Source organism: Globicephala melas, chromosome 15, assembly GCF_963455315.2.
Source record: "Globicephala melas chromosome 15, mGloMel1.2, whole genome shotgun sequence".
Classification (NCBI taxonomy): Eukaryota; Metazoa; Chordata; class Mammalia; order Artiodactyla; family Delphinidae; genus Globicephala; species Globicephala melas.
Window position 1 is genome coordinate 82713081 of NC_083328.1, and position 288358 is coordinate 83001438.

The following is a 288358-nucleotide window of genomic DNA, read 5'->3' on the forward strand; positions in this document are numbered from 1 at the left end:
GCCCAGAGATAAACCCACGCACATATGGTCCCCTTATTTTTGATAAAGGAGGCAAGAATATACAATAGAGAAAAGAGAGCCTCTTCAATAAGTGGTGTTGCGAAAACTGGACAGCTACATGTAAAAGAATGAAATAAGAACACTCCCTAACACCATACACAAAAATAAACTCAAAATGGATTAAACATCTAAATGTAAGGCCAGACACTATAAAACTCTTCGAGGAAAACATAGGCAGAACACTCTGTGACATAAATCACAGCAAGATTCTTTTTGACCCACCTCCTAGAGAAATGGAAATAAAAACACAAATAAACAAATGGGACCTAATGAAACTTCAAAGCTTTTGCACAGCAAAGGAAACCATAAACAAGATGAAAAGACAACCCTCAGAATGGGAGAAAATATTTGCAAATGAAGCAACTGACAAAGGACTAATCTCCAAAATTTACAAGCAGCTCATGCAGCTCAGTATCAAAAAAACAAACAACCCAATCCAAAAATGGGCAGAAGACCTAAATCGACATTTCTCCAAAGAAGATATACAGACTGCCAACAAACACATGAAAGAATGCTCAACATCATTAATCATTAGAGAAATGCAAATCAAAACTACAATGAGGTATCATCTCACACCAGTCAGAATGGCCATCATCAAAAAATCTAGAAACAATAAATGCTGGAGAGGGTGTGGAGAAAAGGGAACCCTCTTGCACTGTTGGTGGGAATGTAAATTGATACAGCCACTGTGGAGAACAGTATGGAGGTTCCTTAAAAAACTACAAATAGAACTACCGTACGACCCAGCAATCTCACTACTGGGCATATACCCTGAGAAAACCATAATTCAAAAAAGTCATGTACCAAAATGTTCATTGCAGCTCTATTTACAATAGCCAGGACATGGAAGCAACCTAAGTGTCCATCGACAGATGAATGGATAAAGAAGATGTGGCACATATATACAATGGAATATTACTCAGCCATAAAAAGAAATGAAACTGAGTTATTTGTAGTGAGGTGGATAGACCTAGAGACTGTCATACAGAGTGAAGTAAGTCAGAAAGAGAGAAACAAATACCGTATGCTAACAGATATATACGGAATCTAAAAAAAAAAAAAAAAAAAAAAAGGTTCTGAAGAACCTAGGAGCAAGACAGGAATAAAGATACAGACATAGAGAATGGACCTGAGGACACAGGAGGGGGAAGGGTAAGCTGGGACGAAGTAAGAGAGTGGCATGGACATATATACACTACCAAATGTAAAATAGATAGCTAGTGGGAAGCAGCCGCATGGCACAGGGAGATCAGCTCGGTGCTTTGTGCCCACCTAGAGGGGTAGGATAGGGAGGGTGGGAGATGCAAGAGGGAGGAGATATGGGGATATATGTATATGTATAGTTGATTCACTTCGTTATAAAGCAGAAACTAACACACCATTGTAAAGCAATTATACTCCAATAAAAATGTTAAAAAAAATCGCGTTGTGTCTCATGAGAAAAAAGAACACTTTTATCACAACTTATGGTGAAAGTAAAGGATGCCAGTGGGAAGAACTACTCCTATTTTTACCACTACAATGTAACTATTTGGACAAATATGAGAGGTGATCAAAGGGTGGCTGCTGGGTTTTGAGAGGCAAAGTAGGGTGGTGGTCTAGAGCGCAGGCTTGGAATCAGGAAGACCTGACCTCAGATCCGGACCCCATCATGACCACGCAGTGGAGCTTTGAGCAGGTCACATTACCTTTCTGAGCCTCAAGCCCAGCGAATGTAAAATGGAGAATGATAGTACTATACCCCTCATAGGTATATTGTATTTTCTGTCTAGATTAAATGAAACATCCCACATATAGCCTTTATCACATAGTGAGTGCTGGGCCAATTTACATATTATCATCATCTTTTTTTTTTCCTATTTTTAAAATGTTTTATCACAAAATTAGGAGGCCCCAGATGAAGAAGGAAGCTCTTTTAAGCAGGGGAAGGGCAGGCATACCTGTGATGCAATTAGGGTCAACACCTCACTACCCTCAGCTGACCGAAAGAGTTCAGGTAAGGCAGCAATAGGAGATCAGCGTTCCCCGAAGAGGATTTAGTCCTCCTGATCTTGCTTTGGAAGTAGACACGGCATCAACACCTCCTTTATTCTGCAGGAACACGTCTAAATAAAGATTGACCTTGCTCTGCAATATCTTGGCTTTCAAAAGTGCCTGGTCACCTCCAGTCCTCCAACCCCCTTCTTTTGCTGACCAGTGAGAGCCAAAATCCTGAGTTAATGAGGGCAGGCATCTGTCCCCAGACCAGCTTCCAGGCCAAGCCACACTCATTCAGACCCTCCACGGACCCACAACCGTGACCTAAGAGCAGCCTGGGAGCTCTGGCTCAGGAACATGTAACTTTCCAAGAAAGAAGTTGGTTCCTGCCAAGAAAGGACATCAAGCCATCCCCTCAGCTGACCTCCATGAGTGCTGGCACGAAGGAGCAGTCATCAGGAGAGGCTGGCCCAAGCCAGAGGTGTTTCCACTGGTTCATGTAATCCTGCAAAATGCCTCTGGGGGTTTAAGCTGGGCCTTTGGAGTTTTCAAAGTCCATGACATCAAAAGGCTACTGCAAGCAGAGCGCTGTCCTAGGCCCAGCGTAGAGACAGCAAAGCAACTACAGTGGATACATTCACATAGAGAAGTGGTCCTGTTGGCTGAATCCCCAAAATCCAGCCACCCCTGAATGATTAGTCCAAGCCAGCCTTGCCACCGAACGGCTGACCACAGATGTGGGACACATCCTGACAGCAGGGGAGTCTGGGAAATATCCCTCGGAAAAGGCTCCCCTGGGACGGAGGCTGCCGTCTTTCTCCTCACCTGAGGCTAATGCTAACGACTGCGGAGGCCACAGCAAAGCCAAAGCCCTGGCGTCCTGAGTCCCAAGTCCACCTACCTCTGGACTTCCCGTTGGGAAGAAAATTAATTCCCTCATGTCTTAGCCAGTGTATAAGCCCCGCTTTTCTGTCACTTAGAGTCAGAGACGAGCAACATTCACTGAGGTCTACTCCCAGAATGAGGGGTCAGGGAGAGGACCAAATAGGGCTCCCTGGCCTCTGACGTGTGAGGGATTCGGACAGCATACGGGCAATTACAGTAGAGCCGCAGTGCTGGGGAGAGCCACGTGCTTTCAGGGCTCAAAGAGGGGCAGCGACCTTGGTTTTGGGGAGGTCAGAGAAGGTTTCCTGGAGGAGGGGGTGGCTCAGCTGAACTCTGTGGAGAGATAGCTAAGTCCCTAACCAATGGCCCTGATCCCCGAGCTTGGGGGGATGGTGTCCGTCCCAACGGCAGGTTCTTCCCTGAACCTTGGACTGTGACCTTATTTGGAAACAGGGTCGTTAGCAGATGTGATGAGTTAAGATGGGGTCATACCGGAGTAGGGTAGCCTGAAATCCAATGTGACTGGTGTCCTTGTAAGAAGAAGAGAGAGACACAGAGGGAAGAGACCACGTGACAAAGGAGCAGAGATTGGAGTGATGCAGCCACAAGACAAGGAACACCAGGGGTCGCCGGCAACCTCCAGAAGGTGGGAGAGAAACATGGAACAGAGGGGACACGGCCCTGCCAACACCTTGATTCTGGACTTCTGGCCTCCAGAACCACGAGAAAATAAATACGTGTTAAACCACCCAGTTTGTGGCGTTTGTTATGGCGGCCCTAGCAAACTAATACACCTGGGGATCCCTGCGTGTGTGTCCCTAAGTCACTTGCCCAGTGCCCTCTTCAAATCTCAATGGGAGGCAACAGCTATTGTTAAGGATGTTGATGTTGTGGATGACAAAGAAGAGCTTCAAAATTGGGCTATATTGTCCCAACTCAGGGCACCTATCTAGGTTTCTCAACTTGGCCACATCCCTGTTACTCTGACGATATTTCTGATTCATTAGATTAGGCTTCTCCCACTCTCTACCGCGCGTGTGTACACACACAGACTCGTGTGCGCATGTACACACAATTTCGCTTCTAATACCCTGAGCAACAGTTTCCAGCTATTTGCCAGACCATTCCTGAGCTAACGAAACCCTAGGAAAGGCCAAGAAGCCCACGGAGAGATGAAAAGCAATGATTTCTTAACCAATTGGCTTAAACAAACACACTGCAAGCCCATCCTGAAAATGTCTGGAAGGTCTGAACTATGTGAGTTGATCCTGAGAAAAGACTAGTCTCTGGGTCTAGAAATTGATACCACGAAGCCTGGGGCTTGGGGTTGAGGTCCCGGCAGGGCGCTCTGGCAGCTTGCGTATCTCCGTTCCTCCAAACGCCCTGTCCTCATGGCATTCTTGTGCTGAGCCCCAAGGGGTAACTTTGACTTTGCAGAGTTCTTCTTGGTGGTGCTCTGGCCACAGTGGGTCTAACAAATTCAGTCTGGTGCTTTGAAGGAGCTCTGTTTCCTGGGTTCACTCTCACTTTCTACCTTCTCAGGTTCCTGGATTGGCCCAAGAGGTTACTAAGATAGCTGTTCCTAGGTGCAAAGGAGGCCCCAAGGACAGGAAGGAATGCTGAATCCCAGCCCTGGGTGGGGATCGGGTGAGTAGGTAGGTGGACAGATGTCTTCAATACCTGTGGGCAGGTTTTGTCCAAGGACCACAATCCCACCCCTGAAAGTTTGGGTGGACCCGTGTGTGTTACCTTGAAGACCTAGGGATTTCTTGTAACTATGGAAACATAAATCTAGGCATTAAGAAGCCAGGGGGAAAAAAATGCTAGCGTTGCCTTGACAACAGATAAAAGCCCAAGTCTTTGTTGTTAGGAGTAGGGATAATGCACCTTCAATCTTTTAAGTTCATTTCCTTGTGGGAAAACGCTTAAGTGGGCTTGAGTACCTTCCCGAAGCAGCTGGTACTTGAAAGCCTTGATTGGGGAGGGGGTGGCTTTCTGAGGCTGACTCTCCCGCGGGACGGGCTGTCCTAATCTGCCTTCCGATGGCTGAGATGTTCCCGAGAGTCTGTACAAAGGGCTAGTGTCCTCGTGCCCGCAAGGAGGCCCTCGTTTCTTCACTCCATGGGTCATTAAAGTGGGTGACCTCTGCTCACGTACTCTTTTCTGTTTCCAATCTGACTCGGAGTGTTGTGGCTTCTTGCAGGGAGCTGAGATCTTGTTATTGGGACAGATACTCAAACACCCTTTCCTCCCTCCCCAAATCCCACCCCTCAGCGTTTGTAAGAACAGGTACAAAATGTCGAGACGGATTACCTCTGGTTCTGCCACCCAGCAAAGATCACCCCTGAGCCTGCAGATAAGTGCCCAGAAATAGTCATAGCTCTGGGCCACATGGGGCTTTAATTACCATGTGTCACCAAGAGATTCTTTTTCTTCCTTAATATCCTCAGAGGATATTGGACCTCGATGTGGTGTGAAACTCTGAGTTGATGCCCAGATGAAATCTGCATGAAGAGAGTCCTCAAGCCAACTTCAGGGGACCAGCGAGAGGCTTTCTGTTCTAACTGGAAGAACAATGACGTTGCATCTTCTTCTTTTTTTTTTTTAAATAAATTTATTTATTTATTTTTGGCTGTGTTGGGTCTTCGTTCTGTGTGAGGGCTTTCTCTAGTTGCGGCGAGCGGGGGCCACTCCTCATCGCGGTGGGCGGGCCTCTCACTGTCGCGGCCTCTCTTGTTGCGGGGCACAGGCTCCAGACGCGCAGGCTCAGTAGTTGTGGCTCACGGGCCTAGTTGCTCCACGGCATGTGGGATCTTCCCAGACCAGGGCTCGAACCCGTGTCCCCTGCATCGGCAGGCGGATTCTCAACCACTGCACCGCCAGGGAAGCCTACGTTGCATCTTCTTGATGCTAAGTGCCAGTTCTCTGCGTGGGGCAAGACAGCAAAGGTACCTGAAAGGAAAATTGGAGGAAAGCCTTTCTGAAAGCCATCATATTGACATGTGCGGGAGTTTGGACCCCTGTTCCATGTAAAGAACATTGAGTAAAAGGAGTAAGAAACCCACACCAACATATTTATGACAAGGCTGTTGAGAAGGACAGGTGGAGAGGGTCTCCATCCTGCCCTAATCCCAGCCTTGTCTCCAAAAGGGATGCCTTTCAACAATTATTTTAATGTAATGTGTTGATATATCGAGAGTAATATGTGGAGAAATACAGAGAAGGTGACCAAGGGCAGAACTTTTTTATATGTCAAGTGTTTGTTTTTTTAGCTCAAGCCAATCCCGGGAATTCCTTTCCATAATCTGAGAAGCTGGCTGCCCACTCTGGTACTTGCGGGAAACTCAACATGGAGAATTGTGGATTATACAGATTTACCAATTCAAGGACTACTTGTTACAATACTAAAGGAGTCTTTTTAAGGAGATTTCGTTATTCAGCAGCTATTGCCAACCTGCTCTGTGCTGGGGATGTGGCCAGGGCCAAAGCAGGAACATAGAGGTACACATCTCAACTGTGCTGCAATTTAATGCACAAATGTGGAGATTTCACATACGTATTATAAAATGTGAGTATACCTGTGTCACAAAACAAACAGAAAAACAAAAACACACAAAGCCCATGGAGATGAAAAGATTTAAACTGGGCTAAAAGCAATTATTTACCGAAATCTCCAATACCATATTCCCTGACCCACGAGGCGACCAGCCTCATACTTTTTCTTCATCAGTCCAATTTCCTCATATTAAATTTCGACAGAAATGAAGCATTGTCATTGAAAAGCAGCACATTTGTAAATGAGAAAATGATCTGAAAGCATTAAAAAGTCAGGAGATAAATCAATTTTGACATATTGCTTTTTTGTTGACTTTGTAGCCGTTGAACTTGCGTCTGAGCTGAAGTATATTTCATAAAAAGCTTCTTTATTAATAAAGATTAGACTCGGATCTCTCTTATTACGTCTCTGGTAAGAGGCGAAGCTGTGCAGGGGTTCTTTTGGGTGATAATTTCCAGCCACTGTTTTCCACCCTAAGTGAGATAATGTAAATTAATCGTCACTGTCCCAGGGATGGATTTTGCAAGTGCCCTTAAAAAAGAAAAATAAAGAGGAAGTGTCCAGAAAGTCCCATCCATCATCTCTTGTCTTCAACTCTTTCCTTTCACAGACTGTCATGACTTCACACTGTGATATTCTTTCTGGCTTCCATTTAAAACAACCACCTTTGAAAAAAAGTAGGTTTTCAACCTGGGGGTAAGGGAATTCATTACGTGGTGACATGGTGCTCCTGACATTTCCAAGAGTGGGAGGAAAGCGGGAATTTTTTTTGTTTGTTTGCGGTTCGCGGGCCTCTCACTGGTGTGGCCTCTCCCGTTGCGGAGCACAGGCTCCGGACGCGCAGGCTCAGCGGCCATGGCTCACGGGCCCAGTCGCTCCGCGGCATGTGGGATCTTCCCGGACCGGAGCACGAACCCGTGTCCCCTGCATCGGCAGGCGGACTCTCAACCACTGCACCACCAGGGAAGCCCGGAAAGCGGGAATTTTAAAGTGGATGAATCACCGGGTTGTAAGATCAGGAGAACAGCTGGAGAGGGGACCTCACCGCGGAGGGCACGGCTCATCCCGAAAAGCGACACTAGTCAACCTGCTTTTTGAAGGCCAAATGGTGGAGGATAACTTATTTCATTGATGCACAAAGAACAAACAGGGAGTGGGAGATGGGTGACAGGGCATAGGCAGGAGAGGCGGCAGATCCAGAAAGCAGGTTAACCCTCTCCTCGCCACTGATGGGGATGTGGGGAAGGGAGCTTTTGGGCTCTGGCTCAGCCCTTGACGGCTCTCCCCTGCCAGAACCCCGGGCAGATAGGAGTGTTTTCACATTCCCAGTGGAGAAATACCACGTTGCCCAAGGAGTTCTGATGCATGTAAAATTTCTTTTGACAATCTTTTGTTCATTAGCTCCTTTCCTAAGCGTCCACTGGGCCCCAGGCATCATTGTGGACGTTGGCGTTTCTGGGGTGGGACAAAGACGAATCAACCAGAACTTAGGAGGAACTTGTTTCCGGTCAGAGGGACAGACAGATATGTGGCTGCAGATGTCACCTGTAACCCTAACGTGGCCATACCTGAATCCACCTGCTTGAGCCTGACCTCACTCCCCGACTGGATTAATTCCTTTTAGAAATAAGCCAGTCTGGGTTGGGCTTCTGTCACTTAGCACCCAAAGGATCTTGAGGAGCAAGAAGCTAACGTTTGTGAAGTGGAGGTGGCTCCGGGCATACCGTGAGCACTCGTTAGAGGGTGATCTTCGCCACCTTTTCTGGGCAGCTGGTCAACCCCGAGCGTGCCGTGACCCTCCATTGTCGACCATTCTGCAGCACAGCATCCTTCATCAGCCTCAGGAGAGAGACAGCTGCTCCTGCTTTCCTTGTCTAGGATTAGGCCAGCTGAGATTTCTAGAGTTAGTTTGTTTATTTTTTGCAGTACATGGGCCTCTCACTGTTGTGGCCTCTCCCGTTGCAGAGCATAGGCTCCGGACGCGCAGGCTCAGCGGCCACGGCTCACGTGCCCAGCCGCTCCGCGGCATGTGGGATCTTCCCGGACCGGGGCACGAACCCGTGTCCCCTGCATCGGCAGGCGGACTCTCAACCACTGTGCCACCAGGGAAGCCCTCTAGAGTTAGTGTTTAAGAATAGTTTTGATAAGAGTTCTGAAACCCGCTCCACGATCACAGGTGGAGGAGATTTCACCTGATAAGAATTCACTCCATTTCTCCTGCTGAAGAGCTGACTGCTGACCCGGTGTGGATTCCTGCTTCTTGGCTGGCGATGGTTGGGTGAGATCTGCCATAGTCACCTGCTGACTTTGGCTGCACAGCATTCACGTCCCTTTTTCTGGTGACAGCATCTCTCTTTTCTGCTGGGGACCTACTGTGTTCTCAGCCCATGTGGATCAAGTGGGCTGATCCACTTGCACAGAGGGAGGCAGTGCTACAGCTAGGATTGGAATGGTCATGAGAGTGAGGGAATCCAGAGCTCATTCTAGAGGGAGTCAGGGAGATTTGAGAATTCCAAGGGTTCTATTCCTTCTGTGCTAAGACTGCTTCTTGGCTATTGAAACTTGGGTTGCATGTAAGTGATGGCTGAATCTTTCTACAAGAAATGTGGAGAGATGTGGTAGATTGTTTGCAAAGATGGCCACATTTCTCCACCCCTCCCCTGGTCATTCATTTCCTCTCTCTCTCTCTCTCTCTCTATCTCACTGTCTCGACCCAGAAGCCTGCTTCCCCCATGTGAAAAACCCTGGGCTTCTGAAGGATGGGAGACCCTGAAGAAGACAGCCTGATTGTCCTAGATGAGGCCATCCTGTTCCATTCTATGGCCAGATGACTCCCAAATATGTGAGAGAGTTCGGTCAACATGAGCGGGGTTGTGTCCCCATCTGCAACTCATGACAGATGCATAAGTGGGCCTGGCTGAGACCAGAAGAACCACCCAGGTGACTTTCAGAGCAATCATAAATGTGCGGTGTTTTAAGCCACCAAGTTTTGGGGTTATTTGTTACGCAGCAAAAGCTGACTGTTACAGATGTTATCAGTTAGGCTTGTGACGTACTACATTGGTTGCTGTGCTTAAAAAGTTGTCTAAACGTAATTTATCTCCACAAGCCCCACGAAGCTTTGGGAGGTCACTGACTTTGAAAACCCAAGGTATTCCTGTTGCTATGGATACCCCCATTGAGACAGGAGAGTGTAAAGAGGGAAACCTAGGGTTGCCTTGACAACAGGTTTGAATATCTGAGTCTGGGAAGGCACGAGACTATCAAAAATAGGAAGAATCAGGAGGAGGGGGAGAAATTCAACTGAAAATGCTCCCCCCACAACAATTTGCCTCCATGGGGGTCTCAGGCCATTAGAAGCAAGCATTACCTGAATTGGGGGCTAAAAAGGGAGCAATATGAAACGTCTCTTTCCACGGCCCATGCCCACAGTAGGGGGAAGTCGCAGAGCCAGGGAGCAGTGTGAAGAACAGACGCCAAGTGCTGCCTTGAAGAGTTTGCAATTTGCTCTCAACCAAGTTTCATTCCAAGAATGAGAGCTTGACCAGGCTGGGATGGGGTTTGGAGCGTCTGGTTCCTTCCTCCTTCTCTCCTGCAGAGAGGGAAACCGAGGCTCTGGGCCTCGGTTTCCCTCTCTGCAGGAGAGAAGGATGGGCTGCTCGAGGTCCCCGTGACATGACATTAGGATTTTGCTCTAGTGGAGTGGCTGAGTGCTCCGACCTTGGAGTCAGCCAGCCCCGGGTACATGTCCTGGTGCTATTTACTCGCCGTGTGATGTTATATCAGCCCGCTGACCTCTTAGAGTCATTCTGTGAGATGGGAACCGTAATAACATCAACTTCAAAAGTGGTGAGAACTCCGGGAGCTACTGCATGAAAAGCACTTAGCCCAGCAAGTGCTTACTATTATTTTTACTGTCAAGTCACTCTGTCTCTCCTTTTCAGAGTCATCGAAGTCATATTGGGGGGGCCCAGTGAGATCCAGAATCTTCTCAGGGAGGCTTGGTGGTGCCTTTTAAGATGCTCACTGTCATTTTCTGTATCATACAGTCGGAGGTCCAAGCTTATCATTTCCAAAGCAGCCGTCTTTCATTTCCTCTCGTGGCAGCCTAGCCAGGCAGGCAGGCAGGGTCACATAGCTTCATTTTTTCACTTGGTCAAGGAGGAAATTGCCCAAAGTCCCCAAGAAGTTTCTGTCTGCTCCCTAGACGGCATCTCCTCCCCGACACCCCTACCCTGAGGCGGCTGCCCCTGCAGCACGGTGCAGCCACACAGATGGCCCAGATGTGGGGTTTAACACAGAGCGAGAGGAAGGAAGTTTGGGGCATCTGTTTATGAGAGAAAGTCGCCAGCCGTGCGTGGGAATCTTATGCATAGCAAAAGATTGTTGGGCAAATACCACTTGCATATTCAGAGGTGAATTTCAGACCTGAACATCCTGTCCCACCTAAACAACACAAGCTAAGAACTTTTGTGCGGGGGGAAGGGTCTCTGTGCACGGCCTGGTGTGATGATTGTGAGGAGGGGTCCACAGTGGTCCAAGGCGATCGGCATAGCCCAGAGGCGAGCTAAGCCGGCATTATCTGGGGAAGGATGGTTTTGTAGAGCAAATCAGTAGCCCCTGTGTTTGACCAGCTCCGGCAAGGAGGAAGCAGGATAAAAGGCGGCGGACTTCAATGACAGGGTCCACACAGCGGAGGGGAGTGGGCTACCCATTCGTTCCTAGGCGGGCAGTGGTGTCTTCCCTCAGTTGCCAGTATCAGCAAGCAGCAGAGGGGTCTCATTTTCCCATGAGTGTCTCTGATCTGGGCCTCTGCTTTACAGAGCACCTCTGGTTTCTGACCAAGCTTCTTGTTCACAGAACAGAAACCAGGTTAAAAAACTGCAAAGCATCTTTGAAGTGGAGGCCAGTTGAAAGGATAGTGAAGTTTTGACTTCTCACTAGCTTGGCCAGGGCACACAAGAGCAGGCGATGCAGACCTCCCTACTGCCAGCGCCGCTGTCCATGCCCCCTGAAGGTCCGTGGTGTTGGTTCAGGTGTGGGGAGTGAGGAGGGGGGAGGGCGTGGGATGCCAAATAATCCGTGTTGGTGGCAGCGTCAGGTGATCAGCCAACAGCTCAGGAAAAATAAACTTTCTTCCATGGCTGCTTTCGTTTCATGAAGTTCCGAGGGGGAGGCAGACACAAGGCTGTCCGTGTGTGTCCTATAATGTTAGCCCCCAGGGTCACAGCTTAGGCCCCGATGGCAAAGAAAAACAGTCGCTGTGTTGCTGGCCTCGTCTGGCCTCGTGTTAGGATGGACGGGCTGGAAGCACAGCTGGGTACAGATCCTGGTCTTGGATAAGATTGTCGCCTTTTTTGTCCCTTGGCAACATCCCCCAGTGCCACGCAGGGTTTGTTTTTGTGTTCCCGACTCGCCATCTGTCTCAGGATTAGCAATCCAAGTTCTGTGATCGTCCGGCCTCCACTGTCATGATTAGTGGTTGGTCGGGCTCTAATTGACTCTAAACCCTCGGCCGGGGAGCACAGATATATCTAAGCGAGCACAGCCATGCTGTCAGAGACCTCCTTGCGCACAGCGTGTCCGGGAGTGTCTCCTTTCTTCACCGGGCTCCCCGTCCGGGCAGGGAGGACGTAACACAAGGCGGCGCTGAACTTAGGGTCACAAGACAGGGCTCCGGTGAGGCCATCTCCCTCCTATCCTCAGCTTCCCCGATGGGAGGGGTGGCCCCTCTCCGAGGTCCAGCCTGGGACGTAGCAGCTGTTACGTAGCAGGCACCGCCGGCCAGCACGCCTCATCCTTGCTGGCGGAACCTCTGTTTGGTGTGGGCGCCTACCCTCCTCCAAGTCGGGAATGTATTCAGGGCTGTCAACCTCATCCCCACTCAGGGGTTAAATTCTGATCAGAGCCACTCGGCTTCGACAAGCCCATTGCTCTGACCAGCGCTAGCTTTGGAGGGACCAAGGGTCTCAGGACTGGCCAATGGGGCACTAAAGACACCTGTCTGGGGCCTCTGGAAAAGAGGCTCAAGGCTCGTGTCTTTGGCGGGACGCTGTCGGGGCTGGCTGTGACGCCTGGGGTGGCACTGGCCGTCTTGTGACAGTGACAGCCCAGAGACAAAGCTCGCACTCCAGGGATGCAAGACCAGAGAGAGAGAAAGGAAGGACTCAGGTCCTCGATAGGACCCCTGAATTTGTCACCCCTGGCCCTGCCCTGCTATGGGAACTCTTGTAAAGTGAGATAAAAGAAAGTCCTTATCATTTCAGCTCTTTTGAAGCGCTGCTGTCACTCCAGATCAGTGCATCCTCAATGGCCTGTTCCTCCAAGAGTGGTCCAGACCAGTGGCACTGGTGGCATCTCAACTCTGCCCCATGCCTGCGGCCCTAGACTTGGCCCTAGAATTCACAGGTGGTTCACGCACACCCAAGCTCGAGGAGCCCTGCCTCAATGGCTGTATTTTTCCCACAAGCCCTACTGAGGAGGACGTTGGTTTTGACAGTGATGGGCTCAGTTTCCCCCCAAGACAGAGCAATAGGTGTTGGGTCTACAGGTTCTGACACGCCCATCTCAGGTATACCAAGGAGTTGTGGAAAAGCTCTGGGAGATGGGGGACCTCGGTCGGCGTTTCACAGGAAGATATGACAGAGTTGTTTGTGAGTTTCTGCTTTCCTCGACTCTTTTCCATCGACTTGCATTCGGGTACAGGATTGATTTTAATCTAAAGCCGTGAGGGCAGTAACATCTCATTCATTCAGGCCTCACCAATTTGGAAGTGATCCTTTCAACTGAGGCCAGGCTGGCTGGAGTGAGCGCAAGACTGAGAGCAAATTGTTGTTCGGACTTTGGCTCTCTAAGTGGAGGCAATGAGATGCTTCCAGTTATAAATGAACCTCGGTGTGTTCAAGTTCAGTAGGAACCATACTTGAAAATCAATCTATCAATAAATATTTATTGAGTGTCCCTTAGGGACGCGTCCCTCGATGGCAGAATACATCTGGTGAGAAATTACTTTTAATCATTACCCACGCTGGAAAGTAACGGATTTCCTTAGGAAACGCAATTTCTTCAACAGTCTGTGTTCCTGTCAAAGGCCAACTTCTCCATGTGTGTGTATCCGCCTTGCTTCTCTCTCTCCCGAGACATCAATCCCCCCCCTCCCAAGATATTTATCACTTGATGTTTTTCTGTCATCTTAAAAAAAGGGCTAATCTCCATCCATATTCTCTACCACCATCACCCTTTTTCTCTGCTCCCCTTTACCTGAAATTTCTTCAAAGAGTCGACTGTTGCCCCAGTTTCTACCTGTCCCCCATTTTCCTTCAAATCCACTGAAATTCACACCCCATAGATGAGGCTCTTTTCATGCTCCCTGGAGCCCTGGGGTTGCAAATTCCACTGTCCGAACTTCACAGCATTTGACATAGTTTGTCACCCTCTTTTTCTGGAAGCATTTTCTTTGTCCTCTCTTTCCTGATTTTCCACCAACCTCATTGGTGCCTCCGTATTGGTCTTTTTTTTTTTTTTAATTGGGGTATAGTTGGTTTACAATGTTGTGTTACTTTGTGCCGTACAGCACAGTAAATCAGTTATACGTATACGTATATCCACTATTTTTAGATTCTTTTCCCATACAGGCCATTACAGAGTACTGAGTAGAGTTCCCTGTGCTATACGGTAGGTCCTTACTAGTTATCTATTTTATATCATATTGGTCTTCTTTGCTGGATTCTTGCCTTCTGTGTCTCTAAATGTTGGCGTGCCTTGGGACTGGTCCCCTGATGCTTCCTAGATGGGGTATTGAGATCGAGGCTTCACGTGACCACCATTCGCCAGTGGGTTCCGAGTTTACTGTTATGCTTGGCTCCCTGCCCATGGCTACTAACCCAAGTGGCCCCTTTCACTGCCCAGCCCCCCCAACTTGTTGATTCCTCACCTGAGGATGCTGTTCTCCAGATGGACTCAATTTCAGTTACTCTCAGAGTAAATTTCAACTCCTTTCTTCCTGTTGCTCGGGGCAAAACTCTTGGAGTGATCCATGACCCCTTTCTTTATCTCGCCCCCCACATCTAATCCATCAGCCCATCCCTTGACTCTACAGCTTGAAGTATAGTTGGAATTTCACCACCTCCATTGCTACCTCGAGGTCCAATTCGCCATCCCATCTCCCCGGGCGAGGACCCTCCATATCTCACTGCCCTCGAGGTCTTACTGAGCAGCCCACAACGATCCTGCTAAAACTCAAGTCAGATCATGCCCTTCTCTGGCCAAGTCTTCCTATGGCTTTCCTCTTCCTCAGAGTAAAATCCCAGCTTCTTCTAATGGCCTCGAGGCCCTCTGTTTTCCTGTCCCTGAGAGCAGAGGCTTCTTGCTCTGCCTGGGTATCCCCAGTTGAGACAGTTGATGCTCCCTTTCCTCCTTTTCTAGAACTTGCTTTGCTCAAACACGTGCCTGGCTCACTCCTTCTCTTGTTCAGCCTGTACTCAAATGTCTCCTATGTAATTTTTCCTCTGGGCAGTTTCGTATCATGACCTGTGACATCTCGTGTGTTTAGCACCTGTCACCCCTCTGGAATGGAAGCCTAGGCTGTTTTGGCCACTGCTGCATCCCTGAATGCTCAGTGTGTATGCGTCAAACGAGTAAGTCAGGCTCTCAGTTGAACTTTTCTGAATTTGGACTGATCTTCTGGCCAACACAAAGGAAGAGGGCTTTGGGGAGGACACAGGGTGGAAAAGACCAGAAACCCTTCCTGGTGAGCTCACCGTGTGGTGAGACGAGGCTGGCAGACATTATTCATGGTATCCAGCAGTGCACCAAGCTAGCTGCTGGGCACGCAGTGTGAACTGGCCAGACGTGGCTCCTGCTGGCCTAGGGGGGGCTCTGCCTCACCTGGTGTGGAGGGTTTATGATTCTGTGTGTGTGTGTGTAGTTCTATACAATTTTATTACATGTGGATTCTTGTGACCCCCAACACTCTCAAGATACAGACCTGTCCAGCTCTCTGGGCTGCCCCTTCATGGTCTCACCCCACTCCCCACCCCTAAGACCTGGCAACCACTGATCTCTTCTCCATCTCTGTCACTTTCTCATTTTGAGAACGTTATATAAACCTAAGCATGCGTTATGCTCGACTGGCTTTGTCACTCAGTGGAATGCCCTTGAGATTCATCCAAATCCTTGGGTGTATCAATCACTCGTTCCTTTTTTATTGGTGCCTTCCATGGCATCTGCCTTAGTCAGCTTGGACCACTGCAACAAATGACTGTAAACTGGATGGCTTAAACAAACGTTCATTTCTCACAACTCTAAATGCTGGGAAGTCCAAGATCAAGGTGTCAGTAGCTCTGGTGTCTGGTAAGGCCCCGCTTCCTGACTTGTAGGCAGTGGAGAGCAGAGAGGGAAGCAAGCTCTCTGGTGTCTTTTCTTAAAAGGGCACGAATCCCATTCATGGGTGCTCCTCCTTCATGACCTCGTCTAACCTGAATTATCTCCCAAAGACCCCACCTTCTGATACCATCACACTGGCAGGTAGGGTTACATCATACACCACAAACATTCATTCCCTAAGAATATGTATGTACCACAGTTTAACCATTCATCTGTCCAAGGACATTTATACTATTTATACTATTAACTAGACTAGGCCTTTGCAGATTTTGAGACTCTGGATGTATATTGAAGGTAGAGCCAATGGCACTTGGGTTGGGCGTGGGTTAGAGAGAAAAAGGAAACCTAACCCATAGCCTCAGTTTCCTCATTTGTCAAGGGGGGTGGTAGAGACTTGGGAGAGGGAGTGTGAGCTGGGACGGGCTTGGCATCTGGTGAGAACTGACGAGCATTTGCTGTTATTCAAATGCTGGGGAGGGGTTTCTCTGCGGTGGGTTTGTGAGGACTGTGAATCAGGGCTGGCCTGGAAGCACATTCCTGGGGTCCATGTCACTCTCCTCCCCTCCCGGTAATTTTCCAGCAGGATGTGAACCAGTGTAGCCGTTGGGAGATGTGTGGGGCTTTGAAGTGTGAAAGGCCCCCTCAGGTTCCAGGGGTCCTGGCCCCAGGGCTCTGAGCAGGTAGTCACCTGACATGCCTCCTTCCACCCCACACATCGCGGTGCGGGGCGAGCGGCTGGAAAGACGTCTGGGGCCTTTGGCTTCTCCCCCTCTAATGAATAAGATGGGCTCTACGACTGTGCCCTGTGGTTGTTGACGGGCTCAGCCCCTCTGAATGTATAAGAGCACTTTTGAAACGCAAGGTGTTCTCTCTCCCAGAACTTGACGTATAACCTCGGAAGCCGCCGCGGAACATCATTAACCCAAATACGAGCCCCAGAAATGGTAAAATGCCCCCAGTTCACTATGGGTGGGGAAACACCTGTGATCTGGGGGTTCAGAGGTACTATCAGTGGTCCTTAGACGAAAGGTCTGGAAGTTCAGGGGTGCTTTCCAAGGCGTCTGCTTTTGGGACTTGGGACCCAGCATTTGGGTGGAGCCCCTGCCTCTGCACTTTCCTGCCCTGTGACTTCGGCTGTCACTCAGGTGCAGTTCCCTCATCTGAAAGGAGGGTACTGGTCCCATCCCAGGTTGCTGGGAGGCCCAGGTGAGCTGAGTGTGAACGTGTGTGGCACATAGTAGGTTCTCAGCCGCCGTTTGGAAAGCTCGCGGGAGGGCAAGCAGGGATGCGGCAATGCTGCACTCCCAGCTGACCTGCCAGCATCTGCGGCCTCCCCATAGCCCAGCGCAGCTCCCTGGTGGCTGATGCCCAGTCCCCAGGTACTTAAGGTCGCCTCCAGCCAGAGTCTCGACTTCCTTGGGGGGCAGGAACACACGCCTAATAACGATGGTGGTTCACACTTACTGTCTGCTCCGGCTCTGAGGTCCAGGCGCTGCTCCGACAGCGCTCGGCCCTCTTGTGCATCCGCTCCCAGGATCTCGCTCTTCTGGACTGAAGAGGCGACGGAGTTCCTTGCTCACTGTCGCTCAGCCGGTCAGTTTGGCTCCAGAAGCCTTGGTCTCGTTGAACTTCTTGCCGCCTGCTCTGTCCTCATCCCAACTCATGCTCCCAGGGGTGACCCTCGTCCCCTCGTCCTCCACTTCCCAGACCCGTGCAGGTGTCGGGGTCCTCATGGACCCCTGGGGGAGAGCAGGGGGCCTGCTTCCTGGCACACATGGCAACCTGGCAGTGTGTGTGTCTGTGTGTGGGGGTGGGGACAGGCTCAGGGGCTCGGGGGCAGCAGCAGGTTTGAGGCAGCAGGTGCAGGCATGGGCACGGGTGGCCTTGCAGGGTCCTGGCTCTGCAGGGTGCAGGGTCAATTTACCTTCCACTCAGGCAAGGCCAGGTCCTGATTCTTTGGGCCTTATTGAATTTGCTCTCTTCTTCAAATAGAACCCGTTTTAATTGACTTTTTCTGATTATAAAAACTATACACGCTCCTTGTAAAGAATGCAAACCACACTGGGAAGCATAAAGATGAACATTGAAGTCTCTCCAGTTCTTCCCACGGAGCGGGTAACACTGCGGCCACGTCCTCTGCAGCGTCTGATGGCACGTGGCTCACGCATACCCCATCGCAGGAGCAATTTCACATAAATGAGATCATCATCGTGCCCTGCTCTGTGACTTGCTATTTTTCCACTCGGTACTATAATAGAGACTTCTTTCTCAGCCAGAAACTGTAGAGTGATGCCAGGATTGTACACGACCGAATTGCATTTCATCGTGTGAGTGTCCCGTGGTGGAGCTCGCTGAGCCTCTTTTGTTGGGGCTTTAACGTTAAAAAAAACTTCTATTGGCGTATAGTTCATTTACAATGTTGTGTTAGTTTCAGGTGTACGGAAAGGTGATTCAGTTTTATATATACATATATTCATTCGTTTTTAGAGTCTTTTCCCATATAGGTGATTACGGAATATTGAGTAGAGTGCCCTGTGCTATACAGTAGGTCCTTGTTGGTTATCTATTTTATATATAGTGGTGTGTGTATGTCAGTCCCAAGCCCCTAATTTATCCCACCTCCCACCCCACGTTTCCCCTTTGGTAACCATAAGTTTGTTTTCGAAATCTGTGAGTCTGTTTCTGTTTTGTAAATAAGTTCATTTATACCATTAAAAAAATTAGATTTCACATATTAGTGATATCATACGGTATTTGTCTTTCTCTGTCTGACTTCCTTTACTTAGCATGATGACCTCTAGGTCTATCCACGTTGCCGCAAATGACATTGGGGTGTTAACTTTTGGGGGGAGGGGGCCTTTTCTGGCTTCAACAAACCACCTGGTACAAACACATCGTGAATTTGTCTGATTACGTTGCTGGGAAAAAATTCCGAGATGATTAATCGCCGTGCCAACAGTGCCAAGTTGGACTCCAAAAAGTAGACCATTTTCCACGCCTGTCAACAGGGCAGGAGAAGGCCTCTCTCCCCCCACGCTCTGCACCCCAAGTGTTGGCAATATTTTCCCTTGTTGCAATCTCACGTTCACATGCTTTTTTCTTGATGATCCCAGAGGTGAAGCATCTTTTCATGTGCTTCTTAGGCATTTGTGTGCCTTCTAGAAACACCTTTGCCCATTCTGGGCTCTTTGTTCTTTTTTTATAAACCACTGGATGGCTGCTAAACTGGTGAATTGACCTAAATCCTCTGCAAACCTCAACTCTATCTCCAGCAGGCTTTGACTGGAGGGAGGTGAGCCAGTTAAGGGTGACAGCCGCACGGGCCCTGCTGAGCCAGGCGAGACCCCGTGGGCTGAGGTTCTGCTCTGCTGAGGGCCTCAGGACCTGACAGTGGCCCCTTATACTGCCGACCACAGCTGGAAGCTTCTCAACTGATCTGTTAGGGCCTATTCGGCCTCTGGTCCCGCGTGACTTCCGTGGGGTCGCCTCGGGCTGTTGCTCTTCTTGTTTTTCCAGTAGGAAAACACACCTCGCCCGTCAAGCTCTCCTCCAAAGTCAATGTTCGAGGTGATTTAAAGCCATGCAGGCCAGCGCAGGTCCGCATCAGGCACCTCCATGCGGAACCAGACAGGCTGGCCCATGGGCGGGCCGGGTGGCCCCATGTGCAGCTTGGTTTGACAGTTGCCAAGTACGAAGAGGGAACCCAAACCACCAACGTAGTCATGAATGCAGGGCTCGTGCACGGCAGGCGGGAGATCACGGCTGGCTGAGCGAGCAAGAAGTAAGTGTGGGTCAGAGTCCAGGGCAGGGAGGGGACCCGTGAGGTCATCTCTGCTCTTTGGTCTTTCGTTCTAAAGCTTGGAAAATGGGGCTCAGAGAGGGAGGCAAATTGGTGGCACAGGTTAGCCTTGGATGGGGACTTCGTGCCTTCTCCTCCTCTTTCTCCTTTAGGCCCTGCTCAGCATCCGTTCTGCTGGTTCTCAGCATCCAGAGATTAGCGTGCCATTGCCTTGAAGTTTGGGTCACTGACGGTCAGCAGAGAAGACCAGCATCTTGATATGGGGACAAGGCAAAGCCCAGACCCTCTTTCTTGCTGCCCAGTGGACAACTTGGGCATGACCTCCTTGCCAGCTTCCCAGTGACATAGGGGCCACCCCAGATGCCTGTTACATGCAAAGTGATGCTCAGAATCTTACTGAACAGTGGACAGAGGGTAGTGGCAGCAGCAGGCAACAGAGCCGCCCCCCGGCCCCCCTGCAGCCCCCTACGCAGGCCCTGAAGTGGCAGGACCCAGGGCTGAAGGCCTCCCTCTCTCCACATGCTCTGATTTACTCCTTTGATTTCCTGGTTTAGTTTGATCACTTACAGCAGTCTGATTTCCTTGATGCTTGTCCTGACCTCCTTGCAGGGACCCGTGCCCGTCTTCCTCACCCAGCACCAAGGACAGTGCCCGGCATCTAGAAGGAGCCCAGCGATTGCTGAAAACATGGACGAACTCTACTGGGATTTTGGTCTGCTTTTCTCTCTTTTGGCCTTTAAACAGATGGAAATCATAGCTTTTCTGCTCCAGCAGCTTGCTCTTGGAAGCGGAGCAGCGTGACCCTGGGCTTCCCTGCAATCTGGGAAGGATGAACAAAACCCATCAGTTCCACCGTGGGCCGTGGTCATGTGGTCATCATTGTCTCAACCCAAGACCCACTTGGCTCACTGCGGACTCACCGTGGGACTCCAGGGCTCCCGGCCTCTCTTTGCTCATCTGTACGATGGGGGTGGGATGGGAGCATCTGCATTCCCTCCTCTCAGAGCTTGAAGCCACACGGCCTGGGGTGGCATCTCAGCTTTGCCTCTTATGAGCTGTAAAACCTTGGGAAAATCATTTAATGTCTTTGTGCCTCAGTTTCCTCTTTTGCAAATGGCACTAAAATAGTTCCTGCCCCTTTGAAAAGGTACATGCACCCCAGTGTTCATAGCAGCACTATTTACAATAGCCAAGATATGGAAGCAACCTAAGTGTCCATCAACAGATGAATGGGTAAAAAAGATGTGGTACATATATACAAAGGAGTATTACTCAGCCATAAAAAGGAATGAAATGTTGCCATGTTGACGTTTGATTGCATAACCAGGGGTCGGGAATCTTGTGGAGGATATCTCTTTTGAATTCTGCCTTCCACAACCATCCAGAAAGTAAGTGGTGGGGCAGGATTCAAGCTCTGGTCTGTGAACCTGGAACCCATGCTGCCTTCTGCCACGCAGCTTGTCCCTGCCCTCTTGAGTTCACGCTGAGCCTATAACTATCCTTTGCGGTAGATACTGTGGCTCCCTCTGGGTGTAGGTCCCCAAACTCCCCCCTTTTCTGGGCTTCCATCCTAATAGGCGTTTGGCTCATTCTAGGATGAAATGTTGGAATTTGGCCACACGCTTTTCTTCCCCAGCAGACTCCACACTCCCAGAGGGCAACATGGCACAACCTGTAGGTTGTCCTATATCACGTTTCCTTTGTTTCTCATGGTAACTGATTCCCCAGTTTTTACCAGAATACCTGGTCATCCAGAATAAAGATAAAACATTCATGTTCTCTTGCAGCTATATATGGCCCTGTGGCTAAATTCTGGTCAAAGAGCTGTGAAGGGCATGAGTTATATGCTATTCAAGTCAAGCCCTTACAGGGAAGGAGTGTGTCTGCCTCCCATCCCTTTGTCCACCCAGAAAGGAGGTGGTGCACCATCTTGGGTCGCGTGGACAGGGTGAATGTGAGGGAAGCAGACCAACACGTTAGAAGCAGCCTGGCTCTTTGCCTCTGGATCTGCCATCCGTCTCTGCACTGCGTGTGTCAGGACTGTTATATAGCAGAAAAATAAACATTCATGTTGCTTAGGCCACTATTATTTTGGGTCTCTATTACAAAAGTGAAAACTTTTATCCCAAGACCGCCATATCCAGATTGTTGACATGTCATATATTTTAAGATGCCTTTGAGATGCTCTCAATAAACACTTTTTGGGGAGTGAATCAATGAAGCACAGTTGTCAAGATACAAGCATCTCGCATCTCCACGACATTTTTCTATTATGTGCGATAAATCCCTCTTCGTTTCTGTCCACTGCTGAAGTTGGGATGAAGAAGTGAGAGGGCAGAGATGTTACTTGACGTCTCTGGGTCCCAAGAGATGGTCAACCCCAAACTTGGCCTTTTCAGGTTCTCTTGGTGGCTCAAACTTTATGGGGATATCAAAGCTGGGGTACTAATGTGCTCTCCATCCACTGGAAGTTTCCGGTAGCTCCCTAGCAGTTAAGCGGATGCAGGGCAGGGATCCCTGTGTTGAGAGGAGGTTGTGAAGGAAAGAGCCCAACCGCAGTTTTCAATCTTTGGTTTTTGGCAGCATCACTAACATGGCCCCATCCTGTGAGAATCTCCAGGTGGGGGAGCAGTGCCAAAGGAGCAGTTACAGAAGCCCAGTGCTGGGTGGAGGACCGGACCGTGCCCACAGGTTCCCTTGGCCACAGCTGAGTTATCCTCTGACCCTGCATGGAGCCCCAAGCCTTTGGTTTTAGTGCCTGCCTCATCTCTGCACCCTTCTACCTCCAAGAGCCAGGCCCCTCCCTCCCGGGCCTCCCCAAAGGATGTCACTAACACACACTGGGCTTCACCCATTGGTCACCTGCTTTCAGAAATGCATTATGTTCAAATTCCCAAGCACCAGGTGTCAAGTGTGTTATCAGTTACTCAATGGACTTAATTGTAGGATTAATGCTGAGACGCGGTAAAGTATTTAAGGACACATTACGTGTATTATTTTACAACTGTGATTAACACCGATTTTGGAGCATTTTGGAAGACTAATTAAATGATTGAAAACCACATTCTGGCATTGCAACAAAAGCATTTGTGGAAATTAGGTGTAATTCAACCACCTCATTATACAATTAGTTGCTTAATTCTGTCTACAGGCATTTGAGGTCATAGTTAGGACGAAATGGTGGTTTCTAGGGCATGGCTGGGCTCTAGAACAGGTCTCTCCGCTTTTTTTTTTTTTTTTTTTTTTTTGCGGTACGCGGGCCTCTCACTGCTGTGGCCCCTCCTGTTGCGGAGCACAGGCTCCGGACGCGCAGGCTCAGCGGCCATGGCTCACGGGCCCACCCGCTCCGCGGCATGTGGGATCTTCCCGGACCGGGGCACGAACCCACGTCCCCTGCATCGGCAGGTGGACTCTTAACCACTGCGCCACCAGGGAAGCCCTCTCTCCGCTTTTTAGGGTGCTGTCTTCCGGCCCCTGTTGCCCCCTTCCATACTTCTCCAGTCTCACTGGCTTTCTCCCTGTCTCCCAGTCACCATGCTTCTCTGCACCCTACTGCATTTGTGCTTGCTCTTCTGCCCTGCCTGTGTGGTCACCGTTACTGCCGTTCATCACGTCTTTCTGGTTCTTCTTAGAAGCACATGGTAGATTGTGCTCCTCTCCCCACCCCCTGGAAGTTAGGCAGCCCTAGTAACTTGCTTTCACAACGTGGGCAGAGAAACATGTGTCGTTTCTGGGCAGAAGCTTGCAGAACCTGCACAGAATTTACCCCTTTCCTTTCCCTTTGCCATGGCAACTGGAGATTTTCCAGACAGCACTTTCTCCATCAACCTTAGGTCTTGAAGTGAGAAAGATATATTGCAGCCTACCTGCTTATGGACACCAAGTATAAATTAGAAACAAATCTTTATTATTATTTTTTTACATCACTGAGACTTGGAGGTTGTATTTTTTTTTTTAACATCTTTATTGGAGTGTAATTGCTTTCCATTGTTGTGTTAGTTTCTGCTGTATAACAAAGTGAATCAGCTATACGTATACATATATCCCCATATCCCCTTCCTCTTGCGTCTCCCTCCCACCCTCCCTATCCCACCCCTCTAGGTGGTCACAAAGCCCTGAGCTGATCTCCCTGTGCTATGCGGCTGCTTCCCACCAGCTATCTACTTTACATTTGGTAGTGTAGATATGTCCGTGCCGCTCTTTTTCTGAGCATAATCGAACTTCTCCTGCAGATACAGTGGGGGAGCTTTCCCCTGACTTTCCTTTGGCCGATGGCTTCTTATTTTTCAGACTCTTCTCAAATATCCTGTTCTCAGAATGGCTTGCTTTGTCCATCTCCTCCCAGACAATCCTGGTCATATGTCTCTGCTTGATTTTCTTCATAACATGTATGGCCACCTGACATTATTTTATTTGTCCACTTATTGCATTCCATTATTTGGAAGACGGACATTTTTTCACGTTTGTACTGCTGAAATCACGATGTAGCTTACAGTCCATGGTGTGTTACGAAGGCCGTGATATAGTTCAATTGCCCGTGTGTGTGTGTGAACATCAAAATGACCAGCATCCAGGGCTTCCCTGGTGGCGCAGTGGTTGAGAGTCCGCCTGCCGATGCAGGGGACACGGGTTCGTGCCCCGGTCCGGGAAGATCCCACATGCCGCGGAGCGGCTGGGCCCGTGAGCCATGGCCGCTGAGCCTGCGCGTCCGGAGCCTGTGCTCCGCAGCGGGAGAGGCCACAACAGTGAGAGGCCCGCGTACCGCAAAAACAAACAAACAAAAAAGACCAGCCCCCAAATCTGAAGTTCCCTTCTGCAGTGAACACATGTAACTAACATGCAACTGACCAAGGACAGCATGCTGGAAGGAGATCTTGTATTGTATAGGAAGCTTCCTTTAACCTCTATGCATGTCATGGTTATAGGGATGGAGGAATGGAGGACTTGAGCAAATCATACATGTTTAGCAACATTGCTGAAATGGGAGCCAAAGCAGAAAAACCGTATAGAATTCTAAAGTCCGCTTCAGAGTCCGGCACTCACGACTTTTCATCCTTTTATGGATTCTTTAAAGAAATGCCACATCATCAGTGCTATAGATGAACGCACAGAGTATGAGTGTGGAAAAAAACCCAGTCATTGATGAGTCTGAGCTGAAAAGTGATTCAGAAGATTTGGACTCGGTATAAAGAAGTTTGAGGAATAACAACCAATTTATTCCACTTGTATTGTAATTTTTATGTATGCACAATAGTAATATGTGATTAAAATCTGTCTAATTAAGTATCAAAGAATTCTTTCAACAAGTAAAATTAAAAAGTCTAAGTGATAGGAAAGCAGTGTGTCATGGTTTAATTGGCAGTGTATTTTTCTTTCATAGCAGAACAAAAAATAATGGTGCCTCTTGCAATTGTGCGTCCTAAAGTTGATGAAATGTGGTATTTCTGTGAGGCTGCTCTTATCCCAAAGACATCTTCTGTATCATTCAATTCAGTTTCAACTGAGTTTAAGCAAGGTCTCTGGCCATTTAGAAAGTTGGCTCATTTGGACTTCGAGGCACTGTGATTTAAAATGTGACCACCTCTGAACTGGAGAAGGGCTAGAGTTTTGCTTCTGTTGTCCACTGGGTGTCTAAGGCTTGGATGCCTACGGGTTCTGCCCCTGGGTAGGACTAGGACCCTCGGGACCAGAGGAACATCCATCCCTAGACCTTGGGCATGTCTTGTGCCACCATCACCATTTTTCTACTGAATTCATGAATCACCTGTACTGTTATTTAATTCAAAATTTTCTCTTTGGAAAACTTTTTTCAATAATTATAGACTCATAAATGGTAGAGAGAGGTCCTTCACCCTGTGTCATTGGTAACATCTTAATAACTATGGTAAATATCAGAAGTGGGAAACTGACATGGGTACAATACAATTAATTATGCTGCAGACCTTACTCAGATTTCTCCAGTGTTTGCATGCACTCATTTGTGTGTGTGTGTGTGTGTGTGTGTGTGTGTGTACAGGTCTATGCAATTTTATCACGTGTGGACACTATTAAGATACAGAACTGTCAGTCACCATGAAAGAGCCCCCTGGGTGGCCCCTTTGTGGTCTCGCTGCACTCTCCATCCTTAAGCCCTGGCAACCCCTAATCTGTTCTCCCATCTCTATAATTTTGTCATTTAAAATTGAACCATACGGGATGTACAATTGTTTATTTTTTCCATTCTCAGCAAAATGCCCTTGACATTCATCCAAGTTGTTGAGTGTATTAAGTCTTTTTTTTTTTATTGCTTAATTGTATCCCATGGTGCAGATACACAGCAGTTTATATAAGCACTTACCTGTTGAAGGACATTTGGGCCGTTTCCAGTTATTGGCTATTACAAATAAAGCACCTATAAACATACATGTACAGGTTTGTATGCGAAGATAAACTTTCACTTCTCTGGGAGAAATGCCCCGAAGGGCATTGCTGAACTGCCTAATAAGTGCGTGTTTAATTCCATAAGAAACTGCGAAGCCACTTTTCAGAGTGACTGTCCCGTTTTTCACTCATATCAGCCACCGGTGGGTGATCTAGTTTATCCACATCTGGGCCAGGATTGATATTGTTGTTATTTTTTATCTTAGCCATTCTGACAGGTGTGCGGTGATATCTCACCGTGGTTTTAGTTCTCATCCCCCGGTGGCTGATCCGTTGAGCATCTTCTCATGTGCTTCCTGGTCGTCTGGTTATCCACTTGGTGGAGCGTCTCTTCATGTCTGCTGCTCATTTTCTAATTGGATTATTATTATTTTTTCACTGTTGAGTTCTGAGAATTCTTTATATATTCCGAATGCTAAACTGTGTACGGCCCCGGGCGTCCCCGGGAGTCCCGACCAGCAGGACAAATCCTTGTGAGTCTGAGGAGGAACCTGTGGGGGTTGAAAAAAGGGGGAAGGGCAGGAGACGCGAAAGAATGGAGGCAAGACAGAATCCTGATCAAGCCTCAAACTTTTATTGCTGCGGTAGCTGTATTTATACACTGCAGAGAAAGGGGGGCGGGACTCAGAATGAGGGAAGTACTTGGCTAATCATCATTGGTGCTGCGTGCGCGGGCTTTCATTTTAGGCGCGAACTTCTATCTCATAAATCAGGAAGAGAAGCAGGGTGTCGGCCATCTTCTAATGGCGAAAACTTCTTGGCTCCCAACACTAAACCTCATACTTTATACGAAAAGTAACTGAAAATGGATTGAATAGTTAAATGTAAGATGTAAAACTTTTAGAAGAAAACATGACAGAAAAGCTTTGGGACCTAAAGTTAAGGTTAGTCTTTTGCCAGATACGTGGTTTGCAAATATTTTCTTTCCGTTTTTAAAAAATAAAGACTTCATTTGGTGGGGGTGGGCAGTGTTAGGTTCCTGTCAAAAGTGTGCAGAAGGTCCAGGAGAGCTCCCATATGCCCCCTGTCCCCATAGATGCACAGGCTCCCCTGCCATCAACATCCCCCATCAGATGCTACATTTGTTACAGCTGATGAACCTACGCCGATGCATCATTATAACTCAAAGACTCCAATTTTCATCAGTGTTCATTCTTGGTACTGTACCTTCTATGTATTTGGAAAAATGTATAAAGACGTGTATCCATTATTATAATATCATACACGCCCTAAAAACCCTCTGTGTTCTGCCTATTCATCCCTCCCTCTTCCCCTCTAACTCTTTGCAACCACTAATCTTTTTTTTTTTTACTGTCTCTATAGTTTTCCTTTTTCCAGAATGTCACCTAGGTTTTCTCCTATGTTATCTTCTAAGAGTTTTATAACTTCGTATTTTTCACTTAGGTCTGTGATCCATTTTGAGTTAATTTTTGTGAAGAGTCTAAGGTTTGTGTCTAGATTCATTTTTTCGGCATGTGGATGTCCAGTTGTTCCAGTACCAGCTGTTCAGTAAAGCTTGTTTTTCATCCTCTTAACAGCATTTTTTTTTTTTTTTTTTTTGTGGTACGCGGGCCTCTCACTGCTGTGGCCTCTCCTGTTGCGGAGCACAGGCTCCGGACGCGCAGGCTCAGCGGCCATGGCTCACGGGCCCAGCCTCTCCACAACATGTGGGATCTTCCCGGACCGGGGCATGAACCCATGTCCCCAGCATCGGCAGGCGGACTCTCAACCACTGCACCACCAGAGAAGCCCTTAACAGCATCTTTTGCAGAGGAAAAGATTTAATTTTAATAAAGTCTAATTTCACTGGCTTTTTTCTCTTGTGGATCGTAATTTTGGTGTCATGTCTAAGAACTCTTTGCCTTAACTTTAGGTCCCAAAGCTTTTCTGTCATGTTTTCTTCTAAAAGTTTTACAGTTTTACATCTTACATTTAACTATTCAATCCATTTTCAGTTACTTTTTGTATAAAGTATGAGGTTTAGCATAGATTTTGCTTTTTTTTTCTTTTTCTTTTTTTTGCCTGAGACATCCAAATGCTCCAACATCATTTGTTGGAAAGACTATCCTTCCTCCATTAAATTGCTTTTGCGTCTTTGTCAACATCAGTCAAGCATATATGTGTGGCTCTGTTTCTGGTCCTTTATTCAGTTTTATTGATCTATGTGTTTATCTCCATCAGTACCACACTCTCTTGATAACCGTAGCTATCGAGTAAGTCTTAAAATTAGATAATGTGATTCCTCCAAATTTATTCTTTTTCAAATCGTTTTGGCTCTTCTAGTTTGTTTGGATTTCCATATAAGTCTTAGAATAAAATTATTATTTTATTTAAATTGGCTATTAAAATGTATTTAAAAGGGATACACATGAGTTGGATCTGTTGGCTAGAGCTGTGCTAAGTTGCATTTAAATAAAAATATAACTACTACAATTACAAAAAATCATCTGTAGACCGTGTGAAACGATCTCATGAACCGTCAGAGTGGCCTGGACCCTTATATCCTGGCACCTGTGTATTGGGAAAGGGGCTCTCCCGGGAATGCTGGCAGCGCTTCTTGGGGAAATACACATGACCTTGCCTCCTCATCTGGGGCTGGCTCAGTGGTGGCCTGACTTCACAGGAGTCGTCCATGGGATGGCTCTAAGCTTACAAATTGACCCAGAGGGCAAGCTCTGCGCAACTGCAAGGCCCTATATGGACCAAGTGAACCAATTCGATCCTCGCTTGGCACATCTGAGTGTCAGACGAAGAGTCAGGGGTTGGCACTGGGAATGGGGTGGAGCAGACACACGAGGGAGCGAAGCGCTCAGAAAGCAGCAGCCACTCACCTGAAGGGTAGCTGATTCCCTGAGGTGGGACACACCTGAGCGGGGAGCCCTGAACCTCCTCTGGCCTGGCCTCGCCAGGAAGGTAGGGGAGCTAGACCACCAGGCACACGAGCGCTGTCCTAGGTCCTGAACAGCCTCTTCCCTCCGAGAGACCTCAAGACCGTGCTGGGACGGTTGGGGTCCTCTTCACATTTGAGGCAGTGCTTCCAAAGTTTGGGGTTCACAGCAATTGTGGGGTCAGGTGGCACAGAATCTGGTGTTGAATAATGATGCATAGAGGAAGGGAAATCTGCTCCCTTTCCAACCATCTCAGCCTGGATAAGTAGGTCCCTAACGCAGCTCCTTTTAACAAAGAGAGCTGGCCTGGGCTTTAGGGCTTTCACGGAGCCATACTCTCCAGCCAGAGTTTCATAACATTGTTCTCTTTTCACTGTGGGTTTTTTTTTTTAATTTAAGTATAGCTGATTTACAATGTTAATTACTGCTGTACAACAAAGTGATTCAGGTATACATGTGTGTGTGTATGTATATATATATTCTTTCAAAATATATATTCTTTTCCATTATGGTTTATCATAGGATATTGAATACAGTTCTCTGTGCTGTACAGTAGGACCTTGTTGTTTATCCTTCATTGTGGTTTTTGATAGTTATTTGCTCACATTTTTTCCCTCTCTTCCAATAGTGCCGAGAATAAGTAGAGGTTCAAATTCTCATCAAATGAATGATTGAATGAATTGGATTTTTTCATGATTCTTTGACTTTTTTGGGTCTTTTTTACCTCAACTGACTATGCACCCCATGAAAGCAGAGACCATGCTTCTTCATTTTCCTTCACCGTTTTGCTCCTAGGGCCAAACAAAGTGCTGGCACAGGGAAGTTCTCAGGTACATGGCTGTTGCCTGTCCTGGTTAGTGAATGGGTCTGTGGATGGGGAAGGCACAGGGGCATCTGGACTCTCAGGCTGGCCTTACTCTGTCTTGGCCCCTGGACGAAGATGATGTAATTGGCGAGTGTGGGTCCTGTGTGGTGTCCATGTCAGAAACTTGGCTGGTTGTTTTTTCTTCGAAAGTCTCTTTGCGAGGGCGCTGGTGTTGACCCAGACTCTGCCCCCCTGCCCTGCCTGCCCCCCATCCTCCCTTCCTTTTCTCTTGGGCCTGGCCTGACCCTCATTCCATCCACGGCAGGCCTGGCCCTACCTGCCTCTCCCAGGCCCCCACACACCTGTACTTCTCCATCATCCAGGAGAATCTGTTTCCAGGGCCCAGACTCTGAGTCCTGTCCTGGGAGTCCTACCGGCATTGGGGTGCAGAGTGAGACATGGCCAGCTTTCCTTCCTCAAGGCTGGTCAGTCTGCTGGAACATGCATCTGAACTTGAATTTCACTTTTCCTTTTTGTTGGTCTCCAATAATTTGCTGTGTGCTGGGGATCGAATTGCAAGCCTGGCCCAAGATTTCTTTAAAAAAAAAAAAAACCCCAGCCAGGCCAGATGCATTAGTGTTGCCAGCACGACCATTACCCTCCTTCAGAGAAAGGGCAACAAATAATTTCAGCTTTGTTTAAGCCTCTTTAATGGATTCTGTAAAATGCTCTAATTACCAAAGATTATCCCTCGAAGTGCTTGCAAGCTTTTTAAAGCTTTTCTACGCCCATTTCACTTTGTTCACACAGAGTTCAAGTTCTCTGATATACTTAAGCGAGAGGAGGCATTTCTTTTCTTCCCCTTTCTTATTTATTTATTTTTCAAATCATGTAATTTGGAGTGTTTATAAGGCAGGCGGGCTTTCTCTCCTCTTCGTCTGAAACAGAGAGCTCTTACACCACTTTCCATCTGTTTCCATCTTACCACCCAATCAGAGAAGAAATGCCATGTAAATGATAAGGACGTCTCTTTCTTACCAAATATAACATAACTACCTCCTGGTTTATTCAGAATCCTCACGTGTATTGTCTCATTTGAGCCCCATTCAGGGGGCTGGAGGACTCACCCAGACTGGGTCCTCCACACCTGCTGGGCTGCTGACATTTGGACTAGATCGTTCTCTGTCGTGGGCTCACCCTATCCATCATTGCAGGCTGTTTAACAGCATCGCTGGACTCTACCCACTGGATGCCAGTCGTACTGTCTACAAAAATGTCCCCAGATATTCCCAAATGTCCCTGGGGGGCAAGATCACCCTTGGTCAAAAGAACAGTTTTCAGATGAGGAGGCCAAGGCTTGCCCAAGGTCCCCATCGACAGTGAGCCGTAGAGCTGGAGTCTGTTGGCACTGATGAGCCACGGTACCCCCAATCCAGCAGAGTGCACCATATTTTCCTCCCCTACCCCCTGTTCAATTCCCCTGCCTGTCCTCCTGTCATAGCCCTTTTTGACAATGTCTCTATTCACAAATTTCTCTCCTAGAGTTTATGTGCCCCACGCTTCTACTCTTCCGCCTCCTAAGTCTCATGCTTCCGGGATCAGACATGTCATCTGATCTTTATAGCGCCCAGCAGAGGTCTGTGAGCAGGGCACCAGAAAACTCCTCCAGACTCTGCCCCTGTGGGGATCCAGCGCAGGCTGCCCCTCATCCCTGGGCTGCAGAAGTGAGGAGGGGACCCACTGGGATGGGAGAGAAGATGCCCCGACAGCCCTGCACAACCCTGAAAAATTGCTTCCCTCAGGTTCCTCGTCCAGCCAGAATGACAGTCTCTTGTTCATTGGTAACCATCCAGGGCACTCATGTTAATAACAAGCTGAGAGAAACCTGAGATGGTGACCTCTGACATACCTGGTTCCCAGGATCTCTCCTCGTTTGCCCTCTCTTGCTCTCTGGCTGAAAGAGTTGATTTGGGTCAGGCCACCACTGGGGGTGGGGGGCAGAGGGAGGCGGATATGAATGTGTGTGTGTGTGTGTGTGTGTGTGTGTGTGTGTGTGTTGTCATTGGTGGTGGTGGTGTTTGGGGAGAGGGGACTCGTCTAAGGTTTCCACGTTTTGGAAATGTTGGATTAAACAAAGGCAAATAGGATCCTTTATTGCAGGACTTCTCAGAGCCTTTACCTTTGAACATGCTCTGTGACTATCTCAGAGCAACAGGATGCAACAGTTCTCGAAGTAATTTGGCCACAGGACAATTTTTTTCTCTTTTATGGAGTATCTCATGCCACCATTCACAGAGTATTCATTGGGAAAAGTCTCACCAGATATGAAAGTGCACCTCATTCCCCTTTGCTGGCCAGTTCTAAGGTAGCTTTGAAACTAGGAGGGCTAAAGGTGGCCAGATAAGGACACCCAAATCCTCCTTGGGTGTGATGGGTCTCAGTGGCTGAATCTGGGCAAGACCCTGGAGAAGAGAAAATCCTTCTTAAATGTCTGGGCATGCCCAGCACGCTGGGGGTTGGTCTCGACGACCTGACGTACCTGTCCATGCTGGCGGCCCTAGGGGTGGACGGTGCGCCGGGAAGAGATGGGACCGGGAGGGCCTGCAGAGAGAGACGCCCACCTTCGCCCACCTCCTCCAAAACCCGAGAAGGGAGGTGCAAGGGAGAGAGCGCAGAAAGAGAAAGGAAAGCAGAAGTTTCCATTCGTACCGGATGGTTTTGTTTTTTTATCTGTTTGCAAATGTTCAGTGTGATGGTTTGAAACCCAGCCGTGTAGCTGCCGTCGCCCACACACAGAGCTGCAGTGGCGCTGAGCATCGGCTGGCAAGCTGCATCCCCAGCATCGGCCATTAAACCCGAGCCCACACCAGGGCAGACTGCAGCCCTACCCCCCTGGGGCCCCCTGCCACCCCCATCGCCCCTGCACCCCGACACGCAGCACCCTCCACACACACAATTAACAAAAACTTCCAGCATTCCGTTTCCTCTAGAGAAGGCATAAAGAGAAGCAGAGATGGGACGCACAGGGAGAATACTCCTGCCTCATCGGAGCCACCGGTTTTCAGGAGAGCGCGGCAGCCTCCACCTGCCTGTGGACTGACCACTTCAAGGTGAGAGAGGTCTTTGTGATTTCTTTATGCACCTGGAGGTCTGGGAGGCAAGGCCAGATGAAGGGATCTTAATCATTGAGCCTTGTCTGCTGCCTCCTGAGTGATTCTCTCAGGCAAGCATGATGGACGCTTCCTTCCAAACACACGCAGTTTGCTCTGACACAAGCCCCCCACTCAGGTCCCCGTGAGACCTTTGGAACGAGGGGGCTTCTCAGGACCCCCCTTCACCTCTCAGCACAGCCTCCTGAGCCTGAGATGTGGACTAAGGTCTGACCCTGCCTTTGGCCTGACCTGTTGATTTCCAACTGAGGCTACTGACCTTCTTCCCTCGAGTGAGCACTGACCCCAAAGTGGGTCCTCTGGGACCCTATGGAATGGTTCTCCAACCAAGGGGCTTTGGGAAACCTGTTTCCCCAGTGGCCCCAAGCCCGGTAATCAGAGGCAATCAGACCCAGCTGTCCAGCTAATCTGCATGAAATAGGCTTCCTTCCCAGCAGAAATCAACAAAGTTTAAAATAGAACGGACTGTAATCGGAAACGAAGCTATAGAGTTCTGTGTGTGAGGCAACAGGCAGGAACATCCACATGGAAAATATTCAGGATAAATTACATCGCTCACCACCATGTGGGCCAGGAAAAGAAACGATTTCCCTGTTTATTATGCGCGTTTGTGGGTCGGAGGGGAGCCGAGCGGGGACACCTCCTCCGGAAGGTTTAAGCCTCTCTCGACCAGAAGGAGAGAAATGAAAAAAGAACGACAAAGATGGAGGGAAGGGAAAAAGGCCATAATGTACCTTATTGGAGAAGAGAAGCAGATAAAAGAGCTCCGAGTTCTGTGCAGTCAGGGGATGAATCAGTTGGCATAGGTCTATTTTTAGTCTCCAAGATCTGCTGTTACATTTTGCCTCACATTAATTAATGTCATAGGCGTGTTTCATCCACAGGTTCCGAAGGTCCTCAGTATGTCATTCAAACCGGGAGGTGTCGACCCTCATGTATGGGTGCTCTCGGGCCTTGGGGTCTGGTCTCCAGCACAAACATGAGTCCAGAATGTTCCGGTCTCTGACCTTGCCCTCTCCGGGTGTATCCGTTAATCTCCTGGCTCCAGCCCGTGGATGTCTGGCCACTGGCCAAGGCAGAATTGCAATTGTTAGGCTTTGTTTTTCAAAAAGGAAAGGCTGTATGAAGCTGAAATTGGGGGGAAAAAAGATGTGGGATCATGGCTTGGAATAAAAAAATGGCTTTGGGGGCAAATCTACCACCACAAAGAAGGACGGGGCTCTCGAATCTCCAAACTGGGCTGATGATGACGAAGTATCTTTCATAAACGGGGAGTATCTCCCGAAGTAGTTAAGACGAAGTGCCACATTTTAGTAGGAGCTCATTATGGAGCTGGGGTTGATCACAGGTTGACTGAAATTGTGTGTGAGGCTAATTACCCTGAAAACGCCTATGCATGTTTCAGAGCCCAGGCTGTAAATCCAAGAGCGGTTTAAATGCACGAGTTGTCACGAGCAGGGTGTCTCACTCTCCGAGGTGATAACAGGATAACAGCGGCTTGAACAAGAGGCGAGAAGGAGAAGCAGAGGGCCGCGTGGTAGTCAGACTGTTGAGACAACCGTCTTTGTACGTTTGCAACAATTATTAGGTCAATAAGAAAGTGAGAATACATCCCGGCCCCTACTTAGAGGAGACATCCCTTCTGCTCTCTTAAATTAGTTACAATATTCCCTCACGGTCCTACAGTCAGACTCAGTTGTTGACAACGACGTGCTCAGAGCCGTGTGTTGAGACCTATGTATGGTCCTCATGTAGTTCATGGGTTGTTCACGGTTGGTCCATCCAAGACAGGGACACGGACAACCCACTGAGGGGGCAGAGAGAGTCCCCAGGGCATGTGGCTGGCGTCTCCGTTGAGTGGAGAGATACAAAGTGTGTAGATGATCTCCGGTGGCCATTGGGAAAGTCCGTTTTCAGGTCGGCAAGAAGGATTACCATCACCGAATTTGGGAAGTTCTTAAGAAGGAAGGTCAGGACCACCGAGAGGGTGTGAGTAAGCAGGACACTGACCTTGGGGGTTTTGTCCAGAGACTGGGTTCTATCTTTCTATCCAGGCAGACGACTCAGGGATCCTGAACCCACCCATCTGAGCTGCGTGTGTCTGGGTGAGCACACCAAGCTCCCTGAACACGGACCCATCACATCCTCTACCGGGACCTCCTTAGCATCCACGGTGGGATTTTTTCTGGGCTGGGAACACCTGTATTCAGCGGGCAGCGGCCGTTGGGCGGGCAGCCAGTGGCTGGGTAATGGGAATTCCATTGGTCATGGGAATCTCTGGGATCTTCCAGGTCAGCCACGTCTGTGGCCACAAATGTACAAGACGGGTGCCCATCTGGGCGCGTTAGACAAGGCAGGTGACCTTCAGGCTCTTGCCGTCTGTTTGAGACCTGACCAGATGATGTCATTAGAAAATCAAGTGAAAGCTTCCCCCGGAGCTGAGAGCCTGGAGTCCTTTTGCTGCTTTGTAACTTCTTTATGCACAGGGAGGTCTGATCTATGAGACCAGTTGAAGAGATCTCAGCCTCATAATTATGATCAGAGAAGGTCTGACTGTTTCTGCCCAGTGCTGTGCTCGGGAGGGAGGGCTTTGCCTGCATCTCTCTTTTTTTAAAAAAATAATTAATTAATTAATTCTTTGTGGTACGCGGGCCTCTCCCTGCTGCGGCCTCTCCCATTGCGGAGCACAGGCTCTGGACGCGCAGGCTCAGCGGCCATGGCTCACGGGCCCAGCCGCTCCGCGGCATGTGGGATCCTCCCGGACCGGGGCACGAACCCGTGTCCCCTGCATCGGCAGGCGGACTCTCAACCACTGCGCCACCAGGGAAGCCCCTTCCTGCATCTCTTTATCTAATCCTTACAACGCCCAGCGAGGCTGCCGTTGTCCCTATCACCTCCTGATGGAGGACCCAGAGTCCTACATATGTTATTTTTTGCATTTATTTTCAAAACACAAACATTTGGCATTGCCCTCCATAGCAGATCCATTGATCTTACTATAAAATAACCCTTCCCTCTAAAAGAACCCTTGAAGGAGAATTCTATGCTCACTCCCTCCTGGGTGAGGCACGTGTTTACTTGTAGTGTCTACAGGGGTGGTCCCCGACCCGTTCCGGAAGTACAGGGACCCCAGTGGAAGAGCCTGAGCTCAGCCCATTGGAGGGATAGACTGCAGGGTCCTGAGCTGGCGGCCTCCCTGCTGGTTTCGTGCCCATTTGCTGGTGACTCTGAGTGAAAAGTAGAGGCCCCTGAGCTCCGTTCCTTCCCCCTGGACCCCACAGTGGAGGTCAGCAATTAGGCAAGTGATCACCTCTGGTTCTGGGACGGGCCCAGTTGTCTACAGTGCGATGGGGAAGCTGGACAAAAGTCCGGGGCGGAGGCGCTTATCCCACATGGGCTGAGGGCCTTCCAGGGCCCCTCCCTCCCAAGCAGCCCTGCCCACAGGGCCTCCCTGCCGACCCTCTTCCTCTGTGACCGCCGAGGGCCTCACATCCTGGGGAGATTCCTAGAAACGGGGTCTGTTGATGCAAACACACATGCCCCTCGCCACAGGAAACTGTGGCCTCACATCCACAGTGATAACCACGGAGGTCCTCGCAGAAACCAACGAGGAACAGGTTTTCGATGTGTAACTAAATTAGGAAACACGTGTTCTCTTTCCCCTTGTCGCTCCCCTTGGCAATTCTCAGTTTACCTCCCGTGGAACCTCGGCCCTCCTTCTTATCCTACATGGGGAAGCTGGACATTTAGGAAATAAAGCCTGGGCTTAGCTAAAAGCTGGGAGAAAACAGGATATTAGTGATAATAGAAGCCAGTGGGCCTGGGGTCCCAGGTGGGGCTGTCAGATAAAATACAGGACACCCAGCTGAGTTTGGATTTCAGGGACAGTGGATGCTCGTAGTATAAGGATTGCACAGGACATACTTTTACTAGCGTATTATTCATTGTTTCTTCGAGACTCAAAGTTAACTAGGCATCCTGCCTTTTTTTTGAAGTATAGTTCAAAAAACTGAAAAATTTTCAATTGACGTATAGTTGATTTACAATATCATGTTGGTTTCAGGTGTACAGCACAGCTATGCAGATATATATATATATATATTCTTTTTCAAGGCATCCTGCATTTTTATATATTTTCTATAAATATAGTATCTGTAACACAGGGGACCCCCTCGTGACACTCAGAAACTTGATCTGGGAAGAGTTGGGGTGAGTTCTCCATCAGACTTTCTTCCCGGGCTCTGATGAGGATAAAACAGCCTGTGCCCTTGGGTCCAGGCACGTACCAACATCTCATGTGCGGGAAAGTCTCCTTGGTTCTGCCCAGGGGGAGGTGTGATGAAATTCGTTGTCCAGGGGAGAAGTCGAGGCCCAGGGATGCTAGTGTGACTTGCCAGGCGCTCAGACTCAGCTCGCGGCCTGTCTCACTGCCTAGTCCTTTCTGGCAGTGGGTGGGTAAGTGGCATGAATGCCGAGGAAAACCAGGCTTCAGAGGAGCCGTAACAGCAGGTTAGCTTGGAAGCGCTCTGTGCAAAGATGCGAACGGCAGTGTCAACACATGCAGATTATATGCAAATACACTGGGCCCGCCTGGCAGTGTGTACTTGGGTGGGAGGCCAGGAGCACAGCCCCCCGCCGTCCTGGGTTTCTGGTTGGGGCAGGTGTACCGGGCTAAGCGCTGCTGGGACCCCGTGAGGTCTACGTTCACGGGGCACACAGGTGTGTGTGACTTGCCACCTTGATCTGTGCACGCCCAGCGAGACACACGGCTCCTGTCTCCCGGGATACCCTTTCCCGGGGCTCCTCCAGGCTCCCTCTGGAAAGGAAGAGGCAGCCTCTCTTTCTGGGATCCTCCCACCAAGATGCCCAGCACTGGACACTGCTGATGAGAGAGTAATCACAGCAGTAACGCTACCGTGAACACAGACTGGGGTTGGAGGTCCACCCCTCTGTGGGGAGCACCTTGGACTTAATTCTCCCAAGTGCCTGGTGTTATTATTGTCCCTGCCGGTCAGAGGAACACACAGAAGCTTTGAGGTAAAGTAACTTGCCCACAACTAGTGAGAATGGAGCCCGGGTACAACCCCAGGTGCCCTTAAAGCCCTCACTCTGAGATCTGGCTGAGGGGATCCCTGCCAGGGGAGAATTAAAGGAGAGGGTTGAAACCTGGCTCCTGGGCACGGACTTCTTGGAGAGGGTGCATTCTTTTCGAAAGGTCTTTATGGAGATTTGCAACAGTTTTAACTGAGATGCTTTGGGATTTGTGCTTTTAGGGTGAACAGGGTTGGCCTCAAATGTTGGTGCCAACCGAACCCCATGTGTTGGGAGATGCTCCCCAAGAGAGGAGCTTAGCCCAGGGAACCATGACGGGGAGGGGCTGCCCCAGCCCCTCTCTCTTGTCTGCTGAAGAGAGCAGCTCGGCTTAACGGCTAAGCATGGTGGCTCGGGCATCCTCTCAGGCTTCCTGGAGGACTTGAGAGCTGAGTTTGCTGCAAGGCCATGAGGTACAGAGGAAAGGAAGGAACACCTCAGGCCTGGGCGTAGCTCCTGCGGGGCCCCTACAGGGCAGGAGTGTAGGAGCTGAGGGGCCAGGGTGGGCTGGGCTGCAAAACAACAAGAAATGGGGTTTGGGAAGGGGCCACAGAGTGGGACAGAGGCCAGCGCCCTCTAGACCACGCAGGCAGCGGAGATCACTTCATGGCGTTGACACTAGAGCGGGTGTGCGTGGATGGAATATTCTGTGTTTGAAAACCAGCCCTCCGGTCACGGAGAGGAGCGTGGGGTTTGTGAGGGGCCTGGAGGTGAAGGGAGGTCACTGGATTTGAGCCGTTGGTGGGCGGACAGTTCAATCCAGATCCCGCTTGGCTGTCCCCACCATCCCCAGCCCAGCAAGCTGAGCAGCTCCTGCGGACCCTGTTCCTGAGTTTGTCCCTGATTGGCTCCCCGCCCCACGCCCCTCCTCCAGAGAACACGTGCACTGGCTCCAAGCCCACACTGTCCGAGTGCTTCCCCTCAGGCCCACACAGTGCACAACGGGACCCCACGAGAACAGGAAGGAGTCAACACGACGTTAAGCATGCCTGAGCCTCACTGCCTGACTTTTGAGAAGGTCAGGGCCTGATTTCGGTTTGGGCCCCCCCTCCCTGGGCCGGGTGCATCTTCATGGCTGGGCTTCCCACGAAGCAGGAGGCTTGGCAGGAGGAACGGGTGGCTTCCCCGAGAGATCTCGCTCCGAGGCCACTAGGCGAAGTGCTTCATAGTGCGGGACGCTGCCCGGGGAAGCCTGGGGCTCCCGGCTGCCGAGACCTGACTGGGAGGCTGGACAAACATGTTTGACCAGCCGCACCCGGCGCACCAGAGGAAGGGCAAGTCAGAGGTCGGGCATCCCTGCCATACTGAACTCTGGAGAGACAAGGCGTGGTAGGAAGTCGCTTTGGCCGGCCCAGCCTCAGAGAGGGAATTATTGCTGAGCTGCTTCGTGCTGGAGGGAACCCTTTCAACCTTGCGTTCCCAGCACAGCTGAGAAGATTTGTCTCACGGTTGCTTGCCAAGTACCTACCTGGAGCTGGGCTAAGAAAGTTCAAATTTGTCTACATCTTCAAGGAGTGCATCGAGGGACAGAAGCTGATGACGAGGACGAATGTGCGAACTGCCGTGGGACCCTGAGAGTGGAGAAGTCCCCCCAGATGCCTGGTCAAGTCGGGTCACGCCTCATAGAGGATGCAATACTTAGAGAGGTTGGATCATTTTTTCCCACTTCGGGGATAGGAAACATGCACCCAGTCACACACATGGGTCAATCCCGCAGAACAAGTATATAACTCTTTTGGAACAGGGACCCATGTGGCCCAGTCTCAGAGCGACTTTATGAGCACCAGATTCAGTGCAGTAAACAGCGAGTGATTTATTTGATAAGCGAACAGCAAGGTTCTTTGCTTGGATTTCTTCAGCACTGGGGAGGGGATTCATGATTCACAGCAAAACGTGTAACGTTTCTTCTTTCTTTTTCCATCCACATTCCCCTGTCCGATGTCGCTCTTCTCCAAACTCTGTGAAAAGTTCCTTCCTCTGTCCTGACCCCATTTCTCTCAATTGCTTTCCCGATCTCTGCGCCATGTCTTAGGCTGCTTAGAATAAAATTTCTCCTGTGGCCTCAAACGCTCTACATCACTTGTTCTCTGCATGAACTCTGGCCTCATCTCCTAGCGGTTTGCTATTGTTCTCCTTGCTGTTGTTCTGCACACCCATTAGCCTTCTGCTGCTTTTTTTTTCTTTTTTGCGGTACGCTGGCCTCTCACTGTTGTGGCCCCTCCCGCCGCGGAGCGCAGGCTCCGGATGCGCAGGCTCAGCGGCCATGGCTCATGGGCCCAGCCGCTCTGCGGCATGTGGGATTCTCGCGGACTGGGGCACGAACCTGCGTCCCCTGCATCGGCAAGCGGACTCTCAACCACTGCGCCACCAGGGAAGCCCATTCTGCTGCTTTTAACTTGCCAAGTGAGTTCTCACTCCTGGGCCTTTTCACGTCACTCTCCCTCTATCTGGAACGGCTTGTTCTTAGATTTCCCCACGGCTGAATCTTCCTTGTATTTCAAGTCTCCTCATCATGGGTAACACCACTCCGTCTTTCTTCGTCACACTTATCTCTGTCTGAAACGACCTCACTCATTTATGCGCATTCTTACTCGTGATTATCTTTTGCTCCAAAATGTCAGCCCCACGAGGGCAAGGACCTTATCTGTCTTATTCTTCCCCGATCCTTTGACCTAGAACAGAAGTTGGAACCTGATTGGTATTCAAGAAATATTTGGTAAACGTGTGGGTAACTGTTGAATGCAATTTCCCTGACACCTAGGAGGGGGTCTGTTTTCTTCTTCATTGCTTTTTTGATTGGTATCTGCCTGTTTGGTTTTGGTCCTTATTTTCTCCTCAATCATCTTGATCATGTATCACAGAAAAGATAAAGAACAGTCTAGAGGAGACAAAACCTTCTCAGGCGGTGAGAAGTGAAGGGACAGACTGGACAAATCACAGCTTCTCACGGATAGGAAAACAGACTGGGCTGGACGCACGCAGGCATCAAGGTTTTTGTCTGCACGCACCTGCACAGATGCCCACATCTGCATGTATGTGCATTTAACACCGTGACAAACACAGTGGCAACCAGAGATCGGTGTTGTGGGTAATGGCATGGGCTCTGGTGAGAGGTGGGTTCTGGTCCCACCTCTGTGATGTTTAAAACGAGGGCGTTTTAAGGTCAGGGGCTGAATGGCTTTAGGTCAGGGGCTGAATCTCACTGGGAATGATTTCTTGGAGGTCCAGGTAAAGAGGCATCTGCTGCCCAGCTCTGGGGTGAAGAGTGCTGTGACAAAGTAGCCATGGGTGTCAGAAGGGGAGAAGACAGGTGCATCTGAACTTGACATTCCTGGGCTAGATGATCCATGACGGACCTCTAGCTCTAAATCCCATCTCATCCCTTTGGGAATGGGAAGAGATGGGTTGGAAGCCTTAATTAAAGGGGCAAATTTTCCTACATTAGGAAACTTCATCTTTAGCATCTGTCTTCAAGAGATGTGCTGGAAAACCTCTCTGGGAGGGTATGAAGCGATGGTGACCCTAGAGAATGTATGGATGAAGTATGTGCTTCCCTGGTGCTCCACCAATGACCCTGAAGTCCCTAGCACTAAAAATAAGTCCTGCAGGGAGCTGGGGATGGTGGTCCCTGTGCTGCAGGGAGAGACGTATTGAGGTCAGGCTAGCTCTTCGCTCCGGGCGCTGGTGGGATTCTGAACTCTGGCTTTGGAGGGAAACTGGATGGCTTATCATTTGAGCTCTGCTTCCTTCCAAAAAGGATTTGGGGGAACTTACACTAAGGATGCACCCAGAGGATGGGACAGTGAGAAGGAAAGCCAGAACCTGAGATCAGGGGCCACCCAGAGGAAAAGAGAACCAGATCTCTGGGGTCTCCCAGGCCACAACTTGGGGTCGAGGAGCAGTCATCATTTGGTTTCACGAGGAGAAAAGGATTCTTGGTTTGGAGAAGCAGCTGGCAGAGGCTAATATACAAATCCATGTTTTAATCTGTTTATTGAAATGTTTAAACATATTGCTTTTGTAAATACATCCAAAAGACCCTGATTGACCAGTCTCCCAAGGGGTGGGGTGGAGTGGGGTCTCAGCCCCGCCATTTCGTTCCTCATCTGGACCAGTGAACCCTTCCCCTTAAAAAAAAAACAAGAAAACAAACTCCTTACATAAGAAACTTTTGAGAGTGGGTGGAAGGAGGAACCAATTTTTCTTGCTATAGCTGAAACGTTAAGGCTTTTTCTTTGTAGTCTAAAAAATTAATCTACAGAAACAGTGGGTGATGCCAACACAAATCACTGCAGGTGCTGAAATGATTTCATTTTTACACTCGATGATTAAAATCGGATAAGGCAAGCGCTCAAGAGGTACATCACGTCTTCCTAAAAGGGGTACAACTTGTAGGGAAACAAAAGGGCCCACCTTCCCCTGGCTCTTCGTCTGTCACTCAGTCACTTTCATTCTCCGTGGCCCTGCGAGAGCACAGTCAGGGCGATGGTCTGGGGAAATGAACTGTGCAGGCAATTACGGCGGGAGAACATAGGAACATCGCGTGTGATGGGCCCTGGGAGGCTTTGAACCTTTCCCCGGATGCAGCACAGTCACAGCCCGGTGCGAGCCCGGAGCCAGCTTGATGGAACCATCTCCATCAGCCAGATGGGAGCTGTTCCGGAAAGGGTGGGGGGTGGCATTTATCCCAATAGCCTTCGCTGCCCGGGGAGAGGGGATGAGGACAGTTTTGGGGAAACTGTCTTGAGAGTCAGAAGGACATCATCTTGGCAAACTTCTGCGCACTGTCCACTGAGCCACAGGTCATGGCAAGGGGCAACTTTGTGCTTCCTCACTCAGCCCTCTCCAGAGCGGGTTTGGACCCGAGACACCAACCCAAACCCAGCCCATCCCTTTTGTCAGAAGAGTCTGAAGGGCTGGCACGCAGTCTCACCCGACATTTCCCAAGATGGTATGCAGACCCTGGGGGGTACTGTTTTTAAAAAAAAAATTTTTAACTTATGTAACTTTAGGTGGGACCATTAAAAATTTTTTTAAATAAACTTTTTACCTTGGTATCATTTTCGGTTTACAGGAAAGTTGCAAAATTAGCACAGGGAGTTCTCATGTCCCTTTGCCGCCGTTGCGAGCATCTTACGTACACACGGGGCGTGTGTCATGATGGAGAAGGTTGACGTTGTTGAGTGACTGTAACTGAATTCCAGACGTTATTTGGATTTTCAGTCTTTCCCCGAATGCTGGGCTTCTGTTCTAGGAGCAAAGTGAGGGTCAAGGGACATCTTATTTATTTATTTATTTATTATTATTAATTTTTTTTGCGGTACGCGGGCCTCTCACTGTTGTGGCGTCTCCCGTTGCGGAGCACAGGCTCCGGACGCGCAGGCTCAGCGGCCATGGCTCACGGGCCCAGCCGCTCCACGGCATGTGGGATCTTCCCGGACCGGGGCACGAACCCGTGTCCCCTGCATCGGCAGGCGGACTCTCAACCACTGCGCCACCAGGGAAGCCCAAGGGGTATCTTCTGATATATCTTTTAAAAAAGTGACTACCCAGGTAGTTATTTTAATGGATATTACAAAAGTATACCATGACCACATCAACTATGATTACAGCTTGCAACCAATTAGATGAGGAAAAGCAGGTCGATCTGAAGAAATATACATATAAATGAAGATGGTGTGCAGCCTGGGGATGCGGCTTCAGGCACGTGGTGGTCCAGCTCCCTCTCTTCACCGCTCTGCTGAAAGGGGGGGCATCGTGCAAGGTCCCCCAGAAAACCGGTGGCAGAGTTCCGGCAGGAGGACTGGCCCAGCGGGAGACTCCCATCCCGGCACCCCTTCCACAATCCGACGGTGTCTCCCTCTCAACTGGAGGAAAGCAGGAGGTGGAGGTGAGGGACACTCTCTGTGGGAATAAAGTTTCCATTTCAATTATTCAGCTGAACCTTGACCCTTCATTATCATGGATGATCAAAACCCCGCTGGATACGTCATGTTTTAAGTAAAAACATGGTTAAGTGGCCCTGAGGATGTGCAGGCAGGTAATTGCATGGGCCACTCGTGTGATTACACTTGGGGGTGGGGGGCACTTTTCTATCTGCACAGAAATGAGAACAACAGCTGTAGGGATATCGTCACACGTCCATGGAGCGCTCCTTTCTACGGGGACTCTACAGGTCAACCTCGTTTCTCATTACACCTGGATTGTGATTACAAACCTCTTTTGACAATGAGGGCGTTAAGGGGAACTGAACCCAAAGAGGGAAGGGGCTTAAATGAAAATCCGAGTGCGTGTTCCCGAGAGCAGGCCGAGTCCCCCTGCCTCGCCCCGTGAAGCCCACCGTGACACACTTCACATTTCATGAGCTTGGAGCCTCTGCGGTTCTCCAAGCCGGGCAGGTCCCACCTGCCTGGTAGGTCGTCTAAGTCCCTCAGTGCAAGCTCTGGGTTTGGCTCAAGGCCAGAGAAATTTGATCGGGCTTGTCACTCAGCAGATATTGACCTTGGGCTGACATTGTGCAGGGTGGCAGAGGACACAGAGGAACGCCCAATCAATCACTTAAGACCCATGGGACCGGTAACCCGAGAAGGACAAGATGTGCTGTGAGGGTCCGTCTCGGGAGAGTCCAGAGGACAAGGGTGATTGTTCTGATCGGTCTTTCGTGCTCTCCGTTCTTCACAAATTGTCCCACTGGATGTATAAGAGTTGAAACAAACAAACAACAAACAAACAAACACATCTGTTCATTTCCATTCATTTAACACAGCTTTGGGGATCCTGATGCTGTTCTAGGCCCCGTTCAAGGCTTTGCAGAGGCCCTCGGAGGTCAGGGAGAGAAGGGCAGGCAGCAGGATGTGGGGAGAGAGCCTGCACCTGGGGACCAGCCCGGAGAGACTCGCCTTGTAGGAACTTCTGATATGACTCACCCGAGGCCCCGAGAAGCACTTCTTAGTGCCCTGCTTGCTGGCGAGGCTGAGCCGGGTCGCCGGGCCCCAGATTTCCTGCACAGACTCATCCTTCTGCCGAGTCCTGGGTGAGGCAGGTGGCTGCTCTCCGAGTTACAAGAAGGGGGCCAGGGGCAGCCGCCCCACCCCCATGGCTTTCTGCCACGTGACTGCATATCTGGGGACTGGGGAAGGTTCTGGGGGCTGAACCCCAAAGGCAGGGGGTCATTCTGCTCCCCCTGGTCCCAGCTTCTGGACAGGAATGTGTGTCGAGGAATGCAAGGGCCATGCAGCGTCGCCCCTCGTGTGCACTATTCTTCCCACCTGGTCTCCCTCAGACCCTCAGGGAGGGTCTGTCCTCCCTGTCCTGGTTTTGCTGCCTTTTCCTTTAGCTGCACCTAAGGGCCTTGCTTTAAAGAACAGTCATCACAGACTGCTAATTTTGCCAAATGAGCCTTGCCCTTAACAAGAGAGTGAAATACCTTTTTTGTTTGTTTCCTTGGGGGGAAAACGGCCCAGGAAGGCAAGTGCACAATCATTTGGAAATGACTTTTTTCTGTCTTTGTTGACTCTTGTCACATGCTTAGTGGCCTGGTTACCTGCTGCCCACTCTGGAGACTTGATTTATGTGACAGTGCTTAGAAAAATCGGAAGGGGGGGTGGTTATTTATTATCTTGAGATATAATTCACATACCATAAAGTTTTCCTGCTAAAGTCTATGAGTTAGTGAGTTTTAGTGTATTCACAAAGTTGTGCACTCATCACTACGATCCAATTCCAGAACATTCCACCACCCTCCAAATAACCTCTGCACCGATTAGCAGTCACTCCCCTCCCTACCCCCAGCCCTAGGGAACTACAAATCTACCGTCTGTCTCTACAGATTTGCCTGTTCTGAACATTTCACATACATGGAATCAGACAATATGTGGTCTTTGGTGTCTGTCTGGCTTCTGTCACTCAGCACAGCAGTTCTGGGGTCCATCCACATCTTAGCAGGTGTCAGAACTTCATTCTCTTTTTATTGCCTGATGATATCCATGGCATAAATATGTCACATTTTGTTATATAATCATCCATTGATATATTTATTTTCAATTAACTCCAAAGGATTTATTTATTTATTTATTTATGGCTGCGTTGGGTCTTCATTGCAGCACACGGGCTTTCTGTAGTTGCGGCGAAGGGGGGGGCTACTCTTTGTTGTGGTGCGCAGGCTTCTCACTGCGGTGGCTTCTCTTGCTGCGGAGCACAGGCTCTAGGCGCACGGTCTTCAGTAGTTGTGGCACCTGGGCTCAGTAGTTGTGGCTCACAGGCTCTAGAGCACAGGCTCAGTAGTTGTGGCACATGGGCTTAGTTGCTCCGCTGCATGTGGAATCTTCCCGGACCAGGGCTCGAACTCGTGTGCCCTGCATTGGCAGGCGGATTCTTAACCACTGCGCCACCAGGGAAGCCCCTTTTCTTTTTAAAGTAGCTTTTGTACAGGAAAACTTTCTCATTAATTTATCTTAACGAAGTGCTTTCACACTGTAACTTGAGAGCAAAAAAGGCAAATCAAAGTCCTTTTCAGATATAGAGACAGATTCATTCCTGAGGGCTTCCTTGGTTAAGCCTGGGGAAACGTCTGTCCAGGTCCCGGAGAGAGGTGACCGGCCCAGCTCAGCCCTTTCTGCATTCCTTTCCATAGTTCTCTGCTTCTGGGAGTTTTACCCTACTCCAGCGGAAGGCCCAGCTCTTCAGCACGAGCGTTTGGCCTTTAGTTGGTACCATTTCCTATTTCCGGTCTCCTCCTCTTCACCCCCTGGCCCGCGGCTGCCCTGCGGCCCTCTGTCTCCCTTTCAGGGACTGCCGAGCACTCACACGCGTTTGACCTCGGTGCAATTCCAAGCCTCCCCAGCCTGCCTCTTGTTGGTGCTTCTGCCCAGCAAATTCTTACGCATCCTGCAACCGCCAGCCCACCTATTACCTCCAGGAAGTCTCCCCAGACCCTCCTCCCCCGGACTCCCATGATGCTTTGTTTATATGTTACGGCCGGGCGTGGTTCTATGATAGTTAGCGATGGGGGAGGTGTAGGTAAATAAATTGGAACGGATGCTGGTGTCGGTGCTGGGTTCTGGGGGGTGTCGGAGGGTCCCTGGGGAGGGGAAGGGACATGGGAGGTGTGGTCATGCGACCCTGTTGAGGCGTTGCCTCTGGCTCTGTGTCTGTCTCTTTCCCATTCTTACCTGCACGCAACCTGTGTGTGACCTCTTGCACGCCTGGTGGCTCAGAGAGCCAGGGTGGTGCCTGAGCATTGATGCGGGGTGTGTGGGGGGTGGAAGTCATGTGAATCCGCATGATTTTGTTCTTCCAAAGACCAGCTCGCTCAGCCAGATGAGATTCCGATTCCTCCCCAAACCCAATCTAGCTCAACAGGAGGCTTAGATACATGACCAGCTGGATGTTATTGATGGCAAAGCGGGGTAAGGAAGCACTCCTCTCCCCAGTGAAAATAAATGGCATATTTTAAAGCAACAGGAAACTGGCCTAAACAAGTTAACGCACCACCAGTCTACACGGCCAGTTTTGCATCTGGTCTGCCCTGCGTCACCCCCAAACGTATTTCTTTTCATTCTCTCATATTCTGGCTTAGAGATTCCTTTTTTTTTTTTTTTTTTGACAATACCAATAGCTGCAATATTTTATTTTATTTTATTTTATTTATTTTTAAGAGCTCAGATTATCTTTTTTATTGAGATGTAATTCACATATAACATTATATTATTTTTATAAAGATTCAATATTTGTATACATTGCCGCATGTATAATGATCTCCACAATAAGTAGCCGTAATATTTTAAAATTGAAGTATAGTTGATTTACAATGTTGCATTAGTTTCAGGTATATAGCTAAGTGATTCAGTTTTTTATATTTATGTTTGTATATATGTATTCTTTTTCAAATTCTTTTCCGTTATAGGTTATTACTAGATATTGAATATAGTTCTCTGTGCTATGCAGTAGGTCCTTGTCATTTGTTTTATATACAGTGGTGTATATCTGTTAATCCCAAACTCCTAATTTATCCCTCCTTACCCTTTCTCCTTTGGTAACCATAAGTTTGTTTTCTATGTGGCTTAGAGATTCAGTTTGCCTCTCAACCTCCACCATTGAGAATAATTATTTTTATTTATGTATTGAATTCTGATATATTGTATTTTTACATGTTTATGGATTGTACTTGCTGTACTTTTTCACGTTCCATCACTCCTGTGTTTGCTCCTTCCAAAGTCAGAGAGAGCAGGGCAGGAACTAGGGTGGGGAGACAGAGGACTTACCGTGGATGCAAACTGAGTCATCAAGACAATATTTTCGTGCAATATCTTGAAAATAAAAATTAATGCAAACTATTCCATATTGAACAAAATATTGACATTTTAAATAAAGTCGGCATCACAGAGATCCTTGTGAGGCTTCTCACCATCATCACCTGCAGTGGAAATGCTCAATCTGGGCCCTCGGGAACCTCCAGCGTTAATACGTGGAGAGGCTCTGCTGATGCTTATTCCAACCGCATCTCCAGGAAAATGACCAAACTGGCTCTAATTCTTACCAGCCTCCACAGAATAACCATATCTCTGATGCACTGGGTGCCACACCTTCATTTCCCAGCAGCAGGCTCGGTGGCCGGGTTGCTAGATCAATAGTCACAATTACTAAAGGCCTCAGCTGAGCTCTATTTTCTTCCCCGTCTCTGCGGCTCTCTCTTCCTGTTTTCTAAGCGTTGCTACTGTGACATTAAGTGATGTATAGAAAAGAATTGACTTCCTGTTTCTGAGCCAGCCCAAGTTTCGTCTCTGCTTGCATCTCCTCCAGGTGGTTCAAAATGGTGCTTTTCTCAGTTAAACCCGACGTTGACTCAAAGGCCAAGCCATGGGAGGCCATCCTCTTTTATTTTATTTTCTAAGATGCAGGGAGGATGCCTCTGTCCTCTGAGATGCTGCCTGCAGAGTAGCGACCGGAGAGGATGCCTGAGACGGCCGTCTCAGCAAAGAGAGTGGGAGGAGGGCTGGGCCAGTGCCTCTCTGCTCTGGGGCGCCTGCCCACTTGTCTTTTCTGGGGCTATGGATGTCTCCCCAGTTTCAGGCCAGGTCATTCGTGTTTGAATCGGAGCACCACTAGCTGCAAGTACATCTCTCTTCATCAAGGTATGTAACATACTCCACAAGATAAGTCTGTAGAAGATCCTAGTTAAAAAAAACAACTCTTTTTTACGTTGTGCTCTTAATGATATATTTACCTTCAAGCGCGCAGTTAAAAAGAAAATGCTACGCAAAACTGGGCCTGACCCAGTTCAGTAATTGTCTTGTGTGCCTGTCACAACTGTTATTTTTGTCGGAATATTTACTGCAAATCATAACGGCTGTCAGAAACTGAGTCCACAATCCGTGTTCTACTGAACACAGAACAACCTACAAGGAAATTCGTTGCTTTATAAGCAGTTCTTTTTTTTTTCAATGATGGACCTAATTAAACTGAAGGTGTGAATTGGTTAGAAACATCAGTTCTATTAGCCCAAGGGTTAGAAAAATAAAACATACAGTATAATCTAAATATCAAGGTATTTGATAGCGACACTATTTTTAGCATTTCTACTGTTCAACCACCCAAGGGTAGCATTTTTCAACGAGATTTACAAGGGGCCCTGGACCCTGGCCCACGCATTTATGCATATATTTGGCTTCCCTTCATCCAGAATAGCTAAGAGCTGGAGGGTCTGTCAGATAAGCCTGGAGCCCATATTCTGAGAGGTGGCTGGCTCCTCTGTTCCCGTAGCAAATCTTTCTGTGAGAATGAAAGCAGAGATGTTATCTGCCCGAATGCAAGGGGAGACAGGATGCAACTTAGAAAACCGATAACATCAGCTGACTGGGAAAAGCAGAATAAACGTCAGGGTCGGTTTAAAATAATGTGCTTGTTAACTACCCTAATTCTATTGCCCCAGCTAAGGGCAAGCTTTTAGGATCACAAGACTGATATCCATCAGAGCAAGTGTTTAGCTTCTGCAGAAGGCTTGGGGGCTGTGGGAAGATTTTGAGAAGCCAGGAGATGAAGGGTTGCTTCCTCAGTTTTACTTTGACCAGGAAGTCGGGGGAGGGGAACCTCCCAAAACCTAAATAATCACTGCCTATTTGCTGAGAGGAAATGAGGCCACCAGGAGGGGCAAACGGGTATCAGCCAGAGGCCTTTCTCGTGGTAGAAACCACAAGCATGTATGCAGAGAACCAAGACAGTGGAAGGAGGTGGGGAGGTCTGTGTGTGATTAAGGGGGAAAATCCCAACGTGGAATGCCTACCACCCATACATTCACTGGTTGTCTAGTCCTTTGAACAAGTGGACATGAGCCCCACCCTTTAAAGAAGGAAAACATGGCTTGAAAGTCACGGTGACTTATTCAAAGTCATAGAGTTTGGGAATTCCCTGGTGCACCAGTGGTTAGGACACGGGGCTTTCACTGCTGTGGGCCGGGGTTCAGTCCCTGGTTGGGGAACCAAGATCCTGCAAGCCACGCAGCGTGGCCAAAAAAAAAAAAAAGATGTTTTACATTACTTTAAAAAATAATTTACGAAGTCATAGAGTTTGAAAGGAGCAGAGCACAGGTTCAAAGACAGGTCTCATCTCCGAGGTCTGGGTATTCAATCCTGGGTGTGGCTCGGCAGGGATGGTTGAATGGTCGATGTTGTGAATGGTTGCGTTCAGGAATCTCTGTAGAGTCCGCTGGGGGCATCCGTAGGCAACCTTCTCCCTGCTTTGACTTGCAACCAAGTGAGAGGTCTTTGAGGGTCTTCACTGCTATCGTTGTATTTTCATGACGATTATTTGCATTCATACAATGGCGGAGCCTCTCCATATATGGCGGTGATGTCAAATGTCCTCTGACATAAGGGTACCTGAGGGCAAGTGAGTGGACCCAAAGGAAACAAAGCCAAGGAAAATGATGTGTGTTGAGTCAGTGTTTCTCCAAGGGCAGCCCAGGCCTAGGGACGTGGTTTTAGGTCAACTCTAGATGCTGCAGTAAATAACAGGGACTCACACGCTGTGAAGGTTGTTTCCTGTTTCAGTGCCCTCTCTTTTTATTTATTTATTTACTATTTATTAGGCTTTTTTGTTTTGAGATAATTGTAGATTCACATGCAGTTGTAAGAAATAATCCAGAGAGAGCCCATGTACCTTTCACCCAGTCCCCCCGCCATGGTAACATCTTGCAAATCACAACCTGCATATCGATACAGTCGAGATACAAACTATTTCCATCACCACAGGGATCTCTCATGGCCACACCCACTTCCCTCCTGCTCTCTTCCTCTCAACCCCTGGTAACCTTTCATCTGTTCTCCAGTTCCATAATTTGTCATTTCAAGAATGTTATATAAATGAAAAAATAGAACTACCCTATGACCCAGCCATTCTACCCCTGGGTATATATTTGAAAGAAACAAAACCACTAATTCTAAAAGATCCACACATCCCAGTGTTCATAGCAGCGTTATTTACAATTGCCAAGACATGGAAGCAACCTAAATGTCCATCAATGGACATTGGATGAACGGATAAAGAAGATGTGGTGCATATATATACAATGGAATATTACTCAGCCATAAAGTAATGAAATTTTGCCATTAGCAGCAACATGGATGGGCTTGGAGGGCATTATGCTGAGTGAAATGTCAGACAGAGAAAGACAGAGTGTATGATATCATGTATATGTGGAATCTAAAAAATACAACAAACTAGTGAATAAAACAAAAAAGAAGCAGACTCACAGATACAGGGAACAAACTAGTGGTTACCAGTGCGGAGAGGGAAGGGGGAGGGGCAATAGAGGGGGAGGGGATTAAGAGGTACAAACGATTGGGTATAAAATAAGCTACAAGGATATATTGTACAACACGGGAATATAACCAATATTTTATAATAACTAAATGAAGTATAACCTTCAAAAATTGTGAATCACTGTATTGTACACCTGTAATTTATATATAAGATTATACATCAGCTACATGTCAATAAAAAAATGGAAAAAGTAAAATAAAATATAGAAAAAAAGAAGAATGTTATATAAATGAAATTACAGTGTGTGGCCTTTGGGTCTGGATTTTTTCATGCAGCATATAATTCTCTGCAGATTCATCAAAATTGTTCACTCCTTTGGATTGCTGAGTATATTCTATAATATAGATGTTCCACAGCTGGTTTAACTATTTATCTGTTGAAGGACATCAGGGCTGATTCCAATTTTCAGCTATTACACATAAAGCTACCATGAACATTTGTGTACAGGCTCCTGTGTGAACTTAAGTTTTCATTTCTCTGGAATAAAAGGCCAGGAGTGTAATTCCTGGGTTGAATTGTAGTGGCATGATTTTTTTTTTTTTTTAAAGAAACTGCCTAACTTTTTTCCAGAATGGCCTTTCCACTTCATATCCACACCAGCTAATCCTCTCATATTTCCACATCCTCGCCTGCTCTTGGTGTCATCACTGGTTTTCATTTCCGCCATTCTGATGGGTGTGCAGTGACAGCTCGCTGTGGCTTTCATTTGCATTTCTCTGATGGTTAATGGTGCTGAACGCCTTTTCATGTTCTTGTTTCCATCTGTATATCTTTGGCGATGTGTCTCTTCATGTTTTTGCTCATTTTCTGATTGGATTGTTGTTGAATTTTTTAATTTTAATTTTTATTTTATATTGGAGTATAGTTTGAATTTTTTTTAATGTTAAGTTTTCATACTCTAGATCCGAGTCTCTGGTCAGATATATGCTTTACGAATATTTTCTCCTGGTCTGTAGCAGGTGTTTTCATCCTCTTCAAAGCAGGGGCTCTTGTAGAGCAAATATTTTTAATTTTGATGGGGTCCAGTTTATAAATTTTTCTTCCTGTGGGACATGCTTTTGGCATCAAGTCTGAGAACTCTTTCCTATGCCCTGGATTCTGAAGATTTTCTCCTATTTTTTTTTTTTTTTCTAGAGCTTTACAGTTTTACAGTTTCCATTTAAGCTTGTTTCCCATTTAGAGTTAATGTTTGCGTAAGTAAGGTGTGAGGTTTAGTTGAGGTTATTCTTTCTGTCTATGTATGTCAATTACTCCAGCACCATTTGTTGAAAAGGTTACCCTCCCTCCACCAGATTGCTTTCGAACCTTTGTTAAAAATCTGTTGAGCCTATTTGTGTGAGTCTTTTTCTGTTTTTTAAAACAGTTCTGTTCAATTGATCTATGTGTCTGTTCCTCTGCTGATATGACACTGTCTTCATTACTGTAGCTCTGTAATAAGTTTTCAAATTTATTGAAAATTTAGACTGATGCCTCCCATTTTATTATGCTTTTTCAAAACTGATTTATTCTAGTTCCTTTTCCTTTCTCTATAAATTTTCGAATAATCTTGTCCATGCCCACCAAAAAAATCTTACTGGGATTTTGATAGGAATTGAATTAAACCTGTAGATCAATTTGGGGAGAACTGACATCTTTACTATGTTCAGTCTTCCAATCCATGAACATAATCTACCTCTTATTTATTTAGATTTTCTTTGAGTTTTTCATCAGTGTTTTGTAAATAGGTCCTGGGTATGTTTTGTTAGTTTTACATTTAAGTATTTCAATTTCTTGAGTGATTACAAATGGTATTGCATTTAAAATTTGGGTTTCCAACTGTTCATTGCTAGTATATATAAGTAGGATTGATTTTTGTATCTCAAGACTTTGCTGAACTTGCCTATTAGTTCTAGAAAAAATTCTTTTTTCCTTGGGATTTTCTACGTAGACAATCATGTCATCTGCAATTAGGGACAGGTTTTATTTCCTCCTCTCTTGTCTGTATGTCCTTTATTGCCTTTCTTGCTTTGTCGCACTGGCTGGAATTTGCATATCTATGTTATGTGAAAGGGCTGGGTTGCATCTCTGTCTCATTCCTGATCTTTGGGAGGAAGTATTCAGTTTTCTGCCATAAAGGGTAACGTTTTTAGATGCACTTCATCAAGTCGAGAAGCTTTCCCTCTATTTCTATTTTCTTTTCCTTTTTTAAAAAAAATTAATTTATTATTTATTAATTTTATTTATTTATTTTGGCTGTGTTGGGTCTCAGTTGTGGCATGTGGGATCTTTCGTTGTGGTGCATGGGCTTCTCTCTAGTTGTGGCATGTGGGTTTTCTCTCTCTAGTTGTGGCACACGGGCTATAGAGCACGTGGGCTCTGTGGTTTGCGGCACGTGGGCTCTCTAGTTGAGGCGCATGAGCTCAGTAGTTGTGACCTGGGTTTAGTTTCCCCGCGGCATGTGGGATCTTACTTCCCTGACCAGGGATTGAACCCGTGTCCCCTGCATTGTAAGGCAGATTCTTTACCACTGGACCACCAGGCAAGTCCCTATTCCTATTTTCTGAGAGATTTTATCATGAATGGGTGTTGACTTGCATCAAGAGCTTTTTCTCCAGCAATTGATAAATTATGTGATTTTTTTTCTTTGCCCTGTAAACATGGTGGATTACACTGTTGCGGCCCTGGGGCCCTGGGTCATGATGTGTAATTCTTTCTATATTGTAGAATCTATTTGCTGACATTTTGTGAAGGATTTTGCATCTATATCCATGAAGAGATAGTGCTCTGTAGTTTTTTTGTTTGTTTTTTGGACTGTCTTTGTCTGGTTTTGGTGTTACGGTAATACCTAGTTTCATGAAATTAATGGGGAAATGCTCTCTCCTCTTCTGTTTCCTGGAAGAAGTTTTGTAGAACTGTTGTTAATTTTTCTTTAAACTCTAGGCAGAATTCTTCGGGTCCATTAGGACCTGAAGACTGCTTTTGGGGGAGTTTTAAAGTTACAAATTTTGTCTGCTTAATAGTTACATTGCTATTCAAATGATCTGTTTCGTATCTGGTGAATTTTGCTAATTTGTACTTTTTGAGAAGTTGGTCCATTTTATTTAAGTTATTGAATGTATATGGATAGAGTTATTCATGGTATCCCTGTGCTGTCCTTTTGATACTTACAGAGTCGGTCATGATATTCTGTTTCATTCCTGGTGTTGGTAATTTGTGTCTTCTCTCCTTTTTCCTTTCTAAATCTTGGAAGAGATTCTAAAGATCAGTTTTATTTATTTATTTATTAACATCTTTATGGGAGTATAATTCCTTTGCAATGGTGTGCTAGCTTGTGCTTTACAACAAAATGAATCAGTTATATATATATACATATGTTCCCATATCTCTTCCCTCTCGCGTCTCCCTCCCTCCCACCCTCCCTATCCCACCCCTCCAGGCGGTCACAAAGCACCGAGCTGATCTCCCTGTGCTATGCAGCTGCTTCCCACTAGCTATCTACCTTATGTTTGGTAGTGTATATATGTCCATGCCTCTCTCTCACTTTGTCACAGCTTACCCTTCCCCCTCCCCATATCCTCAAGTCCATTCTCTACTAGGTCTGTGTCTTTATTCCTGTTTTACCCCTAGGTTCTTCATGACATTTTTTTTTCTTAAATTCCATATATATGTGTTAGCATATGGTATTTGTCTCTTTCTTTCAGACTTACCTCACTCTGTATGACAGACTCTAGGTCTATCCACCTCATTACAAACAGCTCAATTTCGTTTCTTTTTATGGCTGAGTAATATTCCATTGTATATATGTGCCACATCGTCTTTATCCATTCATCCGATGATGGACACTTAGGTTGTTTCCATCTCCGGGCTATTGTAAATAGAGCTGCAATGAACATTTTGGTACCTGACTCTTTTTGAATTATGGTTTTCTCAGGGTATATGCCCAGTAGTGGGATTGCTGGGTCATATGGTAGTTCTATTTGTAGTTTTTTAAGGAACCTCCATACTGTTCTCCACAGTGGCTGTATCAATTTACATTCCCACCAACAGTGCAAGAGGGTTCCCTTTTCTCCACACCCTCTCCAGCATTTATTGTTTCTAGATTTTTTGATGATGGCCATTCTGACTGGTGTGAGATGATATCTCATTATAGTTTTGATTTGCATTTCTCTAATGATTAGTGATGTTGAGCATTCTTTCATGTGTTTGTTGGCAGTCTGTATATCTTCTTTGGAGAAATGTCTATTTAGGTCTTCTGCCCATTTTTGGATTGGGTTGTTTTTTTGTTATTGAGCTGCATGAGCTGCTTATAAATTTTGGAGATTAATCCTTTGTCAGTTGCTTCATTTGCAAATATTTTCTCCCATTCTGAGGGTTGTCTTTTCATCTTGTTTATGGTTTCCTTTGCTGTGCAAAAGCTTTGAAGTTTCATTAGGTCTCATTTGTTTATTTTTGTTTTTATTTCCATTTCTCTAGGAGGTGGGTCAAAAACGATCTTCCTGTGATTTATGTCATAGAGTGTCCTGCCTATGTTTTCCTCTAAGAGTTTGATAGTTTCTGGCCTTACATTTAGGTCTTTAATCCATTTTGAGCTTATTTTTGTGTATGGTGTTAGGGAGTGATCTAATCTCATACTTTTACATGTACCTGTCCAGTTTTCCCAGCACCACTTATTGAAGAGGCTGTCCTTTTTCCACTATACATTCCTGCCTCCTTTATCAAAGACAAGGTGACCATATGTGCGTGGGTTTATCTCTGGGCTTTCTATCCTGTTCCATTGATCTATCTTTCTGTTTTTGTGCCAGTACCATACTGTCTTGATTACTGTAGCTTTGTAGTATAGTCTGAAGTCAGGGAGCCTGATTCCTCCAGCTCTGTTTTTCATTCTCAAGATTGCTTTGGCTATTTGGGGTCTTTTGTGTTTCCATACAAATTGTGAAATTTTTTGTTCTAGTTCTGTGAAAAATGCCAGTGGTAGTTTGATAGGGATTGATTGAATCTGTAGATTGCTTTGGGTAGTAGAGTCATTTCCACAATGTTGATTCTTCCAATCCAAGAACATGGTATATCTCTCCATCTATTTGTATCATCTTTAATTTCTTTCATCAGTGTCTTATAACTTTCTGCATACAGGTCTTTTGTCTCCTTAGGTAGGTTTATTCCTAGATATTTTATCCTTTTTGTTGCAATGCTAAATGGGAGTGTTTTCTTGATTTCACTTTCAGATTTTTCATCATTAGTGTATAGGAATGCCAGAGATTTCTGTGCATTAATATTGTATCCTGCTACTTTACCAAATTCATTGATTAGCTCTAGTAGTTTTCTGGTAGCATCTTTAGGATTCTCTATGTATAGTATCATGTTGTCTGCAAACAGTGACAGCTTTACTTCTTCTTTTCCGACTTGGATTCCTTTTATTGCCTTTTCTTCTCTGATTGCTGTGGCTAAAACTTCCAAAACTCTGTTGAATAAGAGTGGTGAGAGTGGGCAACCTTATCTTGTTCCTGACCTTAGTGGAAATGGTTTCAGTTTTTCACCATTGAGGACAATGTTGGCTGTGGGTCTGTCATATATGGTCTTTATTATGTTGAGGAAAGTTCCCCCTATGCCTACTTTCTGCAGGGTTTTTATCATAAATGGGTGTTGAATTTTGTCAAAAGCTTTCTCTGCATCTATTGAGATGATCATATGGTTTTTCTCCTTCAATTTGTTAATATGGTGTATCACATTGATTGATTTGCGTATATTGAAGAATCCTTGCATTCCTGGAATAAACCCCACTTGATCATGGTGTATGATCCGTTTAATGTGCTGTTGGATTCTGTTTGCTAGTATTTTGTTGAAGATTTTTGCATCTATGTTCATCAGTGATATTGGCCTGTAGTTTTCTTTCTTTGTGACATCCTTGTCTGGTTATGGTATCAGGGCGATGGTGGCCTCGTAGAATGAGTTTGGGAGTGTTCCTCCCTCTGCTATATTTTGGAAGAGTTTGAGGAGGATGGGTGTTAGCTCTTCTCTAAATGTTTGATAGAATTCGCCTGTGAAGCCATCTGGCCCTGGGCTTTTGTTAGTTGGAAGATTTTTAATCACAGTTTCAATTTCAGTGCTTGTGATTGGTCTGTTCATATTTTCTATTTCTTCCTGATTCAGTCTTGGCAGGTTGTGCCTTTCTAAGAATTTGTCCATTTCTTCTAGGTTGTCCATTTTATTGGCATAGAGTTGCTTGTAGTAATCTCTCATGATCTTTTGTATTTCTGCAGTGTCAGTTGTTACTTCTCCTTTTTCATTTCTAATTCTATTGACTTGAGTCTTCTCCCGTTTTTTCCTGGTGAGTCTGGCTAATGGTTTATCAATTTTGTTTATCTTCTCAAAGAACCAGCTTTTAGTTTTATTGATCTTTGCTATCGTTTCCTTCATTTCTTTTTCATTTATTTCTGATCTGATCTTTATGATTTCTTTCCTTCTGCTAACTTTGGGGTTTTTTTGTTCTTCTTTCTCTAATTGCTTTAGGTGCAAGGTTAGGTTGTTTATTCGAGATGTTTCCTGTTCTTACCTGTTTCTTAAGGTAGGATTGTATTGCTATAAACTTCCCTCTTAGAACTGCTTTTGCTGCATCCCATAGATTTTGGGTCGTTGTGTCTCCATTGTCATTTGTTTCTAGGTATTTTTAAATTTCCTCTTTGATTTCTTCAGTGATCACTTCATTATTAAGTAGTGTATTGTTTAGCCTCCATGTGTTTGTATTTTTTTACAGATCTTTTCCTGTAATTGATATCTAGACTCATAGCATTGTGGTCGGAAAAGATACTTGATACAATTTCAATTTTCTTAAATTTACCAAGGCTTGATTTGTGACCCAGGATATGATGTATCCTGGAGAATGTTCCATGAGCACTAGAGAAAAATGTGTATTCTGTTGTTTTTGGATGGAATGTCCTATAAATATCAATTAAGTCCATCTTGTTTAATGTATCATTTAAAGCTTGTGTTTCCTTATTTATTTTCATTTTGGATGATCTGTCCATTGGTGAAAGTGGGGTGTTAAAGTCCCCTACTATGAATGTGTTACTGTGGATTTCCCCTTTTATGGCTGTTAGTATTTGCCTTATGTATTGAGGTGCTCCTATGTTGGGTGCATAAATATTTTTTTTTTTTTTTTTAAATTCTTTTCTTTTTAAAAACCCCACATTTGTTTATTTATTTATTTTTTTGGCTGTCTTGGGTCTTCGTTTCTGTGCAAGGGCTTTCTCTAGTTGTGGCAAGTGGGGGCCACTCTTCATCGCAGTGCGCAGACCTCTCACTATTGCGGCCTCTCTTGTTGCAGAGCACAGGCTCCAGGCGCGCAGGCTCAGTAGTTGTGGCTCACGGGCCTAGTTGCTCCGCGGCATGTGGGATCTTCCCAGACCAGGGCTTGAACCTGTGTCTCCTGCATTAGCAAGCAGATTCTCAACCACTGCGCCACCAGGGAAGCCCGGTGCATAAATATTTACAATTGTTATATCTTCTTTGTGGATCGATCCCTTGATCGTTATGTAGTGTCCTTCTTTATCTCTTCTAATAGTCTTTATTTTAAAGTCTATTTTGTCTGATATGAGAATTGCTACTCCAGCTTTCTTTTGGTTTCCATTTGCATGAAATATCTTTTTCCATCCCCTTACTTTCATGTATGTGTCTCTAGGTCTGAAGTGGGTCTCTTGTAGACAGCAAATATATGGGTCTTGTTTTTGTATCCGTTCAGCCAATCTGTGTCTTTTGGTGGGAGCATTTAGTCCATTTACATTTAAGGTAATTATTGATATGTATGTTCCTATTCCCATTTTCTTAATTGTTTTGGGTCTTTTGTAGGTCTTTTCCTTCTCTTGTGTTTCTTGCCTAGAGAAGTTCCTTTAGCAGTTGTTGTAGAGCTGGTTTTGTGGTGCTGAACTCTCTCAGCTTTTGCTTGTCTGTAACGGCTTTAATTTCTCCATCAAATCTGAATGAGATCCTTGCTGGGTACAGTAATCTTGGTTGCAGGTTTTTCTCCTTCATCACTTTAAATATGTCCTGCCAGTCCCTTCTGGCTTGCAGAGTATCTGCTGAAAGATCAGCTGTTAACCTTATGGGGATTCCCTTGGGTGTTATTTGTTGTTTTTCCCTTGCTGCTTTTATATGTTCTCTTTGTATTTAATTTTTGACAGTTTGATTAATATGTGTCTTGGCGTGTTTCTCCTTGGATTTATCCTGTATGGGACTCTCTGTGCTTCCTGGACTTGATTAACTATTTCCTTTCCCATATTAGGGAAGTTTTCAACTATAATCTCTTCAAATATGTTCTCAGTCCCTTTCTTTTTCTCTTCTTCTTCTGGAACCCCTATAATTCAAATGTTGGTGCGTTTAATGTTGTCCCAGAGGTCTCTGAGACTGTCCTCAGTTCTTTTCATTCTTTTCTCTTTATTCTGCTCTGCAGTAGTTATTTCCACTCTTTTATCTTCCAGGTCACTTATCCGTTCTTCTGCCTCAGTTATTCTGCTATTGATTCCATCTAGAGTATTTTTCATTTCATTTATTGTGTTGTTCATTGTTGTTTGTTTCATCTTTAGTTCTTCTAAGTCCTTGTTAAATGTTTCTTGCATTTTGTCTATTCTATTTCCAAGATTTTGGATCATCTTTACTATCATTATTCTGAATTCTTTTTCAGGTAGACTGCCTATTTCCTCTTCATTTGTTAGGTCTGGTGGGTTTTTATCTTGCTCCTTCATCTGCTGTGTGTTTTTCTGTCTTCTCATTTTGCTTATCTTACTGTGTTTGGGGTCTCCATTTTGCAGGCTGCACGTTCATAGTTCCTGTTGTTTTTGGTGTCTGTCCCCAGTGGCTAAGGTTTGTTCAGTGGGTTGTGTAGGCTTCCTGGTGGGGGGGACAAGTGCCTGTGTTCTGGTGGATGAGGCTGGATCTTGTCTTTCTGGTGGGCAGGTCCACGTCTGGTGGTGTGTTTTGGGGTGTCTGTGGACTTATTATGATTTGGGGCAGCCTCTCTGCTAATGGTTGGGGTTGTGTTCCTGTCTTACTAGTTGTTTGCCATAGGATGTCCAGCACTGTAGCTTGCTGGTCGTTGAGTGAAGCTGGGTGCTGGTGTTGAGATGGAGATCTCTGGGAGATTTTCGCCGTTTGATATTATGTGGAGCTGGGAGGTCTCTTGTTGACCAGTGTCCTGAAGTTGGTTCTCCCACCTCAGAGGCACAGCACTGACTCCTGGCTGCAGCACCAAGAGCCTTTCATCCACACGGCTCAGAAGAAAAGGGAGAAAAAGTAGAAAGAAAGAATTATTAGAAGTAGAAAGAAAGGAAGGAGGGAAGGAGGGAGGGAGGGAGGAAGGAGGGAAGGAAGGAAAAGAAGAAAGATAAAGTAAAATAAAATAAAGTAAGATAAAATACAATAAAGTTATTAAAATAAAAAAATAATTATTAAGAGAGAGAGAAAAAAAAAGGATGGATAGAACCCTGGGACAAATGGTGGAAGCAGAGCTATACAGACAAAATCTCACACAGAAGCATACACATACACACTTTCAAAAAGATGAAAAGGGGAAAAAAATCATAAATCTTGCTCCAAAGTCCACCTCCTCAATTTGGAATGATCCGTTGTCTATTCATGTATTTCACAGCTGCAGGTACATCAAGTTGATTGTGGAGCTTTAATCCGCTGCTTCTGAGGCTGCTGGGAGAGATTTCCCTTTCTCTTCTTTGTTCGCACAGCTCCCGGGGCTCAGCTTTGGATTTGGCCCCGCCTCTGCGTGTAGGTCGCTGGAGGGCGTCTGTTCTTCGCTGAGACAGGACGGGGTTAAAGGAGCCGCTGATTCGGGGGCTCTGGCTCACTCAGGCCGGGGGAGGGAGGGGCACGGAGGCGGGGCGGGCACGGAGGCGGGGCGGGCCTGCGGCGGCAGAGGCCGGCGTGACGTTGCACCAGCGTGAGGCGCCGGTCGGCGTGACGTTGCGCCAGCCTGAGGCGTGGCGTGCGTTCTTCCGGGGAAGTTGTCCCTGGATCCTGGGACCCTGGCGGTGGCGGGCTGCACAGGCTCCCCGGAAGGGGGCGTGGACAGTGACCTGTGCTCGCACACAGGCTTCTTGGTGGCGGCAGCAGCAGCCTTAGCGTCTCCCGCCCGTCTCTGGGGTCTGTGCTGTTAGCCGCGGCTCGCGCCCGTCTCTGGAGCTCCTTTAAGCGGCGCTCTTACTGCCCTCTCCTCGCGCACCAGGAAACAAAGAGGGAAGAAAAAGTCTCTTGCCTCTTCGGCAGCTCCAGACTTTTCCCCGGACTCCCTCCCGGCCAGCCGTGGCGCACTAACCCCTGCAGGCTGTGTTCACGCCGCCAACCCCCGTCCTCTGCCTGCGCTCCGACCGAAGCCCGAGCCTCAGCTCCCAGCCCCGGCCGCCCCGGCGGGGGAGCAGACAAGCCTCTCGGGCTGGTGAGTGCCGGTCGGCACCGATCCTCTGTGCGGGAATCTCCCCGCTTTTCCCTCCGCACCCCTGTTGCTGTGCTCCTCCGTGGCCCCGAAGCTTCCCCCTCCGCCACCCGCAGTCTCCGCCCGAGAAGGGGCTTCCTAGTGTGTGGAAACCGTTCCTCCTTCACAGCTCCCTCCCACTGGTGCAGGTCCCGTCCCTATCCTTTTGTCTCTGTTTATTCTTTTCTCTTTTTCCCTACCAGGTACGTGGAGGGTTTCTTGCCTTTTGGGAGGTCTGAGGTCTTCTGCCAGCATTCAGTAGGTGTTCTGTAGGAGTTGTTCCACGTGTAGATGTATTTGTGGTGTATCTGTGGGGAGGAGGGTGATCTCCGCGTCTTACTCTTCCGCCATCTTCCCGGAAGTCTCTTTATTTATTTATTTAAAAAAATTTATTTTATTGAAGTATACTTGATTTACAATGTTTTGTTAATTTCTGCTGTACAGAAGTGATTCAGTTATACATATATATATTCTTTTTCATATTCTTTTCCATTATGTTTTATTATAGGTTACTGAATATAGTTCCCTGTGCTATGCACTAGGACCTTGTTTGTCCATTTTCCATATAATAGGTTGCATAAAGATCAATTTTGTTGGTATTATTAAAGAACACTCTTTTTTCTTTCACTGACTATTATTTTTCTGTTCCAATTTAATTGATTTCTTTTCTTTATTATTTCCTTCCTTCTGCTTACTTTGGGTATACTATGCTTTTTTTTTAACTAGGTTATGGAGGTAGGAGCTTGGATTATTGATTTGAGACGGTCTTTTCTAGAACAAGCATTTCATGCTATAAATTCCCTCTCAGCAGAGCCTTAGCTGCGTCCCACAGAGTCTGAGATGTTCCAGTATCATTTTCATTCATTCTCTGTATTTTTGGGCTCCTTGACACTTCTTCTTTGACCTGTGGGTTATTTAGTAGTTTGTGCTTCAGTTTCCAAGTGTTTGAAGATTTTTCTGTTATTGATTTCCAGTTTGATTCTGTTATGGTCAGAGAACGCTCTCTGTATGATTTCAATTCTTTACCTTTGCTGAGGTTTGTTTTATGAGATATGAGCTATGTTGGTGTAGCGATCTGGGTCCAGTCAGGAATCGGAAGCTATGTAGTAGGTTCAACAAGAGAAATTTAAAATAACTATTAACTCTAAAGAGTGACTGTAGAACATGAGAGAACCCTCCATGGTATTCTAGGATTAAGAGGAAGGGCAGACTTGGAAGACAGTCAGACCTGATTGGAGAAGCTGGGATTTGGCCGCCAGATAGCAGAAGAGTTGGCTGGTTTAGTCAGACTGGAGGTTGCTGGGCAAACAACAGGGAATGTTCTGGAGTGCCTGGAGGTCAGAAGGCGTGTCATTGACCACAGGAGACATGTGTGTGCATTGGGACTCTGGACAGAAGTGGGGACAAAGGCCTTTGGAACACATGGGCCGCATGTCTGGGTTGTGGAGTGACCCTCTGTGGACACGTGACCAATGGTGGGCTGTGTGCCGGCTGCACGGGGCTGCAGAAGGAGCTTCACAGCCATGTGGACCCTCTGGGCCACAGACAGGCTCCGTGAAGTCTAGGTAAGACCTTTGGTTTCTGTGTGTGGGTTGGGGGGAGGCAGACAGGGCAGCGCCAGGCTGAGGCCGCCAGGTTGCACAGGGAGTATGTTGGGGCCGTTGGTAGGGGTAGGACTGGTGTATACATCCTCACACCCATCCCACTGACCATCTCCCTGGCTTCTGCTGGGAATTGCAGGAAGCCTCTCCCTCCCAGTGTCCTTCCCACATCCTCTATGGGGAGAACTGAGCATTGTGCCCACTCTGAAGGGGAAAAGCCCAACTGAATTGCATTGTTCATTATACAGCGTATGTTGAAGGTGCATTTGGAGCCGAGAGGCAATAAACTAAGAACTGACACAGTCTATCTCTCTGGCTGCTCAGCTTCTCCATGTAGCCTTTTATACACATTGGAACTTCCTGAAAACAACAAAACAACTGTGTGTTTGCACCCAGCCAGATACATCTCTCCTTACGAATGAAGACGTTCTCTCTTCTTCACCATGAGAAGCCTCAGTCATTGGATCCACCATGGGCTCTATTAATGGTCCCTCACATCTAGTCTATGACTCACTGACTCTTCTGTTCTCTCAAGACTAAGGTGTAAAATTAACCCCCAATAACTCATGTAGAAGTTTAAACATACGAAGAAGGAGAGGGAAGTAGAGAATAACTGGTACGTGTCAATAACTCATTCCTGGAACGTGCGTAGCATCGCACACGAAGCCCTCCCAGCCTTGTGCCTCTGGAAGTGGACACAGATTCTAGTTCATGTCTATGACTGTCTCCTTCCCTGGCCCTTAGGGCAGAACCTCAGCTGCTCTGGGTTCTTCACCTCTTGGAGTATCTAGTAATCCCTGGAAGTTTTGAGTATTTACTTTTTTCCCCAGATCACAGTCACATAGGTCCCTTTGGGGAGGGCTGTAGGAAGATTGACAGTGTGTCTTTGTGGCAATAGTACAGGGACCTTTATCAAGGGGATCTGGGCTTCCCTTCAGTCAGGGGCCTCTGGGTCTATGAACTGATTTAGGTCTGAAAACTGGAGGAAGGGCTATGATTTTTTTTTGGCGACTCAGGTTGGTTTGCTAGTGGCCACGTAGAGTTTCTTGTTATGTCGAGCGAGCCATGTCCTAGTGGGGTGACCTCTTATTTTACCCCTAGGGACACCATGGTCAATTAGCTACTGCTAAAGATCTCTGTGACCCAAAGAATTCTGACCCCTGGCACCTTCCTATTGCCCTGTGCTCGACGTGCCCACTTTCCCTTTGACAATTAAGTGTTGCCTCTTGGCCTCTGCTCTCCCAGGATTCCCACAGAAATCAGGGAGCCCATCTCAAGGCTGGCAGCCCTTAGTCATACTTGGCCTGAAAAAAGAGCAACCACAGAGGTTTTCAGGGATGCGGGTGTCCCTCACTAAAGTATTTCTCAATGCCCTAGGGAGGAGAGGGCCTTCTGGGTCTTCTTGAGAATTGTAGTTGGGGAGTTGGTGGGTGGGTCTGAATGTTACACGTGGTACATCCAGGCCAGCCTTCCTAGTTATCTGAGCCTTTGAATTCTCACCTCCACATCAGGCCAGAGAACCGCTGGCATGTTAACCTCATTAAATCTAGGTCACTATGGGGTCCAGGTTTCAGTTAATCAACCAAGTAAGCTGTGAAAACCACATCCCGTTGCTCAACTAATACATTGAATTGAGACTGTCTAATAAGCACCCCTATCAATAACTGTGGCCCGATGGCTGGTGTTCTTTTCTGCCCTTTCAGGTATAACGCCCTTAGAAGCCATTCCCGCACATGCATTCCCTGGTGATATATCTTATTGAGGACCTACGGCTCTTTTGGTGTATAAGCTATTCCCTCTTGAGTCAGAGCCTGTACCTGTCCTCTGCATCAGGCTGACACTTGGCTCTAGTTACGGGTCTAACGGCAAAAGTGGGGGGCTTGTGGTGGATTCTGAGAAGAGGGAGCATCCCCTTTCAAAGCATCTACCCCAAGTGAGGGTATCACGGGGTTTTTGAGCTGAGGAAGACTGGTCTTCCTGAAGCCTGCAGGAAAAGCCACTGCTGAGCCCCTGCTGGTCAGAGAAGCTCAGAATGACCTGGAGGTCAACGCTGTCGGTTTCTCCAGATCCGATAAGTGTCCTTATTCCAAGTTTCAGGATCTCATTCTTAGACGATTAATGCCCTCATTTTCACCTGAGAAACTTGGTGAGACCATGAATTCAACCCATTTAAATGCAGCGACTTGCACCATTAAATTTTGTGTTTGATTTTCAGCCGTGTCAGCCCTGTGGCTATAAGAAATAAGAAATCCTTTCAGGGCTGTCCTGGAAGCTGTCTGATTCTCAGATCATGACTTGAGGTGGGAGTTAATGGACCTGGGTTTGTCATTTTCTCTCTAAGTGCTCAAGGGCCCTCAAAAAAAATTCATCTCACACCACATCCCTGATTGTCATTATTACTGCCATGCAGCTTGTGTTCCCAAGGCACGCACTCCCATCGGCACTTTATCGCAATAAACCACGGGTGATGGCTTGATTAATTGCAATGCCACTACACGTCATGGGTGGCCAGCATCCCATTTCTCATTGGCAAGGATCTCAGCATCACACTCAAGTCCGAGGGTATGGCTGAATCAGTCCCCAGATCCCACATTCACCGATCTATCTCTTGGGACCCCTCCCATTACTAATTCTGTAGTATTTGTATCTAATCAGGAGATAGAAATCACATAGTCGGTTACACTGGGAAAGTTTAGGGTAAGACTGATTAACCGTGATAAAAGAGTAACTATAAGACAAGAACATTCTGTATGGTCCCTAGGATTGAGAGAGACGGCCCAAGAAAGGCAAACTCAGAAGGGGTTCAGACTTCATTGGAGAAGCTGTGGTTTAGTCACCGAATAGCAGAGAGGGTGGCTGGGTTAGCCAGACTGGAGCTGGTCTGGAATCGCTGGGCACACAATGGGCAGCCCTCTGGAGTGGGGGTAGGAGGCAGGCAATGGACAGCAGGGGACGTGGGCATGCATTGGGAGTCCGGATGCCAGTGGGGACGGAAGCCTTCCAAGCTCATGGGCTGCGTGGAGGGAGGTTGGGCTTGCAGAGGGAGCGACCAGTCCATGTGGGCCCCCAGCCACAGACAGGATGTGCCTTGGCTGCGCAGGGCCCTAGTTTCACTGTCAAGGAAGCTGCAGCTACATCCTCTCCAACCCGAGGCTCTACGGCTGCAGAGAGATCGCATCCGTGGCCTGTGGTGGGCAGGCTCTGTTAGATATCCTCGTATTAATTATGTGGTTGTTTTATGTTTTACATTATAGATTCATAACTCATCCTAGTCTATGGGCGTCACTGCTTTACCACCAGCTGAAGTGAAATGTAAAAACTACCTCTCTTACCTTCTCCCACTTAAAACTGTCTTAAATATTTCTCTAAACACATTAGACAGTGTTTTTGTTTGAACCATCAAACATCATTTAGAAAATTCAAAAGGAAATATTGTATTTACCTATATTTTTACTCTTTCCATCATTCTTTTTCCTTCTTGAGGTTCCAAGTGTCCTTCTGTTATTATTTTTTACAACAGTGGATTACACCATTAATTTATGATGACTTCTTATTTTATTTTTTATTTAAAAAAAATTTTGGGCTGCACCTCGTGGCTTGTGGGATCTTAGTTCCCCGACCAGGGATTGAACCTGCATCCTCGGCAGTGAAAGTGTAGAATCCTAACCATTGGACAGCCAGGGAGATTCCCCCTTCTTTTATTATTTCCTTTCTATGTAGAGAACTTCCTTTAGCCATTCCTGCTGGTGACAAATTTTATTGTTTTGTTTTTTTTTTTAATTTGAGAATGCCTTGATTTCCTCTTCATTCAAGAAGAATCTTTTTGTTGGATATAGAATTTGCAGTTGACAGGTTTTTTCTTTAAGCCCTTGAAAAATGTTGTGCTACTTCTTTCTGGTCCCAAGTTTTGGATGGGAAACCTGCTGGCATTAGGATTTGTTTTTCCTATAGGAAGGGTGTCTTTTCTCTTTCACTGCTTTGAAGAATTTTTTCTTTGTCTTAAGAGTTCAGAAGTTTGACTATGATGTGTTTTGGTGAGGATTTCTTTGGGTTTATCCTATTTGGGGTTCACTACTGTACTGATTCCATGGGTTTATGTCTTTTGCCAAATTTTTCAGCCATGTTTTGTTGAGTATTGTTTTATCGCAGTCCTTTTTCTCCTCTCCTTCCAGGACCCAGATGATGTGAATGTTATACCTTTTGTTAATCTCACAGGTCCCTGAGGCTCTGCTCATCTTTTTTCAGCCTATTTTCTCTCTGTTGTTCACACTGGGAAATTTCTATTGTTCTGTTTTCAAGTTCATGGGTTCTTTTTCCTGTCCCTTCCATCCTGCTGTTGAGTGCATCCACTGAGTTTTTAGAATTTTGGTTGTAGTGTTTTCATTTCTAAAATTTCCATTTGGTTCTTTTACTTTTGATTTCTTCGCTGAGACTATTTTTATTTGTTTCAAGCATATTTGTAAGTATTCATGGAGACAATTTTATGACGGCTGCTCTAAAATCTTGGTCAGATGATCCCAACACCTCTTGCATCTTGGTGTTGGTATCTATGAATTATCTTTTTTCATTCAGTTTGACATCTTCCTGGTGTGAGAAGTGAGTTGTTTGTTCTTCTTTTTTTTTTTTGGCCGTGCTGCAAGATCTTAGTTCCCCGACCAGGGATTGAACCCACGCCCCCTGCAGTGGAAGCTCGGAGTCTTAACCACTGGACCGCCAGGGAAGTCCCAAGTGAGGTTTTTTGTTTTTTTTTTTTTTGCGGTATGCGGGCCTCTCACTGTTGTGGCCTCTCCCGTTGCGGAGCACAGGCTCCGGACGCGCAGGCTCAGCGGCCATGGCTCACGGGCCCAGCCGCTCCACGGCATGTGGGATCTTCCGGGACCGGGGCACGAACCCGTGTCCCCTGCATTGGCAGGCGGACCCCCAACCACTGCGCCACCAGGGAAGCCCCCCAAGTGAGTTTTGATTGAAACTTGAACACTTTGGTTACTATGTTATGAGAGTCTGGATGGATTAAACCTTCTGTTTGTGTTGGCTTCCTTTGACGCTGCTCAGCAGGGGAATAGGGTGGATGGAAGTCCAGGTTGCCCACTCAGCCATCACTGGTGTCTCCGGGGGAAATAGGAGGCCTGGTTTTTGCTCCCCACGTGGCTTACACTGACCCCGTGGACAGGAGTGGCCTCACTGCTGCTGAGGGGCGGTGAACATGCTGGCGCTCCCCGCAGCCTCATCAGACACCACCCAGCACGGAGGGAAGTGAATAAATAAACTGCGGCGCGCGCGCACACACACACACACACACACACACACACACACACACACACACTCGGGAATACTACTCAGCAACCAAAGGAATGAACTACTGAAGCAGGCAACAAATTGATTACCCCCTCCCCACCCCCATGTCTTCAAGATGGCATCTGGCGGTCCACTGGGTCCTCTCGGGGGCTCTCGTTACAGAGCTATTCCTCCTTCTGGGTGTCCCTTCCCAGCACTCTGCGAGCTCCAAGCCAGACCCCACAGGCCACTGGAGGACCTGTCGGGGTTCAGGACAGCTCAGCCCAAGGGGGTCTCTCTGTGCAGGACCTGGCCTTGCTCCAGCCATCTCCTTACAGCGCTTCAAGGTGGATGTGGGGGACAGTCTTGGTGTTGCCCTGACTTACACCTTCTCCTTTCTCGGTTGAAACCTGACCTTCCTGTTTGCCTTCCTCCTCTGGCGGGTCCCCTCATCATCATCTCTCAAGACTATGAAAATAGCAGCATTTTCTTTCATTTCCTCTATTAGTGTCGTGTGGATGCTGTAACAAAGTCCCACAAACTGGGAGGCTAAAACAACAGAAATGGACTCCCTCACATTTTTGGAGGCTCTGAGTCCCAAATCACAGTGTAGGCAGAGCTATGCTCCTCTGAAGGCTCCAGGGAAGGATGCTTCCTGCATTCTCCAGCTTCTGTGGCTCCAGGTGTTCCTTGGCTTGTGGCCGCATCCCTCCAATCTCAGCCTCCGTGGTCACATGGGTCTTTGCATGGCCGTCTCTCTTGTACGTCTGTGTCCTCTCTCTTCTTATAAGGACATTGGTCATTGGATTTAAAACCCACCCTAAATCTGGTATGATCTCTTCTTGAGATCCTTAATTTAATGACCTCTGCAAAGACCCTAACTGCAAATAAGGTCACATTCACAGGGAGTAGGGATTAGGACATAGACCTATGCTTTTGGGGGACACGATTCAACCCACTACACTTCCCTTACATCACAGCCTCCTTCCACCTCTGAGCAGCTACTCCTGTAGCTCTGCTGTGGCCCTGTTACGAGGGGGCATCTACTCTGTTGTGCAGGAGAAGTCCCGACACACGTCTTGCCTTGGAGCCTGAAGCCTTAAGCAAAGAGAGAAGGCGATTTTGAGAAACGTTTCACTCTCAACAATAATATCTGCTCTCAAGATTTCGGTCTGCCCGGAAGTCCTACTTTGCATGCTGGCAGCTGAATCTTCCCTTGTTCTTTGTGTCTCTCTTCCTTCTTTAGGAAGGGCTATACCTCCCCGACCACTTGACCCTGAGCATCTCTCTCCAGCTCTCAGCACCTGCTTCCCCTCGTTGGAACAGTAACAGCGCCTATGTGAAGGGATCGCTGTGTGGGTTAGATGACTTGTGTATGTTGAGCCTTCGGCACGGTGACCCATGGCACGTGGTAGGCATTATGTGCGGCTCGGCCATGTCTGCTCTGAACCTGTAAAAATTCTCGGTTTCTCTTTGGGCAGATAATTGCCTCGGGCTGACCAAGGTGAAACTGATTAACTTAGAAAAGGAAAAAAGGGAAGCGTATGAACACTTTTCAGGTGCTGTGACAAGTGCTTGTAGATGGTGTCCGTTTAATCCTCCTTGATCCCACCCCTCACCCCCACTTTACAAATGAGAATCTGAAGTTAAAAGAACTTGCAGAAGCCACACGGGGGTAAGTGGTCAAACTAGAAGGGGAACCTGGAGTGGGTTTCCGTCTTCAACCGAGGCGTCCCCAGCCCCAGGGACAGCGGACCAGAGGCAGAGCCCCCCCTGCCTCCCATCTGCCAAAGCTGCCCTGACTTCAGCCTCTTCCCTCCAAACATCCGAAACCTATCGACCATCTACAGGGAAATCCCGTAATTTGTGTATGAAAGTTAGGCCATTGCCCGGGATGCTCTTCTGCATTCACTCGCACAAGCCTTCTGCACCGCGTGTTTTTGTTTGTAAACTCTGGCCTGTTCCCTTATCTCACTTGGTTCAAGCAAATCAAGCGGAATGAATTTGGGTGAAGTAGTGGTGGGGACCAATGTGTGTTTGGGCCTGTCAGGTCCTGGGGCTGCTTTCAGGGAGGTGATGCCCCGAACTAGGTAGTCCCCCTCTCAGGGACCCTTCCAGACCCTTGAGAATCCGACAGAAGTCAGAGATGCTCTCGCTTTCCGGGAAAATTCACCCATGCACGTAATTTAAGTTGTAATTTCACTCTGCAGCCTGGCAGGCCTGATGCACATGCGAGTGGGATGCACAAGTGGGGCGAGTTTAATGGGGGGGCGTGAGGGCTGGCGGGGGGGAGGGGGGCGGTGTTACCCCAGGGACCGGGGATGGTGGGAACCATAACTGGGACCGGGGCATGTCGCCTGGCAAAAATGTGGCCTTGAGTAGAGGGACAGAGCAGCCTTGGAACCAGCCCTGGCCTGACTCTTCCCTCCTCACTCTGACCTGTGGGTGTAGACACCACAGGACAGGAGGCTACACCCTGGGGACACAGGGCAGAGGGAGGAAGATGGGGTCTGTCTGGAGGGTCTAGCCTGAAGGTATCTCAGGTCAAGATCTTCAATTAGAGGCATGTTTCCCCAAAGTATGGGACCACACCGCTCAGCTGTGCTAGTTTGTATGACAGATACACAGCTTAAAAGATTAATCATTATACATTTATTTTCATCATTCTTAGAAAAAATTGGAATCTCCCTTTTTTTTGGTAATGACACAGCCCGCCTCCCGTTTCCCCTCCAGTTAATACAAGTATTTATTTGTTGGTTTTTTTTTAACTGAAAGGCAACACATGGCTTTTGGTATATACTTTGCACTTCTTGGCCAGTGAGAGTAAACGTCTTTTCACATATGTCTTTTTTTAAAAAAAAAGTTAATTGTTTTGATTTTTTTTAATTTTAAAGATTAACAGACAATTTTTAGAGTGGTTTAGGTTTATAGAGAACTGAGGGGAGAGTACAGAGAGTTCCCATATACCACTTACCTACGCCCCTCATACAGTCTCCTCTGTTATTAATATCTTACATTTAGTGTGGTACTTTTTTTTAAATTGAAGTATAATTGTTTTACAATATTGTGTGAGTTTTAGGTGTACAGCAAAGTGATTCATAGATATACACATATATTATTTTCCATTACAGGTTATTACAAGATATTGAAAACATTTCCCTGTGCTCTACAGTAGGTCCTTGTTGATTATCTATTTTGTATATAGTACTTTGTATCTGTTAATCCTAAACTCCTAATTTATCCCTCCCCCACCTCCTTTCCCCTTTGGTAACCATAAGTTTGTTTTCTGTGTCTGTGAGTCTTTTTGTTTTGTATATAGATTCATGTGTATTCTTTTTTAGATTCCACATATAGGTGATATCATATGGTATTTGTCTCTCTCTTTCTGACTTACTTCACTTAATATGATAATCTTTAGGTCCATCCATGTGGCTGCAAATGGCATTATTTCGTTCCTTTTTTATGGCTAAGCAATATTCCATTGTATATATGTGCCACATCTTCCTCATCCATTCATCCGTTGGTGGACACTTAGGTTGCTTCCATGTCTTGGCTATTGTAAATAATGCTGCTATGAACATTGGGGTGCATGTATCTTTTCGAATTAGAGCTTTTGTCTTTCCTGGATATATGCCTAGGAATGGGATTGCTGGATCACATGGTAACTGTGTTTTTAGTTTTTTAAGGAACCTCCACACTGTTTTCCATAGTGGTTGCGCCAATTTACATTCCTACCAACAGTGTAGGAGGGTTCCCTTTTCTTAGTGTGGTACTTTTGTTATAATTGATGAGCCCTGGAAACTTCTGATCTTACTGTTTCCATAGTTTTGGCTTTTCCAGAATGTTATATAGTTGGAATCATACAGTATGCAGTCTTTTCAGATTGGCTTCTTTCACTTAATAATATGCATTTAAGTGTCTTCCATGTTTTTTCATGACTTGATAGCCCAAGTCTTTTAAGTCATTAAAATTAAACTTTAATTAAACTCATTTCTTTTTAATGCTGAATAGTATTCCACTGTCTGGATGCACCATGTTTTTTTTAAATTTTTTATAAATTTATTTATTCATTTATTTATTTTTGGCTGCTTTGGGTCTTTGTTGCTGAGCGCAGGCTTTCTCTAGTTGCGGCGAGCAGGGGCTACTCTTCGTTGTGGTGCACAGGCTCAGTAGTTGTGGCACACGGGCTCAGTAGTTGTGGTTCGCAGGCTCAGTAGTTGTGGCACATGAGCTTAGTTGCTCCGCGGCATGTAGGATCTTCCCAGACCACGGCTAGAACCTGTGTTCCCTGCACTGGCAGATGGATTCCCTACCGCTGCGCCACCAGGGAAGTTCACCATGGTTTATTTATTCACCCATCTACTGAAGGACATCTTGGCTGCTTCTAAGTTTTAACAATTATGAATAAAGCCGATATAAACAGGTTTGCAGGCTTTTGTATGAAAATAAGTTTTTGGATAATTGGGTAATGATATAGCCCCCCCTTTTTTAATTTTTAAAAATTGTAAAATGTGCATAACATAAAATTGATCATTTCAACCTTTTTTTTTTTTTTTTTTTGCGGTACGCGGGCCTCTCACTATTGTGGCCTCTCCCGTGGCGGAGCACAGGCTCCGGACGCGCAGGCTCAGTGGCCACGGCTCACGGGTCCAGCCACAACGCGGCATGTGGGGTCTTCCCAGACCGGGGCACGAACCCGCGTCCCTTGCATCGGCAGGCGGACTCTCAACCACTGCGCCACCAGGGAAGCCCCATTTCAACCCTTTTTAAGTGCAGTTCAGTGGCGCTAAGTACATTCACATCCTTATGCACATAGTTCCCTTTTAACGTAATGCTAGGCCAGGTACCCAGGGGTGGGGAGGAAGCAAGTGACCCCACACACGGCACGGCGGCTGACAGGTGTGCAGGACAGACTGAAGTTTGGGAAACTTGCAACTAGAACAACAGTCTCAGCAACCACGTTCTTTCTGGAAAGTTCGATCTGCTGAATACATTTAATCCATTCTCCATAGTCTTCTCTCTCAGGGCCCAAAACATGAGTTTTTAAAATTTATTTGTGGCATTCCCATGTTCTCTTTTTGCCCAGGCCCCCTCGTGGGTTGCTTTGAAGAAAGGGGGCTTTGGAAATAGTCACTTTCCCTCCCCATGGGGTGGCACACTCTCTCAGAAGAACATAGTTTTGGGGGGGGTGTCGGGGAGTGGGGAGCCCACGCGTGGCAGAGGGAGGAAGTGAGGCGTCCGACGGGCTATCTGCAGGGTGGACCCTCGGGATGGCGACCGCGCGCGGGGACAGCGCTTGGCAGTGGGTCTCGCCGAGCAGGTGGTCCTCCCAGAGGCTTCCCTGGTGCGCCCGCCCTCACTTTCCCCCCTGCTCGATGGGGATGAGACAACTTGCCACCTCCCTGGTTCAGAGTGAGAATCATCAGTGGCAGCCCTTTGAGGTTTTCCCAGGAAAAGTGCCGTATCCCCCAGGAAGGTGCTGGTGGGCTTGCAGCCTCCCAGTCAGCGATCAGCTGCTGCTAAAAGGCATCGATTTTGCTGTGATCACGGAACAGGCTGCAGAGAGAGCAAAATAATCATCGTGGCAGGTGTGTCAGAAATGTAACGCTCTTTTTCTGGAATTTCTATTTTGAAGCCCCCGCTCCTCCCACCCCGAGGCAGTCAGTTCTGGGCTTCTTTTCTCTCTCCCCTGAGGATGGGCTTATTTCGGGGTACAGGTGGTGCTCAGCCCCCAGTTCCCCAAGCTCCACGCTGAGTCACCCCTCCTGCAGCATTACCCTTGGTGTGACCCATTTTCTCAGTCACGCTCAGCCCCCTCTTGGGTGCTCTGGGATTCATCCTGAGCTGCACCGGCTCTGGGCACAGAACCCTGGGGGCTTCCTCCCTCCCTCCCGCCTGGACTCGGGCTTAGGGATGTTGCTATTCTGTCCGGGGGGCGGGGTCTCTCCCGAGTGCCCCGAGGAATGGGGGTCCCAGGTCTTCTCTCTACCCAAGTCCCCTCTGAAGCCAAAGCTGGAGGGTCTCGTCGCCCCCCTCCGACTTTCTTCCCTCCCACCTCCTCCCAACCCGAGGATGGGGAAAACTGGCTGGTCTTCCTCAGATTCCCCTTAGGGTTTAGGCTTTGGAATTCACAAGTCTTTACTCAGTTTCTGCCACAGCAAGTTCAGTGGAGGCCCCGCCCATCAATCCCCCTCTGCATTTTACCATTTTGGAACAAGCTGCAGGCAGCATTGCTGGGCATGAGAATTTCTGGGGCCACAGAGCCCACTGGGTGTGTCCCTTTGACCAGCTGGACATGCCAGCACACCATTGCTCCCTCAGTCCCCTGTGGGGTAACGTGTTCTATGTGATCTCTTGGTCCCCAGACGAGTTTGGTAAGCTCCAGCTGCCATCGGTGGGGACTGGCTTGATGACACACTCTTTAAAGCGTCCTTCACCCCAGCTTTCCCGCTCCCCTGCTAGCATTGCCTGAGATCACCTCCCAACTAGAATCCTTATAATGACCTTCTTTCTTGGGAATTGCACCTGCGAACGGCATCCTTTCCTGGAGGCACTGAAGGGAGCCAGCTGCATTGACTGATGGGGAAAAGACAAGGGGTAGGAGGGAAGGTGGGGTGGGGAGGATTCGCTAGTTAATAGTTCAAAATATTATGGCGTATCACTGGAAACTCAACTGAGCCAAGCACTTCCTCCGTGCCTGACGCCACCCTCGGTGTTTTCTCACACGTTATTTCATCTGATCCTTCCAGGAGCTGTGCCCAAGTGACCTGGGAGCTGGGTCTCGGGGGTGTCCACCAGCAAGCCTGGTGAGCAGGGACAGGAAGGCGGGTCTGATGGTTCCCCTGGGAAGCATCTCGAACTTTCTCAGCTTGAGGGAAGCCTTGTCTTCCATTCACATCAGTGCTTAGGAATTCTAATAGCTCCTACCCATCTCTAGGGATTTCTGTCTTTCAATCTTTCCTTAAAAAATTATAAGGTCTCAAATCTGTGAGATCTCCAATGTAGACAGGTTTATGAGGAATAGAGAATGGGAATGATGGTCTTGGGATAAAAAAGAAAAAAAGGACTGACTGTAGCATTTGCCAATTTCTGTGGTGTAAATAGTCCCACCACGGCCAATCGCAAGCTATGAACGTGACGTTACTGGACCTAAAATTGGCAGGAGGTGGAGATGTGGAGTGCCACCCTGTTACATAGTATTTCCACCATCCCGACGCAATCCATGTGAGTAACGTCCAGAGCATTAGATCATGCTAAGATGTAATAAAATAATTAGTAAGTGATGAGCTTGGTGAGTTCCTTTTCTACTACTGACATAAAATTCACATAACATGAAAGTCACCGTTTTAACTATTTTCAAGCGTACAATTCTGTGGCATTCAGTACATTACAATGTTGTGCAACTACTGCCTGCATGTGGTTCCAGAACACTTTCATCACTTCCTTTCATAAAGGAAGCTCTGTTCCCAGTTAGGCACGCACGCCTCCCTCTCCCTCTCCACCCCTGGCAACCACTGTCATCTGTTTTCTGTGTGTATGAATTTTCGTCTTCTGGGTTTTTCATGTAAAAGGAATCATACAGTGTGGCCTTTTGAGACTGGCTTCTTTCACTCAGCATCATGTTTCCAGGGCTCGTCCATGATGTAGCCTGTATAAATACGTCATTCCTTTTTATGGCTAAATGACATCTCATTGTACAGATAGACTGCAATTTGTTTATCCATTCATCAGTTGATGGACATCTGGGTTGTTTCCACCTTTTGGCTCTGTTGCATTGTGCAGTTATCAACATTTATGTACACGTTTTTATTTGAATACCTATTTTCAATTCTTTTGGGTGTATACATAGATGCAGAATTTCTGGGTCATGTGGTAGTTCTGGGTTTAACTTTTTCAGGAACAGCCAAACTGTTTTCCACAGTGGCTGCATCATTTTACATTCTCACTAGCAGTGGTTAAGTGTTCAAATTTCTCCATATCCTTACCAACATTGGTTATTTTCAGTTTATTATTAATATGCTAGTTGATGTGAAGTCATACTGTGGTTTTGATTTACATTTTCTAATGACTAATAATACTGAACATCTTTACATGTGTTTTTGGCCTTTGTGTATCTGCCTTGGAGAAATGTCTATTCAAGTCCTTTGCTCATTTTTAAATTGAGTTGCTTGTCTATTTGTTATTGAGTTAGAAGCGTTCTTTATATATTCTGGATTTATCATGTATACAATTTGCAAATATTTTCTCCCATTTTGTGAGTTGTCTTTTCACTTTCTTGATAGTGTCCTTTGATGCACAAAAGTTATTTTTTATTTTGAAGAAGTCCAATTTATCTTTTTCTTTTAATTGATTTTGCTTTTGGTGTCATATCTAAGAATCCAATGTCAAATCCAAGGTCATGATTTACCCCGATGTTTTCTTCTAAGAGTTTTGTAGTTTTAGCTCTTACATTTAGGTTTTTGATCAATTTTGAGTCAATTTTTGTATGTGGTGTGAGGTAGGGATTCAACTTCATTCTTTTGCGTGTGAATATTCAGTTGTAGTAACTTTGTTTTTAATATAATTTATCGAATTGTAAGTCTATATAATTTAACTTTTAATTATGGCCACATTTAACAACTAGCTTGCAAAATTTCTGAAAAGTTAACAATCAGCACTTGTGAGCCAGTGTGAGCTGGTATGAGCTGCCATGACTTCTACCTTTCCCTGATTGAACAGTCTTGCTGCTAAGGCTGGAATTTGGATTTGTTTTTCTTGAGGAGCTAAGCTGGGGATTGGTTGAAGTGCAACTCAACCAGTGGAGCTCCTGGGAGATGGGCACCTGAGGGTGTAGGGTCTGGAGGCCCCCCAGTTCTGTAGCCATGGGCCTGTTTACATTTTCTCGTTGCATCTGGCTTTCCCTCCCACAGTTGGAAGAGCGTGGCTGGGTCTCTCTTGCTCCCTCGCCTAGCATTTGCCCAGCGGTTACCCCTGGCTGAGAGGGAACCAGCTGTGTCTCTGTTGGGTTTGGAGGGACTTTGGAAGCCCCACCTTTGAGCAGAGACCCAAGCCTGATCTTGAAGCTAAAGAAGTGCTTTTTTCCTGCTGGGGTGGCCAGATAAAATACAGGATGCTCAGTTACATTTTTTAAATTTTATTTATTTATTTATTTTTGGCTGCATCGGGTCTTCGTTGCTGCACGTGGGCTTTCTCTAGTTGCGGCAACTGGGGGCTACACTTCATTGCTTTGCGTGGGTTTCTCATTGCAGCAGCTTCTCTTGTTGCAGAGCACAGGCTCTAGATGCACGGGCCTCAGTAGTTGTAGCATGCGGGCTCAGTAGTTGTGGCTCGTGGGCTATAGAGCACAGACTCAGTAGTTGTGGCTCATGGGCTCTAGAGCACAGGCTCAGTAGTTGTGGTGCACGGGCTTAGTTGCTCTGTGCATATGGGATCTTCCTGGGCCAGGGATTGAACCTGTGTCCCCTGCATTGGCAGGCAGATTCGCAACCACTGTGCCACCAGGGAAGTCCCCTCAGTTACATTTTGATTCCAGGTAAATAATGCATAATTTTCTAGTGTAAGCAAGACCCATACAAGAATTGGGACATACATATACTAAAGAAGTATACAGGGCTTCCCTGGTGGCGCAGTGGTTGAGAGTCTGCCTGCTGATGCAGGGGACACGGGTTCGTGCCCCGGTCCGGGAGGATCCCACATGCCGCGGAGCAGCTGGGCCCGTGAGCCATGGCCGCTGAGCCTGCGCGTCCGGAGCCTGTGCTCCGCAACGGGAGAGGCCACAACAGTGAGAGGCCCGTGTATCGCTAAAAAAAAAAAAAAAGTATGCATTGTTTATCTGAAATTCAAATTTATCTAGGAATCTTGTGTTTTCATTTGCTCAATCTAGTAAGTGTCCCCTCAGGTCAGTTTTCTTCCTTATTGTCCTAATCCAGTAGCGGAGACTCAGAACTCCAGAGTGGGAAGGGCCCTAGGGAGGTGCCCATTTTACAGACCTGGAAACTGAGTCCCATCTGAGGAAAGGGACTTGCCCCAGCTCATGGGATCACTGTGGACTTTGAGGACCTTGCTGAGCTACACGATTTTTCTTTTTCATGAAGTCAGCACATTTTCTGAGTGTCTCCTCTGCACAGGGCACTGTGCTGGGTGTTGGGAGACAATGGTGACAAGCCTGCCATGTACCCGTGTGCAGGGGAAGAATCAAGAATTCCCTTTGAGAAGCAGCCACATAGCACAGGGAGATCAGCTCGGTGCTTTGTGACCACTTAGAGGGGTGGGATAGGGAGGGTGGGAGGGAGGGAGATGCAAGAGGGAAGAGATATGGGAACATATGTATATGTATAACTGATTCACTTTGTTATAGAGCAGAAACTAACACACCATTGTAAAGCAATTATACTACAATAAAGATGTTAAAAAAAAAGATAACTCCCCCCTCCAAAAAAGGATTCCCTTTGAAATATTACTCAGCCATAAAAAGGAACGAAACTGAGTTATTTGTAGTGAGGTGGATGGACCTAGAGTCTGTCATGCAGAGTGAAGTAAGTCAGAAAGAAAAACAAATACTGTATGCTAACACATATATATGGAATCTAAAAAAAAAACGGTACTGATGAACTTAGTGGCAGGGCAGGAATAAAGACGCAGATGTAGAGAACGGACTTGAGGACACGGTTGGAGGGGGAAGGGGAAGCTGGGAAGAAGTGAGAGAGTGGCACTGACATATATACACTACCAAATGTAAAATGGATGGCTAGTGGGAAGCTGCTGCATAGCGCAGGGAGATCAGCTCAGTGTTTTGTGATGACCTAGAGGGGTGGGATAGGGAGGGTGGGAGGGAGGCTCAAGAGGGAGGGGATATGATGACATATGTAAACATAGAGCTGATTCACTTTGTTGTACAGCAAACATTGTAAAGCAATTATACTCCCATAAAGATGTAAAAAAAAAAAAAAGAGAGAGAATTCCCTTTGGGCATATTAAATGAGATAGGATGGAGACAGACCCAGGTCTGAACCTGCTTTGCCACATGTTAGCTGCATGACGAGTCACTTCCACTCTCTGAGCCTCAGTTTCCCCTTTTCTTATATGGGGATAGGGGTATTTTTCTTGGGGGATTGTTGTGGCTTCAGTGGAGGTGACGAAATGCCTGATGGGGGGTAGGGAAGAGTTTACTGTATGATGAGAGAAGAGAGTTACCCATAGTAAAGCTCGGTTGTTGCTCACAGGTTGCCCGGCATCCTGGGCCACCCAGACGATGTGGGATGGAGGTGCCGGAAGTCACCTGCCCTGCCTTGCCTGCCAGGGACCAGCCAGCTCCTGCTTCTGGCCCCCCAGGGGCCCCAGGTGGGCAGGCCTCGCCTCACCTGACCCTGGGCCCCATCATCCTGCCCCCAGAGCAGGGCCTGGCCCCCACCCTGTTCCTGAAGGCCTTGCCCATCCCACTGTACCACACAGTGCCTCCAGGGGGCCTCCAGCCACGTGCCCCCCTCGTGTCAGGCAGCGTGGACGGGGGCTGCGTGCCCTTCATTCTCAGCCCCCTGCTGCAGCCTGAAGGGCCCGGTCCCACCCAGGTGGGGAAGCCAGCGGCCCCAGCGCTCACCGTGAACTTCGTGGGTGCTCTGCCCATCCTGTCACCGGGCCTGGGGCCCATGCTGGGCAGCCCCTGCAAGGTGCGCAACGCCGGCAAGTACCTGTGCCCGCACTGTGGCCGGGACTGCCTGAAGCCCAGCGTTTTGGAGAAGCACATCCGCTCCCACACGGGTGAGAGGCCCTTCCCGTGCGCCACCTGCGGCATCGCCTTTAAGACCCAGAGCAACTTGTACAAGCACAGACGGACCCAGACACACCTCAACAACTCCAGGCTGTCCTTGGAGTCGGACGGCGGGGGAGGCAGCCTCCCGGAGGAGGGGGACAAGGCCGGAGTGCCTTCCGGGACCCACGGGGCACGATCAGAGAGACCCCTTTCTCCGGGTGCCCAGTCTGCTGGGCACTGCCTGCTGCCCAGGGCGCATCTGTCCCCGGTTGCCAAGAGCCTGGACCTGAAGATGGACACTGTTGCCTGTCCAGGGTCCACGTTCGATGTCAGGGAGGCCCCTGGAGACTCTGCCCCCGGGCTCCCACTGGCCAACTCGCAGCCGAGGAGGAAGCTGCCGGAGCAGCGGTCCCCGACGGCCAGCAGGCCGGGCTCCGTGCTGCAGCAGCAGCAGGTGGAGAAGCCCGGGGATGCCAAGCCCTCGGAGGGTCGGCTGCGGAAGTGCGAGAGCACCGACTCGGGCTACCTGTCCCGCTCGGACAGCGCAGAGCAGCCACCGGCCGCCGGCAGCCCCCTGCACAGCCTGTCGGAGCACAGCGCCGAGTCCGAGGGCGAGGGAGGCCCGGGGCTCGGGCGCGCGGAGCGGGCGGCCGGCCTGGAGCTGGAAAAGAGGCGGCTGGAGGAGCGCATCGCCAGGCTCATCTCTCACAACCAGGCCGTGGTGGACGACCCCCAGCTGGCCCACGTGCGGCCCCGCAAGACGGTCCTGTCCAAGCAGGGCAGCATCGACCTGCCCATGCCCTACACCTACAAGGACTCCTTCCACTTCGACCTGCGGCCACCGGAGCCCAGGAGGACGCCTGCCGCCCTCCGCGCCGCGCGCTCCACCTGCGCGCCCCCAGACAGGGCGCGGCCCCTCTTCTTCCACTCGGTCCCCACGCAGCTCTCCACCGGCACCGAATGTGTGCCTGTCACCAGGAGCAACTCGCTGCCCTTCGTCGAGGGCACGGGGACGTGGCCGGAGCTGCCGGACCCCCGGGACGCCTGGTCCCGGAGGCAGAAGCCTCTGAGCCCCAGGCCTGCCCCCGCCCGATTGGCCGATGTCCCTGGCAGTCACCCCCGGGCCCTGGTCAGACAGGCTGCGGTGGAGGACCTGCAGTGTCCCCCGACGGGAGACGCCTCGGCCCCGGCGGAGGACCCGGATGGAAAGAGACCGGCTGCGGGGGAGGGACAGGCCGGCCAGGGCCAGGCGGCTGGTAAGCAACGCGGCCAGAGGAGGCTGAAGATGTTCTCCCAGGAGAAGTGGCAGGTGTACGGGAAGGACACGTTCAAGAGCATCTACCAGAAAACGAAAGCTGGCCACCACGGAGGCAAGAAGGCTAGGGAGGTCACAGCGGGCGGCGGGGTCGAGCTGGAGTGTCTTCTCCAGCAGGATGCAGGGGGTGGCGGGCGTGCAGCCCCCTCCCAGGATGGGAGGAGGCCCCTGGGCCCCGAGGACACTGCCGTGGAGGCCAGGCCAGCGCCTTGCGCAAGCCCACCGGCCTGTGAGGGCCTCTTGGTGACTGAGCCCCCCAAGCAGAGGGAGACAGTGGCCAGAGCCGGAGGCAGGGACCAGCCCCGTGTGAACAGGGCTGCCTCACGCCCTGCCCTCAGCTGCAGAGGACCCCTCTGCTTGGGCAGCAAGAGCCCTCTGCTTCCCCCAAACGGGAGGCTGGAGTTGGGGTGTCAGCCGCTCCCAGCACCCAGTCCTCCCAAAGGAGGTGACTTAGAGGCTCCCAGGCGGGGTCTGCCGGACCCCAAGCTGGAAGGTGGCACCCGGGGTGGCGGAGGGGACGCCAAGGAGACCTGTCAGCAGGCCCACGTGGTCCCGAGCCGGCCGGGTGGGAGCTCCGGGGAACCCCAGCCCACAGAGGTCAAGCTCCCCTCGGAGAGGAAGAAGCTGAAGGTGGAGGCGCTAAGCTGCCAGGAGCCCCCGGGAGCAGGAGGAGAGACCCCGGGGGGCCCCATGCACGCTGCCTCCCCGCCCCCTCAGAACCAGGACAGTGACCCCGGGGAAAAGCCAGGGGGGCTGCCTGGAGGCGGCGACTGCACAGCGAGGGGCAGGGCTGGGACCCTGAGGTGGGCAGGGCCTCGGGACACAGAGCCTCGGCTGCGTGCTACAGCTGCAGCCCCCGGGTGTCCCTCCCAGCTGGCCTTGCAGCCTCGGGCCCCCGGCGTCCTCGCTGCCCCAGTGGACATGGCCTTCCCCCCACAGTACCTCCTCAGGTTACCCCAGGGAGAGACCCGTCGCCCGTCGCCCATCCCCCAGAAGCCGGACCAAGGCCGGGGCCTTCTCTGCAGGAGAGGGGGACCTGAGGAACGGGCATCCTTTATGGAGTCAGGGCTGGAGGCCCCCCTGCTTCCCAGCCCAACCTCAGGCCAGGCCCCTGGTGGAGCAGACAGCTTCGGGGAGGACCCCAGCTGGTCCACGCCGTGTGACAGGAGAAAGGGGGTGCAGGGAGAGGAGAAAGGAGGCTTGGACACTGGCACCCCAGCAGCTGGGGTCCCCAGGGGGGCAGTCTCCTTCCCGTCCACGCCAACGTGTGACTCTTGGAGGAGTGGGACCCATGACACCCAACAAGCCTGCAGCAGCAGCACTTGGGCGCGAGCCAGGCCCTCTGGGGGCGTCCTCCATCCCTGGGAATCCACTGGGGAGCTGGGGGGGCCTCTCGAGAGTGCCCCGTGGGGCCCTTCTTCAGGGCCACTAGCGGGGCTCAGTGCCGGTTGCTCCCGCCAGCCCGGCCCCTCCCTCTCGGCCCTCCCACCCCCGGGCTGGCCTGAGTTGGCCTCGTGTGCGCCCGCGGAGACCCCCGGGAGCTGCAGGGCCCAGGGGCCTTTCCCCTCGCTGAGGGCTGAGCCCCGGCTCACATGGTGTTGCCTGAGCCGCAGCCTCCCTCTGCCGCTGGAGCAGAAGGAAAAGGACACTTCCGTGCACCTGGCGCTGCATTTCCCTGCTGGCAGTCTCCCGGGTGAGGGTCCTGACGCCCAGCCAGCGAGCAAAGCAGTGTCTGGAAGATGGAGCAGGATAAGCCCTGGAGGAGGAGGGCAGACGCAGACACTGAAGGTAACACCCAGCTTTGTCCCAGGGCCCTGGGGGCTGAGGGAGGATGCTTGGCAGGCAGGACTTACAGCGATGGAGAGAAAGTATGAAGCCATCCTGTGTAGCATCTGCTGTCCATTATAACATCTTCTCAGCCTGCTCCCAAGGGAGAGAAAAAAGGCGCAACAAGTAAAATAAAACGAAAGAACATCATGAGAAAAGGTTTCAAAGGACAGAATGACTGTACCCAAGACTCCGGGTGAGATTTTTCATAACTAGACATAAACCTTAATGCTGAGTTTCCTGGTAGCAGAGGCAAACAGTAAAAATGAAACGCTGGTCAGGAGAGCTTATAAATCAGAAACCGTTTTTGAGAGATAGACTCCAAACAAAAACTCTTAAAAGGAGATAGTTATCATACCAGGGACTCCAGAGAAAATAGCTGCTGTGGTCAGATTTAACTTACCCCTGAGTTTCCTGGAAGCAGTGGCAAAAGGGGAAAGGAGCTGGGTGCTCTAGAGAGTTCTCACTGGTCATTAAATTTATAGTCCCATCTTTTTTTTGTGGGGGGGGGGAGGGCCGTGCCTCGCGGCATATGGGATCTTATTTCCTGACCAGGACTCAAACCTGCACCCCCTGCATTGGAAGCGCAGAGTCTTAACCGCTGGACCGCCAGGGAAGTCCCTGTAGTCCCATCTTGAGAGCGACTCCATGCATCTGGATTGTATAATTGAGGGTGTTGTCCTGCTCTGGGATGTCCTGGGCCAGGGTGACTGGAGAGGATCCTGCAGCCTCAGTTTTAACTTAATCATGTGGAACAACAGGGTCTGTGTCCCAGAGCTTGAAGGCTGTTCTCATGGTAACACTGCCTTTATCCCGAGAGTGGGGGGTTAAGAAAGAGTGTGCTGGGCCTGAGAGAGGGTGAATCCAAGGCCCAGCTTAGCCTCCTTCCTCCACAAGGCCATCAGGTACTGGGTGTGGGCATTCCTGGAGGAGGGAAAGGAGCCGGCCACGGTGTTCCCTAGACCTCCAGTTATCACCAAAGGTCTGGGCTTTTTCTTCTGTGGATCCAGCCCAGGCAGGATTCCAGAAGGTTCCGCCCAGCAATGCTCAGACCATTTGGCAATGCAGCATTTCGATGCCCGATTTCCCCAGACAGGCATCCTGTCTGCAGAGAGAGAACCCTTCTGTGTTGTTCCCACCGTGAGGGCTGTGAGCAATATGACGCCTGCGTGCCTGGTATTTTCAGCTCTCCGACCCAACAGCCCCAGGGATGCCATCCCAGGAGTGGATGTCTGAGCCGGAACGGAAGAAAGGATGGCCTCGTAGGAGGGCAAAGATGCCTCGTGGGAGCAGCCAGCAGAAACAGCTGAGGAGCCGCTCCAAAAGGTAGGGTGTGTGGCCACCTCTGTCATTTCCCCGTGTGCCCACAGTGTCAGGAGCTGCGAACTGCGATTTCAATAAACCCCCGAGGAAAACTTCACAAGGGATTCAAAAGGCATCTCTGCGTTCCGGGGAGAGAGAGACAGAGTCCTGTATAGGAACTGGGGTCTGGAGTTTCGTGGTTAAAGGACTCAGTGTGTTTCCCCATCAGCCTACAGGCTATGTGTTTTTCAGTGGTGCCTTTTTTAAGGCCAGGCGTCCAGCAAATATTCGAAATAACTGAGTTGAAAACACATCCATCCAGTTTAAGTCCTGAAGAGAGAGCATGTTAATTATTTACAGCTTTTATTGCTTTTTTAATTATGCAAGTGATGCATGTCCTTTGCAGAAAAATTAGAAAATACAGATGAGTGAGGAGACGACAATAAAACATCCTAGTGATCTCACCACTCGGAGACAATCACGTTTAGGTGTATGCCCTTCGAGACTTTTCTCCGTGATCTGTGCACGTACATAATCTCCTGACTGCAAATGCAGGCTGGGGGGCAGATGGATTTTAAAACCCCTCTTTCATCGCGTCATTCTGATCGTCTCGCTCCTTTGCTCAAAACCCCTCAGGTTGCCCACTGCGTACCCTCCTCCCTCCAACACCCCGCCCCCCCCCCCCGCCCCGCAAAGCTTTTAGGTCCCATTTTCCCATGGTCGCCCCCCTCCCTCTCAGTGTGATGTCATATGGTCCCAGCCCTCGCCTATTCTCTATTTGACACTCCGAACCCATATCCCCAAGGCTCTCCTGCACCCGCCATCTCCCGTTCCTAGAATGCCTGGCCTTCTCCTATTGTCAGTGTTTGGTCCAGACATAGGTATTTGTCGAGAGGCCACACGAATTCCTAATGCTTGCCTACAGCTGCTCAGGCTCTCACTGGCCAGAGATGACATACCCTCTTCTGAGGCCCCTGCACCCGCTTTCACTTGTCTGCCAGGACCATGTTTCCAGGGCTGGCATCGCTGAGGGCTTGCTGTGTGCCAGGCACAGCATTTTTCTCTCGAGGAAACTGAGACACACAGAGAAGTCAGGCAACTTCCCCAAGGACCCGGATCTGAACCAGCAAACCTTACTCCAGAGCCCAAGTGCTAAACAGCAGCTTGCCCCAATGCTCCCAGCCCGTAGTGGACGTGAGAGTCACCTAGGGTTTTCTGGAGGTTTCCTGTGATGCTGGGTCAAATTCAGTGGGTCTGGGACGGGGCCTGAGATTCTGTATCTCTAACATGCTTCCCAGTGACGCTGAGGATGCTGGTCCAGTGAGCTAGCTTGGAGAGCAATGCTTTACATCACCCAGACCACATCCCGGGAGCTCAGGGATACTGGCACGTGGCTTTGCTCCCACAAAGCACTAAACTACATCTGAGTGACAGCTGGCAAGCCTGAAGTCTCCAGGCCTCAGTCAGAGTCCCGGGAGATGTGGGGAGGGGGACAGAGGTGGGGTGCCTCATCTACAGTTCCCAACACTGGAACTTGACTGTTTCAACAGACATTCGTTGTGCACCTGCTAGGTGCCAGGTGTCTACATGTGGAGGCCGTTGGGGAAACATTCCCAAATAAGGCTGATGGTCCCAGGCTGGTCCTCCGAGAGGCCTGGAGATGTCTCTCCAGGATGCCTTGCAAACCCATCAGCAGCCCCGGGGCCAAACAGCCCACGTAGGAATCTTATTTGGCCGCAACATTGTTGAAAGTTTTGATGCTTAGTATCCAAATAATAAATATCAGGAGATTTCACATATAAACCTGGATTTTGGCTTCTCTTAAAATATCTGAAGCTCTGAAGACATTGGGCCTGCCTTCTTGCAGGGCAGTGGCTGGCTGGGGCTTAGCAGCAGCTATGCCTGTGGACGGTGCCTGTGCTCTGCAGCCTGCCTCAGTCCCCACTTGTCCCTAGTGTCCTTTTTTCCCTTTTTTTTTTTTTTTTAGTTTTTTTTAAAAAATGGAAGTGTAGTTGATTAACAATATTGTGTTAGTTTCAGGTGTACAATACAGAGATTCATTATACACACACACATTCTTTTTCAGACTCTTTTCCCTTATAGGTTATTACAAAATATTGAGTATGGTTCCCTGTGCTCTACAGTAGGTCCTTGTTTATCTATTTTATATATGGTAGTTTGTATCTATTAATCCCAAACTCCTAATTTATCCCTCCTCCCACCACCCCCCTTTCCCCTTTGGTAACCATACGTTTGTTTTCTATGTGTGTGAGTCTGTTTCTGAGATAAGTTCATTTGTGTCATATTTTAGTTTCCACCTATAAGTGCTATCATATGGTATTTGTCTTTCTCTGTCTGACTTACTTCACTTAGCATGATAATCTCTAGGTCCATCCAGGTTGCTGCAAATGGCATTATTTCATTCTTTTTTATGGCTGAGTAGTATTCCGTTGTATTTATGTACCAAAACTTCATCCATTCATCTGTTGATGGACGTTTAGGTTGTTTCCGTGTTTTGGCTATTGTGAATAGTGCTGCTGTGAACAAAGGGGTGCGTGTATCTTTTCGAATTACGGTTTTGTCTGGACATATGCCCAGGAATGGGATTGCTGGGTCATATGGCAACTCTATTTTTATTTTTTGGGGAAGACTCCGTACTGTTTTCCGTAGTGGCTGCACCCGTGTATATTCCCATCAACAGTGTAGGAGGGTTCCCTTTTCTCCACACCCTCTCCCGCATTTATTATTTGTAGATTTTTTTTTTTTGATGATGGCTATTCTGACCGGTATGAGGTGATACCTCACTGCAGCTTTGATTTGCATTTCTCTAATAATTAGCGATGTTGAGCATTGTTTCATGTGCCTTTTGGCCACCTGTACGTCTTCTTTGGAGAAGTGTCTATTTAGATCTTCTGCCCATTTTTTTGATTGGGTTGTTTGCTTTTTTGGTGTTGAGCTGTAGGAGCTGTTTGTATGTTTTGGAGATTAATCTCTTGTTGGCTGCATCATTTGCAAATATTTTCTCACCGCCTGTAGGTTGTTCCCTAGTGTCTTACGTTTAGTCATGTAGTCTGCCTGGCCCTCATAGGCATGCGTGTTTGCAAATCTTCATCTTAACATCCGGTTTTGTGGGAGCCAAAACTCTGCCTCCCAGTCAGTGAGCTTCTCAGCAAGAGGCTGCAGGTGAAAAAGTGAGGGGGCAGAGGGACCCCAGCGTGCAAACAGGAGAGGTCAGAACCCAGGCTCGACAGCTCTGTCCTGGAGCCTCCAACTGGGTGCACTGGGGATGACGCTCTTGAAGTTTTTACATTCACCAAACTTTGACTGGTCGACCGTGATTCCTTCATCATTCGTGCCTTTATTGGCTCATGATCGTCCTTTGAGTCATTCTAACCTCAGGACCTTTGCACTTGCTGATCTATTTACCTCCACCTGCACACACCACCTCTGGCTCCTCATGGGGCTGGCTCCCCCTCATCTCAGCAAAGACGCTGGTATTGTGGCGGAGACTCACCTGACCCCTGTACCTCAGTGGTTCCCCCCTTTTTTTCTCCATCCCATCGTCTTGTTTTATTTCCTTCATAGGTTGTTGGTAGAATTCATTTTCTTGAGGCATGGAATTGATGGCAGCTTGCTTCTTAAAAGCCAACAGTGGAGGGCTTCCCTGGTGGCGCAGTGGTTGAGAGTCCGCCTGCCGATGCAGGGGACGCGGGTTCGTGACCCGGTCTGGGAAGATCCCACATGCCGCGGAGCGGCAGGGCCCGTGAGCCATGGCCGCTGAGCCTGTGTGTCCGGAGCCTGTGCTCCGCAACGGGAGAGGTCACAACAGTGAGAAGCCCGCGTACCGCAAAAAAAAAAAAAAAAATATATATATATATATATATACACACACATATATATCACTGTTAAGAGAAAAGATATATATCTCACACTGAATTTATCATCCTTCAGTTTGATTTTTAAACTCCATATTGTGTTTTTGAAGATCTCACCATGTTTGGTACATACAGATAAAATTCATTCATCTTAATTGCTGTAGAGTATTCTATCCCATGGAAATAACACACTGTATTTTCCATTCCCCTATTTGTGGACATTTAAATCATTTCCAGTTTTTTGTGTGTGTGCTAACTTTGCAATGAACATGCTTATACGTGCCTCCTTAGACACAATGTGAGAAGTTTTCTAAGAAACATACCTAAAATGGAATTACTGGGTTATAAGATAATCACATTTTCAACTTTGCAAGTTATTACCAAATCACTCTCTGCAGTGCTTGTGTCACTGTAGGTTTCCTCCAGCTAACAGTGAGAGTTTGCCCTGCTCCCATATTCTTACTAATGTTTGTTAGGAGCAGATTTTTAATGTTTTGCCCACCCAGAATTTGTAGGATTGTGTATATATCCTAGATTTGCCTATATTCTTTGCCTGTTATATATATTGCAGATATTTTTCCAGGTCTATTATCTGACTTTTTAAGCCCATTCATTTATATTTACCCACATAATTGCAAACATCTTGCCTCTTCATTCCTTTTGGCATGTCAGATCTTCCTTCTGGGATTGTTTTCTTCTGTCTGAAGTATATTCTTTGGAATTTCCTTTAGAGAAGAAAAACCTCAGTTTTTATTAGCCTGAAAGTGCATTTATCTCACCCTTGTTGTTGAAAACTATTTTTTCTGGGTACACGGTCTCAGGTTGACAGTTATTTCCTCTCAGTCCATCAAAGCTGTTGTTGCATCGTCACTTGGCTTCTGTTTTGTGGTGAGAAGTCAGCTATGAGTCTACTCATCTGTCTTTTGAAGGTCTCTTATCTCTGGCTACTTTCAAGATCTTCTTCTTTGGTGTTCCATACTTTTACTTTGATGTATCCAGGTACACGTCACTTTAATTTATTCCATTAGGAATCCACTGGGCTTCTATAATTTCTGGATTGATGTCTACCAGGAAAATTCTCAGCCATTGTTCCTTAGATGTTGCCTCCATCCCAGTCTCCCTCTTCTTTGGAACATTGAAATAATGCATCTTAGATCTGTCTTTCATGTCTCTTAACCTCTGTTTTCAACAACTTTGTCTCTCCCTGCTATAACCTAGATACTTTGTTCGGATGTTATCTTTAAAATGTTACTAATTTTCTTAATCCACCGTGTGTTTTTTTCAAAGCTCTATTGACATATATTGAATTTTAATATGCATATTGAAAGTGTGCAATATAATAAGTTTTGACATGTTCCCACCGGTGAAACCAACAACACTATCAAGATAGCAAACGTATCCGCAATGCCCACAGTTTCCATGTACCTCCTTGTAATTCTTTCCTCCTGCCCCCACCCCCCCCCCACAGGTAACCACCGATGTGCTTTATGTCGCTATAGAGTATTTCACTTTTTCTAGAATTTTATAAAAATGGAAGCAGACAATATATACCTTCCCCCCCTTTTTTTTCGGCTGGGCATTTTCTTCACTCCATATGATTAGTCTGAGGCTCGTCCATGTTGTGTGTATCAGTCGTTTGTTCCTTTTCATTCCTGAGTAGTGAGCCATTGGGTGGATACGGCACAATTTGTTTATACAACCACTTGTTGGTAGACATTTGGCTTGTTTCAGTTTTGAGCTGTTACAAATAAAAAGTACTATAAATATTCATATACAAGTCTTTGTATGGGAATAAGCTTTAAATTCTCTTGAGTAAATACCGAAGAGTGGAACGTCGGGATCTTATATGGTAGAGGCATAATTTTTTAAGATGCTGCCAAGCTGTTTTCCAAAGCGGTTGTATCATTTTACATTTCCACGAGCAGTGTGTGACAGCTTCTGCTTCTCCACCTCCTTACCAGCACTTAGTATGGCCATCCTTTTTCATTTTTGTCATTCTAATAGATGTCTGATGGTATTGTATTAGTTTGAATTTACATTTCCCTAATGATGATATTGACTATCTTTTCATGTGCTTATTTGTCATTTATGTATCTTTTTTGGTGGAATATCTGTTTGCATCTTTTCCCACTAAAAATGGGTTGTTAGTTTTCTTCTTATTGAATTTTGAGAGTTATTTATATATTCTGGCTATAAGTCCTTTTTCCAATATGCAAGTGGTAACTATTTCCTTCCAGTCTGTGCCTTGTTTTTTGTTGTTTTTAATTCTCTTAACAGTGTCTTTTAAAGGGCAGATATTTTAAATTTTGATGAATTCCAATTATCATTCTTTCTTTGGATTGTGCTTTTGATGTCATAACTAAAAAATCTTGGCCTAAATCATAGCCACAGAGATTTTTCTCTTAAGTTTTCTTCTGTAGCTTTATTGTTGTAGGTTTAATATTCAGACCTAGGATCAAATTTTTGTATATGGTGTGATGTATAAATCAAAGTTCTCAGTTTTGCAGGTGGATACCTAATTGTTCCAGCATGATTTGTTCATCTGTTTGTCTATTTTGATGCATATGCCATGTTGTTTTGATGACACTGCCTGACTTGAAGGGTTACTCTAAAACTTAAATATTCAAGGCAGTGTGGTATTCACATCAAAATCGACAAATAGATCAATGAAACAGAATAAAGAATACAGAAATAGACCACACATACATGGTCAATTGATTTTTGACTAAGGTTCAAAGGAAGTTCAATGGCAAAAGTATAGTCTTTTCAACAAATTTTGCTGGACCTGGAAAGTTTCCCCACCAGGAAGCCAAGGCAATCATGAGGCTCACCTCATCTGTTCCTCTTCTCTCAGGGACCACTGCCTTCATTGCTTGGTGTCTAATGTCCTGAGAATCATTGTTTTAGACATTTGTCCATTTTTTTTTTTGGGAGGGCACATCTAGTCACTGCTGTACCATCTTGGTCAGAAGAATTCCCTGGACTAAGGCAATGGCCTCTTAATTGGTCCCCTGCTTTTACATGTCTGTCGAGTTTTAAATTTAATTCCTGACAATATTATATTTATTTTTTTTAAGTTCCATTTGATTATTTTTCAGATCTGCCTGGTCATTTTTATAGTCTCTTGCTCTTTACTCTTCTTTTTTTAAATGGAGGTATGATTGACAAACATAAAATCTGTGTATATTTAATATATATGTCTTGACCAGTTGGAAGGTACATGTACACCCACGAAGCCATCACCACATTCAGTGGCCTACACTTTCCTAAACTTATCCATCATCTCTAGAAGTTTCTTCCCTTCCTCTTTTTTGTTTTTTGATAAGAATATTTGACATAAAATTTAAATTTTATGTAAATTTTAAATGAAAAAAATTTTAAGTATATAATACAGTATCGTTAACGATACAGTTTAAGTATTAGATATACAGATATCGTTTAAGTATATAGATAGTATACAGATATCGTTTAAGTATATAATACAGTATCGTTAACAGTATCATTTTAAGTATATAATACAGTATCGTTAACTGTATCGTTAACGATAGTTATCGTTTACGTATTAGATATACAGATATCGTTTAAGTATATAATACAGTATCGTTAACGGTATCGTTTTAAGTATATAATACAGTATCGTTAACTATATGCACTGTGGTGTGCAGTAGATATCTAGTATTTATTCATTTTGTGGAAGCGAAACTTTGTACCCTTAGATCAACACCTTCTTGATCCTCCCTCCCTCCATCCCTGGTAACCACTATTCTGTTCTCTGTTTTGATGACATTGACTACGTTAGGTTCCTGATTTAAGTGGGATCATGTAGTATTTGTTCTGTATCTGGCTTATTTCATTTAGCATAATATTTTCCAGTTCATCCCTGTTGTAGTAAATGGCAATATTTCTCTCCTTTTTAAGACCAGTAATATCCCATTTTATGTATACACCACATTTTCTTTATCTAGTCATCGATGGATGTTTGGGTTGTTTCCATGTCTTGGCTATTGTAAATAATGCTGCAGTGAACATAGGTGTGCAGTTATCTCTTCAAGATCCTGATTTCAATTTGTTTGGGTATTTACCCAGAAGTGGGATTGCTGGGTCATAGAGGACTTCTATTTTTAAGGTTTTGAGGCACTTTCATACTGCTTTCCATAATGGCTGCATAAATTTACATTCCTACCAACAATGTACAAGGGTCCCCTATTCTCCACATCCTCACCGACACTTACCTTTTGCCTCTTTGATGAAAGCCATTTTAAGAGGTGTGAGGTGATATCTCACTGTAGGTTTGATTTGTATTTCCCTGATGTTGAGCACCTTTTCATATACCTGTTGGCCATTCGTATGTCTTCTTTTGAGAAATATCTATTCATGTCCTTTGCCCATTTAATAATTGAGTTCTTGGGTTTTTTTTCCTATTCGTTTTGCTATTCAGTTGTGTGAGTTCCTTATGTATTTTGGATATTGGTTCCCTGTCAGATATATGGTTTGCAAATATTTTCTACCATTCCCTAGGTTACCATTTCATTCTGTTGATTGTTTCCTTTGCTGTGCAAAGGCTTTTTGGTTTGATGTTGTCCCACATGTTTATTGTTGCTTTTGTGGCCTGTGCTTTTGGCATCATATCCAAGAAATCATTACCAAGGCCAGTACAAGCAGATTTTCTCTATGTTTCCTTCTAAGAGTTTTAGTTTCAGGTCTTATGTTTAGGTCTTTAATGCATTTGGAGTTGATTTTTTGTGTATGGTGTAAGACAAGGGTCTAATTTCACTGTTTTGCATGTGGATATCCAGTTTTCCCAACACCATTTATTGAAGAGACTATCTTTTCCCCATTGTATATTCTTGTCCTCTTCCTCCCACCCCCATTGAAAATCAGTTTACAGTAAATGTGGGGGTTTATTTCTGGTCTCTTTATTCTGTTCCATTTGTTAATACATCTGTTTTTATGCCAGTACCATACTGTTTCTATTACTGTAGCTTTGTGGTATGTTTTAAAAACCCAGGAAGTGTGATGCCTCCTGCTTTGTCCTTCTTGCTCAAGATTGCTTCAGTTATTTGGAGTCTCTTGTGGTTCCATATGTATTTTAGGATTGTGTTTTCTATTTATGTAAACTGTACTCTTATTTTCAACCTTTTAAAAAGACACACTAAATATTTTGCATCTGATAATGCCAACACAGGAAGTCTTGGCATGTCTGACTCTGTTTTATATATGAGCTCTCACTTATGGTATCTTGTTTCCTTGTTTGTTTTTGGATATTTGATGGTGAGCTGAGACTTTTGCAACTTTGTGGTGGGTTTCTCCAGTAATGATTTGTTTTGCTTCTGCTAGGTGCCTGGGGGCACACAATGAGCACTACTTTAAATAAGGTTCTTGGTGGTAGGTTTCTCCATGTCACAGGGTAGTGTGAATTCAGATGGCAAACCCATGAGAAGACTGTCTTATTGTTATGAAATTAACAGGAGAGACTTTTGCCCCCTCCACTCAGTGATAAGATAGGAATTAAAAAATATATATATTCTCTGGGCAGGTGGTGGGGGTAGGATGTATTATCCCTAATTAACCCACATATTGAGGGTATAGCCTCTGAGGTCTCAGTTTTCTGCAGGAGTAGAGGTTGGATCTTCCACCTGACTCACAGGGTAGATTCTGGGTTTGAATCATGCATGCTGAACCCCACCAGACAATGGAAATGGAAGAGCAGGATCGTGGAAACAAAAGGGCAAGCTCACCTGGTTTGGCAAATGCCCTCAAAATGAAATCACTCTCACTTTTTTCCACTTGGTTTTTAACTTCTAAATATATCTTACCTTTTAATCAGAACACCAATGCGTTTAAATATAAATTGTAAACATTTTTATATTTAACCTACATTTTTCGTTGGTTTCAGCATAAGGGTAAATATGGGGGTAGTCAACCAAAGTAACCAGTTCACTGTACTGTTAGAAATGGGCTTCTTATTGTCTAACCTTGCTTATGCTTCTTTGCTCATCAAGAAATTGCATATTTTGATGTAGTCAGATGGAGTTACCTTTTCCTTTACGATTATTATTTTTTGTTCTTGTCCAAGAAATTTTTCCTTGTCTCAAGCCCCCAATGTCACAAATACAAAAAGATAGTCCCTTATGTTCTTTCTCTCTATATATTAATGCAAAGAAGGATTTATTTTTATTTTTGTTTATATAGAAAACAGTGGACCTTGGGTCAAGGTTGGCTCTTGGCTTGTTTCTGTATGCCCTGTGTACGTCCTGTATACCTGTATGTGAGGTAGGCATGATTTTTACATTTTAAAAAGAATGTGTATATGTATACTGGATTGGCCAAAAAGTTCATTCAGGTTCGTCTGTAAGATGGTACCAAAAACCCGAACGAACTTTATGGCCACCCCAATACATACATACATACACACACACACACACACACACACACACGTGTATATATATGTATATGAAAAATGTGTGGCAGAGATTGTATGTGGCTTGTAGAGTCTAAAATATTTATTACCTGGACCTTTATATAAAAAGCTTATAGACCCCTGGCCCAATCCCCTTTTTTCACTTATTTGCTGTATTTTAACTTCCCGTTCGTACCTGAAGTTTATTTCAGGGCCCTCCCTTGTGTATCATTCGACTCTTTGTTGCCAGCTCCAAACACCACACTGTAATGAAAATGGGTGTTGTCATTAATGAAAGCACATGAGTTAAAGGAGAGGGATTAGAAAAGACAGGGTCCATTTTCAGAGTGGAAATGGGAAAATGTAGAAAATTCATACTTGGACACCTAATTGCCCTGACATTAACTAGAGGCATAGAGATTCAGAGCATTCATTAACAATGTCTCGGCCGTGCCCAGAGCAGGCCCTGGACCATGGAATTGAATTTTACTGATTAATTTGTAACTGTGTACAGTGCTGTACAAAGCATGAAACACTCAGAGACTTGTTCTACGGAGCTCCTGACAACGAACAAGGAATTATGAAGCCCCAGGTGAATCGGGATGAGTGGAGAGGAGGTTGGAGGTTATATGGGTGAAGGGTGCTTTGTAAACCCTAAAATGTAGCTTCGTCACAGAAGGGGAGAGCACAGGAGAACGCACAGAGGATGGAAACCTCTTGATTGATGGTGTTTTTCCTTATAAAGCAGATGTTTATAGTCTGAGCCTGTGTCTGCTCACTTTTTACTCATTCAGTGAGGTAACTCTGAGGTGAGATGGAGACGCAGACCTAGGGACGAGGTGGCCGCCACTCCTCATGGCTGAGACCCTCTGTGACGTGCTCCACGGCACCAGAGCTTTGACCCCAGTCTCAAGTCCGGTTTGGTGGGATGCTGAGGGTCTGCTATACCTCCACTCCACTTCTCTTTGCTTTGTTACTCCCCGTGGGATCAAGAGAGGAAAGTGAGGAGGATAATATGACACACCACATACTCCTTCCCCAGGATGAGCGTGTGTCAGGCAGGCCACGCAAACCTGCAAGTCTGCCTCCTTGGATGTACCTTCCAAGACCTGGCTGATAAAAGGGACAGTGGGCATGGGGGTCAGGGCGGGATTGGAGTAGGCAGGGTGGTCAGTGGCTGTCAACCGGCATCAAGATACATGACAGACCTCACCCTGCCTCCTTTTGTGAGCTTCCCACTGGACTCCAGGCAAAGCTGGTGTCCCCTGTGCTCTTGACCTTGGTCCACCAGTCATCAGTGCCCCGGCTGGAGCTAACCTGGGGTAAGAAAGCTTTCTTCTGATTGGTCTTCCATGAGGTCTATAAACAAAGATATTGTGCTGTTCTTACGTAAGTGCTGATAATGTCGGCTCTTACAGGAAGATCTACAGAGAGAGAGACCAAGAGAGCAGAGGGTGTGTCAAGCATGAGTTGGATTTAAAGTCTGGCCCTTAAATAGCAGCTTATTAAAACAAAATGTAAAGCACTGTACAAGACAGCTAAAAGCAGAGAATTAGACATGAATACAAAAATCTAGACTGATCTTCAAAACATAGCCTTGAGTAAAAATAAAGTGAGAATAAGAATGGCTCTGTGGCACAATGTCACGCACAAAAGCGACACTACATATTCATAAGCATACATGCATATTTAAGGAGGTTTGGCAAACATGCCCGAGTGCTTCTGGGGGAAATAGGCGGATGGGAGTGAGAAGAAGAGAAGCAGGGGCGACACTCTAACCTTGCATCTGAGGTTGGGCTGCCTAGAAGCAGAGCCTGAGACGGGGATTCTTGTACAAGAGATTTACGCAGGGAGGACTCTCAGGAGGCGTGTAAGGGATGACGGAAGCAGACAAGGGCGACGGAAGAACTCAGCAAAGATGCGGGCTTGGGTGTCCAGTCGCGCCTGATCCCACAGGGAGCTCTGGAGTGTGAAGTGCATCCCAGAGATGGTCCCGCTCAGAGGCAAAGGGACTGGGCTCTCACACCCTGTGACAGTCAGTCAATGGCTAAGGGCCCTTCGTGGGGGCTGTGCACACTCCCCCAGGCCTTCCAGGCAAGCTGGCTCCCACTGGCCTAGGGCAGCCCTCTTGAGAAGGTGGTAAGTGTGCGTCCCAGCAGCCGGCCCCAGACGAGCAGCCCGGTGAAGGCGGTGGAGACAGGCACTAATGGCATCTGCTGAACCGCGAGGGGCCTTGCAGGACGGGTGATGGCGAGCTTGCATGACCTGCCCCACCGTGGCTGTCCGTTCCCAGAGTGATGCTGCTCTAGGAGGGGCTGCACGCAGAATGTTCTGGAGAACACAGGAGGGAAAAAAGGAGACCCTGCCCATGACTAAACAAAAATTGCTTTGAAGACAATGCCAAGATCCACTTGGGCTCCCCCCAAGGCCGAAAGGGTCCAAATTCTGTCTTAATGAGATCTGAATCCAGAGGCTGGAGCGCTCTCAGCAGTCTCCTCGTTGTTTTCATTGAGCGCAGTTCCTCGCTTTTGTCCGTTTTCCAAAAGCAAACCTCCCTGCAGTTCAAACTGTGCCATTCTTAACACCTGCCAGCTTGTAGGCAGTCACCCACTGACTGGGGGCAAAGGTGACCCACGGCACACAGGGGAAGAATGCTCCCACACCTCCCACCTTCCTTCCTGCCTTTGTCTCTGTACTTGGAAATCACTCTCCCCCGGCCCAGCAGGAGCCCTGACTGGTTCAGGGATTTGTGATTAGCAGAACGGCAGCCCTGTTGCTCTCCACCTGGGCTCAGATAGTCTTTCAGGAACCTGGGGTCTTGACAAGCAGGGATGAGTTGCTTCAAAGAACCAGGAAGGCACCCCTGGGGAGTGACAGCTCCTGCCCAGGGCCCAGGAGGCCATAGTGCCTGTAAGTGGAGCCTCTCCCACACATGAAAAAGATGAAGAAAAAGTCGCTTTTTCTTTGTTGCTGCTATGAAAATGAGCGCCCAAGAGGATACGGAATTCTGCAGATCTTACTTAAATTAAATTCTGCAAGCAGCCCTGATTATTAGGGGACGGCGGCTGGATGTTGGCGGCAGCTCAGACAAATGAGAAAGAAAAATGGCCAAGCAGGTTACCTCACCTTCCTCCCCAGCCTGGTGGCTCTAAAGAGCATCATCGAGGGAACAGAATTCTTGTAAACTGAGGCTTGCAAAGGGAAGGGAGTCCCTGTGGCTCAACCAGGCAGCTAGAAGCGGTGCAAAGATCTTTCCAAAGAGCTGAGCACTGATAATGGTCAAAATGGTTCAGGGACTCCAGTGAAGAGTTTAGCTCCCACCTGGCTCCAGGGCTTCGAGTCTTAGGGCATATTGCAGGCGTTCTGCCTCTCAGTTCTTTCAGCTGCCAAGTGGGGCGCTAGACCAGCTTGCTGGTCTGCTTTTGGCTGCACGTTCTTATTGGTAAAAAATTTTTAGCCTGCACCCTAAGAAATGCACAACTGTTCATTTACCAGTTATCCATCTGTTCTACTCCCCTAATGTATTATGTACATTATAAAGGGCCTGCAACAATAGATATAAGAAAGTCTAGATAAAAATAACTGTAGATAGAAGCTCAGTATTTTTTTTTAAATTTATTTGATTGAAGTATAGTTGATTTACAGTGTTGTGTTAATTTCTGCTGTACAGCAAAGTGATTCAGTTATACGTACATATATATATATATATATATATATATATATACACATTCTTTTCCATTATGGTTTATCCCAGGATATTGAATATAGTTCCCTGTGCTATACAGTAGGACCTTGCTATTTATCCATTCTATATATAATAGTTTGCATATGCTAATCCCAAACTCCCGATCCATTTCTCTCCGCTCCCCCCACTTGGCAACCACACATCTGTTCTCTATGTATGTGAGCCCGTTTCTGTGTTGTAGTTAAGTTCATTTGTGTCATATTTTAGATTCCACATGTAAGTGGTATCGTACGGTATTTGTCTTCTCTTTCTGACTTACTTCATTTAGTATGATAATGTCTAGGTCTCATGTTGCTGCAAATGACATTATTTCATTATTTTCTTATGGCTGAGTAGTATTCCGTTGTATATATATACCACATCTTCTTTATCCATTCATCTGTCAATGGACATTTAGGTTGTTTCCATGTCTTGGCTATTGTGAATAATGCTGCTATGAACATAGGAGTGCTTGTATCTTTTTGAATTATAGTTTTGTCTGGATATATCCCCAGGAGTGGGATAGCTGGATCATATGACAACTCTATGCTTAGTTTTTAGAAGAACCTCCATACTGTTTTCCACAGTGGCTGTACCAATATACATTTCCATCAACAGTGTAGGAGGGTTCCCATTTCTCCACGCCCTCTCCAGCATTTGTTATTTGTAGAATTTTTAATGATGGCATTCTGATGGTGTGAGGTGCTACCTCATTGTAGTTTGTTTGTTTGTTTTTTATTTAAACTAACATAGCATTGTAAAGCAATTAAACTCCAATAAAGATGTTAAAAAAAAAAAACCCAAACATTAACCATAAAATAAGCACCAGTTGGTTTTGAATAGCTGTATAGGCCTGCCCAGAGGTAGAGGGCAATGTTGATAGTTTCCTTAAAGATTATTTTTATTTTTATTTTTTAGGATTAGTTAGAAGCCTCTGGCTTGTCATGTCGCTTTGATAGATACCAGATTTTGCACAAATTAAGAAACCCTAAATGCATGTCTTACATGTTTTGTTGTAAGTGATATGTAGGATGTTTGTCATTTAAATAGCAGTTTAGAGTTATGATTACAATAATTCCTACCATAAGGAATAACTGTCTAAGCAGCTCCCATAGACCATAGACACCATGTCACATATTCGGGTCTTTCTACCTTTGTCTTCCTCCCTCCCTCTGTCCTTTCTTTTGGGGTTATTAAAAACAAACACACAAAAGACATTCATTAAGGGTCCTGAGCTGGGTGCTCAGTATTTAGACTTAACCTCAGTCATTTTAGACGAGACTTCCCAGTTGTGGAGCTCACTTTCACATGTGTTCCTTGCTGGCCATTTCCAGCAGCAAGACGGGAGGCCTCAGGAAGCCATCCTGTGATTAAGAAGCCTTGGCTCAGTTGTGACTTCTGGTTACAATCACAAGCCCTCTGCATTTCTGGAAGTGGCTCTGATGGGCAGGGGTTGCTGGAAGGTCTCTCTCTAAGCCTTTCTGGGGGATCATCAATGGATCCACTAGGAATAAACACTTCATCATTGGTGGTAAGACTTCAGGTGATCAGAAAATGGTCAGATTCTGTTACAGGAGATTTCCTTTTATGATATATGGGAACAATATCATAAAATTGTATCACAAAATTGAATTGGTAATCTCAACATTCTGGTGGAACCCTGGTCTTCAACAGATTCTTCACTTGTCTTTAAATCAACTCTACAATACCAGCTTTTATCTAGTATTTTCATGGGTAGCCAAGCTTGACTTTGAATATATTTACTGGTCTTTTGGTTTTTACGTGTATCTTTACTATTTCCTTATTAGAAGGGAATACTTTATTTTTGTTTCTTTTTTTTTAAGGTTTAATTTTATTAGGAAGATTAAAGATTTTGTATCTTAGAAAGCAGTATCAAAACCATTTATTATCTGAAGTGAAATATGAATGATTAACTTCTTTCATAAAATCAATAAAATGGAATCGACTGAAAAAATCAATGTACTTTGTAAATATGTCTTTTAAAGTATTTTTTTTTAACATCTTTATTGGAGTATAATTGCTTTACAATGGTATGTTAGTTTCTGCTTTACAACAAAATGAATCAGTTATATATATACATATGTTCCCATATCTCTTCCCTCTCGCGTCTCCCTCCCTCCCACCCTCCCTATCCCACCCCTCCAGGCGGTCACAAAGCACCGAGCTGATCTCCCTGTGCTATGCAGCTGCTTCCCACTAGCTATCTACCTTACGTTTGGTAGTGTATATATGTCCATGCCTCTCTCTCGCTTTGTCACACCTTCCCCTTCCCCCTCTCCATATCCTCAAGTCCATTCTCTAGTAGGTCTGTGTCTTTATTCCTGTTTTACCCCTAGGTTCTTCATGACATTTTTTTTCTTAAATTCCATATATATGTGTTAGCATACGGTATTTGTCTCTCTCTTTCTGACTTACTTCACTCTGTATGACAGACTCTAGGTCTATCCACCTCAATACAAATAGCTCAATTTCGTTTCTTTTTATGGCTGAGTAATATTCCATTGTATATATGTGCCACATCTTCTTTATACATTCATCCGATCATGGACACTTAGGTTGTTTCCATGTCCGGGCTATTGTAAATAGAGCTGCAATGAACATTTTGGTACATGACTCTTTTTGAATTATGGTTTTCTCAGGATATATGCCCAGTAGTGGGATTGCTGGGTCACATGGTAGTTCTATTTGTAGTTTTTTAAGGAACCTCCATACTGTTCTCCACAGTGGCTGTATCAATTTACATTCCCACCAACAGTGCAAGAGGGTTCCCTTTTCTCCACACCCTCTCCAGCATTTATTGTTTCTAGATTTTTTGATGATGGCCATTCTGACTGGTGTGAGATGATATCTCATTGTAGTTTTGATTTGCATTTCTCTAATGATTAGTGATGTTGAGCATTCTTTCATGTGTTTGTTGGCAGTCTGTATATCTTCTTTAGAGAAATGTCGATTTAGGTCTTCTGCCCATTTTTGGATTGGGTTGTTTGTTTTTTTGTTATTGAGCTGCATGAGCTGCTTATAAATTTTGGAGATTAATCCTTTGTCAGTTGCTTCATTTGCAAATATTTTCTCCCATTCTGAGGGTTGTCTTTTGGTCTTGTTTATGGTTTCCTTTGCTGTGCAAAAGCTTTGAAGTTTCATTAGGTCCCATTTGTTTATTTTTGTTTTTATTTCCATTTCTCTAGGAGGTGGGTCAAAAAGGATCTTGTGCTTTATGTCATAGAGTGTCCTGCCTATGTTTTCCTCTAAGAGTTTGACAGTTTCTGGCCTTACACTTAGGTCTTTAATCCATTTGGAGCTTATTTTTGTGTATGGTGCTAGGGAGTGATCTAATCTCATACTTTTACATGTACCTGTCCAGTTTTCCCAGCACCACTTATTGAAGAGGCTGTCCTTTCTCCACTGTACATTCCTGCCTCCTTTATCAAAGACAAGGTGACCATATGTGCGTGGGTTTATCTCTGGGCTTTCTATCCTGTTCCATTGATCTATCTTTCTGTTTTTGTGCCAGTACCATACTGTCTTGATTACTGTAGCTTTGTAGTATAGTCTGAAGTCAGGGAGCCTGATTCTTCCAGCTCTGTTTTTCATTCTCAAGATTGCTTTGGCTATTTGGGGTCTTTTGTGTTTCCATACAAATTGTGAATTTTTTTGTTCTAGTTCTGTGAAAAATGCCAGTGGTAGTTTGATAGGGATTGCGTTGAATCTGTAGATTGCTTTGGGTAGTAGAGTCATTTCCACAGTGTTGATTCTTCCAATCTAAGAACATGGTATATCTCTCCATCTATCTGTATCATCTTTAATTTCTTTCATCAGTGTCTTATAACTTTCTGCATACAGGTCTTTTGTCTCCTTAGGTAGGTTTATTCCTAGATATTTTATCCTTTTTGTTGCAATGCTAAATGGGAGTGTTTTCTTGATTTCACTTTCATATTTTTCATCATTAGTGTATAGGAATGCCAGAGATTTCTGTGCATTAATTTTGTATCCTGCTACTTTACCAAATTCATTGATTAGCTCTAGTAGTTTTCTGGTAGCATCTTTAGGATTCTTTTTGTATAGTATCATGTCATCTGCAAACAGTGACAGCTTTACTTCTTTTCTGACGTGGATTCCTTTTATTGCCTTTTCTTCTCTGATTGCTGTGGCTAAAACTTCCAAAACTATGTTGAATAAGAGTGGTGAGAGTGGGCAACCTTGTCTTGTTCCTGATCTTAGTGGAAATGCTTTCAGTTTTTCACCATTGAGGATGATGCTGGCTGTGGGTCTGTCATATATGGCCTTTATTATGTTGAGGAAAGTTCCCCCTATGCCTACTTTCTGCAGGGTTTTTATCATAAATGGATGTTGAATTTTGTCGAAAGCTTTCTCCGCATCTATTGAGATGATCATATGGTTTTTCTCCTTCAATTTGTTAATATGGTGTATCACGTTGATTAATTTGCGTATATTGAAGAATCCTTGCATTCCTGGAATAAACCCCACTTGATCATGGTGTATGATCCTTTTAATGTGCTGTTGGATTTTGTTTGCTAGTATTTTGTTCAGGATTCTTACATCTATGTTCATCAGTGATATTGGCCTGTAGTTTTCTTTCTTTGTGACATCCTTGTCTGGTTTTGGTATCACGGTGATGGCGGCCTTGTAGAATGAGTTTGGGAGTGTTCCTCCCTCTGCTATATTGGAAGAGTTTGAGAAGGATAGGTGTTATCTCTTCTCTAAATGTTTGATAGAATTCGCCTGTGGTCCTGGGCTTTTGTTTGTTGGAAGATTTTTAATCGCAGTTTCAATTTCAGTGCTTGTGATTGGTCTGTTCATATTTTCTATTTCTTCCTGATTCAGTCTTGGCAGGTTGTGCCTTTCTAAGAATTTGTCCATTTCTTCCAGGTTGTCCATTTTATTGGCATAGAGTTGCCTGTAGTAATCTCTCATGATCTTTTGTGTTTCTGCAGTGTCAGTTGTTACTTCTCCTTTTTCATTTCTAATTCTATTGACTTGAGTCTTCTCCCTTTTTTTCTTGATGAGTCTGGCTAATGGTTTATCAATTTTGTTTATCTTCTCAAAGAACCAGCTTTTAGTTTTATTGATCTTTGCTATCGTTTCCTTCATTTCTTTTTCTTTATTTCTGATCTGATCTTTATGATTTCTTTCCTTCTGCTAACTTTGGGGTTTTTTCGTTCTTCTTTCTCTAATTGCTTTAGGTGCAAGGTTAGGTTGTTTATTCGTGATGTTTCCTGTTCTTACCTGTTTCTTAAGGTAGGATTGTATTGCTATAAACTTCCCTCTTAGAACTGCTTTTGCTGCATCCCATAGATTTTGGGTCGTTGTGTCTCCATTGTCATTTGTTTCTAGGTATTTTTTAATTTCCTCTTTGATTTCTTCAGTGATCACTTCGTTATTAAGTAGTGTATTGTTTAGCCTCCATGTGTTTGTATTTTTTACAGATCTTTTCCGGTAATTGATATCTAGTCTCATAGTGTTGTGGTTGGAAAAGATACTTGATACAATTTCAATTTTCTTAAATTTACCAAGGCTTAATTTGTGACCCAGGATATGATGTATCCTGGAGAATGTTCCATGAGCACTAGAGAAAAACGTGTATTCTGTTGTTTTTGGATGGAATGTCCTGTAAATATCAATTAAGTCCATCTTGTTTAATGTATCATTTAAAGCTTGTGTTTCCTTATTTATTTTCATTTTGGATGATCTGTCCATTGGTCAAAGTGGGGTGTTAAAGTCCCCTACTACGAATGTGTTACTGTGGATTTCCCCTTTTATGGCTGTTAGTATTTGCCTTATGTATTGAGGTGCTCCTATGTTGGGTGCATAAATATTTACAATTGTTATATCTTCTTCGTGGATTGATCCCTTGATCATTATGTAGTGTCCTTCTTTGTCTCTTCTAATAGTCTTTATTTTAAAGTCTATTTTGTCTGATATGAGAATTGCTACTCCAGCTTTGTTTTGGTTTCTATTTGCATGAAATATCTTTTTCCATCTCCTTACTTTCAGTCTGTATGTGTCTCTAGGTCTGAAGTGGGTCTCTTGTAGACAGCAAATATATGGGTCTTGTTTCTGTATCCATTCAGCCAATCTGTGTCTTTTGGTGGGAGCATTTAGTCCATTTACATTTAAGGTAATTATCGATATGTATGTTCCTATTCCCATTTTCTTAATTGTTGTGGGTTCATTATTTGTAATTGTTGTAGGTCTTTTCCTTCTCTTGTGTTTCTTGCCTAGACAAGTTCCTTTAGCAGTTGTTGTAGAGCTGGTTTTGTGGTGCTGAACTCTCTCAGCTTTTGCTTGTCTGTAACGGCTTTAATTTCTCCATCAAATCTGAATGAGATCCTTGCTGGGTACAGTAATCTTGGTTGCAGGTTTTTCTCCTTCATCACTTTTAATATGTCCTGCCAGTCCCTTCTGGCTTGCAGAGTTTCTGCTGAAAGATCAGCTGTTTACCTTATGGGGATTCCCTTATGTGTTATTTGTTGTTTTTCCCTTGCTGCTTTTAATATGTTCTCTTTGTATTTAATTTTTGACAGTTTGATTAATATGTGTCTTGGCGTGTTTCTCCTTGAATTTATCCTGTATGGGACTCTCTGTGCTTCCTGGACTTGATTAACTATTTCCTTTCCCATATTAGGGAAGTTTTCAACTATAATCTCTTCAAATATGTTCTCAGTCCCTTTCTTTTTCTCTTCTTCTTCTGGAACCCCTATAATTCAAATGTTGGTGTGTTTAATGTTGTCCCAGAGGTCTCTGAGACTGTCCTCAGTTCTTTTCATTCTTTTTTCTTTATTCTGCTCTGCAGTAGTTATTTCCACTCTTTTATCTTCCAGGTCACTTATCCGTTCTTCTGCCTCAGTTATTCTGCTATTGATTCCATCTAGAGTATTTTTCATTTCATTTATTGTGTTGTTCATTGTTGTTTGTTTCATCTTTAGTTCTTCTAAGTCCTTGTTAAATGTTTCTTGCATTTTGTCTATTCTATTTCCAAGATTTTGGATCATCTTTACTATCATTATTCTGAATTCTTTTTCAGGTAGCCTGCCTATTTCCTCTTCATTTGTTAGGTCTGGTGGGTTTTTATCTTGCTCCTTCTTCTGCTGTGTGTTTTTCTGTCTTCTCATTTTGCTTATCTTACTGTGTTTGGGGTCTCCTTTTTGCAGGCTGCAGGTTCGTAGTTCCCGTTGTTTTTGGTGTCTGTCCCCAGTGGCTAAAGTTGGTTCAGTGGGTTGTGTAGGCTTCCTGGTGGAGGAGACTAGTGCCTGTGCTCTGGTGGATGAGGCTGGATCTTGTCTTTCTGGTGGGCAGGTCCACGTCTGGTGGTGTGTTTTGGGGTGTCTGTGGACTTATTATGATTTGGGGCAGCCTCTCTGCTAATGGGTGGGGTTGTGTTCCTGTCTTGCTAGTTGTTTGGCATAGGATGTCCAGCACTGTAGCTTGCTGGTCGTTGAGTGAAGCTCGGTGCTGGTGTTGAGATGGAGATCTCTGGGAGATTTTCACCATTTGATATGTGGAGCTGGGAGGTCTCTTGTGGAACAGTGTCCTGAAGTTGGCTCTCTCACCTCAGAGGCACAGCACTGACTCCTGGCTGCAGCACCAAGAGCCTTTCATCCACACGGCTCAGAAGAAAAGGGAAAAAAAGTAGAAAGAAAGAATTATTAGAAGTAGAAAGAAAGAAAGGAAGGAGGGAAGGAAGGAAGGAAAAAGAGAAAGAAAGAAGATAAAGTAAAATAAAATAAGATAAAATATAATAAAGTTATTAAAATAAAAAATAATTATTAAGAGAAAAAAAAAACGGACGAATAGAACCATAGGACAAATGGTGGAAGCAAAGCTATACAGACAAAATCTCACACAGAAGCATACACATACACACTCACAAAAAGAGGAAAAGGGGAAAAAATCATAAATCTTGCTCCAAAGTCCACCTCCTTAATTTGGGATGATCCGTTGTCGATTCAGGTGTTCCACAGATGCAGGTACTTCAAGTTGATTGTGGAGCTTTAATCCGCTGCTCCTGAGGCTGCTGGGAGGGATTTCCCTTTCTCTTCTTTGTTCTCACAGCTCCCGGGGCTCAGCTTTGGATTGGGCCCCGCCTGTGCGTGTAGGTTGCTGGAGGGCGTCTGTTCTTCGCTCAGACAGGACGAGGTTAAAGGAGCCGCTGATTCGGGGGCTCTGGCTCACTCAGGCCGGGGGGGGGGGGGAGGGAGGGGCACGGAGGCGGGGCGGCGCCGGCGTGACGTTGCACCAGCCTGAGGGGGCGCCGTGCGTAGCTGGGGAAGTTGTCCCTGGATCCTGGGACCGTGGCGGTGGAGGGCTGCACAGGCTCCCCGGAAGGGGGCGTGGACAGTGACCTGTGCTCGCACACAGGCTTCTTGGTGGCGGCAGCAGCAGCCTTAGCGTCTCCTGCCCGTCTCTGGGGTCCGCGCTTTTAGCCGCGGCTCGCGCCCGTCTCTGGAGCTCCTTTAAGCGGCGCTCTTAATCCCCGCTCCTCGCGCACCAGGAAACAAAGAGGGAAGAAAAAGTCTCTTGCCTCTTCGGCAGCTCCAGACTTTTTTTCGGACTCCCTCCCGGCCAGCCGCGGCGCACTAACCCCCTGCAGGCTGTGTTCACGCCGCCAACCCCAGTCTTCTCCCTGTGCTCCGACCGAAGCCCGAGCCTCAGCTCCCAGCCCCGGCCGCCCCGGCGCGGGAGCAGACAAGCCTCTCGTCCTGGTGAGTGCCGGTCGGCACCGATCCTCTGTGCGGGAATCTCCCTGCTTTTCCCTCCGCACCCCTGTGGCTGTGCTCTCCTCCGCGGCGCCGAAGCTTTCCCCTCTGTTTATTCTTTTCTCTTTTTCCCTATCCAAGTACGTGGGGGGTTTCTTGCCTTTTGGGAGGTCTGAGGTCTTCTGCCAGCGTTCAGTAGGTGTTCTGTAGGAGTTGTTCCACGTGTAGATGTATTTCTGGTGTATCTGTGGGGAGAAAGGTGATCCCCGCGTTTTACCCTTCCGCCATCCTCCCGGAAGTCTCACATTGTAGTTTTGATTAGCATTTCTCTAATAGTGATGCTGAGAAGCTCACTATTTTCTTTCTCTACCCTTGTCGTGCCCTCACCCCTGGGATGTGAAGGCTCTGTTTTAGAGATTATTATTTTTTTTTGAATGTTTATTTCACCTTTTATTTATTTAACATCTTTATTGGAGTATAATTGCTTTACGATGGTGTGTTAGTTTCTGCTGTACAACAAAGTGAATCAGCTGTACGTATACATATGTCCCCATCTCCCCTCCCTCTTGCGTCTCCCTCCGTCCCACCCTCCCTATCCCACCCCTGTAGGTGGTCACAAGCCCGGAGCTGGTCTCCCTGTGCTATGCGGCTGCTTCCCACTAGCTTTCTATTTTACATAGACCAGATGATCTGGAAGAGCTTCTCTAGGGGTAGCATGTGTGATGCCCGTTTTTTCAGAGGAGATGCTTTGGGCCTGACCTGTCCAATAACGGTAGGCATTAGCCATCAGTGGCTCTTTAAACTCATTAAAATGAAATTGAATGTAAAGCTCAGTTCCTCGGACACATGAACTACATTTCACTCACTCTAGAGCTGCCTGTGGTTAGTGGCCACCGTATTGGTCCATGCAGGTTATAGAAGACGCCCATCACTGTGGAAAGTTCTACTGGACAGCCTGTTAACTAGTAAGTAGTCAAGACCATATAATTCAGTATTTAATTACAGCAACTGACCTTTATTAAGTGCTTGTTGTGTGCTAAGTGGTGTGGGAAGCATTTTCTAGGCACTATCTCATTTCATCCCTACAATGGCCGCCTGAGTTGCGTCCTGTTTTCATCCCCACGTCCTGGCGGGAGAATGAGGATTGGAGGGAAAAGGGGTTCCTGACAGCTGATGAGCTGCCTGGACCTCACGTCCCTGTGTTCTCCCAGGCTTCCCACACGGACCTGGATTTTATCCTCTGGGCATATCCTGTCTTGGATTTTTGTGCCTGTGAGCTTCCGGACACCCTCTCAAGGCTGATCACTGCACATGTGCTTCTCGTCCCCCAGGTACAAAGGGAATTTCTTGCAAAGTCGTTTCCAGCTGAGAGCCAGCAGACTGAGGAAGCCACACTGGGTGCTGAGAAAAGACGGCCGTTCACCCCCATCCGAGGGGCCGGCCCCACGCAGGACCTGCGGGCAGGCTTCTTCCGAAACGGCAGGTAAGGCTCTCCTTGGAGGTGCATCCAAACCGGGCACCAGGCTGCTGGGCTATGAAATGAGCAGAGCAGCCATCCTTGCTGTCCGGAGCCTGAAGTCCAGCAGGAAGCTGGATGCGTGGGGGGTGATGTGGGACAGTCGAGACCCTAAGCTAGGGGAGAGGGTCCTGGGGGAGGATATGGAGAATCCAGTACTGAGAAGACAACAAACGTCCTCAAGTACTGGCCACGGATGCTCAGCCCTGTCCAAGTACAGATTCCCTCCAGGACCTGGAAAACCTGAATTGGAACTCTGGGTGCCTCTACTTTTCCCCATCATTAAAGAGGAAGTTCACTGGGTTCTTTCCACAGGGCCATTGTGAGGCTAAAATGGGTCAGTGGATGGGCTTTTGAATGAATGTGAGATAGAAGAATAGGGAGGAGTTACGATGTGAGAGCTGCAGGGAACATGCTTCCACGGGAGGTGGTAAGCGGGGCCCTCTCCATCATTCTCGGAAACAAACAAAGGATGAACTAATGGAGGCTGCTTCCTGGAAAAGGGCTATTTTAAGGTGCAGTCACTGGGCAACGAGGGCAAATCGCGTAACTTCTCTGGCCCACAATTTCCCTCCCTTCCTCCCATCTGCCTGGCAGTCATGAGCCCAGCCTTAGCCTTGCTGGCAGTGTGTTGACTGGGGAAGATGGAGACCATATTTGAGAAGGTGGCTGGTCCCATCTGGCCAGTGGTGACTGAATTACCACCCTTTTGTGGCTGATTGCTGTTTGTTTGGCTCAAGGGCTGACCCTGGGCTCTGCCTGCTGGCTGCGGTTTTGGTCCCTGGAGACAGTTGGCTGGGGCCCCTCCCCCTCCCCCTCTGTGTGGCTCCAGTGCCCCCTGCGGGCAGATGGTGCTTCCATGCTGCCCCTCGACCCCCCACCTCCAACCCCGACGCCCTCTCTGGTAGGCAGGCAAGGACGAGGATTAGTCTTTTTCTCAGTGAGAGTTTAAATCAAGGTAGGTATTTGCTCAACTGGTTGGCCAGTTGTGGAAGGCAAAAGCATGGTCTTTTTATGGAACGTCAAGGGTTAAGACCTCATGGGGGGAGGCTGAGTGGGTGTAGACAAAAGTGCAATCAGGGCACCCGGCTTTGCCCTTCCTTCATTTTCTGTGGCTCAATCACCTTGAACTCCACTGCTTTCCTCCTGGTCAGATAGATACAGCCAATGGAACTGCCCATTGGGGTGTTCACGGGCGATACCACCTCCACAGCAGAACCCACCAGAACTCTGTCACTTGTCCCTAATGGCAGTGCTTTCCCACCAGCTCTCTTCCCAGCACCATAAATAGAGCTGAATCAAGCTGCTCCTGGAAACTCCCATCAGCTTCCATGTTTCCATTGCTAAGCTCCGTGCTAGAAACTGAAGGGAAAAGACGACAGTCCCTGCTCCGGATAAATGTGGTTCAGGGTGAAGACAGACAGACAGGCTTCCTGTCCATCCTTTGCTCAAATCACATGGGGAATGACACTGGCGGGTCAGTGAGCTCCCTCCTGGGAATCTTATGTCTGTGCAGCGAGGCCGTTGATGGAGGTCTTGCCCACCCAATGGCTCAGTGTGAGGATAGAGCGAGCTCGTGTGTGGCAGGGAATTTGCAGACCCCAAGGCAGGTGATAAATGTTGATTGTAATTATCTCCTGAGCATAATAAGCATATGTGCATTAAGACCTGGCGTGTGCTGAGTGCCAAGTGAGTGTGGAGCGCATGGTAACCAGTGTGCCTCTTGTTTAGCAGAGGACAAAGTCAGAGTTGGAGGAAGAGCCCAAAGGGGGAGTTTTCTCGGGAGAGAGACGGCTTCTTCTGGAAATTCAGGTGTAGGGAGAATAGAACAGAGGCTTTCTGGACTGGGGAAGAAAATTGCCTATGGCAGCCAAAGAAATTGCCACAAACTTGGTCCAAGGTGTATTCTCTCCCAGTTCTGGAGGCCAGGAGTCTCGCTGTCTCTCCGAAGCCTCCAGGGGAGGATCCTTCCCTGCCTCTCAGCTTCTGGGGACTCCAGGCGTCCTTGGCTTGTGGCCGCATCCCTCCAATCTCTGTCTTCATCTTCACAGGGCTTCTCCCCTGTGTTCCTGTGGGTCAAATCTCCCTCTGTGTTTCTCTTATAAGGACACTTGCCGTTGAATTTAGGGCTCGCCCTAAATCCAGGATGATCTTATTTTGAGATTCTTCATTTCATGTGCAAATACCTTTTTCCAAGTAAGGTCACAGTCACAGGTTCTGTGGCTTAGGACTTGGAGGGGGAGGCATGATTCAACCACTAACCACTTCAACAACTTTCCCCCTATCTGGGAACCGACAGAAGGGACCTTAAAATGTGTTTCTAAGTGAAAAAGGCAGCAGCACCCATGAACACTCCTGCCAACAGTTTTGGCAGGAAAGTTCTATTATAAGCTTAAATCAGTATGTATTCATTAAAACGGGATCACCCAGCCCACCACCCAGCAGGATGTGTTCACACTTGTGGGGAGTCTTGTCCAAGTGGCTACAGGCAGCTCCGATCGTGAGACAGGTGTGTTGGGTAAGGGGCCCTATTCGCTTCTCTTTGGGAAGAAGGCCTGTGGCCGGCTGGATAGGGGGTGGGCAGGGCCTCTGAGTGTGGCTGTGTGGATGGTGCCCATAGGGGCTGAAATCCAGCCACCACTGGTTGGTGCAGCCTTTTGCTCTGACTGTGGGGCTGTCCACCCAAAGCAAGGAGCTCCTTCCTCCTTCTCCCAAGGGGGTGGGGGACACCTTTCCACACATCCTCCAGTGGAAGTTGTTGCCTCTTCCTAATTTACATGTGTACGCCGTGTGCTCATGGTACCCCTGGGGACCCCAGTGCCAGCAGAGAGACCAGCTGGAAAGCCTCTGATCTTTCATGGTCCTCTCCACACCGTCTTTCCTTTACAAGCTTCTCTTGGCCTCGGGGAATGGCCTTGCTCCCTCCACGTTGGGAGAATCCCACTTCTGTGCACTTCTGATCTCAACATCGGCCTTTCCTACCAGAATCCTAAGAGCAAACTGTGGGCTCCAGTGAATGGGGGATAAAACCAGCCCCAAACAGAAAAAAAAGCAGAAGCGAAATCTAAATATGGAGCTAAGATTGAGAGGCCAAATGTAATGCGAATCCCCCTGGGAACCGAGTGCCCCTCCCTCCATGTAGGTAATAATGGTGCAGCGGCAGCCCAGGGTGGTGACAAATGTCTGCACTTTCATGTTTGTTATTGGAACAGCCAGTTGAGTCAGAGGTCTGGGTCACTGGTGCCCATTTTCAAAGGGCTCCCTCCTGCCACAATGTCCACTCAGGACAGATGTGAGCCTGTGGGGTGTGGTCTAAGCATTGGCCCGGGGAATATTAATCACCCCGCCACCCCCATTCCTTATTGAAGTGTCAGAGAGGGAACAGGGATGGCAGGTTGGGTAAACCAGCAAGCCCGGAGTGGACGGGCTGTTATGGACACCACTGGGTTGGGGGCAGGTGGTAGAGTGCCTTAAAATAAATACCACCTGGAAATCAAAGGAGCTTGGGAAGTTTATTTACACCATCTCCCAAAGCCAGTGTTTCACAGCAGAGTGACAGGCACTCAGAGTGTTGGGTGTTTGAAGACAGAGTGCTGTAACTTCAAAGGAACCTAAAGATGGCCCTTGGTCGCCCACCATTTACAAACAAATTTCTTGTGTCCTTTGACCTGGCAGGTCCTGGTTGGAGAGATCAGAGCTGGCTGCTCAGTGAGGGAGCTGACCTCACGGTGTGTGTGTGTGTGTGTGTGTGTGTGTGTGTGTGTGTGTGTGTGTGTGTGTGTGTGTGTGTGTGTGTGTGTGTGTGTGTGTGTGTGTGTGTGTGTGTGTGTGTGTGTGTGTGTGTGTGTGCACGTGCGTGCACGTGAGTATACTTGTGAATGCATGCAAACGTGTATATTTTTGTGGGGGGAGGACCTGGTTTCCACAGCAGGACAATGATAGGGTGATCTGTTTTGGGTGACCTGAGGGGTTGTAACTTGGGGGAACTTGATGAAACCCAACAAAGAAATCGAGAATAACCTTTGCAGGGGAATTTCCCAATTCGAAGGTAGGGAAAACCTTTGGTCCTGATCCTTGAAGGCCAATTAGAATCAGCAAAACATTTTCAAATAAGTAGACAGGAATACTTGTGTCCAGGGGCCGAAATAAGATATTGTAACAGATTCTTTCTCCTCTTTATTTTTGGAGAAACTTCCTGTCAATAGTTTACGAAGATGAGAGAGAGGATGCTTTTGAACAGTATCTTTTTAAAGGTTGCTTAATTTCCCTCTCCTTTCAACTCTTCCAATAGCTTGGTACTAATCATTCGAATTAACAGATGGCTTGGTCGTGAAGTCATCTGCACACAGAAGGCCAGAGGAGTCATCAAGGATGGAGACCTAATTTATAAGATTTTATGGCGATTGGGATCTTTGAGACTCTCCTTAGAACTGAACGTTTTCATTTTTTTATTTTTATTCTTTTGACTTTCCAATACCACTGAATTTAATTTTTTTCTTTTTTAAAATTTTTATTTTATATTGGACTATAGCTGATTTACAATGTTGTGTTAGTATCAGGTGTACAGCAGAGTGATTCAGTTTTACATATATATATATCTATTCTTTTTCAAATTCTTTTCCCATTTAGGTTATTACAGAATATTGAGCAGAGTTCCCTGTGCTATACAGTAGGTCCCTGTTGGTTACCTGTTTTAAATATAGTAGTGTGTTTATGTCAATCTCAAACTCCCAATTTATCCCTCCCCCCCCACCTTTCCCATTTGGTAACCATAAGTTTGTTTTCTGTGTCTGTGAGTCTGTTTCTGTTTTGTAAATAAGTTCATTGTATTTTTTTAGCTTCTGCATATAAGTGATATCATATAATACTTGCCTTTCTTTGTCTGACCTACTTCACTTAGTATGATAATCTCCAGGTCCATCCATGTTGCTGCAAATGGCATTATTTTATTCTTCTGTTTGTTTGTTATCAATGTCACATGCCTTTTATTTATTTTATTTTTAACTTTTTTTATTGAAGTATAATTGAATTACAATGTTGTGTTAATTACTGCTGTACAGCAAAGTGACTCAGTTATACATATATATATTCTTTATATATATACATATATATATTCTTTTTCATATTCTTTTCCATTATGGTTTATCCCAGGATATTGAATATAGTTCCCTGTGCTATACAGTAGGACCTTGTTGTTTATCCATCCTATATATAATAGTTTGTGTCTGCTAATCCCAAACTCTTAATCCATCCCTCCTCCACCCACTCTCCCCCTTGGCACCCACAAGTCTGTTCTCTATGTCTGTGAGTCTGTTTCTGTTTCGTGGATAAGTTCATTTGTGTCATACTTTATATTCCACATATAAGTGATATCATATGGTATTTGTCTTTCTCTTTTTGACTTACTTCACTTAGTATGGTAATGTCTAGGTCTCATGTTGCTGCAAATGACATTATTTCATTATTTTTTTATGGCTGAGTAAAAAAATAGTATTCCATTGTATATATACACCACATCTTCTTTATCCATCCATCTGTCAATGGACATTTAGGTTGCTTCCACATTTAGGTTGCTTCCATGTCTTGCCTATTGTAAATAGTGCAGTGATGAACACTGGGGTGTATGTATCCTTTCGAACCATGGTTTTCTCCGGATGTATGCCCAGGAGTGAGATTGCAGGATCAAATGGTAGCTCTATTTTTAGCTTTTTAAGGAACCTCCATACTGTTCTCTGTAGTGGCTGCACCAGTTTACATTCCCACCAGCAGTGTAGGAGGGTTCCCTTTTCTCCACACCCTTTCCAGCATTTATTAATTGTAGACTTTTTGCTGATGGCCATTCTGACTGGTGTGAGGTGATATCTCATTGTAGTTTTGATCTGTGTCTCTCTAATGATTAGTGATGTTGAGTGAACTTTTTTAAAACCTAAATTCAGTGGTCCATCCCGTCCAAGTTCCCAGCAAAGGTGTGGAGGGAGCTGGAAGTTTCTTTGGAGACATCAAGTATCGTTGACTTACCAGACGCCCCAGGGTGAATGTGACTGAGAACTGCAGGGTTGTTCCTATTTCAAAGAAAGTCCTTCCTCACCCAGGGTCGCTTCCAGATCAGGGCTGAGGTGTGGAGTTAGGTGGATCTAATCTCAGACACTTGAGCTGCTTCACTGAAGGGACTGGTAAAAAATGGTTCTTAGATATCAAGTGGTTGAGTATCCCCAGGAGAGCAAGCCTCCCCTTGAGGACAGTCCTCGTAATCCAGACGTTCTTCACGGGATTCACCTCCCAGTCGGAGGTCGGCTGGGGAGGCAGTGACTGTCACAGAATGAGAACAGTCCCTACTAAACTGACTGCTGATACATTTAGACCCCTTTCAAACACTTCTCTTTGTCTCTCTCCATCTCTCCTTACCATTACTTTCCATCCCTGCCCTTCAGATTGACTTTCACAATGTCATGTAAACCGATTGCCAAGTGAAACCGCAAATCATGCTCAAGACATCGAATTTAATGAGATTGATGGGAGTGACCATTGGGTTGATTCATTCCCATTGGCAGAATCAGGTAACGAATAAGAGAAAACTGGTGAGGCTCATTCCAGAGAGTGACGGGAACATCAAAGGCTTAAGAGAAGCCCTTAGAAAAATTGAGGAAAGTCTAGAATATTTTTGGGATGGGAAAAAGTGTCTCTCGATAATCTTGCTCTGAAAGGAAATGTGAAAGTGAAGAACAGCCCATTGTTCTACCCTATAGTTTGGTGGAAAGATGTACTCTGCCCCCATCAACGTTCGATTAACCTTTGTTGATGTTAACAATTAGCTCATAGCTTGTCATTATAACCCACAAACTGGAAGTTTGTTTTACTTTCATTTTTGTAGGTTCATCTGCTTATTTTCACAACATTAGATTTCATGGTTTTTCAAGAGAAATTCTCCAAGTCCTTAATTTTCCACTGTTTACTGTGAAATTTTGGTCCCCATTGTGAATGAATTCATTTTTCATGGTCTTTCATCCGTGGCGATGATCTCAGCTAATAAGGACCCTGTTTGCCCGGCTGATAAGTCATCTTCTCCTTTGCACAAGGTGCCTAGCAGATCCGTAGTGTTTGTTGAGTGACCAGCTGAGCTGAACAGCAGAAGCGAGTCTCCTTATTTTAAGCTTCCTTTAAGCTCACCTTCAGTTGAAAGGACATTCAAAACCAGCCCCCAAATCTTTAAGAATGAAGGAAGGGACATGCAATCTGGAGGTTTCGTTCCTGATGGTGTTTTGGGGATGTGTCAGCAATGGAAGAATCCAGTGGGTATCGATTTTGGATGGCGGTGGGCTAAGCAGCATAAAAGCAAACTTCATCGTTCTTTTCCTCATAAAAGAAACTTCCTTATCTAAAAATAGTTCCAGCTCCCCCTGCCCCCTTGCTAGATTCAAATTTGTGGAATCACCATCTTCACCCATAAGGACCATCTAACGCCACCTCCACTTTACAGGTGAGAGCTCTGGCGAGACAAAGATGGGGGCTTTGAGCCGGCAAGTGTTCACTCTGATGTCTTTTAACCTGGGGTCCTCTCTTACACCACAGTGGGACCAAATCTTGAGTGGGGGATGTGTTTCCAAAGCCAGCAGTAGTCAAAATTATCTTTGAAAATTCTACAAATCCATCATAAGAGTATGAACGGTGTCTACAACTCTGAGCAGAAATTCTCAGGCATAACATGTTTGAGGACCATTGAGGGAAAGGAAGGAAAGAAAACAGGCAGTCCGTCCATCCGGGCTGCTTTGACAACAAACAGCAATTTCTGGTGAGGAATTCTCAAAGGTCCCCACTTGGCCGCGTGGTGTATGCGATGTTGGTTTCAGCATGAAGTGTCTGAAACTGTGATGGCGTCTTACTGGACTGGCTTGTTGCCGGGGGATTAACTGGGATGTTGGATCTGTGTAGGAGGTAGTGAGTTTCAGAAGTCAAGGTTTAAGTTAAATGTGTGATGGGACCCTGCTGGGGCGGTCTCTCATCTTACCTGAGCACCTGGCTTCCTGGTGCCAGTTTAAGAATTGGGGGGCCGTTCTCCACTTGGCAATTACGCCCGTGTAATTAACGGTCAGAGAAAGACCATCTTTTGTAGCTTAAGGGGAAGTTCACCACTAAGCTTGTTATGAAAACGATCTCTCCGCTGTTTACTCACCAAGTTAGGGTCTTAGGGACTCAGGAGGGCAGCTTTGCAAGTGCGTGCTGTGCGCGCGCGTGTGCATTTGTGTTCTCGCGTTTGAGTGTTATTTTTCCATTAGGAAAAGCAATTGAAAAACCCACACGTCCATACAAAGTGGGTGACACCACCTGAGCAAAAGCCACTACTGATCCTCTTTTGTTGTGGTTATACAATTCCTGATGCATCTCTCCTGATGAGGTCACCGCTCTGAAATGAATACTTTTCTTTCCAGAACGTGGGGCACGGTGGGGATGAGTGCGTCATTCAGCTGTTTGCATTTCGAGTGGGACATTCTAGTCTCTGGGAGCTTAAAACCCATCAGCAGGCACAGCCCTATTACCCTTTTCCTAATATCACAGTTATTGACCCTGGGCTGCAAGAGAAGAATCTCATAATTAGGTTTGCCCTGCTTCTGTGTTTCTGTGCACACTTCTTTCTCTCTAGCCGATGACATATCAACTTTTATTTATTTTATTATTGAAATCCTTTGTGTTAAAAGGACCTGCTCCATTAACTGAGACCTGTTCTATTGCCTCCAATGCTGGGATACATTAAAACATTCCGTGGTATAAAGAGCACTCTTAAATATTTCCTTAGAAACGCATTTTGTGGAACTGAATGGAGAACACTGATGTGGTCGAGGTTAATTATTCGGGCTTTTGCCGGGCACATGGGAAGCCGTGCTGCTTCTGCCGGTACACGGACTAAAATTGGAACACTGAAGAGGAGCCCAGCGTGGCCCTGTGCCCGGATGACACATCTGAAGTCATATTGATTGAGGGAGATGTTTTATTGAACGATACGAACTCCACCGAGTTTCTGGGTTTCCAATTTCCTGCAGCTGGCGTGGCTTCTGGCAGTAAACACTGTGTGATTCGGGGCTACATTTAAAAGTGAGATTTTAGAAAAAATCTCCCAATAACTAAACTCAGAGGGCGCTTTCATTTTAGGAGCTGCACCCACATCTAATCCCCCCAACAGACTTGTGATGAGTGACTCATTCTCATTTTGCAGAGGGAGAAACTGAGACTCAGAGAGGCATCCAGTGACTTGCCCAGGGCCACCCAGATGATGAATCTGGGGGTCCATGGTGTTTCCTACAGTCAGAAATGTCACATCTGCATGTCACCTGTGCAATTAGTTGCTTATGTGATCCATTTAAGCTCACTGACAAAAACCATAAATACATTTATTAAAAAAAAAAAAACTGTTTATTGACACCAAAAATGGAAAGCCAATATCACATGCCATTAAGAGAACGTTACAGAAAGAAAATGCTATGAACAATATTTTCTTGGTAAATAAATTCTAGCTAGACTGTTGTGGGCAGAAGACCAAGAGCGCTAGGTACACTCCCTTTGCTTAAAAAGAGATTTGGAAGCGTTAGGGAGGTGTTAGAGATATATTAGCATGCAGCTGAGACGTTCTTCTTTCCCTAATCAGAGGGTGTAGGGAGAATAGCTTTCTCACTGGGTGATTCCATTTTATTTAACACTAAGCTTGTGACTCACCGCCCACTGGGGGTCTGAGCCCCTCCCTGGGACTTTCTTGTGCTGTCATATCCGCTTTTCTCTGTCAGTAAGATCCCCCCGGCTTCTACGGTCTTATCTGGGATTTCCTCAACTCTTGTAAGGCCTTTACCTGTATCAACTTAAACTCTACATTCAACAGAGTTGGCTGTAGAGGCCATGGACCAACATTCTGCAAAGACCCTGCTTGCAGACTGAACCTCTTCTGCCTCATGGGGGTAGGAGCTTGGGGGTGTCAGAGGTCTCCTAGGCAGGTTCAAACTCTGCATTTGTAAGACTCTGAGATGGGGCTTCCCTGGTGGCGCAGTAGTTGAGAGTCCACCTGCCGATGCAGGGGACAGGGGTTTGTGCCCCGGTCCGGGAAGATCCCACATGCCGCAGAGCGGCTGGGCCCCGTGAGTCATGGCCGCTGAGCCTGCGCGTCCGGAGCCTGTGCTCCACAACGGGAGAGGCCACAACAGTGAGAGGCCCGCATACCGCAAAAAAAAAAAAAAAAAGAGTCTGAGATGCTGACCCAGAGGCTTCCGTGGCTGAAGGAGGGATGGTGGGAAATGCCCAGGATGCAGAGAGAGGAGGCGGGAGGGACCAGGCACATCTGAGACCTTGGTGTGGGCTCATCCTTCTCCTGAGGAGAGTGGGGAGCCATTGGTGGATGTGGGTGCAGGAGAGGAGGGCAGAGGGAAGACCAACGTAGGTGCAGGGGGGAGAGAGGCTCGGGGTAGGTAGAGTGGATACCTAGGAGACTGATGAGAAAGTTCCTGAAACAGGTTGGGCAGGTTTGCATTGAAAAAGAACTTGGAAAAAAGGGATGCTCCACCTAGAGGAATAGAAACGTTAACTATTAGTTTTTAGTTATGCGTCTAATCACGAACCATGCTTCTTTTAACACCTTAAAATATGGTAATAAGGCTCATGTTCACTTTGACCACCACCCCCATTCCCAACGGCCCTCTCAGATAAAACTACAGTTTGGAATTAGGAGGGCATCTGCCAGATCGTTATTTCTGTGCACGTGTGCGCGTGTGTGTGTATGTCTGTGTTTAACGTGAGTGGTACCACACTGCCCATCTCATCGTGCAACTTGCTTTTGGTTAACTCAACAGCATTTTGTGGTCTTCCCACACCGCTAGTACATACAGACCTATCTCAACAGTGTAGGTAGGGACAGAGTCTCTCGGCGTGGGGCTACTGTAATTTTAGGTAGTCATTCTCCCAATAATGGACAGTTTATCATTGCCAGTGCTTCACTATGGCATCGTGCTCTTTGGACCCACTGTCCATGACTCCCTGACCCAAGCAGGGGCTTCTCTAGGGAAGACCCAAGAGGAAGAATCACTGGGTCTTTCTTATGTTGCACATTTAAAAAAATGTTATGTTATATTGGAGTATAGTTGATTTACAGTGTTGTGTTAGTTTCTGGTGTACAGCAAAGTGATTCAGTTATACGTGTACATACATCTATTCTTTTTCAGATTCTTTTCCCATATAGATTATTACAGAGTATCGAGTAGAGTTCCCTGTGCTATACAGTAGGTCCTTGTTGATGGATCTAGTTTATATATGGTAGTGGGTATATGTTAATCCCAAACTCCTGATTTATCCCTCTGGTAACCATAAGTTTGTTTTCTATGTCTGTGAGTCTGTTTCTGTTTTGTAAATAAGTTCATCTGTATCATTTTTTTTTAGATTCCACATATAAATGATGTCATATGATATTTGTCTTTATCTTACTTCACTTAATATGGTAATCTCTAGGTCCATCCATGTTGCTGCCAATGGCATTATTTCATTCTTTTTTAGGGCTGAGTGATATCCCATTGTATATGTACACCCCATCTTCTTTATCCATTCATCTGTCAGTGGACATTCAGGTTGCTTCCATGTCTTGGCTATCGTAAATAATGCTGCAGTGAACGTTGGGGTGCATGTATCTCTTCAAATTAGAGTTTTCTCCAGATATGTGCCCAGGAGTGGGATTGCAGGATCATATGGTAGCTCTCTATTTTTAGTTTTATGAGGAACCTACGTAGTGTTTTCCATAGTGACTACACCAATTTACGTTCCCACCAGCAGTGCAGGAGGGCTCCCTTTTCTCCACGCCCTCTCCAGCTCTTATTATTTGTAGACTTTCTGATGATGGCCATTCTGACCGGTGTGAGGTGATACCACATTGTAGTTTTGTTACATCGCACATTTTTATTAGATATTTCCAAGTTGCTTTCTGTTTCACATTCCCATAAATAGCATGTAGTTCTTTCATGGATCTTACCAAACTTAAAAAAAATCTGCAAGATGGGTAAAAGATGCTATCTCGAATGCCCATGGCCAGGAGGGCCTTTCCACCCGTGCCTTGCATCCCACTGGGGGTTCCATTCCCCAGACAGACCATGAGGAAGCCTGGCATTAATTATCCAGTGGAAAAAAACATGGAGGGCTGAGGAGACTGTTTTGCTTTTAAATCACAGAGAAGTGAGTTTCTCTTGACCAAACTTTAAGTCCACTGGGTACGATCTGATGTTCTCTCCAAATATTAATAGATTTGTTCCTCGGCCGAGGCACGAAGTCTTAGTCTGCTCCGAGAGAGGTCCGTCACTGCAGAGGACACAAGGCCACACAGGACTTCCTCTGTGCCGAGCCAATTCATTAGACCCGGTGAGCAATTTGCAGCAGAGATTAATTGATTTGCAGGCTGCCCAGCACTGAGTGTTACTCAGCTACCTCCCAGAAAGCTCAGGCCGCCCGGCAGCTCGACAGAGCAAACAATAATATGCGAGACTTTAGTCAAAGGCCGAGCGTTGTCTTCATTCCTCATTATAAACAGAAGCCAGAGTGATGAAGTTCTCAGCCCCTTCTGGTTTAGTGTGGGATTTGGGGCCATACTCCAGGCTCCCGGAATAAAATGAGAAGCCTCGTGGAGCCGCAGCTGCCCATATGATAGCAATGTTCTCTTCGCAAGCTGTGATTATCCCCAGACAGACACCTTGCTTATCTTGCTCTGAAAAGTTGCTCTACCAGAGGTGGAAATTTCAACTCCGCCTGCCTGTATCAGAAAGGACTCTTTGGGGTGTCGGGAAAAGAGACTCAATGTAAATTGACCTAGACAGAAACATTCATCATCTCATGGAACAGAGAAGGGGGCTTCAGGCATGGCTGGATCCAGAGGTACCAGCGATGTCACTCGGACTCAGTTTCTCTCCATCTCTTGGCTGCTCTTCTGGGTCAGCATCACCGGCTCCTCTAGTACCTGCCCTGCCAAACATGCTTGACTCCTTTCCGTAACCCAAGTCCCCAGACTGAAGCCAGGTGGCCTGGTTGGGGGTAGGCGTCTCTCCTGAACCAGTCACTGGGGATTTGAGCGGCCCCTGTCCTTGTATGGAGGGACGGGTTGGGGCCCACCTCCGCTACAGCCTTTAAGAGTAGAGGAGAGACAGTTTCCCAAAAGAGTCGGGGCCCAGATGTCCAAACCGCCTCTTACTCATGGTTTAATGAAATTCAGCATCTGTGTATGAGCAGTCATGCCCCCTGAGAGGGGGAGAAGCACAAGATGCCATGAGTCCTCTCCTCAAGGAGCTTGGGGACCAGTTGGTGGACCGAGACACCTTTGTGAGATAGATGAGAGTTCCTGTGCAATTATCGGGGCCCGCTCTGTGCCAGGCAGTGTGTGGGAGCAGAACGAGAGGCAGACAAGAACACAACACGGCCCTGTCCTTAGGGAGAGCCCAGTCTGGCAGAGGGAGCCGGCACAGACTGGTAAACAAGTCATTACACATGCAATGCGGTAAGCTGGCTGATATGATTAAGCTTCCAAATGAGCGATCCTGACAAGACCGGCTGGAGCGTGGAAGGGAGAGTGGGCTAGCATAAACAGGAACAAAACAGGAGGGGGCCGTGCTTCCGACGCCCATCCCAAGGCCCCCGCATCGGGGCACCCGCTGCAGGAGGAGCGCGGCCCCCTACGGAGACCCGCAGCCTGTCACTCTTCATCATTCCTCTTCTCCTCCTTGGATAATAAGGGGTTTTTGCCATCCACACTAAACTGCCGGAAATGGAGGTGCACAGCACTTAACTACTATTTACTTATTTACCTAAAACGCTAAGTGTTTCCCTCGGCAATCGCTAACAGATTCCTAAAGAAACGGGGCGACGCGATCTGAATTCTGATTTCTGCGCCAACAGAAGGTGGGAGGGCCAAAGTGGCCAGTGCACTCATGGCCGGTTCCACTGGGGAGGTGGGAGGCCAGGGCCGTTGAGTCACATACCTTCAATCCCAAACCTGAAGTGGAGACAGCTCTGCTTTGGAAGGACTCTCTGGAAACTGTCCTCACCTTTGAGTTGGGAGAGCCCCTTCTCAGCAGAACCCACAAAAGGAGTCTTGTTCTAGAATTTTCTATGTCGAAGGCTGGTAGACAAATGGAATCAGAGGGAGGTGATGCTTTCAACAGACCTACAGATGGGGGACAAAATCATGAAGGGTTCCGGGCTCACCTTGTTGGCTCTTTCACCTCCACTTGCGAGCTGGTCTTTAGGAGGGGCAAGGCTGCTTTGGTTTTGGAGACAGGTGGCCTTTAGGGTTAATTCTAACTAAGAGATTAGTGGCAAGGGGAGGCAGAATGGTGTCACCAATAGGGAGCCTAGAGGGGAAATACTGTTATATAGACCAACTACATGGAGTCATAATGAGAAGGTCGTTCTCAATTCCCTGTTAAGCCTCTTGCTTACATCACAAAGGAAGTCTTGTTTTGATGCTAATATGTCTTTAACACCTGCCTAACTAAAAGTCTTTACTAATCTCCCTTTGAACAGACAAAGGTTGGGTTTCAACCTCTAGCTAGAATTTGAGAACACAGTTCTGTTTTTATTGTTTGTATTTTGACAGGGACCTTCTCAGGCCAGATACTTCATCTCACCCAGCTTCCTCCTACACTAGGCCTTGAAAAGCCAAATACTTCTTCCCCTCTCCCTCTCTCACAGCCTCCCTTAGGTCAAGAGTAGTGCAGGGGAAGAAACTTTGTTTCTGGAGTCAGAAGAATTCATTTGAGTCCTGACTTCTCCTCTTACCACTTCCTTGGCCAAGGTCATCCCTTCTCTTTCCCTCAGATCCTCATCTGTAAAATGGGGCCATTTCTGAGTCCGCAGGTGTCAGAGACATTCACCTATGCTGACTCACTAACCTAGCCCTTGAAAAGCCTATGAGGGGCAGTCTAGAAATATCCCACTCATCTCTCCAGAGGACTGTTGAGACACTCAAGCTACACGAGATGGTGAGTTGGAAAGATGCTGTGTCACCTATGAAGGACTTTGTAGGTGTGCTGGTTATCCTGGCTGACAGTGGGGGGCCATGGGCTATGTTTCCACCCAGGTCTGGGAGAGAGACCTGCAAGTCAGAGCGATGAACCAAGGAACAGTGCATGTCAGCTAGGGGGCTGCGCGGTATTGAGCCGATTCTTGGGGGCACATGAATTTATGCACTTGGATACAGATGGTGCTCTCCCTGCCGGGGTGAGACTGGCCCCAGAGGTAGAGGAGGCGAAGGGATTTGAATAATCCTCTGCTCCTGCCCCATCCCATCTCACACCTCCCTAGCAACGATGAGCTCTTCTTAGGGACGCTGTCTTCCTCTAAATAAATGCATTCACGGCGGCCTTCACCCCACCGTTGGATGCTGGCAGGGAGCAGTGGGGAATCTGGTCCAACAAGGATTGCTTCCTGCTTGAGCATTTGGAGTTTCCTCCAAATGTTTTTCTTCATCCACTTTTCAGTGTGGCCCCATGGGGTCAGGAGGGGGATGTCGTGGCCATTCTCCATCCTAATTAGAAGTCTTGCCCAAGTTCAGACATGAAGGAAAAGAATGGAAGTTCCATTCCAAGGTTTTTCCTTTGCTAAAACTCTTTAAATTTTGGCTTGTTTACTTCTCTGACTTCCAGAGACACGAAAAAGTAATTTTCGTGCCCCCCTCCACACAGACATTAGTGATCATTTTCAGTCATTTTCAGCTCTCCCTTTTTGCCACGAGGCACCTGGCATTCCGGGAATGGACCAAAGCCATTTTTCTAAGTACTCGCGTTTGAAATTATTAAGTGTTCATTAAGCACCCCCGGGTGCAAAGCACTCCCGGAGATGTTTGTTTCTCAATTTTCTATAATTTCCTGATTTTTTCCCCTTCGCTAAAGGCAGATTGAAAAATGAACTCAGTGCATTTGAGTCTCTGAATCATAGTTAATGTGCAACGCCCCCTCCCTTAACCACGCTGTTTCTCTTCTGCCCCCTCTTGTCTCTTTTCTTATCAATCCGATAAAGTTCTAATTCTTTTTAACCCCTACTCAGGGGCTGGAACTTTTTGTTTGTTCCTGACTACCTGCCAGGAAGAAATGAGTGCAAAAGCCGTGACCAGCACTCGCCCGGGACTGCGGGTGGGAGCTGAGCGATGGAAAAATCGAGAAGGCGGCAAAGGCAGCCTTTGATGGGCAGCGGGGCCGCGGGCAGCTCTGCGGCATCGGAGCCGGTGCAGGATGAGCTCGGGCTCAGCTCCCGGGGGGCCCTGCCCCCCACTGATTGGCATCAAGGACCCTCGAGAACCCCAATCTCTGAGTGGACCCTTCTGGAAAAACACAGAAGCCCGAAGACCCCCTCCTGTGCGCCCTCACACCCCGTGATGCTGAGTCTTGCATGAGCAGAGAGAAAGGCTGTTTTTCTCTTTCTCTCTCTTTTTTTTTTTTTTGACAACAACCTCACATAACCTCAAAAGTTGCCCATGAATTTACCAAAACTTTTTTAATGAAACTATTCTAACCTCTGGTGGGGGTTAAAAAAGAAGCCCTGGGAATTTATTACCCAGAAAAAAAAAAAAAAAAAAAGGCAGCACGACTTTTTATTTGATGGGAAATCGTCTTCCAAGCTTCAAGGGCGCCCCCTAGCGCCAGCCTGCGAGGAGCAGGCAGCGCGGCTCCCTCTCGCCCGCGAGCCCGGCTGAAACCCCAGCTCTGGGGTCCCTCTCTGGTGGGGCGGGGGGGGCGAGCCCTGATCTCGCCCAGTTGTGCGTCCGGCCTGGACCGGACCTCGATTCAAGCGCGGGGGAAGCTGTGCTGTCGGGGAGACCTACTCTGAATACCAGGCGACCCCTTGGCACGAATTTATTTTCTGTTGTTTGGAATTCAGGTGACTACAGCCCTAGGATGGGAGAGGACAGTTTTGATCCAAGAGCCCAAGTGCTGTTTGAAAGAGGTTGGACCCCCGCTGAAGAAGTGACTCTTGCCACTGTCTCAGCACACAGGCGACCCTGGCTTTTTTTCGGTCGTTTCATTGCTCTCATGTAAATGCCACCCAGATGTGCAAGAATAAAAACCGGTCCTAAGAGAAGGGGCAGAAGCCCTAGCCGAGAAAGGAGGGAGGGAGAGAGGAAGAAAAGAGAAGGGTGATAAGATGGGGGTGAAATAAAGGACTCAACGGGGCGGGAGGGCGGGCTGCCGGACCTTTTCAGGGCTCCCTGTTCCAAGGTATGTGATCCAGGATCCAGGATTCTGCTGCAAACGCAGGCGCCCGGCTCTTTGCACACCGAACAGGACTTTTTGATCTTTCCGTACCAAGTATGTGAGATATTTCTATCCTCCCCAACTTGCAAACACCGGTTCTCCTTCATAACTGGCCATGTTTTTAAGACGCACACGTTAAAAGTATTAAAAAGCAAATATTCTGAACTAGGGATGCGGGAGAGGAGAGCGCGTGCGGTAGCCTGCTTAGCGGGGGCACCAGTGGGGCAGCATCAAGAGGGCGGGCTCGGAGAGCAGCTGCGGTCCTGCGTCCTCCCGAGGCGCCTCAGCTGCCCGACACCTCAGTTTCCCCATCTGTGCCGTGGAGACGGTAAATAACAGTATCCCTTTTGTTGGGCTGTTGACATATCACTTATGTCTATCATTTAAAATAGGGCTTAGCATCATACTTTACGGTGAGCATGCCAGCTCCTGTTCATTAATCTATCTCTAGAGAGGAGCCAGAGACCCAGACTTTTCCATTAAGTTCAATCTCCCAATTTGTACTTGATGGGAATGAATTCACATTAAAAAACAAACACATACATACACAGTGGTCTGAGCCCCAGTAGAGTCAGGTACTTTGAGACTTTTACTTGGCAGGCTGCCGGGAGGCATGGGAGGGGAGGGAGGATAGAGGAGGGGGCTGGCTGCCACCCCTCCCTGTCACCTACTACCCGCACATCCGGGACACTTGAGCCAAATGCTGAAGCCAGTGGCGTCACAGTTCTTTCGGGGTGAATGGATTTTGGGGAAATGACCCCTTTTCCTCTCCCCCCACCCCTCCCCCCGAGAACGTGGGAGGGGACCCACTTTGAGTCCATGCCCACCAGGAAGCCATGATGGAAATGTGTTGGCATGTGGGCAGCCATGGAGGAGTGGGGAGGGGGGACTTCCCCTCCTTGTCCCTGGAGACCCCGCTTGCCCCTCCTGGCAACTGTGTGCTTTTCACCAGCCCCGGTGCCTTTCAACCTTGGTGTTTCAAGGCACATCTTGGCTTCTGTCTTCGGTTTGGTCTCTGCCAGGCTGGCTTCTCATAAGTTCCTGCACCAGGAGAGGAGAGCATGGGGGGGGCTCGCCTCTGCTTAGTCCCCTCCTGGGTTTCCTGTGTCCCCTCCTGATTGGCACGTCCTTCTGCCCTGATGCCTGAGCACGTGCCTCATTGCCCATCTACTCTTACTGCTTTGATCTCTCCGGCTGCTCTTTGCACATGGCCCAGCCCTGGGCGAGGTGCTTCCTTCACTCGGCTCTCCATGCACTCACAGGCCACTTACTGAACATCTGTTGTGCTGTGACATTGTTCCTTGAAGGGCACATCAAGCCCATTTCACTGAGCTCCCATTGTCTCCAAAAATGTTGAGAGTTTAAAGCTTCTCCAAGTGTCACAGAGAAAACAACAACAGAAATTACATGGCACAGTGATTCCAAAAAGCATTAGAGAGAACCGAGAGCCAGAGGCACGAATTCCCATCTATCTTGGTTCAGATGGAGTAAACAGAATATGTTATTGATTTTTAAAACCACACATTAGTGTTTCAAAAGAAATTGGTTTTGTATGTTTTAGTATGAAAGCAATTATTTTCCTTTTAAAACTGCTTCCTGGGTCTGTACGGGTTTTTTTTGGTTTCGTTTTTTTTTCTTCTTTCCCTTTTCGTTCTGCAGAGCAAAATACTGCATGTTGCTAAGTGGAGGGGGAAAGGCTCTTCATTTTTCACTTGTTAATCTCTATCTGCTTTATCTTTTAAATTCTATGTTCTATTGTGTTCAATTCCAATGAATTTGGATTAATTTAAGTAACATTTCATTATAGATTCAATGCATACATATTGTTTTTTAAATTAAGAAATGGGGGACATTTTTAGTGACTTTTAAGGCATGCTGCATCAAAGCTGAGAAAATCCACTTAGCCTGGTTTAGTCTGGAAGTTTCCTTGAAGAGGAAGAGGTGCTTTTTGGTTGTGTTTGCTTTTGTTTACCTTCCCCCATCTCTCCTTGGATTATCTGCAGCTCGTTTAGTAAGACCTGCGTTGGTTCTGACAGCTTGAAGCTTTCAGTGCTTCTGAGGACAGAGGACGTATTTCTTTGCTTCCAGTTTTGCCACTCAATAAATTTGAGGAGTCACGATGCCGTCATCTGTGTAGTTAGATAAGGGAGAAGATGATTTCTCTATTATTTTGCTTAGAAGAATGGGAAACTAGATTAATCACTGTCCTTTGGAAGGGACTCTCAATAGAAGAGACTGGCTCCTTTCACTGGGCTCATGGTGTGTGCCCACACTGGATGGTTTTCCAGGGGTTGGGAGCAGACAATCAGGGCGCAAATTTTAAGTCTGTCACTAGGTGACGTTAGGTAAATCCTTAATCCCACGTTCAACGTGGTTAGGAAGGGGCTGGGGATCCTGGGTGTCCCTGGCACACACCCACCTCCTTCTCTGGGACAGAAGGAAAGTAAGCAATGTCTGTAAGAGTCAGGAGAACAGTTTGTCATGGGTTCTAATTCTTGGCAGCATGGGACCGAAATCCAACTCAGAAAGATTTAAGCACACGATTCCTCATGAAACAAAAAGCCCAGGGACTCAAACAGTATCACCAGACTTAGGGTTAGAGGTTTATCCCTCTTCCTGAGTTGGCCTTCTTCTGGGTTGCTTTCATTCCCAGGCACGTGGTGGTCCCCAGAGGCCCCAGCGTACATCCTACCCACTTAGCAATTGCGATAGGGAGTGTTCTAATTGAAGTCCAGCATTGACTCTGACTTAGTGAGGTTTGGGTCGCGTGCCTAGCCCTGAACCTTCTGTTTGTCCAGATGAGTGGAATATGCCCACTCCTGGAGATGGGAGGGGGTGGTGATTGATTATAAACCAGCCAACTCATATTGAGACGAGATGTTCCCGGAAGGTGGGGGAAAGGCTGCTGAAATCAGAGAACAACCCACTCTTGCATCCTAGGTAGACGAGAACAAAGAGTGGGGCAGTTGCGCTCGGCGTGCTGTGGGCTACAAGGTGACAGTTGTAGTCAGTACCACTGGTGCCCTGCCCAGATCCCTTTTCAAGCCAGGCGCCCACCCACCTCCATGTCCTGGCTGCTGTCCTCTCTTATCTGTACCCTTCTCCAAAGGATTGGCCCTTGGCTGATGGGAATTACTTTGCCCCCAACGTAGACACAGACCCTGGGGTTGGTCCACAGCCCCTGACTGATTGATGGAGGGATAGGACCACTCAGCCCTTTGGCCTCCGGGTGGGATGAGTTTTGTGATACAATTCACACTCCAGACCTCCCTGTGGGCATCTCCGGAAATCCTTGTTATCTGACTTCGTCTGGCTTCTCTCACTCATCTCAAGTTTCTCTCAGGGGGGCCCTCTCAAAAAGTCAGTTGCACGAGAGCCCCAGATACCCGTTATTTGTGAATCGAGAATCACAGCTATTCACCGCTTACTCGCCGGTATAAGGCTGTCCCCTATTTTCTCAACACAAAGATCTGAAGGAGTTTCTGGACCAACCTGAAATACAACATCAAGACAGAGATGAAGCAGGCAAACTTCTGCTTACAGTAGTTAACGTATTCAGCTGGTTGCACGTGGCCCTTTAAATCACACATTACATAAAATACCGGTGGAGCGACATTGTGTTTTCTACTCACCTTTCAAGAAGCCATTCTAGCTGCACTTGTAGCATGCATCTTTGAGGTGGCTTTTGTCATCGCTAGAGCCCCTGGTTTGAGGCACCTAATAGAGATTTCCGAGCGCAGCATCTTCACTTTGGTCCCAGCTCTTTGAGATTTAGAACTTTTAGAATCAGAGTGCAATGCCATCCTAGAAATTTATCCCCGGCCATGAGCACCCATTTACATAGTATTAGGTCGGCCGCTTTCATTTCTCAGGTAGGTACCTGTTCCCAATTTTCACCAAATAAACACATCCTGTTTCTCTTTTTAAAGCAGCCTACAAGGGACTTGTTTACGATAACACCCAAAGCTTATAACTGTGTCCCAAGCACCCAGGAAAAGTGACTAAATGTATATTCAGGGTCCCCCCTCCCATCACTTTTTGAAACCAGTTTTTCCAGCTGGTATCTATGTAGGACCCAAACCAGCACTGACTGGCATTGTTTCAGGCTAATGTGTCTTCCTAGATAGTATTTTGTCATTTACAATGAAGTCACGGAGAGAGCTCCCTGGAAAATGGGAGACTTTTTAGGGATTTGATTAATAAAGCAACTCATTCTTTTCTGAGGGATAAATTGGGGGGGGGAACCTCTCTTACACTTGGGCATATCATATCCTCTGAGTGATCATCAAAGGAACCGAAATGGGACCAGCTGGTCTTGCTTGACTCAGATGTGACATCTTGAAAGCAAAGTGAAATTTGGGAGGACATGGAGAAGGGATGTTTTCTTTGCTGTCTTAGTACAAACAGAGGTAGAAAAAGACCTAATATCTAAATGATGATCCAATCATATGGGGATATTTGGGAGTAGCTCTGTTTCCCCATATGCATTATTTTATTGTTCTGTTTTCTGCTTTAGAATTATGCATTTATTTTTTTAATTTAAATTGTATCTTATATTATAGTTGATTTACAATGTCGTGTTAGTTTCAGGTGTACAGCTAAGTGATTCAGTTATACGCATACATATATCCATTCTTTTTTGGATTCTCTTCCATATAAGTTATTACAGATTACTGAGTAGAGTTCCCCATGCTCTACAGTAGGTCCTTGTTGGTTACCTAGTTTACGTACAGTACTGTGTGTATGTTAATCCCAAACTCCTGACTTAGCCCCCGCACACCCAACGTTTCCCCTTTGGTAAGTTTGTTTTTGAAGCCCATGAATTATTTTAAAACGTCATTCATTTCAAATTCCTTTATTATAAACATCTTTATTCTCAAACTTCAGTTCTGTTCATTGCTCAGCCATATTATAATTTGTTTGCAATGTCTTATATTATCTAATAAGATTCACAAGAGGAATAATCTTAGCAAATATCAACGGGGTGGACACCATGGGCGAGTCACTCTTCTGAGCTCTTTTATCATCCCCTGTGAACTTCTTGATGGAAATACAAGTGCTAAAATTATACTCTTTCGTGTCTTTTTTTTTTTTTTTTTTTTTTGGCCGTGCTGTGCGGCATGCAGGATCTTAGTTCCCTGGCCAGGGATCAAACCCGTGCCCCCCGCCCTGCAGTGGAAGCATGGAGTCTTAACCACTGGACCGTCAGGGAATTCCCCTATACTCATTTTAAAGCCAGGAAATGAGGAGGTTACACGAGAAGCAAGCACTGAAAATCTAGGCAATCTGCCTCCAGACCCAGGTTATGAAATGCTGTGCTTCTCATTCCAAATCTCACTAATTATCAGTGGAAGCCCCAAATGAAGTACATTTACGTCTATGGTTTATAAACAACTATTCTGAAAGAATTTTAATCATCCCAAAATATACATATTAGTCATGATAAATATATACATATATCTTGTATCAAAGGTAATGATACATATATTTACTGTATAGCAGTAGCTAACTTATGTCAAACATAGGTTGACCTGTGATATAAGTTAGCTACTGCCATGTAACAAAACACCCCCAAGCTCAATGGTTCATGAATCTTTATTCTTGCCCGTGAGTCTTTGGGTTAGCAGGGCATTCAGGTTTGGCAGTCTTGCTGGGTTTGGTCACGCATCTGTGGAGTCAGTGGGGAAACGGCTGAGACTGGCTGGTCTAGGATGGTCTTCCACTCACATCCTGGACGTTGGTTGACTGTCAGCAGGGAGAGTGGGGTTGCATGAAGCATATGTCTTCCAGCCTCCCAGGGTTTCAGAGAGAGGGCAGATTCTCACAGACCTCTTGAGACCTAGGTATGGAATTGGCATGACGTTACCCTGATGCATTCTACTGGCCAAGGAGAGTCACAGACCAGCCCAGATTCAAGGCGGCAGGGGGGTGGGGGGGAATTGACTCCACCTCCTGATGGGGGACTTTAAAAATCACATTGCAAAGGGTGTGGATACAGGGAGTGGTGAAGAATGGAAGCTGTTTTTGTTTGTTTTTTTGTTCTTGTAATCAGTCAACTCTGCTTTCTATTTAGTGCATGTGGCTGCAATTTAGAACACATTTACCAGCCCTTAAAAAAAGGTGGTTCATCTTTTCACATAATGGGTAGGCTAGGGATACGTGCTCTGGGCTAGTGCAGCTGGGCAGGGAGCCCAGCAGTGAAGGGTCCCTCCACTTTTCTGCCCTGCGCTCCCCACCCTATGCCTTTATCCTGTGCACAGGATCATCATCGCAGCCCCTCCAGGCGTCATGATTGCATTTCAGGCAGGGAAAAGGCCTAAGATCCGAAGGGGTGTGCCTTTAAAAAGCTGTCTGGAGTTGCCATGTCATCCTGAAATCCCACTCCTGGGCATATATCCCAAGAAAACTCTAGTTTGAAAAGATACCTGCACCTCAGTGTTCATAGCAGCACTATTTACAATAGCCGAGACACAGAAGCAACCTAAGTGTCCATCAGCAGATGAATGGATAGAGAAGATGTGGTACATGTATACAATGGAATATTACTCAGCCATAAAACAGAACAAAAATAGTGCCATTTGCAGCGACATGGATGGACCTAAAGATTATCATATTAAGTGAAGTAAGTCAGACTGAGAAAGACAAATATCATATGATATCACTTATATGTGGACTCTAAAAAAACGATACAAATGAACTTATTTAAAAAACAGAAACAGATTCACAGACAGAAAATAAACTAACGGTTACCAAAGGGGATTGTGGGGGGTGGGTGGGGGGGAGAGATTAATCAGGAGGTTAGGATTAACAGATACACACTACTATATATAGAACAGATAAACAACAAGGACCTACTGTATAGCACAGGGAAGTACACTCAATATCTTGTAATAACCTATAACAGAAAAGAAACTGAAAAAGAATATACATACATATAACTGAAAAAAAAAGATTGCTAAATACCATCTGTATCTACTACATGATAGTATGATATAATTTAATTCCTCCAAAGGCAGGTAAATATAGAAGGAACAACTTAAGGGTGAAGAATATGCAAAAAAAACCAATAATAAAGCTGTCTGGAGGGTTTCCAACAATCCCTACTTACATCTCATTGTCTAGCACTGGGTCACAAGCCCACGCCTGGCTGTAGGGAGTCTGGGAAAGAGTGTTCTAGAGGAGCACTAAACATCTTTGGGGTTCTATTGATGAGAAAGAAGGGGAGAGTCATAGGGGGTAGGTGACTCCCAGTGTCAGCCTCAGCAAGTGATACTAGCGTTTCCATCTGAAGCAGTCTCAGAAAGTTTACTTAAAAAATAATCTTGTTGAGCAACTAAGCCTGTGTGCCACAACTACTGAGCCTGTGCTCTAGAGCCCGTGAGCCACAACTACCGAGCCTATGCACCACAACTACTGAAGCCCGCACACCTAGAGCCCGTGCTCCACAACAAGAGAAGCCACTGCAATGAGAAGTCTGCACACTGCAATGAAGAGTAGCCCCCGCTCACCGCAAACTAGAGAAAGCCCGCACGCAGCAAGGAAGGCCCAATGCAGCTAATAATTAATTAATGAATTAATTTTAAAAAGTAATCTTATTTAAGTGAAAAAAGGGAGTTAAACATTTTTATGTAATTAATAGTCTCTCTCTGTAAAAGGCCAGATAGTAAATTTTTTACTTTGCCAACCATACAGTCTCTATTGCGAAGACTCAACTCTGACGTTGTAGGGAGAAAACGACCACTGACAATATGTAAATGAATGGGCATGGCTGTGTTCCAATAAAACTTTATTTATAAAAATAGGTGGAGGGCCAGGTTTGGTCTTCAGGCTGTAGTTTGCTGATCCCTGGTCCAGATAATTTGTAGATATGACAAAATGGTGAAGGCTTCAGCAGATAAGCCAAATTCATCAAGGTTGTATGGGGATAAGCAAAGTTTAGGTAATAGTCTAAAGTTTATTAGACTCTTACTGTAAAATATTTCTCATCACTGTGGTATTTAGTATGATAAAGCTTTGGCTTCTCTAGTGAAGAATGAAAATAACAGTGAATTTTAAAAGATACTTGTAAAATTTTATTTCTCTCACAAGTAACAATTGGGTGTAAGCAGAACGATCTAGGATGGTGGTTCGATGGTGTGGTAGGAACCCAGTTTCCTCCTGTCTTGTTGCTCTGTTCTCTTCACCATAGCTTTCCTGCTTTGTGGTCTAGGATGGCTGCTTCAGCTCTTGCCATCACATCTGCACTCCATCTAATAGGAGAAAAGAGGAATGAGAGGGGACCAGCCCTCCCTTTAAGGGCATGCCTTGGAAACTGTGTATATCACATGCTCTCACATCTCGTTGGCCAAAACCTAGTTACCTGGTCATACTTGGCTGCAAGAAAAACTGGGAAATGTAGTTTTTAGCAGAGTGGCAACACACCCCATCCAGAAAGTGGGTTCTCATTACTAAGAAAAAGGATTAGAGAATAGGGAGGCAACTCCCGTGCTCTGCCACTAGGGCTAGAGATATAGACGGGGTGAAAGTCCAAACTTTAAATTCAGTTAATATTCATGCCACTAATGCCATTTTCCAGGTACTATGTACATGCTAAAATTTCCCCTCTGTGCCTTGATCATGAGTCTCTCTGGGCAGTAGTAACATCTTATTCCTTTCCCTACTCCCCATCACAAGTTAAAGAAAAGATAGAACTTTGAAATTCTAGTTAGAGAAAAACATGTTTCTGTTTGTTTATCTGCAGAAAGCAAGTGATACCACTTCAAGAATCTTGTTACTAAACACCCTTGTTCACGTCGGCAAGCTCGGGGATGCGCGTTTCTTCCTTAAGTCCTTTCACGTGCTTCTGCTTTTAACCCCTTTGGCATGCTCCCCCCACCCCCAACTGTCAAACAAGGAACCAGGTAGCCTCCTTTGTCCCCACCATTCCAGGTCCTGCACCTGATGGTGGCTGGTTTCATCTTGTCACTTCCGTGCAGTCGTTGCTGCTTTTCCTCCATTGCCCACTGAAGGAATCTCAAATTATATGGTGAGCTATGGTAATAACAGTAGTAAAAACACCTTGCTAGTATCTACACAGAACAAGGTGTGAGACTGTCATAGCTGCTTGAGGGTGTCCCATTTTTCGTACATATGCCACTGTTTCTTCCCAGTACCCCCGACTGATCAGCTGGGGAGAACTCGTGGTTATACCTGTATATCCCCTAAAAGAAAATTAATTTCAGTGGAACGAAGAGGATGGAAGCTGTATGGGGCCCGGAAACGTGAGCTGGCGTGTAAATTTTGAGGCTCTGCTTCCCTTCTTGGGGAAAACAGGGCTGCAACCTGTGGTCACCTTTAATCTTCTTCTTCAGATTCCCTTCAGACATAGAGCCTGTTACGTTCAAAATTCAAACTGAGCCTTTGAAGAGAACTACCGCTTTAAAGAAAAAAAAAATCCTTGATGAATGCAAACTGACATTAAATGGAGTTTAAAAAAATGATCAGGGTTTTAAAATATGATTATAATCAGTGGGAATAGTGGAGCAGAGTCAAATCATTATTGATTTCACTCGTGGGGGTGGGAAGGAAGAACTGCCGTGAATTCATCAGAAAAGGAGCTTTTCTGTAAAGCCTGACCAACTGGGAATGCTCCCTGGGGCCCACCTCTGCCCTGGGGCCCCTACCCGAGTTGCTGAGATGCTGGACACTTATTAACCCTTGCCGAACTTCCCCTGGAGCTTGTGCACCTACCATCACATCAAAGGGGGAAAAAATCTCTGTTCAGGGGTCATATTTGCCATTTGAGAAATCAAGGGGAAAAGCAGCATCTGGCCCAAATTTTGGAGTCAGACCGATTTAGTTTCACTCCCTAAGCTCATTTCACAGGTGTTTATCGAGCACCTAATATGTGCTGTTCACTCATAGACCTTTAGGTGCTGGAAGAACGGGGACCATAAAGACAGGCCGTGAACCCTCACTCATGGGGCTGACGTTCCAGGTGGAAGGAGACGGGCCACAAACCACAAATTAATGACTTAAGACAACACCGAGCGGTGATGATACAGGCCATGCTAGCAGGAATAAGAGCCCCGCCGTTATCCCAGGAGCATTTATCCCAGGTCCTGAGAGTGGTGCTTGTGGTATGAACCCATATAACTCCTTCAAGCGCCCTGGCAGGAAGTGCTAGTTTCCTCCCATTACACAGATGAGGAGGCACAGAGGGGAGTGATCTGTGCATGGAGGTGAGCATTTCTTTACAACTCCTGGCCGGCTCAGTAACCATCCCCCCACCCCCGCCCCGAAATGACTGGCTTTGTGCCTCACAAGGCCGCCGTTTTGGCCAATGGTCTCCCCCCAACATCTGCCTTTGAGCCCCTCTGGGCGCGGTGGGGGGAAAACTTGCATAGCAGGGGCACAGGTGGCCTGACCAGAATCAAGGGAAACTCAGCTGCGTCTGTTTCCACCCTAGACCGTAGGGCGGCCGAAACACAGAGCTCCAAAACAAACGAACAGGAGACCCCAGTCTCATCAGGAAACAGCCAAGAGCTTAAACTCTACCAAAGCCAAGGGCTTCGAAATGATAACTTCAGAGGAAGAAGAGTACCCATGCCTCCTCCCCATGCAGAGTTCCTCTAAACACGGGGGCCGTGGTCAGATGAAAGTTTTATTTATCAGACCTAAAGCGCACCTCTGCTTTATCCCAAACACACGGCAGGAACTGGGGAGAGACCTTGAAGGACTCTTTCAAGGCCTTTCTCTAATTTTCCTGAGGATCAAAGCCGACAACTGCCTTCACCATGTGCCCAGCGTTGATGAGTTAATCCGTGTGTGTGTGTGTGTGTGTGTGTGTGTTAATGCGTGTGTCCGTGTCTGTGTCCGACAATCTGCGACCTCTCCCCATCCTCTGAAAAAGAATAAAAGAGAAAACAACCCAGATGGGCTTCTCATTCTCACCGCTTTCCCTCCCTCTGGCCGCAAGCAGCTTTGCCACCATAGGCTTTGGGTTCCTCCCCGAGAAGAAAGGTCAGCCAGCGGTCTGGGGGTCTCGGGGTCCTTTGGGGAGTAACAGAGCACAGAGGTGTGCCCCTCACCTTCAGACACAGCCTCACCTCTCTCCACATAAGAGCTCCATTCTTCAGCTCGTTCTGTCCTTGAAGAACTGTTCTGTTGGTTCTTGTCATGGTTGATGTTAAGACTGGTTTCATCAGAAGAAATAAACACCTTCGAACGGAAATCCTGGTGTGCCTGTGACCCGTGCAGGACACAGGGCCAAACTCAGAAGGCCCCAAGCTTGGTCTGCTGGGATGACTTGCAATTCTTTCTTTCCTTCCAGTTGTGTTGAGATACAACTGACATACAGCACTGTATCAGTTTAAGATATACAGCATCATGATTTGACCTACATACCTCATGAAATGATTATCATGATAAGTTTAGCGAACATCCACCCTCTCATACAGATACAAAATTTAAGAAATTAAAAAAATTTTTTCTCCTTGTGATGGGAGGTCTTAGGATTCACTCTCTTAACAGCTTCCACGTATCACGTAGAGCAGTGCCCGTAATATTTATCCTCTTGTACGTTACATCCCTGGCACCCCTTTACCTTATAACTGGAAGCCTGTACCTTTGACCACCTTCGTCCAATTCCCCCGCCCCCGCCCCCACCTCTGGTAACTGCAAATCTGACCTCTTTTCCTATGAGTTTATTTTTGAAGTATAATTGACCTACAACACTATGTTAGTTCCTGTTATACAACACAGCGATCCGATATTTCTGTACATTTCAGAATGTTCTCCATGACGTCTAGTTACCATCTGTCACCATATGAAGGTATCACACGATTTTTGACTGTATTCTCTACACTGTACATCTCATACAGTGACTCGTTTATTTTGTAGCTGGAAATTTGAACCTCTCAATCTCCCTCACCGATTTCTTCCTCTCCTCACCCCTATCTGTTCTCTGTACCTATGACTCTGTTTGGTTATGTTTGTTTTGGTTTCTAGATTCCACATATAAGTAAATCATACAGTATTTGTCTTTATCTGTCTCACTTATTTCACTAAGCACGACACCCTCTAGGTCCATCCATATTGTTGCAGATGGCAAGACTTGATTCTTTTTTATGGCTGAGTAATATTCCATTGCATGTATATGCCACATCTTTATCCTTTTGTCTATTGATGGCCCCTTATCCATTCACCTATTGATGCTTCCATATCTTGGTTATTGTATGAGTCGAAATTCTTAATCATTTTGAATAAAGACCCCACATTTTCACGTTCACTCGGCCCTGCAAATTCGGTAGTTTGTCCTGACAGCCCAATACCCTGGGTAGTGTCAGAGAAAGTGGTTTGAAATGGGAGAACTGGAAAAAATATATATATACCCATCAGTGAAGGAAAAATGCTCTCATGATACATCTCGGAAGAAGAGCTGCATCGTGTGCCCGAGATCTAAAGAGTAAGGGAGAAAGTGTGCACTTCCAGGAGGTTTTTAGGTGCCTCATGTCTCTGACAGCGTCTCCAACTTTTCTTGTTTTTGATGCCCTTGACGGTTGGGAGGAGTCCCGCTCAGTTGTTGTGGAGAATGTCCCTCCACTGGGGTTTGTCTAGTGGTTTTCTCGAGGTTAGACTAGGGGGATGGGTCTGAGGAGCAAGACCCCAGAGGCGCAGTGCCCTTCTCATAACATCCTATCAAGGCTAAACCATCAACATGGCTTATCATTGCCGCTGTCGACCTTGATCACCTGGCTGAGGTCTCTCAGGTTCTCCATTGTCAAGTGATCCCACACCGCCGCCCACCATTAGACATTTTACCCACAGGAACTCTGCTTCTCTCCACCGGCAGTGTCCAGGACTGCCTCTGCGTCCCTGTTCTACCACTGGCTTCCTTCGGTTGCAAACTCTGCCCTGAAGTCTCTCCTCACTCGCCCAATCTCATCTCCTGTGATGCAGGAGGTAATTATTATTTCTAGAACAAAGAACCCAGAGCCGCTACTGGTGATCAAGTTCACCGTCGTCTCTACCCGAACCAAAACATTATTGGAAAAGTAAATTCCTTTTATTTTCCTTGAAAATATTTGATAGGCAGTGCATGAGAATTCTCGCTGAGAAAATAGACCCAGAACCTGTCATCAGAGGAGAGATATTACCTATATAAAAAAAAAGAAAGAACCACCGGGTACATTTCCACACTGAAACCTATTTCAAATTTTATTATTTACCCTGTACTCTTTCATCGATTCCCATCTCCTCTCCTTGAATTTATGAGCAGGTGGGCGTAGCCTCCTTCCCCTCGGAGGACCTTCGTGATAATGGAGCATGCATCCGATTCTCTGCCAGCGAGGGCAAGGTAGCAGGGGAGGGCGATTTCAGTGGGGAAAATGTGGATCGCCTTGAGTCCTCATCTACGGGGGAGAAATGTTTCTGAGCTAAACAGACTAGGAATTTTTTAAAAAATAGACTTTTCGAAGGCTGATTTTGCATAGTGAGGTTAAAAATGTCTTGAACTGACAGGAAGTATGTGGGATTCCGATTTTTCACAGCCTGACCGTCCATCAGTCCTTTCCCTTCTGTCTATGTGTTGTGGCCTCCTGGGTCTGTCTGAAGTCGTTTTAAATTCATTCCTCCATCTGGGCCTGTCTGAGAGCCCTCCAAACTCCAGGTACTGTCGTGACGTGCCTGGACCTTTTCTGCTTCCATCGGACACAAAAGGAAGTGTGTGTGTGTGCCGTGCTGGCCGACTGGCCGCTTGGACCAGACCTGCCATTCGTCCATTTGTTTTCTTCTCTCCCCTCTGCCAGGTGAAGAGGCGGAGAGGAACACACAGTGTCTTCCTGGGTGGCTTGGTTTGTCCCTTCAGGGAACCCTGTCTTGTGGGCTGAGGCCTCTCCTTCGGATGGGTACCATTTTCTTACGAGCCATTTGCCCTCAGGTGAATGGCAAAGTCAACCCTTGCCCTTCTGTGAAGTACACACCATTGACAAGTTTCACTATAAAAGCCAAAGTCTGCACTCTTTTCGCCTCCTAGCTTAAATGGGGAAGCAAAGGGGTTTTATTCTTTTTCTCTCCCCTGGCCCCACTTAAACATTCTAGTGGGAGGGGACTTCCCTGGCGGTCCAGTAGTTAGGACTCCGTGTTTCCACTGCAGGGGGCCCGGGTTTGATCCCTGGTCGGGGAAATAAGATCCCACAAGCCGTGCGGTGCAATCCCAAACCAAACCAAAACAAAACAGAAACAACTGTAGCAGTAGAAGTTAGGAGCCTAACGAAACTCTCATCTGGAAAATGTGTCCAGACCTGCAGTTACTGGAATGCGGCCGTTGGGCTCCGACCTCCAGAAAGCATTTCCACGTGGCGCCTGTGTTGAACGTGATCATCTCCACCGTGCCATTTCTGCCGCCCCGTCCTTCCCCTCTTGTGTTTATTAGAGACTCGCCTGGCTTTCTCACCCAGAAAAACCCTTTGTAACAGTGAGCTCTCCTTGGTGGCCTCTCCTGGTGGGGCTGGGTTAGGGGACGATCATAGATAGCCTGGGGTCCTTGGATCCATGGGGATGGGAGAAACAGCTCTGAGGTTGTAGAGACTGGTAATTTCTGAAGGTTGTTGCTTTGTGGTGGTGTTAAACATTTCTTAACCATAGTAGAAGGGCCACAGAATGCTGCTCCTCTCTTTGTCTTTTGCTGGTGGGCTTGTCTTTTGTCTTTTGCTGGTGGGCTCGTCTCCGCAGGGTTTTTGGAACCCTCATAAGTCATTTCGTCACCAAGGGCTGTTGGGACCAAGTCCCCACTCAAAACCTTTGCGAGGCGCCTCCTCACAGAGGCGGCTTTATTGATAATAATGGCTCGTCCTGAGTCAATCTGTCCCTGGGTTGACGGCGGCGTGCAATGCCTGGAGCCTGCGGGGAGGCGGTGGCTGCCCGGGCAGTTGCTTCTGAGCCCAGCCAGCTCCCCTTCCCCACACCTCACGCCGGGGGCCAGAGTCAGCAGGTGCAAATGCAGGCACCCAGTTAAAGCCGAATCTCACGCGAACAGTAAATACGTACATGTATATACACACGTGCATATATGTGTATATAACATATACGTGTTAGCACAGTATGCCCCCAAACATAGCAATAAGACACGTTATGCTAAAAACGATTCATTGTTGACCTGACATTCAGATTTAACTGGGCACCCACGTTTCATCCGGCCGCCTTTCCCTAAGGCCCTCAGACCCCCCTTTCCAGCCCAGCCCATCCCGGGGGGACCCCATGTGCTTGAAAATGGACCTGAATGTCCTTTCATGTCTGATTTCACGTCTGCATTTTCCGGTCAGCCTGGGGGTGCTCTGTCATCTCTTCCCCGTCTGCGTGGCGTGGGGCTCTTCCTGCAGCTGGGTTGACTCCTGGGCTGTCAGTTGTTCCAGCTCTTAATCGTTTGCCTCTTAAGAGGGGTGGGAGGCTGGTCCGGTCACCTGGGCACCCGGACCCCCCAGTTTCGCCTGTAATCAGCCTATTTTGATCTCTCTCTCTCTCCCCCCACTTCCCTTTGTGTCTCCCTCTGCCCGTCTTTGCTTTCTGGGTTGCTTCCCTTGGATAAGGCATTTCCTTCTGTGACCTGAGGCCACTCAGCCAGACACCCAGACCCCAAGCTAGGTCGGTGAGGGAGGCGCGCATCCTCCAAGTCCTGTCACTCCACGAGTGATGAAAGGTCACCTTCACTTTCTTTCTTTGCCAAGCCAAACCCTGGAAAGAAAGGGGTTAATTTTCTCTTCTCTTTGAAATATGTGCGGGAGACAGCATCAAAGCTGCCCCATTCTGGCTCAGAACACACACTCAGAAGCTGTAATCAGGGGTGACCTTCTAGGCAGGGTGCATTTCTACACTGAAACCTATTTTAGATTTTATCATCTTCCTCTTGCTATTTCATCTCCTCTTGCCCTCCCCCCTCGTATTTATTAGAGGCTCGGTAGGGATTTCTTTCCCTGAGAGAACTTTTATAATAATGAAGTGTGCTTGGCAGACGCTCACGGTGAACATACAGGATTGGAGGGTATTCTACAAGGGAAATGGGCAGGCTTGTTTTCCTCTGTCCGAGAGAAATATTTGAGATAAGATAGACTCATTATTTCTCAAGATGGAAGTGCTGAAGCTTGCTTTTGCATAGAGAAGTTGAAAACCCCTTGAAGGGGCAGAAAGCTGCCGTGAGCATCCTTATGACTTCCCTCCCTGGCAGGCTGCTGTCATCCTGTCTCTCTGGGTGCCAGCATCCTCTGGGGTTCAGGCCCATTTCCCATCTTTCTGATGCTCTCCCCACAGTGACTTTTCTTCTTTTTACATTTTCATGAGAGGTCTGACTGAGAAAGCTTACCAGAACCCCCTCTTCGGTGCTTCTAGCCCTCATTCTTTGATAGATGTTATACTATTGTCTCATTATTTTTCTCTCAGCTTTCACAGGAACAGTGTAAACTACTTTATTTCAAAACCATTATGTTAGTTTACTCCATGATAATTTAAGCCGTGTATTCTTTTCCTGATTTGAATTTAGTAATAACATATTTTAAGACAGAAGTCAAGAAGATTTCCTGAATAAATTTTCCATGACAACTGCTGACGTTTCCGGGTTTTTGGTTTTTTTTCCCCTTCTTTAACGTCCTTTTATTGGACCTTAGTTTTACATACGTAATTGAGTCATCCTTTCTTTCTCCAGGCGTTTTAAACAGACCCTGGGACTTCTATGAGGAGAAAATTTTGGAGTGGGTGGGGGGGTCGTCTTATCAAACCAGCTGTCTTTGATTCAAGAAAATAACCAGGGGCCAGCTTTGTGGTCAGGTGCAGTGGTGACCCCAGCCCGACCCTGCTCGGGACCACCCCCAGCGAGGATTCCAGAAACTGCTTGAAGGCAGGAGTTTGTAAGACTGTCTTCTCTCCCTGGAGCAAGATTTGCATATTTTATTTTTTTTAATTTTTTTCTTTTTTAAAGTATTTATTTATTTTTGGCTGCGTCGGGTCTTAATTGTGGCAGGCAGGTCTCTCCAGTTGTGGCATGCGGGCTCAGTAGCCCCCGCGCGGCATGTGGGATCTTAGTTCCCAGACCAGGGATTGAACCAGCGTCCCTTGCATTGGAAGGCAGATTCTTAACCACTGGACCACCAGGGAAGTCCCAAAATTTGCATATTTTAAATTCTGTTGTTCCCACAACCTCCTTCGCCTCTGTATATCATTTATGCAGAATTGTATATCTACCTCAAGTCTCATCTTCCACTCCATTCCCTACTCCTTCCCCAGGTGGAATTTTCTGGATGTGTGACATTATTTATACTCTTTCCCAGACAAGGGTTAAGGGGCATCTCCCACTTTCTGTAGGATCTGGGTCTTCCTTCCTAAAGTGGTTTTGACTTGCAAAACAGACTCCCTTTATGGGTGATGGAGTAGAAATCTTCAAGGAAAGACGTAAAGATTTCTTAAATGCCTCAAAGCGTTGACTTTCTCAACGGTCCTAATATGTCAGTCGCTGTTCTTAAAAAAAAAAAAAATCTAGAAATCAAATTTCTTAATGAGTTTGGTAGGGTTAACATTTATTTCTGGGGCGGTATTCTTTCTTCTTTAGCCTCTCTTTTTCCTTAATGTTGCGCTGGGAGTCCTGCCTGTATTTCCAGGAAAGCCTTTGGTTGTGTAACTGAGCTTTTATATTTCCAGTGTGTTTTAAGCAGACTGATTAAATGTAGGGGGAGATAAAGGGTGTGACCCTGAGTCTAGGAGAGTTTCTGAAGTTAAAAAAAAAAAAAAAGTCCTGAATTCAAGTTTCCCATCATAAAAGGTAGAATTTCTAAAGCTGGTGGGAGGACAAAAGAGTGACTTCATAGGATTCTGAAAGACTTGGGTCTATCTCTTCCTGCTGTTACTCTTTTCCCCTTTGTTACGTGCACTTCCGAGTCAAGCCTCTTCATCTCAGGGCAGAGTCAACCCTTGGTATTTTATTTCCTGCTTCGGCTGAAAGAACTCATGACTGTCCCCCTTTATTTTCTGCCAGCATCCGTAGAAACCACATAGAGGCTTTTGCTCAAAACACACTCCTTGAGTCGCATTGCTACGGAATTGCAGTCGCAGGAGTACTCTTTCTTTTGAGCTGGAAATCTTGAGAAGAGCTGAGGGCGAGTTGAAAGTCCTTCAGTTATGGGCAGAGTCCACCCAGTAGAGTTTCTTTCATTATTAAGAAAAACCCCACTTAGAAAATCAGGCTGAAAGGATACATTCTTGAGTAAATTTTGGTCTGAAAAGTTTTCAAAGAGTCTTTTGAGCTGCCTTTATTCTCTTCCCTTTCTCTCAGTCCCCTTTGCTCCTCAACAGTATTTAAGAAATGCTGTCGAATTCTGTGCGCGCACAGGATTTCACATTATTGAAATATTTTATTTACCCTGACTCCTTCGCTAATGTTGTTTAGGAGAAATATCTCAGCGGGAGAAAGTTTTCAGCTTTCCAAACACTTGCCTTTCCTCAGAAAAGGTAGAACTAGAGTGGCAGGTGCTCTGAAGAAAGAAAAGAAATGCCCAAGTACCATGTGAGAGGCGTACCTAAACATGTTACAAAACCAGAAAAGTGTTCTCTCATCCTGTGTCCTGGTTTTCTTGTCTAATTAAGCTTTACTGCAGTTTAGGGTTGAGGGAAGAGCTAGATTCTCCTCGAACATTTATCTTTTCACAGAGACTGAACTTAGAATGTTTGCTTTCCTAAGGTGAGTGGGTAACCAAAATGGAGGAGGCCAATGCCAATATTTTCTTTCTCGTCTTTGTTTCTAGTTGGAAATTGGTCCATTTTCCCCCCTTATCAGGATTAGTGAAGGAGAAGAGGGAAGCTTTTTCTTCCCAGCTATTACCATTGAAATGGATCAGTTGTTTCTTTTTAAGGATGCAAATCTTGAGGACAAATGAGCTCTCAAATATCTCAATCGTATTTCGAGAAATGGACCATCTTTACAGACTCCTTTAGTAATGAGAAGCATTGAAAACCATGATTCAAAGGGTAGATACTCTTGATTTCGATCTGGGCCTTATAGATCCCCAATGGTGTTTTCAGTAATTGTATGTTTTCCCTTTCACCTCATCCCCAGAGTGGCTCTCTAAATTTTAGGTACATGCTTATGGTCTGGGAACAAACTTTTAACTTCAGGATTGATTTTAAACATGGCTTTCCACTCAACATCTTTCAGGGAAAAAAAAAAAAATTCTCTGAGAGGGAAATCTTAAACTGATTGCCTTTCATCAAAGAAGAGAATAAGCACCACTGAGAGTAGTTTCTGAAATAAAACATATGATTGCTTAGAAAACTGCATTAGGAGAAAGAAATCCTCTGGCATGTAGTGAGATTTCGATAAATGTGTTTTTCTGTCCCTCTGGTGGGTCCTTCAACTATGTTCTCTCTGAAGAACCCAGTTGGGGTTTCATACTATTCCTCTCCAGAAAGTGGGCATAGAGGGAACCCACCTCAACAAAGTAAAGGTCACACATGACAAACCCACAGCTAACATCATACTCAATGGCGAAAAGCTGAAAGCATTTCCTCTAAGATCAGGAACAAGACGAGGATGTCCACTCTCGCCACTTTTATTCAACATAGTTTTGGAAGTCCTAGCCACGGCAATCAGAGGTGAAAAAAATAAAAGGAATCCAAATTGGAAAAGAAGTAAAACTATCACTGTTTGCAGATGACATGATACTATACATAGAGAATCCTGAAAATGCCACCAGAAAACTACTAGAGCTAATCAGTGGATTCGGTAAAGTTGCAGGATACAAAAGAAATTCACAGAAACCTGCTGCATTTCTAGACGCTAACAACAGAAGATCAGAAAGGTAACAATCCCATTTACCATCTCATCAGAAAGAATACAATACCTAGGAATAAACCTACCTAAGGAAGCAAAAAGACCTGTACTCCGAACACTATAAGACACTGAAGAAAGAAATTGAAGACAACACAAACAGATGGAAAGATACACCGTGTTCTTGGATCGGAAGAAGCAATATTGTTAAAATGACTGTACTACCCAAGGCAACCTGCAGATCAGTCCAATCCTTGGATGGTTTTTTGAGGTGACATTTTCATGATTCCTCAGGCTGGTCATTTCCTCTCAAGCCAGATTAGGTGTCCTTGTGGTATGACTCATAACCCATCTCCTTTGTGGCATTTACCACAATACAAATCCTTATATAATTATGTCCTAATTTTCTTCTCTTCACCTACGTGTGTACTACCTCAGCGAGGCAGAATTGAGCTTCTTAAATCATTAACAGTAACCCCATATTTAATTCCAGGTGAAGGAGCCTCTTCTGTGCTTTCTCCTGGCCTCATTTACTTTCTTTCTCACCGGAATCTCTTCTTTTGAATTTTCTGTCCGTACCTAAGCTTTTAAGGGACTGAAACATTTTAACTGGATTTTTTTTTCGTTAACATAGTTTAGGAAAAATTCCTCTGAGGCAGACGTTATCAAAGCAGCTGTCTTTCATTGAAAAAATAGAAAGGTAAAGAGAACTTCTCTGACAGGTACTTCCTGAGATAAAAGGTTTACCTAATCCTGTTGAAAAGGTAGAATAGTTCAATATTATGGGAGGATGGTGATGCAATTCTCTGAAATTAAGTAGCTGTGAATTGTTGGGGTTTTTTTTCACCCTTTCAACTTTTGTTAGTTGAGTGAACTGGCAGAGGTGGGCCTGGGGAGGTTTACTTCATGTCACTTGTGCCCTGCTGTCTTTGTCACACATCGCCTCCAGACGTTTTCCTGAGAGAAACAAAATGGCAGCCTGAACTCCAGGGTTCCGTCACCCACCAGTTCCCTCTCCGCCTCTGACTAGAGCTAATGGCTCCGTACCATTATTTTTCCTGTCAGATTTAATGGGGAGATATTCTTTTCCTAAAGCCATTAGTTAAGTAATATTGCTTACAGAATTGCTGAAACAGGGGTAACACCTCCTTCTCAGGGTGTAAATCTTAAGAAATGATGAGGCGCTTGCCTAAACACATCAATTATATTCCAAAGCCTGAACTTTTTTTCTGCTACAATTTTCATTTAGAGTCAAGAAAGTTTGAAAGTAATGATCCCTTAAAGTAGGTTCTCTTGATTCAATTTTGGCACTAAATAATTCAAATAATATTAGCTGGGTTTTTCTTTTTGCTTCCTTTCTTTTCTTTGTTCGTCATTTCGTTTTCTCTCTTCCCCACAATTTGTCCTCTCTTTATTTGAAGGCTTTCTCTTATTGTCTGAGGATGATTCAAGTTTCAACTTATTGAAAGATTTTAAGCATACTTTCCCACTAAATATATTTTTTTAGAGAAAATGGTAAGTGAAGTGTTCTCAAACTGATTGCCTTTCATCAGAGAAAGAGAAGAGAAATTTAAATCGTAGAGAAAAGTGGTTTCTGGAAAAAAAGAGATTGGAAAATGATTACTCGGAAGAGGCAGAATTTCACACAAAAAAATGAGGCTAGAACAGAAATACTTCAGATTTGGTTAGAGATGGGAAAATATATTTTTCTTTTCCTTTTGAGTCTTCTCAACCTTTTCTCATCCTGAGAAACTGAACTCTTGGTATGAGGGTGTGAGGGTCCATCTCCCTCTGTCAGATGTGTGTTCTGATTGAAATGACCTCCCTTGTACACTCTGGGGCTTTTCTTCATGACGTTCAGTCTGAATTTCAGAGCCAGTGTCATTATTTGCCTCTGATTTTTCTTTCAAACGAATAAAGCAATCCCATACTTGTTGCAACAGAAAAGCAACATTGACATATGCAAGGAAAGCTCGACAATCCCCAGCCTCGTGGCCCCCCGAGGTTGCCAGAGTTGGGCTGATGTGGCCATCACATCCATGATGGACACTTTATTTTGTGGTTTACACAGACAGATCATACCACACATAGTCATCGACAGCTCTTTTCTTCTTAATATATCTTGTATATAACTCTAGGCATATATTACAGATCGATAGATCATATTAATAATGGCACAGAATCCCACAGTATAGCTCTACCATCTTTATTTATTCAACTCTTCCTGTACTGCTGGATGTTCCTGTTGGTTCTGTTGGTTTTCCTACCACAGCTGTTGCTGCAGTAAATATTCTTGCTCCATTTTGCAAAGAGCAGTTGCTGGATCAATGCATGTTTTATAATTATAAATTTCATTTTATAAGATACTGCTAAATTACTTTTCCAAAACAGGGTTACTCTCCCATAAATACCTTTTTAACAGTATTTTTGAAAAGAAACTCTGCTTCTGCAAAGGAGCAGAGCCTGCGCGGAGACTAAAGCCTTCCCTTCATCGTGGGCGCCCTTGAACCTCTTCATGGACAAAGGGTCTCACGCTGGCCTCTCTTGGCAGCACTCAGGCCACGCATACGTTGGTTAGCACGGCGCTGTTGTTTGAAAATTAACTCGTTATCAGTGTTTAAAGGGAATCATGGAACTCAGATTTCCGGTTTCTCTTGGAAAATGGATAGCTCTGGCAAACCGGATGCTTGGTCCTCGGTGGTCTTGGTGGGTGGGAGCTGAGGGGCAGCCTTGCCCTTGGAGGCTGGGCCTGTCCTCCCTCTCCATCCACAGCCCTCACCCCAGGCAGAAGCCCTTGTTTCTGTTATTGGCCTGGCCCTGTAGCTTTTGAGGTTGTGATTCTTGGTTTCAACCAGGGTTTCCCAGCCGTGGCCCTGTTGACCTTCGCAGCTGGGTCCATCCAGGGTGGCCCGTGGGTCCATCCTGTGTACCGCATGTCCAGGAAAGTCCCCGGACATCACCTCCGGCTGAAAACCACTGGCTCAAACAGACCCACAAATCCCATTTTCTTCGGTAGATGTTGAGATGTTGAGCGTGTTCCTGAGCCACTTTCATTATTTCTCTCTATCCTGTAGGCCTCTGTCTCGGTTTCTGAAGGAATGTTGTTGAATTCTGTACACAACCAAGCTTTAAAGTCACGGAAGTATTTCAAACCAGCCCCATTCGCCGCATTGCGAGAAAATATCTGAGCGGAGAAAGTGATCAAAACACTTTCCTTTCATCTCCGGAACAGAAGTGTAGACACGGCTGTGATTCCAGGTGGTTTCCCAAGTAAAAGCTTTACCTAATTACACACACGTAAAAGGTACAATTTCTAAATACTGGATGAAGAGGCTTGAATAAGTCCCTGGAAGAAAGGGAGACATTGCCTTTGTTCCCTTGGGTTTTCTTTTTGTGATTTAGGGCCTCGGGCAAGCACCCTTCTCCCCTTCTGTTCTCACAAGAGTTCTCCTCAGAATGTTCCCAAGCATCAGGAAGAATCAGCAAGGCTGGGGAGGGGGTCTCTCCAGGGCTTTTCTCCCCCTTTGCCTTCTCGCTCCTTCTCTGACAGGAGCAAATGACTTCCCTACATCTTTTCTCATTAGAATTAATAGAGAAGTATTAATTCTTTCCCTAAAGCTATTAGTTAAGTCACAGAGCTCCGGAATTGCTGAAACAGGGTAATTTCTCCTTCCTTCCAACGTGTAAATCTCGAGGCAAGATGAGAAGCTTTTGTGAGTGTATCAATTAGGTCCCCAGGAAGGGACCCTCATAGACAATTTTCATTTAGCCATAGGAAACTTCTAAAATAACGATACATAGACTAGATGGGCTGCTGTGTTCTGTCTTGGCATTTAACGTTTCAAATGGCATTTCTTCGATCATCTCTTTTCCTGACGTGATTTCATCATCCTATTTTCACTCTGTATTTTAAAGTCACTCTCTTGTTGTCTGGACAGGATACAACTTTTAACTTAAAGCAAGATTTTTTTTTTTTTGCGGTACGCGGGCCTCTCGCTGTTGTGGCCCCTCCCGTTGCGGAGCACAGGCTCCGGACGCGCAGGCTCAGCGGCCATGGCTCACGGGCCCAGCCGCTCCGCGGCATGTGGGATCTTCCCGGACCGGGGCACGAACCCGTGCGCCCCGCAACGGCAGGCGGACTCTCAACCGCTGCGCCACCAGGGAAGCCCCTTAAAGCAATATTTTAAACACCGATTTGCACTAAACATAGTCTATTAGGTGAAGAATTTCTGTGCGGGGACAGTTCTTGTCTTCATTGCCTTTCATCAAGGGAATAGAAAAGAGATGAGAACCACAAAGGAAAGTGGTTTCTGAAATAAAAGATTCATTTGTGATTACTTAGAGGCGAACCTTCCGAAGACTGCATTAGGGTAGCACAGAAATACCCGATGCTGTACTCGATCAATATATTTTCCTGGCTGTCTCTCAAGTCGCTCTCTGCCTGTGGGACTCAAGTGGGTGGCCGCTCCCCACGTCCTACAGTCCACCCACTTCTGATTGTTTTCTGATTGGAATGAATGTCCCCAGCCCCTGCCTGAGAAGAATAGAGCTTCTTCCCTTCATCATCTTCAGCCGTATTTTTTTCTTCTTCAGAGGCCTTATAAACAAAAATTGTAATACGATTGCAGAAACAAATGAATTTACTTGCAGAAAATTTTAGTCTGATATCTGGTGTGCCATAGAGCCTTAAAAAATATTGGTTGAATAATTACTCAAATGAATAATTCAGACTCGGTAGAGAGAAAACCAGCCCCAAACAGGTGGCATGTGGGAACGGTTTCACAGTATGCGTGGTTTTACTCATTTCCGTGGATACAGGTGGGGTCAGGGCCCCGTTGTACCATCTCATTGCAGCCTCTGCTTTTTCCTTCCTAGCATTCGCTACATATGCTTGGTGATTTTTTTTTCCGATTGGACGTTTATTTTTTTCATATTCTTTTCCATTATGGTTTATTACAGGATATTACATACAGTTCCCTGTGCTATATAGTAGGACCTTGTTGTTTATCCATCCGATATATAATAGTTTGCATCTGCTAACCCCAAACTCCCAGTCCATCCCTCCTCCAACCCTCCCTTCCCTTTGGCAACCACAAGTCTGTCCTCTATGTCTGTGAGTCTGTTTCTGTTTTGTAGACAAGTTCATTTGTCATATTTTGGATTCCACATATAAGTGATATATGATGTTTGTCTTTGTCTGACTTACTTCACTTAGTATGATAGTCTCTAGGTCCGTCCATATTGCTGCAAAAGGCATTATTTCATTCTTTTTTATGGCTGAGTAGTATTCCTTTGTGCATGTGTACCACATCTTCTTTATCCGTTCTTCTGTTGATGGACATTTAGGTTGTTTCCATGCCTTGGCTATTGTGAATAGCGCTGCTATGAACATAGGGGTGCACGTATCTTTCTGAATTAGAGTTTTGTCTGGATATATGTCCAGGAGTGGGATTGCTGGGTCACGTGGTAGCTCTATTTTTAGTTTTCTGAGGAACCTCCATATTGTTCTCCATAGTGGCTGCACCAATTTACATTCCACTGGCAGTGTAGGAGGGTTCCCTTTTCTCCACACCCTCTCCAGCATTTGTTATTTGTAAGTGATTTTTTTTTTTTGGTGTAATTATTTGCTGGCTGAATTTCTCCCCCCATTAGACTGTCATTTCCACGAGGGTATCTGCCTCCATCACTGAATACATTGCCTGTGTTCAGCACAGTTCCTGGCACAGAGCGTTGACTGTGGTCAGTGCTCAATAAATATTTAGGCTCCATCATATGGGCTCATAAATGGGCTCAAAAAATATGGACTCAAAGGGGCTCAACTAGCATTTGGAATATGAGCAAATAGCTGCCCACATAGTGATTCCTCTTAGAGTTCTGCCCCGCTTTCCTTAAGTAATTGCACATTTTAATTGCTAGCACAGTTTGCAGCCTTCGATGACAGGGTTGCTTGTAAACAATTTCATCTCAGATAAATTAGTAGTCTGGGAGATTACCCCTGGGATCGTGTTGATGCTTATAGCTTACTTAATGAGGCCAACGTGATAGACTCATTTTTGCCCCTTCCTTATAATTCAGCGTCTTTGGACTCCAAATTCATGGAGGTTTGGGGTATATTGGGGCAACTGATGAAAAGGCATCAGATTACTTACATTTTCAGATAATGATATAATAGAGTAATATGTCTGTTAGCATTTTAACAAGGCCTCGCAATGAGACAGCCTGCAGGAGACTTGACATTAAAGATGTCACCAGTTAAGCTGTAAGTTTCATCGTGTTGTTTCTTCACTCCGTTTTCCTTCTAATTATTTTACAGTTTCCTGCCGCCTTTCCAAGATGGCTAAATTTAAATTTGCTACAATACGAAGCAGTCTCTTCCTCTCTCCACGTGGTTGGGCAATGATTTCTGAGGGAAATTATTAAAAACGCAGCCTTTAATCGGGGTGGGGGGGGCAGAACAGCACACAGAGCTGTGATGAGAGATGGGTCCTATAGTAAGATTCTGGTAATTGCGTAAGAGCGGTCGAATTCGCAAAGATTGCGATAGGACGGTGGAATCCATAATTTCTGAAGATGTACAAAGTGATTCCCAGAGTGATGCCGAAACGTAAAGAGGATGCCGTTCTGTGCTTTAACCCTTGAGTGGAGCCCTACCGACCTTTTGAAAAGGGCCATTCATCTAATAGCAAGGATGCTTTCCTTCTTCAAGAGTCACAATTCGCTTAACACACTTCTGTGACATTATTTGGGCATTTTTCACAATGATTAAAGGTAACGCACTTTTCTCTGTAGACTGTTAGGTCACAGGCAAATTAAATCAATGTATTTTCTTCCCTTGCTTCCTCGGATGAGTCAGAAGTTATTGGTCAAAGGCGTGCGTGACCTTTTCGTTAAGCTTAAAAACCCAAATGACCTGCTGAGAAGATGCTTGGCCAATCTGATTATTTTCTCTGTACTAATTGGTTTTACGTCTTCTTTGAATTGAATGAATTGCCTGGTGGTTTTGTCACTGTGGGAGCACAGCTTAATCCACTTAGAGCGAGGCGCTTGGGCTTGGTAAACTCTGGAGCTCTAGAAACGTTTTTTCATCATTGTGGTCTTTGGGTGATTTTTCATAGGTGAGAATGCAGATGGATCTCAAATCCATCCATTTTCTCCATTTCTGTTTCCACTGCCCTAGCCAAGTCATCTCACCTGGCCCCCTAGACTACGTTGGGAACCTTGTAACTGGTTTTCCCATCCTATTCCCCTCTCTCCTTCTTCAGCCTCCATATAGTAGCCAGGTGCCTCGTTAGAAGATATAGACCTCTTGCTGGAAACACTGGTTTCTTCACAATGAATGAAGAATAAAATCTAAACCCCCTCCCAGGACTGCCTGCACCCTACAAGATCTGAGCCCTTGGTGGCTTCCTCAGCTTCATTCTGCCCCGTGCTCACCACCGTCTTTCCACCACCGCCATCCGCTGATTCCTTGATCCTCCCAGCTCCATCCCGCCGCAGGGCCCCTGCCTCTGTTCCTCCTTTGTCTGGAATGGCCTTTGAGGGCCATTCTTATCCTGAAGGTCTCGTTTCAGGTGTCACCTTCTCAGAGATGCCTTCCTCAACTAGGCAAGCCGGTTACTCTCTGTAATCTGCCCTTCAGGGACTGTTACTCTCTATAATATTCCCTGTTTATCATCACTTTTGTTATTACTCTACCCTCTCCCGTTTATTGCATCTTTGTCATAGCCTCCTGTGTATCGTTCCTCTCTGGGGTCCCCCCCTGTTTATTTCCTTCGTGACCCCCGTCACAACCTCAATTATCTTACTTGTCTCTGTTTCTCTTCCCCGTCGGAACAGAGGCTCCTGAGGGCCAGGGCACCTTCGTCTTGTCCTCCAATTCCTCAGGGTTGAACATGGTACCTGGTTCCTTGAAGGAGCCCAGGACATGTCTGTTGAGCGGATGAATGAAATACCAAAGACCCCGGTGCTGCATCTTTAGGTGATCTCAGTAACGTGGTGCACAAGTGAAGATTGTTTGTATTAAAGGAAAAATCATTGCTTCCTTTCCCAAATTGTCGCAACGTTGATGGATTTTTAAAGTTGATCTGCTCAAGATTAGTGTGCTCGATCATCTTAGTGACCTACCCCTGGGGGTATAAGAAGTAGGTCTGTTCTTTTGGGATCAAGGTGGAGGACAGAGCACATACACTTCCTACACTTCCCTCCCAGACATTAGTGAAGGAATGTGTTTGGAATGCCCAGGCCCAAGGGGACAAGATGACCGGAGAAGAAATGGCGCCATGGTTGTAGGGGCTGGAATGCAGAGGCTAAGTGGTCACGGATTAGCAGACCCAAGTGAACTTAATCCTTGTTTAACAGTGGTCAAGCCCTAGACATTCAGAAATCCATGGTACCAGGTGGGGCTGAAAACAGGAGCGTTGGTTGAAAGAATCAGCAGCATTCAAACCACCCCCCCCAGATCTGCACCCCGCCCCTGCTTCTCAGAGCCTGGTCACGTCCCTCGCTCTCGCTCTCGCCCCCAGATAAGACTCTGGGCTTACTCTCTGGAGACTCTACAAAATGCTGGGGAGCAAGGGGGCTGTACTGAAAACAGGGGGTTTAAGCAAAGGCTGGCACTGCACATCGAGGCCCCGCTCTCAATCCCAATTCCGACTGCAGGATGCTGGGACCTGCCTTACACTTTCCAGGCAGGAGATCAGAGAACTCCTTGGGCAGAAGCCGACCGGCCTGTGTGGAAGACCTAACGGGGATTACTTCAGGTCTCCCCACATCAACAGGGCAACCAGATAACCCTGCAGGGAGGTCCACGATTGACATTTTATGCTTGTAAAGTGTTTCTAACCAGTTTTTCAGTGCCTATTTCCTAAACATGAGCAGGTAGTTAAGATTGCCGGGTATCTCAGGGAAGCCTTTAGTGGGAAAGAGAGAGATAAAAACATACAGAAACAAAGGAACTTGGAAGAAAGAGAGACAATATAGGAAGAGGCGAACTTCAGCAATAACAGTGACAACAGATCATTGTTAATCTTGCCTGAGACAGAAGGGAAGATGTTGGAGCCATGAAATAGTAACAGGATGCTATAAAGAAGGAATAATAATAATTAATAATAATAATGAAATTAAAAACATGATAGCAGACACGGACACCACTGAGTTGAAATAGAAAGTTGAAAGAATTCTCCCAAGTGAAAAAGACAAAGAATTAGAAAATAGGAGGGAAAAGATAAGAAAAACAGAGGATTAGATCAAGATGTCCAATAACCTACGAAGAGCAGTTCTAGAAAAAGAAAAGACAAAAAATAAGGAAAAAAATATATCAAAGAAATAACATATTTTTCTAAAATGGAAAGGCGTGGTTCACGTTGGAAGGGCCCCACTGAGTGTCCTGACAACGAGTGGAAATAGACCCAGGACCACGGTAACACTGGCATAAAAAGAGTTTAGGAGTTTCCAGAGAGAGAGACCAGAAGGTTTCCTCCAAAGCATCGGGAACCATGAATCATGTTGGCTCCAGACTTCTCAACAACTAGAGCTCAGTGGAGCTGAGCTCTACTGAAGGGAGATGAATTTTAATTCAGACAGCTATACCCAGACAAGTAGCCAATTAAAGTCTAAACAATTTTATTTCACCCTTTCTCATGAAGCTGCTGGAAGTTTTGCGTTAAGAAAGAATGCAGACAGAGTAAACCCAGGAAAAAGAAGCGTGGGTGTCCAGGAACCAAGGAGGTGAAGAAAATTGCCAGGATGAGGGTGGCGCACGGGCTCAGCCCCCATCAGGCCAAGGGAGCAGTGGTCCACTGGGAGCAGGTCAGAAAGTTTTGAGAGACAGATTTCCAAGGAAATGAAATGGAACCTAATAAATGAAATAAAAGACCACAGGGAAGGAGGTGGGAGGATGATTTTAGGAATAAGTCCATACAAAAAAGTAAGCAAAAGAAAAAGACAAAATAACGATTAACTCCAGGGAGAACAGTGCTGGCAAGAAAGGCAATGTAATCACAGCACGCTATCTGGCTTGGTGGTGAAGAGCGTGTTCCTCAGCTTAGCGATGTAAACACTGGATGTCCTAAACAAAATTATGACATCATAGTCGTATGACTGTAGAGAGAAGAGAGGGGAGGGGGTGTGCCCAGGTGTGCAGGTGATAAGGATTGTGGATGGGGGAGCTCGTCCTAAACCCTCCTCTCCCCTCATGACGTCATAGGCTATCCTCCAAACCGGAAACGGGGAATCCAGGAGGGGTGCTACGCGCTTGTTCTTAGGAGAGAAGGAGATAAATACAAAAGGAATCCAAAGTGGGAAAAGATGAGTGGGTGGGCAGGTGTGGCTGTTTCTCTTAATACACAGAAACACTTGACTTTTAAAAACTCTGGGCATGTGTAACGTTAATCAAGCTAAAAGCAGATGTAAAAGTGGGTTGAATGCTTTTCTCTGGTGACACAGCTCTTCTAGAATGTTTTTCTGATCTCCTCTCATGATGGGATCTACTTGCTGAAACTCTGTGGTCCTTCGGACTTGTATCCCAGGCCAATATGACAAAATGGAGGAGAGAGTACCGATGAAGGACGAGGGAAGGGCAGCTCTTCCCCTGAAAGGGAGATGCTGTTTTGGGGATGTTGTCAAGGCCATATCTTTGTCACCCCTCTCCCCCCACACATCACAAACACCACCACAGAACCACAGCAACACAAAAACCAACCTCCCTCCTGCTGTCAGCGCCCTCATGGAGACTAAGGCATCCTACATGATAGGGAAATTTCTACTCTCGACCCTCAGTTGAATGGCCAGAGAATTCAGACCGATCCCAAATTAACCCATGTGGCCAGGAAGATGACTTTGATGAAAAAAAGATTCACATGAAATATCTTCTCAAATATCTGTAATCAAGGGGGTTTTCTGCCTTGGGAATTGGTTTTGCCATTTCTTTCCTTATCAGAAGTGGAGACGTTTTGCTTGACCACGTGAACCGTTTCACGGCAAATCCATTTCCCAGATACACCGCGTGAGAGGAGGCTATGAGTTCAGAGCTGGTCGTGAAGACACAGATCAACTCCTAGGAAATGACTGTTGGCTGACTCTATAACTTCAGGTGTATATCCATGTGCCTCCCCCCTTTTTAGGTCTAAATCTGTCAAGGGAGCCACCTTGTGCTGCCTCAGAATCCTCTCTTTGTGTTGGGGACGGAGAGAAGGAGGAGAGGAAGGAGGGCAACAGACACAGCTCGGGAAGCACCTGTCCTCACCCAAGTTCAAGAGCTGTCAGGGAAACAGACAGATCAACCTCGAAGGTGGGAACTGTGGTTCTGAGCGGTCTCTGCCTATCTCTTTTCTAGATTTATGCCTCTTTTTTCTTGTTAGTGTCCAGTGTGGCAAAACTCGCTTGGGCCACCTAGAGGTTTCCTGGCACAGAAACCCCGTGAGGCAAACAGACGCCTCCAGACATTGCGCTCAATCAGACGGCGACTTGGGCTGTGAACTTGGGATGATCTCACAGTTGATTAAAAAATCCCAAGTCCCTTATTATTTCGTACCTGAATAGAGATGCCTGTCACCCTGCGGAGGTCACTGCAATGCGGCATCAATGCCAGGCAGACTGGGGGGCTTTGGGCTGAGAAACATGAAAATGCTATAGTCCAGACCGCGCCTTGAAAACCCGCCGATCCGGAAACACTCAAACGCACGGTACTATAAAGTGCCCGCCGCAGGAGCAGCGATGATTTAAAATCGGATGCTCGGAGCCGGCTGGATAATCGAGCGGCTGGGTTTTCACAAGGCCAGATGCAAACACAGAGCTGCCTCGGTAGCTTATTGTGTGTCAGCACGGAACTTTACGGGGGTTAATGCGCCAATTAGTTATTAATGAAAACTGATGAGAGCGCTGTATCGAGGTTCAGGCTCTGTAAAGAATCGTTAAGACCTCCAGACCTTGTCCCCATTGAGGACCGCGTTTCTGACCAATTAACCTTCCGCCCCTCCATTTATTTTCCTTTGCACACTGCTGCAGATTTCTCCATCTGCCGGGGAGCACGGGGGTCGTCGTCCTCGGAATACAGCTGTGAGGCCAGGATCACCTCTGCCATCCGACTCCTTGGTGGCAGTGGCTGATGACAGACTTCCAGCCCGTGGCAAAGGTCTGCACGTGGGATTGCCTGAGACTCACCTGCCGCCCCCCCAGGAGCAAGTCTCCACAGACCCCACGCCACGTACTTCCTCAGATGCTCAAGAACCTTCTTCCTTTGAGTCCAAAGGAACCTCTCTCTGCCATGACCTTGCTACCTCTGTGGCTGCCTTTTGTCCTTCTCTGGGGAAAAGAGCAGATCACACAACCCTGGGAATTCACAGTGTGGAACCACAAGACCACAGCCAGGGTGCAAGGGAGACTCTGACACAAAGCTCCCCCGACAGAAAAGCGATAGCAGAGGGCGTGTCCCCATCACTCTTGCCAGGGAAACCTTCATCTGGGCAGAGACTTTCAGGTTCAGTTCCACTGGGGTCCACTGGAAAAACTCATCTTGAAATACCAGCTTCAGGACCAGGTTCAGCCAGTTCACACCAAGAGGAAGGGAAACACAAGACATTTTTCCCTTCGGGGGGGAAATACGGGTGTGGGGAAGTGCGGGTCCCCTGCCCTCCTGTAGGAAATGACGGTGGGAAATGCCAAGGATCTGGATTCATCGCTCTAAAGGATGGTGTGGTTCCGTCTAGCCCAGGGCAGCCCACGGAGATCCCTGCAGCCCCTTCGAAAACCCTCAGGAAGAGGAGTTTGGAAGGAATGAGAAAGCAAACTCGCGTGGAGGTCAGCGACACCAGCAGCGATGATGAAGATCGGTTGGTGATAGAGATCTGAAACTTCCAGAGAAAGATGCGTCCACGGTCAAAGACAGATGATGCTTCACAGTAAATGCCGTCAAGCGGGCAGGAGAACTGAACTCTATTCATGAAGCCCCTACAGAGAGGAAAGCCATTTGGGGGTCTTTCTAAGATCTCCCCAACCAACTCTGAAACCCAAACGCAGCTTCACCCTTCCCAAGAGGCCCTGCTCACAAGGCAGCAGGCTGGGCAAAGCTGGCAGTGAAGCAAGGTCTAAGAAGTCTTGACCTACACAATGACTGTGGCTTGACTCCCAGCTGTATCCGCTGCATTGGTCCTTCACTGCCTCATCTGGGAAAATGGCATTGACCCAGAGAGCCACGATCGACTTGTTTCCGAACAAATGTGAACCCCCCCAGAGTCAAGGTGACAGGTTTCCTCTGTTAGTGAGCTGGGGGTTGGCTTCAAAGGGAGTGAGCATACTTGGGAAAACTGGGGTAGCTTGCAGAAGAGATGGGGTGTGAACTGGGCATCGAGATACATCTGTTTATTCTGGAGACAAAATCCAGATTCATTCAAAAACTGAAGTTTGGTCCCAATAATTTGCCTCCTTAATGGAAGTTGTAAATATACTTCAAAATGCCCATGATCTGGTGAAATACTAAGTATCTTTCAGTGTTGCACAAATGGTCAGTGCTTATGTATGATTCAGTGACACAAGCATGTACAGCTCTTGTGCCCAGTGCCTTTTCTGTGGAGACCTCTGACACCCTTGGTTTTTCCAGTTCTTGCAAAAGGAACGTTGTGTTAAAAGTTAATAGAACAGTCTCTGTAATGAGTCATTTTTGAGGGGGAAAAATTCACTTATTTTCCTCTGATTCTTTCTGTCATATTGTGCTCCGAGCAATTTCAATTAGAGGGTTACATTTTAGTAATCTCTGCAGCTTAAATTGATGCCTGCTCATCGTGATGGGAGCCTTTTAGATTTCCTCCAGAAGCTTCAAGGATACAAAACTAATTGGAGTTTTGACGCTGTTTTACATCTCAGTAATTTTATTTTGGGGGCTTGGTGTTACTTTGCTGTCAAATTAAATCAGCCTCTGTATTGTGCAAGTCAGAACAGCACAGAGAAAATTCGCCAGTGTTCCAAGCCCGTGCACCCCTGTGCAGAAGAAAATAGGTGATCTGCGTCAGACGACGCAGTGAGCAAAGCCTCCGATTAACTGCACTCTTCTCCTCCTCCTTAAACGGGAGAGGAAAAACTTCAAGACATTTACACTGCTGCATTCCAATAAAATTTTATACTTGCTTTTGGTATGGTTTTGTACAATTTGAAATTTATAGCCGAGCTCTTTTGGCTTCACTTTGATGTAAGGATGTTCACGTGACATCTTGTAATTCAAAGGCGGGGCAGCAATGCAGAACATCTCACGTGCACGAAGATGCTTTAATACGTCCTTGTCTGTGACGAGGGATGGTCCGATTTCACGTATCTTCAAGTGAATTTTCCAATTTTAGGGTAACTCTAGAAACGTCAGGGTGGGACTAGCTGCCCCGGGTGACTTAGCATATGTCTGTGGTCATTTCAGATGCACTCATACGTAGCCAAGTGATTTCGAGCCCAGCCAAGGAAAACATGAGAAGGGAGGTAAAAGTATGCTAAGCATTCACTGCGTGGACTTTCTAAACCAAACAGAAGTGATGTCGTTATCTACCCATTGGATCGTCCGTGCCACTGTAACGAGAGAGAGGTCTAGGAGAATGGTCTGAATCCTGGAGGGAGAGAAAGGGACCTTGTCCTGAGCTGGCTGGGGCATCTTGGTGACGACTCACGCCCTCTCAGCGCCTGTTTCTCCGACTGGGAAGAAGAGAATAAGACAAGATGTGCCGAATGTGACCTCAGGCCCCGACCCTTGTGCGAGTGGCTCGGAGGTGGTCCCCGTGGGAAAGGGTCCTGCGCTCAAGGAGTTTGGGAGGGGGCTGTGGGGAACTAAAGCCAATTATTTTTTTGAAGAATGTGAGCTCGGGGAAGCTCCTTCTAATGTGTTTTTTTCTCCAGAGCTCTAGATTTGGGGGTGCAGTCAACCCATTTCTAAACGGTGGCTCATAATGCAAAAATTAGAAGCAAAAACAGAACACTACTGTGTGAGTGGAAGACAGCATGTCTGTGGGCTGGATTGGTTTACTTTGTGTTGGGAGGTACTGGTCATCCAGATGCTTCTCTCCTGGACGGCTGCGGAGCTGTTGGCTGGACCACTGGACTGAGGTCAGTGAGTCACTGCTCCCAGTAGCGCCGACCTCAGGATAGTCAGGTTAGGCGGAAGCTTGATCCTTCTACGAGCCACGGATGCTGGCTGCCACATCCCAACCTCCATCAAACATGACGCAACATTGATTCCATCTCCAACTCCCCGTGTCTCTCATACAAGAGTGAGCAGGTTACCAAAATTTCCTGTCTCAGCTGGTCATTTAGCTAGTTGGCGGCAATGTTTTACAAGCGTACCTTACTTTATATCAACATGAATTTGTGAAAAGCTATATTTCAGTGGGTTTAAAAAAATTTTTTTTAATGTATTTTGAATGACCCGAGGGGACTTGGCTACTGAAAATCATCCCAAGGTGAATATTTTTTTTAATGAAAAACTCTTTTATAAATCAACAAACGATCTCTGATTTTATAAATGTTAACTTTCCTAGGGTTTTTCTTAAAGTGGAATGCAACTATAGGGATACATTTAAAAGATAGTATCAGTGATCTAGAACCCAGTTTGGGTTATTGAAAATAAAACTTCAGTAATATGGATTGATCATTGCTGCAGTGACTCTGCAAGTGTGTGCTGTGTAATGGTTCAGGGAAGACAAATTTATTTTAGAACAGGGCAAACTAGAGTTTAAAGATCAGGGATTCCCCCTTTCTCCCCAGTACTGCTAATTTCATTGTACCTTCAGGTAAGGCCTTAACCCATGGTGTCTCAGCTTCTCCCACAGAGAATAACTCCTGGGATGCTGGTACCGACTAAGATAAAGGGCACTTTGAATTCTTTCCTTTTCTCTCAGAGCAAGGTATACAAATGCCACTAACCATGATGCTCGAGACACTGCCAAGTTTCTTTCTCCAGCTGTACCTACACCTGGCCAGATCTCACTTGTTGAAGATGCATAGAGAAAAGAGCTTTCATGTTCCCCCTTGGCAACCTATACTGTTAAGTGGCTCTTAGCGTCATGTGCTTTTTGATGGACAACCTGAATCCTCCTTGTTGTAAAGCATGATGGAGACAACTCATGTCTCCTGTTGCATTTGAGATTCTGGACGAAGCTAATATCCTTTACTTCACAATCCAGAAGAACCTATGGTTCATTTGTCAAGAGATGAAACAAGACAGGGGATTGGTGCTTCTAGATTCGAATCAAAACCCTGTCAATAGCATGATGGGTACCTGAGGGCAAGTTAAACTTCCCTTTCCTAAAATCCCTCCTCTAAAGCTCAGATGGGAAGAGTGGCCTTGTAAAAACGCATCGTGGCCACGGTTCTTGGAAAGACCGGTGCACGGTTTGCAGCCTCACGGCAAAACGTATTTCCTGGCATTTACATTCATTACTTAGAATGATCACATTATTCATTTTTTCCCCAGCATAGAAATTTGCGTTTTGCACAAAATTTGCCTGGTGCAGCCGAGTTTTATAGTTATGGAAACTCATCATCATCGGGATGTACCACTGCTCAGATCCCCAGACATAATTCAATAGGGTGAGGAGAAAACGGTCTGCCTGGCCCTATGGTGACCATATTTCTACAACCACAGCAAACAGGGCTTGTGTGTTTCTTGTCACTTCAGTTGTGATTCCCATAATTCTTGAGGGAGACTCTTTGGCTTTTGAAACACTACATTTCTCAATGTATAAGCACAAGTTTTTGCCCTTCTCTTTCAGATACTCATTGAACATAGGTGTCAGGACCCAAAAAATCCAGTGCCAGATTTGTACCTTGTACAATCCTTTTCACCCATGCTTTGTACTTATGTGGGAATACATATAATTCAATCTGACGTATAGGACATTGAGCATATAACTTCACCACTGGAAGAAAAGAAGCCAGGGAAAGTAGTCAGCCTCAGTCAGTTGAGGCCCTAGAGGATGACTCAATACCTTATATATGCAGTCAACTCTTCAGAACTTACTACTCTGTTGATTGTTCACAACCAAGAAGCTGTTGGCTTCTTGGTGGTTTGTTTAAATGTATTTCCTTCTTTATATGGCTAAATTATTTTGTTTTGATAAAAATAAAACTGAAAATGAAAATGCCTTGTGTGATTTGTTCACATTTTAACCAAAAGTACCACAAAGAATATCCTATATAAATTGGATGTCTGATTATTCCTAAATAGTTGACCAAGCGTCCTGGCCGCCATATTGGTATCCCATTCCACTCAACGAAAGGATTAGGTTATGGCAAATTATCACATTTTCTTGTGCTGTTTTCTTTTCCCATGTGTCTCTTCTGTCATTGTCTGCCATATTTTATGGTTCATAACTTAGAAATGTGTTTTTAAATTCCTAAATGTAGCTAAAGTTTGAAGCCACATGAGGGCACTATCCACAGTGCAATAATCCCAAAGTTTTCCCCTTAGAATTGATGTTGCTTAGATAATTAATATTATTCATTAACAGAGAAAAAAATCTGTAATTCAAAGCAATGCCTCCTTATGAAGATAAATCATGTACTCTTGGCAAGAACAAGTAGACTTATTTTACATACCAACACAATATTCTTCTATGTCTATACCTCCTGAAGCCACGTGAAGTCAATGAAGACACGATGCATTGGGAGAAAAAGTGGGAATGGAAACATGGGAGGAACAGATACACCAACTGATGGATCTTCATAGCTTTTTTGCTAACTTATCAAACTCTAATAGTGATAAATTAATCCATTATTTCCAAATTTCCATCATTTGAGAACCATCTTACTGCTTTTGGCCATATGTGTCCACATGTGGGTACATTATTTACTTAATACTTTCATTTAAATCATCTTTGTCTTAAAGAAGCTATTCTTTTCCTAAGTAATAATATCTGTGAAATAACCTTAATTTGGTAGTTGTGTGTATCTTCTGATATGCATTAAAATAAAAGTATTAAGACTGGTTATCCATGTACCAGTTAAATATCACCTTTGTACTACCTGGCACACACCCCACACTCAGGGGAAGCATGGAGCTAATCTAAAAGGTACATGTGTTGTTTGTTCTTGAGTTACTCCGTTTTTTGTTTTTGTTTTTTGTTGGTTTTTTTTGCAGTACGTGGGCCTCTCACTGTTGTGGCCTCTCCCGTTGCGGAGCACAGGCTCCGGACGCGCAGGCCCAGTGACCATGGCTCACGGGCCCAGCCGCTCCACGGCATGTGGGATCTTCCCGGACCGGGGCACGAACCCACGTCCCCTGCCTTGGCAGGCGGACTCTCAACCACTGCGCCACCAGGGAAGCCCAAGTTATTTCGGGTTTTGTTAAGCTCAGCTCTCTCTCCAGTCCAGCAGAACTGGTGGCGGCAAGTTGCGTTGTAGGTTTATCAGATAAGTGTCTTCAGTCAAACTTTACAGCTGATTAATGAGCATTCCAAGTCAAAGGATTCTCACTTCTTTTAGTCTCAAAGGAACAATCATATAATGTCAATATATATATTTTCTTTTTTGGTATTTTATTGGTTGGTTGGTTGGTTAATGAGTACGGAATGATATACAGGAAAGCGTGGTTAGGGATTCATGCTGAACCACCAGTAACTCCCATCAGTTCTGATGAAACACCCGCTTCCATACTCTTGAACTTGAAGCAAATGCATTTGGCTGTACTAACTGTACTAACTTGTCTGTACTAACCCTAATTCTCCAGTCTCCTGCTTGGGGACAGCCTGTTGATCTCTGGGCTGCAAACGCAGAAGGAATTGCTTGGTGACATCTAGGACATTTGTCTCCAGCTGCGACAGACGTCTGCTTTCAGCCTCCCTCAGCTTCTGCCGGGGGGCGAACTCAACACCCTTTTGAGCATCCAGGCGATTTCTACCCAGAAGTAGGGGAATTGTTTTCTGGGTAAATGCAGGCGTGAACGGATTCCTCTAGGGAATTGGCGGTTTTGTACGTGCAGCATCTGGGCACGGGACCCAGCCCTGTCTCTGGCCCCAGTGGCAATCTAGTTTGTCTTCTATGTGTATGTTGCGTGAAACAGAGTAGAATTCAGCAGAATCCAGCAGAAATTCAGACAGAGCCCCTTGACGCCATCGTAAATGAAAGGCCAGATATCTAGGCTTGTGTTTGGTTTAAAGAACCCCACCTTATGCGCATGTGGGCACACGTGCGTGTGCGCACACACAGAGACACACACACACACACACGTAAGCCACACCCTACTCTGAAAGTCCTCTTCTTGTTAAAATAAAGAAGTGGGTGGAGTGGGCCAATGAGGTAAGAAATGGCTCCCTAAATGGCCCCAAAGAGACTTCCTTGGAGGCAGGGCCCATGGTGTCTTCATCTCGGAATAGTGCCTGGCTCAGAGCAGGTATTAACGCACACTTGCTAAGTAAACGAATGGAAATAGCTCACCAGGCAGGGAGACGAAAGAAAGATTCTAAGATGGGTAATTTGACACACCCCTCTTCTGATGGAGACCTGCCTCCTCATCAGAGATGAGCCAAGGCATCGAGAGACGTTCCTGTCCAGTGACTTCAGAATTAAGCGACAATTTTCCATGACTATTCCATCCCGTTCATTCGCCCAATATTTATCGAGTGCTTAAGTACATAGCAGGCACAGGAGAACATAGGAGTGGAAAAGGCATACAGGATCTGTGGAGCTTTTATTTGGGGGAGAGAATGCCAATTCATGAACCAACCAGGCAAACAAATGTGTCAGCAACGTGTTATCAGACGTTGCCAATGGCTAAGAACGCAAAGGGAACGTTAGAAGGTTTATCTTACCCTAATTCAAAACGTTTAATGCAAATAAACACTTTTCTTTTGTTGTCCTCAGCAGAAGAGAAACCATCCTACACTTTAAGATCTATCTCCTTTTCTGTTTCATGCCACCACCTCAATTCTTCGCACGTGAAGCAGAGAATGTTGCAGGGTGACGTATCTCTAGTCTTGTACTTATAATTTCTTTTACTCTCCTGAAAGCTTCAGTTAGCATCAGTAAGCATGGTAATTTGGGGCTGCCTGTGCTAATGTGCTGAATTCCACATACCTTAGCACTTAGAGAGTGAACGCCTGTTGGATCCCACGGTAGCAGAGAAACCCAGGTGGGCACTATTTTGCAGCTAATTTTCTCAAGAGAAACCATCAAATGTTTGATGACTTGATGTGCTCAAGTCTGGATTCTTTTTCTCAGGAAAGGTTAAGAAAGCATCCTTAAAGTCAGAGGTTCTCAAAAGGGAGCAGTTTACCTCCCTGAAGACGTAAGACAATGACCAAAGACAGTTTTAAAAAAAAATTTTTAATGTCTTATTTTTAAAAATTGATTTTATTGAGGTATAGTTGATTTACAATGTTATGTTAATTTATGTTGTACAACGAAATAATTCAGTTATACACATATACATTCTTTTTCATACTCTTTTCCATTATGGTTTATTATGGGATATTGAATATAGTCCCCTGTGCAATACAGTAGGACCTTGCTGTTTACCTATCCTATATAAAATAGTTTGCGTCTGCTAATCCCAAACTCCCAATCCATTCCTTCCCCACCTCCCCCTTGGTAACCACAAGTCTGTTCTCTCTGTCTGTGAGTCTGTTTCTGTTTCCTAGATAAGTTCATTTGTATCATATTTTAGATTCCACATATAAGTGATAGCATATGGTATTTGTCTTTCTTTTTCTGACTTACTTCACTTAGTATGATAATATCTAGGTCCATTCAGTGTTGCTGCAAATGGCATTATTTCATTCTTTTTTATGGCTGAGTAATATTCCATTGTGTATATATATACCACATCTTCTTTATCCATTCATCTGTCAATGGACATTTAGGTATTTTCCGTGTCTTGGCTATTGTGAATAGTGCTGCTGTGAACATTGGGATGCATGTATCTTTTCAAATTGTAGATTTGTCCATTTGTACGCCTAGGAGTGGGATGGCTGGGTCGTATGGTAGCTCTATTTGTAGTTTTTTAAGGAACCTCCATCCTGTTCTCCACAGTGGCTGCACCAATTTATCATACATTCCCACCAGCAGTGTAGGAGGGTTCCCTTGTCTCACACCCTCTCCAGCATTATTTGTAGACTTTTTAATGATGGCCATTCTGACCAGTGTGAGGTGGTACTTCATTGTAGTTTTGATTTGCACTTCTCTAATAATTAGCAATGTGGAGCATATTTTCACGTGCCTGTTGGCCATCTGTATGTCTTCTTTGGAGAAGTGTTGACTGAAGGAAGTTTTGATTTCACAGCTTGGGTGAGGGGTGCCACTGGCATCTGAGCTGGAGGCCAGGGATTTGCTCAGCATCCTACGAGGCACAGGATGGCCCCCATCAAGAAGTATCCAGTCTCACTGCCAGTAGTGCTGAGGGTTAGGAACTCTGGTCTAAGGAGGTAAGGTCACATTCTATTAGAGACCCTAGAACAGCCCTGTCCTCAAACTGATGACGAGATTAGAACGGGGAGAAAGACTTGCCTTGGCAGGACCAGAAGCAGAGTCCGGGCTCCGTATCCCAGTCTGGTATGCTTTCCGTAGCCTCACATCTGGAACTTTCCAAGTTGCGTGAGGACTTGTGTCTTGGGTCTACACACAGTAGACCATCTATGGGTTATGGTGCAATTAACTTCATTTTTTTTTTTTTTTCCACTCTTCACTCCACCTTGAGGAGAAAGAACCAGGACATGGGAAGTTAAGTCAATGTGAACAGATGTGTGAATATCAACTAGACATTCAGTAAAGACAGATCAAAAGACCAGCTTTTACTGTGAGGGTAAATGCAACCCAAAGTCCCATACTACTCCATTGACCTCTACAGCCAAATGGAATGAAAGAACATGAATACTGCTGCTGGGAACCAGGGAGTTTTCAGATTTGGTTGGGGTGCACGAAATCTGAAAGTTTGCTTTGAACCTTCTTCTTTGTAGAGGGAACTGAGAACCAGAGGATTTGGTCCTGGCTCGAGTCAGAGGCAAGGCTGTGACTAATACCAAAGCCCCCAAGTCCAACATGCTTGCCATGACATGACCAGGTCCTGCCTCTGAAATCTTCCATTATGTCCGCTGTCCTTGCTAAGAGGGTCAAGTAGAACAATACATTCATAAAGGTTTTCTGCATCAGGGTTGGGAAATACCAATGGAGTTCTGGTTAACTAGAAATCATCCAGAAAATTAAATTATCCACACGAACCCATTCCCCAAATGTTCTAGTTAATCTAGGTGTTATTCTGTTGGTTTTGCAAAAAGAAAACTTCTCTCCTAAGACATCTGGACTCAAATAGATGTGAGTGGTGCCTATGTGGTCCCCTAATTTATGTACTTGAGTACAATAAATTTGGCAGGGATCACAAGCGTAGACAAAGAAGTGTTAACAGCAAAAAAGACATCACCAAAAAGCCTTTGGAAGACAAACACTTCTCATCTTCAATTATAAGACAACCTGATGCAGAGAGAGAATAAATTAATTTTAAAACCTCCTGCACAAAGAAAGTAATGGAAAAATACATCATAAGTAGTTATCCCTTTTGTGCTAAAAACAAGTGATTTGGAGAAAATAACTACATGGGAGTGAATGTGTTAGTCTTATTATCTTTTTCTGGTTTTAAATTCTTAGGGGAGAAACAGAGAACAAGAGAGAAAAGAAAAGAAGCTTTCATTGTTTCAACAAACATTTATTGGGTATTAGTATGTTGCCAGGCACCAGGCTACACTTTCTGTGACTTTTTCTGCTTTTAAAATTACTTTCAGTCAAGAACTTCTAGATGCCTCGTTGCTGGATTCCAGCGTTCGAGAAAGGCCATTCTTCTAAGGTTTTTGCCAAAACCATTATGGTTCAACTTCAGAGATGCAGCTGGGAATCTCACTTTGTCCCCTCACCCCCCATGGGAACCTGAGTTTTAGGGCTTGGTCCAACTAGGCTTAGGGGACATCCATTTGCAATGAAAGGTTTATGAGTCTCAGGTTGGCTTTTCCTGGAAGCAGACTCTGAAACAGCGTTCAGTGCCGGGGTCTATCAGGGGATGCCCTTGAGGTCCACAGCTGTGCAAAGGAGAATAGAGAAGCAGGTTGGGCAGAGGGAGAAGCTGAACTCTAATACAGACCATGACAGCCTTGGCCAACCCTTGGGATGCTCTGGAGAAGGGGTATGGCCTTGGGGAGGCAGATCTCTGCAGCTGAGGCAGTCGTCAGAGGGACCCAGTGCCTGCTGACAGCACTTCCGGCACCTGGGGCAACAATCCTTTGCTAAAGAGGTTCTGGCGGCAGTTCACAGTATCCACTACGGTGAGGCTCCACTGCGGGCACATCCATCCTCCCTCCCTCCCTTCCTTCTTTCCTTACTGCCATGCATCCAACAAATATTTATTCAGCACCTGCCATCTGCCAGGTATAGCCGGGTAGAGAAGCTGTCATTAAACAAAATAGTGCATGTTATTTACTTAAAATTTGTCAAATGATAAAAAAGGACCATACCAGATGAGAAAAGAGAAAAGAATTGGGGGAACCGACAGAATCGGGGTACCTTGAGCCTGAATGCTGACTTAGGATGAGAGGAAAATTGACGTTTCAGGTGGAGGGAGCTTTGAGTGGCAGGAACCGAAAGGATGGTGATGTGGCCCTGACATGTGGTCCCCTAATCCTGTCTCACCCAGGATCCACTCAGAACACCGCACCCGCCGGGGCTGCTTTGTTTTGTTCGGCTACCTCCGTTCTTATTTCACGTAGATTTAAAGTTTGAAACGCTTAACCTTTTCAGTCAGTAGCTGAGCTCTCACCCCGTAGAGATCAGCCAATTAGAAAAACAATTCCTGGGTCATTGTAGATGAGTCGTCTTTTATTTGATGCTTATAAAAATGGTCCACATCCGACCAGGAAGGCATCAGGAAAAAGCACTTCAAAATGTGCTGTCTTCAAAGTGTCAGAAGATAACCCTTCAGGGCTGGGAGCCTGGGAACAGAAGGTGCATATTGGTCTTTAATTAAGGAAACGGTTGAGAAGGAAGAACATTTAACATTTTAAACCACCGGTGGCTTCACAGCTACAGGAAGCGCCTGGGTGACAAAGATGGGCTTGTTGCCCCCGCTGTCCTGGTATCTGCCTTGGCCCGTGCAACTGACCCAAAGCTAAATGCTTCCCACCAAGGGGGAATTAGAAATGATCATCGACTCCCCGTGCTGCGAGAACTCAATTTTCACAAGTGGCAAAGGAAGCAAAGCTGCAGTCCCCTCCTGGGGGACGCATTTGCCACAAAACATTAACAGAGCTGGAGAAGTAATGGTTCTCTGCCTGGAAAGACCCGCAGGTGTGGGACCGCGCAAGGGCGCCGCCATACGCCGAGAGATCAGAACCTCATCATGCAGATTTTATCACAATTTCATCTGAGGGAGAAAGAGCTTATAGGAGGAGGGATGGACGAAAAAAATCCTAAGGATTGTACTTTGATTTTATAAGCGGATTGTTGGAAATTACTGACAGATTGAATGAAATAATACGCTTTGGAGCAGCAGGGAACTTAAAGGTGGAAATCTAATTGATTTCTACCCTAAACCTAGGAGCAGCTATATTATTAATCAGCCCAGTGGTCACTGCTTGGTGGTCTCCTGCACACCGGGAGGAAATGCAGCTTCCAGTTACATACGTATGAATTTCAAATGACACCTGGTGTACCAGAGGGAAGAATTCGTGTGGCTGGGGAGTTGCAACCCATCTCTGGATGCACTTGAGCAGAGCTACACCACCCCATAAAATGGGGGAATTACAGAGCACTGGGGGTGGGCACGGAGAGGGTGAAAAGCCCCCAGTCCATAAGGGTCCCACCTGGTCAGCTCTCTGTTGAAGCACATGCTCTCTCCCTTCCTACACAGCCCTGGCCTGAATAGACTTCAGATCTGCCTTGAATACGAACTACCTCTGGGTGCATTCAGCCATTTTCTACCCTGAAAGTCAGAGAGACAAAAGGCAGGTTGTGTCTGTATTTAAATGATCTTTCAGGGGTTCACTAAATGTCGAGATAAGGGGAAGGCCAGCTGGGGAAGGCTTTTCCGAATTAATATGCATTCTTCACCATCCAAGTTTGAAAGATCCTCTTCAGTTAAGCTTCCAGAGTTTTCCTCCGGTATTCAAACAAAAGACAAGGTGTTTGTGATAGGGTTGATCATAAGAAAGGAGGATGGTTTCCTTGAACAAGAAAGTCTTTTGCTTTCATGGAGAAGAGACCCCCCCAAAATCACCAGGGGTGGCCGATTTGCATTTGAGCAGCCCCTGTGGGTCCAGCTGGTGCTGGATAGCCGAGATTCCGAGACCAAGACAGACCTGTTTCTGCTCACAGGAAGGCTCAGAATAAGATGTGTTCAATTATGTAGTGTGAGCTGGAATGCTCATTCATTCATTCAACAAGCCGTCAACAAGCCAGAGTGCCTAAAATCTTCAGAGTCAGCGTCCACGAGTCACCAGATAAAACAAAGGCTTATAGGAGAATGTGTTCAACGCTTTGGACCCAGACAAACCTGGGCTTGAGTCTGCCTCTGCTCTGAGTCTGTCTGGTTTGAGTCTCCTCTGTGCCTCAGTTTTTCCTTCCATAAAATAGGGACAGTGAGAACCAGCTCTTGGGTTTCTTGCATTAAATGAGGGCCTTTCACCTCTTAGCCAGCAGCTCTGGTCTCAGAACTTGACGACACCCTAAAAATGACTGGGAACCTGAAAAGATTACAAAATGATAACAAAATCTCTATTACAAAATGGTGATCAATATTTATCATTCTATAAATCAACATGAAAACTATTTAAAATTATGTATTAATTCATTTTAAAGTAGTAATAATAAACCCATGACATATCTTTATATAGAAAACAGCAATATTTTCCAAACCAAACATTTAGTGAAAAGAGGGGCATTGTTTGCCATTTTTGCACATCTCTTTCAATGTCTGTTGCAGTATCACACTCCGTGTGGTCTCTGGAAAATTCCACCATGTGCTCCTAAGAGAATCTGAATATAAAAGGCCAATAACATCTGAGTATTTCTCTGAAAATGGTGTCAAACCCCTTGAAAGGGACCCCAGGTCTCACTACAGCACCACTGTGGCAAGTCCTTTGATCTTCACTATAACCCTCCAGGTAAGCACTATTTTCATTCCCATTTTACAGATGAGGAAATTGAGGCACCAAAAGGTTAAGAAACTTGCCTGAGGCCACACAGTTAATAGCAGCAGAGCTGGCATTTAAACCCAGCTGTTTGCCCCTAGGGTCTGTGTTCCTCCCTAACCCCTTCTCATTCAGAGAACCCAGAATAGAGTCAGACACAGGAAGCTCTTGGTAAATGAGAGCAGGTGGGACAGCCAGGAAGTACTGTGACATCCTTCTGTTATGGAAACGATCCCATCCCATCCTCCAAGGGCCAGTTCATCTTGGTGCTCAGAGAAATGGATGGAGGGAGAGACGGACAGCCCATTGGAATCGAGATTCAAGGCTTTGGAAAACAGTCCTGAAGAATCTGAACATTCCTTAATCACTGAATTCGCATTCTAGAACATCTCCAGGGACTAGAGGTCACTCACAGAGAAGAGTCTGTCTGTCTGAGCACCCGAAAAGCTTTAGAAATCCCCCGGCCATCAGCATGCTGTGATGGGGCCAACCCACCACGTAAATTTGTGGAGAACAAACGAGACACACACGTTTAAGGGAGAGGGGTGAAAATGTCCCATCAGCACAGGTCTCTCATGCTTTGACCAAAAACGTGGGTAGTTGATTCAAACGACTTGCAGCTTGGGGCGGGGGTGGGGTGGGGGTGGGGGTGGTACCCTCTGAGGCCAAGCAAAAGCAGAGGAATATGTCTCACACTTAAAACAAATCCGTGGACCGTTTTATGGCTCAAAATATGCCAAGACTTTGCAACTCACCTGTTCCCATTTGCCAGTTGAAAAGAAAAGAAGAAGAGGAAAAAACCAGCCACATTAGAATTCATGGGAGGAAATGAGATTGTATTTGAGACACTGGCAACTGGATTTCTTTGTTTTATTAGCATAAGTGAATTATTAATTCAGCACAGAAAAAGCATAGATCTTTGTCATATAAAAAGTCACCAGTACCACAAGGGACCTTCACAAACTAGGATGATAATAATATCTTACTTACATTTGCATAATGCTTTGCAATTTCCAAGGCCCTGCCATATACTCTGTGGGTTTAGCTTTGGTAGCTGCATGGAATAGAGTTTTGCCCTGGGTAGAACTGCAGGACAGCAAGGGGATTTGATTTCATCACCATCAAGGCCCACATCAGGGATAAACACTCCAGATTTAATCAGAAGCGCCTGGGGGGAAAGGTCATTAATATTTAGCATTTCTTATTGCGTTCCCAAACTCCATCAAACTTTTTCAGAATGTGCCTTTGAGAATCAAGGGCCACGGGCCCAGCTTCGGGGAGTGGTCCAGTCTGAGCCTTCATGAGCTCTGTCCGTTCTTTTATCCCTAACGGGATAGAGATGTTTGCCACCGTGACCAGCTTGTCCCAGTTTGCCTGGGACTTTCCCAGTTTTAGGGCTGAAAGCCCAACATCCCAGGATTCCCCTGAGTCTTGGGCAAACGGGGGTGTTGGTCACCCTACCAACAATCAGGGTTGAGACATCCCTGATAGCATCACACACGCTGTGCCCACTGTGGTCCTTTCCTTCACCTCTGCAGTTTCACTTCCGGCTGCTGCTGGCTCGGAGCTTAATGTTTCACAAATGCCTTTCGTCTGGCTGGCAAGACTGGCCTCAGAAACGTGTTCCTCTCCTCTCTCCCCTCCCCAGCTCTGTCGAAGCAGTGAGGGGACAGTGGGTGCCCAGCACGGGAACACCCAGTCTCTTTGTGGGGAATCCCCTGAGTAGTATTCCATTGTGTGTGTGTGTGTGTGTGTGTGTGTGTGTGTATACACCACATCTCCTTTATCCATTCATATGTTGATGGACACTCAGGTTGCGTCTATATCCTGGCAATCATAAATAATGCTGCTATGAACATTGGGGCGCATGGATCTTTCTGAATTAGTGTTTTTGTTTTTCTCGGATATCTACCCAGGAGTGGGGTCGCTGGGTCACACGGTAGCTCTATTTTTAGTTTTTTGAGAAACCTCCATATTGTTCTCCATAGTGGCTGCACCAATTTACATTCCCACCACAGTGCACGAAGCTTCCCTTTTCTCCACATCTAGAAACGTGTTTTCCCTGAGAAGCCAGAAGTCTGTGGACAGAATAGCCCCAAAGACAAAGACCTTGGAAGTGCCCGTCTGCCCGTGAGGCCATCTGACCTACCCTATGAAGCCGAAGGCTTAGAACACAGCAAAGCCTCCTCTTCCTGTGCAATTTTGGGAAGATCCAGAAGGTTATACTGAGGAGGATTTAGCAGCTAAAGCTGATAGAAAAAGAAAATAAATATCACTGTCCTCCAGGATGTAGCCTGAAAAAATAGCAACATAATCTTGATTTCGTAATAATTCAAACCAGATGAAGAGAACTTCGTATCTAACCCCACACCAATTGCTCTGATTTCTAATCAATTACTGTGGAAGTAATCCATCCATCGCCCACCCATCCATCCATCTGTCCACCCACCATCAGCCACCGGGAGGGGGAGGGGAGGTGCCGAGCACAGCCTCCGGAGTCAGGCAAGATTGGAGCTAAATTCCTATTCTGTTCATGCATCAGTTCTACGATTTGGGGCAAATTACTGACTTGCCATGAGCTTCCGTTTTCTCATCTGTAAAGTGGGGGTAGTAATTGTTCCAGCTTCACAGGTTTAAAAGCACGTAGAGTTCTAAATGCTCAGAGCCCGACACACACACACAGAAGGTTCTCACTCAACATGAGCTCTCTCCTCAGTTTTCACAGAACAAGCCTCAAGGCACCATCGAGTGGTGGCCGCAGAGAGCCAGGGTCAAGGTGAGAGATGGCGGAGCCCTTGAGGTCCATCCATGGTGTGGTCGTTGCCCATTTTCACTTTCAAGTAACATGTCTACTTCTCTACCTTTATCCTACAAAAACACGTTGACAGGTGCCCCAAGACATTTTTTAGGAGAATGCAGCATAAATGTCCACCCACAAGTAAAAAGTTCAATAAACCATAGTACATCTGTTCAATGCATATGCTGCAGGGTTCAAAAGAATGAGCTCAGCCTGCAGTGGAGACAGCGAGCCACTAGGAAGGGGGGGATTCTTTTGAAATAGCTCTCGGTGGAACCCAGTGGCCGAGTGGAACACCTGCAGCGTCTCACGCATTGACTTCCCACACTACCTTGGAAGCACCCCTCCAAAATGTCCATTGTTGATTTCCTCGTGTGCAAAAATGGGGGCAGTCATTGCCGAGTGGAGTTTTTCTCCAGTTTAAGTCGATTAGCCTTTGGGTACATGTAGATACAGAGACAAAAAAAATACCAGTCCTCACAAAAAGCTCAGTTTTAGAATATGATGAGACTCAAAAGGTACCAAACGTGTAAAAAGTACCTGAAAAGAAAAAGTGGAACACAAATGTAAGGTTTCTAGATAAAAGCCTGGGAATCCCCTGGTGGCCCAGCGGTTCAGACATGGGCTTTCACTGCCGTGGGCCCAGATGTAACCCCTGGTTGGAGAACTAAGATCCCACAAGCCGTTCGACGTGGTTAAAAAGAAAAAATTAGTTAATTAAAATAATAAATAAAAGGCTGGGTGAGATGGTCTCATCTGTCTTTCCATCCCTTTTTCTCACCAGCCTGGTGACACCACCAACTATAAAAAAGGCTGCTGTGGAGGTTCTGCTGCCTCTGAGTGGCCAGAATGAGGGCAGATCTCCACCTCTTATAAGATAGGCAATTTTTAAATAACAGGTTTTCAACCAAGGCACAACATGGTTAGTATAACTCCCTAACACTCAAAGCCATTGTCTTGTTCTAGTTGAAAATCTTGGAGGATAGCAGTTTGGGAACTTGTTCCAATTCAGCAAACTATGGTTTTAACAGGAGCCTGTGAGAAGTTCCCAGCCCTGCTTTTGGGGCATTCTTTAATCACAATGAATGTCCCCTTGAACTCAAGTGAGCTTTCATTTTTTTGACTGGAGAAGCAGCAGTGATGGGTACGTGTGGGATGTTCTTCTGCTCTTCGCAATTGTCGGAACATTTTAATCACATTTTCCTCATCAGTGAAGCGCTCACAGCACGTATAGGATCATGGGTGAAAAATGGATACTAGGGGAAACTAATTATTTATTTTTGAGGGCAGGGGGAGGATGCTAGCTTAGCACCATGGACTTATAAATGGGCCTAGGACTTACAAATGCTCCGAAGTTCAACAGATTCCCTTGCAGCAGAGCACTGATGGGCAAGCCTGCAGGGGACATTTCCAAGTGGAGTTACATTGCACAGTGTACGTGCTTGAGCCCTAGGAGTTTTAAATTTATGCCGTGTATGAACTGCACTTATTTTCACCATGATTTTCCAGGGAAAGTTTCGAACCCCAGGGGAATAGCGTCCAGTCCTAGAGTTAGAAGACAATGGAAAATCAAAGGGCTCCAGCCTTTTTCCTTTTTCTTTCTCCCATCCTCCATTGACAAGAAACAGAAGTTCTGCCCGTTCCAGCAGATGGTCTCAGTTGGACAAAGCACATAAAATGAACGCGTACCTGGATTTTTTTTTCATACCCAAATTTTTGTTTGCAGATGTTGGTCCGTGTGAGCAGAGTTGGTGTGAGGGTACCAGGGATTCTCAACCCAGATGTTCCAGCCATAGATTTTAGTTGCTAGAGTCACTGGGTTCCCTGTTCTGCCGGAGCTGATTTGAGTTGTGTTTTGTGTTTTGTCATCTAAAGAGTCCTCCCCGGTTTCTAAACACAGAGCCCGGTCTGCAAAGGGATGCCTAGTAAGCATTCCTGTCTGAATGACTGAAGGCTTTAACATGCACACTCCTGTGCACCAGGGTTCCCAGCCGTGGCACATAGACACTTGGGGCCAGATGCTTCCTTGTAGGGGCTGTCCTGTGCCCTGTAGGTGTAGCAGCATCCCTGGCCTCCATCCACTAGATGCCGGTAGCCAACATCGCTCCCCCAAGCAGTGACAATCAAACTGTCTTCAGACACTGCCCAGTGTCCCCTGGGGAGCAGGCGTATCGCCCCCAGTTGAGACCCACTGAGGTAAACAAACCTGCAGCTGGACATCTTCTATAAAAAGTACTGCACGGACTGGATGAGAACACCAGGAACTAAACTAGACTAAAATGAGACAAGGTGGATTGAAATGAAAGGAAGGTCAGGATCTCATTTCTCGTGCTCCTTCTGGTTTAGAAGAGGTTTGCCGTCTTCAGATGCCAATGCTGATCCCAGACATTTATATTCCAGAAGCTTCTGGTCTGCGTTGGAGTCATTTAATGTCTTACCGAGCACGGCTCACATTCCCACCCTGTCTCCCTCTTTCTCTCTCTTAATGATGAAGGGCTTTCAGATAAGCACAAGTTTGCTTCTCATCCTAATTGCACTTATTTATTTAGAACAGCGAAGTCCTCCTGAGACGACAAATGTGCTTTCTGCCAAAGTTCTGCAGCTGAAGGTGTAGAACGGATCGTGTAATTAATTGGGTTCCGTCGCTAGAATGCAGGCTTCCCTTTGCTTCCGTTTGCAGGCGTGAGAAGTCCCAGAACCGGCCTTGCCAGGTGAAGCTTCCATGCGTTTTAGCCTGCGGGGACGGGACCTGTAGGCCGGCCCTGCAGGCCCTCAGTTTTTTCATTGGCTTTTGCCGTCAGGAAGATGTCCCTTTGCACACAGCCATCTCTTCCGTTGAATCTGGACAGCTTTGAACATTCATTACACCACAGAATTGGGCTCTGCTTCTTGCCAAATTGTTATTTCTCAAAGCTTGTTTAGACAACATCTGGCCTCCGTTTTGGTTGATGTCAGGATTTTCTCCCGAGGCCCCTGCCTTGCTTCCCCAGCTGTCTAAGGCTACTTCTAACCATGAAATCTTATTCATAATCTACTGTGAGACAGAACAAAGGCACCACAGCTACAGAACCTCCTCAGAAGTCAGACGCATCGCTACCCTTCCAATCTTTCCCCGCAATGCTTCTCTGTTTCCCAGGAAATGTACCGGTATTTCTGACTCTGTGGGGAAAGGCACCCATGGCAAAAACGAAATCTGAAAGTCTCCGAGCGGACTGCACGCCAGCCTTTAACTTCATTACCCCTGCTTTGTCTGGAATTTTTTTTTTTTTTTTAATCCCCTGACACAACTTTCCAGAGACTTCCGCACCTCTTTCCCATCCCAAACACACACACTTTGCAGAAGGAGGCAGGACTGCGCTCAAGAGAATACGTCAGGCAATCCAAGGAAACAATCGTATATTCCTCAATGACACGTGAAACGGGTGAATTTAAAGTACTTCAAGTAGCCAGTGCAGGAAAACAAAAACAAACAACCAAAAAACCCCAGCAAGACCCATGGACCCACATGTCAGATTTGTACATGGATTTGATCAAATCGAGGGATGACCCAGAGGTCCTGCCTGGATGAACCCATGCCAACGTACATTTAAAAACTGACTTTTCAAGGAAATCTAAGGGACTGATACAGAATAAGTATTTAAGGCAAACAAAAAAGCCATGCACATAGGAAGTAATCTTGTTTCCTGTCCCTGGCAACTTCGTGGAGTGATTTAGTCTTTAATATGTCCGAACATCAAAGGAATCCATTCATTTGAAATATTTTCCAAGATGTCATAAAATAACGTTTCTCTTCCGAACAAAGCCCGAGTTGGCACGGAAGCTTTCATTTGTATAGCTATTGGCATTTAAAATTAAAATTCCCCTCCAGAGAGAAAAACTGCTCAAAGAGAGCTTGTGTCTGTTCAAAGGCCAGGCAAGTTCAAAAATTATAATTCAAGTGACCCCAAAGCGAAGGAGGTGACACCTACCAAGGGAATCAGTCACACATTAGCCGAGATGCTTTTCCGGCTTTGAAGGGCAGGGTATGCAAGAGGAGTATTTTCTCGCCTGGGGGTGAAGAGGTCGTTCCTCCCAGGAAATCAGCACCTGTTGGAACGCTCCGCCCAGAGAAACGTATTCTATAGCAACATGGTGTGGTTTGATCGCCCCGGGCCGCAGCCGCATCTGGACAGTCTCTGCTTATCATGCATGGAAAGCAGAAGCTAGCAATTAGTACTGGATTTAAATAAAAAATCAAAGCCCCCCTGGCATTTGCGCCCCCCTCCTTCATTTCCATGTAACCTTTCTTCCCTGGCCTTTCTCCTGGCACTTGTTTAAAATGAGAGATGCGGAACATCTCTTTCACTTGAAACTTGCATTATGTTTCAAACCCCCGCCTCCCCGCTTCCTAAAACTGCCTTTGGAAAACTACAGAGAAGCCCAGACATCCGTCCAGCAGTGTGGACCCACCCCATTCCAAGTGCCTCGCCTGGTGCTGGGCGTCGCAGGGCAGCATTACAGCGGCCATTAAGACAAGGATCGTATTTCAGGGTCCCCTCTCCGGGGGGCTTCACCTCCCCTTTCAAGAGGCGGTGTGGAGAATGCAGAACAGCTCACTGCAGACCAGTTATGCTTTGCAGAGGAGCTGGGAGGAGAGAGAAATGATTTGCCCTAATTACTCTTTCAAAGAGTCACCCTCTGCCCTTGGACTACAGGGCTCTGAAAAAAAAACTTACTTGGCCACTGTTGTCATCAGTAACTTTTGGGGCCGGGGGAGAGGATTCCCCCCCCCCGCTTTTTAATTTATTTTTTAATGGTGTAAAATATAGATAACATCAGATTTACCATTTTAATTATATTTTAGTGTACAGTTCTGTGGCATTAAGCAAAATTCACATTGTCGTTCAGCCATCAGCGCCACCACTGGACCATTTTTTTTTAATCGAAGTATAATTGGTTTACAATGTTGTGTTAGTTTCTAGTGTATAGCAAAGTGATTCCGTTTCAGATTCTTCCCAGATTCTTTTTCAGATTCTTTTCCATTACAGGTTATATTACAAGATAGGGAAGATAGGTCCCTGTGCTGTACAGTAGGCCCTTGTTATTTATTTATTTTATATATACTGGTGTGTATCAGTTAATCCCAAGCTCCTAATGTATCCCTCCCCGACTTTCGCCTTCGGTAAACATGTTTGTTTTCTATGTCTGTGAGTCTGTAAATAAGTTCATTTGTATCATTTTTTAGATTTCACATATAAGTGATAGCATGTAATCTTCGTCTGACTTACTTCACTTAGTATGATCATCTCTATGATAATCCATGTTGCTGCAAAAGGCATTATTTCATTCTTTTTTATGGCTAATATTTCATTGTGTGCCTATACCACACCTCCTTTAACCATTCCTCTGTCAATGAACGTTTAGGTTACTTCCACGTCTTGGCTACTGTAAATAGCGCTGCTACAGACATAGGGGTGCAGGTAACTTTTCCAATTAGAGTTTTCTCGGGATACATGCCCTGGAGTGGGATTGCTGGGTCGTACCCCACTGGAACGTTTTTCATCTTGCGAAACTGAAACTCTGTGCCCATTAAATACTAACTCCCCTTTCCTCCCCACTCGTTTGAGCACCGCAGCCGCAGGCACCCACCGCTCGACTTTCTGTCTCTAGGAATTAGACTCCTCTCAGCTCTTCATATACATAGAATCTGGCACTATTTTCCTTTTGTTACTGGTTTATTTCACTTAGCAAAATGTTTTCAAGGTTCATCCCTGTTGCAGCACGTGTCAGAGTTTCCCTCCTTTTTCAGGCTGAATAATGTGCCTCTGTATGCAGTATGTACCACATTTTATGTATCCGTTCCACCATCAGTGGGCATTTGGGTTGCTTCCACTTTTTGGCTACTGTGAATAGCACTGCTATAAACATGGGTGTACAAATATCTGTTTGTGTCCCTGCTCTCAATACTTAGTTTCTGTTTTCAGCAGTAGCCATCTTATTGGGTGTGAACTGATATCTCATTGTGGTTCTGATTTGCATTTCTCTAATGATTAGTGATGCTAAGCCTCTTTTCATGTGCTTATTAATCATTTGCACTTTTTTTTTCCTTTGGAGAAATGTCTATTCAAGTCCTTTGCCACTTTTGAATCTGTTTCTTTGTGGTTGAGTTTTAGTATTCTCTACATATTTTATGTATTAGTTCCTTATCACATATGTGCTTTGCAAATATTTTCTCTCATCCTGCGTGTTGCCTTTTTACTCTGTTGATAGTGTCCTTTGATGCACGAATGTTTTTAATTTTGATGAAATCCAACTTGTTTGGTTTTTTTATTGAGTTATAGTTGACATACGATATTATATTAGTTTCAGGTACACAACATAGTGATTCGATATTTTCATACATTATGAAATGGTCACTGCAGTGAGACCATCTATCACCATACCAAGTTGTTACAATATTATTGACTATATTCCCTATGTGTCCATTCCATCCCCATGGCTCATTTATTTTTTCGCTGGGAGTTTGTACCTCTTAACCCCCTTCACCCTTTTTGTCAGTCCCCCCTCCGCCTCCCCCTCCCCTCTGGCAACCACCAGTTCTTTGTATTATGAGTCTTCTTCTGTTTTGTTTTGTGTGTTCCTTTGTTTTGTTTTTTTGATTTCACATGTAAGTGAAATCATACTGTATTTGTTTTTTCTCTGACTTATTCCATGTAGCATAATACCATCCAGACCCATCCATGTTGTCACCAATGGTCAGCTTTCATTTTTTATGTCTGAATAATATTACATTGTGTATATATAGACCACATCTTTTTATCCGTTCATCTATGGATGGACACTTAGGTTGCTTCCATATCTTGGCTATTGTAAATAATGCTGCAATGAACACAGGGGTGCATGTACCTTTTTAAATTAGTGTTTTTATTTTCTTTGAATAAATACCCAGAAGTAGAATTGCTGGATCATATGGTAGTTCTAATTTTTGGCGTTGAAATGCAAGTCAAAACCACAGTGAGAAAGCATCTCACACCTATCAGAATGGCAATTATCAAAAACAGCAGGAAACAACAAGCGTTGGTGAGGGTGTGGAGAAAAGGGAGCCCTGGTGCACTGCTGGTGGGAATGAAAATTGGTGCAGCCACTGTGGAGAACAGTATGTTTCTTCTTGTTGTTCCTTGTGCCTTTGGCGTCATATCCAAGAAATCATTGCGAAATTCCAAGTAATGAATTTTTTCTCCTAGCTTTCTCCTAAGCGTTTTGTAGTTTTAGCTCTTAGGTTTAGGTCCTTGAACAGTTTTGAGTTAAGTTTTGTATATGGTGTTAGGTAAGGGTCCAACTTTATTTTTTTATATGTGGATTTCCAATTTTCCTGGTACCGTATGTTGAAAAGACTGTCTCTTCCTCATTGAAGGACCTTGCCACCCTGGTTGAAAATCATTTGCATATATATGCAAGGGTTTTCTTCTGCACTTGCATTCATAACTTTTACTGTATTTATGCATTATTTGAACTTGCCGTGTTCTAACAGCATCTGTGTGATCCTGGTTTCCTATATAGTAGTTCCACTAGATTATAAAATGCTTAACAACAGTTAAACAGATTTTCTCAGTATTTTGTTTCTTTGAGTTGCCTGGTAGCTTTCTTTTTTATTTGGGAGATTGTCCGGATCAATGTAGTCAGGTGTGCATGTTGACCTAAGTGACCTGGTGGGTGGGTGTACATTGATCCCGACTTGAAACTTGACCCCCACCCGCAGGCATTTCATAGGTAACTCATGCAGAATTCGAATGATTTGGTACCACAAGCCTTCTCCTCCAGCCAGTGAGCACCTCGGTAATACCCTGCCCATTGCTCACGTCTCAAGAAGTTTTGTTGAGTAAACAGATGAGCTGGTGGGTAAATGGTGTTGGGAATATGGGAGTGACCACGGATGTCTGGATCTGTACCCTCCCGCCCTTATCAGTGGGGAGAAGTGGCCCAGTTGGGTTGAATCACAGCTAGATTCTCTTCTCTGTCCTCTTTTCTGGATCTTCCAGCTCTAAACTTTGGATCTCCCCAGGTCTCAATCTCCAGATGTCTTCTCGGTCCACATTTATTTCCAAGATGAGCCGATCCTGAAAGCGTTACACGCAATCCATCTGCTGACAGCTCCCAAATCCAAATCTTCAGACTGTAGTTGAGTCTCTGAGCCTTTCTGCTTCTCAGTTTCCCCATCTGTAAAACAGGGATAAAATGACCTTCCTTGCTGCTGTGTATTATCCATTTTGTGTGTCAATATGCAGCACCTGGCAGGTGCCCAGCAAGTGGCAAGCATTATTTTTAGTTTCTTTATTAAGTTTCAGCTATAGGAAGCCCCCAAGATCAATTCTAATAAGGAACACTTGAGGGGAAAATGAAAGCAAGAATTAAAATATTGTAGACCCTAGCATCTCCTGGCTGTTCTTAAGTGATAGAGGGGTGGGTAGGAGGTCCCAGGGCTGGAGGGAGGCCCTCCCAGGACTCTGGGTTACAGAGTTGGCCTCCAAGATAACTCTTTTCTCTTTTTCACCCACAAAAGCTTTTCTATAGGAAATGTGCTTTGAGTTTGAAGTAGAGATGAGGGATGGAATAAAAGAAAGAAACTCGTTGAGTGCTAAGGGAAAGGACTTTGGGGTGTGACCCTCTAATCTTGGGGTAGAGGGGCTGCCCACCCCTTAGTTTCAGTTTCTGAAATGGCATGAAAAATTCGCTTCACTCAGAATTCCACGCATTCCAAAACACGTCTGCATCCACTCCCTCTTCGTAAGTTTCAGGCCAAAATCCTCGAGGGCATTTTGAGTCCTTTCCCTCACTGTTCTCTTGCTTCCCAAATTCAATATCACAAAATCCAGTTGGCTCTGCCCCCAGAATACTTTCTGAACCTGATCTGACCATGATTCTTTACTCCACCACCCTGATCTCAGGTTCAGCCATCATCATCTCCTGTTTGGTCTGTCCAAGCCTCTTAACTGGGCTCCGCGCTTCAGTCCTTGAAATCAAAAATCTGTTCCTTACCTGCTGCTAGAGGGCCAAGAGCCACAGAGAATTATTCTCAGGCCTGGAAACCTAATGGAAGTTGCCCTGCTGGATTTCTAACTTGCTTGGGACAAGTGACCCCTTTATTTCCCACAGTTTCTCCTTTTCGGAATGGCAGTGTCTGTTCCTATACCTGGTCCACCATTGTATTGTGGAAGCAGATAACTTGTTTCCTAGGGCACAGGTAAGCAGGTGGAAAATAATTTTACCCTGGGATAGATCATAACCAATGTCTCATCCATGCTGATTTAGATGATGAGATGCTGGACTTTTGAGTTGTTGATATTTAGATGAGATTTGGGACTAGAGTTGATGCTGTAATGGGTTGAGATTTGTGGGGAATTGGGGTTGGGGTGAATATGTTTTGCACGGCAGATGGAGCCAGAGGCCAGTAGTGGGTTGACTGGTAATGCTCCCCAAAAGACATGTCCCCAGGGAAACTGTGAGGGTGACCTAATTTGGAAGAAGGGTTTTTGCAGATATAATTAAGAGATGAGATCATTCTGGATTAGGGCGGGCCCTGAGTCCAATGACAAGTGTCCTTTTAAGAGGCTTGAGTCCACCCTTGCTGGTCTTTGCACAACTGCTTTGCTTGTGAGCAACTGGACCTGGGAAGTTGAGGGGCAGCTGGTGCCTGGAGCAACGCTCATAAGGTCTGGTAGCATTGCCATGGGGTCCTATTGATGCCACCTTGCATGTTCCCAGCCTCTGCTCCCAAGACGGTGCCCTTGGCAAGTCAGTTCTGGCTGGAGACAGGCACACAGGTCCCCAAGCCCAGGGGATTCCCGCCTTCTCCTCCAGAGGAGGGGCTGGGTTTGCTTATCTTTAACATAAACCCCAGATACCAGAGCACGTCTTGACACCAACCACTCCTTGTTCACATATTTTCAATGTCAGCTCAGTTCTGCAAACTCACCTGATGAGCTTCAGTTGGGCACTATCACCTGCCAGGTACTGTGTGATGCTGAGGCCATGAAGGTGACAATGGCACGGTCCTCACACCAAGGAGCTCGCCTTCCATTAGCGGGGACATGCCAGGGCAAGACCGCTACTGCAGAGGAGGGAGTGTGAGAATCTGATGAAAAGCCTGGGTTTGGTGTCAGACAGACCTGAATTCTGGCTCCGGTGCCTCCGTTTTCTGGTTTCTTTTTTTCAGCTTTCTGACCTAAGGCCAGTTACTCGATCTTTCTGTGCCTCAGTTTCCCAGATAGCAAAAAAGGGATCATATGGCTATCTACCCCATGGCTGACATGAAGATTAAATGAGATGAGGTAAGGGAAGAGCTTAGCCTGGTGACTGGTACATAGCGGAGAATCAGTAAATGGTAGCTTTTAATCTTACTAATAAGTTATGATTTGTACTCAACTCGGCAGAAACCCACCTCCTGGGTTTCACATCTGGCCGTGCAGAGGGTGAACCGTATCCCCTCCTGTGCTTGCATCCTACTCAGTATCACTGCAGTGGGAAGCTGCTCCAGAGATGCATTTTGGGAGCAAAGAAGAATTTGGGGGTTTGAGACGGAGCTTCTGGAGTTGTCTCCAGACTGTGTCCTGTGGTGCCCCTAGGTCTCCCGGAAACAGACACGATACATCGAAGTTTTCAACTTTATAAATAATTCCTACACTTTGCAAAAGGAGTGATTCCAGGGTTGCTTTCGCACCAATGTCTGGGCGTGCCTGGCTCGGGTTCCACTGCTATGTGGTCAGCAAGGCGCTCTCACGGGGAAAGCGAGGCTTCCTGGGTGATGGGAACGGAGGGTGGTGGCAGCACTTCACCCCGGCAACACCCAGGCAGCCCTTTGGAATGAACACGGCGTGGGCCTCCCTGGCCACACCCTCACCCAGGATCAATCGGCTCCCTGTGAGGCCGGCCTGGCCTTTGCCCAGAAGGATACGGGGTGGAAATTCCCAGGGCCCATCTATCTCCGCCAGGTGCTTGGAGCTGCTCTCCCATTGGCTGCCCAGACCTGCTCATTTGCATGGCAGGGATGTTCCCTCTCACCTGTTCTCCCCTCACCAACACTGGGCGCTTTCCCAGGAGGTCTTCTCTGATTCCTCAGACCAGTCTGGCTTGCCCTGTTCTAGCAACTTGGGCTCATCCCTTGCAGCTGTCGTCAAAGTTGTCACCTTGCTTTTGTTGGAATGATACTTCCTGCCCCACTGAAGTCTGAACTCCGGGAGGGACGGGACAGTGTCTGAGACAAGGGTGCATTCATAGTGAGTGCCAGATAAATAAACCTTGAGCCACTCGCCCCAGCAGGCAGGCTGTGGGTCTTGGTCGTTAACACCGTCACCGTCATAATTGCAGAAAAAATAAAGCAGCTTAGAGCTGTCGAGTTATGATGAGTTGTCATTGCACACAGGGTCATCTCACTTAAAATCCTCCCGATCTTGCTGCGAGCCGGTTAGGGATCATTCTTGCCTCCGTTTCTCCAAGGACGATACAGGTCTGGTGCTCAGAGCCAACACTTTGAGTGGCATCTGAACTAGTGCTGGGATGCTGACGCCCTCGCCCACAGCTACCCTGCAGGTGTGCCCAAGTGGGGCGAGTGAGAGAGTCTTAGACGGTGCAGGGAACATGACATTGACACTAATCACCTCCTGATAAGGCCACTCCCGAATTCTATTTCAATCCTGATTGCCTCCAAGACAGTCAGTATCTCTTTGCCAATAGCATAGCCTGGGCACCTCCCTAACACTTGCTCACTTCCCTTTTCTGCAGAAAGAGGGCCAGCCAGGAGCTGAGAGTCTCTGGCACACGATCAGGTCTGGTTAGATGTTGCATGATGCTGTTTTGTGCTTTCATTAGGTTTCATTTTATCGTTCCTTTCTCTTTATGGCCCATGAGACTGGTGTCTGTGTAGCTGATGCCATCTCTCTAAAGCAAAAACTTTGAGGAAAAAAAGTTACAGGGAAAAAGGAAGAGATGGAGTGACTCATGGTAGGGGAGTCCCCAGCTAGGGCAAGAATCGTGGTGGTGGAGTGTGTGTGACAGCCCTGCTGCAGGGATCACATCTGAGAACCAGCTTGCATCTTCTGAACGCCCATCACCCACACAGACCGCGGGACACGACTTAGCCCTGATCGCATTGCGCTCGAACAATCCCCTGTCTTTTCCTTCATCTCCCTGGCAGATCACAGGCTTTTAAAGTGCAAAGACTGTGTCACACTTCTGCCTGCCCCTGGGCCCCAAGCACGATGCTCCTGAGTTGCCGGTGATTGATGGATTCATCTCTCCTGGGTTTAACAGTGATCACATGACTGTTACCTGAATTCAGCATTTGACACGAACTAATCATTTATTCATGGTATCGAGGAAAAGGCAGACAGGGCTCAGAATTTTCTTACCACCAGACTTTCCAGGCATCTCATTCCTTCCGGAGCTACGATAGCCACAGCAGGGAATGGGGACAGCTGGTTTACCGTAGGAAATTTGAGAACATGGGAGGGGATGAAACCTTTCTAGAAAACTCAATGTGTAACCAGCTCTGGTCAAATATGTACATATTTATATCTTAGTTTCTTCCATAAAACACTAACCCCAGTAGGGAGGGTGATGACTGTTGCCAGAATGCCCCATCAATTAGAAAATATTGACGTTCCAGGCAAAGACACAGACCCACCACCCTAGAACGGGAAGTCTTGGCCGTCCATGTGCAGGGCTGACTCAGGTGAGGCTGACCCAGTGCCTCAGATGATGTCACCGTGGACCTGCTTCTCTCAGCGGCCCCATCCGATCTTCCATGGAGGTGGCTTCTCTTCCCCAGAAGCCCCAGCAGTATTGCCTGATTCATCACTGGCTCTGCTTGGGTCACGTGCCCACCCCTGAACACATCGCCTCTCCAGAGGGTGGGGTGCCTTGGTTGGGTTTTAAAGGCAAACAGGCCTGGATTAAATCCTGACGCCCCTCTCTCCCGCAACCGTGAGACTTTTGGCAGGTCACTTCCCCACGCTGTCTCAGTTTTCTCCCCTGTGAAATGAGGATATAACCATTCACAGATGAAATGCTGGTATCCTCGTGGCAGCGCTGTCACGAGGATTAAAGGAGAGAGTGCACAGAAGGTGCCGAGTGCATCTGGGGAGATGCTGCTAAGTGTCAGGTCCTGGAGTACGTACTGAAGCCCCCGCGATGAACAGGGAGACGTGGTCCATGCCTTCCAGCAAGGCCACGGGGGCACCAGACACTCACCAAGTCATCACAGAAATGGGCATTTGGTCACAACTCTGAAGAACACTATAAGGGACAAATCGGGAGTCTCCCCAGGAGCATCAAGAACGGGAGACCCGGGCTTCCCTGGTGGCGCAGTGGTTGGGAGTCCGCCTGCCGATGCAGGGGACACGGGTTCGTGCCCCGGTCCGGGAAGATCCCACATGCCGCGGAGCGGTTGGGCCCGTGAGCCGTGGCCGCCGAGCCTGCGCGTCCGGAGCCTGTGCTCCGCAACGGGAGAGGCCACGACAGTGAGAGGCCCGCGTACCACAAAAAAACAAAACAAACAAACAAAAAGAATGGGAGACCGCGCTCGGCTTAAACGGGGAGGGGAGTGAGCCGCCCTGGATCCGGGCTCGGAAGGCAGATCAGATGATACTGTGGAGAGTAACTAACAGTCTGGACCTGCTGCCCTTCCTGGAACATGCCAAGTTCATTCCCGCCGTGCTGTTCTGTCTGTCTGGTACGTTCTCCCGTGTCTTCGCATGGCGGGGCTTTCTCCTTCATCTCTGGGTCTCTGCTCAAATGGCACGTCCTCAGAGCAACCTCCCTCTCCACTCCGTTCGAAACGGGGCCCCTCTGATAAACCATAATGGAAAAGAATATGAAAAATAATATATGTATATATATACACACATACATATGTATCACCGCGTCACTTTGCTGTAAGGCAGAAATTAACGCATCGTAAATCAACTATACTTCAATAACATTTAAAAAATAAAAATAGTAAAAGAAACGGGGGCCCCCTCCCTACCCTCTCTGTCACTTCTACTCCTTCACCTCATGCATTTTTCTTCATAGAACTTATCCCAACCCAAATCCATGTGAATTAATCATTTGTATGTTCATTGGTTATCGTCTTTCTCTGATAGCCTGCAGGCACCACGGAAGCATCCGTCTCATTCAAGTCCTAACGTCAGTATCTAGAATGGTATCTGGTTCCTGACAGTTGCTTCACAAACGGTTGTTGAATGAATAAAGGAACACACTTAGGACCCTTTTAAGTTCACTTTCACTGTGACACCCGTGGACATCTCTGGGAACTAAGAGTTTAATCCTAAGGTTAAAAAAAGCAAACTGTTTCCATTTTCTCCCCCAATTCATCACCACGTCCCAGCCGGAGAGTTTGCTGCGTCTCAGAGCTCTTCATCTCTGAGAAGGTATCAGGTTAAATCCTGGCCTCTCTGGATTTCTGAACTTGAGTTATGACTTCCAGACTCAGTTCGTTACTCTTTTGTTTAACTGGTGTCCAGCTGCGGCGGCTTCTCTTGTCTTTTAGAAGGAAAGCGTTTTTATAGGAGAAAATGTGGAGCTCGTTCAAAACGCGATTGTGAAATTTCTTTCAGAAGAAGGTGCATCCGTGCCATAACTTGAGTTCTGTGGAGTCCCTTCTTTATTCTAACTTTGGAAAGTTCCAGAATCAGGCAGCCCCTTAGGATTCTGTCCCGCCCCCCCCCCCCCGAAAACTTCCTCTTCCTCCCATTTGTTTTCATGTCCCTCTCACCCTTCGTTTCCTTACTTCTCTTGGAAGTTTGGACGGTTCCCCAGGTGTACAGGAGACTTAGATGAGGAGAAAAGTGCTTGACACACAAGGGAACTTAGGCAAATGGAATAGATCTTTTTTTTTCTCTGACCCTGGGAACAAAAGTTAAAGATTTCCATCTAAGGAAGTAAAGCTAGCTGTTTGGAGGAGGAAAAAAAAAAACCCCAAACTTCAGTAGCAGTGAATCACCTGTAGTCTGTAAATTCCTCTGTTTTTAATCGCCAATTCTGATGTCTGGCAACATTGGCAACTTAGGTTTGGAGCCCAAGGTCGTGTCCGACTCAGCTGACTTTTGCAGATTTCTCGGGTCAGTTTTACCTACCATTTTAGGCGTGTTGGAGGATTTAAGTTCCTGCCTGTGGTTGGTTGCTAAGGGGTCCAATTCTTCATGCCTCCCTTACCATGCCCTTGACCCTGTAACCTTGTAGTGTCCTCCCCAGTCTTGGGCTTGCCAAGGGAGTGGCTTTGACCAATGAGATGCTCACAGACGTGGCAACAACAGAGGCTTGAGAAGGGTCAGCGCATCGGGTTTTCTCTCTCTGGAGCCCCTCCTACCGCCATAGGAAGGACATGGCTGGGCTGGGCTGCTGGAGGGTGAGAATCACGCCAGCAGAGCTGAGTCATTTTTGTTGTCTCAGTGAAGGTCAACCTGGCCCCCCAGCAGTCAGATGACCACTGGATAGATGAGTGAGATCAGTACGATTGCAGAGCTGCTTAGCCAATGAGTGCTTCGTGGACCCATTGTTACAGTTACTACACATACTATTGTGTCACTAGGTAATGAAAACGCCACCCTCAGAGGACTTCCAATCGATCGGTAAAGTCTGCACACAACGGTAATTATTCTAACTACTACCACAGCTGGATAACATGTGTGAAATGCTTATTTATTTTGTGCCAGACCCTATATTCAATGCTTTACCTGTAGTCTCTCATTGAATCCATAGAGCAACCCTACTAGATGACTACTACTTTTATCCCCATTTCAAAGATGAGGAAGCTGAGACTCAGAGAGGTGGAGTGACCTGGCCAAGGCCACACAGCTAGGCAAGGTTAGGGGGTGTCAGGATTTCAGTTAGGTGCCGTTCAGTTCCAGGACCCGCAAGTGTTACCATTTGCCTTGACTGCAAGTCTAAATGTTTCAGCAGCTCTAAGAGATTCAGAAGGTATTCCCTTTAACCACGCAAATCAGGTAGAACTTTCTAGAAGGGGCAGCGTTTGGGCTTTAAAGCGGCTTTGGGCAGGATTCGTGCCGTGAGGTGAAGGGAATGGAGGAAAGTTTTGTGAATATTTTTATTCCGCATAGAGATCAAGGCGTCTGACAGCTGCTGGAATCAAGCTTCCCAAATGCAGTGACTGGCTGCCTTTGGTGGACATGGGAACTTACCCCTCTGTGAGCTTTAGAAGGTTACAGTTTGTGAGAAATTCCTCTGATAAAAGTCAAGGCTACTTCAAGGCAGGTAAAAGGGGCAGGTGTGTTTGTGGCATGTTGACTTAACTTGTTCAAAAGTATCTCGCCCATTAATCTGCTGGGATGCCTGAAATTCCCACCTTTAGGTAAAGCAACGGAGGTACGTTGAGAGTGGGTATGTGAGACCGTGGTCTGGGTGGAGGCTCTTAGGAGGGGGTGGGAAAGGCATGAGTTGGAGGCATTGCTGAAGGAAAACAGACACTGAAATGTAGACCAGAGATTCCCAAACTAAATCTGCTTCTGCCAAGGCTTGAGGCTGGAAAAGGTGGAGTCTCTGTGCCCTTCCATCAGGCAACGGTCTCTCTGTGGTTTGATGCTTGTGACAGGCAGCCACGAGGCTCTGGGCCGGCACTGCACCTGATGGTTGTATAACATGCTGCTTTACGGTTCAGCTAGCTCTCCCAGCCCCTCCTGTGTAGTTCCTGCTACCACAAGAAATGGTTTTAGAACAGGTACTCATGTCTTTCGCCTGCTGGAAGTATGGAACCTCAGATGTTCTAAAAAGTTTAAAATATTTATTTTGGTAGCCCTTCTCATTCCCAGCCAACTCAACCAGTATGACGTCTTGCTACTGTGTCTTGAGGCAACCACCAGTAGCCACATCTACTGCCAGTTGCTACCCAATGATGCCTCACCCCTGCATCAGTTGTCTTGACAACTGACTCCCATTTCACAATGAGTTAAGACAAAATATATCAGTATGAATTTGACTGCCAGTGGCAGAAACCTAATTTGAACTGGCTTAAACAAAGATGGGAATGTAGTGGCTGATGTAGGTGAAAAGTCTAGTGTACCATGTTGGATCCGGGGCTCAAGACTTAGTCTCATCTCCCTACTTCCACTTTGTACTTCTGCTCTTTCCATATTGGCTCCATTCTTGGACAGACTTTTTTTCCCTCATGGTGACAAGATGGCTGCCAGCACCTCTAAGCTTCCATCTGGTCCTCTCAGCACCTCCATGGAAAAAGAGAAGAGTGTCCCACTCAAAGTCCCAGAACTGAATCCCATTGGCTCTGATAGGGCTGGGCTTAGCTCACGGGCTTATATCCGAACCAATCACTGTATTCAATTCACTGTATTCAAGATTGTGTTCATTTCCTCATGCTGCTGTAACAAATGACCACAAACATAGTGGCTTAAAACAAAGCAAGTTTAGTATCTTACCATTCTGGAGGCCTGCCTATCTCAAATATGCTGTGATGCTCTGATTGGATAATCCAGAGACACAAGCCTGGCCTTGCAGCCCCACCCACACCATATAGTGTGTGGAGAAGCTGTTTTCCAGGGGAAGATGCAGTCCGAACCAGAGCTGGAGGAACGGGATGGCCAAGGGGCAGCAACAGCAAGCATCCGTAACAGAAAACACAGGAAAAATCTCTTTTAAACAAATTTTTTGAGACTCGCTGTCAGATTTCTTTTGGGGATCGACTAATTTCTTTTAGCCCTTGAGCACACGGAATTGGCAGGGCTGAAGTTTGGAACGCACTGTGGTAATTTTATTTCACTGAGAACTTGAAAAACAATTTATGGCGCTTTTAAAGCAAGGAATTTGGAGCCTGGTACCTCCTCCAGTGGATCCCAGTGACCACAGGAAGATGGGGAGGTGCACAGCTAAGACTTGGGCAGCGTGGAAAAGCACTTAATTATCAGATTTCTGGGCAAGTCCAGGGTTTCCACTGATGAGGCCAGGCGAGAGGAAGAAACTCCAGGATAGTAGAAAACTACATAACGTATTATGTTACTCTCACTTAAATCCCCTCATTTTAAGGGAAAACAATCTTCAAAAGAGTCATAAAGCACATGAAGAGGCATCTTGAGGGGATGCTTAGCTAGATAAATCACAATATTCTTAACAGCTGGATGTCTAGTCAAAATTTAAGCGAGAGATACCGTCTCAAAGATACATCCACACATCTACCAGCTTGGAAAATGTTAATGAAAACTAAACAGAAGGACCCTAGCCATGCAGTTGGCGGAGTCGCAGAAGTGTCCTGATATATCACTTCTCTTAGGGGGGCATTTGATGGCAGAGACAGCAAAGGGTGACTAAGGAGGGATGGAGACTCGAGAGGGGGAGAAGGACCCTTCCTTAGTGTCCTCTGCGGGGGAGGCGTGCCGTCTCCATTCCCTCCCATGACCTTTCATCAGAGATTATGGGAATAAAGAAACAAGACAAATGGAGAAGCAATGACTCATCGATGACACTCGGAGGAAAATGGGTGTGATTATAAACACAGGGTATGAGATCTAGAAGCAGCGCTGCCTAATGGTTAGGAACTGTGTCCCTGATATTGGATAGAACTGAATTTGAATACCGACTCGTCACCTAACAGCTGTGTGATTGTAGAACATTCACTTAACCTTTCTGAGCCTTCATTTTTTCATCTGTTAAATGAGGATAATGATAGTACAAATTGTGCTCTCATAGGTCAGAACAATGATTAAAACCCTCACCACCGGCTTGTGAATTGTATGTTTGTTTCCTTTGCATACTGCATAGCCTGGAGCCCAGGAAGACTGGTAGTGCTCCAGCCAGGATTTTTTTTCAGGTGAAAGCGACAGAATCCCGAATCAACTTTAAAAAACTAGAAACTATGAGCTTTTACAAATGAAAAGTACAGGGAGAGTGTGGATTTCAGGCCCAGTTGGATCCAGTGGCTCAAATCAGGACACAACCCAGCTTCTCCAGCTCATCTCCATTTTTAAAACTTAAATTAATTTAGAAAGGAATTTATATTACTACCACACATGCCATAAGTGCAAGATAAATATAAATTTAAATGCAGTGAAAACGATGTTACAAAGTCCTAAGTGGACCAGCAACAACAAAACCCCCCAACAATCCAATTAAAAAATGGGTATAGGCAGGGCTTCCCTGGTGGCGCAGTGGTTGAGAGTCCGCCTGCCGATGCAGGGGACATGGGTTCGTGACCCGGTCCGGGAAGATCCCACATGCCGCGGAGCGGCTGGGCCCGTGAGCCATGGCCGCTGAGCCTGCGCGTCCGGAGCCTGTGCTCCGCAATGGGAGAGGCCACAACAGTGAGAGGCCGGCGTACCGCAAAAAAAAAAAAAGGGCATAGGGGACTTCCCTGGAAGTCCAGTGGTTAAGAATCTGTGCTTCCACTGCAGGGGCCGCAGGTTCGACCCCTGGTAGGGGAACTAAGGTCCTGCATGCCACGTGCTGTGGCAAAAAAAAAAAAAAAAGATGGGCATAGGACTTGAATAAACATTTCTCCAAAGAAGACATATACAAATAGCCAATAAGCACACAAAAAGATGCTCAACATCAATAAGAATTAGAGAAATGCAAATCAAAACTACAATGAGATACCCATTAGGATGGCTACTATAAAAAAAAAAAAAAAAAAAACCCAGAAGACAGCAAATGTTGGGGAGAGTACGAAAAAATTGGAACTCCTGTGCATCGTTAGTGGGAATCTAAGATGGTATAGCTACTGTGGATAAATGGTATGGTAGTTACTCAAAAAATTAAAAGTGGAATTACCTAATGACCCAGCAATTCTACCTCTGGGTATACACCCAAAAGAACTGAAAGCAGAGTCTCAAAGAGGTATTTGTACACTCATGTTCAAAGAAGCTTTATTCACGTTGGCTAAAACATGGAAGCAACCCAAGTTTCTATTAACAGATGCAGAGATAAGCAAAATGTAGTCTATCTATATGATGGAATATTATTCAGCCTTAAAAGGGAAGGAAATCCTGACACATGGATGAATGTTGAAGACATTATATTACGTGAAATAAGCCAGTCACAAAAGGACACACACCGTATGATTCCACTTACATGAGGTACTTAGGGTAGTCAAAATCAGAGACAGATTGAAGTAGAATGGTGGTTGCCAGGGGCCGGGGAGGGAAGGATGAGGAGTTAATGTCTAACGGGTATAGCACTTCACTTTAACAAGATGAAAAGAGTTATGGAAATGGGTGTTAGTGATGGTTGCCCAACATTATGAGTGGATTTAATGCCACTGAACTGTACACTGAAAAACGGTTAAGATGGTAGATTTTACATGATACGTATGTTAGCACAACAACAACAAAAAAACGAGAAAAAATCCTAGCTAGGTTCTGTGGCCTGCTCACGGCTCTAAGCACAAAAATGTTCGATTGTTAGAACGTTAAAGACACACCCAACTGAGGAGCCTCCTGGGCGCAGTCAGAAGGACTGAAGGAGTAGAAAAGGGGGGACCTGTCTCACCTGTGCGTGGCTGCCGCTGAGTGTCATGGCAGGGACACCTCCGTCACGGTCCTCAGGTTGCTGGAAGGACCAGTTGAAATTCTCACTCTTCTGACTCTCCAGCTGACCGTACTCTCCTTCTCTCAACTAGATTAGAAGACTCTGAGGACAGGCCAGTGCCATGCTGGTATTCCGTAGCTACGCGTGCCTTGCAGGCTCATCCGGGTGGGGCAGGTTTTAGTCCAAGCTGTGGAAGGCAGCAGACTCAGAGTGGTCCAAGAGCTCTGACCTCTCCTGTGTCTGAATATACCAGGAAACTGCCCTCTACCCCTTTTCTCTTTCTAGCCGATGAGTATACCGTATTTTCTATTTCTCCAGCCATCCCCCAATCCAGGATTTTTTCATTTTGTAGGCGATGAATATTTTAAGTCCGAGGAGAGGGATGATAACAAAGCGATCCAGGTTCTAGCCCGGCAGGAGCAGAAGGTGATTCTAGTCTTGGACTTTTCTAATTTTCAAAACATGCAACACAGAAAATGAGGAAGAGGCCCCTGTAGGGTATTTGTCCTGTTTGGTGACAAATGATCTTAAAAGATGTGATCTTTCCCTCTCCACACCTTGACTTAGACTCAGGGACTGGGTAGGATGGAAGGGGGCTGGAGGTGATGGAGAAGTTTAAGCCTCAGCTCAGTTCTGGGGGCTCGGGTACCTTTCTAGTTACTACAGCTCTGTAACAAATTGCCCAACGCAGAGTGGGGTGCAGAACAACCATTTCTTGTGCCCATGGGTTCTTGGGTCAGAATTCAGACAGGGCACAGAGCGGGGATGGCTAGTCCTCGGTTGGAAGTCTTCAAGGCTGGGGGCTCCAGTCACCTCAAGGCTCATTCATTCACACAGTGGTTGGCATGGGCTGTTGTCTGCGAGGCCTCAGTTTCTCTCTGTGGGCTTGCTTGCCCTTCCTCCCGGCATGGTAGCTGTGTCCAGAGGACCAGGATCCCAAGGGAGAGAGCCATGTGGGTGCTGTGCCACCTTTTATGACTTTGCCTCCAAAGGCACTCATGTCACTTCTGCTGCCTTCGATTTTTTCCAAGTGGGTCATTCAGGCTGAAGGGGAGTGGGGTGGTACTCGACTGTGTCTTTTGTGGGAGGAGTGTCAAAGGACTGGTGGACATGTTCAAGTCACCACAAGTACCCTGCGACATGAGGAGTGACTCCAGGGCCTCAGACCTGTTTATCTTCCTCTGTGTGGCCTGTGACTCCCTGCCCTGCCTGGGGTTTTCAGGGAACGCCAACTCCAATCCAGTCCAAGCTGATGGGGTAGGCAGTGGCCAAGAGGGAAGTGCCCGATGCCACCTGGAGCACTGCCTCTCTTTGCATCCTTCCCTCTGGTCGGGGAACTCTGGCCAGGGAGGGGCTCTAAGGGCTTCTTGGTGTGCTCAGAGGTCAGCAGTCCAGGGCGGAGTCCATGGGAAGCATTTATTCATTCATTCTTTCATTCATCGACAAATCTTTCTTGAGTACTTCCTGTGCCCAGGCACAGTTCTCAGCAAAGGGGGTGTTTAACAAGGAAATTAACCGACCCTCTCTCCTGTGGTGCTCAGGGCAGGAGACCAGTCTCAAGTGAGCTAGGAGCGCCTCCGACAAGTGGGGTGGGAAGACCACGACTGAGAGAGGAACCTGCTTCTCACCGAAGCCACCTCCCCAGTGCAGGGGACTGTGCGGAAGTCACGGACACCCCAGGACCGCTAGCTCCACTTCTTGGTTGACTTTGTCCCTGATTGCTGCCCAAACCCTCTGAGCTCTGAGCTCCCGGGAGAGGCGGGCAGACGCTGCCTGTGCCCGTGAGTCACGAGTGTAAAGTACGCCCAGGGCCTTGGCAGGCAGGTCTGTGCAAGGGTAAGGTGTCATTAGGTGAACGGTGAGAAATGCTGCTTTCCAGAGCCCCAGAGATAAAAGATAGGATTCAGGCGCAGCCTTTTCTCTCTCCCACTGAGCTGCGGTGGGAGCTGCAGGGTCCGGGCAGCGACGCGGCGGGGTGGGCGCGTGAGCGTGAGTTCGCGCGTGTGCGTGTGTATGCGAGTGTGTGCGCGCGTGGCCTTCCGGCAGCTGTCCCGGCCCCCACCCATCGCACCCGGCCCTGTGCCTGGCCGGCTCCCCCGCGCCTGCGAGGCGACCCCCGTGCGCCCCGGGTTCAAAGGCCCTGCGCGGCAGCTCCAGCCCCTCCGGGGGGCGGGGAGGCGAGGGGGGTGGTGCGGGAAGCAGAAAAGCCGGAGCCCACAGCCGGCCAGCCCTGCGCCGGGATGGGTAGCGCGCTCTGAAGTTCGAGACCGTCGCAGCCAACTCCTGGCCGCAGCCCGGGACGGAGCCAGCCAGTGGTCGGCCTCGAAGACCGCCTAGCCGGAGGGCGAGGCCCGCCGTGCCCGGCACGAGCCCCCTTTCACGGCCACAGGCGTTCGTCCTCCGGCCCGGTGCTCCCGCGGCCGATCGGGGTTCATGGAGCTGCGGCTGTGGTTCCTTTTCGGGCTCGCAGTGACCTCTGCCACAGGTAAGCGGGCGGGGCGGCGCGCGGCTCCTGGCGCGAGCGCACACAAAAGGACCCCGGGACGGGCGGGGCGGGGGACGCGGGGAAGGGGGCACTGCTGGCAGAGGCCTCTGGCCCCGGCTCGCCACCCCTGCAGGCGCTCGGGGGGCGGGCTGGGGGGCAGAAGCTGAGGGCACGAACCCCCGGGGGCTCGGGAGGTTGCAGCCCACACGCAGACTGGAGACCCGGGGCCCGGGGCGGACTTTGTCGATATTTCGTGAAGTCGGGAACTTTTCCAAAAGTTTGCAAACGATTCCGAAACTGTGCAAAATGACTGCACAGTTTTCCGAAAGCCTGCACAATGCTTGCACGTTTTCAGCGGGCACAGATAGCTCGCGCGCTGCGCGGCGAGAAGAGCGCCCAAGCTTTTCACCAAGCGTGCACGCAACTTGCAAACTTTTCGGAAGCGGCGCGCCTAGCTTTGCACACTTTTCCGAACCTTGGGCGTAGCTTGGAGACTTAACAGAAAGTACCATTAGCTTGCAAACTTGGCAGAAGGTTTGGCTCCCCCTCCCCTGGGTTTTGGGGGATGGTGGGTGTCCGGGGCCTGCACCCTCGGCAACTCAGGAGCCCCTCAATCTGCCTTCTGCAGGATTGGTGCCTCGCCCCCAGCCTGGGGACGCTGGCAGGAGCGGCGAGCCCCGGGCCCCCTCTGCCACCACATCGGAGGGGGACGCAGAGGAGACTGTGGCCACAACAGCAGTGCGCGGTCCAAGCCCCAGAAGCCCTGGGCAGGAGGAGGGACCTGGTCGGTTTGGGGAGCAGGCGGCCAAGGGGGGCCCCGTGCACCACCGAGCCCGGCGCTGTACATGCTTCACCTACAAGGACAAAGAGTGTGTCTACTATTGCCACCTGGACATCATCTGGATCAACACTCCTGAGTGAGTCGGCCCTGGGGGCGGGGGCTCCTGGGCCAGGCCCCTCTCTTCACACGCCGGGATGACCTGGTCCCATCCCAGCCTGGTCAGCCCAGAGCCCGCCTGGCACAGCCTTCAGCCCTTGCTAGGCTCTCCTGCCAGCCCAGGTCAGGTCTGCAGGTCAAGGGTGTGACCCCCATCCCCTCTGAGGGTCTGGCCCAGGAGAAACCCAACCCCAGAGTTTCTGATCCGGTGGAAGGGCGAGCCCTCCCTCTGAGTGAAATGAGCCGGCCAGAGGGATTAGACACCTGAGAAGTCCCTCTGGGAGGGAAGAAGCCCCGAAAGTTATCTCCTGCCCCAGGGGCTAAGTGGGCCTGGCCCCCCTTGCTGACCCTGCCAGCCTCCAAGGAGTTTCAGATTCCTTGAAATCAGCCCGCTCTCTAGGGAGCACAGGGGTGGGCTTGGCAGGACCTCGTGGAACCTGCCCCGGAGGGGTGAAATTCCATGGGCTCCAGGCTCCTTACCTCCTGTGGGGGCAAGCCCACGGGTCCTCCCCAGGCTGGCTTCTCCTGCCCACTGTCACCCCCTGCCCCGGACAGCTCCCCCTTGGCCCTTCCGGTCCCTAAGAACTCTCTTACTGCAGGACCGAGACAGTGACACCTGACTTAGTTGTGGGGTCTCCTTGCTGTAAAGCTCACTCTCTCCCGAGGCCGTGGGCAGCGACTCAGTTCAGGAACCCCTTCTGCAGAAACGTCATCCTGCAAACTGCGAAGAGGGCTTGACCGTGCTCTGGTCACCAGCCTTTGGACTTTGCCTTCCTGGTCTCTACAGTCTGGGACTTGGACCAGATGGCTCTAGATGTCTCTAGGTATTCTTGGGGTCTCTTGGGCGTCCTGCTTGCACCTGACTAGGGGTTCTTAGCCTTCCTGGAGCCCTTGGCCCGCAAAGGCAACTTTGCCACTGTGTTTGGAGCCCCTTGATTCAGGTCTTTCAGGGGTTCCTTCATCCCGAGCCATCTAACCTCTGAGCACCCTGGGTGATATCTCGATGGGCCTCACATACCCACCTTGTTTCACTGACACCTCGAGGATGAAGTGCAAAAGAGGGTGAACCTGGGGGGCCGAATGTGTTTCAAACCAGGTCGTGAACCCTCTCAGTGCATCTGGGAGAGGTCTGGAAAGTCACCCTGTTGTCCAGCATGGCAAGCAGGGCTGGCTCCAGCGGGGAGCCTGGACACGTGCACAGGGCTCCAGGTCAGAAAGACCCTCATGGTTTAAAGCGTATTGTTGCCATCTTGAAATGCTTAATACTTTAAAAAAAAAAATCGAAGTATAGTTGACCTACAATATCGTGTTAGTTTCAGGTGTGCAGCACAGCGGTGGAAATGCTTAATACTCTTTGAAGCAAGGACTCCACGTTTGCATTTTATCCCAGGTCCCCCAAAATGAAGCTGACCCTGATTGCAGAATTTGCCTGCCGGGCTGTGTCTGATCAGCTCCTGCACATACCGTCAGCCCACAGTAGGAAGGATGGGGCCAGGTCATAAAAGTGATGTGTGCTGGGGAGGGACCCTTGGACGGGCTGTCACTGATTGCCTTCTGTTCTCAGACAGTGATCAGGGTCACCTTCTCCTACCGTCCCCATCACCCTGACACTTGTCATTTCTGATGCTTATCTTCCTGGCATTGTCCTCTGACCAAATTAGCTTCACAGAACCCAGGACTGAGGGCAGCCTTGGTAGGAATCCCAGACTGTGGGTCAAGAAGGAGAAAGAAGAAAGCTAAGCAAATTTGGGGTAGGGGGGCCTTTGCAGAGGAGAGGAGGGGACATTTGGAGACCACCTTAGTTCTCTGCCTGTTGCCAAGCCCTGAGCACTGGCTGCGGGAAGCGATTGTCGCAAAGCCCTGCGACCTGGTGCGAATCCTGTCTCCCAGTTCTGAGCTGTGGTGTAGGGCCCGAGGTGAAGCCATGGGTCTGTGGCTTTTTCTAGCTAACTTGCTAACGTTCCCCTCACAGCTTGATTTACCTCTTCCCCTCTTCCCCGACCCTGATTCATTTTAAACACTAGGGGGAAAGGATTAAATATGGTGTTTGGGAGTTTCGTGAGCTACCCGGGGAAACAAAAAAAAATGACAATAGCCAGGCTTGAGCGTTTTGAAGTCAGACAAGCGACATAACTTTTATACGGAAGATGTTCCTGGATGGTCTTTCTCTGTCTTCCTTTCTTTTCCTCCTCCCTCCCTCCTTCCCTCTTTCTTCCCTTCCGTCCAAAAATTCTCTGTTGGTATATGGACAGGTCCACTGGCAAACTTTAAAACATGTTGGATAAGATCGTGAAGTGAGGAAATGGGTTTTAGGGAACTTGGACCTTTGGAGAAATGGAAGCATCTGAAGAATGACTGGATTGAGCTAAACGGACGAGGGTAGCACACACCGAGGGCTTTTCCAGCCCCACCCCTTAGCTGTCACCCCCTCTTCTTTAGCAGACCCTCTTGCTGTCTCAAAACTTCTCCAGGGTGTGAGTTGCATCCCGTCCCCACCGCTGGCTATGCTGGGAACCCGCAGGGGTCTGGAGCCTCAGGCCTAAACAGAGAGTCTTGAACTTTGGGTGGTTTTCAGCTTCTGGTGTCTTTCCTTCTTCTGCCCTCCGGTCACATGGAGGCAGAGGCAAAAATCCGGCTGTATCTCGGAAGGATGCTTGCAAGGTTGCAGGCATTCTTGAAGAATGGTCGTTTTGGCTGCGTTTAAGGACCCAAAAGCTTCAGGAGGGATGCTGTAGTTACTGTATCTCACGTGGAAAGTGAAGGCTCGAGAGACCAGCTGCTCCCAGAGGTGTTTTCTGGGTGTGAGATCCAAGTTCTCTGGTTTCCCCACATCCTTCTGCACACTTGGTTCTTCCAGACCTGCGCTCGAATAGCACCCAGCACGTAGTAGATCCCAGTAACGCTGGTGACTTCCTGTGAGGCCCTTGTCTTTGTTGTCACTGAGGTTCTGTCTGCGGGTCTTTCTCCCACACATGAGGCGTTGCTGTCCCAGGGTGTGTGGGTGCTGCCAGAGGTCTCACATCCCTATAGACGTGTGCGGGAATGTGGATTTTCCCAGAGCTGTTGCCCATAACTTCCATTGTTTCTTCCAGAAGATCTGGGACCCCAAAGAGAAATGAACCAAGTGCATCCTGGGCACTGCCCTTCTCGCCCCTGGGGAGGCGGCGGAGATAGCAGCTCACCCACGGGACAAGGGATGCCCATGGCTCTCCTTGGCCACGTTAGGAAGCCCCGCCCCTACCCTCCCCCCAGCAGCCCCACTGTTGCCAACAAAAACAAAAACAAAACTCCACACCAGAGAAAAACACATCCCGTCTTAAGGCCATGGAAAATTTGCCGAGAATAAGATAATAAGTAGGGACAAGTAGCCCACGTGCTTACATCCCTGTGCCCTCGGGGTTGTTTTCCGTGAGAATACTTCAAAAACAGGAGTGTCCTGTGACATGGTGGGGGATTGTGTCTGTCAGGGTCTCCAGAGAGATGGAACTAATAGGACGTGTGTGTGTAGGTATCTATGTGTATATAAACACACCACACACACACACACACACACACACACACACACACACAGGAGCTGATGTTGCACTCTTCAGTCTGAGGCATCCTGGAGGCAGAATTCCCTCCCTGCTCAGGGCACCTCCCTCCTCTCTGCCCTCTCCTTCACCTGATTGGATGAGGCCCACCCCCGTTATGAAGGGTGATCTGCTTTACTCGCCGTCTACTGATTTAAATGTGAATTGCCTCTAAAATATACCTTTCTAGCAGCATCTAGACTGGCATTTGGTCACATATCTGGGTGCCATGGTCCAGCCAAGTTGGCACATAAAAAATGAACCATCACAGAGCTCTCGGTGCTAATGGTACCCCATAGCAGGGCAGTCCCTCTGCACCTGCCACTGTGCACCTGGCTGTGGAGTGAAGCCACTCACTCTCAGATGGCCAGTGGAGTCAGCTGCAGGGCCCCCAGCAAGGAGCCCTGCTCTGTTCCTCCCCACTTTTCTCCTGAGAATTGAGGGAAATTTCCATCTGTTAAATCCCTCCAAGGACATAATGAGGGAGGCATTGTGGTGCTGTGACAGTGACCATGTTTCCAAACAAAAATCCGAGCCACATGGGCTGACAAGTAGGAATGTATTTCTGGAAAGAGCAGTGCGGGATGTTTGGAATCATGGCTGTGGTGGAAAATCTGGGCTCTGTAATCTCGTGGGAAGACTCCAGACCCAGGAGCTCTGCCCTGTGTCCTGGATGTGACTCGCTGCATGGCCTGGGGGTGGTACCACCCTCTCCCTGTGCCCCTGGGTAAGTTGCAGACATCAGTGTGGCTCTAGGATGGTGACCTAACAAGATGATCAACCTGGCCACACTGACTCAGGAATGACATGTGTCTCCCCAGAGTGAAAATAATAATAGCAAAACATTTAAATTGTATTTCAATGTATTCTACCACAAAAAGGCAACAATTCCACAGACTCATCTTTGCCTCCTGTGTTGTTCAAGAGAAATATGCCAGCACGTTTCTAAGAAGGGACTTTTTTTTTTTTTTTTTTTTTCTGTATGGGGGCCTCTCACTGCTGTGGCCTCTCCCGTTGCGGAGCACAGGCTCCGGACGCGCAGGCTCAGCGGCCATGGCTCACGGGCCCAGCCACTCCGCGGCACGTGGGATCTTCCCGGACTGGGGCACGAACCCGTGTCCCCTGCATCGGCAGGCGGACTCTCAACCACTGCGCCACCAGGGAAGCCCCAGAAGGGACATTTTAAGGTTGAGAACATCCCAGAGGAATGGATGGATCTGGTTTGCAGCCTCCCACTGATGCAGGGCAGGCTGCCCGCCCACCATGTGATTTCAGAGACCCCAATGACAGTTATGTGACCCGTGAGTCAGGACTGGGAGCATCGTTGCTGGAGATGCTTTTGAGGCAGAAGGATAGTCTTTCTGAGCTACGTCATGACCATGTAGACGATGGTGATGATGGTGACAATGGTCCACACTGATGTTGACCGTGACTTCTGAGTAAAGATGTGTGAGGATGACGTGAGAAAGCGTGAGGGGCGTTCTCAGCACAGTGTCTGGACTCTAGCAGACACTCAGTCCCTCAAAGACGTGACCACGCAGATAACTGTACAGCCCCTGGGGCTGCTTGACCCTTCCTGCTGCCCCACCTGCCGTATCCCAGTCTGTGACCGGAGAAGCCGGTGACTAGGTAGCTCGAGTCCTGCTGAGGTCAGCTTCCTTGGACCCTCCGACTGGTCTCGCGCTGCTTCCTGCAGTAACGCTGAGGAGCCTGCCCCCGGGTACCTCAGTTTTTCCCTCCTCTATGGCCCTCGGTGCGTTGCATAAGGTTTACAGACCCTGGGAAAAGGTGTGTTTGGAGGACTGCTGATAAGTGGCTTGATAAGCGCTCTGGTGGCCAAAGGTTGTTACAGGCTTGATGAGATTTCTTTCTGCCCTTTCTGCTCCTCCTTTCTTGCGTGAGTCCTACCCACCTTGGTAAATAACTAGAATTTGGGGCAACAGGGCATGGTGTTCTCGGAAGGTACTGCCCTGGGCTCCCTCTGCTAAATGGGGAGGTGGGTACAGTTGAAGCAGGGGAGAGGGAGGGGGTGTGGCATTTCAGGATAATTCGAATGATCTGTTTAGAACTTTTTCGTTAAACGATGAAATCTTAGTAAGGGTGAGTCCAGCAGCATAGACACAACGCTTTGCAGTCGTTTCCCAGGCACCCAGCACCGCCGGGGACCTGAGTGTGCGCCACTAGGAAGGGATCCCAGGAAATAACTACGGAATCTGTTTACAAAAGTGGTAAATAAATAAGGACACATAAGAAAAGACTGTATCAGCCGGACTAAAAGTGATCTTGAACTCAGGGTTCTGACTGATCGTGGTTTGACGCTCTGAGTTGTTTCCCTCCCGTGTAACCATCTCCCCCTTGGAAGTCTAGTAGACGTTTCCATCCCAGTTTTGAGTTTGGGTAGCGGTAGCTCAGAACATTTCACGGCAAGATGCGTCTTTCAAATTTGATGGCGTCGGGGCTAAATTTCAGAGTTTGTTGGCAAGGTCGGCTCACACAAGGTGACCTTCCGGTTGGGTTCACTTGGACTGAAAGTCCCCTTTTCTACCCCAGAGTGGCTGTGAGGAGGTGAGATATCCAGGGACAGAAATGGATTCGTTGAAATGCAGCTGATCCTGACGGGATGAGAAAGAGGCTTGAGGCTGGAAGGCAGTTTGATTTGCCTCCAGAAAACTCGGTAGGAAGAGGTCGTGACCCTGCATGACCCTGGAGGGAGAATTCAGATTTCTGCTAGATGAAAGGGGCATTGCAGCTAGGAACTTGGCTTTAAATGTGAAGGCAGATGAAAGGCTCTGACATCTCTGGTGCGGTATATTCCTGCAAGAATTTAAAACAAAGGAAGCTGGGGAGCAAACATTGCTTTCATTAAGGGGGTCCCACGGCTGGGTCGGAACTCACAGGGCTTTGTAGCGCCAGCTCTTCATCCCGCTCCGGATTGGCAGCATCTCAGCACGTCCAGTGGGGCTGCCTGGGGCCCCTTTCCTAGCTCCAGGTAACCCCGTGCCACTGACACTCAGCTTTGGAGCACATAACAAATAGATCAACTGTTTAAGAGGGAAATGACCCCATCTCATTCTAAGTCATGTTTCGGTGGAAACAGAGACCTCCTTAAAATGGGACACGCATGCGTGCGCACGCACGCACACACACACACAAACACACACACTTTCCCCCTATTTGGGATAGGAACCAATTGTATTTGGAAGGAAAATAAATCCGGGCAATGGCCACAGTGTAGATGAGCTGCCGGTCCAGACACAGTTCAGGGGGTTTCTAAAGCCCTGCTCCCCGGCTAAGTCTCCTAGGAATGGACAGCAGGCTAGGGCATCCCCTGGCCTTTCTCACGTGTCCCAGCTCAGAATCTCAGGAGAGCCAAGAGCTTTGGGAGAACTTGGCAATGTTCAGAGCCGTGGCGACACAGGTCTTCTCTTCTTTTATAGCCTCTCAGGGCTGACTTAGCAGGAGGCCTTAATAAACAGTAACACTAGAACAGGGCAGCCAGCGAACCCTGTGCCCGGCCCGGTAATTTAAAAAACAGAAACAGATTCACGCATCCATGAGAAAGCCTCGAAGGCTGATGTGGCCGACGTGTTGTGATCCTTTGTTGCTCGGTGATGGCACGAACAGCCCACAGCTTGGGGAGCGGCCAGCAGCTTTGCCAAAAGTCAGAAGCAAGTTGGCAAGAGAGCAGAGGTGTCTGTAGCTTTTCTGGGTTTTTCTAAATCCGATTTCCGTGGGTTTCTTGCAGGGTGGAGAATAGGGTGAGACTTATGACCCACTCTTTCAGGTGCAAACTTGGAGATGTCAAAAAGCAAAATAAAACTTAACGCAATATTTTTAAAAAGTCAACATTAGTGCAAAAATCACTCGTCATAATCGACCAAATATCGACATTTTTAATAAAGACAGGATCTGCCCCTGTGCTTGGTTCTTGTTTGGGGATAAAGCCTGTCTCTCTAGAGGGACTCAGGTCTTCTTAGTTTGAGGTCAGCAATCCAGTGATCAGAGCTGCCACAAGGATGCAAACAATTAGATTAGATTGCCATGGCGAGCATGTCTTCCTTCAGTAGGATTTTTCCATCCGTAAGATGAAGTCTCCTGAAAATTAGCAACGGTGTCTTCTCTTGCTTTCTGTGGGTTATTTAAAGGGATGTGTGATGGTGTCTGTATTTTGTTTTAATCCCTGTACAGATACCCCCCATTCTTAAAAAAATACCTGCTCCTTATTTCACCCCTTCTGTTTCCACTGCTGGGAACTATTTTGAGCCACATCTGTCTGCAGCTTTGCATAAAGTTATAATGAGGCCATGCCAGACAGACGTGGATTGCTCATGCCTACATTCGACCTGGAATTCGTTAGGGTCACTGGGGGTTGGGGAGAGAAACTCTAGCCTAACTCGTATGGACGCATTTGGGTTGTACCAGATGGAGGGGAAACCAGCTAATCTGTTGGATTCCATAGATGGCTTCATTCTCCAAATATTGCAGGCGTTTGTTGCCCTAACTTTTTTTTTTTTTTTAAGCTGTCATTCTTGGAAATCCCACCCCACACACCGAACACAGAAGGATTTTTCTGCCGTTCTCCCTTGCTTTGACCACTGGTCAAATATCCTTCATTCAGAGCCCCTGTGTCTGCATTAGGGGAGGAGGATGCCGTGTCCAGGGAGCTGATGGGATGAGACAGCCTGTGGCTTTGGGGTGATTTTTAAGCTCAGTTATGTGGCGGTAGGAACGTGGGAGAGTCCTACTCTTTGGGCCAAAGCTTTCTAAATACAGTTGGTGAGATCCTGGGGATCTCTCCGCTTGGGTGGGGTAGAGACCCCACATTTCATTGTGGTTTAATTGCTGGAGAGAAGGGCTGGGCCCTGCTCTAGGGTTTGTGCTGTTCGGAGATGCTCAAGGAACAGTGAGGGCATTCGGGAATCTCTCGATGAATTTGGAGCTGGACGGACCTTCCGGAGAGGCAGTCATTTCGTTTCTCAACCCCAGAGAGAAGCCAGTCACCTAGGGCCTCTCAGGGAGCTAGTCTTCAATTTGGGCCAGAAACCTGGGTCTGTCTGCCGAGGGCAGCCTCTGGTTTTGTCTCTGAGGCCTCATCCATCCGGGCAGCCTGGTTTCTTCCTCTTGTGTCTGTGGAAGTTACTATCAAGACATGGTTCTTCCATTTCTTGTGATCTAGAGACCATATTCTCTCTAGAAGAACCGCAAAGAGGGGCCGATTGAGGACAACGATAGTGAAGTCCAGTGACTCAGCCAGGAATTCTGTACAGTTGCAGGCTGGGCACGGCCTAGAAGAAACGGCCAATTGAGACCTCCTTCCCTCCCTCCTTTCTTCACGTAGCAGACCTTTGTTACTGAGATGCTGAGGTATTATTGGGTACCCGCTCTGAGCCAGGTACTGCCTGGGCTGCCCTGGGTGCCGAGGTGAACAGGCAGAGACCAGCTGTTACCAACCCCAGGGGACAAGAAGGAAGCCACACCTGCAGCACAGGTGAGGAACGCCCCCACGCCTTGGGTCCGATTGATGGAGAGTCACTGTTCTCTTTGAAAATGTATGTAATTCTGGTAAAATTCCCCAACAACCAAGTCCTGGATAAATTCGAAAGTCATGGGTTGGTTTTTTGGGGGGTGGGGTGGGGGGAATGTCTTAAAAAAAATTAATCTCCAGCCCACAGCACGTTGCTCGCTCTTTTGATGTTTCTAATGCTCTGGGCCATTGGCTATTTCTGAGGCTGCAGGAGGACCTTCCCCAGTGCCGGGTGGTGGAGGAGCAATCCGCCTTGGGATCCTCCCCCTTAGAGATGCGGGGATTTTCTGCAGAAGTGAAGCTACAAACGGTCACTTCACTTTATGTTGTTCGTGAGCATGAAGCTTGGGGCGTATCCTTTAGAACCAGAAAGCGTGTGTGTGTGCTTCTGCTCGCGTAACGAGGCCAACGAGGAGATGTGTTCTGGCTGTTTTCCTTCCTGGAGGTCGGAAGGGCACCCGGTGGTTGTCTGGCACAAGGCCTGTCCCAAGCAGACTTTCACAGGCGTTTGGTGAGTGGACAAGGAATCAAGTCACTGGAGGGTAAGCCTTGTGAGGTGGTCAGCCAAGTGTCTGGGGGCTGGGCCCTGAGCATCGTGGGGTCATCGCTTGCTTCCACCCGCCCAAAGTGTGATCCAAACCGAACATTTCACAGTGGGCATACCTGGGAAGAAAGGATTCCAGCCGGCTCCGTTGGCTGGGTTTTGTCCTGATGCGGAACATATTCTTTTGTGCTTGTTTCCATGAAGAAAATCTCTACTTGTCCTTGTCAGCTGCAGAGACTCCGGGTCTTTCTATGAAACCCAAGAGATCATGGTTGCATCCATCCGGAGAAAGTGAGTTCCGGGGTCAGCTAGAGGTCGCTGGTCGCAAGCAACAGAAACCTAGTGTTGCTAACACAGCATAGGAGTTTCCTGGGAGGACACAGCGTGGCCCACAAACTGGGAGGGAGGGAGAAGCAGTACCAGGCTTAGAAAGGAGAGGTGCCAAGACGGGACTGGGGGTCCCAGTGGGGGCACAGTCGAACAGACAAGGCAGGATGGAGCCACCTGGCAAGTAGCAGCTTCAGAGTATTTTCTGACCGTGAATTGCTTTGCTCAGGTGTCTTGGGAGGGAGAGGGTGTGATGGGCCAGCTTGGGTCACCTGTTGAGTTCTGAGGCAGGGGAAGGTGAGACTGTCAGTGGACAGTCTCTGCAGGACCTCACACAGGGAGGGAGGGATAATTCCCCAGGGGAAAGATAAGAGATTGGATTCCAGGAGACAAAAACAGCCAGCGTTGATCCCAGGCTCTAGAAAATTGTGGGCTTTTAAGTCCTTCGAGAGGGGTGCTCCTGTCTCTGAGCTGGTGTTTCCCTCTTGCCTCTATGTCTTTGTGCAAAGTGGCAGTGGGCGGGGGGGTGGTCCACTAGATGCTTGTTGAAGTGAATGGACGCTTTTATAGACCTTTGAATATTCAGCCACTTCCTGTAGTTACTTCATCCTGTCTTACTCTTAGACAGAGTTCTTAGCTAGCAGTTTTTTCTGGCTAAGGTTACAAAGACAGTCAGTGAAGCTGATCCACACTTTCTTCCTTGCCCAAGAAGATATTTTGAAGCTTGAGAGAACAAGTGAGTGGTGTCTTCTAAGGAAGGAATTTAATAAAATCTGAAATCAAGCCCTAGTTAGAAAGCACGTTGGAGTCTCGAAGTTGATTCTCTGGGGAGTGGTGGGGGGCAGTATCTAATGACTGCTGGTGCCTGGTAGCTGGGGCTGCTGCCCCTGCCTGTCTGCCTCCCCCTGGGAAACAGTTGTTCCCCTTCCTCTCGGCTGCAGGACTGGTCATCAGAGTCACGCCTTCTGTACAGTGCGTCCCAAAGGCGATCCTGTCCTTGCTTTCCCTTTCAGCAGGAAAAATGTGAACCAGAGCATCAACTTCATGTTCTGACCGTGAAGTGAAAATGTTCTGTTTGTTGGGGAGACACTCCCTAGAACCTAGGCTTTTTGAATTGATAATGACAGCACCTTTATTTGTAAAAATAGTAGCAGGTGCTAATTTTGTCACCCTGGCACGTGACCTGTCTGGCTTTGCTTTATGGGACAAGCCGCTAGAGCAGGGCTTGTAAACTGACATGCCCCTGAGGGCTAGACAGGTGAGAGAAGCAAGCAAAGAAGGACAGATACAGGGACTGGGGCCAAACAGAGAGCTTGAGCCAGGCTCTGACAGTATCACTCAGCTCCAGACACCTGCTGCCATGTCAGAGCGTGGGGTTGGAGCGAGTATAACTTCCAGTTATACAAGAGAAGCTGGAAGTTGTGATGTTTATATGAAATTTTCAGATTAAAGAAAAACCACCCTCTTTTGATTGGATGAAGCCCACAAAAATGCCAATTTGCTAACCCCTGTACTAGATTAAAACTGTGTGTGTACAGGGCCGCTGGTCTGTCTCGTTCACGGATGTTCACCCAGAGTCTAGTCCAGGGCCCGTACATTGAAAACCACTCCACAGGTATTTGTTGAGTGCTATTCAGCGTTGGGGGGGAGGATATGAAAACTGGGTTTTCAAGGACAATTCGATAAACTTTCCTGAGAATTTAGAATTTGGCCAGTGAAGCTCCTTTTGCTGCTTCTAGCTGACCCTTGTGAATATCTGTTTCCCTCCTTTCACTTCAGGGACTGAAGCCAATTTTCCGATCAGAGGGATGGAGATGGTTGGTTCATGTAGGAAAAGGCAACACTGAACTTAAAAACAGATTCTTAAAAGAAACATTCAACTTTCCTTATTTAAAAACTTCTTGTAGAAAGAAAGAAAGTTCTTCCAGTGTGACGATGCAGATGAACCATGAATACAGGAGATTTGGAAGTTTAGTATTTAACATTTATGTATGACACGTGGGAGAAAATGTTAAATGGTAAATATGACTCTGGTACCACCATCACTGATCAACTAATGAATGTTCTGACCACATACACTGAGGACAATTTATTATACAAATACACACAATGCTAGACGTTGCCTATGTGAATGTGTTGGGGTGTTTTGTCTAAGAGCACTTGGACTCACCTTCTCATCTGCTTCTCTTTTGTTTGGAGCTCTGTGTTATAACTGGAACATTAACAGGTGGGAGAGCTGACTACTTTTACAAAGAATTGTGTTCTCTAAGCCCCACTGTAAAACACGGGCTAAACCACAGGTCAGATGGTGTGCTGGTCAAAGTTCTCAGCCGATTTAACTTCATTTTCCTGGTTCCATCATTAGGTGCTTCCAATTCACCGTTCAAGAAACATTCAAGAAATGATAAAGGTACCAAACCAACTAAAACACGAGTGCTTATTGGGTAGACAGTGTAGAATGATAGACCAGCCAAAAGGAAGCCTGGCAAAGAATGGCATTGCTGTGCCCTGCGACACTCTGGGTCCTTCTTACCTGTCTTTATTACTTAGGCACACATCTCAAACGCAGTCCTGGTAGATGGGGTTTTTCTGCCTGGTACAACTCACTTGAATTCCCAGACCAAAAAAGCAACAACAGCGGCCACGTTAATTCACCACTAGGAGCTCTTTGCTAAGCATTTTTCATGCAGTGCAGTGTATCATTCAGTCCGTCTGACAGCCCTTTCATAGATCAGGAAACTGTGGAGCGGGTGGAGTGCTCATCATGTAAGTGCTTTACAACATAATAACGGGATCACCAGGTAACCTTTCTCTGTGCTCTGTGTACCTTGCACATACCTGGGCGTATTGGCTTGTCAGGTTTCCTTTACCTGTACTGTTTTCATACACCAGTAGCATGTGAACTCCTTAAGGCCTTTCTGCATCCTCGTCACAGTTAGACTAATACCAGGGAGATACAGGCAGACCTTGAAAATACTGTGGATTTGGTTCCAGACAGCCTCAACAAAGCGAAAAAGCAAGTCACACGAATTTTTTGGTTTCTAATGCATATTAAAGTTACGTTTACGCTATACTGCAGTCTGTTAGGTATGCAATAGCATTATGTCTAAAAAAATGTATATCCCTTAAAAAATACTTTATTGCTAAAAAATGCCAATCATCATCTGACAATGCAGGGTTGCCACAAAGCTTCAATTCGTAAAATCAATAATATCTGTGAAGCGCAATAAAATGAGGTACGCCCAGATATAGTGGATGCTTGGCAGGTGTTGGTAATTCTTTGTAATGAATTTTGTGGTTGTTGAATGTTAGGTTGGAGAGAATCCAGTCTTATTGGACTAGTTTATCTCACAATCAACAACCAGTTGCTTAATTAATAGTCTTCATTTGCTCAGCCTTGTGCTGGGTCCACAGCAGGTGCAAAAGAAGTCACCCTTTCTTGTACTCTTGAGGAGCTGGTGTCCACTCTTAGACCTAAAGACACCTAGGGGCTTCCCTGGTGGCACGCAGTGGTTAAGAATCTGCCTGCCAATGCAGGGGACATGGGTTCAAGCCCTGGTCCGGGAAGACCCCACATGCCACGGAGCAACTAAGCCCGTTGCGCCACAACTACCAAGCCTGCGCTCTAGAGCTCGCGAGCCACAACTACTGAAGCCCGCGCGCCTAGAGCCCGTGCCCCGCAATAAGAGAAGCCAACGCAACGAGAAGCCCGCACATCTCAACGAAGAGTAGCCCCTGCTCGCCACACCTAGAGAAAGCCTGCACGCAGCAATGAAGACCCAACGTGGCCAAAAGTAAATAAATAATTAATTTAAAAAATACATATATATAGAAAAAAGAAAGACACCTGCCCTGGTCCTGTGGCGTAGAGGGTACCTCTGACCCTCCTCTGGCCATATCTCCCACCCCACTGCAAGGAGTCTATGAGACTGAAAGCCATATACCCCTTCTTCTAGACCATGTTCCAGGTAGTCACCATCCTGGAATCCCTCTACTCAGATGTCCCTGAGCCCACTTCCAGGGTCTGATACCCACGGACAGAACAGGGCTCCAGCACATCTCCCAAGGCCTACAGGGTGGTCAAGGGACAGCTGCTTGTGGGATGGGCGGGTAGATGGAGCTCGGGCTGTATGTGGGATGGAGCAGGATGGAAGGTAATGTACCTTGTGCTGCCATGTTCCGACATGGAACTCCAAGGAGCCCCAGAATCCTAAAATCAAGCTCCAACTTCCAAGGTGTTTTGAAGCTGAACTCTCTTATTTAAGCACTTATCAGATTGATTTAGAAACCTTTAAATTTTTGACCTATGGGAGGTGGGCCTTCACTGGACCCGGAACTCTTGATGGGGGTGGGCCATCTGGGGTCTGGACCATCTGTTAAGTCCTCTGGTTCATAGATTTTGTCATCCCCCACCGGCTTCCAGGTCAGCCAGCAGAGTGCACACTTTGAGTACCTGGGGCTGGGAGCAGGGGTTTCGTGCCTCCATAAGCATTCTTGGAAAGTTACAAGGGCTCATTTGCGTACTAGCTCCTCCCACGAGGCTGCTGGGAAAGCGCTTAGCGGTTCTCTGTTACCAAATACCATGTCGCCTTGTTTCCTCACTAAAAACACTTCGTGCGTTTGCAAAGTTGAGTGGCTCTGCGCACACAGATGCCTGATCCACTGACAGCAATTTCAAAATTGCAGGTCTTGCCGTTGATGGAAAAATGGGAGCCGTGGTTGTTATTCCTTGTGTGTAATTTTCACCAAGAAATGGGGGTGTGGGTTCAATGTCAACACCTAGAGATTTCATGTGGCCCTGTTACTGGAAATCTATACCTTTAGCCAAATCCTGCCTCACCACAATGTCTGTATTGTTTTGCAACCTCACCCCCACCCCTGTTTCCCATTCCTGAGAAAAGATGGGGTTTTAGCCAAGATTCAGCTCAGAAGGGGACTGGCCCCCGCTTGCTTTCTCCATCCTGTGAGCACAGACTGCTCAGTACTGGGCCTGCTTGGATCCAGGGAAGCCGTACAAGGCCATTTCTCAACTCACTTGGGTGGGAGGGAATGGGGAGAGGGGAAAAGAGAAAGAGGGTGGGGTTATGGGGTTATGTTCTTAGCTCCAGTGTCCTGCCCAGCAGGGAGCAGGTCCGTTCCAAGCATTAGGTCACGATGGGGCACCCCCCCCCCACTTTGCCCTCACCACCCCAGAAAGGCTCCATGGCATGTGTTTCAAATTAAAGGAAATTCAATTTGATGCTATTTTGAAAACGCACAGAGAATGTCAGAGCCCCCTTTGAGGTGGATGATTGGTGAGACTCCATGGGGCTCACGGAAGCCAAGGTGGTGGATCCTGGGAACTAGCAGGAAAACCAAGACTTATTGGAAAAGTAACTTCTGGCCACATGTGTTTCCTCTAGTTACTAGTAATCTGTCCCCCAAACCCTGTTCAGTAGTGCTAATGAATTAAGCATATGCTTTTAACTTTTTCCCACTGAATTGCCTGGCAGTGGCCTCCCGTCCCTGGAGAGCAATGGTTTGGATGGACACGAGCATCAGAAACAGATGTAAACATTTATTGTCTCAAATGACACCATCACTCTCATCCCAGCTCCAACCGTAAATGAGATGGGTAAACAGTTTCATAAGAAGACTTTTCCCAAGGTCAGTTCTGTCCTCGGCTGAATCTCACAGGGCACAGAGGGTTCCCCTGACGTTTGTGGCTTTGAGGAAGCCGTGTTCGGGGGCCAGCATGTGTCTCTAATGGCCGTAATTGGATTTGTCCTATTCCAGTTAGTACAGACTGTAAACATGATGTGCGCACAGAAGAAATTCGGTGGCCAGCAGGGCGGGAGCCAGGGCCGGCCTTGGGCTGTGGGTCTGGAAGGTGTCTGACTGGTCTGGATGGCCAGGCTCAGGTGCCACTGGCTCAAGGATGAAAGCTGGGGCCAGTGTTCAGGGCAGCGGGAATGTCAATGTCAGGGGTTTGAGTGCTGGAAGGAAAACCAGAACTGCCCTGGAAGGACCCGGGCTGGGAGGCGCGCTGGCCACAGTGGGGTCTTGAAAAGACTAAAAACGCATCCACCCGGCGTCTGCGTGCTCCCTCCGCAAGAGGGCTGGCTGCTGGGAGGATGTAGAGAGGCCATCGTCAATCTCCCCCAGGGCCTCCCCATCTTTCCATCCCGGCTGCCCCAGCCCACTGCCTGGGGAGTACGGGGTAGCGGGGATGACGGATTCACTCCAGAGGTTTCCCAAGGCCCAAGGTGCAGGGGAGGGTGTGGACACCCGTTCCTGGGACAGGACTGCACCACCTGCCTCATTCATACCCAGGCCCACCATCTCGGACGCCCTCACCAGCTCCATGAGCACAGAGGCTGGGGCGGTTCGTCCAGACGTGGCCCTGACCTTTCTCTGTCCTTTGCAGACGGACTGTGCCCTATGGGCTGTCCAACTACAGAGGCAGCTTCCGGGGCAGGAGGTCGGCCGGGACCTTTCCGCGGAGCTTACAGCCGTCGAAGGGGACGCCGCGCTGCGCCTGTGCGGAGAGCGAGGACGTCGCCTGCGTGCGTTTCTGCACCTGGACCCCGGCTGCCCGCGGGTACGACCCCCTCCCCGGACCCCGGCTGCCCGCGGGTACGACCCCCTCCCCGGACCCTGGCTGCCCGCGGGTATGAGCCCCCTCGCTGGCTTTCTGCATTTCCAGAGATCGGTTGCCCTGGGCCACGTGGGTGCAGCAGGGCTCTGCCTGTTCCACCCGATGCGGTCCTGCAGGCGGGGGTGGGTGAGTGTGGGGGCGGTGCGGGGGGGGGGGCGCGGGCTGCGCGCAGAGGGTGCAGCAGCCCCGTGCCTTCGATGCCTTTCAAAACAAGGCCTTTAACGCACCACGGCCATGTCTGGCCTCCAGACGTATTTCTTCTGGATCGCACAGCAATTTGCCAAAATTTGAATAAGTTGCCAACACTTTAAAATTGCAGAATCACCCCCCTCCTCAACAAATGCATATTTTAAGCTTCTCCAAAAGTAGCAAATGGGACCATCTGGTCTCACCAGCCCACATCCCCTCTTGGCCGGATAGGCTGGAACCAAATAAGGACCACTCAGGTTCGAGTGGGACATGCAATGTCCATTCACCTGTGTCACTCATCATCTTACTTGGTGGCCCCCCAGGCCCCTGAGTTTGAGACCCTGTAGTCTGCTCTAACTGCTGGAGAGAAGCTTGTGAGTCAGTGTGGACTTGAATAAACAAGCAGACCCTAGGTGCGACCCGTGTAGCCACTTAAGCTGGGTTTTACTACTCATGCCCCTTGCTCCTCCTTTTCTTTACTTTGGGCCAAGACGCATCAGCCCCGCCAGGCAGAGCTGCCTCTTCCAAGAGCCATCGCTGGTGGGATGGGACCTCCAGGTGCTTCCTGAGCAAGTGAGACGCACAAGCAGGGGGGCTTCCTACGCAGCAGGTGCTGTGGTAGCCAGGGGCCCAGGATCTGCTGTCCAGAAGCGCCAACCACATTTTTCTTCCTGGCTCCTTAACATCTGATGAATAACTGAGTAGTGTGGGTGGAGGCTGGACTCTGGTAGGAATCCACCCACCGTGTACTCAGCCTTCAGAAGTTGTGCCTGAGATGCGGACCTGGGGGACCGCGCTCACGTTAGCGGGAGGAGGAAATCATTCCTAACTGGGTGCTGAAGAACCAGCCGTGTGGAAATGTGGGTTGATTCATTCAGACCAGCTCTCTCCCCACAGGAATTCAAGGACGGCACAAACACCTGACAAAAAAGCAGGAAAGCAGGCTGGCGGTGCTGCCAGGGGCGTGTGTCCGAGGAGGTGAAGCTGCTTTCTGAGTCGCTGCCATATGGGGGGCACAGAGGACGTGTGGGGCGCATCTGGTCTGTGCGGGCCGACAGCGGGACACCGCGTGCGGTGGGCATCCACGGGCAATGGTGCTTTTGGTAGATTACCCCGGGGACAGAACAGCCTAAAGCTGTGGACAGCCTGCCCTGCGTCTTAGGAGCCGAGTCCTGAGCTCCTGTAGCTTTTGAGCAGTGATGTCCAGCCCTGGGTTTCACCAGGTCTGGACAAATCTCACCGATCACTGCTTCCCAGAGCCCCTGCAGGCTTATCTATCGGTGCCCATGTTGCCCCTCTGCTCCCGTAACAACTGGTGGTCTCTACAAAAAGAATCATTTCTTCTTTTCAGCAGCTGATTCTGGACAGAGGTGAATTATAGCAGCTGGGCACCAGGCCCTCCGAGTCCTCCGGTTCATTTTAGGAGTTTTTTTTTTTTTAAACCCACTTGTCTTCTTGTGTGATCCTGAGGGTTTCCTGCAGCGCAACTGGGTTTATCTGTCATTCAGTCGATCAGAAATCGTTATTACTGAGTTGCCTACACATCTGCAACGGGATGGTAATTGATGTTCATAGTAATGGCCTGGGGGGGGGCGGCTTGGGGTCCTACAGGGTCTGATCAAGGGAGGATTAAACCCTGCTTAGTATCCAGGAGGCTTTCCAAATTGGTGGCAGATTGCTTTGAGCCGTCTGGAAAGGGTTCTGTCAGCATCCACAATGAAAATGCAGAGGAGAGGCAGAGACAGACCCCAGGAGAGCATGAATTAGGCCCCAGCTGGTCCCCACTTTGCCTCTTCTTCCTTTTTCTCCTCTTCCTCACCCCAAAACCAAACCCTTCTCAGCATGGGAGGGACGTGATTAAAACCACCATCTATCGTGGCATTTATTCAATTCAGCAAAGATTTGTTGAGCACCTGTGATGTGCAGGGCACCATCCTAGATGCTGGGGACACCACAGGGAATAAGGCAGAAGGTCAGCCTTCCCGGCACTTAAATAGTGGGGGAAAAAGAGAGCAAACCAATACATTAAACACAGAGTGGGGCATATGAAGGAGAGCAGGAAGCAGGCTGGGGGCAGGAAGTGTTGGGGGTGGTTGCAGCGTGGGTGGACAGGGGTGGTCTCACTGGCCAGGTGACATTGGCATAAAGAACTGGAGGAAGTGGGGAGGGGTGAGCCAGAGGGATGAGAGAGGGAAGGGGATGTCAGGCAGCGGAAGGGTAAGTGCAAAGGCCCTGTGGTAGGAATGTGCTGTGCTGGGTGTGTTCTAGGAAGGCAGCAGAGGCCAGCACAGAAAAAGCACTGGTTGCTTTTGCTGTTGGTGTTATCATTCTGTTGGATGTTCAGGAGATGTGAACGGTGGCACAGATGTCTCACTGGGGCCTGGAAAGGTGCTTCTTCTAGGTCTTTACGATGCATGTCAAGCTCCTGTAAGATGCTTTACTTGGGAAGAAAAAGTCTTTCCTTATAAGCCCGGTCCCTACTTTCTTGCAAGACTCAAGTTAGTAATCTCCAGACTGACATTCTCAGAGTGGAAGCTGCTGCCACCCTGAGCACGTGATCATCAAAGATGGGAGCAGACCGTGGGAGAGAGAACTCGCCCTGGCCGCGTCAGCAGCGATGATTGTATTCACACCTTCCCAGGTGGATGGCAGGCTCTGAAATTGCCTAGAAGCTCTGGCGAGGAGGTTCCGTTCAAAACAGGGAACGGGCTAGAGATAGGCTGGGGAGACGTCTCCTCTTTCAGCCAGCAGAGAGCTCTTCTTTTGTAACAGGCCTTTTTTTTTTTTTCTTTTGCCTCCCTTTTCCGAGATAGGTTAAAGTTAAGGCCGGACAAAGCGAGTAGGCTTTAGACCTCCACCATCAAACGCTTGCCCGGGGAGTGGACCTCCCCGCCTCCCGGGCTCTGCCTGCCCTTTCGGGAGGCCCCTGGGGGAGGGTCCTGCAGCAGGAAGGCCTCAGTTATGGCTTCTGCTGGGTTCACATTTCCACCTCTTTGAGGACAAGAAATGAGTTTTGCCTGGGGGAGAAAACCCACTCAAAGGGTCCTCACTTAACAATACAGCCCTTCCCCAAGAATGCCCCATCCAAAGACCCCAGTTTCCCTAATGGGTAAAACGATCTCAGCTGTGCCCTGGGGCCCGACGCCCAGGGCTCCGGTTTCATGCAGGAAATTGTTTGCGGAGAGGTATGGCACGTTGCAAAGCCACTTCTCTTGGAGAATAAGTGGACTTCAAGCTAACTCTTTGCAAATGTAAACCCTTGTCCATGTTGGAACAGATGCAGGCCCTGGCAGGAGCATGCCGACGTCTGAGCCCTCACATGGGGCAGGCATGGGGTGTGAGCCACTGAGGCCGCCGGGCATCAACTTGAGACGCGGATCACAGCTGTACAGGTTTGATGAGTTTCAGGCTTAGAGGATTTAGACAGGCATTTTCAGCTGTGCTTGGTGCCGCTAAAAGAATGTATCTCCAAAAAAATAAATGAAAGAAAAGAAAGAAAGAAGAAACCTTGATGTTTGTGATAAGAGGAGGAAATTAACACCTGTGTTTTGAACCCCCTGGCGTGCAGCAGAGAGACCTCTGTGCCCTTCACAGGCAGATGATGAGCAGTAGACCCAGTTGCCTGGAAGCCACTGTAAAGGCACCCCCAGCTCAAGGGTATTAAGGTGATATTTGTTTTCCGGAAGAAATGTGGATCTTTGGGGGAATGGCTTGAAAGTAAGCTGCAGACACAAAGGCTTTGTAAGTTACGTAAATCTCTATTTATCTATGTAATTGGCAACAACTGAGAATCGTAACACCTGACAGTTCGCAATCTCTTTCAGCTGTGCTCTAGCGGCCACGCTGAGATTGCTGAGCTTCTGAAGCTGATGCAGTGTTTAGTCATCCACGGGGATGGGGAGAGGCCGCCCCCTCCCCCGACGGCAGAGAGATAAGAGCCGGCATTTTGAGTGCCTGCCGAGGTCCTGATGTGATGGTGGATGCCGGGGTGCTAGCCTTGACCAAATGCTAAATTTTCGATGAGTATATCCTAAGCGTTACAGGTATAAAAGTGAGTGTCACAAGGAAATGGAAGGTACTGATTTGCCAGCAGGATGGGGTACAGTTTAGAGAAGCAATTATTTATTGTGAAACTGTTCTCTGTGTCAACTCCTTGTGGCGGATGTGTTCAACGCAAAGCCTCTGTACATAGAGAGATGTTCACTTGTGTTCTGAGTCCCACTCATAGTCCTTAGGGCTTGAATCACATTTTTTAAACGCCTGTGCACTGTTTGTCTCTGTGGCAAGATGATATCTCAGAAATTCATTCATTGTGCTAACACAGAAAATACTGTCAAATGCATAATAAAAAAAAATCTCAAAGTTTGCTCTGATGTGGGTTTTTCTCGCTGGTGTGATATGCATGGTTACATGTCAGTTTTCCGTGGACCTCTGGAGAGGAGAGAAAAGAGTTATCGTTCGGGAAGTAGATTCATCTAAAGTCAATTATGGAGCAAGATGGATGAGGGGGGCTGCTTGAATTTTAAGGAAGGAGCGGGATCTGGAGACCATCCAAGGAAGAAAGAACATTCGGGGTGGTTGGGAAGAGATAAATCTGGGGAGAGCGTTGGCTCCTTCCCCGGGCACCATCCTGGTCACCTTCGTAGCGATGCATAGCTTTGTCTTCTGTCCCCAGAGGCACGGACACGTGCTGGGCAGGATTCCAGGGAGAGGCCGGTCATAGCCAACAGCCAACAGTGGACCTTTGCAGCCTTTCCGATGGGCTCCCTCTCTCTCTCCCTCCCTCTCTCTCTCCCTCCCTCTCTCTCTCCCTCCCTCTCTCTCCCTCCCTCTCTCTCTCCCTCCCTCTCTCTCTCCCTTCCTCTCTCTCTCCCTTTTGAGTCAAGCATTGGAGACCATCAGAGGCAGGGAATTGGACAGAGACCCAGCCTAAACGCCAAGAGAAATCCAGTATTCTGGGTGGGTTTGATCACGTCTAATCTGAGAAAGCCCAAGAGACTCTTGTTTTAATTAAACACATTTTAGAGAATTTTGACTTTGATGAACTGATAGAGTTGGGTACTGATTTATCCTGTAGGATGTGAAGCCGCACAGGAGGAGCTGCCAGTGTGCACGGAGGGTACTCCTCCTGGACTCTCAGCCCTTTTAGCTGCTGCAGATCTAGAGAGAAGGAGGAGGGCCGAGGAGTCCCAGGAGCCGGGAGAGCAAGCCCCAGTGTGGCGGGCGTTTCTGGCATCCGGGTGGAGGAATAGAAGGGGAGCCCGTGGAACTGTGGGTAGGATGGGCTACAGGAGTTACAGGGCCCCGTGCAAAATGCAAATGCAGGACTCCTGGTGAGACCGTGGGTAATCATTAATTGAATCCATTACACCTGTACCCTGCTTTCACCATCAAGGTCGTTTTAATTGTTGCTACAAAAAACGTGCTTGTCCTCCAAGGGGCACGTAGCCTAAAGAATAAGATATTTGTCCAAGTTGTTTTCCAAGAACTTGGAGTCAGCTGTGTCTAGTTCAAGCGGAGCCAGTTAAGACTGGATAAGACCACCAGCCCTCCAACTGGGCATGTGTGAGCGTCTGCTCGGTGACCTTTGACGTCAGAGGGCTCAAGTCTCCACCCTCCGATTGTGCTAAGCACCTCCATGTTTTAACGTGCAGAGGCCTGGAGCTTGGTTACATCTGTGCAGAATGACAATGACTGCATCTTTTTCCAACCACCTTCTCCACGCTGCTCACGGCCCCCACTCCTCAGAACACCCTGCTTCTTCATCCCCAAATACCCCAAGCCCCTTGCCTTCAAGAAGGGGCGTCCGGGACTCGGGGTCCCATCTCCTCGCTTGGCTGCCACGTGAGTAAACCCTTTCTTTGCTGCAAACCTTGGAGTCTTAGCATTTTCACTTGTGCGTTGGGCAAAATGAACCTGGTTCGGTAACGCTGGGTCAAAATTATTGAGAATTTCAAGACAGCAACAGTAGAACCAAGCTGGGGGCCTTTCCAGGCGCGGGGTCTATCACCTGCCCAGTTTGCAGGCCGGGGAAGCCCAGTGGAAGGGGCTGTTCGGTCTGGAGACCTGGCTTTGCCACCAAATCCCCGAGGGGAACCAACCTTAAACTGAGCCTCACTTTCCTCGTTTATAAATGGATGCGATCACTGGCCCCTGCCTACCGCACAGCCTTATTGGGAGGCCAAGTGGAAAGAAACAAGTATATAGACAACTTTTTGAATCCTAAACTCACACAAGGCAAAGATACCGTCTTCAAAGTTTGCCCTGAACTAGTCCCGAGTTCCTATTTTTACTTAGAAGTTTCTCACGGAAGCACATCTGTGAATGTTCCTCAGAGTAATAGAATTTGACTTAGAGAAATTGTCAGGATAGTCAATTACCCCCATCCCCACCCCTGGAAGACATGTATTCTCAAAATCCCCAAATCCTTTTATATGAATTCTTAAGTATCTCGAAGCTTTGGTAAATCAAGCTACCTGCTATTCACACCATTATAAATCCACTTGGGTCCTTCCGTCACCTGAATATGTGATTTCTTGTCTCTTAGCTGGCAGGAAAGCTCAGAACTGTTGAGATCTGAGTGGTATTTAGTGCAGGGAAATTGTAAGAATTATAACAGTGGGGGGCCGGAGTGAATAAACATGAGCACCCTTCTGCCACGCGTGTCACATTAATCCTTCCAGCATTCCGGAATGAGGCGCTGAGTAAATGACAAGAGGTGGGCGAGAAACGGAAGAGGCAGAGGGATCAAGAATTCGTGACAGAGGGAAAGAATCCCATGGGACCGGGGCGGGGAGGAGGGGTTCGTCTGTTGAACACGAGCTTGCTGCCTCCCCTGCTTCCTTCCTCCCTTCTCCTCTCCCGTCTTTGTTTGAACAGACCTCCATCATGGAGCTGCTCTACATCCATTCCTATTTATCTACACGATTGGCAATAACCACCAAGGTCAAGTCTGGCCAGTATCGGCTCCCCGCAGAGCACCACCTGCGGGGGTGGGATGCGGGGTGTTGCAGCATCAGCTGTGCATCAGGGCACAGTCAGAGAGAGCAGATGTGGACAGATGGCAAGTGAGAGGGATGAGGAATTCATGACCAGGTCCGTGACACAAGGAACCAAAGCCAACTCTGTGACCCTTGAACTATCTCAGGGTACCAGCTCCCTGTCTGAAACATGAGATTCAAAGGGGGCTGAGTTGTCTCTGTCGAGACAGATTGCTGTTTTGCTGTTTTCAGACACACCTGTGGGCTCCACCTCCCAGAAAAGAGGGGTGGCTATCCAGCACTGCCCTTGCTAAGCTTCCGTCTGCCTGGACCAGGACCTGCCATCATTCATCTCACCGTGTTTAGGTCTGGCTTAGCAAGTATATGTTGGATGAATAGACACACGTGTAAATACTGAGTCCTGTGGAGCAGGGATCAGCAAAATGTTCCTGTAAAGAACCAGAGCGTAAATATCCTTGGCTGTCTGGACTATACAGTGTCTGTGGCAGCTACTCTGCTGTTGTAACTGGAAAGCAACCCTAGATAATGTGTATATGAATATATGAACTGGCTTGTCTGTGTTCCAATAAAACTTTATTTGCCAAAACAGTCAGTGGGCCAGTGGGCTACCACTTGCCAATCCCTGCTACAGAGAACTCTGTGAGTAGTGAATTTTCTGTGTCCTTGTCCGTCTGAAATGTCTTTGTTGGAATTTATAGATAACAGTTTGGCTGGGGATAGAATTTAGGTTGACAGCTGTATTCCCGCAGTTGCTTAAAGATGTTATGTCATTCTCTCCTGATGTCGGTTACTGCTGGGGAAAATCTTGTCTAAGACCGACTGCCCTTCCTGCCTTGGTAATTTGTCTTTTCTCTCTGGTACTTTAGGAATTTTCTCCTTATCGCTGATGGTCTGAAGTTTCAGTAGCAAGTGTCTAAGTGGGGATTTTTTTTTTTTTTTCCTCCAGTGTATACCAATTAGTACTTCGTATAACTTTTCAGTCTGAGGATCTCTACCCCCAGCTCCTATTTTAAAAGTTTCTGGAAGACGTTATGCTCTGTCCCCAGTACTGCTGCTCTGCTGGTCTGTCTCTCTGGAGTGTCTATTAATAGAATTTCTTTTTAAAAAATCTATTTTTTTATTGAAGCATAGTTGATTTATAACTTTGTGTTAGTTTTAGGTGTATAGCACAGTGATTCAGTTATACATTATATATATATAATATATATATATTCTTTTTCAGATTTTTTCCCTTAGAAGTTATTATAAAATATTGAGTATAGTTCCCTGTGCTATACAGTAGGTCCTTGTTGGTTATCTATTTTATATATAGTAGTGTGCATATGTTAATCCCAAGCTCCTAATTTATCCCTCCCTCCTCTTTCCCTTTTGGTAACCTTTCATCTTTTTCCTATGTCTGTGAGTCTGTTTCTGTTTTGTATATTAGTTCCTTCGTATCATTTTCTTTTTAGGTTCCACATATAAGTGATATCATATGATATTTCTCTTTGTCTGGCTTACTTCACTTAGTGTGATAATCTCTAGATCTGTCCATGTCGCTGCAAATGGCATTATTTCATTCTTTTTCACGGCTGAGTAATATTCCATTGTGTGTGTGTGTGTGTGTGTGTGTATCACATCTTTAGAATTTCAAGTACCTATTTTCTTCATGTTCCCTTGCCTGCATATTTTATGTTCTTTTTCTTTCTTTCTTTGAGTCTGAGTTTAGTATTGAAAATCCAGGCCTATCATTAGAAGACTCTTTTAGGTTTTCCAGGGAGCAAGTTTTCCTGTAAAGCTTTATTCCGGTCAGTCAATCCACAGATGTTTGTAGGGGTTCTCCCTGTGCAAGGTACTATGAGGAGTCCAAAACACACATTAATTTCTCCCATTTATTCAAAGTATGCGCCACCTTTTAAAATCTTCGGTATATTTAATTCCATGATATAGGTGCTTTCATTGTCCTCATCTCAGATTCTCAAGGAAACAGAGACCCAGAGAGGTAATTAGCCCACAGTCACGTGGCTCGTACTTGGTCCTCACCTATCTGCATAGCGCTCACTTAGTTAATGGCAAGACAGCGAGGAATTAAGGCTCGTGATAATTTTACGAAGATTTTGTAAATTAAAGCATTTAACAAGTGATACTCTTACGTGATTGAGAAATTAAAACTATGAAAAAATGACATATAAGGCAGTCTTATCCCCATCTCTGACCTGGCCACCCTGTTCTAGGTGGTCATTTTTGTTACTTTCTAGTCTCCCCTTCTGCTGTTCCATTGTGAGAATATGGGCAAATCCAAACGCATAGACTTGCTTCTCTCTCCTTTCTTATGTGAAAGCATACGACACTGCGATCTTTCTTTCTGGACACCACTTCTTAGTCCAAACGCATGGTCATTTTCCCGCACCAATACTCCAATTCTGTGACACCAGCTGGGTGTCAATTCAATTCAATGTCAAGGTACCTGGAGGTAGCATCGGATCCCACAAATCAAGGGCTCGTTCCCAGGAGACCGACCCCATTTCAGATACCAGCACAAGAGGGGTCCCCAGGTGATCCCCACTTCTGCCCAGCTGACTACAGTTTGGCTGTTCTCGCAACCTTGCCTCCCCCATCAGGTCTGATAACTCACTAGAATGATTTGCAGAACTCAGGAAAGCACTCTGTTTGCAACTACAGGTGTTTTGTTTTGTTTTGTTTTGTTTTGTTTTGACAAAGAATGTAACTCAAGAACAGCCAGATGGAAGAGGAGCGTAGAACAGGTTGTTGGGGGAGGGGGTGTCAGGCTGGCACAGAGCTTCCATGCCCTCTCTAAGCCCACCCCCTCCCCAGCACATCAATGTATTCGCCAATCCAGAAGCTCCCAAACCCCAGTAAGGGTTTTTATCGAGACATAACTGATTAAATCTCTGGCCACTGGTGGTTGAATTCAACCTCTAGCCTCTCTCCCTTCCCTGGGGGTCATGAGATGGGGCTGAAAGTTCCAACCCTTTAATCATGGCTTTGTCCTTCTGGCATCAGCCCCCATCCTGAAGATACCTAGGCCCCTGCCCCCCGCCATGAGTCACCTCATTAGTATAGAAAAGATAGGAAATTCCAGATGTTTTAGAAGCTTGGTGACAGAAACTGGGCACAGAGACCAAATATTTATTTTCTATTATACCATGAACGCACACTTCTTTTGTACCTCGCTTTTTTTGCTTCTTATGTCTAGGAGATGAATTTACCATGGTTTCTTCAACTGATACCTATTGATAGGCAACTGGGTCACTTTCAATATTTTTATTATATGACAAATAATACTATGATGAATAACCCCACAGTGGTCATTTCATATACGTGCACATCATTTCTAGAAGTGAGATCGGTGTGTTAAAGCGGAATGATGTCCGTATTTTGGGTAGATACTGTCATAGTTGAGGAATGTATTGTTATTATCCCCACCTCTAGAGAAGTAATCTATCTGAGGCTTAACAAGGTGAAGTAATGTCCCCAAAGTGCCACGGCTAATAAGGAGGTAAGAAGGACCAACTTATTTAAGAATTAGGGAGGCCTGATGGGCTGGGATGGAAAGTACTGTCTAGGTAAAGGGAGATACGTTTCACGAGTGATACTCGTGAAACATTAGGGAAAACAGTGAGTGGAGTGAGGACTGGTACACAAGGAAGTGGGAGCCACTGAAGGTTGTTGAGAACCTCTCCTGTCCCATAGTCATCCTGGGGGTGACTGATTCTTTCTGGAATTTTGATAACATCAGGAAGGGCAGTGGGAGCCATTAAAAACAGGATAGATTTGTTTCTTCCTTACTGTTGAGTGAACCCCCTCATAGGCAGTTCTTTCAGACTGGACTCCTTCGTTTGGTTGCCATTTTCAGAAACACTAGGCCTCCATCCCATTATGATAGCTTTTGCATCTTTTCACCAACACGAGCATATTTTCCTCATGGAGAATGCAAAAGACAAGGTCCATATCCGTGTATGCCAGACATTCTGGGGGTGTCTATAAAGCCCATTCTTTAAAAACTTAACCGCCCACCCACAGGGTAGATCTCTGTGGCAGAGTTTATACCACATGACCCCGCCACTCTGGCCATATCTGATTGGACCAGGTTGGCCACCTGAAAAAACTGTCCATTAGGAGTTTAGAAGTGGGATGGCCTGACAGCTGGATAGATACTGGGGGTGAGGGCGCTGCAATTGGGGTTGTCACAGCTCAGGAAGGAGCTCCCTTTTCTTTTTAAAAAGTTTCTTAATTTAATTTTTTATTGAAGTATATTGATTTACAGTGTTGTGTTGTGTTAGCTGAAGGTGCTCAGCAAAGTGATTCAGTTTTACATACATATATATCTATTCTTTTTCAGATTCTTTTCCCTTATAGGCGATTACAAAATATTGAGTATAGGGCTTCCCTGGTGGTGCAGTGGTTGAGAGTCCACCTGCCGATGCAGGGGACACGGGTTCGTGCCCTGGTCCGGGAAGATCCCACATGCCGCGGAGCGGCTGGGCCCGTGAGTCATGGCCGCTGAGGCTGCGCGTCCGGGGCCTGTGCTCCGCAATGAGAGAGGCCACAACAGTGAGAGGCCCGTGTACCGCAAAAAAAAAAAAAAAAAAAAAAAAAAATTGAGTATAGTTCCCTGTGCTCTACAGCACATCCTTACTGGTTATCTATTTTATATATATAGTGTGTGTATGTTAATTCCAAACTTCTATTTATCCCTCCCCCCACCTTTCCTCTTTGGTAACCATAAGTTTGTTTTCTATGTCTGTGTGTCTATTTCTGTTTTGTATATAAATTCATTTGTATCTTTCTTTTAGATTCCACATATAAGTGATATCATATGGCATTTGTCTTTCCCTGTCTTACTTCACTTAGTATAATAATCTCTAGGTTCATCCATGTTGCTGCAAATGGCATTATTTCATTCTTTGTTATGGCTGAGTAATATTCCATTGTGTGTGTGTGTGTGTGTGTGTGTGTACTGCCTTAGACAGAGCATTGAAGAAAGCCCGTCTTCAGAGATGGAGAGAGGAACAAGGAACCTACAGTCCTAGCAGAGAGACAAGACAGCATGAAGCCTGGTTCTCAGTGATGCTTTGTCTCTGGCCTAACTTCTTATAAGCACTGGGTGTACTTTACACTTGGATTTTATGCAATTACACATTCTTCTCTCAGCAAAATCCCTCCAGTTCCTGAAGCTCATGTAATGGCATAAAAATTCTAATGTGGACACTCTCCTCTAACCTACCAGACAGAACCCAGTAATTACCAGCTCTTGTGGTCCCAAGTCCAAGGGAAAAGAGAGAGCTTTGACTCCGTTGCTCCTGTAAAGTCCTGCATCCATTGCAATTGGGCCAACCTGGGTCATCTGTCCATCCCTGAACTGGTCACTGGGCCAGAGGATTGGCCTGGGCTCCGATGCTTACTCAGCTCTTGGACTGAAGGAAGCTTCGATGCTCTTCTCAGAAGATGGGGGAAATGGGAGATGGGCAGCTAAACCCATGGGGCCCTATTGCACGTGCCTGTAGCCCAAGGACGTTGGTTAAGGCATCATGTCTGCCTTGAATTAAGTGAACTAAGTGCTTCCAAGAGAAACCGTGGTTTTCCTCAGTTTGCAGCCTGCCAACGTGAAATGCATCTTGACAGGCGCATTCAGGGACTTCTGTCCAGACACATCTTTCTAGCATTTCTCACCAGAGAAGACCCGGTACCATCTTTATTTCTCTCCATGCCCTGTGACCCAAGAAAGAGCCTAGGGTTTTAATTGGGGGAAAGAGAAAATTCAACGGAGAAATATGCCTTCTTTTTAAGAAAAGTGTTAGAGGAGACTATCTCACAAATTGCAGTGTAACTATAAGTCTGAGGCCAACGAGTGTGTGTGTGTGTGTGTGTGTGTGTGTGTGTGTAGCATTACGGGGATGCCCAGGAAACCATCACCCACAACCATACTCCAGTCTTACCCAGGGTCAGAGTGTCTGGAGTTTCAGAAGTCATATCTTTTATATTTTAAGTACTCATGCACTTAGTTGCTTGGATCAAAGACCAGGGGAAACATTTTCCTAGTGACTAATTGATTTACTTGGGATCAAGGAGTCCTAATTACAGGTATAAGTTAGAGATAAGAAAACATCAGTATGAATCAGAATTGCTATTGAATCTTCTTCAAAGTTATTTGACAACAGAGGGACTTCCAACTGGCTCAGGGACTTTAAATATGGCCCTAGCTTAGATCTGGGGTGAGATGAGTTCTGAAGGTTTTGCTTTTTCTCTTGGTTTATGTAAACTGAAAGTCAGTATTGGCATGGGGTGCGGGGCAGGGGGAAGGCCAGTTCCTAAGAACGTACTGCTTACCAGTTACTCTTAAGATAAAGTGAGCGTAAATCCCTCCTGTGACTGTGAGCCCATATTTGATTTGGTCCTTCCCCATCTACAGTCTCACCTTTTAAATTATTTTTTAGATTTCATGCTAGTTGATTGACAATATTGTGTTAGTTTCAGGTACACGGCTTCAGATTCTTTTCCGTTATAGGTTATTACAAGATACTGACTATAGGTCCCTGAGCTCTACTGTAGGTTCTTGTTGTTTATCTATTACAACCTCATCTTGCCCAGTTACTACTGATGCTCCCACCACACGAGGCTCCTTGCAGCTTCCTGAGTTCCTGTCCTCCTGGTGACCTTCACCGTGCACACCAAGCCATCATCCACATGGTCCTGTCTTGGGAGAGAGCCGCTAAGAGGCACAGTTCAGTGATGGAAAAGACCCGAGTCCTTTACTTGAATTTCCCAGAGGTGTTGAAGGGAGACCCTACAGATCGGCAACACGTGTCAGCATCTTCCCGCACACGCGCACCCGCTCACACTTTCTCCACATCTCCCACGAGGCAAGAGCCTCCTGTCCTCAGCCCTTCTCCCCAGTTCCATCTCACAGAGGGGGTTCCCCTTCAGACAGGGTAGGTGGAGGAGCCAGAGGGGGAGGTGAAGGTCAAGGCTGCAGACCTCCTCGTTAATTCACGTGTAGTTCGTCCTGCGCATACTTATTTTGTCATTTTGTTTATTTCTCGTCCCCTCCATTAGTCTCCCATGCTAGGACATCCATCGTGTTTTCTGCGTGACTGCAGCACTCAGACCAGCAGTCAGCCCTCACAGGGAGTACTGCCCAGTTCCTGCCTGGAGGGCCCACCGTCCAGTGGAAAAGCAAGCCAACAGACAGAGCGTGATCAGCCTGGGATTCTGTGACTGATACAGGAGCAAGGACCAAGCAGGCCTCCTCTCCAGGACACCTAACAGGTACCTGCCAGCCATGGGGCTCTTCCGCTGTCTCACCAAGAGTCACCACATTCGTCTGCCTCTGGTGTGTTTCTTGCTTTAGATCAGTGCTAATGTCTCCTTAGCAGTTAGCCTCTCAAGATCTCACTTTTTCCATCTGAAAAATGAGGATGCTTTCCCAGAGCTGTTTGCAGACTTTTGCAGGCCACGGTCACCATCATTGTCAGCGGTCTCGGGCCACAATACGTTGACTACGTGAAAGTGCGCGCACATCCATGCTAGACAGTTTTGCGGGGACTGTAAAATTCTCTGAAAGGTTTATTATTTTTCTTTGGACACATGTGGAATTAGGGTCAGTTAAAGTGGCAAAGATATAACTATACGAACTTATGATTTTCAACATTTTTAAATTTTACTCAGAAGAAATGATTCCTTTGGCTTGGGTGTGTTAACTTGGACTTAGACAGCTACATGTGGATACAGCAGAGTTGCAGTTGACTAGTTGACGAAATGCTAATGTTTTGAAGGCCTTTAGTGAAGCATTTATCAATTTTATTTTGCAAGGTTTGTTTGTATTTCGGAGCCAATAGATTTCATAGTTTTTCAGCCCTCAAATGCGGGTCCTTGAGCGCTTTCTCAACCGAAGCCTTGTTCCTACAAGGATGTGCCTCGGGATAAAATGGCTCCGGGCTGCCATTAGGGTTCTTTTTTTCTTTTTCTTTTTTTGCCGGTAGGGTTCTTGATTATCATGGGTCCAAGTACTGCTTAGATTCAAATGATCAGTCTTGAGAAATGAAGCAAAATGCTTGACGTTTGGCTAGCTTCTGTCAACAGTTCAGTTAGCCATTGCTTGGTAGCAGATCATCTCAAAATTTAGTGACTTTGAAAAGATAACCATTTGTTATTTTGCCCATGGGTCTGTGGGTCGTCTGAGTGTATCTACTGGGCAGGCTTGGCTGCTGTCTGCGGGTTGGTCTATAATGTGCCATCAGCTGGTGGCTTGGCTCGGGACTGGCTGGGCTGACCTGGCTCTACTCCGTGTGGTCCCTTTCTTCCCACAGGCTGGTCTCCCTGCTGGAGGCAGGAATGTGAGGGAGCAAAGGATGCAGGGTCCCTGGGGCCTCAGTTCCTCCACATCTTGCTACTGGAAGCAAGGCACAAGGCAGCCCAGATTCGAGCGGCACAGAAATGAACTCCGTTTCTCAATAGCAGGGATCACAAAATCATATTGCCAAGGGCGTGGATATATGAGAGAGGTGGAAAATTAGAGTTACAGAGGTGTATTTATCACAGATAGACAGCAAATCTCTCATTTGTGTTTTATAGTTCAAGGAGATGTTTAGCCCTAGCAAGAAATAGAACCTCCTTGTACCCGAATTCTGTCTGTCCTATACAGTGCAATCTGTGTTTCCTGATGTTAAGTCCAGTAACAGAGACGCGAAATGCACATTCGCTGTGATGGTCTTTCCCAGCGTCAAGCTGTGTGGTGTCCAAGTGTGTGTGTTGGTCCCAATGTCTCATCAGAGGCCTCCCTCCCTTGGGTTCTGGGGTTTGTAACTCTGCTGTTAACTAGTTGTCTGCCTTCGAAGCAGTGAATTAATCTTCTGAGCCCCGGTTGCTTTCAAGACTGGGGTGGCAATGTCAGCTTCCTCACAGGGCTGTCGTGTGGACTTTGTTAATATCTGCCAGGGGCTTGACGAGCTCCTGGACACCTTGAATGTTTTCGATAAACGTGCCGGTTCCTGCTGTTCTTGCTGGCCGTCTAGAGCCCAGGGAAGTCTGTTGAATGAATGAATTCATGATGTGAGACCCGCTTTTTTGTTTGTTTGTTTTTAAGATGTTGGGGGTAGGAGCTTATTAAGTAATATATTTATTTTTGCTGTGTTGCGTCTTCGTTTCTGTGCGATGGCTTTCTCTAGTTGCGGCGAGCGGGGGCCACTCTTTATCGCGGTGCGCGGGCCTCTCACTATGGCAGCCTCTCTTGTCGCGGAGCACAGACTCCAGACGCGCAGGCTCAGTAGTTGTGGCTCACGGGCCTAGTTGCTCCGCGGCATGTGGGATCCTCCCAGACCAGGGCTCGAACCCGTGTCCCCTGCATTGGCAGGCGGACTCTCAACCACTGCGCCACCAGGGAAGCCCGAGACCCGCTTTTCAAGAGCAGGGCAATAGAACATATGCGAGGAAAAGAAGGCAAGGAGGTTTGCCCAGGCTCTTGGGGTCTTGTGAGGAACAATATGGACCCCTGGTCCCCTGTCGTGTGTCAGATGTCTGGGCTGTTACGTAGCTAACGGGAGAATATCCTGAGACTTTTGAAGCATGGGAAGAGGACTTTTTCTCAGAACTTTGAGTTGCTTCTTTTCTCTGTTAGGATAGTAAAACCACGAGGACAGCAAAGGGTAACATAATGTTATTGGGGAGGCTCCAAGCTCTTTCTGAACCAGGCGTGGATGAGCGTCTGGGCAGAAGCCCGTCTTCTGATGGACAGTCCTTGCTGGAAGACAGATGGGGCCTCATTGCTGCGGGAGGTGGGGGGCATCGGGGGGAGGGGATTCAAATGTTCTCAGGGACAGGAACAGGCTGGAAATGGCACTGGTAACATTTGAAATGGAACACTTGGGCCCCTTTGGCTCACAAGGAAGCTTCTGGGCATGGGCGTGTCTGAGCCCAGATGGTGGGAAAATCCTCAGAAAATGTTTGGATTTGGGTCCCTGCAGCTGGGCAGCAGCTGTGGGCGTGGAATTAGAGCCAACCACAAGTGGTACCCACCTGCTCTGGTTACCACATTTCTCCCAACCTCGTCAGGGGGGCCCAGCCGTCTCTCACTTGAGAGTTGCAGGGAATACAGAGGAAGCTGGGAAGAGACTGTTGTGAAAGGATTAGGGAGATGGGCATTCAGCCTGGAAGCCTCTGAGAGTCTCAGGGTTAATTAGCAAAAAGGCCCGGAACAGCAGAATTTGCACTGTTTTGCACTCAGGCCTCAATGAAATCATCCTCTGATGTCGTATTTTCTGCACCTGCAGAATTGCGTGGTCCACGCTCGGTAATGTGGGCTCCATAAATTTCGAGTTTATAATTGTTCTGACAGGGAACGGATTGGATCTTCAAATTATCTATGAAATAGCAAATTAAGAGCATAATCCTGTTGGCATGGGACATGCCTATAGGAACAAACTCCATGCCCTTTCAGCACACCTGTTACTGTGTCATAAATTCATAGGGTAATTACCGATGAGTCTTTTCCAGGTCTATCAGAATTCTGGTGGGCGACCTTCTCTAGGTTTTGGCTGTGCTCAGAGTCGCACACAGTAGCACTTAAGGTAGCTCATAACAACAGTTTCCTTTCTGATGCACTTAGAATACTTCACCCACGATGAAACGGAGAAGGAATGCAGGGCTCGGTTCTGGAGTCAGGAGGCCTGGGCCCCAGCCTCAGTGCTGCCACGTGCTGCCCTGGTTGGTTCCTTGATCTCTCTGAGCCTCAATTTTTCCACCTGTAAAAATGGGGGATGATAAGGCCTCCTGCCAACAGTCAGCAGCAACGTTCCCGGTTGGCAAGAGAAACCACCTTGGGGGTGGATCGTCCTGCCCACTGCCACCCCTCAGAAGCCTGCATCCTGGGTCTACATCTTGACTGCAGCCTCAGGAAAGGCCCCAAGCGGGAACAACCCCGCAAGCCCTTCCTGCATTCCTGACTCACAGAAACGTTTAAGATAATAAATTGCTTAATTGCCGTAAGCGAAACAACACTACGACAATAGTACTACAATCGTACTGACCTGTAGGGTCATTGTGAAGATGAAATGAGTCAATGCAGAGAAAGTGCTTTAGGACCATCTTAGCATAGAGTAAGAGCTCATAAATGATAGAGGTAACAAGCTTTGCCCTGATGTGTGACGGAAAAGAGCAGATAAAACACACAGGCTTACAAAGGGGGATTGGGGTAGGGTTGCCAGATTTAGCAAACTAAGATGTGGGAAACGCAGTTCAATTTGAATTTCAGATAAGCAATAAATTTTTAGTAGAAGTATATCCCATACAATCGTTGGGACATACTGTGCTGAGAAATTACTGGTTGTTTATCTGAAATTCAAATTGCACTGCGTGTGCTATATTTCATCTGGTAATCTGAGATCGAGGAGATTTCGTTCTGCACATTCCAACAGATGTCTGTGTCTGGCGCGGTTCAGCCCTTTATTCCCTAATTGGAAAACAAAACAAGGCAGCAGTTTCTGAGCGGAGAACTGACTTCGGCAATGACCCAACCTGACAACAGTACAGAGGAGGTACCATTCTCATCGCCTCCTGGCAGAAGTGCAAGCTGCAATGGTCCATCTGTAAACAGTCTGTCAAAATGATGGAAGAACTTGCAAATGTTCATACCTTGAACTTTGATCACAAAGGTATTCATCACAATGTTACTTAAAATAGCAAAATACCTGGAGAAAAAGAAAACAAAAACCTGTTGCTTAAATAATATTCTGAAACCTTCCCCTAAGTTTTTTAGCAAGAAGCGAGAAATCCAATGACAGCTGTCAAAGAAGTTTTCGGTGGAGTGAGAAAATATAAACACCAAAACATAGTCTTCTGGCTGGGCTGTCATTGGCCCGGGAACGGACATTTGGAGGTGACTGTCCACGTGCAGAGGGGTTCCTTCTGCAGATGCGCTGGCCCCTCAACCATTCATCAGGGCTCACGCACAGACCAGCAACTCTGATTCCTTGACCCAGGGCCCGAGGTTCAGAGAAACTTGAAGTCAGAGGGTTGGATCGGTGTCTTAGGAAACATACAAAACGCATGCAAAATTCCTTTCACACATAACCCGTCAGGAACACCAGCTTTGCCTAAACTGAGGCGCTCCTGACAGCATCTGGGGTGGTGTAAGGGCTCCAGGCAGGCTTAGGGTCAGGCTGGCAGCCGTGCGCTGGGAGGATGCTGGTGTGGTTCCAATTCCAACACGCGGCAGGGCCCCCTGTTACAAAGGCAGACGCATGTGTTTGCTGGATCCTGGGATGTTGGTGGGCGGAAGGGCGGTGAACGGTGGCCTGGCCAAGCCGAGGCTGGAATCCATAGCCTGATGTCTGGGGAACTGATGGGTTGTGGGTTACCCGCAATGTTGACGTGCATGAAAGAGTTTGGGGCAAGGTGGTTTCCTAAAGGACAGAGACAAGAAACAGGGGGCGGTTCCGTGGCATCCCCCTTGCCTACCTTCCCGTTGCCATGTGGACTTGAGCCGCTGTCTCATGAGAAGGTGGAATCAGCGCAGCTGTGGGCCCCCAGACCAGGGGCGCAGAGATCGGGACCCGCCCCCCTTCTGCCGCCAGCCCAGCAGTTCAGAGCCACCTTCCCCATTAGACTCAGTAAACACAGCGCTACGGCCCACAAGACTTCCAGGGCGCTTTGACAATGTTGACATTTCTTTTAAAGTCGGAAGAAAAATACGCATCGTTACAATGAATATCTAATAACAGATTCAGCCTGGATTACATTCATCCTCGTACCGATGTAATTGTAAAATATGCTTTTCAGTACTTTTTAGGGAGGAAGGGGACCAGGAAGGCGAAAGTGCCTGGGACCAGTGAGAGCCACGATATGGCTCTGGGTGGCAGCACCTCGTCAGTGAGGTCTTCCTCCGAAGATGGGTTTTCTCCTGGAAGTTGGGAGAAAAGGAGGGCCGGTGTCCTGCTGGAGGACGTACGTGGCCCTGTATCTGCACAAGTTGAGAGGCCGCCGGGGACGCCAAGAAATTCTACCCGCGCAGGTGAGGGTGAAAGCGTGAGGCAGCGGTGATGCACTGCGCTCGAAAGCTGGGGTCTGGGGTGCAGCCCCTTATCAGCAGCATCCGGGGAGGCCTGAGTGCTCGGGGCCGGAAGCCTGACCCCATACCTCTGGCCGTCTGTGGCAAGCTCTTTGACCTCCCTCCGCCTTGATTTCCCCATCTGTAAAATGGGATAGTGAGGACGCTTTCTCACGGGGTGGTCGTGACGGCTACAGGAGCTGGTGCTCATAAACATTTAGCAGGGTATGCACGGGGCATGTGTCCGTCTGTGGCAAGCTCTTTGACCTCCCTCCGCCTTGATTTCCCCATCTGTAAAGTGGGATAGTGAGGACGCTTTCTCACGGGGTGGTCGTGAGGGCTACAGGAGCTGGTGCTCATAAACACTTAGCAGGGTATGCACGGGGCATGTGTCATCAATGAAAATCATGAGGAAGAGGGGCCGAGAGGAGGGGCCTGTGTCTGCAGTCCCTCCATGTATCTGCCATGAAACCCTTCACCGTCCAGCGGCCCCCCGCGTGTGACACGAGGAGCCCCCTCGGGCCGCTCTAAGCCTCGGCCAGGACATGATCTGGGTTATTGGAATGTGCACCCTGTCAGACTAGGACTCCCCGACTGCTCGTCTTTGCAAAGAAGCACGTGTTGGAAGAACAGCAAGGAGACGGGGCGCTAAGTCGCAGGGTGCAGGGGTTCATCCATGAGGGGCGCTGCTCTGCTCCAGCCAGATGACATCTGCGCCCAGCATGGTGAGGCCGGGGGTGCCTGCCAGAGAGCAGCTGGGGAGATGGATGGTGATGAAAAGAAAGTCTTTCAGCCCGTCCTTCAGACAGCTTGGAATCACACATGAGCCAAAGGGCCTGGTGGAAACAATTCAGAACTGACCCGGCGCCAGGCTCTGGGCTCAGCCCTGGGGCTCTGAGGCTGGTCCTTGCCTCCTGGAATCTGGTCTTCTGGGTAGAGCCATCCAGGCAGCCATCTGGAGGGCGATCAAAGGTCTAAGAGACATACTGGGGGATCCCAGGGCACTAAGTGTTCTGAAGACCGCCCGACGGCCACGGTGCCAATCCTGGCTCCCCACTTACTGGCTCTGTGACTTAGGGCAAATTGCTCAACCTCTCTGTGCTGGTGCCCTCATCTGTGGTTTTTGTGAGGGTTAAATGGGGTAATACATCTAAGTGTTTGGAAAACTGGCACAAGCTCCCTGTTCTTGTTCTGCCCTGGGATTCTGGGAAGGCATCAGGAGGGCTTCCTGGAGAAGGCAGCCTTTAGTAAGGCATCAAAGACTGAGGCTCCTTGAGGAGCCACGGAGTGGGGCGGGGACATTTAGGTTCACATTAGAAGGGGCGCTTGGGCTCCCCACAGGGTTAGGGGTCAGACAGGGCCCCAGAGACCCTGGGGCACTGGAACAACAGCCCAGCCAGGCACGAGGTGACAGAGGCCGGAGGGGCTGCTGACCCGCTCTCAGGAAAAGTCTGCTCAAGAGAGATTTATGGCCAAGATGTGACGTGTCTCCCTCCCCGCCCATCCCTCGACGGGGGAGCTTGACTGCCGCTGAACTTGGGTGCACGTGGAACACACATTCTTTCCCAGAAAACTCCAGAGCCCCGAGTTCCTTTGCCAAAGAGAGTGCCACCGGGCAGCGTGGTGACAGTGGCCGCCGTCTGTCGACAGGAGCGATTGTGATTTAGGGAGGTGTCTGGGCGTCCGTGCAGATGGCCTGCTGCCCTGCCGGCTGGTGCCCTCTCATCTGGGCTGGTCACACCCGGCAGATGGATGCACTGGAGAAACGAGATGAAGACGACGCTCTGGAGATGTCACAGGGCGGCAGCCTCTGCTTTGCACCTGCCTGGTCCTCACTTTGCTGCAGGAGCCCACGTTCGTCTGGAAAAGCCACTTGGGCGTCTGCTCGGAGACACGCTCTTGGGGATGGAGGTCTCGTCATCTGCTCTGTCTCACCCGATTCTCATAACACTGTGTGGGGACCATTTTGATCTACAGCCCATAGATGAGGAAACTAGGGAAGGAGAAGGATTCGGGGTAGAGGCTGACCTTGAGCCACAATCCGAACCTCTCGCCAGTTCTGCAGAAGGGTTCTCAGCTCCGGTGCCGCTGATCGTTTGTGCTGGATCCTTCTCCATCGCGGGGGCTGTCCTTGTGCATCATCGTAGGGTGTTTAGCGACATCCCTGGCCTCTACCCACGAGATGCCAGTAGACCCGTCCCCCTCCACTTGTGACAACCAGAGTGTTTCCAGACCTGCCAGATGTGCCCTGAGGAATCGGTCCCGGCTTAGAACTCATGTTTTAGGGAGAGGCTAAGATGACCTCAAAATATCTCCAGCTGCCTCCTTTCCTCCAACCCATCCCCAGCATCAACGCTGCCTGTTGGGCTGACCTGCTGAAAATGAGCTCAGACCTTGTCACCTGATGGGCTATGATGTGCCTTGGTCAGGCTGCAGGCAAAGGTCTCCCAGAGATTGAAACTTCCACGTACCTTTCTCATCTGTTTTTTACTTCACTGGCGATGCCTCAGAGCCTGTGTTAGCCTTGGGACATTTACACAAGGCTTCAGCCACTTCCTGTGCCACTTTTTCAAGGACCTGGTCACATTCAGGTTAAACTGTCTGCGGTGTCCAGCATGGGGCAAACTCCCAAGGGTCTTGAAAGCCATCTGCATGCTGTAGGCAACTGTGTGAGGAGGTGGGCACCCTGATACTCCGCCGGCAGAGGCCAGAGTGGCGGCCTCCTTTCTGGAGGGTCATGGGAGGCTGAGGCCAAGAGGTGAAGTTCATGTGTTCCTGGCTCCAGTGGGTCACCTCTGGAAAGAATCCCGCAGGAGCGCAGCAGGTGTGTCTGCAGAAGGCTGTTCATCCCAGGCGCCGTGAATAGTGAGAAGTTGAGAGCAACTCAGTGCCCGCTGACAGCAGGTCGGGCAAAGGCGAACCCCAAGACTGCTCGGCACTGGCCACCTTTAGATGCAAGATGCACATTAATATCTAGGGACATGGTGCTCCTTGAAGAAGCGGAGAGGATGCAGACACACAGGGAAGAGGCCACGTGGAGAGGGAAGCAGACACTGAAGCCATGCGGCTCTGAGCCGGGGTCACCGATGGCCGGCCGCACTTGGGGGCCTGGAGGCCACAGGGAAGCAGTCTGGACTCTGAGCTGAGGGGCCCCTGCAGGGCTGGGAACAGGAGAGTGACGTCTTGGGATTTATGCTTTGGGAGGACCACTTGGGCCGGGGGGAGATGGGCTTGGAGATGGGGGAGGGCAAGGAGGTCAGTGAAGGATATTGGGGGCTCACAGAATCGATGAGGCAGGAGAACCAGGCCTGGGGCTGGGCTGGAACCAAAGACGCTCTCGAGGCCCAGGACGGAGGGGCTGCAGGAAAGGTCTGATCAGAATCACTCCTGGAGTGAGCGAATGCAGCCATTTCCAGGCTCGGTTACCCTCTGCTGGATCATCACTGTCCCCGGAGAGAGGGTTGATCGGCCAGCATGCTGGTGGGCCCGCTTCTTAGCTTGGGGACAGCGACACTCGTTATTAACAGTCTTGCCTGATGACATTCAAGGGCGGGGAAGTTCCCCAAAAGGATGACGTGAGAAAGAAGAAGTGGATGCTGGAGGTCAAAAATCCAGAGAAGATAAACCAGTGGCTGCTACACAGATGGTGACAGACATGGCAGAAATGACTGCGGTTCCTAACCCTCTCTGTGTCCACAGGATTAGTGATGTGACTCCCTGTCTTCTCCCCAAAAGATGTCGGTTTCCCCATCCTTTGAATTTGGGCTGGGCTGTGGCTGGCTTTGTTCACCTTAATGAGTCAGAACGGCCAGTGTGCCAGCCCAGAGCCCCAGGCAACAGGAGGTCTTCAGTGATTCTGCTCTCTAGGGACCCTGCCCAGCTGCCATGAGAATAAGCCTGTGGGGGATGAGAAGCCACAAGCAGGAGAGCCCAGTTGTCCCAGCCAAGGCCATCCTAGACCAGCCAACAACCAGCCAGCCCCCAAACACATGACAGAGCCCAGCCAAGACCAGCAGAGCTGCCCACCTAAACTGCAGAGGACCACGGAATAACGAGTGAGTTCAGCTGAGCCCAGAAGAACCACTGGCTGATCCATAGACCCATGAACAATAGTAAAGGTTTATTGTTTCAAGCCTTTTAGTCTGGGACTTGTTTGTTATGCAGCAAATGCTAACTCATGTACAGTAAATAGACCAAGGCTCAGGGAGAAGACTGATTTGGCCAAAGTCACATGACTAGTGGGTGTTAGGACCAGAGGGTAGACCCTGACTCCAATGGAGCCAGTCCCCATAATAACAGAACCAGAGTCAATAAGAGGTTTATTTCAATAACCAAAAAAACTTCCCAGAGAAAGAAGGAGCCTCATGTCTTTACTGCATGTGGCCCGGAGTCTCTGCAGTGGCCCTCAGCTCCCAGGCTGAGCAGCGAGAGAACATCAGATGTGTTTGTAGCTCAGACTCTGTTTCTTAGCACCTCGTGGGGGCTCCTGGCTCATGGAAATGAACATATTGGGCTGCACTGAGACGAGAGAAACACAACAGAGACAATGATTCCAAAAGCAGTGCTAACTGAAGTAACAGCAAAACTCATTTGGTGGAACCCACGGCTGGGAGGACCACACAGTTCTGGAAGGCGCGGCTCAAGGGGACGGGTGTGAATGCTCTTCCCAGTCTGCCTGGCCACTGGGAATTGGGGCTCTGCTAAGCAAACGGCGGCTGGGAAGAATGTGGGCAGGCGAGTCCTGGCCCAGACCCGGTGTCACCCTCAGGACTTCCCTGAATCTCAGCTTTCCCATCCATAACGTGGCATAGTAACTCTGCTTACCCACGAGGCAAAGACGAAAGAGGACGGTGTCCTGGAAAGATGAAAAGGCCTGTACAAAAGCGTGGCATCGGGGTCATGAGCATGGACTTCAGGTCGGGTTTTGTCCTGCCTCTGGGCAGTTGTCACTTAAGTTTTCAGAGTCTCATTGTCCTCATTGTAAAAGGAAGATGATAATGACACTTGACTGTGAGAACCAGAGGACAGGCCTTTCAACCCCAAACCTCCCTCTTCCCCAACACTTAGCCTGGTACCTGTTATGTGTTAGGGTCCTGATGAATAGTGACTGAGCCAATAGAAAAAATACAGCAGCCGTTCAGTGAACACCTCCTGTGTGCCAAGTGCTTTACATAACTGTGTCCATTGGAGACGTATTGTTTCCAGGGAATCCCTCTCTCTCTCTCTCTCTCTCTCTGTCTCTCTGTCTCTCTGTCTCTCTCTCTCTCTCTCTCTATATATATATATATATAGAGAGAGAGAGAGAGAGAGAGACAGGGAAGAGGGGAGAGACGAAGCTAGAACCTGCACCCTGATGGGTGAGAAGGAGGTAACTAAGTCAACAGGGCAGGGAGCGTCAGCAGTGGCAACAGCAGGTGCAAAGGCCCTGTGGTTAGGGGAGCAGGGGCATGTGAAAAAGAAGAACTGAGGGAGATGCAGCCAGGCAGATCAACAAGGGCTGGACCACACAGGCCTCGGAGGCCAAGGTGAGGGGTTATTGGAGGGCACTGAGCAGAGGGTGACTTGACAGTGAAGGGGCTGCTGGAGGAGCCCGAGGGGTGGAAGGGAAGCAGGTGAGAGACAGAGGTGACCTTGGCAAGGGCTCGGGCAGTGGGCTGCCAGGCTGCTTCCACACCTTGGTGCTGTCTCTGCAAAGGCGCTTTATAAATAACGTATTTTGTAGCTGCTGACATTCGGCGCAGGCCTGGAGGACCTGAAAATAGGGGCCTCTGGCCTCCCGCCCCAGCCTCCCTGGGCCCCCATCCCTTGCCCAGCTTCTTCTAAGGGGCGTGCCTTGCTGGTCAAGAAAGCTGTATCTTTAAAAATCAACTTCCAAGTAAAGCCCTCCTGCAGGGGACTTGCCTCCCCGCCCCCATGCCTTCAAGACTGGCGGAGATCAGATGTGTGGGGGGTAGGGCAGGACCATAGGGTGACAGGTTCAGATGTGGTTTTAGAGCCCAGCCTTGCCTAACGGAGTCTGAGTTCAATGGCAAAACCACAGCCCCACGGAGAAAGGCGCCTTGCTGCCATCGCCTCTGAGCAGACAGAGTCCAAGGCAGTGGGACCCGGAGACTCAGCCCCGTCCTCCTGCTGTTCCGTGGTCTTTTGGAAAGAAAGCCCAAAGGGTAGATTTGAGGGGAAGGCTTTCCAGTGTCTGGGCACCAGGAAGGCCAGGTTAGCACCGAGGCCTGTATTCCCGCCTCGCCTAGCTCGCCCCCAGGGGCATGTGGCCCCTTCCGCCTTGCTCTCTGCACACCGGGGCCCTGCAAACCTTCTCGGGGCTGATACTTTCAGTGCCGGGTGCAGCTACGATCTGATCGATGGGACAGTCGGGCCAGCAAATTGTGGCCAAATCCAACCCACCCCCTGTTTTTGTAAGGCCTGCAAGCTAGGAACGCTTTTTGCACTTTCAAATGGTTGATTAAATTTTAAAAAATCAAACCGATATTTCATGACCTGAAAAATTACCTGCAATTCACACTTCAGCGTCCACAAAGGAAGTTCTGTTGGAACGCAGCCACGCCCGTTCTTTTACGGATTGCTCCAGGCTTGCTGCCTCCACTTCCTCTGCTGAGTCGTCCCTCCCCAAATCTACAATATTTACTATGTGACCTTTTACAGAAAATGTTTTCTGACGCCTGGTTGGAATTGTGAAATCCCTCCCTGCCGGTTGTTAAACCGCGGCTGCCCTGAGCGCCCCTCCCCAGGAACCTTCGGGACCTCTCCCAATCCATCAACAAAGGGGTGACAGCTGGGCCGTCAGGAGGGGGCCAGACCCCTGCGACCACCCGGGCCTTCTCTCATGATGGCTCCCACCATGCTACCGGTGCTTCATGGTTTAAATCCCGCCCCTGGTCCTGTTGCTGCTCCTTCAGCAAACTGTGCTTCCTTTTGCTGCAGAGTCTTAGCTCACTCTGTTCCCTGTGCCCGGATGCTCTTCCCCTCATCCCCACCACCCACACAAACTCAGCTGGTCCCTCTCCCGCTCATGTCTCGGCTAAAGTGTCAGCGGGGCCTCCTCTGCGCCAAGGTTAGGTGAGATTCCCGGTTCCGTGCTGCTGTGGCCGTGAACTTCTCACGATGCAGCCCATCGTGATCCCTCGAACATTTGTAATTATATCCTCATCGCCTGCTGTGCTTACCGTCCTGCTCAGTGCGGGGACCCTGCTGTCATTCTCAGGGCTGAATCGTGGGCACCTGGGAGGCACCGGGCTCCTGGCAGGACTCTGTGAAAAGATGGTTGACTGACTGCGTTCCCGTGGCTTCTGTAACAAATGACTGCGACCCGGGGGGGGGGCCCTAAAACCGCAGAGATGTATCCTGTTACAGCTCTGGAGGTGGAAGTCCAAAATGTAGGTGGCTTCAGGACCACACTCCCTGCAGAGGCTGGAGGGGAGGATCCTTCCTGCCACTTCCAGCTTCTGGTGGCCCCAGGGGTTCCGTGGCCGGTGGCCGCATCCCTCCCGTCTCTACTTGCATCATCAGGTGGCCTCCCCCCTTCTGTTCCTCTCCTCTGTCTCGCTCTTATGAGGACACCTGTCATGGATTATGGGTCCCCCCAGATAATCCAGGGTAATCTCCGGACCCTTAGTCACATCTGCAAAGATGCGTTTTCCGAACAAAGGCACGTTTAGAGCTTCCAGGGATTAGGACCCCATCTCTTTGGGGGGCCATGTTTTAGTATACTGCCGTTTCCTGATTATAGATTCAGTGGAGGTGAAGGCCTTTTTAACAAATGAACTGTGTATTTTAGAGCAGTTTCAGATTTACACACTTACTGTGAAGAATGTGTAGAGTGTTCCCCTGTACCCCACACCTAGTTCCCCTACTAACGTTTCAGATCAGTGTGGTATGTTGTCACAACTAAGGGAGCAATAGAGTCCGTACTTTGTGTGGGTTTTCTTAGTCCTTTCCCTAATGTCTTTTTTTCCTTTTTTTCCTCTGCCTCACTGTGAGGCTTATGGCTTATGGGATCTTAATCCCCTGACCGGGGATTGAACCTGTGCCCACGGCAATGAAAGCGCAGAGTCCTAACCACTGGACCGCCAGGGAATTCCCCCTAATGTCCTTTTTCTTTTTTTAAACTGGAGTGTAGTTGCTTTACAATGTTGTGTTATTTTCTGCTGTACAGCAAAGTGGGTCAGCTACACGTGTACACATATCCCCTGTTTTTTGGATTTCCTTCCCATTTAGGTCTCTAATGTCCTTTTTCTGTCCCAGGATCCCACCCAGGACCCGACATGACATCTGATAGTCACGTTTCCCTAGGCTCCTCTTCGCTGTGGAGGTTTTCCAGACTTTCCTTGTCAGGTAGTTTGTAGAATTTGGGTTTGTCTGATGCTTTTCTGCTGGTTAGACTAGGGTTAAAGGCTTTGGGGAGGAAGAGTCGAAGGGCACCCTTCTCATCACATCGTATCAGGAGTCCACGCACTCAACCTGACTTATTGCTGTTGACGTTGACTTTGACCACCTGGCTGAGGTCGTGTTTATCAGCTTTTTCTACTGTAAAGTTACTCTTTTTTCCCCCCTCCCTTTGCATCCCATCTCCTTTGGAAGGAGTCACAATGCCCCGCCCACACGTAAAGAGCAGGGGTCATGCTCCACCTCCTTGAGGCTGGAGGATACATCAACTATTTGGGATTATTCTTCATGGGAGACTTCTCTCTTCTCCCCAGTTTATTTATTTATTCAATCATTTATTTAGTCAGTATGGTCTCATGGATATTTGCTTTAGCTTTGAGTTTTAATCCAGTATTACATTTTTATTTTTCTTGCATAAATTGTCTGGCTTTGACCACTCGGGGTTCTTCCGTTGGCTCCTGTGTCCCTTTGACTTACCCCCAGTCATTGTGGGTGGTCATTATTATTATTAGTAAGCATTTCCTGACTTTCTGGCACTGTAAGATGCCCCAAGTTCATCTTGCATATTCCTGTCCGGAATAAGCTACTTCTCTAAGGAGCTCTGGTTGCTTTTATTGGAGAATGGTATTAGAAACCAAGATCTGGGTGCTGGGTGTGTTCACTGCTTCTGGGGTGTTGTTGCTTCCAGGTGTGCTCAGCCGGCAGTGAGGAGATGGGTGTGTGTACACTAAGCCAGGCACTACACGTATCAGCACATATTTTCATATGCGACTACCTGTGTCTATATTAAGGTCAGCAGTGAGTTCATACTGGTATTTCCAGTGTAACCCCTACTTCATGGGTCATTTTCACCTCACCTCTTTGCTTATGTCACTTAAACAGCGAGAAACCTGCAGTCCAGAGAACCTCAGCTTCCCCTTCTGTAAAACACAGGGCTGAGAAGAAGGGGCCATCCGTGCTGCTTCCAGCACTAACCCCCTAGGACACCAAGATAAAACAAACACAAAGAAGCAGTTCATTAACCCAGATCCTATTTTTCTATTCGAACACAGCAGGGTTTTCCTAATGGGTCTTAAACATATACTCTGGAAGGGCCTTTTACCTTTTCCAGGGATTATGGTGTAATCTAAACAAATACGTAAGGAACAAAAACCAGCCACGATGACATGAACATTTAGTGTAGCCTGCCGGAGGCCCTGGGCTGTTCGTCACTGTCTATGTGGATATCACGGCCTCACTATGGGGTCATCACGTACCTCTCCTCTCCTCCCCCAGAGATCTTTGGCCAAACAGGCCCCCTTTAATGGGGGAATCATTTAATGCACCAGAAAAGCTATGATCTGTGCTTCAGTGGGCCACCCAGGAGGCAACCCAGCTCTGAAAGATGTCAGCTAGGACTTCCCTGGTGGCGCAGTGGTTGAGAGTCCGCCTGCCGATGCAGGGGATGCGGTGTTCGTGCCCCGGTCTGGGAAGATCCCACATACCGCAGAGCGGCTGGGCCCGTGAGCCATGGCCGCTGAGCCTGCACATCCGGAGCCTGTGCTCCGCAACGGGAGAGGCCACAGCAGCGAGAGGCCCGCGTACCGCAAAAAATAAAAAATAAAATGTCAGCTAAGACGGGGAGACCTAGGGGCAAGTTCAGAGTTGCCTTCAGTTCTTTTACAGGAATTCCTCACCACCGCCTGCCCATCCAAGGGTTGATAGTGTTGGCAAATGCACTGGGCCAGGTCGCCGTTTTATAGCTATCCAAGTAACCCTGAGCCAATCAGAGCAAACAATCACTATGAAAGTTGAATCCAGAACCGTCTTCATCCCCGCCCCCCGCCGCCCCCAACCCCCCGCCACGTGGAGTCCCTCTCTGACCCTTCCGATGCCTCCTGCTTTGCTTCCCCTGTACCCTTACCCAGAGGCAGCCAGAGGACAAGTTAGCCACGAGCTTCCCACCTTCCCCACCTAGACTTCAGCACCAGGGGACGGGAGCTGTGTGTGTCTCATCAGCAGGGAGGCTGAGGATGTGGGCTCTGGGGCAGGTGACCAGGAGGCAGCCTCTGTGGAACTTGGGTTCTCTAAGCCTCAGCCTTCTCATCTGTGAAATGGAGGCAATAATACCCCCAACTCAGAGGTAGGGTTACTGTTTCCATTTTAGAGATGAGGACTCTGCACACTACAATTTGATGAGCGTTGCTTTAATTATTGGCAGGTCTTCCTTTCTTCCTTGCTTCCTTCCTTCCTTCCTTCCATCTGTCCATCCAATTATCACTTAGTGCCTCTGCGATGTGAGGCTCTGTATGAAGTCCTTAGGAGTACACAGTGATCTTTCTGGAAGTCCTTTGCTCATCATGGTGGGGAAAGAGAATCAAATAAATACCTACGTTTTGGCCCAGTCAGATGAAGAGTGGTAACAGAGGCAATGGGGACCCAGGGGAGGGAGGGCCCGTTTTCCTGCAGGTAGGGTGGGTGACAGGGGCAGAGGGAGGTGGGTGGGAGAAGCACATTGGGGTGGGCTTGTGTGCCAGCTTGCTGAGTTGGGACCCAACCTGCCAGCAGGAAGCTCTGGTGCATGCCTTAGCAAGTGAAACTAAATTTGAAGAGTGGAAAAACAACAAAAGAAAAATGACTTTCTCTCCCCCGGAAACTGTGGCCGCGTTTCATAACCTGAGGGCTTGGAATAGGTTAAACTTGCTTTCCGTAATGGAGTGTGGCAGCAACAGTGCAGCACTTATCTGGAGATCTTTCATCTGAGGACAGGCAGATGCTATACTCCTTCCTCTCCAAGGCGGAAGTTACTTATCCACCTGAACCTTGACGTCAGTACTGAATCGTTCAAGGAATTCAGAGCTGGTACCACTGGCATGATCTGGGTAATTAATAATTTGTTCCCAGGAGATGGCAGGGCCGATAGGAACTCCCGTGGTGCCGAGATTTCTCCTTCCCTTCTCCTAGAACACGCCTCCCGCTGCCCCTCACTCTGGCCCACTGGATTCGGGATGGTTCTGTTTTTTCAGTCATGGTTCTGGGGGTCTCCTCGGGTGACCCTGTTCTCTGCTCCTCACAAGGACTGGCCTCCCCAGATAGTGTTAACTGGTCATTTCTTTAAACAGTCATTCAGGTCGGATTTCCTATTTTTCCTTCCCCCTTTTCTGGCAGCTCGCCGGCCCGGCTGCACCCCCTGGCCTCCTGCCGGGTGTGTGCTCCACGGGCCCAGGTGGGAGTCACCTGCTGGAGCTTCCCTCCTCCCATGAAAGCAGGTCCCCTGTGAACTGGCCACGGGAGATCCGCAGGTTCCACACAAAAGCCAGGCACCTGGGTTCTCTTGAGGAACCGGGTGATCTGGGCATCCACACTTGGCAACAGTGGGCTGGAGCTGGGGGCCGTCGCTGCCTTCAGGGGGGCTTGTTTTTCCTGCCTGCTTGAAGCTGAGTGAGGGAAGGGGGCCCTCACCTCCCTGGTTTCCATCCATGCTGGACCCACTGCATCCCAGGCCTCGCGGGTCACTGACATGGAGCAGAAGATGTGCACACGTCGGGTGCACGTCTGGGTCAGATTGAGACGATCCCACCCTCCCCACCGGATCATGGCTGTTTGCAGAACTAAGGCTGGGGGTCCTGCAGGAACTGCGGAGCGTGCGGGCGGGGGGCGATTTGGCAGAGACAGAGGAAAGCTAGAGCTTGTGGAAGGGCACTCATCCTCACTCGGGGCCCAGGACAGGCCGGAGGAAGGAGGTCTGAGCTCACACGGGTTTCCCAACGTGATCTCGTTGGCTGGGGCAGTGTGGGCACCTTTGCGGATGGTGGACCAGCCAGAGGCATCTCTCCTCACTCTGGAGGCTGTTCAGACCTCAGCACGCCCTAGGGAGCCCCATGGTGCCCTCCAGCTGACAGGAGAGACCCACGGCAGTGAATTCCAGTGATGGGGAGACTAAGAAACATGGCCCCTCTGAGTTGTGGCCTGAGATCCTCACTGGCTCCACGGGAGCCTGGAGCCCCCGGCAGGAGGTCACTTTCCCTGCTCTGTGTGGCCTGCAGGCTCTGGACCGGCATCCTTCTGGGCAGGGGGCCATTGCCTGATTCACCAACTGGGGCAGTAGCAATTTCGCGTTTCAATCTGAACCCCGTCCCCGAGACAGATGAGGACGCTGGTCTCAGAGGTGCCCCCAGGTCACCCACTAGGATTCGGACCCCAGGTCAAGCCAGGCCTGAATCTCACCAGCTTCCAGTTGGCCACTGCTATGACCATTTGTTCCATTTTGTGTGCACAGAGCAGAAGCTGGTCATCCCTGTGTCCTTAGCCAGTGCCTGGCCGGGCCCGTCTGAGAGTCACACGTGTTCTTCTCTCTGCCTGCAGTGCCCTCCCCCACCCACTCACCTGGCCGGCTCTTCTTATCTCAGCATAAATATCCCCATCCCTGCCCTCTTAGGCCTTTTGTTTTGCTTTTTAAATAAATGGAATTTTTAAAATGAAAAAGCAAAATCAGAGTTATGGCTTTTGTGATAAAAGCCATTTCCCCCTCAATTAAGTATAATTACACAAAGGTATGGTATTACCTGATAAGGCTGAGATTGGATATAAACAGTCTGGATTTGGACCTCTATAACTGCCCAGCACCAGGCCCTGTGGGCCATCACAGGCCTTTGTTTCAGGTGTGTCCACTGTAGCTGGGGAGGCAGGCCTGTCCGGGGGACCCTTTCTAAGAGGATAGACTCGTCCACTTCATGTCTAGTCACTGAGTCAAATGAATGAAGTAAAGGGAACAGCGAGGTCATGGGCTCAGTCCTGCTGCTCCAGCTGAATGACCTTGGGCAGTGGGCCGCTGGACTCCTGAAGCCTCAGTTTGCTCATCTGAAAAATGGGCGTGACCACAGCGCCTCTCCCATGGGGCTGATATGAGTGTCCGGTGGGATCACAGCCACGCCGGGCATGGCAAGGGCTCAGGAAGCAGCTATTCTGAATATCCTCGGGGTTGTTATAATTAATAGTGCACGTGGGGAAGGAGGAAGCAGGCCTCAGGGGAGCCCCCATTGTCACGGGTTTATCGCCGGGCCGCAGGGCCTCGGGGATGGCCCCAAGGGAACCACAGGGACATTTGCCAAGGGGCTCCTGGGGTCCAGGAAAGCAGAAGGGAAATGCTGCCTTGGCCTTTTTGACCTCTGTGCGTCTCCCCCTCCCCACTCAGCTCCATCAAAGTTGGGGCCAGGCTTCCTCTGCTGTGCTTTCCATTGTCTTTAGGACCGCTGCCACCCTCTCTCTCTGTGTCTGTCTCTCTCTGTGTCCCCACCTGCTCACCGGGACCAGGGCCCACCCTCTAAGAAACAAAAGGGTGCGATGAAATACCAGGAGTTTTCTCCAGCAGGTGGAGGTGACCCCTGCCTCTACCTGGTGGGGTCCCGTGTGGGCTCTCAGCTGGTCTGGGGAGATGCAGGGCACCCACTGTCTGGGGTTTCAGTGTGGCCCAGCCTTGGACCCCCTCTGGGTGCTCCCCCAAGGCCACGGCCCGGATATGGCTGGAGCTGAGGTCATCCGTGGTGTATTTCATGCTGACCGGATGCGGGCCGGACCTCAGCGGGAAGGAAGGAAGCTGTAACTGAGCCTGGCCGTGCCCAGCCCTGGCTTCTACACACTGCAGCCCAGTGCCTCCCACCCCCATCCGTGGAGGAAGGGGGGTGGTCAAGGCCATCGCCCCTCAGGTCAGACGTGGCCACATTCAAATCCCGGCTGCACCGCTCAGCGGCAGCGTGGCCTTGGCCATTCCTGGGCTCTTTGAGTCTTAGTTTCCTCCTGGGGTCGCGGGGGCAGAGCTAGAACTTGCTGCATTGGTTGCTGGGATGACGAGCAGGGATGCAGCACAGACAGGGTTTAGGAGGCAGCCTGGCACCGGCCACGCGGGAGCTGTCCCATCCCCGCTGGGGGAATAAGGAAACAGAGGCACAGAGAGTTTGAGGGGTGAAGGCGGCCTGTGCTGGGCAGTGGGTGGGGAAGGCTTCCGAGGATGAGTTCCGCTCAGTGTGAGCAAAGGCGCGTGGGAGACAGAGATGGAAACCCAGCACTGAGGTCACGCAGCTCCAGCCTCAAGAAGCTGGTAACAGTCTGCGGGCTCCTTGGCCGTCTCCCCTTGCCTTCAAACCCTGCCTGTTCACACGTCCCAGGCTCCATTTGGTTTCCAGCACCATGGAGGAGGGGGGTCCATCCCCGAGTGCCCACCATGCCTGGGAAGCCTGCCCCTTCTGTGTGGACGGGCTTTCCCGTGTGATGGTTCACCGCCAGGTCCCCAGACCCAGCGTGGTACTCAGCCCTCATCAGGAGCTTCAGATGGGCTGAGAATGAATGAGTGAATGAATGAATGAACGAACGAACAAGCTCACACAGCAGAACCTTTCTGTCCTTCCTTATGGGACATGAGCTTGTCGAAGCCAAATCCACGTCAGAGCCTCGCGGAAACAGAATAAATCAGTTCACCTGGAGAACATTTGTTGTGGGAACAAGACAAGGAACAGAAACGGTGCCCATGTGGACAGAGCAGGCTGAGCGAGGGGAGAAGGCAGCCCAGAAGCCTTGACAAGGTTTGGGCATTTTCAAAGGACAGCAGGATGTTCCTACTGGGGGCGCACGCGTCTGGACACAAGCCGGGGTGTCCTCTCGCGGTTAGAAAGTCACCTGCCTCTTTCTACCCATCAGCCACAGCTTTGGGGGAGCGTGACCTTCCTTCCACGGCAGGACCCACGAGGGTGTCTTCATTCTGCCTCCAGACGAACCCCGGGAGAAGGAGGAGGGGGGGAGACCGTATGTGATCTCCTATTGATTCCCTCTCTAAAGACCCATTTACAAAAAGGTGTTAAAAATTAATGTACAAAACCTTAAGCTGCCAGCTTGGCCCCTGAAGGACACGCGCAGATGCACTTTGTCACGGTGACAGATTCAGGGGCGTTCATTTCTTACAGGGAGAACATCGTTTGAATTAGGACAGCAGCCATCAGTTAAATAAACAGTCACATGGTTTCAAGGACCAGCCGGGCTTAGAACACCGCCTGGCCGCTCTCTCCCGGGCTTTGCTGGCTTCTGAACTTTGATGTGTGTGCGGTTGCCTCAGAGGCCAGGAGGTGGGGGGCCATCCCTGGAGGGAGGAGGAATTCCGTCTCATCGGCAGACTTCAGAGCTGGTCATGGAAGTTTTCAAATTCAAACTCTTTTTAAAACAATTATAAAATATGTGTTCATGATAGTGCAAAAGCAAATTAATCATGATGGGAGGAAATACAATTTAAAAGAAAAAATGTTCCCCCCTCCTTCACCCTGATGTTACGTTTTTCTGGAACTTTTCCATATATATTCACCCGTGTATGTGTCTATCTTACATTTTAACAACTACAGTGGAGCCTCTTGTGTGCTGGTTGCCACTAGCTTTTCTCCTCTGGATTAACTGGGATCTCTTCCCATATGAGCCCAGGGAGGCGGAGGCCCTATCTTGGTCACTGGCCCGGCACCTGGCTTGAAGTAGCCCCCCGGAAATATTTGCATCGAGTGGAGGAATACAGGTGAGCCTCCCTGTTGGCCGGCTGTGGGGTTCTCATGGTGCGACACCCCCTCATGGGTCTCAGGGACCTAGGAGCCGGAGGTGAGGGCTGTAAGAAATCCTGCTCTGGAAGCCCCTTGCTTCTTAGACGCACGAACCAATGAATCAGGAGGGTAAATTCCTGGAAGCAGAGTCCCCAAATCAAAGGGGCCAAGTGGTTAACTCTGAGGGATATTGTCAAATTGCTGACCCTTCCAAGGAGATAGCTGGTCCTTGACTCTTGGCACGGTTCTGGGTTTTTCCGGAAGTCTTGTACGTTCTTTCCGCCTGGCACTTTCAGGCCCAGAGACACAGCGCGGTGGAGATGGAGGCCTCTGGAGCCGCTGCTACCGCCTACTGTGCCTCTGTACTAACTTCAAGGATTGTTTGAGGCCCCATGGGCAGCTGCTAAGTGAGGCCACCCCTCCCGATGGTCCACTCCTCTTTGAGGTGGTTTCGAGTCCCAGAGATGAGGTGATCTGATCAATTATAGGCAAACAGCGGCCCAGAGAGGCAAAGCGACTTGCCCAAGGTCACACAGCTTGTCAGGTTCCCAGGGGGAGCTCCACCACTTCTGCTTTTTGCTTGAAGCCCAAAATATCTTTGTTTCTTCCTATATAAAATAAGGACCATGTTATGGCTCTGGGTTTGAATCCTCACCTGCTGACTCTGGGTAAGCCCCTTTACCTGTGTGTGCCTGCAGAGGTCACAGGTGAGGGGCCTAATGGGGTGAGCTCCTCCTTGGGCCGATGCAAGGGAGACTCTGCTGCTGGGTGGCTGTGGCCCGGGCCCCGGGTTGGGGCTGAGCTGGGTCAGTGCTTCCCGCAGCTGCTGGCCCTTCCTCCAGATCCAGCACCAAGGGTGCCCAGGTGACAGGAGAGCTGATGCTCCATGGGAGCTACAGGTCAATCCCGGCCCCGACGCGGTGCCGACCACAAAGGTCTTGGTGTTGAGCAATGTGATCGCCATCTTGTAACTCACCCACTACGTCTGACCTTTGGATTCAAAGAATAATTAATGGGGCACTTTGGACGGGGCTTGGAGTGTCAAGCTTTTAATTAATACACGGGCAGCCTGCATATATTTAGCTGGGCCATTCTGCCTGGTCCATCCAATTACCCAGACTCATTATACAACTTGATTGCGTTTTCCATTACTCAGTGATCTTGCTAAATGGGTGGCCAGGCTGCAGACGGGCAGCCAGCACCGGTATTGATTAGAGGACACAGTTTATTACCCAATGGAGGTGATGCTCGGGGCCGTAAATCTTGCGCAGGACACAGCTTCTCTGCAGCCTCCAGGTGGGGATGGAATTGTGTTTGGATGAAGCATTTCAGCCATCGACCCTCCTTTCAAACTTCCCGGGTGTCCTGCCTTTTGTTTAATTGAATTGCCTTTCCGCTGCCAACTCTCCCTGTAAATACAATCAGGGACCCCTCCTGCTTTAATAGCAGAAATGGATACAGGGCATTCTTCATCTGTCCCTGGGCTCCAGAATGGTTAAGCTTGCCAGGAGCGCCTGGGGGATCAGCCACAGGAGGAAGCTGAGCCTCCTTTTATTCTCAGCAGCTTAAGGACGGGTCCTGTACCAGCCCCACCATCTCCTGCCTTGCATGGCCCTAGGGAGAAGGTGGGCTCTCACCCTTGGTGTGGGAGAAGCAGCAGTGCGTTCAGCTAGCGGCCCCAGGAACTCGCTTCTAAGGTTGTGATTGCAATCCCAAGGGGAGAAACACGCTTCCCTCCATAGAATCAAGAGTATTCTTTCATAGACCATAAGCTTCTTTAATTTATATCACCCCTTCAGAGCTGGATCAATCTGTTTTCCTAATCTGAAACAGAGTACAGCAGGGGAGAAAAGGAAAAGAAAAGAAGATGAAGCAGTGTTTGGGCTGTTTCTTTCTTCTACATAAAAGCTAGTGAATGCCGGGTACATGCCAAGCACTTCACATTTGTCATCTCCAGTCCTCAGACAACCTAGGAAGTTAGTGCTTGGGTCAAATTTTTTTACTTTTACTTTTTGGATGAATGGAGACTTACAGAAGAGTTGCAAAAATAGTATTCCTGTAGACCCTTCAGCCAGCTTTCCCTTGTGTTGACAGCAAAAAGTGTTTTTAATTAGCAATCTCTAAGAGAAAGCAGAGGCCCAGAGAGGTTAAGGAACCCGCAATAGGTCACACAGCAATGGTGGGATATGAGCATGAATCTGGGTTCAGCTTTGCCTGTGACACCCCCAGCTGCCTGTAAGTGTGAACAACCGAAGGGCTTAAAAAGAAGGAGCAGGGGCTTGTCGTGCAACTACAGAATCCAGGAGCAGAACTGTAGGTCTCTGCAAAAGGCTACGTCTGATGCCTAAGAGCCGAAATGAAGACAGAGCTTCATTTATATCTGAGATGCACTTTGCTTTGCAAAGGCCTGGAGGAGACTTGAATTCCTACAGGGTAGAAGGGATAACAAGCACCACACGGACCAGTGGCCAGGGTCCTCCCTCCCTTATTTGGACTTTATCTTGTTCTGTGGACCCCAAACTCTCCCCAAGGCTCTGCTTCCTGGCCACCTCGCGGGAGCCAATCAACAACCAGAACATCTAATTGGGCTTGTGTTGACACTTCTTTTGACAATCCAATGGTACAATTAGCAACAGTTAACCTTGAGAATAAATGAACCACCACAAAAGAAAAAGTTTCTCTTTTGCCAAGCACAGCAGACACCCTTTCAACAAACACCATTCTGATTTTCTGGACACTCCTAATGAGAAAAAGAGCTGCCGGTGGTTTAAATAAATAGACCGATGGGTCAAAAATAAATCCCATTAGTAAACACAGTAACGGATGCCAGGCTTGGCACTCAGCACTCCCTGTTGACTTAGCTCTCTGAATCCCCTCTAAAATCTGGTAAAATCGACACTGTTATGCCCTTAAGAAAAAAAATTTTTTGTAAAAAAATTGATTTTATTGAAGTATAGTCGATTTCCAATGTTAATTTCTACTGTGCAGCAAAGTGATTCAGTTATACGTATATTTCATATTCTTTTGCAGTATGGTTTATTACAGGATATTGACTATAACTCCCTGTGCTATACATTAGGACCTTGTTGTTTATGAAAAACAACTTTTTAATTTTGAAATAGACAGGAAATTGCAAACAAAGAACAGAGAGGTCTCACGTCCCCTTCACCCAGCTTGATGACATCTTATGTGACCATAGCCCAGTATCAAAAGCAGGAACATTGACACTGGTTCCGTCTGCAGCCCTTACTCAGAGATCACTGGTGTTGCATGCACCATTTGTGTGTGTGTGTGTGTGTGTGTGTGTGTGTGTGTATAGTTCTATTCAGTTTTGTCACTCTGATCCCCTTTTCGTAGATGAGGAAACCAAACTGTAGAGAGGCTGAAGGGACTGGCCCAAGATGACAAGGCTTGTAAGTGGCCAAGCCAGGCAACGTCAGGGTCAGATGCCTGCACACCCCACCTGCCCCTCTAGACTTTCCAGTACCCCACTCTGTGGGAACATGATTAATATGTGGAAACTTGACTTGCGGATGAATTTAGCCCTTGAATAACCGACACGGCTGGTGGTAAAAATGTCTTCTTACCAGTTTATCTCCTCTAAAGATGATACGCGATGAGGAGAGATTTAAAAAAAAAAAAGTGTGGTGGTTTGACAAGGTGCCTCCAGTCTGGTGGTGTGGACAAAAGTGACCAGGGACGACCAGGGTTAGGGGAGACCAACTGGCAAATGGAAACCCACCTCCCACGAGAGGGGGGCAGGCGAGGCCCCAACACACACACCAGAGGGAAGGTATCTGCTCACATCCAAGGAACACAAATTAATAACAAATTGCAAAACTAACGTGCCCTAGCGACTTGCCTTTGTTCTTGGAGCTGTTAGGAATTTAAAAGGTCATGGAGCTACAATAAATAATGACACCCCCCCCAAAAAAAAGCTTATTTTGTGCTTGAGAGATAGGCTTTTATTTTGGAGGGGGATGGGGGGTGTTTTAATGGCTCTGGGGAGGGGGTTTGAAATCATCTCCTTCCCTCTGGGAGGCAGTGCGAGTGAGTGGAAACTTACAGCAGGTTAAATTAAAAAAAAAAATCAATGGCGTTTCAGGTGATTGTGAATTAAGGGCTATTGACTGAGGCTTAAAGGGGATTAAGGTTAAAGCCTGTGGATGATCAATGGGCCATTACTGCTGTGCTGTGCTGGAGGGAGGGGGCAGCAGGCTGCAGCCTTGGGGGCAGGGGCTGCCAGAGCTGGGGGGCAGCTCTGACTGCACCCCTTTGAACATCAAAAGTATGCGATGCGTCCGCACGTGTCAGACTAGAGGAACCAGGGCTCCAGCGCGTGAGGGAAGCGGTTTGCTGGTTCACTGGCCCCATGAAGACGCCCACGCTGTGCCCTCCCGGACCTCACCCACCAGGGAGGAAATGAGACCCACCCTCCATCCCGATCTTGCGCAGACAAAGCCAGAGGTGCGGCCCAAGGCCGCCTCCGTGCCAATCAGTCCTGGGGCTGTAATAACTACAATTTTCTGATTTGAAGGCAAAACCAAATAACCCACAGGGGTAATTTGGGCCCCGTGGGGCCCTCTTCCTGAGAAGGAGTACAGATTGATTTTTCTTTCATAAGCCCAATTTTATGCGGCTCATCGTCCCCCCTCCATCATTTCTGAGCTCTTTTCTTTCTTTCTGCTCAGGACACAGTTAACAGAGGCTCAGAAAGTTTCTTGCTTCTGATTTCTCCCCTTTGTTGACAGAGCTTCACTTTTGTGCAGAGGAAAGGCCGAGAAGCCAGCAGCCCCTGGCCTGTCTTGGGAGAGTCGCTGACCCTTCAGGGTCTCAGTTCGCCTGTGTCCACCACCGAGGGGCCAGAGCCTGTAGTGGGGTCCACCTCTGCCTGAGCACCAAACTCTACAGAAACACTGACAGCCTGGCTCTGCCCGGGGGCCCTGACTCAGCATTTCCAGCGGTCAGTGCCTCTCTGGCCCCCACGTCTGTTCTTTACCCAGTGAACTTTAAAGTATAAACCCTGGCTCAGAACTCACCAGCAGCTCCCAACTCACTGAGAGTGAAACCCACAGGAGTTGGGACTGTGGCCCCAGGGTCCTCCCCCTGTTGTCTCTGCCTGCACCTGTGCCACTCTTTCCCTCTTTATTCTGTTAAGCCATTCTGGGCTTCATTCAGTTGGTGGTTCTCTCCAAAGTGGTTCTCACCGCAGGGCCTTTGCACATGCCGTTTCCTTTGCCCGGAATGCTCTGATCTGCCCATGGCCCACCCATCATGTTCTTCAATCCTCAGCTCAGTGGTCACTTCCCCAGGCCACACCGTCTACCTTCCTATAGCATCGCCCCGTATCGTGGCCCGGAATTCTGTTCTGTTTATCTGCTCGTGTGTCTCCTGCCTCACGAGAATGTGCCCTTTCATCCTTGCATCGGCACGCCTGGCCCCTTGTCTGGCACATAGTAGGTGTTCAGAGACGTCAGCGGAGTGCATGAGTGAATGAATGCATTCTGTGATCAGACGAGTTTCGGAGGCCCTGGGACACAGCCAAAGGCTCATTACAGGCCTTTTTCAGCTGTGACATTTCATGAGTCTGGGCTCATCTTTCTTGAGCTCATTTTACACACGAGGGAGCAGAGGTTCCCAGTAGGTTGATCGTCCTGGGAGGGTTCCCCCCGCAGCTATTAGTGGGGTCCTCAGGTAGTCCCCTCTCCACCCTGGGGGTACCCTCCGGGCGGTTTTGGGTTTGGAAAGAAGGTAGATGGTGCCACGTGGCCTCTGAGCCTGGCAAAAAGGCCCTTGGGGTCAATGGGACCACCTGGCCTTGTCAGTGACCGAGGCCCCTCACTTCCAGTGAGGAGTTGAAACTGGTACCAAGAGCTCAGTTCCGGCGAGAGGCACGCGGCTCCCAAGATAGAAAGAGACAGAGTCGTTTTGAGGCCACTGACATCCGCCAGGTGCTTCCCCGGCTCTTAATCCTTCATAAAGAGCTGCCCATCAGCTCACCTCTGCGCACTGAAAATAGTGTAGGATCGCTTATCCCCTCTGGTGGGAGCCGTGCCGGGAGGGCTCCAGGCTGGAAACTGAGCCCAGCCTTCCCTCCTCCAGGCCCGGAGCGGGGTCTGGGGAGTCTGCTGGCTGGCAGAGTGTTTCCTGCAAGTCGGAGGCAGCCCATTCTACCGTAACACCTAGTTCCACCGGAGGTGGTCTGTTGTGGTCTCCGTAAATCTCCCCTTCTCTTCCCCGACCGGCAGGAACAGTGGACCGAGAAAAAGGCCAGACGTGGACGTTGACACTTGGATTTATGCCCTCGCTTTCTCGCGTTCCAAGCTTTCCCTCTGTTTAGCTGCAGAGCTGGCCACGGAGCCAGGGTGTCCCCTTTTTGGGCCTAGGAGTGCTTTCTCCAAGCTTCCAGCCAGCCACAAGCTTGTCCCCTCAGCCCCAAGTGGGGAGAGGCTCATGTCAGAGGGTATTTGGGGGCAAAGCCAGAGACCCAGCCCTTCACCCGCCCCTCCCCTGCCTGCAGGAGGATGCAAACAGGAACTTCCATCAGCGCTCAACCAGCAGGCAGTGCCCAGCCTGGCGGAAGCACGCCGGCCACCCATTAGTCGTTATGGAAACTCATTACCCCGAGAGGTCATTCGGCTGAAAATATAAACAATTTCCAAAAGGTTTTAGCGAAATTCATGGGTGACAGCCATAATGGCATTATTTAGAGAGTAGGACGCACCACTTCTGGAGCCGTGGGCGAGACCTACCTCCGGTCAGGTGGGGACCTGCTCACCTGTACGTTTCTGCAGCCACCCCCTCGCCACCACAGCAGCCAGAGGCCGGGCACATGGCAGGCCCTCCTAGAAGCCTCTGAGTCCAGCAGTCCAAGGGCTACTCCACTGCTCTCAGACAGGGCTCAGTAGGGAGAGAAAAGAGATGAGGCCGTGGTACCCTCTGGACTCCCCAGCAGATACCTCCTGCAAAGCGGTACAGAAAAGCATCACCTGTAATGAATGACGGTACTATATGACAATAATAATAGCTAGGTGCCAATAATGTAGCGTTCAGTGTGATTATCGTTGCTGTATCGTGTTGTTTAATTGCGTTATTAATGATCAATTGCTATTGACCTTAATTACTAATAGGAACACAGGGTACCAGTGTGTGCCACGAGTGTTTTGGGAGCTCTAATCCTCATCACAACCTTGCAAGGCAGGCACTGTTATCGTCCTCACTGTACAGGTGGGCAAACGGTTATGCCCTCTAACCTTTCATTGCATTAAAACTATGCCTCGGGCCCCGTACCAAGCATGATCGTCAAGTTCCCTAAAGCACCGTCTCGCTCTCTCTCACTTTTACCCAACATTCATCCAACAAGGGTTTATGGCGCTCCTACTGCCTGTTACATCTTGTTCTAGACGCTGGGGAGGAAGGGCAGGGCCTGCGCTTGGACTTTGTTTTCTACTTGTTCGTTGCTACTCACCGCCCAGCACCCACAGAGCATTGCTCCCAGGAAGGCTTTTCCTGAACGTGCCGGCCAGAGGCAGGGGCCTCTTTGATGCCCCCCTAGGTTCTGTGCTTCCCCGACCCCAGCATTTAGAGGTCTGGGGCAACTGCCCGTTTTGTATCAGTCTTTCCTGTTTAAGGGCCGGGGACAGAATAGGCAGTCACTGAATATTTGTTGGATTTTATCACTAGGAAATGAGCTCCAGAAAAACTGGGTCTGTACTGTTCATCACTGTGTCTCATAGAACCGTGTCTGATCCCGAGTGAGTACAAGATATATTTGTTGGATGGATGGATGGGTGGGTGGATGGATAGGTGGGTGGGTGGACAGGTAGAGGGTTCTCCAGTGGTGTTTGAATAGATGGTTGGTGATTCGATGGATGGAAGGAAGGACAAACAGACAAACAAGTGGTTGGATGGATGGTCAGAGAGATGTTTGAATGTCTGGGTACTTGAATATATAGATAAACAAAATGTTGGTTATTAGGATAGAGAGTTGGAGGATTAAATGGCTGATTCAAAATCTAAGCATTGATGAACAGAATGCTTTCCACTGGCTTGTTTCTTGAAAGAAAGAGGAAGAGAGAGATGGATGGGTGGAGGAGAAGAGAGACCCCACCTTCCCTCACACACTGCAACCCCGGTCCCCCCTCGCTGACCTTTCCCATGCTCGTTTCCAGTCCCGATGTTGACAGGCCAAACCACAGAGAAAGCAGGCTCCCCTGGCTCCCGTCCCGGGCCCAGGCCTCTACCCTCCGGTGTGCAGACAGCTCAACAGTGAATTCTGACCTCTGCCTGGATTTCCTCAGCTGGCTGGACATGAACTTGTTCTCAGAGCTGTGAAACTTGACATACGTTATCCGGAGCCTTTCAACTCCCAAGTTTGCTCGGCCAAAACAAGCCATCTTTGTTTAGTCTTTGGGGTTCTTTCCCATGGAAACGGCTGCTGCAACCATGGCCATTTCTACAGGCCTGGAGCCCACAGGGCTTCCCCCGTCCCCCGACCCCCACCATCACCACCAACGTCCCCAAGTCCCCTTGTAGTCCCAAAGGGAGCATCTGTTCTGCTGCCATTTCAGCTGCATTTTTGGAAATCAAAAATAGGTGGTGATGAAAGGACAGACATCAAGGGTTGAGGGACCCTGAGTGGCCTCTTGGCAGTTCAGTTTCCTCAGTAGAAACGGAATAGCCCTGCCCGGGGGACAGCAGCCTCGAGGGGCAGAGGCTGGTAAGTTGGTACTTGCCCCACGTCCACAGCTTAGTTTCCTCGGAAATGCTACGCAACGCGGCTGCCCCAGGTGTTGGCGGGGGGGGGGGGGTGGGTAGTCTTGACCGGCAGGGTCAGGGAGGGAGGGGAAGTCAGAGACTCTCTGCGTGCAAACGTGCTCAGTGGACCCTCTAAGGCTGCAGCTTCCAGAAGGGACAAGGACTCCGAGCGGTGGACAGGAAGAGTGTTCTGTTGGTTGTGTGAACCGTTAGGAGGACATTCGTTCATTCATTCGTTCACATGGAGCACTGGGCTGGGCTCGGGGGCTCCCCTTGCCCTCTGAGCCCCTGATGTGCCTGCACTGCCATCCCTACCCCCATCCCATCTCTGACCTCCTTCCCTCCCACCCGAGCCCCTCGCTGCAGCTGCTGTGGCTCCTTCTGTGCAGGGGGCCCCCTACTCTTTCTACCCATCCCCCCACTCCCTCTGAGTACCTAGGACTCCTTCTACATTGTTGCTTAAAATCTCTCTCCACCGTCAGGCTCTGAGACGCCTGAAGACAGGGACTTGGTCTTGTGCACAGCTGAGTCTCGGGTGCCGTGCATGCAGTTGGAGCTTAATAAATGTTGACAGAGTGGATGAGTGCAGAGCAGAAGGCAGAATCAGCTCCCTGCCCTCATGGGCTTTATAGCACAGCAGGGAGACAGGCCTTAACCAGATATACAAAAAAATAAATGTCCAACTAAAAATTATGACAAATGCTCCGCAGAGGAAGGGGTGGGGCCTCCTGAGGGAGGGTGTCCGGTTAGTGAGGTCTGCTGAGGCCTCTCCAGGCACGTGGCATTTGGATGGACGCTGAGTGGTGAGAGTGAGCCCGTCTTTCTTTTTTTTAAGCTTTTAAAAAGTCAACATTTATTCCTTTTAAAATGCTCAAGAGACTTTTAAAAGGTCCAAAGGTCTAAAGATAGCCAGGTTTCAGGTAAGATGAGAGGCAGGTGCTGACTGTTACTATCTCTGTCGCTTAAGCCTAAATTTCCACCTGTTCAATTCTGCACCGCCACGATCCTTCCGCCTCACCTGGGGAGTGGCGCGCTCCTCTGGCCCTTGGCCGACTGCATCAAAAAGTACCACTCCGACAGCAATGAGAAAAGTAATGGCCGTAGCGATCACTGTCACGGCAAGGGAGAACGTTTTGTGATCCAGAGAGAAAGCTGCCGTAGCGATTTCCCAAATCAAAATGATTAATCCAGTAAAGAATAAAAAGAATCATCTGTAGACTCCGTATGAACACTTGCCTGGCATTCTCCACGGCACACGTACCCGGCCTGTGGCCCAAATCCATGCCAGGTACAAATTCCTAGGTCCACCCAAACTCACTCACTAAATATTCACAGCAGCATTTTCCCCAAGAGCTCAGGCCCGGAGCCGCCCAAGGGCCGGTCACCAGACATGGGACGGATGCGTGGTGGTCCATCCACGTGACGGAATCCTGCGTAAGTCGCCATCGGCAACCTCTGTGACCTGGAAGGATCCCACAGACACGGGGGTGAGAGAAGACAGATGTTAAAAGAGTCTTCTCTGAATGGCTCCACTTAACAGTCTGTGGAGCAGGGGAAGTAAGGTGATGCTGGTGGGAGTCAGGGTCATGGCTGCCCTTCCAAAGTGGGTGGTGACTGCAGGGCAGCGACGTGGGCCCTCTGAGATCCCGGTGGCTAGGTGTCACCGCCTGGTGTGTGCCTCTAGGGAGCTGTGCCCCTCCCTGTACAGTTATACGAGAGGTTTGAAGATGCAGGCCCCCGCTGCTCCTCTGAGGAGAGCGGAGAGGTCACCAGGAGGCACCGAGAGCTTGTCCTGTGAGGCCAGAGCTGCGCTGCTTCTCCTGGACCCCCTGTTCCGAATCAGGCGCCCTCCCCTGCAGGGCTCGCTCCCTCCTGGGCTGGCCTTCCACTTCTCTGCCCAAAGCTCCCCCATCCCGACTGGCCACTGATAAATCCGCCCCCTCTACAGCCAGGCCAGTCAGGATAGGGATGGGGGACTCCGCAGAAACCCGGCATCTGCCTGGATGGGACGTCTCCGACCTCGAGAGGCAGAGGCGAGCGCGGCTGCCGACACGTGCGCGTTCCATATAGATTTAAGACCCTGGCGAATGGGGAAGAAATTCAAATTGCAGTTATTGAAGAAGTCATTTTGGCTTCCAAGGAGCCTCTCGGGCTAATTTCTAAGCAAGAAGCAGCCGCTTGGAGCTGCAGAAGGCCCGGCCCATCTGCTCCGGCCCCTTGGGTACATTTGGGGGGGCAGCCGCATCTCCACCCTGGGGAGCACTTGTTAGCGTGGGACCGGAGCCTCATTAAATTCCCAATTAGGTGTTCCGCCACCCAGCAGGTGTCTTCTATTCAAACCCAGAGGGGCCCCAGAAGCTGACGTTATTATAGTCAGTTTCTCATTTAGTGTTTACATTAGCTCTTCATTGGGGTGTCATCAATTAGCATGTTGAAGACTTTCTGGAATCTGAAAGTCCTTCCAGCAGGCGGGGGTGGGAGGATGGGGGGGCGGGAGAACGGCTGTCTCATGCCCCCAGTTTCACCGGGTCCCACTTTGCTCACAGCCTTCCCTGGCTCTTTCCTTCCGTGCATTTTAATGTAGGTTTGTATTTAGGGTGGAAGAAAGAAAGAAAAGTTTTGAAAGAAAAGTTAGCATCAGTTTGAATTTAGAATATCAGGAATCCAATGTCCTCGTTCGATCTGTTATTGACGTCAGCTGCTTGATGGGCACGTTCCTGTTGGCCCCCCGTGGTTCTGGCCGCTGCAGCCCCAGGTGATGGCAAGAGAGCGGCCAGATGGTTTCCAGTTGGACCAGCCAAGGCTGAACTGGACGGGGCTGGGCTGGGCTGGGCTGGCTGGGTTGCGGCTCACCTGGGCTGTGGTTTAGATGGAAGTTGGGACTGGGGCCACGGATGGAGCAGGGCTTGGTGTCCACATAGCAGGTTTATTTCCCGTTCGAAGGGCGGCTCCACCAGGGTCCCCGAAGCATACGAATATTTTAAAAGGCTAAGAAAGAAAAAGTGTAATCAAACCCCCCGCAGGGCTGAGGCAATGGGAAGAGGGCACTGAAACAAAGGCAAAGAAGTGGACATAACAGCAAATGAGAATCAATGGGCCAGAGCACAGAGACGGGGTAGGTAACGCTTCTCGGTGTCTGGGGGTGCCCAGGGTGGGTTCACCCCTACCCATGCAGACGGGCACACCTTTCTGGGACACACCTGTTGTCCAAGGTCAGCATAAAGACCCATATGTCCTTCAGCAGCCCTCTGCCCCAGAACTTCACAGCCCTAAGCTCCTGCTGGAAGCTTTCTTCCCAGGGGTCAGGACAAGGGGAGAAATTCGCCGCCACCTGCCTCTGCCCTCTCCCTGCACGTTCCTAGCTGACATCCAGGAAGCCACACTAGAGTGATAAAGATGTTTCACTGCCGCATTTTTACTTGGGTAACACATTTTATTGTTTAAATCCGGGGTTGAAAACAGTCGGTAGGTCGATGAAGGCGAAATGACCTTGTGGTTGAGAAAAAAAAACCTCCGGGGCTTCCCTGGTGGCGCAGTGGTTGGGGGTCCGCCTGCCGATGCAGGGGACACGGGTTCGTGCCCCGGTCCGGGAGGATCCCACATGCCGCGGAGCGGCTGGGCCCGTGAGCCATGGCCGCTGAGCCTGTGTGTCCGGAGCCTGTGCTCCGCAACAGGAGAGGCCACAGCAGGGAGAGGCCCGCGTACCGCAAAAAAAAAAAAAAAAAAAAACCCTCCGTATCTCAACCCCCTTCAGTAGCTGCCTTCACCTGAATGCTAATGATCATACTTCTAATTGATTTACGCTGGCTCTCCCCGGCGTGTTTGCCTTGCGTGGGGTGTTTGACATTTCACAGCCTCACCTCTCCAGCGTGGGATCGAGGCTTAGCAAACGTGCTTCCGGAACAGACACTAAGCGTTATTTAGAGTTTGATCTTTAGCTGACACAGCGGGCTCACACAGCATCCTTAATTGATGGAGTAAAAATCGAATCCGGAAGCGTGCATGCCCCAGGAGACTCCTAAAACAGATCGCCAATGGGATGCGGGCCAGTCAATGGATCAATCGGTAGTACCGAGCATGCTTCCGCCCCCTCTGCCTCCCTGACATCAGTTCAGCCCTGAATCCCATGCTGTGAAGACCTCAGACGAGGACCAGCTGTCCAAAGAGGTGAGGCTCTCCCAGGTGCTGTGAGAGGCGCCCTCTTTCAGCGGTAAACCATCCAGGATGTTAAGCCAGTTTGGAATGCAGGGAGGCAGCGAATGAGAATCTGGGTAGCCCCGTGAGCAGAGACCCCTGGAGGGATGGAGGCTTTGCGGAGTCAGAGAGTGTGGGCCGGGGGCGATGCGGTGTATGGTAGTGACAGGCTGGGGACCTGGCTCTGCCGCTCTCCACCGTGTGGGACCACTCGGAAGCCTCCCATCTTCTTCCCCACATAAGGGAGCTTCTTTGGAATTGTCGGCAAGGCGGACACGCAAGAGTTCGGGGGCAGAATAAGTAACCGTTAGAAATAGAGATGTGGGGTCATGTCAAGACCAAATGTAACTACTCCCCGGGGCTGTTAGTATCTAGAGGCCCAGCCCAGCGGGGTGCAGCTAGCACCTCAGTTTTGTGAGCCAGTAAGCCAGTAATTTCAGCAATCACCTGAGAGCTGATCCCACCCATCAGCCCACCAGGCGGGTCCAGGGTACCTGGCTCCCCATAAACAAAATTCTATCACTTATTACACAGACCCTCCTGGGCCTCAACAGGTCGCTCTGGCAGGAATTCCAAGGCCAAGAAATGGCACACAGAACTTTCTCCTTATTAGGCAAGAAAATACCCAGAAGCGTTCATCTACACAGAACGATTCCGTACGTGTTCACCACAGTGTCAAAATAGCTCTCAACTATTCTCGGCTTCCCTTGTGCCCCCAGCTGCTTAAGGGATGCTCTTTTCAAGTGCGTGCCTTTGGAGCCCAGGAGGACCCCCGCCGCTAGGGTCTTGGCATGCAGAGTTAGTACAGATCAAAGGTACGAAACACTGATGAAGGATCGGGGCTAGAAATCTGGCCTTGGGAAATGTGGCTCTTTTCCCCCCACGTTTTCGGTTTGAGGTATATTTACGTTCAGTAAAATGCTTCCATCTTAAGTTTACAGCGTTGTAAACTCTACCACGTGTACACCCATGCGGCCAGCATCCTGACCAAGACATAAGGCATTTCCTTCAACCAGAAAGTCCTGCTCTCTCCTTCCAGGTGACTACCCCACACCCCTCAACCTTGGCGACCCAAAGGCACCCAATGTTCTGACTGCTGGTACCACAGACTAATTCCGCCTGTTCTTGAACTTCATATAATTGGGCTGATACAGACATACGCAGTCACATCTGGCCTCTTTCACTCAGCATAATGCTTTTGAGAATCGGCTATGGTGTTGTCTACGTTGGCAATCTGTTATTTTTATTCTTGTATGAATATATTTCATTGTGTGGATATACCTCAATCTGTTTACTGTTATCTACTATTGAGAGAGAGTTGGGTTGTTTCCAATTTGGGGGCTGTCATCCATAAAGCTGCTTTAAACACTCTTGTACATGTGCTTTCATTCCTTTTGGGTCAATTCCTAGGAGTGGAATTGCTGTGTCATGCGATACCTCCTTGTTAAACTCTATCAGGAACTTTCCAAAAGTCCCATAGTAGTCGTGCCTTTCCCACCACCATCGGTGGTTTCTGAGAATTCCTGTTGCTCTACATCCTTGCCTCGGTTTTGATGGGCTTTTAAATGTTTGTTGTTCTCACGCACGTGGACTGGTATCTGGTTGAGCTTTAATTTGCAGAGAAAAAGGTGAGTTTGTAATTAGGCTTGGTTGCTTCCACCTGGGGTACTCCCTGGGAAAAGTTAAAAAAAAATTGGGGCTTCCCTGGTGGCGCAGTGGTTGAGGGTCCGCCTGCCGATGTAGGGGACACGGGTTCGTGCCCCGGTCCGGGAAGATCCCACGTGCCGCGGAGCGGCTGGGCCCGTGAGCCATGGCCGCTGAGCCTGCGCGTCCGGAGCCTGTGCTCCGCCACGGGAGAGGCCACAACAGTGAGAGGCCCGCGTACCGCAAAAAAAAAAAAAAAATTGATGGTGTCTCTGAGTTGGAATGACTGGAGAGTTGTGAGCATGATTTTCTCAGTAAACACAGGAGAAGTCCCTCTAGGACGGGAAGGGCCCTCAGGTGGCAGAGAGGAGTGGCATGGCCAGATGCCACCTGGAGCAACCCCCCCGGGGGCAGGCATTCTTCCAAAGCCCTCAGATTCAGGATTGCGCGGAGGATGAGGACCTGTGGGGACAGGTCCTCTGTACCTGAACGGCACTTCCTGCTCTTCAGTGGCCTGTGTGTCAGGTGGCCCTGCCCACAGGGTCCAGGGCCAGATCCCCAGCCCAGCTCCTGAGGATCTGGAGGCTGGAGTCATCACTCGTGTACTCACTGGGTGGACATATTAACGGAAACAGGCTGCCATGGACCACGAGGGTGGCCCTTGGCCCTGAAGGATGCCGCAGGTGCCGGGAAAGGTTACCGTGATTGATGCCGGTCCAGCAGCATCGATTCGCCCCCCCACAAATGCCAGCTCCATCCTGACAGCCCCAGCCAACCTGGGGCCTGTGCAAACCCTGAGGCACAGGGAAAGGTCAGCCTGCTGGTCTCGCCTTGCTCAGGGCAGCCCCTTGGCACGGCTGCGGAGCTCGGCAAACCGGACTTGCACAAAGGACATGTGACACTGTATCCATACAGTTAAAAATGATGGTGATGTTGAGGAGGGTGGTGATGATGACAGCCTCTTCTGGATTGCTTGCTACAGTGCTCAACTCACTCCCTGTTAATTTTCACAACCACCAGGCGGGAAGATCCGTGTCCTGGGAGGGAGAGCTGAGCTATGGTTGAGGAACTTACCCGACAGCCCAGGAGGTTTAGGATTTGAACCTTGCAGAGCCTTTCCCATCCTGCCTTGCAGGGAAGCAGCGGGTCCCAGCTTTGCCCAAGCCCCACGTGCTTGTGCTTGCAGGGGTCAGAGAAACACAGCGTTTTAATTAAGCATCGCTGGGGGTGGAACAGGTGAGGGAGGGGGTATGTTCTCACTGGATAGGCCAGGAAGGCCACCGGGACGGGGAGGGAGTCAGCCCTGAAGGCGGGTTGGAGTTGCGTAGGGAAGGGGAGAGGTGTCTGGGGTGTGAGCACGAGCACGTGGGGAGATCTAGAGGTAGAACAGGGTGCGTGTGTCTGACGGGGCTGCAGGCTGTAACGCTGGGGAAGTGAGCTGGGGGAGAGCGTGACATCGGGGGAGTCTGGCCTGGCTAGGAGGTGCTGAGTGCTAGGCACAGGGGCCTGGACCACAGTGGACCGGCAGGGGGAGCGCTCTTAGAGGTTCTGGAGCACAAACCCGCAGAATGGTTTAAGGAGAAAAGGAAGACATTTCTCATGTGCTGTCATCATTAGTTCCTTCAGCAGATGTTGGGTGAGCTCTAGCGGGCACAGGACTCTGGGGATACCGTCATGATGGGCAACCCCGGTTCCCTGGCCTCCTGGAGCTCATGTTCTGGGGGGTGTAGGTGATGCATCATTACACAGATGAGACGGAGAAGACGGTGGGGCGAGGCTGCTTGGCGGCTGTGGTCGAGGGAGACGCGTTTGAGAAAATGGCATTTGAGCTGGGACGGGGCTGTTGAGGAAGAGCCAGGCTCAAGAAAAGCTGAGAGAAGGTGCCCCTGGCCAGGGGACAGCAAAGGCCATGGCCCCGCAGTGGGAAGAGCGCCAGCTCGCTGGGAGGTCTGGAACACGCCCCTTGTCCCCCTTCATGTGACAGTCCTTAGGATCCTCTGCAGACAGCAAAACCCCCAATCCTATGTGTTCGAGTCTTGGGGATGCCGAGACAAAGATCTAGAAGATTCTGAACACTGAGTGGGTTTGAGGGAAGCTGTGAGTCATGAGTCGATGAGAAGGGGGATGGGAGGTGATCCGAGTTGGAGGAGGAGGTGAGGACGTGCTGGTGTCATACAAGCGAGCATGGAGTGTGGACAGGAGGTCCTGGGGGAGCTCGCAGGCTGCAAGGGGAGGGGAGGCTTCTGTGGAGCTGCTGAGATCCTGCGCCCCGTGGCCCAGATCTACTTGTTCTGCTCTGACCTTTAAAAACAACCTCACGTCCAACACTCAGTGCAGAAGAGAAAGTTCCCTCGTGTGGGTTCCAAGGGGCATCTGGCAAAGCCACCACCTCCCAGTAAGACACGAGCCACACCCCCATCTTGGTGGCCTTAGGGGCCAGGATCCTCCCCATTCTACAGATGAGGAAACCAAGTCCTAGACACCAGGAAGTATAGCGGTGCAGCTGGCCATTCAGCCGGGTCTGTCTGGCTCTAAAGGCCATGATCAACTTTGCTCTGTGACGTAACATCAGTTCGCGCATAAACATGCTAGGTGAGAGATGCTCGCACCTGAAAAACTCCAAAGGAGAACAGAAAGTGCGAAGGAAGGTCAGTCTCCATCGCCTCCCGCTTCCCCTCCCCGCTCTCCAGTCCCCCCTCCTCGAAGCAGCCACAGATAACAATTTCTTGGACATCCTTCTGTGCGCATTCCATGCAGATTTCTGCATCATGACCTTCTTTTTACTTTTTACGCAAACAGCTGCAGCTAACGTGCGCTTTTCTGTGCCTCGCTTTTCTCAGTTAACAGGCTATTTGGGGGACAGTTCTGCGTCAGTACAGATGGACTGGACTCATTCTTGGGGTGGCTTATACAGTGGTGTGGATGAGCCCGTGTGTGTGTGTGTGCGTAGAGCCGTGCAGCATCGCGGTACATCATCGCGGTACATCATCGCGGTACATCATCGCGGTACATCTGTAGTTTCCGGCGTGCGAGAATGTCTTCCGGGCAAATTCCTAGAAGGGAGCTGCTGAGTCAAAGGGTGTGTCCATCTTTCATCTGAATGGTTATTGCCAACGGTTGTGTTCAAGGGTGTCAGGTGTGCCCAGGCCAAGGAACTGCGGATGTTGCCAAATTTTGTGATTTCGCCGATCTGATGGATGCCACATTGGCCTTGTTCTTGTTATGAGTGGGGCGGGGCAGTTTTTCACGTACTTTCAAAGCCAACGGCAGTTTCCTTCCCTGTGGCTTCTCTGTTCAGGACTTTCAGGGCACACCCTTGGCATTATCCTACCCTGCCCGTCAGACCCCTTGCATGGGACGATGAGGGGTGGTCTTGGGTCAGGGGCGGGCGAGGGGTGCCTGGGTCTTGGACTCTAAGACGAACACTGCATCCAGTTCTCCGTGTGGTCTTGCAAAATATGTGTGCCCACCTACGAATGTGGTTTCCTCCAGGAAGAAGGGTTTGGATCAGATAATCCTCAAAAGTCTATGAATCTCTGGTTATTGCACAGATGGCTGTGGCTGGTAGTTTGCTATCTACTCAGAAGGAAATGGATCTGAGCCTCAGGAGAAAGAATTTAATTTAGATACTGGGGAAAACTTCCTGATGCTGCAGGATATTAAACTCTGCAATGAATGATGATGGTCTGGGGCAGAATATCTCTGTAATACCGAGAACTTCAGAAACAAGATGACTCATTTGGCCTCGTGGGAGAAGTTTCGCTCGGCCTCGGAGATGGCCGTTTGGGGCAGCACGAGGGTCATTTCAGGTCTCAGCGTGTGGTGCGTTTCACGTTTTCAGAGCCAGGTGCCACGCCGATCAGCAACGTTCAGCCAATTACCTGTTTTTCCCTGGAGTTTGTACATCACCCGATTTCATGACTTAGCTCGTTACACGTTAGAAGCAGACACACTCTTAGGCTCACGTAATCAATTCCTAAAATTAGCATTATTGAAAAAATGAGCTGCGAGGGAAGCTGCTGATGTTAATCGATAGTTCAAGTGAGCATGGGGAAAGAATGCCCGAACTCAGCAAAACCACCTAGAAGTTTGGCAACATCACCCCTGGCCTGGCGTTTTTGGGGGGAGAGGGGGTGGGGCACAGTGTTCCGGATAAGTGAGCTTTTGGTTAAGGGGAGGCCGAAATCATTCCGAGCACCCAAACTCCTTCCTTGTCTACTCCTTTTTTTTTTTTTTTTAATAAATTTATTTATTTATCTTTGCCTGCGTTGGGTCTTCGTTGCTGCGCGCGGGCTTTCTCTAGTTGCGTTGAGCCGGGGCTACTCTTCCTTGCGGTGTGCGGGCTTCTCATTGCGGTGGCTTCTCCTGTTGCGGAGCACGGGATCTAGGCACGTGGGCTTCAGTTGTTGTGGTGCACAGCCTCAGTAGTTGTGGCTTGTGGGCTCTAGAGCACAGGCTCAGTAGTTGTGGCGCACGGGCTTAGTTGCTCCGCGGCATGTGGGATCTTCCTGGACCAGGGCTCGAACCCGTGTCCCCTGCACTGGCAGGTGGATTCTTAATCACTGCACCACCAGGGAAGTCCCCCTTCTGTCTACTCCTAATGGATGTCATTACCCATCCTTTGCATGGGCTCCTGCCTTAGTTAACAGAACATACTCAGCATCATTTAATCTCTTCTTAATGACTCAGGGTCCTGTTTGTTTATAACATCCATTACTAATGCCAACAGCTGACCTCACATTCTGCAGAAATCTAAAATATTAGTATCTTTACAAGCCTCTTGGGGGCTTGAATTGTCTACTGTGACCTCCTTCTCATGGGAGCACCTTTCAGTATCCCCAAGAGGAGCCTACACAGCCTCCACCAGGGGCCCCCAGTGTCTGGGAAACTCGCGCGAGTCCTCCCTTCTCCTTCCCTTTTTCCCCTAATATTTACCAAATGGCTCCCTCCCCCCAGGCACTGTTCTTTGACCTCAGGAATCAGTGGCAAAGAAGGCAGATAGGGTCCCTACCCTCAGGGAGCTTGACATCTATTGCGGCGACAGATATTAAACAGGTTCCAGCACAGCTCAACATACAAGGACAGATTGTCACAAGTGCCACTACGGAAACGCACAGGCCCAGGGTGGAGGCAACCAGCCAACGGGGATGCAGGAACCAGGGGACCGACAGCAAGGTGGGTAGTCAGGAGGATGGGGGAGATGTTCTGATGGAGGGATCAGAGAGTTCCAGAGAAGACCTTTCCCAGGCCACAGGAGGCAGTTCCATTCATTAAGCACCTACTGTGTGCCAGCGCTCGGCCAAGGATTTCACATGCATCACCAACTCGGGTTAGGTCCACACACCGCTGTGAGAGATTTCTGATGGAACGCCCGTGGAGACCTTTCGTCTTCATTACTCTGGGTTTATTGATCTTAGCAGCTATTAGAAAATGTTTCTGGGTCCTCCTGTCTGGGGTTTCATGGAGAGCATTGCTTAGGAGTAGGTTAAGTTTTTTTTTTTTTTAATATTTATTTATTTGGTTGCATGGGGTCCTCGTTGCAGCAGGCGGGCTCCTTAACTGCGGCTCTCAGTCTCCTTAGTTGCAGCACGTGGGCTCCTTAGTTGTGGCATGGGAACTCTTAGCTGAGGCACGCATGTGGGATCTAGTTCCCTGACCAGGGATCGAACCTGGGCCCCATGCTCTGGGAGCACGGAGTCTTATCCACTGTGCCACCAGGGAAGTCCCAGGAGTAGGTTAAGTTTTAAAACGTCAGTTCATCTACAGTTGATTTAAAGAAAAAATCCTATACATGGTAGTGTGGGTGGGCTGAGGCAAGGGCTAAGGCCACAGAGGCAAGTGCATCTCAGCAGGGGCAGAGTACATGGCTGCTAAGAGGCTGTAGCTTTCTGGCTGATTCAGAGCCGGAGCTGGGGGTCCCTGTGTCCCTGAGTCCCTCAGTCCCTGGGCTTTCTTCCTTCTCAGGGTGTTGGCACCAGTGCTCAGTTGAGACATGACCAGCCCCTTCTCTGTGCCTCGGCCCCTCCGGCCCTCTGTCACCCCTCTCCGCTCCCTGGGCACTCCAACCGTGGCTGAGACAAGGGACCCCATGGGGACACGCCCAGGAAGCACGAATGGCAGCAGGCAGGTGGGACACGGTAGGGAGCCCGAGCTCTGGGGTCAGGCCTGGGCTGAGATCTCAGACTCGCTCCCCGCTAACCAAGGGGTCTCTGGCCAGGCCTGCCCCAGTCCTGAGCTCCAGGCTTGAGCTCTGTGAGACGGGAGGTCACATCTGCCCCGCCTGCTCCCTGGCAGCTTCGGGGTCACTCTGCGACCTGAGCACCCGTATGTCCACCTGGTCAGGGAGTACCCTTTCCTCCCCAATCACAGTCAGCCCCTCCTGGCCCGCGGGCCCCTCTCTTACTTGGCCGAGGACCTGGAAACTGGACATGGCTGGGTTTCTAGCCGGTCCTTTGGTTTTGGCCTGGGTCCATTGCTAGAAAGACATTCCTGGGACAGGCGAAGGGCCTCTGAGGAAGGGCTCACAACAGGGTGACAACCTGGGCACAGAGCCGTGAGTGGGATGGACATCCAAGAACAAGGATGCCAGACACTCAGGGCACACGCTCCCCCTGCCAACCTCTGCTCCCTGGTACCCGCTCTGTCCTCTGTACGGCAGGTCAGAGGGACGCTCGGTGGACCAGGGTCATCGCCGCCTCGTCTCTGCTCCACCCTAAGTCCTGTCAGCTCAGGATGCCACCCTTTCTGGGAAGACAGCCAGCTAATAGCCGAGCTCAATAAAGAGGCGATTATCCAGCTGAGTGATAGAACCACTTTTCACAGCAGGCCCCCACGAGCCCGCGATCACAGCATTGGGCTTGTACCTTTCCATGGTACATAATTTGTTCTTGCAAGAAAAAAAAAAAAAATATAAATAAAGGGTGGTTAAAATGTAGCTTAAGCAGAGGTCTGGGATGGTGGCAAAGCACAGACACTCAATTTCCTGCACCTTTGCTTTGGCTTTGAAATCTGGGGCTACATTCTTGGTTCGCGTGGGCAAGAAACAGACTGTTCTGGGAAACCACGCTCTCTGTGACTTATTGGGAACCAAATTAATTGCTAAATGTTCTATTGAGTGACTGGCCTTCAGCGCTGAAGTCCCGAGCACAGGGTGGTCAGGGCTCTGACGGTCCTTTCCGGAGGCAGAGTCCACACTCCGGGGACTGACCAGTAGGCCAGGAGCCCAGGCTGCAGAAGGCAGTGGTTTCTGGAGGGAGCAGGGGGTCTGGGCTGGCCTTGCTGCTTTCCTCATCTCCCTGCTCTGGGGTCCCTCGGGTCGGCTGTGCTGGGGTGTGAGTCTGTGTGTGTTTGTCTGTCTGCACATCCACTGTCCGTCTGCCCTCCGGGCGGAGCTTGGCTTGAGACTGAGGCGGGTTTGAGAATCTGACCCGACCACTGCAGGGGTCTGTCCAGCCTCTTGTGCCCCCGACGTGTGCGGACAGACCGAGAGGTGCATGTGGGTCCTCTGAGGCTGGGGGGGGGGGCGCCGTCTGAATGCCGGATCTTGTCTCCAATGTGAAGACCACAACGGTCATCCTTGTGTCCCTGCTCAGCCCACCCTCGAGGCCACACACACTCCATCCAGTGTCCAGGCCTCTTCCTCGGGCTGCTCCCACCGTTTAGGATGTCACTTCATCCTAAATGCACAGGACCCAGCTCCAGGCCCGCCTCCTCCAGGGGAGGCTGTGAGGGGGGAGGAGGGGAGGAGGGGGGAGGGGGGAGGGGCGGGAGGGTGAAATCCCGGCTCCTTAGGCATCCTCCGTCCATGGGCCACGGGGACTAAGAGCTGCGAGGGGGGGAGTGTCCTCAGTGCCCAGAAGAAGGGCTTTGCCCCCTTGATCTGTGTGAGCAACGTGTTGCTGATGCGGCAGGAGGACCTGGTCGAGCGTGAGCACGCCGCACGCTCTGCTCCACTGAACGTCTCAAATACCAGCTCAGGCCCGGTGCCGCTTCGCACACCGAGAAGCTGGGCAGCTTCCCTGCCAGGTGCCCGAGGCGGGCAGGGCTGCACCCTCCAGCGTTGCTCCAGCCCTGCCGCAACGGAACGAGTAGCTGGCGTGGGCAGCAGCAAACACACAGTTCACGCCTGCTCTGCTCTCTCCGGTGTCCCTGGGCGATCCTGAACACCTGAGCCTCTGTTTCCCCAACTGGAGATGGAGGAGGGGGCTCCTCCTTGGGCCACAGGGAGGAGTCTGGCAAGGTCGTCTCAGGCGGCCAGGCTCGCTGCCCTGAAGGCCGCCTGCCTGGAGCTCCTGGGCTCTGTGTGTCTGTGGCTCTGGGCTGTTCTGGAACCAAGGGCTGCCTCCCTCTCTGGAAGGGCCTGTGTTGACACAGGAAGGAGGGCCAGGGGCCAGTTCCCAGGGCAGCTACAGACAAAACCCAAAGAGATGGGCAGTTTTTCCTCCAAGGCCATTGCCCTTCCCGTGTGACCGGCGCTGACCTCACCTGCCCAGCGCCTGGCTGTGCGGTTCCTCTCTTGTTTCAGCCACCCTGTGTCCCTTCTTCCTGAACCCCACCAGCAGACCCACCCTTACCTTTGGGCACGTGTGGCAGCTACTTTAAAAATCTCGCCCTGTTCGCCCATCCTTTAGCTTCACATGCTTGTCCCAGACCTTGAACTGTTTTCCAAGCCACATAGACCTGAGACTCGGGAGGAAGGCAGGTGGCCCAGGTCCTGCATTTGAGGACACGCTCGCCGCGCCGACCTCACCAGGTGCAAAGGGCACCACTTTCATAAACCCGCCCCCTTTGACTCCCACTGACGTCACTTTCCGATATTAGTTTCTAAATCAGTTCACCTTAAAAAAAAATGTAATAGATTTCTTTACAAAGGGTTGAAAGTGGAAAATCGTTCTTCCTTGCCGTAATAAATAGATGGGAACCATGACAAGAAAGGCAACGGAAATGAAACATTATGAGATCTGCCAGGAGACCTTGCCCAAAGATTCTGAGCCGGAGCCCTGCTTTGTTTGACAGGGAAGTTCTTTGAGGGTTTGGGGGCGGCAGATACGTTAGATTGAGATTCTTCTTGATGTAATGAGAAAATGTCAAAGACTTGGACGGGAAATAAAATTTTCCTTACGCAATCTGTCCTTGCGACACCACACTTCATCAAACGCGGACCGAGGGCAGCCCTACAAACCCCAGAGGGGGAAACTGAGGCATCACGTGGAGAGAACAGAGACCCCAGGTCAGAGGGGGAGTTCACGGCCTCGGTAGATCAGGCATCAGAGAAGGAGCCCATCCTCCGCTCCACGCTGGCCGCGGGCGCCCCCCCTGGTCTCTTCCTTTGCCTACGTTGACTCTCTCCACGTGGCTTTCAAAGAAACTGACAGCAATCCTGGCCCCAGACTGAGGTAGGTGGAAAAGGCACATGCAAATTCCACCAATTCCTCCTGGAAAACCAAAGGGGATGTTTAAACTGCAGCTGAATCGGGCGATGGAGGGCGTGGCTGCCAGCAGGGATGTAAGTTTCCTTCCTCCTGATCAAACACCTCCCGGGGCTTCTTGGCTGCGTGGACAGTTTTCTTTTTTCTCTCTCTCCTGACTGTCTTCACATTTGGTGAGTGTTTGAGTGCCAGCGTGGGAGGGGAAGACAGAGCACCACCTGGCTGTCCATCACCGCAGAGGGGCTAGCAAAGAAGCTGCTGGATCAGGAGTCCATGACTCACCCCTCGCCCGGCCCCCCACCCCCACCCCGGACACTGCGGGGAAGGTCCTGCGTGACTTTGTGCTTCTTCAAGGAGAGCTTAGCATCTTGGGACGCGGCGAGGGACACACCCCAGGGAAGTGCTGAATCTCCAGGCAAGAGTTCCCTGTATTGGCACAAGAGGGGCCAAAAACAAGGGCAGGTGAACCCAGCTGGTGCAGATGAGGGGGAAGGAAGTTTCCTTCTTTCCTCAGGAAGAAATACATCCGTCTCCCTCCTGTCTCTCCAGGAATGCTTCTCAGTTTTCCCCCAGCCCCTCGATTGCCTTAATGGGTCTTGGCTGTGGGGATGGGAAGGTGAGGAGGGAGAGGTTAGTGGGAAAAGATGAATTGCCCCGAAGTTATTAATGCCATGGAAGTTAGGTCATAGGACTCCCCTCTTTTTCTTTCTCTTGCGGGAGACTCGGAGGTGGAAAGATACAGCGAATCCTTTAAGAACTTCATCAAAGGGAGTGGGGAACATGTAGAAACCAGTCCTCAGCTGAAATATTACACAAAGAACAAATTCAGCTGGGCGTACCGTCTTGGTGGTCACAGGAAGACCGTGGGTTGCCCGGAAAGGACATCGGCCAGCGTCGAGAAGAGTGACTGTCTTTCTCCCCTGGGGACATTGCGCGAGGCCGGGGGAGATCCATCGCCCGGGTTTGGTGAAGTGGGTCAAAAGCAGGGGCGCTGCCAGGATCGTTACTTCTGGAATGTGATTGGCAGGATGAAAGCGACCTCAGCAAGGAGGGAAGTAAATTACACTTGGTTCCAGGATTTCTGGAGAGCTGCTGTCCCACAAACACAAGGCAGACGCAGGGGAAGGCCACCTCCACGGTGGGCATCGTCGCCAGGGGCTGCTCAGGGCCACCAGGAGCCTACAGCCTTTGCCCAGGTACCCGTCCCCTGCCTCTGGCTGGCCCAGAGCAGGCGCCCAACCTGGAGAGCTGTCCCACAAACACAAGGCAGACGCAGGGGAACGCCACCTCCACGGTGGGCATCGTCGCCAGGGGCTGCTCAGGGCCACCAGGAGCCTACAGCCTTTGCCCAGGTACCCAGCTCTGGCTGGCCCAGAGCAGGCGCCCAACCCTACAGAACCAGCTGTGCGATGGGAACGTCAAAGCCTGCCTCCCTGGGGTGTGGCTGTGCCTTTAGGACTGACTCAAAGATGTCGGGAGCAGCGGGGGCACCCGAGGCCTTTCCAGGTTCATCGCTGGACAGTCCACTCCCAGCCCAGCCCCGGTCTGCATCCTGCATAACACCCAGGAGCCCTTTAAAGATGAAGGTTGGCCCTGTTGCTCCTTTGCTGGAAGTCTCTCGGTTGGTGGCTCGTGGGCTCCTCCGAGGTATGAAGTCCAGTCTGCTGAATGACATGTAAGCCCAGTACCGGACCCTTATCCCAGAAGTCAGGGTGGCAGCGTCTCCCGCAAGACAGGTGGATTCGTTTCCCGGGGTTGTGTTAACAAACGAGCACAAACTGGATGGATTGAAAGAACAGATATTTATTCGCTCCTGGCTCTGGACACATCAGTAGGGCCGTGCTCCCTCTGGAAGCTGTTGGGGAGGTTCCTTCCTCGCCCCTCCCAGCTCCCAGGGGCTCCAGCTGCTGCTCCGCTCCAAGCGTCGCCCCGATCTCTGCTTCCATCTTCACGTGACTTTCTACTCTCCTGTGTGTGTCAAATCTCCCTCTGCCTCCCTCCTTTTTTTTTTACATCTTTATTGGAGTATAACTGCTTTACAATGGTGTGTTAGTTTCTGCTGTATAACAAAGTGAATCAGCTGTATGTATACACATGTCCCCATAGCCCCTCCCTCTTGCGTCTCCCTCCCTCCCACCCTCCCTATCCCACCCTTCTAGGTGGTCAAAAAGCCCCGAGCTGATCTCCCTGTGCTATGCGGCTGCTTCCCGCTAGCTATCGATTTTACGTTTGGTAGTGTATATGTCCATGCTACACTTGTCATTGTGTTTAGTGTCCACAAGGCTAATCCAGGGGGATCTCATTTCAAGACACCTGGCTTAATCACACCTTCAAAGACCCTTTTCCCAAATAAGGTTACGTTCACAGATTCGGGGGTTTCAGATGTGGATGTATCCTTTGGGGACACCATTCAGCCCCCCCACAGAGGGCATAATGGTCTCTGGTTGTTTAAGGCTGGGACCACCCAGAAGCAGAGCTGGAGACAAGCAGCTGGATTGGGAGGCGACCCCAGGAGGCACCCCTAGGAGAGGAAGCCAGGCAGATGACAGAGGGGAGCAGAGCGTGAAGGTCATGGCCACGAGCAACCGAGGCTGTTTCTCGGGAGATGAGCCTCTGCTCGTGGTGTGGAGCAGGCCCTCGGAGCTGTCGTCACAGAGGGAGAAGGAAACGGGGGATTTTATCCCCCACCTCCCACCATCTTTGGCTGAGAACTGCTCTGGGCGTGAGAGCTCCTTAGCACTTCCGGTCGGGAGAAAAGGTTCAGTGTTCACCGAAGGACACTTCTGGAATGCTCTGGAACAAGTGCTTGGGGGATACGGGCGGGCACAGCAGCATCTCCCCCACTGGTCTCCAGGGAAGTGGCACTGCCTGACCCTTGAGCTGAGTAGGGCAAGCCCGTCTCTGTTCCTCCCGGGGGGGAAGCACTGAGCGTCATTAATATTTGTTGACCGAGGGAATGAGTAGCCACCCATTTTCAGGAAACTTCCCTCAGTCACGTCAGCCAATTCTAACATCTCCTTTCTCTGCATCAGTTTATTATTATTAATAGTAACCTCTTGGGAGACACAACTTACTCAACATATAGATTTATCGAGGCTTAGCATTTGATTTTATTGGGCCTTGAATTGTCATCTATTTTCTGTCCGTCTCCTGCTCCAAACTGATGCAAACACCCCAAACTGTGGGACCACATGCCATTCTTCACGGGATTGTCAGGTTAAGGAGGCCAGGTTTAAGCATTGCATTTTGCTTCTTTAGCCTTCTATATTGTTAATTAACAAGTATTGAATTCCCCCATGAGCCTGGCATTGTTCTAATTGTTTTTATTAAGAGTGTTTCAGTTGCCCATGAAAAGAAAAATTCAAACCGGCTCAAGCCCAATCCAGATGTCATTGGCTGATGTATCTGAATGGGCCAAGGGTTATTCCAGCTTCAGGCATGGCTGGATCCTGCAGCGCCAGGGGGCATCACAGGACTCTGAGACCTCTCCTGGCTCTGCTTGTCCATGTGCTGGTGCCAAGACTCTGTTCCTGTAGCTCCTGGTGGGAAAGGACATTTTCCAGTCACTCCGGCAAAAATCTCAGAATTCGCTCTGATTGGACAATCCAGGTCACTATGGTTACAATGATGTTGGCTGATTTAGGGCTGAGTTGCATGACCCCTTTCCCAAAGATCTTCAGTAGTCAGCCCCACTCAAACCACGTGGACTGAGAAAAGGGAATGCATCCCTCCAGGAACCTCAGGATATAGTTACTAGAAGAAAGGGAGGAGACTTCCCTGGCTGTCCAGTGGTTAGGACTCCGAGCTTTCACTGCAGGGGGGTCAGGTTCGATCCCTGGTCAGGGAACTAAGATCCCACATGTCTCGGTGAGGCCAAAAATAAAAAGAAAAAAATAAGAAAGGGAAACAGATGCTGAGTCATCTAAAGGAATATTTGTCCTCTGTGGTCCTTTTCATGCAAATCCTAACACCACCTTCAGGAGGAAGGTTCTATTATGACGCATTTTGCAGAGGAGGAAGTGAGGCATAGAGAGGTTTCTTGGATAAGTTGATAAATTGTAAGAAGACTCCAGCCCAGCTGCAAGGTTCCTTGTAATGACCCCCAAAATTGTCTGTGCTGTTGTTGGTTCTCTGATCTCCTCTGTTTGTGGCTCCCCGACACCAGCACAGAGCCAGGCACACAGGAGGCCTGAAAAGACTGCTCGGTTCTATCTATGAATGTCTGTTTCTGGTGTTTGTGCGACTGTTTATGCTTCAGAATTTCCAAAGGCTACAGAATGTGCCCAATGGCAAAACACATCAATTTTTTTTTTTTTTTTTTCTGGTATGCGGGCCTCTCACTGCTGTGGCCTCTCCCGTTGTGGAGCACAGGCTCCGGACGCGCAGGCTCAGCGGCCATGGCTCACAGGCCCAGCCGCCCCGCGGCATGTGGGATCCTCCCGGACCGGGGCACGAACCCGCGTCCCCTGCATTGGCAGGCGGACTCTCAACCACTGTGCCACCAGGGAAGCCCAAAACACATCAATTTTTACTGCAAATTATTTTTTTTAATAAATGATGTATAAGTTTATACATCCTAATTAAGCAAAAATTATTTATTGCAGCAAATTACAATGAAGTCACGGAAATGACTGCAATTGTAAGTTCTTGACAAAGTGATAAAGTCCATTAATGCTTCGCTGCCTTGCTGGGGCTCCTTGAGCCCCTGCCAGCAGCCAGCTGTCCTGCCCCCCCACAGAGCTTACAAGGAACAGTTTCAGAGAGTCTGTGGATCTGGGTCCCCTGGAGAACTAACTCCAGGCTGGAGGTTGCTCCAGACCCTCAGAGAGCTGACAGTCAGCATCTTCTGATTTGGTTATACCAGGGAGGGAATTATAAATCACTGGACCTCTCCATCCGGACACAGAGCTGGGAGAGGAATGACATGCCCCTCGCTTTTGGAGCACCCAAAAGTGACAGGTTCTCTTTGCCTCTAATCTCACTGCCCTTGCCTTATCCCATGACTTGCTGGGACCCACTTGAAATATCCCCGTTTCCTCCCATGCCAATATTTATTCATCCACCCATCCATCCATTCATCCATCCATCCATCCATCCATCCATCCATCCATCCATCATCCATCCATCCATCCATCCATTATCCATCCATCCATCCATCTATCCATCCACCCACCCAGTCCTCCATTCCCAACATCCCTCCCTCCATCCATCCATCCATCCATCATCCATCCATCCATCCATCCATCTATCCATCCACCCACCCAGTCCTCCATTCCCAACATCCCTCCCTCCCTCCCTCCATCCATCCATCCATCTATCCATCCACCCACCCAGTCCTCCATTCCCAACATCCCTCCCTCCCTCCATCCATCCACCCATCCACCAGTCCTCCATCCCTCCATCCATCCATCCACCGACCCACTCCTCCATCCCTCCTTCCGTCCCTCCATCCAGCCATCCATCCATCCACCAATCCTCCATCCTCCGTCCCTCCATCCAGCCACCCATCCACCAATCCTCCATCCCTCCATCCATCCACCGACCCACTCCTCCATCCCTCCTTCCATCCCTCCTTCCATCCCTCCGTCCAGCCAACCATCCATCCATCCATCCATCCATCCACCACTCCTCCATCCTCCATCCCTCCATCCATCCATCTCTTCATCCATCTATTCAGCCATCCAATCAATCATCCATCTATCCCCAAAATATTTACTGACAACAGAATACCAGTAATTATTTTCCTGGACATAGGTGCACATGGTCTTTTGGATCAAACCAACTCCTATTTATTGAGCACCTACTGTGTGCAAGGCAGGTCCTCCTTTTCCCCTAGACAAACCTGCCCATTTTTCTGGGTTTCCTCGTCTCTTCCACCTGGCTGCCTTTGCCCACTTCAGCATCTGTCAGTGTCTCACTCTTTCAAATCCTGAACTCCACCTGCTCCTAGAGGTGGGACCCCACCACATAGCACCTGCTACTTCTCTCATTTTATAGATACTGGCCTTGCTTCCTCTTCTGGATGGTGCCTAGGGAAGGAATCTCTTGACACGTCTTCTCTTGTCCTGATGCTTAAAAAGCCTGGGAAGCAAGAAGCCTGTGTCATTCATTCATTCATTCATTCATTCAAGTAGAAACACTCATAGGGCACCTTCCTAGTGCCAGGTACTCGGGGTTAAGAAAAACTAGGATGTGAGACTCACCTTTCTCATCTGTGAAACTGGAGATGCAACCAGGGACTTGGACTCTGTAGACGGCAGGGCATAGACTTCGGCGAGACGCCCTCAATATCCAGGTTAAAAAGTGCTCTGCAAGTCACAGAAAACACATCTGTGAGCCAAACGCAGCCCAAGGGCTGTCAGTTTGCAAACTCTCATCCTTGTAGGAGTGTTCAAAGGATCAACTGGAATAACATGATTAAAGGGGGATAGATGTGTCCAGAGGAACGGCGGCCGAGGTCGGAGCAGAGGAGTGGCCGTTAGGGCGACTCTCAGGGCAGAGGTCATTCCCCGTGCTCACTGGTCTGTCCTCCTGGTCCCCAAGCCCCCTCTTCTCAGTAGCTCTCTTTGTGACCTGCCCCCTCCCTACCTCATCTATTGCAGAGATCTCTGCGTCTACACATGACCCCGACCACTCCTAAATTCCACCCTCATTGGCAGTGGAATAAAAAAACTGGTAGTTTTTTTTAAAGGGCAATTCCTAAGAGGCCATGTTGAGACTCGGGTTTTGGGATGAGACAGACTTGAACGTGAACTTGAGGATTAACTCTTCGAGTACTCTTAGCAGGGTGCCTGTGGGAACCTTTGCGTCCATCCACCGAGAAATGGGTTTAGTGATTGGACCACAAAGAGCTGTAGAAAATGCTCCCCAAACGCCAGCTATTATTATAGAACCAGTAGCCACGAGCAAGGTTATTTATGCCACAAGAGGATCCATCCTAGGCCCTTCAAGCACCCTTGGAATTCCTCTAACATGGGGTTCATTTGAGGAAAGTTGGATTGGTTTGCGGCTTTTTTCTAGCCCTTATCTTCTGAGGAAAGAGAGGTCAGAACAAGGTTGCTTGCTCCCCTAAAAAGTGCATAAGAAATTTTACAAGGATGGGCTCTCCAATGCCAGCTTGTTATTTGTTTCAAACGATGCATGCATCTGCAATTTTTCAGAATGGCAACGTTAATCTACTATAAAAATGTGTTGGTCAAAATTCTCATGGCTGCAGGTGATGAATTAACTAACTCCAAGTGACTCAAATAGCAGGGTTGACTAATCTTGTATAACTAGCAGCCTAGAGATGGACAGTAACTCAGCAATATCAGCTAAGACTCACTCCTCCCATCTTTCTGCTTTGCCATCTTCATGGTGACAGTATGGTTGCCATAGCTCCAAGCATCACATCCTTGTACAATGACATCCCAAACAAGAAAGAAGGGGATACAAGCCAAAGAACCTTCTCTTTAGGACTCTCTCTTTATTCTGGGGGGATAATCTCTTCCAGAGATTAGGTTTTCTCTTGCATTTCATTGTCTAAGAGTAGGTTATATGCCCATCTCTATGTCAATCAAGACAAAAGAGAATAAGATTTCAGTGGCTTAGACAAATCAGCCGTCTTTCTGTGGAGTTGGGCATATTGTCGCACAAAATCAGGGTTCTATTCACAAAAACAAAGGGAAAATGACTGTCGGGTGGGTGGTCAGTATTTCTGCAACTCGTAATAGTAATGCAGGTGAAAAGAGCCTCTGTTTCTTGAGCCCAGTCACTGAGTTGAATCCTCCCAGCAGCCCCTCTCCAACCTCATCACAACCCGACAAGCCGCAGTGCTTGCCCCATCTTATGGGGGAAGCAGGAGAGCACTTGGGGCCACCCCAGAGGTTATCCCTGGGTTCGCAGACTGAGTTCCATCAGTCAGCAAGGCTGTAATGAAAACCACAGACCCTAGCAGCGGCCCTACCTCAAATTCCACGCATCCTGGCTCAGGTCTGGTCAAGGATAGACCCGCCCTCCCCTATTCCCCCAGAGCAGCTGGAGGAGGGATCGTGGGCAGGGCCTCTGCCCCCTCAGTTACATATTCCCCTGGGGGTAGCAACAAACTGGCACTTGGACCTGTTTCTGACCCATGAAAGGGAAGCTTGGGTGTCAGGAGGGGGACACGGCCTTGAGCTGCCCAGGTCTGGTCATCTGGTCCTGTCCCTCACCTGCCGGCAGCTCTCCTCTGGATCTGAAGTCTGTCTATTTCTCTGTCTCTGTCTCTCAGACACACATGAGCACACTCTGCATTTCTCAATTATATAGTAGAAAATTCTGTGTGGGTGTGTGCACGCACGCACATGTACACAAGTGTCTCTCTGGACAGCGAGGGTCTCTCCTTCCTCCCCTCTCTCTGGGTAGGACACACCAATTTTGTTATTGTTGTTATTGATTTGCATATGGACACATTTTTTGGTTTATTTTTGTTTTAATTTTTAAATTGAAGTATAGTTGATATATATTATCTAAGTTACAAGTGTACAATATAGTGATTCAGTTTTTAAAGGTTATACTCCATTTATAGTTATTATAAAATTTTGGCTATATTCCCCGTGTTGGACAATATATCCTTATCGCTTATTTTATATATAAACATGAGAAGATAGCAATTTTTAAGGCAGCATTTAAGGAAATGCCACATACCCTGATCCCGCCGGCCCCAGGGGGAGGGTGTGGGTGTACATGCGTGCTTGCATAGGTGAGGATCTCACACGTGGGTAGGAAGGACCCTCCCAGGACAGAATGGTCTCCATTTCTCTTGCTGAGTTATCTACCAGCTGAAATGCAAAATCAACGCCATCCGTTTTTCAGCACATAGGGAAGCGCGCAGGTCCCTGGTGAAATGCTCCCCGCCCCGCCCCCACAAAAGCCTCTCTCTGAAGCGCCTATCTCTAAGCAACAATCCACGAGCCCCCCACCAACTCCCCCATCCGAGGTTTCAGTTACCCACGGTCAACGCTGGCTAGAAAATATGAAATGGAAGATTCCAGAAATAATTCATAAGGTGTTCTTTTGTTTGTTTGGTTTTGGTTTGTTTTGGATTTAATTAACCTTTTTCTTGAAGTATAGTTGATTTACAATGTTGTGTTAGTTTCAGGTGTACAGCACAGTGATTCCGTTATGTGTCTATTCTTTGTCAGATTCTTTTCCCTTAGAGGTTATTATAAAATGTCGAGTATAGTTCCCTGTGCTATACAGTAGGTCCTTGTTGTTTATTTTATATATAGTAGTGTGTATGTGTTAATCCAAACTCCTTATTTATACCTCTCCCACCTTTTCCCCTTTGGTAACCGTAGGTTTGTTTTCTATGCCCATGAGTCTATTTCTGTTTTGTAAATAAGTTCACTGCATGCTGTTCTGAGGAGTGGGGTGAAATTTTGTGCCGTCCTGGAGCTGCCCCGTCCTGCTCCCCCAGGAATCGGCCCGCTGATGCTTGTGCTACCTACCCGCTGGTACAGGAAAAGCACGGAACACAGAGGGCTCGGTACTGTCCGTGCTTTCAGCATCCACTGGTTGGGGAGGGGGATTGGGACGTATCGTATCCCCTGCGAACATGGGGCAACCACTGTACATCCTTCTCCCTAAGAAAGTGCAACTGAGAGAGAAATACTCAGAGAAGTACTTCTGCCTGTGATCTGTTTCTCCATGGAAGCTGAAAAATATATCTGTGCTTTCTTTTCAGGAAGAAAAAAAAATCTGTCTCTCTCCCACTCAATGACTTTCTGTCTCCTTCTGTCTCTCTGTCTCTGTGTCTGTGTCTGTCTCTCTCAAACACACACACACAACACACTCACACACTCAGGCAGAAAGTTCTCTCTATTGGATTTAAAACTGGACAGAAATTACTCCCCTTATTTAGGGAAGAATCATTTGAGAAAAACACTCTCGTTCTCTGCATACAGAAAAGTGTGTGTGTGTATTAGGTAAAAATTATTCTCTCTCAGAGTCTCCTTCTGAAGCTCATTCTCCCTGGGCAGAGATGCTGGCTGCCTTGAGAAAACACGTACCAGAGAGAAAAACATACACATAAATTCTCTGTCCCCAAAGAAAACTCTGTGTGTGTGTGTGTGTGTGTGTGTGCGCACACGCATGTACATGTGTGTGTATCAGATACACGTCTTTCTGGGTTGATTTATCTCTCCGTGCAATGAGGGGGAAAATATGCCCTTTTTTTGAAGAAAAACGTACCCCTTCTGTCTCACACACACACAAGTGCCTTCCCTTCCCTCACTGAGTGTCTCTTATTGGCAAGACAGACTCTCTCCTCCCAGGATGTGGGGTAACGTGTGTGTGTCTGAAGAGGGGGAGCTAGAAAGGACCCTCTCTCTCTCATTTTTTTAAATCATTTTTTCTTTTTTCTCTTTCCTTTTTTTCTTTTTTTTCTATTTTTTTCTTTTTTAAAATAATTGTCTTTCTCTGTTTCTCTCTCTGTCTGTTGGTCTCTTTCTGTTTCAGAAAAGTCTCTCTCTAAAGGTACACACGCACACACACACTGACACTAAGAAAGTGCACACGGAAGAGAAATGCTTAGTCTCACTCTGACAGCAGGAAGAAAAGTGCATGTGTGTGTGGGTGTGGGCGTGTGTGTGAACGTGTGTGCTGGCAACGAGCCTCTGTCCACGGACTGCTGGTCTCTCCCCACAGGCAGGAACATCTATGCATGTCTTCTCTCCAGGCAGAAAAATCTGGAACACACACACACACACACACACACTCTCTCTCTCTCTCTCTCTCAGGCAAAAAATTCTCTCTATTCATTGTTAAAACTAGACAGAAATTACTTGTCTTCTTAGGGATTCATCACCTGAGAACTAAACACTCTGTCTCCCAGCTTGTGGGAAAGTGCATACATGCGTGTGTGTGTGTGTGTGTGTGTGTGTGTGTGTGTTTTAGGCACAAATTATTCTCTCTGAGTCTCGTCCTGTAGCTAGTTCTCACTGAGCAGAGGTGTGGGCTCCCTTGAGAAAATATGTACCAGAGAGAAAAAACATGTAAATTCTCTGTCTGGGCAAGAAGAAAATTGTGTGTGTTCGTGTATGTGTGTGCGCACGCGCACACGTGCCGTGCAGGAACAAACGGACAAAACAAAACGAATAGAAACTTCTTTCTGTCAGCCTGAGTCTCCCTACGGACTTGGGGATGGGGGCAGGGGAACGGACGTGCCATCCTCTGGGCAGAAAAAGCCGTCTCAGACACTCACACACGCACCAGACACACACTCACCCGTTTGGCAGCAAGGCCTCACTGTGTGCCCCCAGAAAAGCGAGCCCTTCCACACCAGAAAGGTCATGTGTGTGCTTGTACCACACACAGCACACGGCAGGTACTGGGCAGGCTCCCTGCAGGCTCGGAAAGACGTGTTTTTTTCCAGATATGAAAACAAAAGAAAACAGAAAAAAACAGCAATTGTCTTTGCAACACACACACACACACACACACACACACAGCAAGAAGGGATGCATCTGCATGGGTGCTGGGGGCACAAGCAGAAAATGTCTTTCTGTTGTTTATCTAGTTCCCTTCCTGCAAGCAGACCTATCTCTCACACACACACCTCTCTCCTCTCACTAAGCATTCAGCCGCTGAACACTATTTTTTAGCTCATGGAAAATTTTGTGTGTCTGTTTACGAGCAGAAAATGATCTCTCGTGCTCAAAATGCATGTCCTGCAGCTGCCCTACTCTCGCACTGGAGAAAAGCTTACTCATTGTGTGATTGTGTGTGTGTGTGTGCCTACACACACACAATCCATCTCCCTCAAAACACACACACACACACACATATGTGTCCCTTCCTCTCCCTAAGTTTTCATCACCTGAAAAACCAACATCTTTCTCTGGAATTCTTAGTTCTCAAGAAATCATGAACACTCTTGTTCACTGAGAAGGGCTGAGAGCTCTCTGTCACCAGGCAGGACCCTCCTCCACACACACACACACACACACACACACACACACACACACAGTCAGGCACATGGAAACTCACAGCAGGAAGAACATGG

At 48.1% G+C, this 288358-nt stretch overlaps 1 protein-coding gene across 2 annotated transcripts; it reads left to right on the top strand.

Annotated features, from left to right (window-relative positions):
• Positions 1–32696: 32696 nt before the first annotated feature.
• ZNF831 (zinc finger protein 831) lies at positions 32697–217755 on the top strand. Of its 2 annotated transcripts, none has more exons than XM_060285206.1 (6): positions 32697–32884; positions 80401–84030; positions 85256–85395; positions 109437–109588; positions 215901–216074; positions 217218–217755. In XM_060285206.1, the coding sequence occupies exons 2-6, from the start codon at positions 80437–80439 to the stop codon at positions 217313–217315; spliced, it is 4158 nt and encodes a 1385-aa protein (XP_060141189.1). In that variant the 5' UTR covers positions 32697–32884; positions 80401–80436; the 3' UTR covers positions 217316–217755. The 2 variants fall into 2 exon arrangements, with proteins under 2 accessions (XP_060141189.1, XP_060141188.1); XM_060285205.1 differs by lacking the exons at positions 215901–216074; positions 217218–217755 and adding exons at positions 157780–157946; positions 158663–163720.
• Positions 217756–288358: the final 70603 nt, after the last annotated feature.

What these genes read in the sequence shown, in the direction of transcription:
- ZNF831 (XM_060285205.1), top strand. Translation starts at nt 80,437, where the DNA reads ATGGAGGTGCCGGAAGTCACCTGCCCTGCCTTGCCTGCCAGGGACCAG. An exon ending in CTGAGGAGCCGCTCCAAAAG is followed by an intron (nt 85,396 to 109,436) that starts GTAGGGTGTGTG and finishes CTCGTCCCCCAG; the next exon opens with GTACAAAGGGAATTTCTTGC. An exon ending in GGCTTCTTCCGAAACGGCAG is followed by an intron (nt 109,589 to 157,779) that starts GTAAGGCTCTCC and finishes CCCCCTTTTTAG; the next exon opens with GTCTAAATCTGTCAAGGGAG.